The 283,053-nt window shown below is 32.3% G+C and overlaps 10 protein-coding genes and 1 long non-coding RNA gene across 27 annotated transcripts; 7 read left to right on the top strand and 4 right to left on the bottom strand.

The window, feature by feature from the left end:
* Window positions 1–20,487: 20,487 nt before the first annotated feature.
* LOC142232401 (uncharacterized) lies at window positions 20,488–20,897 on the bottom strand. Its single transcript, XR_012721116.1, has 2 exons — window positions 20,763–20,897; window positions 20,488–20,699 (listed from the first exon to the last, which is right to left on the bottom strand). It is a non-coding gene; the product is annotated as an uncharacterized LOC142232401 (long non-coding RNA).
* Window positions 20,836–49,709, top strand: Syx4 (Syntaxin 4). Of its 4 annotated transcripts, none has more exons than XM_075303195.1 (10): window positions 20,956–21,481; window positions 28,290–28,525; window positions 28,581–29,002; window positions 29,137–29,241; window positions 39,564–39,651; window positions 39,801–40,043; window positions 47,013–47,086; window positions 47,184–47,321; window positions 49,283–49,393; window positions 49,489–49,709. In XM_075303195.1, the coding sequence occupies exons 3-10, from the start codon at window positions 28,970–28,972 to the stop codon at window positions 49,558–49,560; spliced, it is 864 nt and encodes a 287-aa protein (XP_075159310.1). In that variant the 5' UTR covers window positions 20,956–21,481; window positions 28,290–28,525; window positions 28,581–28,969; the 3' UTR covers window positions 49,561–49,709. The 4 variants fall into 4 exon arrangements, with proteins under 4 accessions (XP_075159312.1, XP_075159310.1, XP_075159309.1 ...); XM_075303194.1 differs by having other exon boundaries at window positions 28,265–28,472; XM_075303193.1 differs by having other exon boundaries at window positions 28,265–28,525.
* A 12,485-nt stretch (window positions 49,710–62,194) lies between these two features.
* On the top strand, window positions 62,195–93,672 carry LOC142232397 (syntaxin-4-like). 2 transcript variants are annotated; one of them, XM_075303189.1, is made up of 8 exons: window positions 62,195–62,428; window positions 62,497–62,685; window positions 72,603–72,696; window positions 72,776–73,018; window positions 73,092–73,165; window positions 77,579–77,716; window positions 77,780–77,890; window positions 93,439–93,672. In XM_075303189.1, the coding sequence occupies exons 1-8, from the start codon at window positions 62,396–62,398 to the stop codon at window positions 93,523–93,525; spliced, it is 969 nt and encodes a 322-aa protein (XP_075159304.1). In that variant the 5' UTR covers window positions 62,195–62,395; the 3' UTR covers window positions 93,526–93,672. The 2 variants fall into 2 exon arrangements, with proteins under 2 accessions (XP_075159304.1, XP_075159305.1); XM_075303190.1 differs by lacking the exon at window positions 93,439–93,672 and adding an exon at window positions 80,928–83,175.
* A 288-nt stretch (window positions 93,673–93,960) lies between these two features.
* On the top strand, window positions 93,961–100,812 carry LOC142232398 (syntaxin-4-like). 2 transcript variants are annotated; one of them, XM_075303192.1, is made up of 7 exons: window positions 93,961–94,178; window positions 97,308–97,401; window positions 99,686–99,928; window positions 100,126–100,199; window positions 100,251–100,388; window positions 100,452–100,555; window positions 100,629–100,812. In XM_075303192.1, the coding sequence occupies exons 1-7, from the start codon at window positions 94,035–94,037 to the stop codon at window positions 100,630–100,632; spliced, it is 801 nt and encodes a 266-aa protein (XP_075159307.1). In that variant the 5' UTR covers window positions 93,961–94,034; the 3' UTR covers window positions 100,633–100,812. The 2 variants fall into 2 exon arrangements, with proteins under 2 accessions (XP_075159307.1, XP_075159306.1); XM_075303191.1 differs by having other exon boundaries at window positions 100,452–100,562.
* A 5,397-nt stretch (window positions 100,813–106,209) lies between these two features.
* Window positions 106,210–109,117, top strand: LOC142231457 (uncharacterized). Its single transcript, XM_075302064.1, has 5 exons — window positions 106,210–106,565; window positions 106,639–107,073; window positions 107,126–107,303; window positions 107,774–107,822; window positions 108,906–109,117. Exons 1-5 carry the CDS (start codon window positions 106,210–106,212, stop codon window positions 109,115–109,117), a joined length of 1,230 nt encoding a protein of 409 aa, XP_075158179.1.
* A 2,332-nt stretch (window positions 109,118–111,449) lies between these two features.
* Window positions 111,450–119,664, top strand: crm (cramped chromatin regulator). Its single transcript, XM_075303188.1, has 8 exons — window positions 111,450–112,063; window positions 112,129–112,540; window positions 112,769–112,972; window positions 113,028–114,274; window positions 114,712–114,873; window positions 114,932–115,358; window positions 118,931–119,079; window positions 119,141–119,664. Exons 1-8 carry the CDS (start codon window positions 111,842–111,844, stop codon window positions 119,240–119,242), a joined length of 2,925 nt encoding a protein of 974 aa, XP_075159303.1. The 5' UTR covers window positions 111,450–111,841; the 3' UTR covers window positions 119,243–119,664.
* A 7,645-nt stretch (window positions 119,665–127,309) lies between these two features.
* dlg1 (MAGUK family member discs large 1) lies at window positions 127,310–177,555 on the bottom strand. Of its 6 annotated transcripts, XM_075303180.1 has the most exons (15): window positions 176,657–177,555; window positions 168,950–168,973; window positions 168,103–168,648; window positions 167,656–168,010; window positions 166,554–166,644; window positions 162,816–163,029; window positions 162,335–162,751; window positions 159,874–159,976; window positions 159,093–159,167; window positions 158,028–158,072; window positions 150,257–150,340; window positions 142,668–142,817; window positions 141,472–141,754; window positions 135,548–135,639; window positions 127,310–130,199 (listed from the first exon to the last, which is right to left on the bottom strand). In XM_075303180.1, the coding sequence occupies exons 1-15, from the start codon at window positions 176,753–176,755 to the stop codon at window positions 130,093–130,095; spliced, it is 2,685 nt and encodes an 894-aa protein (XP_075159295.1). In that variant the 5' UTR covers window positions 176,756–177,555; the 3' UTR covers window positions 127,310–130,092. The 6 variants fall into 6 exon arrangements, with proteins under 6 accessions (XP_075159295.1, XP_075159297.1, XP_075159296.1 ...); XM_075303182.1 differs by lacking the exon at window positions 150,257–150,340; XM_075303181.1 differs by lacking the exon at window positions 168,950–168,973.
* A 6,111-nt stretch (window positions 177,556–183,666) lies between these two features.
* Window positions 183,667–203,985, bottom strand: LOC142232390 (uncharacterized). Its single transcript, XM_075303179.1, has 4 exons — window positions 201,457–203,985; window positions 200,832–200,963; window positions 195,775–195,893; window positions 183,667–183,860 (listed from the first exon to the last, which is right to left on the bottom strand). Exons 1-4 carry the CDS (start codon window positions 203,948–203,950, stop codon window positions 183,669–183,671), a joined length of 2,937 nt encoding a protein of 978 aa, XP_075159294.1. The 5' UTR covers window positions 203,951–203,985; the 3' UTR covers window positions 183,667–183,668.
* PCID2 (PCI domain-containing protein 2) lies at window positions 196,216–198,722 on the bottom strand. The gene is made up of 3 exons (XM_075303186.1): window positions 198,408–198,722; window positions 198,101–198,341; window positions 196,216–197,081 (listed from the first exon to the last, which is right to left on the bottom strand). The coding sequence occupies exons 1-3, from the start codon at window positions 198,628–198,630 to the stop codon at window positions 196,352–196,354; spliced, it is 1,194 nt and encodes a 397-aa protein (XP_075159301.1). The 5' UTR covers window positions 198,631–198,722; the 3' UTR covers window positions 196,216–196,351.
* A 22,593-nt stretch (window positions 203,986–226,578) lies between the features above and the next one.
* C3G (C3G guanyl-nucleotide exchange factor) lies at window positions 226,579–250,038 on the top strand. Of its 4 annotated transcripts, none has more exons than XM_075303173.1 (21): window positions 226,579–226,759; window positions 227,315–227,570; window positions 227,638–227,846; window positions 227,949–228,139; window positions 229,053–229,243; window positions 229,308–229,418; window positions 229,486–229,605; window positions 229,688–229,788; window positions 229,969–230,163; window positions 230,426–230,945; window positions 231,012–231,196; window positions 235,787–235,810; window positions 236,047–236,143; window positions 236,210–236,621; window positions 237,116–237,287; window positions 237,353–237,521; window positions 237,593–237,710; window positions 237,792–238,192; window positions 238,253–238,378; window positions 238,845–238,976; window positions 245,238–250,038. In XM_075303173.1, exons 1-21 carry the CDS (start codon window positions 226,750–226,752, stop codon window positions 245,374–245,376), a joined length of 3,879 nt encoding a protein of 1,292 aa, XP_075159288.1. In that variant the 5' UTR covers window positions 226,579–226,749; the 3' UTR covers window positions 245,377–250,038. The 4 variants fall into 4 exon arrangements, with proteins under 4 accessions (XP_075159288.1, XP_075159290.1, XP_075159289.1 ...); XM_075303176.1 differs by lacking the exon at window positions 226,579–226,759 and adding an exon at window positions 226,896–227,045; XM_075303175.1 differs by lacking the exon at window positions 229,969–230,163.
* A 4,959-nt stretch (window positions 250,039–254,997) lies between these two features.
* Window positions 254,998–279,818, top strand: pod1 (coronin). Of its 4 annotated transcripts, XM_075303169.1 has the most exons (14): window positions 254,998–255,138; window positions 264,639–265,227; window positions 265,300–265,856; window positions 265,927–266,079; window positions 266,292–266,789; window positions 267,063–267,252; window positions 270,948–271,018; window positions 271,250–271,282; window positions 271,358–271,533; window positions 271,597–272,514; window positions 272,580–272,925; window positions 275,929–276,064; window positions 276,131–276,240; window positions 278,913–279,818. In XM_075303169.1, the coding sequence occupies exons 2-14, from the start codon at window positions 264,732–264,734 to the stop codon at window positions 279,003–279,005; spliced, it is 3,777 nt and encodes a 1,258-aa protein (XP_075159284.1). In that variant the 5' UTR covers window positions 254,998–255,138; window positions 264,639–264,731; the 3' UTR covers window positions 279,006–279,818. The 4 variants fall into 4 exon arrangements, with proteins under 4 accessions (XP_075159284.1, XP_075159286.1, XP_075159285.1 ...); XM_075303171.1 differs by lacking the exon at window positions 266,292–266,789; XM_075303170.1 differs by lacking the exon at window positions 271,250–271,282.
* Window positions 279,819–283,053: the final 3,235 nt, after the last annotated feature.

The following is a 283,053-nucleotide window of genomic DNA, read 5'->3' as shown; positions in this document are numbered from 1 at the left end:
TGATCTTGGTCTCCGCAAAAAGGTGATCCAGGGGTGTACTGCGGAGACATCCTGTTGCAGTTCTAAGGGTAGCGTTCTGACAGGTCTGTATGTTATTCCACTGCGTGAGGTGTCCACACTGGCGCTGCATAGTTTACCACTGACCGGCCAATTGCCTTATATGTAGTCAACAAGGTTTCTTTGTCCGCACCCCAAGTGCTGTCGATAAGCAACTTGAGGACCTTGTTTCTACCGCGGAGCTTATCACAAATTGTAGTGGCATGGGCGGACGAAAAAAAAGGCTGTCGAATGTGACCCCGAGAATCATGGGGTATGATACAATCTCGACGCCGTCAGAAGTGCCGGAGATATCACCCCACCCTGGGGAACTCCCTGTTTAACTCTACGGGGTTTTGACTTCTTGTCCCTGCATTCCACGTATGACTGGCGTCCGCACAGATAATTCAGAATCCAACGCTTGGTTCCTGCCGGTAAGGACATATTCTCGATGTCCACGAATAGTGTGGCATGGTTGTTCGTATCGAATGCCTTCGATAGGTCAAGCGCCACGAGGACCGTCCTATGACACGGCTTGGACTGATTAATGTGTGCTGAAATGGCATACAAGGTTGTCGTCGTGCTATGTACCTTACGGAGTCAATGTTGATGGTGGGCAGCTGGAAAATTCTCCACAAGGCTGGGGAGGAGTGGTGCCTCAAGTGTCTTGGCTACTGGCGAGAAAAGGGATATCGGTCTGTACGATTCACCTTGATTCACCTTTACCCATCTTCCAGACATCGGGTATAATGAGTGATTCCAAGGACAAATACTCAACTCCCAATATGGCATATTTTCTGCTTTGAGGCCAGTGTTAAGTTGGCATTATCGCGCTAAATTGACCATTTAGCGCGAAACACTGTTACTTTTATTTAATAATTCATTGGATCATTCCCCATCAAGTTAAAAAAAAAATTGCAACAATAAAATATAACTTTATTCTGTTTTTGCAGATTTAATGTTGAATCAATTAAATTTAGGAATATGCAAATTTTCATAATCAATGCTCTGGACCTTTTCCATCTATTATTTCAATATATTTGATAAAAATATTAGAGAAATGCGCGTGACTGAAATTTCACTCACACTCACGCACATTCACGAAGCAAAGTGTTTATTCACGCACGCTCACGCACGATACGTGTGGTAGCCAATCACACTCACGCACATTCACGAAATGAAAACCAGTACGCACGCACGCTCACGAACGAACTACTTTTAAAGACTCACGCACGATTCACGACAATTCTCGTGATTCACGAAACTCACAGCATTTTCCAAACGGAAATAAGCAAAGGTAACAAAATTCAAAAATAGAATGTACTAATGTACTAGAGCTAAATTAATTTCAGTTAACATACGAGTATGAATTAAATCTTGATTTTTTTCGTGAGCGTGATTTTGCAGAAATTTTATTCACGCACATTCACGAACCGATTTTATTTCTCACGTACGCTCACGCACGACATATTTATTTTAGTGCCATGCACGCACATTCACGAGAGTTGATTTCGATTTTGTTCACGACTCACGTGTCACGCGCACACCCCTAAAAATATATTCATTAACATATCGATGTCCTCATTCCAAAGTACGCTAAGTCGACTTAGCATTTTTTGATGGAGTTCGTTGTTTTTTATTCGGATTAGGCAAACAGCTTTGTTCGGTCTAAAGTGGTCTAAGTCATTTTTAGCCATATTCTAAAGGGTGATACGGTCAAAATTTGGTCAAGGGAAAACGCGTGTAAATCGGTGAAATCGTTTATTTAAAAACTCAAATTAAATTTATTTTTCAAGTTCAATTAGTATAAAATTCAGGAAAAATATTCAGTTAGGCTTTCGCTTTTTCAAATCCGAATTGCCGGGCCTCACGCTTGACACCTGCCATCAGATTTTGTACAGCCACCTTATCCACCTTCTTCGCCGCAGATATCCAGTTTGCCTTGAACTGCTGTTCGTCCTTAGCAGTTTTTTTGGTCTTCTTTAGGTTCCGCTTGACAATAGCCCAGTATTTCTCAATTGGGCGGAGCTCTGGCGTGTTGGGAGGGTTCTTGTCCTTGGGAACCACCTGTACGTTGTTGGCGGCGTACCACTCCATGGCCTTTTTACCGTAATGACAAGATGCCAAATCCAGCCAAAACAGTACGGAACAACCATTTTTCTTCAGGAAAGGCAGCATACGTTTATTCAAACACTCTTTCACGTAAATTTCTTGGTTGACAGTCCCGGAAGCTATGAAAATGCTGCTTTTCAAGCCACAGGTACAGATGACTTGCCAAACCAGATATTTCTTTGCGAACTTTGAAAGTTTTATGTGCTTGAAAATATCTGCTACCTTTCCCCTTCCTTTTGCCGTATAAAACTCCTGTCCCGGAAGCTGCTTGTAGTCGGCTTTGACGTAGGCTTCGTCGCCCATTACCACGCAGTCAAACTTCGTCAGCATCGTCGTGTACAGCCTCCGGGATCGCGCTTTGGCCGTCGCACATTGGGGTTTTTGATACCAAAAATGGGAATTAATTGAAAAATGAAATTTAGGAGAACCGAAAAAAATTTTATAGTCGGTAAAAGTACACAAAATTCCACATCACTAGCGCAAAAATTGTGTCTTTGACAAGTACCGTTGTGTCACTATATATGTTTGAAGTTGGAGTTATTTTACGTTTTCCTTGCGTGCGATATAAATGTAAATTATTGGTGTCTTAAAAATTAGTTTTGAGTGTTTTCTAAAGCGATAATTAAAAAAATAATAATGGAACCTTCATCCTCAGGTTAATAAGATTATTTTTGTGTTTTTTATTTTTATATTTGACTTGTGTTATTATATGAAATTTAGTTTCGCTCGTAAGTCTTTAAATTAGAGGATTTCGAGAAATATGTCGACAAATAGTTGTGAATAAAGCCAAATTAAGTAAAAAAGTTTATTTTTTCTAAAACAATAAACTCTTTTGAAAGCATAGATGAAAAAGTTGTCCGCACTTTTTTGCACATTTCGAAATTAAATGGAAATACATTTTTCAACCCCTGGTACTATATGTCCCCAACTGTTCACAAATATTTATTACTTGGAGCAGAAATAATTAACCACGCTTTACTTCCAATTGGACAGTTGTCGGAAGAAGCGCAAGAAGCTAGAAACAAAGATTTTAAAAATTTTAGAGAGCATTTTTGCGAAAATGTTCTATGGAAAAGTCAAATGAAGAGATATTTAAAAGACTGTTAATTAACATACTTCGGATCCAGTTATATCAGAAATGAGAAATTAAAAGAGAAGAAACCCCACAATTTGCCTATGGAAGCAATTCAAATGTTGATATTTGAGTCAAATCTTGATGGTGATCAAAATGCCAGTGTTGATGATAATGATACATATAGTAATTTTCTGACGATGATGATAATAATTGTTAAGAATCAGATCAAAAAGCAGATATTCATTCTCTTTTTTTTTTTTGTTGCAAATTAACTAATGGAAAACAAATAAAATGTGGACTAAAAAATATTTAAAATTTGATTGGTTTTATGTCTTTTACCGCCATTTTCATGAAGCTCCGTTAGTGCTACGTTAGCTAACGAACTTTTAAACCATACTATGGACATTTCTGTCACCTTGCCTATATATTCCATATGTCAGTTAGGAACTTAACTGCTGAAAACCTTTCTGTTAAATTTATCAGGAGAGAAGATATTTGCAATTTACTTTCTGTTAACTGGCAGTTAAAGCCTAACGGAGGTACATGAAAATGGCCGTTAGTGAATTTGGCCGAAAAAAGTTAAAACTATAAACAGGGAAAGCTACTTCGAATTAATTCCCACTTTTGACATCAAAAACCCCACTGTGCGTCGTATTTTGTTTATCATCTCGATTTGGAGTCACTACCTTCTTGTAAGTCGATAGTCCGGCTCGTTTTTTGGCTCGATGCACGGTTGTAGACGATACACCCAGCTTATTTGCGGCATCTCGGAGAGAGAGGTTAGGGTTTCGCTTGAAACTACCGGCAACTCTCTTTGTCGTCTCAGCGGCTTCCGGTTTTCGATTTCCCCCCGATCCAGACTTCCTGGCTGTCGACAAACGTTCCCCAAACACTTTAATTACATTTGTAACGGTTGATTTGGCAACTTTTAGCGATTTTGCCAGCTTTGCGTGCGAGTAGCTCGGATTTTCGCGATGCGCGAGCAAAATTTTGATACGCTGCTCTTCTTGCTTGGACGGCATTTTGATAACTGAAGAGTGAATTCCAAAATCAAAATAAGAGCAACATTCTACACACACACACCTTCCAAATGAGGGGTGTTCAGGTTTTTTAAATGTAAAATTGAAAGAAATACGTCAAGTTTATATTGACCAAATTTTGACCGTATCACGTTTTATTATAACTATTTTGAATTCGTATATATAAAAAATCTATAATAAACATGATTTTAAGATCGAAAAAAACTCAATTTATATCTTATACGGGTTTTGAGAAATTCCAAAAAAAAAAAAAACTTTAAATTTTTTTCCTGTAAAATTCACTTTTTAGACTTAACATACTTTGGAATGAAGACATCGATATATATTTTTGCACTTCTAGTTTAGTTTTTTGGTGGAAACGTCGAACATAGTTCCCACCTTAAGAGACTACAGTAGTAGTACCTACGGCTGCTCCGAAAAATCGTTGGCGACGAATACATCCTTTAATCACTCCAACATTCCTGCTGATAACGAACATTATTTTTTGACGAACGAAATCTTAGGGTGATTTTCCTTCTGTGAAATGTAATGATACACTACTACGATACGAAAACTATTCCATAGAGTGTATGCAACGAACAAGGAAAATATATAACATGCTAAAAGCTATTGTTTTCGAACAACTTTTATTGTTGAGCATGTGCTCTTTGTGATTTTTGAGCAGAGATAATTATGTGAATATTCCCACTTGGATGCATCTATGAATCAATGGTATTAATAACTTTATTTCTATAATCATTATTATTTACATATGTAAGAATCGATTAAATATTAACAATTTCACATTGTAGAAAGTGTGCAATAAATTGTTCCTTTTTCGAAATAAAGTAAAACTCAAATTTTAAGGTTAGGACTCGTTTATTCAATACTCAAAGCTCGCTCAATACTCTCTGACTGTGAACAAGAATTCAACTGTACAACCAAAAAAACTATTGCGCCAAGTGCGATACTATCAAAGTCATTTTAATGTCAATCAAGAAACAAATGGAAAATGAAATATTTAGTACAAGAAAGAGATAAATAGTAAATAATTTTATAGGGGGCCTTCAGGTGGTATCGTTTGCTAAATACAGGGTGTTTACATTCGGCCATCCTGACCTATCAATCGTCCTCGATTTATTTATGTTGTTTTGATTTTTGTTGTATGCGCTTGCTTCGTCTTAAAACACAGGAAGAATCACTATCCGATTGTTCATCCACAATACCATCAGAAACTTCATCATTTAATGTCAGTATACGTTTCAATTGATCTACGGCTGCTACAGATTCATATTTCTTTTGAGTTCTCTGTAGACCGGGGATATCAGACACTCTGTAGCGGTCATTAGGTAGAACTTCAGTGATCATATATGGACCTTTGTAGTGTGGAAGCAACTTGGATGATTCTCCGACCCCTGGCAGTGTTGTTCTTTTTACCATTACATGATCTCCGGGTTGGTACGAAGTTGCCTCACTTCTAGCCTTATTGTATGCTTGCCTCTGTTTGCTTTGCTCTTTGACGATGTTTTCCAATGCTTGGTTTCGTATTGTCTCAATATCCTCCTGTTGTTGCTGTCTAACGGCATCTTCAAGTACATCACTTGACAAGTTTTTGGGTGTGTAATTTAGAAGAATTCGGAAGGGAGTACTTTTTAAAGTTCGGTGATATGTATTGTTTAAACTATATTGGGCAATGCCTACGAAACAGTCCCAATCTCGATTATCTGGTGTTTTGCTCATTGTAGCAATCATAGGTGTAATGCTTCTATTAAGTCTTTCAAGCTGCCCATTTGCTCTTGGAGTAGCCGTAGCATTCTTTATATGGATAATGTTGTGAGCTTTACAAAAATTAACAAAGGGTGCACCAGTAAAAGAGGTTCCTAAATCCGTTATGAACCTATTTGGAAGGCCAAACAACGAGACCATTTCTTCCACTACACGAACTGTGGTTGTTGATTTGGTATTGCGAACTGCTTTTAAAATACAAAATTTTGTAAAACCATCAATAGCCGCCAGTATATAGGAGTTGCCTTTTGAACTTTTTACGAAAGGGCCCAAATGATCTAAATGTACAGTGTGGAAGGGCACACCAATTTTATCGATGGGGTGTAACATACCTGGTCTCTTACCTCCGGGTTGTTTATGATACAAACACTCAAAACAAGCTCCGATATAGTTTTTGACATAGTTTTTCATTCTTGGAAACCAGTAGTTTTCTCTAATTTTCGCCACAGTCTTATCTACACCAACATGCGCAAATTGGTCATGATAATTTCTCACAATTTTCCATCTAGCCTGGCGTGGAACATAAAATTTTTCATCATCACCAACTTTTCTAAAAACAACGTTCCTTTTAAGTACATATTGTTGTATAATGTGTTTGTCGTAGTCATCCAAATCAGCTGTTTTGTGAAGAGACTTCATAATTTCAATAACATTAGGATCCGTTTTCTGTAATAAAGAAAGCCACTCATTTTCATTCAAATTTGTATACAAAGAAACTACATCTGCCACAGTCCCAACTTCTCCAGAATTTCCTACAGCATTACGGCTTAGGGTGTCTACATGTTGCATTTTACTTCCAGCTCGATGTACTATTTCAAATTCGAATTCCATTAGCTGCAACCACCAGCGACCAATTCGAGGTATTAAATCTTTTTTCGAGAATGTACTTCTCACAGCGTTACAGTCCGTGACGACAACAAATTTAATACCAACTAAATACACTCGTAACTTTTGCAATGCCCATACGACAGCAAGTGTCTCCAGCTCTGTTGAGTGATAACGACTTTCCTCAGGAGTTGTTTGTTTACTTACGTACGCAACGGGATGCAATTTTTTATCTAATTGCTCTTGCATCAAAATACCTCCAAACCCCAATTGACAAGCGTCGGTATGCACCTCCGTCCTCGCATGTGGGGAGTACATGCACAATACAGGTCGAGTTATGAGCTTCTCTTTAATCAATTGGAATGCTTTTTCTTCTTTATCTGTCCATTGCCATTCGCTATTCTTTCGTGTCAACTTTGTTAGTGGCTGCGCTATTACACCGAAATTGTAAACAAACTGCCGAAAGTAGCTAGCAAGTCCGATAAATTGCCTCACACGATGAACATCAGTTGGTGTTGGAAATTTCACTACGCTCTCTATTTTACTTTCAGCTGGCCGTAATACTCCACACTCTATCTCAAAACCAAGATATTCTACTCTCCTGTAAAGAAATTTACATTTGGAAAGATTAAGCTTTAAATTTGCTTTACTTAGTACATTCATAACAATTCGCAAATTTTCTAACCCCTCTTCTTCTGTATCAGCTGGCAAAAGAATATCGTCAAAGTATGCTAAGGCGATCGTAAAACGTAGCGGACCAAGTACTTTGTTTATTAATTGCTGGAACACAGCTGGTCCATTGCTTACTCCAAACGGCATACGCAAATACTCAAAGTGTCCATCGGGGGTGACAAAAGCTGTTAAATGTCTTGATTCTTTGCTCACTGGTATTTGATGGTATCCACTTTTCATATCAAGTGCAGTGAATATCTGTTTATTTCTTAGTCTGTCAATATTATCATGTATTAACGGCAGTGGATATTGCATTCTTTTTGTTATTTTATTTAACGCTCTATAATCGATGCATATTCTTCTCTCTCCGTTTCTCTTTTTAACTAGTAAAATTGGGCTCGCATAGTTTGAATCAGAATCACAGATAATACCCGCTCTCTTCATTATCTCAATCTCATTTCTCACATACTCTCTTTCTGAAACACTCAATCGATATGGACGGAATGTAACGGGTTCATCACTAGTCAATTCTATTTTAAACTCAACATCTTTTGTTGTTCCCAAATCACTCAACTCATAAGAGAAACAAGATAAATTATCTAAAATTATGCTCTTTAGTTTCTTTACTCCTTCTTCGCTAACATCATCGCCTATTTGAACTGAATCAAAATCAAAGTTGTCTACTGCTGCAAGTAAGCCGCACTGCATGGTAACGTTGTTGTTATTTTCTATTTCGTTATCACATTTATTCTCCAAACATATTTTTGCACATGCAATTTTTTCGTCTTTCTCAAATTTTATGTCAGTCGATGTGATGTTTAAAACAGGAATACAGCATTCTCCAGTACAGTTTGTTACAATACAATTTGGAATTAGTGCTCCAAATCTGTTCTGGGTGTTTTCTATAAATAAATCAACATTTTCAGAAGAATCGCAATATGTAGATATAATTCCAACATAATTTGGAGGAATAACTGTTGCCTCTTTGACCCATAATTTGATGTTCGTTTTTGGCAATGTGGGTACTTCCATATTTTGCAGGCAATCGTCTGATTCTTCGACAGAATGTTCTTCAAAGAAACGTAATGTTTTTCCTCGTCTTACCATAGTAATGTGCTCTTTTTCGGTGAAAGGCTGACCAACCAACAGCGGAATGGACAATTCTGTGTCTTTGACTATGTATATTTCAACGTCGGCAGCAGCTTGGTCTACTTTTAAGCTCGCTTCAAAAATACCAATGGGAACTACAGATCCATGTCCAAATCCTTGAATGCGAAGTGTTGTATTTGGTGTACTGAAATTAATACCTAGATCTTTTGCTGTGTGCTCAGACATCATATTAACAGCGCTGCCTGGGTCGATATAAGCTTTGACAATTTTTCCATTTACGTAGACTTCTTGGAAATACTTACTATTGGTGCTGTTGTGAATATTATTGTCGGCGGTGGTGGTGGTGGTGGCAATCGTTGTGTGATTTCTGTTGCGGGCGAAATTTGAAGTTTGTGGTGCGTTTGCTCTTACTTTTTCTGGACATTTATTCTGAGTATGACCCTCTTTATGACATTGCAAACATTTTATGGGCGCGGTGCAGAACCTTTTGACATGGCCAACTCCTTCGCATCGGAAACATTTAAGCTGAGACGTTTCGGTTATACAGAAACGAGCAAAATGTCCCGGTTTGCCGCATTTACTGCAAATTTGTGCACTGTTGGACTTGTCTTTGTTGAAAAGTCGTTGTGCTTGTGATTTAACTGTTATGACATCCCCTTCAGCGCAACCAGCATCAATATAATCGTGAATATTGGAAATAATATCATTGAATGTAATGTGTTGTCTCTGTAAAAGGAATTTTCTGAGCTCAATCGATTTTATACCTTTTATTATGAATTTTCGGGCATCATCAAATTCTAAACCAAGTTGTTGCGTGAGACGGAGTTTTTCAAAGAAGTAATCGCTTATATCCTCTTGGTCTCCCTGATGCTTTCCTGCCATTTTCTCCCAGAGCTCAGCTGTAGACTGTTGACCAATAAATGTTTCTTTGAATTCATCTTCAAAATCTCTCCAACTTCTGAATTCTGCTGCACAATACCAGTTTAGAGCTGCTCCTTCTAAATTTGCTCGGGCACACTGTAAACGAAAAGAATCGGGCCAGTTATTCATATTACCAATTCCATTAATGGACGCGAGCCAATCCTTTGCCTCTGTTGGCAACCTCTTCCCATTAAACTTTTTGATAGTATTGTTAAGATCGGGCATCACGTGGTACGAAGTTCTCTCTGATCGCAAGGCATTTATAAGCATTTGATTTTGTTGAAGCAGTATCGCTAATATCGAAGATTCGTCGTTATTAGTTCCTCTTTGATTGGGTGTACCTGATGCTCCCAAGAGTGTTGAATTCTGATTTGGTGTTCCAAGGTTGGAATTCTCTTCGTCGGGTTTGTCGCTCTGGGACATTTTATTGCTTTCGGCGCAGAATAAAGAAAAATATGATGTGACAAGAAGTATGATTGTTTTTCTTTATTATCCCACTTCTGATTTGTAGAAAGTGTGCAATAAATTGTTCCTTTTTCGAAATAAAGTAAAACTCAAATTTTAAGGTTAGGACTCGTTTATTCAATACTCAAAGCTCGCTCAATACTCTCTGACTGTGAACAAGAATTCAACTGTACAACCAAAAAAACTATTGCGCCAAGTGCGATACTATCAAAGTCATTTTAATGTCAATCAAGAAACAAATGGAAAATGAAATATTTAGTACAAGAAAGAGATAAATAGTAAATAATTTTATAGGGGGCCTTCAGGTGGTATCGTTTGCTAAATACAGGGTGTTTACAACATTGCACAACAGGGATTTGACCATTAATCTTTCGAAATAATAATAATAACAAGACGACAAGCAGTCTCGCGCATATGGTTGATTGATGTTGATAATTAACAAATCTTAGTGAAAACGAGTTGGAGAACGTTAAAATCTATAATTTTTTGTGATTATATTGAAATTGTGATTAATTCCCAAATTCTCCAAACAATTATTTCAGCATGGATTTCTTTAAAGGGTATATTTACCATGATAACTGCGCTGTTATTGTATATCTAGGTCGCTTATAAAAATATCATATACGCTCATACACCCTCACAAAAAATCGCTTCTGTAACATATACTCCCAAACATATTTTGCTTCAAGCATATACATTTTTGGGTATTGCCCAAACATTTATATGTTTGATCTCTACCAATATATAATATGTTTGAAAGCATATTGGTCTAAACAATATATGTTTGGGTAGTCTAAGTTCCAAACATTTTGTATTTTTGCATCCAAATTCAATAATGTTGTCTTCCAAAAAACAATATGTTATTATGTGAACATATGATATGTTTGGAAGCATTTTGCACCCAAAAATATTATATGCTTAAAAAAAATTCTCCCAAACAATATTGTGCTCAAAATTTTATTTATTTATTTATATATTTACAATCATAATGAATTATGAAAATAAACAGGTAATATAGGTGCTAACAACATAGGTTTTCGACCTGAATGCTCAAAATTTTGTTTCTGCCCAATTGTATATTCCCCGACATCTTTCTCACTTCCACGAGATTTTTTAGTTCTTAGCACCTTTTTCTGTAATACAAACATTGTAGAAGAAATTATTCAATTTTATGATTTTTTTTATTTTAATTTTACCTTTTGCCGGACGGGGATTCGAACAGCGGACCACACAGTTTGTAAGGATCAAAGAAGTAGCTGATCAATTGCCCAAGGAAAAATAAAATGTTAATTTTGTAATAACAAGCAACAACCACCAACTTAATTCAATATCGCTCCCTGTTAAATAGCGCTCCAAGCTACTAAACACATATAACACGTAATCATCCAAACCACCATCTTATGGATACACAACCACCACCCAGGAACGTAAGGGTTGATATACATAATCTAGAGCGCGAGATCCAGCGCTATAAAAGAGAGCCTCTAGATCAAGCAGCGTACCAGGCAGGTTTGAACAGGATTCATGAGGATACTGTAGCTGAAGCGGTGAGAAGCTACAAGGTTAATCCTGTTCTTGGAGTCCGACCACCGCCCATAGCACCGGAGGAAAGAGACCTCCCACGGCAGACTAGGGTAGTTTTGGCCCAATTAAGATCAGGCAAGTGCAGCCGCCTCAATTCCTACTTATCGGTGATTGATAGCAGCGTAGCTGACGTTTGTCCAATTTGCAACCAAGGGCCACACGACACGCGTCATCTTTTCTCTTGCCCAGCCAAACCAACCCGACTTACCACCAGATCACTCTGGACACACCCCATCTTAGTCGCAGAGTTCCTTGATCTGCCAACAAGCTGATGTACCAAGCGTATAACATGAAATGGATGAGATCACAATAAACTGTTACAACAACAACAACAACTAAACACATATATGTTTATAGGCTATTTCTAAATTAATATATGTTTGCATCCAAGCATATTATATTTAAAAACATTTTATGTCCCAAACATACTATTAACATATATGTCCCAAACATGTTATACTAGTTTATGAACATTATATGCTTGCACTCAAAAATATTGTGTTTAAAAATTTGTGTTCCAAACATATAATGTTTATAGCCAAACATATGAAAAACAGTCTTTTTCAACCGTGTAGGTAGGTTAGGTTAGGTTAGGGACAGCCCGACGTATCAGGCTCACTTAGACTATTCAGTCCATTGTGATACCACATTGGTGAACTTCTCTCTTATCACTGAGTGCTGCCCGATTCCATGTTAAGCTCAATGACAAGGGACCTCCTTTTTATAGCCGAGTCCGAACAGCGTTCCACATTGCAGTGAAACCACTTAGAGAAGCTTTGAAACCCTCAGAAATGTCACCAGCATTACTGAGGTGGGATAATCCACCGTTGAAAAACTTTTTGGTGTTCGGTCGTAGCAGGAATCGAACCCACGACCTTGTGTATGCAAGGCGGGCATGCTAACCATTGCACCACGGTGGCTCCCTATACGCTCATAGAAAAATGACTACTGTTAACGTCAAACACTGAATGCTGATTTTCAGTAGACAAAAAACTGCTGTTTTAGTAGTTTTTTTTTCTAAAATATATCATTTTGTAATTTACACTAAACCTCTATGCAAATGTGGTTAGCAGAAATATTTGTCCTGTTAATCTGACGTAACAAAGTCAACAAAATTAAATAAAAGAGTTAGAATAAGTTGTTATTTATGGTTAATTATTAATTTGTTTATCAGGTTGTTAATTTGAACTGACAATTTGGATTGAAGTTTACAATTTTTCTTTTTATTAATATTGAAAATTTGTATAAATCGGACACGAAAATTCAAATAAACGAACGCTTACAATTGTTCATGATGCTGTTAATTTAATTTCGTTAAATTTTCAACAAAAGTATTTGCCTATACATATGATCTTAAACCGCTTGATTATTTTGTAATTATTTGAGATAAATGATCGGATATTTGTTTCATAATAAAGCAGAGAATATGCCATTTATAATGAAAAGTAATCTTATTGCTTTGAAAACAAATATTTATATTTCTTATACACTCAAAAAAAAGTGAACTCTCTATTTCACTAAAGCCAATTTCACGCTATTTTAGTTCATGGAATTATTATGTTTGGAGAAAGTTTCCTTTACTCTAATAATTTTTTGTGTACGTTAGTTAAATTAACTAAAACCGAGGAAAAAAGTATACTCAAATGAAGCATAAAGATAAACTAAATTCGTGTCTTCCACAAAATAGTTCAGTATTTCTTTAAATTTGCAAATTTTACTACAAATGCGTTCATCATGAACTTCATATGACATTAAAGACATTCTTGCAATTTTGAACTCCAAATTTTTCCTTGAAACTACAAATTGTTTTTTAACAAGTGAAAAAACTTAATTATGTCTAATAAATTTTCTTGAAATTGTTGAAAAATCGTTACTTATTTTAATAACATCGGCGTGACGCCAGCGTTTGTAATACTGTTTAGTTAAAATTTTCTAAAAATATTCAAAATTTTATAAATTTAACCGAAATTTTTCTTCCTGGTGGGTTCACTGTTTTTTCAGTGTAGTACACTCATAGAAAAAAGTCTGCTAAAAACAGCAGTCGGTGTCTGCTGTTATAGTTTTTGTACTTTACGGTCTATCGAACAACAAATTATAAAAAGTGTTTACACTGAAAAAACAGTGACCCACTAGGAAAGAAAAATTAAGTAATTATAGAAAAATGAGATTAATTTTAGAAGATTTTAACAAAACTGTATTAGAAACGCAGATATCACGCCGATTTCACAAAAATAAGTAAATAATTTTCCACAAGTTCAAGAAAATTTTTTAGACAAAATTATTATTTTTCGCTTATTAAAGAAAATTTCGTAGTTTGAAGGAAAAAATTGGAGTTCAAAATTGCAAAAATGTCTTTACCCAATAAACACAAACGTTTGAAAAATACTAAAATTCAATAATTTTTCAAACATTTTTTCAAAGGATTAGGGTAATATTCAAGTTGAGAAAATCGCGTTCTCATCAAAAAACAGACATTACCCTCAACAGTAAAATTCAACACAATAGCAATAATTTCTCAATTGTAATCCTCAAATTTAAATGCATCGCTACTCAATAATTTCTCAAACAGTTTTCAATGTGAGAAAAATAAAAAATTAGCATTGTTGCGAATACTTTCAAACCACAATTTGTATGAAAGTCAATCCTAGTTCTAACTGAAAGTCAATACTAAATTCCTAGGGATTTTGTAAATTTTATTATTTTTTTCGTTAACAAATATAATAATCTTAAAAATAATATTAATAATATATAAAAAAAATAATATAATACCAATCAAAATGTAATTATCTTATTAAACGTATTAATAAATAAAACTATGAATACAACTTTAAATATCTTAAACATTTTTACATGTATAATTCCATTTCCTCCATAATGTTGGTGTTAAATAACTATTAATTAATATTCTGGCAATTTGAAATAATTACTATCGAGGAACTTGCTGGCTTGTGTGTTAGAATAGATTCCAGCAAGAGGAAATCACAAAATATCAAACTGATGACGGGATGTAAATTGATGTAATGCACATTTTCATCCAGAAGTTCTTGATATAGGAATTGTTGCACTTTGTTTTAATTGGTTGCACTTTGTAAGTTTTCTGAAAACTTTTCTTTGTTGTTCCCTTCATCGGTTTTTCATCGGCCAACATCTTCCAAGAATATACCATCCAATGATTTTAGTTTTCTGCAAAACAATCGAGTTTTGTGATTTCCATTATGTTTTCATTTCACTTTTTATTTTGACTTACCAATTTGTATTTCTTCCAACTGACCACGTACTTCGTGATTTCCTCAAGAACTTTGGTTTTACAAAATTGTTGTTATTAAAATACTGACAATTTTCAAGAACTTGATGACCAGATAATTGGAATAAATTTCTAGCAATTTCAATTCACAAAATAATAAATTAAACCGATGATGCGATGTAAATTAAACTATCGATGTGATGTGAATTATCATCCAGTAGTTGTTGATATGGAAAAGCATAAATACCAAGTTTTTTTGGTTGCACTTTGATTTATGGAAACTTTCTCTTTCGATAAGCCACTATCATTTTTCATCGGCCAGCCTCTTAATGTGTCCAAGAATCAGCATCCAAATATTTTAGTTGTCTGCAAAGAGATTTGAGTTTAGTGACTTCCTTAAAGTTTTCATTTCGTGTTTTAGTTTTACTTACCAATTATTATAAGCTATTTCAATTGATTATTAAAAAATTTCCACGAACTTTGTTGTCCAAAGTAGTATTGAAAACCATGTGGTTTTTTCGTTGCATTTCAAGGTAGTGTTTTGTCAAAGTTTTCTCCAATTATCTTCATCACATTTTCAAAGTTTTCGTCAACATTTTGCCAAATTGGTTGTAATTCGCAAACAATTTGAAGATGAGCTGTTTCAAGTCAAGTTGAATTTATGTTGAAAATGATATCTACCCTCAAACTGAAAAGGTGTTGCATTTGAAAAACGCTCATCCTGTGTTTATTGGGTAGTGTCATACGTAGTTCAACTTGGGTGCATTATTGGAAAAATTTACAAATTTTAAGAAATTCTGAACTATTTTGTGGGAGACACGAATTTTGTAAACATTTATGCTTCATTTGTGTATAACTTTTTTCATCTGTTTCCGTTAATTTAACTAAAGTACGCAAGAAAGTCATGGAAACTTTATTAAAACGCAATAATTCCTTGAAATAAAATAGAATTAAATTTTCCCCAAAACAGTATCTAAGAACCTTAAGTCGTTTTTGGTATATTTTTGCATTGTAATATTCTTACAATGTCCTAAATGCGATCAGCAAACACTTTGTTTGCTTTTGTGCCTCAGTTTGATAAATATTAATATTTTTGGGAAAATACTATAGATATTCATAAAATATTGTTTTAATTGTGTTTGTTTCAGCCAAACTAAACCCTGTTTTGATGTAATCGAGCTTAATGAGCAGACAATGTTTGCTATTTCAGCAAACAGTGACTGCTTTCCCTTTTTCAGCAGACTTTTGTGCTGTTCCTACTAACAAATTTCTTTGGGTGTGGAAAAATTTCATGTATTTCAATTTATGCAGTTTGTAATTTCTTCAGTGATGTTTGGCAAAACTGTTAGCAATCACGTTTGCTAATACAGCAGTATTTGTTTGCTATTTCAAGTAAATGCTGCTGATTTCCCTTTTTCAACAAACTAAAACTGCTGTTTTACCAAACAATTTTGATGTTACGAATAACAAATTTTTTAAGTGTAGTATTAATTTGTTGATTTTCTCTTGAAATGGAATAAAGAATTTATTTTACTCGCATTTTGTTTTTTTTTTGCTTAGACCCATAGAAATTTGTATTATTTCTCAAATTAAAACAACAAGTTAGAAGATCGCATTTAAAAGTTTTTTTTTTAATCTTAAAAATAATCTTAAAAATGTTTATAAAAGAATTCAATATTGCATTGAGGAAAACAAACTGATATCCGTATATATTTGAATCGCGAAATCTAAATTTGGAAAGGAAAGGAAAAATTAATAAATTTGGGTTTGAAAAGTAAAAGATTTTCTACATTTACATGTTGATGTTGAAGATTTTAAATAGTTCTATATATGTAAATGTGTATGTATGTTTTTGTATATTGCCGAATTGAAATATTATCCACTAATAGTAAAAAGTTTATTGTTGATTAATAACTTGAATCCCAATGCAATTGTACTTTGTTACAATCGAATCGACACCCAATACAATAATGCAGGCAATATTCAAAACGCAAAATTTGATGAATGCATAGTTTTGAAATTCGATACAATTTACCCAGTGTCAATGACTGTCTCACTCTCTGTCTTCTTCAATATTTCTACCTCTCTCTCTCTCTCTCACACACACACACTCTATTGCCTTAACAGCATAAATCAATAAATGAATATTATTGTTAAAAATATTGAATGCACATTACTGATAACAATCATAAAAAGCGAAAGATGGAAATAGACTGAAGTCTCAGTGTTTGTATTCTCTCATATCAATAAGTACCGCTCGATTCCAATTTCCATCCAATATATTCCTCTCCATTTTCTAAATTTTCTATAGAAATCAAATTTTGTAAAAATTTGGTAGAAATTTTGACAAAATTTTCTATAGAAATAAAATTTTGAGAAAATTTTCTATAGAAATAAAATTGTGAGAAAATTTTCTATAGAAATAAAATTTTGACAAAATTTTCTATAGAAATAAAATTTTGACACAATTTTCTATAGAAATAAAATTTTGACACAATTTTCTATAGAAATAAAATTTTGACACAATTTTCTATAGAAATCAAATTTTCACAAAATTTTCTATTGAAATAAAATTTTGACAAAATTTTCTATAGAAATAAAATTTTGAGAAAATTTTCTATAGAAATAAAATTTCGACAAAATCTTCTATAGCAATAAAGTTTTGACAAAATTTCCTATAGAAATAAAGTTTTGTCACAATTTTCTATAGAAATAAAATTTTGACTAAATTTTCTATAGATATAAAATTTTGACAAAATTTTCTATTGAAATAAAATTTTGACAAAATTTGCTATAGAAATAAATTGTTTACAAAATTTTCTATAGAAATAAAGTTTTGACACAATTTTCTATAGAAATAAAATTTTGACACAATTTTCTATAGAAATAAAATTTTGACACAATTTTCTATTTGAGAAAATTTGCTATAGAAATAAATTGTTTACAAAATTTTCTATAGAAATAAAGTTTTGACAAAATTTTCTATAGAAATAAAATTTTGACACAATTTTCTATAGAAATCAAATTTTCACAAAATTTTCTATTGAAATAAAATTTTAACAAAATTTTCTATAGAAATAAAATTTTGACAAAATTTACATAGAAATAAAATTTTGAGAAAATTTGCTATAGAAATAAATTGTTTACAAAATTTTCTATAGAAATAAAGTTTTGACAAAATTTTCTATAGAAATAAAGTTTTGACACAATTTTCTAAAGAAATAAAATTTTGACACAATTTTCTATAGAAATAAAATTTTGACAAAATTTTCTATAGAAATAAAATTTTGAGAAAATTGGCTATAGAAATAAAATTTTTACAAAATTTTCTATTGAAATAAAATTTAGACAAAATTTTCTATAGAAACAAAATTTTTACAAAATTTTCTATTGAAATAAAATTTAGACAAAATTTTCTATAGAAATAAAATTTAGACAAAATCTTCTATAGCAATAAAGTTTTGACAAAATTTTCTATAGAAATAAAGTTTTGACACAATTTTCTATAGAAATACAATTTTGACAAAATTTGCTATAGAAATAAAATTTTGAGAAAATTTGCTATAGAAATAAAATTTTCACACAATTTTCTATAGAAATAAAATTTTGACAAAATTTTCTATAGAAATAAAATTTTGTCAAAATTTGCTATAGAAATAAAATTTTGACACAATTTTCTATAGAAATAAAATTTTGACAAAATTTTCTATGGAAATAAAATTTTGACAAAAATTTTTATAGAAATAAAATTTTGACAAAATTTGATATGGAAATAAAATGAAATTTTGACAGAATTTTCTATACACACAAAAAAATATTTTTTGTCTTCAATCACGAAATTAATTGTTCTAATTAGTTTTTATTTTGTTTTCAATTTAAAAAAATTTTAAATCAATTAAATTTTTAAGTGAATAAAAAACTCAATAAAAATTTAATTGGAAAAATTTTCGTGATATTTTTTCTGTGTAGAAATAAAATTTTGACAAAAATTTGACAGCCAATGTCATCTACATTGCGAGTACTCCTCAATTTGTCTTTGGAATCACTAATTATACCCGGAATCATACCTGAAGCCAGGCAAAGACTATGTCATACTGACCGATTTTCATTCTCTCTCCAGTAGCCAAGACACTTGAGGCACTACTCCTCAGCCTCTCAGAATTTTTCATCTGCCAAACACACGGACTGTTTTTCATATGTTTGGATATAAAAATTATATGTTTGGAACTCAAATTTTTTAAAACAATATTTTTAAGTGCAAGTATATAATGTTCATAATATGTTTGGGACATATATGTTAATATGTTAGAACATAATATGTTTGGGACATAAAACGTTTGTAAATATAATATGCTTAGATGCAAACATATATTAATTTAGAAATAGCCTATAAACATATATGAGTTTAGAAAGAGAGACCTAGAGAGTATGCTGCAAGTCAAATAATGGAAGTAACCAATTGAAGCCTTAAAAATATATCCACACAAAGAAAATTACATTAACGGCCATTTTCATGTAGCCCCGTTAGGCTTTAACTGCCAGTTAACAGAAAATAAATTGCAAATATCTTCTCTCCAGTTAACTTTAACTGAAAAATGTTCGTCAGTTAAGTTCCTAACTGGCATATGGAATATATATGCAAGATGACAGCTTCGTCCATAATACGGTTTAAAAGTTGGTTAGTTAACGGAACACTAACGGAGCTTTATGAAAATGGGGGTAAAATTGTTTTCTACCAGTATATGTCCTAAGGTGAAACATAATATGTTTGAACAATACAAACAATATTTTGTTTGGACCAATCCTGAAAATATATATGCTTGAAGCAAAATGCGTTTGGGGTATATGTTATGTTACAGAAGCGATTTTTTTGTTTTGAGGTTGCATCAACATGGCAGGAACCAAGCACTGGGTTCTAAATAATCAGTGCAGGCGTCAGTCGTATGTGCAATTCAGGGGTAAGAAGTCAAGACCCCGTATAGTGAAATAGGGAGTTCCCGAAGGTGGGGTGATATCTCCGGCACTGTTTAACTTCTACCTATCCTCAATTTAACACTCTACTGACGGCGTCGAGATTCTATCATATGCAGATGATCTCCAGACTAGAAGTGTGCACGTGAGTAATATTTTACTCACGCACACTCACGACGGAAAAATCTTACTTATGCACACTCACACACGATATTGTTTGGTAGGTCTCACGCTCACGCACACTGACGCACGAAAATGTCGTGACTCACGACAAATACCGTGGCTCACGAAAAATACCGTGACTCACGAACAATTTTTTGAGTAATTTACCTTAGCGACGTGTCTGAAAACTTGAACATTATTAAAATCGAGAACGTTATTACACTCTTAACATCCCAGGTGTCACTTAAATTGTAAATGAATTTAATTCTTAAGCGTTTTATGTTGGTGAGCGGGATCATTTTCGTGAGCGTAAATCTTTACTCACGCACACTCACGAAGATAATATGATAATATGTCACGACAATTTCGTGTCACGTTCACCCCTCTATTCCAGACCTGTACCAGAGAATAGTGCATTCATGGAGGCATATCTGTTGCCCCATTGGCATATTAAACTATCCACTTTGTTTACATCAGAGTAAAATACAACAAATAACAACAAACACTTCCAGTTCAATTCACTTTAATTCCAGTCCAATTAAGTTGAGAACTTCTCAGTAACACCAGAGATGACAGCGGAATCGTCGGCATATTTTCCAAAGCTTTTTTCCTTTGCCCATACATCGAGAATAGTCACAATCGTTAAGGTGAGAACGAGAGTCTCAGCGGTCGTAACGCTTATCAATCCCAGTAGAATTTGCTAAATCGCAATCTTATACTAAAGAAAACAGAAAAGCTAATCGCCTCAAACAAAAACGTTCGTTAATTTTAACACTCTCACCTCAATCTATCTCTGCTTTCAAAGTATGAGCGATTGAAGAAAGACCGAAGCCTAAGTTTAGTATGAATACAAAACTGTAGACAATCAGAACCTAAGCGAGCGAATCTAATAAAGAAATTGGTCACGAAAATATCTACGAGGACGACTCGCAACATACACTGGTACTGCTTAGTTTCTCGAGTAGAGTGATTAAAGTTCACAGATACTTCAACTATTCGTGGTGAATTTTTAGATACCTAAGTGACTTGGGATATTACACAAAAAAAAAGAAGACTGCCTTGGCGGGAGAGTGTCATTGTGGGGTCGAAGTCGAAATATTGCGGAAAGTGAATGTGTATGGACACTAATCTCTTGCGGAATGATTGTCTGACTAAATATTCGTTTATTTGTAATCAGCAAAGTCAACGTGGAAAGAAAGTGAATGAAAATAAAAAACAAACGAAAAGTGTTCATAATAAATCAATATTTGAATACAGTGGGTACTCCATTTACAGAATATAATAATTCATTAGGAAGATTTTTAAAACGACCCATATGTAAATGGCGGAAAACTGTATAAGAGACCGAAATTTCGCTCCCTAAGGATGTATAAGAGTTCCACGTGGAGAAAATTACTTTTAGCCGAACCCCGGTATTCGTAACATATGCATCCAAAACAAAGACAAAGCTTATTCAAATTGTGTTTATTTCGCAATTAAAAAGATTGTTGGATTGGAAAGGTAATCGATTAAAAAATTAACTGATACAGTTAACCCTTTGACTACCGATGCCCACTACAGAGCACATTCAAAAACGACACCAAACTCTAACTCCCCACATAGTTTCGATTTATATATCTATTAAATACGCTATAAATATTTTTCCTATTGGTGGACACTAAAATGCAAAACATAATTTCAGAGAATCAAGTAAAAAATTTATTGAATGTGCCGAAGAAATCAATTAATTTTTTAATCAAATATATTTTTAATTTCTAATTAATTTTCAATAAAAAAAAACTAATTGGAACTATTAATTTCGTGATTGAATTGTAGGTAAGATATTACACTGAAAAAAAAACACATGCCCAGTTCCAAAGATTTTGTCTTTACTTTAACAATTTTGGTATTGATTACGAGCCAAAGAAGCGGAGAATTCAAGTAAGGATACTTTTAAGACACAATTCTCTTTTAAATTTGGTTCATTTGTACTTGACTCTAGGAAGCAAATTTTAATTTTTCTCTTTTTCAGCTTTTTTTCTTCATATGTGATCAAAGTCCTTTAAAAAACAAGTTAACGACAACTTCATTTTCCAAATTCAGACACGACTTCTAGTAGAAATTATGCTATGTTTCAAGTAAAAAACGTCTTTAAAATAAAGTGTTGAAAAATGTGTCCTATTTTTGAACGATTTTTTGCTTTGTAGTCAAGATGCAAAAAGACAATTTCATTAATTTTAAAGAATTTCATTAATTTTAAAGAATTTTTCTGAATTATTAAAGTCAAGTTGACCTTAGCGCAAAAAATTTTTTCTTTCATGTTATGATAACCATTGTGCATTCGTATTTTAAGGACATGAAATCTTTGGCCTCACGACAATATTTATATATTTTTCAGTGTGTGCGTGAACGTGAGTAAACTTTATTCTAATCAATGAGTTTTTCCAAATTCTACGTACAAGGTACCTACTTTTTATAGCCGAGTTCAAATAGCGTTTCACAATGCGGGGGAAACCACCTACATTCAAAAAAGTTTACTTTGATCCAAAATTGTAGATCTTCTCTTAAGGATTTGGTTATTGATTCCGAACCAAAGATGTGGCTTCTTTAAAATAGAGACATTTTTGGCGATCTATCTCATTTAAAGCTAGGATCAATAAAATTAAAATTAGCATACAGATCTCACTTAGCAAATTTTCATTCTCTTTTCGCGGTCTATTAACCCATTCCCTGCCATTGTATTCGCTTAAGTACAGAAAATTGGCAACATTTAATCTCGCAGAACTTTGTTTATAAATGAAATTAGGTAACGTTTCATTTTGTTTTTATGTTTTTTTATACCCTCCACCATAGGATGGGGGTATATTAACTTTGTCATTCCGTTTGTAACACATCGAAATATTGCTCTAAGACCCCATAAAGTATATATATTCTGGGTCGTGGTGAAATTCTGAGTCGATCTGAGCATGTCCGTCCGTCCGTCTGTTGAAATCACGCTAACTTCCGAACGAAACAAGCTATCGACTTGAAACTTTGCACAAGTAGTTGTTATTGATGTAGGTCGGATATATAGCCCCCATATAAAACGATTCCGAGATTTAGTTTTGGAGCCTCTTGGAGGAGCAAATTTCATACGAGTCAGTTGAAATTTGGTACATTGTGCTAGTATATGGCCGTTAACAACTATGCCTACACACAAAAAATTTTTTTTTTAATTCAATCACGAAATTAATTGATCCAATTAATTTTTTAATTGAAATGTCTTCAATCACAGAATTGATAGTATCAATTAAAAAATTAATTGACAGTCAATTAAAAAATTAATTAATCCAATTAAATATTTAATTGATACTATTAATTTGTGTGATTGATTTTTATTTCAATTAAAAAATTTGTTGAATCAATTAAATTTTTAATTGAATATTTTTTAAAACTCAATTAAGATTTTAATTGGAAAAATTTTCGTGAAATTTTTTTCTGTTTAACTAGGTCCATATCGGTCTATAGTTATATATAGCCATCAGATAAATCGATCCTCAATCGCGAACTTAATTGTTCCAATTAATTTTTTAATTGAAATGTCTTCAATCACAGAAATTATAGTATCAATTAAAAAATTAATTACTATAAATTTGTGTGATTGAGTTTTGTTTCAATTTAAAAATTTGTTCAATCAATTACATTTTTAATTGAATATTTTTTACAGCTCAACTAAGACTTTAATATGAAAAAATTTCCTGAACATTTTTCTATTTATATCGCAAAAAGGCAATGAAATTCTATAAATCTGTATTTATCCTAAATTTAAAGACAGATATGTCCGGAATCCAAGTAAACTTTTTTGAGTGTAGGTGTAAACTTATATTGATATAACTCACTCGGATCTTGCCCATTTGGCTAATATTCCGTATAATAATTAGTATTTCCTTTCTCTGTGAGTTCTTAAGCAATGAACGTTTCAAATTGGTCATTGTAGTACCACAGTACTTTCTACATGTTGAATGTACCTTAATTAGTACAATTGTACCAACTTTTGCATCCATGATAAGAATGAGTCTTTAAAAGTGTTTTTTTTTTCGTATCGGTTATCGGTCCTACAATAAATCTCTTCGTTAATAAAATCCATGAGCATGCACTGAAAAAAAAGCATACCCGGTTCCAAAGATTTTGTCTTTACTTTAAAAATTTTGGTATTGATTCCGAGCCAAAGAACCGGAGAATACAAGTAAGGATACTTTTCAGACACAATTCTCTTTTAAATTCGGGTTTTGTGTACTTGCTTCTAGCAAGCAAATTTTAATTTTTCGCTTTTTCAGCTTTTTTTCTTCATATGCTATCAAAGTCCTTTAAAAACGAAATAACGACAACTTTATTTTCCAAATTCAGACTCGACTTCCAGTAGAAACATGCTATGTTTCAAGTAAAAAACGTCTTTAAAATAAAGTGTTGAAAAACATGTCCTATATTTGAACGATTTTTTGCTTTGTAGTCAAGATGCAAAAAGACAACAAATTTAAAGACAATTTCATTAAATTTAAAGATTTTTTCTGAATTATTAAAGTCAAGTTGACCTTAGCCCAAACATTTTTTCTTTCATGTTATAATATCCATTTTTAAAACAAATCACTTAATTATAAGGACAATACGACTTCATTGAAAAGTTTATCGACTTTTGGTCAAGGAAAAAAACTTTATACTAGAGAAATGCGTCTTCTATGCTAAGCAAAATTTGCATTCGTATTTTAAAGACATGAAATCTTTACCTCACGACAATATTTTTTCAGTGTGAGTACAATTTAACTTGAACGTCTTATTGATAGTCCACTGTATATTTCTTTATCTGTTTTAAAAGGGCGAAAATGTTCTCAACAAAGCGTTTTAGAATATCTACCATAAATAGAACTGCATGAAGGTTGCATACCTCTTTTACTTACACAGAAAAAAATATCACCAAAATATTTCCAATTAAAAAGTTAATTGAAGTTGAAAATTTTTTCAATTAATAAATTAATTGATACAATTAACATTTTAATCATGATAGAAACATTAAGTTAATTAAGTCAATGATTGAATTTTTTAAAATGTTTAATTAAAAAATTAATTGATACAATTACCTTTTTAATCAAATTCGGAAGACTAATTCAGTTTAAAAAAGTGCTGATTTGTTTTTACTTTTTTAATTAAAAATGTATTTCAAACAATCATTTGTTAATCCAAATAAAAACTCTAAGCCAATCTAACTAAGTAATTAAAAATAGTTACCCTTTTTAATTAATAAATTAATTGCGTTTTGCAATCAACATCAATTAAATTTTTAATTGAATCAATTAAAAAATTAATTGAATTTTGCTGAAAAAATCAATTAATTTTTTAATCAAGAATTTTTTCTATGCCCAATTAAAACTGTGATTGATACTATCATTTTCGTGATTGGAGACATTTCAATTAAAAAATTAATTGGATCAATTAATTTGGTGATTGAATCAGAGAAAAAATTTTTTGTGTGTAGGACAGACATGGGGAAGACAGTTCACAAACAGTCGACTACATCGCGGCGTTAAACAGTGTAAATTTAAACGTTCCACATTCATTGAAAGAATCAGAGACATCACACTAACAGAAGTAAACTTATTACGTCTATGGTATTTAGTTAGAATGAGATAGTAGGGATACAAAAGTCGAAAATCAACAATTCCAATAATCGACTTTTTTGTAACCTAACTAGTTTTTTTTGTAACCTAACTAAAAAAATTTCACGAAAAATTTTCCAATTAAAGTCTTGATTGAGTTTTAAAAAATATTCAATTAAAAATTGAATTGATTTAACAAATTTTTTAATTGAAACAAAAGTCAACCACACAATTTAATAGTATCAATTAATTTTATTAATTAGATCAATTAATTTTTTAATTGATATCATTACTGTGACATTTCAATTAAAAAATTAATTGGATGAATTAATTTCGTGATTGAATCAGAAAAAAATTTTGTGTGTACCTAAAATCGAATCATCTCGACTAATTGAATTTTAATGTAGTTAGCATCCACTCATCGATTTTTGATGTTGGCCAGTATCGACTTTTATGGATTTTTTTTTTATATTCGTCTAATCGGCTATTAAACATTATTAATGTCATAAATTATGTGTGAAGGAACTATTTTCAGTGTAAGTTGTTTAATTTTCGAATAAAAAGAAATATCGAAAAGATTTTTTTAAAAAAATTTTCCAAAGTTGAATGTTTTTTTGGTATATCTAAAGATGCACACAAAAAAATTTTTTCTGATTCAATCACCAAATTAATTGATCCAATTAATTTTTTAATTGAAATGTCTTCAATCATGAAAATGATAGTATCAATCACAGTTTTAATTGGGCATAGAAAAAATTCTTGATTAAAAAATTAATTGATTTTTTCAGCAAATTTCAATTAATTTTTTAATTGATTCAATTAAAAATTTAATTGATGTTGATTGCAAAACTCAATTAATTTATTAATTAAAAAAGGTAACTATTTTTAATTACTTTCTGAATTGGCTTTGAGTTTTTATTTGGATTAACAAATGATTGTTTGAAATACATTTTTAATTAAAAATTAAAAAAAACAGCACTTTTTTTTAACTGAATTAGTCTTCCGAATTTGATTAAAAAGTTAATTGTATCAATTAATTTTTTAATTAAAAATTTTAAAATTTTCAATCATTGACTTTATTAACTTAATGTTTCTATCATGATTAAAAAGTTAATTGTATCAATTAATTTAATAATTGAAAAAATTGTCAACTTCAATTAACTTTTTAATTGGAAATATTTTGGTGAAATTTTTTTCTGTGTGTGCTGCATGTAAACACTTAACCGATTAATTGGTTTCAATCACGAAATTAATTGAACCAATTGTCTTTAATTGAAATTGCTTCGATCATAGAATTGATAATATCAAACACCGACAACAATTAAAAAAATAATTGATCCAATTAAAAAATTAATGGAATCATATAATTATTATGTTAGGATTTTGTTTTGATTAAGAAATTAATTGGATCAGTTAATCTTTTAATTGACACTTTTTTCAAATGCATTTAACCCTTTCACTACCGAAATAAACCTAATGTTAAAAACTTGAAGTTTTCTTCTGTTTTTTACTTGTTCTAACAGCATGTAGAACAAAAATTTAAATTTCAATTCAAGAATTGAAAACTTAATTCTTGAATTGTTACAAAACGGCCTTACGAAAATAAGGGCATTTAACCTATAAAATTTTTCGAAGTGTGAGAAAAAATACAAAAAGAACGCGAAAAACATCAGGTGTAGTCTTTGTATAAACGTCCGTTTACTAAAAACATACAGTAGAAAAATGGTCTTAAAATATCGTATTTTTCGTTTATTGTTAAAGAAGTTTATAAAAATGCGTTTTAGTGCTCAGCAATTTGAAAAATATTTATAGCTTATTTAGATTAAAGTCTCTACGTTCAAATAACATCGAGAAAATAAATCGAAACCAATGGGGAAAATAGAGTTTGGTATCGTTTTCGAATGTCCTCCTAAGTGGACATCGGTACACACAAAAAAAATGTCTGATTTAATCACGAAATTAATTGATCTAATTATTTTTTTAATTGAAATGTCTTCAATCACGAAAATAATAGTATCAATCACAGTTTTAATTGGGCATATAAGAAATTCTTGATTAAAAAAATAATTGATTTCATTAGCAAATTTCAATTAATTTTTTAATTGATTCAATTAAAAATTTAATTGATGTTGATTGCAAAACTCAATTATTTTTTTAATTAAAAAAGTTCAATATTTTCAATTACTTTCTGAACTGGCTTAGAGTTTTTATTTGGAATAACAAATGATTGTTTGAAATACATTTTTAATTAAAAATTTAAAAAAAATCAGCACTTTTTTTAACTGAATTAGTCTTCTGAATTTGATTAAAAAGTTAATTGTACCAATTAATTTTTTAATTAAAAATTTTAAAATCTTCAATCATTGACATAATCAACTTAATGTTTCTATCATGATTAAAAAGTTAATTGTATCAATTAATTTATTAATTGAAAACATTTTCAACTTCAATTAACTTTTTAATTGGAAATGTTTTGGTGATATTTTTTTCTGTGTAGCCAAAGGGTTAATACCAAACTTTTCCATATTTTGAAAATGTCGCCAACCGATATTTGAAAAGTTCGAAGTCGATTTCAAAATTTGGAAAATTTTAAAGTCGATTTTCCCGAAATTTTCAAAAAATAATCTCTCCAAAATTGTCGACTTTTTTTTAATCCGATTGCCATTCCTAATAGATAGTATGATGGGGGCTTTTCTCAGTATCTAAGTGGGCAGCTAAACAGTACCGATGACACATCCATAGTTCTGACATCGTAGTAGCAGCAGTCTTCGTCCTCGAAATTGCACGTAATTAAAAGAGACAGTCAGTCGGACAGACATATAGATGTTCCATATGGAATAACCACAAACTCAATTATCTAAAGCCGTTGTGATTTACACGAAGTACGAGAGTATTTGATACCATATCTGCAGCAGCAAAAGCAGAAGCAATTCTAGTAAAACAAACGCTCTGCGAATACCAAAGCAAATTCTTATCAATATTTTTTCTAGCCATTCCAATTCAGCTGATAAAAGTCAGAAATTACCAAACAGCAAGGCAAAAATAATACCAAAAAAAAGGCAGTATGTAATTAAGCAACCTGTGGAAAGAAGAATAGAAAAAATACACAAAAAATCATACGTTTATTAGTCAAAATTAAAAACCAAAATAATTCAATACATTTTTTAAAAATATTCGAATAAAACAAAACAACAACAACAAATACAAGAACAGCAAAAATAAACAAAAGAAAAATACAAACAAAACAATTTATTTCGTCTGGAAGTTATATTATTGGGGGACTACGAGTTCTTGAGGCTGCGTCAACGTCAACGTCGGCGCCTTCCGATTTCAAATATACAAACAAACCATACTACCTCCCGCATGAACTCAGTAAAAAATGGCAAGAGATCGATTGCCAGAGTTAATACAGGTGAGTTGTCTATAGCCATAGAAGTGAGCGCAAGGTTCTATAACCGAGCGAAATATTTGGAATTTAAGTTTAAATTAATTAAAAAAAAAAAAACTCAAATCTGGATCCTCTTAATTCAATCATCTTTACAACAGCGGTCAAAAAGCTGCAACAGCAACTCATCAAATGGTGCCACTGAAAGTCTGGAAGCTTTAACAATGCAGCAACAAAATACCCCAGTGGATGCTATCTTAAATCCGGTAAGTGGATAATAAGCCCATTATGGACTAACGATTCTGAATACCTACATCTGTGGACAAAAAAGAACTTGACTAAATTGACCTTATTTTTCGGTATAGTTATGATTCTTGGAATCTCTTCAGACATTGCCATTAAAAAATGAAGTTATGACAAACGAACACATTGTGAATTGACAGACTGACAGACATACTGATGTACTAAATAAATGGAAAGCCTCCCCTCCCGGGGACTAGGAACACAACCAGATTTTCCACACTACACAAATATTTTACATTTAGAAATTAAAGCACAAAAGCCCGTTTCGAGTAGACGCTACTCCGGTGCATTCACACACATCACACAAGTGAAGAATTCCAGTTTAATTTTATTTTTGCTTTATTTTTTTGTTGTTACATTTTTTTTATGGAACAATTAAAAATATATTTGTTTGTTGATGTATTTGCTAATAAAAAACAATTAACAACATTAATGTGTTAGCAAACAACGACAATATGGGGGCACTACACCGCTGCGTGAATAAATTAAACTGGAAAATACAGAGAAGCTTCGAAAACTACGTACAATATTTATCAGGTTATATTTGATAGATTTAACTGGTTGGCAGATAAGTCCCCGGTCTGACACATAGATGGCGTCGCTACACCGAAAAAAAAGTTTACTATTTTTTATGAAAAATGAACTAACCCATAGTAAGAATGACTATGATTTGGCGCCAAAGATTTTTTCATCTAGATAAGTTCATGATTTTCTTATAAATTAGTTCATGTATTGCATCGTATTTTAGTTCATTATTACTATGCTGTGGGAAGAATATAGTTAAACAAATTCAAAATATTCCTGCTATCCGGAAAAATTAACAATTTTTTGGGAAACCTGTATTAAGAAATTGGTTTGAAATAAACTGTTTGTCGGTATAATTTTCAAAAAAGTAGAGAAATTGAGGAATCAAAGGTACAACAAGCCTGTATACAACTAAGAAATTTTTCGTACAAAACAAGTAAATTTTCTATTACCACCAGTATTTTATTTAAAAAAATTATTATTAAATTACACAAAACTATGGGTTATGATATACAATAAAGGAAATATTTTTATTAGAACGTTGGATGCAGTTACTTGTCGGTAGTTAGTAATTGCTTCTTCAAAAGAGTAATATTCTATGTTATTAGGACTAAACTAATTAATTTAAATTTCCATGTTTTCTATCCATATGAAAGATATATGTATGTGGCATAAGATGCTATATTCAATTGAATTGCCCAATTTCATCGATTTTTTTTTTGTTGGGCGGATTTGTCTTATAAGCATCTGAAATTGCAAAGTTATACAAAATATAAGAAAAATATTATCAAATTCTATCGTTCATATTGATTTTTAACTTACGGGTTTCAAGAGTATTTCCTAAATCCAATAAGGATATCAACTTAATTAGCATTAAACAGTAAGAATATTCAAAAAAATTACAATTACAAGACCTGTCTACCTGCAAGTGAAAATAATTATTTTTAATAAATTGAAATTTTGGTTTTATTAAAAACGGACAAAATACCGTTTATAGAAAAACTTACCACATTGAAAAATCCATCGAGTAGGTACATTATTGGAATCATATCCATGGACTAATGGACGTTTTTGAATTTATTCTCGCAATATATTTGAAATAAAAAATATTATAAAATTAGACATAATTTCCACTTGTCAGTATAGCATTTAGTATTTAAGGTGTATATTAAGTTCGAGTTTAGAGGCTAAAATCGCATTTTTCATGATAAGTTTTCTTTAATAATCCATTATAAAAAAATAATCTTTATAAAAAAACTTGGTTTGGGCTATTTTCCATCAAGTTATATTTAAATTTGTATCGAAGACGTATAATTGTATACTTTTCTTAGTGATTTATTTTTAATTTTAGCGGCTAAAATCGAATTTAGTACTCACTTGTAGGAATTGCTGTAACATAAAAAATATATATTAAAAAAAATGGTTGCATCTCCAACCTGTGATCCAGACGTATAACAAATATAGATCATCCTATTACCACTCATGTTGTATATTTTTTATGTAAATCAATTAAAAACCCGCACTAATTTTAAACTATTAACAGAAATATAAAGTTCCTTAATCTGTTGTTTGTTTTTTATCAATAAAAAGCGTTTTTGATTACACTAACATCACATCATTCACTTCTCAGTTTCTAAAATGTTCCGAATAAATGTATTTTCATTAATAAACACCAATACCGCACGTACAATTTTGCAAAATTAAATCCACGTGTGCACTTCATAAATGCATCAACATAACTGAATGCAACAATAAAACTCAAAGACACAAATAGCCATAAAGGATACATACCTGCCGTAAAGAAAAACAACTCCACACACACACACGATCCCTTTCTGATCTTGCTATTGCAAGAAAACAACTCTCACCACAAAAGATACCAACAACACACAAGGAACATTCCATTGTCTCTAGAATCAAAACAACCAACAACAGCATAAATGACGCAATAACAAGCCCAAACAATCAAACGAGATATACACAAAATGTCTCTAAAAACTCCCTCACATGATGCACTCACATTTTCCAGTAGCACGTTTATTGATTAGTTGGAATTCTATCTATAAGTTAAGGTAAAATATATACCAAATCTATGAGGAATCTCTAAAAAATTATATACACCCGTCAAGGATTATATTAACTACTTTTTATTCTACTTTATCTAAAATTTTCAATGTGAGGAAAAACACTCCAACATATAATAAAAAGGGAAATAATCTGTAGGTAGCCATCGTACGAATCGGTAATGTCGTTAAGTTAAATTTTACTACAAAAATTTTTTTCCATACAAAATTATTTCTTAGTAAATTGTCCACATTTCGTAGTAAGATTTTTATATTGCCCATGTATTTTTATAATAGAATCAACGATGCATTAACCACTGTGTTGGAAATTTATTTAAGGAAAAATCCTTCCCATTTCGTAGTTAGTGAACTAAAAAACATTTACTGAATTTTTATAAGTTTTCCTTTAGCTAAGTTAATTTTCGTTGTGGTTACGAAAAATGAACTATATTACAGTCAATTTGTTGAACTATGTGAAAGTTAAAATGGTCCTTAAATTTACAAGACACTTTTTTTTCTGTGTAGTATTAAATGCATATTATTTTTATATAGAGTACCAACCTTCAAATGATTCGTGTCAAAATTTGACGTCTGTAAGTCAATTAGTTTGTGAGATAGAGCGTCTTTTGTGAAGCAACTTTTGTTATTGTGAACAAAATGGAATAAAAGGAATTTCGTGTTTTGATAAAATACTGTTCTCTGAAGGGAAAAATACGGTGGAAACAAAAACTTGGCTTGAAAATGAGTTTCCAGACTCTGTCCCAGGTATGCAAAATTCAAGCGTGGTGAAATGAGCACGGAGGACGGTGAACGCAGTGGACGCTCGAAAGAGGTGGTTACCGACGAAAACATCAAAAAATCCACAAAATGATTTTGAATGACCGTAAAATGAAGTTGATCGAGATAGCAGAGGCCTTAAAGATATCAAAGGAACATGTTGGTCATATAATTCATCAATATTTGGATATACAGAAGCTCTGTGCAAAATGGGTGCCGCCCGAGCTCACATTTGACCAAAAACATTCTGAGCGGTGTTTGCAGCTGTTAACTCGTAATACACCCAAGTTTTTCCGTCGATATGTGACAATGGATGAAACATGGCTCCATCAGTACACTCCTGAGTCCAATCGACAGTCGGCTGAGTGGACAGCGACCGGTGAACCGTCTCCGAAGCGTGGAAAGACTCAAAAGTCCGCTGGCAAAGTAATGGCCTCTGTTTTTTGGGATGCGCATGGAATAATTTTTATCGATTATCTTGAGAAGGGAAAAACCATCAACAGTGACTATTATATGGCGTTATTGGAGCGTTTGAAGTTCGAAATCGCGGCAAAACGGCCCCATATGAAGAAGAAAAAAGTGTTGTTCCACCAAGACAACGCACCGTGCCACAAGTCATTGAGAACGATGGCAAAAATTCATGAATTGGGCTTCGAATTGCTTCCCCACCCACCGTATTCTCCAGATCTGGCCCCCAGCGACTTTTTCTTGTTCTCAGACCTCAAAAGGATGCTCGCAGGGAAAAAATTTGGAGGTGATCACCGAGACTGAGACCTATTTTGAGGCAAAAACGAAGGAGTACTACCAAAATGGTATCAAAAAATTGGAAGGTCGTTATAATCGTTATATCGCTCTTGAAAGGAACTATGTTGAATAATTTTGACAAAAAAATGTGTTTTTCTTTGTTAGACCGGGGACTTATCAGCCAACCTGTTAAAATGTCCCACTTAGTTTGGGGTGATCAAATGCAAGTGTATAATTTTTTAAGCTATGGTTTGTATGCAGATCGACAGGAATAGCATCGCACGTTTGTCGATAACACAGTAAAGCAAAGAAAAACGAACCTCTATTTTCCATACCGGTAAAGTCCTTTATTCAGTACTTCCGAAGATTTCGGTTGCATGTCAGTTTTCCAATAATACAGTTCCGCCAATAACGTCTCTCGTATATTTTATCGAAAAATATACCTATGCATTTCTTATGGGTAAAGGAAATTTCGTTAGAGTTGCATATCGAACCATAGGAGGTAAAATGTACACCCAGAAAAAAGTGAACCCACCAAACAAAAGACCTAATTAAGAGATGTTAACTAAAATATTTTTTTAAAATTGTAGAAAATTCACTAAAAATAATAAATTTCTGTTGTTTAATAAAATTTCATATTTTGTTTATTTAATCAACCAATGCCCTTCTGGATAACATGTTGATAGAATTCAATCAATAGAGCTCTAGTATTCCAAATAAAAACTTAACCTTATAGTTAAAACGAAACAAAAAAAAAAACTTAAAATTAAAATCCTAACGCACAACCCTTTATACATAGCAAACAAGAAATTAAAACGTATTGAGTTTGAAATATTTTGGAAGAAAAAATTAGCATTTAAAAATTGTTAAAATGTCTTTAACGCTATATGAAGTTCTAGACAGCTACAATTTAAATAAAATTTACTCATTTGAGAAACTTATGAACTCAGTTTCAGTAAACTTCATCCATTTTAGGAAAATATGAACTGTTTTCATATTTAGTAAAATTGTGTACTTAATTTGAATAAAACTCATTTCTTCTTTTAGTTCACGTCATTAAAGCATGTTAAACACAATATAATTAAAATAACAAAACATTTTCTCACATTTGGCAAAATTGAACTAAAATAAAGTTAAATCGGCTATAAAAAATGTCGTTGTCTTTTTTCTGGTGGTAAGCAATCGATACAACCGTCCTAAAGGAAATCTCCGTAGCAAAAATCAAAATTTCAAAAACAATTGAGTTCAGCTCGATATTGCTAACTTTTACATAGACTTTAGCTAAAATGTCCAAAACCGACATATGTTAATCGGTTAACCGGATTAACTAAAAAAACCGGGTTTTTAGCATCGGTTAACCGGATTTCTGTTTTTCAATGATATTTTATCAATTTTGTCATATCCGAGAGTCGATCTTTGTGTAGAGACGTATTGAAGAAGTACAAAAACCGGTTAATTACAACACGTTTTCACTAATTAGCACAGAAAAACCTTTTTTTTATACTACTATTTATTTTTTATTTAAAAAAAAAAAAACATATAACGAAAAATTCATTTTATTACTATGATTGTTACTTTTAGTTTTTTTAAACCAAAATAAAACTAATTTGCAATGATTTTTATTTTCGATTTTAACCGGCTTTGGGCGAACTTAAAACCGGTTATATAGACAATCTAACTAAAAGCCGGTTAATCGGATAACGTGACGGTTGACCCTTGCGGGGACAAAGTACATACCAAAAAAGTTGACTTGGTACACAAAGTACATACCAACTTGGTTGACAAAGTACATACCAAAAAAGTTGACTTCAATTAAGAATTTTGATAGTGATTCCGAGCCAAAGCCAAATAAAGGCATGTTGAAGAGACCTCTCTCTCTCTGTAGCTTTGAATCAAATAGGATACAGATTTCATTCATCAAATATTCATTTTCTTTTTGCGATACATTAACAAATGGCAGTTTAAAAATTAGTAGTACACACAGAAAAAAATCCGTAGTTAAACTAATGCCAATTTTTACTTATTAGTATTACTTAGTATTTGTACACTCAAAAAAAGTTTACATGAATCCAAGATTTTGACCTACTCTTAAGAATTTTGGTATTGATTCCGAACCAAAGATGCGGCCTCCTTAAAACAAAGACATTTTTAGCGACCTAAATCCATTAGCGTAGCTAGACAATTTTCCTAGGGGGGGCTATAGCCCTCCTAGCTGAAAATTTATAGACTGAACTTATAGGTTCAATTAATGTTTTATTTCATAAAAATGAATAACAATATAGGCATCAAAATAACTCGACAATTAATTTATAATAAAGCAACTAAAAGTAGTTCCACACTTTTCCCAGCAAAAAATTGGGAGTTGTTCTAATGTCACAACTTTAAAAGCACTTCCAAAAATGTCCTCACAAAGAAGTTAATTATTTTAACTAAACAGGAAGTTTTTTTACTTCATTTTTTCATATTCTAATACGTAATTTTTTGTTTTCTTTTAAAAAAAGGTAAGAATAAATAAAATGGTACAAATTATTCAAATTTTGCCACAAAAAATGCTAAATTCATTATAGAAATTTTTATAGAATTTTTGAAAATATTCGAGGGAAAACGTTTCAAACAAGCGTTAGAATGCATTAAAAATCATAAAAAATATAAAAATTAATTATTTGGGAAAATATAACAAAATTTTTTAATTCACATTCAAAACACTGAATTTGGATCACAACTTAAGAAGTGATGCAAATTCATTGCAACGGCTGTTAAAACGGTGGACATTCGTTCTATGACAATTTCATATTACATTCATCGCTTCTCCGCCAATTCCGGACCCAAAAATAAGATTTTCACTTCTTTTTGGCTATGCTTTTTTGCAGCATTATTAAGATATTAATTTATGAAAGAATAGTATCAATTACTATTTTTTTAATTAAATTGACTAAACCAGACTAAGCTTTAGTTATTCAACTAAATCAAAAGTTCAACCACAGATTTATTTTATAAATATCAGATTTCAAACATTGCCATCGGCAACTGCTACCACAACTAAATTAATTCGATTGTGCATGAAAGTCTTTAGCGGAACTTTGTGCGGTTGTATATACTTGTTTAATTTTTAGAAAAATGTAAAATCGTAAATAGGTTTTCAAATTCTGGGGGGGGCTAAAATTTTTCTGGGGGGGTCTAAGCCCCCTCCCCAGAGGCCTTCCTACGCTTATGCCTAAATCTAGGATCAATAAAAATAAAATTAGGATACAGATCTCATTTATGGTGTTTCCATTCTCTTTTGGCGGTACATTAATAAAACTATTTACATACAAACGAATGCCAGATTAAAACTCCAAATTATAGTGGGTACTTCAAAGTATGTTTACTTAATTACAAATGTTTTCTTAGTTATAAAAAAAACTTTAAACCAAAGATGCTAAATCCTCAAAATAAGGCTATATTTGAAGCGTTTTTATTTTAAATCTAAAGGTTCAATATTTCAGTTAATTTAAGGACGATTTCTTTAAATCAAAAATGTGTTTTTTTACTTTAAGGAAAATTTGCCTTGTTTCAAAGACATACGAATTTAACTAACAGCTTGTTTCTGTATGTCGAACGAGCTCTATCATTCGACTGAAATGGAAACAAACAGCTGAATTTATAACCCAAAAATCAGCTGTTTCTATGCATTTCATTCGATCGATAGTGCTCGTTCGACATACAGAAACAGACTGTAAATTTAATAACAAAAATTAATGCAAAGATTATAAACTTTAATATAATTAAAATTTCATTATATAAAAAAATTCATTATTTTAATATTTTGTAAACTGTGCATCCTAAAATTTAGGTTGGGTCATCTTTAATATCAGTGTAGTTAAATTGTATTATTGTTTTCGAAAATTTCTACAGCCCAATGAAATTTTCCTTTTTTAATTATGTTTCAAACATTTTATGAACTAAAGTTATAAAGTTTAATGACCGTACACATAAGTTCAATATGAACAAAAGCAAAATAAAGATTTTCGTACGATTCCCAACAATAGTAAAAACTACTCTATGCACGGATGAAAAAGACTGTTTTTCATATGTTTGGCTATAAGCATTATATGTTTGGAAAAAAGCCCGTCGGCTCAATTTAATATTATAAAAATATTGTATACATACCTATGCATAAATAAAATTTTCTACACATGAGATTATATGAATATTTTTTTTTTAAGTTGAACCCCCCCGAATTAAAATCCTGGCTACGGCCTTGAATGCAGCAACCATGTCCAAACATGGTTTTTCTGTGCATGTATATAAAAATAATATGCATGTAATACTACACGGATGAAAAAAAATGTTTTTCATATGTTTGGGTATAAACATTATATGTTTGGAACACAAATTTTTAAACACAATATTTTTGAGTGCAAGCATATAATGTTCATAAACTAGCATAACATGTTTGGGACATATATGATAATATGTTAGAACATATTATGTTTGGGACATAAAATGTTTGTAAATATAATATACTTGGATGCAAACATATATTAATTTAGAAATAGCCTATAAACATATATGTGTTTGGTAGCTTGGAGCGCTATTTAACAGGGAGCGATATTGAATTAAGTTGGTGGTTGTTGCTTGTTATTACAAAATTAACATTTTATTTTTCCTTGGGCCATTGATCAGCTACTTCTTTGATCCTTACAAACTGTGTGGTCCGCTGTTCGAATCCCCGTCCGGCAAAAGGTAAAATTAAAATAAAAAAAATCATACAATTGAATAATTTCTTCTACAATGTTTGTATTACAGAAAAAGGTGCTAAGAACTAAAAAATCTCGTGGAAGTGAGAAAGATGTGGGGGAATATACAATTGGGCAGAAATAAAATTTTGAGCATTCAGGTCGAAAACCTATGATGTTAGCACCTATATTACCTGTTTACTTTCATAATTCATTATGATTGTAAATATATAAATAAATAAATAAAATTTTGAGAACAATATTGTTTGGGAGAATTTTTTTTAAGCATATAATATTTTTGGGTGCAAAATGCTTCCAACCATATTATATGGTCACATAATAACATATTGTTTTTTGGAAGACAACATTATTGAATTTGGATGCAAAAATACAAAATGTTTGGAACTTAGACTACCCAAACATATATTGTTTAGACCAATATGCTTTCAAACATATTATACATTGGAAGAGATCAAACATATAAATGTTTGGGCAATACCCAAAAATGTATATGCTTGAAGCAAAATATGTTTGGGAGTATATGTTACAGAAGCGATTTTTTGTGAGCGTGTGGTTGAAATGGTCATGATGAAGCGTTTTTATCTTAAATTTAAAGATTCAATGTATAATTTGATTTAAGGGAGATTTCTTGAAATTAAAAATGTTTTTCTTCAAGGAAATTTTGCCTTATTTTAAAGACGCAAATATCCAAAATTTCTGTTAATGAGAAAATTGGAGTAAAAATTATAAACTTTCTTTTAATTAAAATGCCATTATGTTAAAGAAAATTGTTCTTAATATTGTGTAAATTGTTAATGTTTTTATTAATTTGTTTATATATCACAAATAAATAAATATTTGGCATTAAGAAGACAATTTTGGAAGAGAATTTTTTTTTGTGTGCAGAGGCCGGTATTTTCTTGGTCAATACTCATGAAACAGTTTCCTTTAGCTTCTCCATACTAGGATATTTGCTTTACAGTCCTTACACTCATAGAAAAAATCTCAACTAGTAATAGAAAGTTTGTTTCCGTAGATGAATTACTGATATTTTAATTGTTTTTATTTTGCTGTAAGATTCAATCATCCACCTATATTCGGAATTGCAAAATTTTCGTTTGGTGTTATTTGCCAAAATTTCAATTCTATAAAGTAAAAATCTGGGAATAAATGTTCAAATTCAACATCATTTGAAGTCCGAATATCGGAACATGGAGGAATAAAATTTAGATCATAACACTCTGATAGAAAAAAGTGTATAACAAATGTCAAGTATGTACATTAAAATCTATTTCACGAATGTTGACACAACTAATAAATAAAATTTTATAATTTCCGTATACGATTTGACGATAGTCACTTAGAATAGATAAATGTACGCTCTTATTTTTTTTTTTACTGAAATGTGTTAATTAAATTCCACCTTCTTTATGATTTGTGTTTTTTTTTTACTTCCAGTATTCAGAAATACGCACACATTTGGCTCAATTAGCAACAAATTTGGATTCTATGACACGTATGGTACAACCCACAGGCATTCGAAATGGTATTTTTCTCAACTACCCTTAACCTATTTCATGCAAATACAATTAATAAATTGGGATAATTTCCAATAATGGAGTATCAATAATATTTAATAGTTCCATGGATAATGATAAGAAATCATGATTTTTATCAATTGATTTTATTTCGCAGAAAATGAAATGGAGGAGATGCGTAGACAGAATATTCGTTTGGGTAATATTTTAATGACGAAATTTCAAGAATTCCGAGCCAATTTGCCACCAGAAAATGACTACAGTTTAGAGTCACGCATGAAAAGAACCCTTTTCTATGGATTGCATCAGAATTACATCGATATATGGCGAAAGAACGAACAATTTTTACACAACTATGAAACAAAATTAAAGCATCATTTACAAATGCAATCCAAAATAAGTAAGTATGATTAATAATGGATAAGTTTAATCTAAAAATCTTTCATGCCCTCATAAGAAACTAAGTAAGCCCGTATGGTAATAAAATTTTACTGGAATATCGACGTCTCGAATTTCAAGGAGGTTCTTGATACTGACGGCCTGTATTGAAAAAATGAATATGCTCAAAAAAATTACCAGGATCATTTAATCCAAAGATATAGGGCGCGGAGACAGGAAGTCTCCGTGCAGCCACGCACAGCTGCAAGAGCAATAAGGCTAGCTGCAACAGGAAAACGAACGACTGAAAAAAGTCGTTCACGGCTGCAACAGGAAAACGAGCGACTTAAAAAAAAGAAAAAAGGTTGTCCCCACACGGTTGAAAAAGACTGTTTTTCATATGTTTGGCTATAAACATTATATGTTTGGAACACAAATTTTTAAACACAATATTTTTGAGTGCAAGCATATAATGTTCATAAACTAGCATAATATGTTTGGGAAATATATGTTAATATGTTAGAACATATTATGTTTGGGACATAAAATGTTTGTAAATATAATATGCTTGGATGCAAACATATATTAATTTAGAAATAGCCTATAAACATATACGTGTTTAGTAGCTTGGAGCGCTATTTAACAGGGAGCGATATTGAATTAAGTTGGTGGTTGTTGCTTGTTATTACAAAATTAACATTTTATTTTTCCTTGGGCAATTGATCAGCTACTTCTTTGATCCTTACAAACTGTGTGGTCCGCTGTTCGAATCCCCGTCCGGCAAAAGGTAAAATTAAAATAAAAAAATCATAAAATTGAATAATTTCTTCTACAATGTTTGTATTACAGAAAAAGGTGCTAAGAACTACAAAATCTCGTGGAAGTGAGAAAGATGTGGGGGAATATACAATTAGGCAGAAACAAAATTTTGTGCATTCAGGTCGAAAACCTATGTTGTTAGCACCTATATTACCTGTTTATTTTCATAATTCATTATGATTGTAAATATATAAATAAATAAATAAAATTTTGAGCACAATATTGTTTGGGAGAATTTTTTTTAAGCATATAATATTTTTGGGTGCAAAATGCTTCCAAACATATTATATGTTCACATAATAACATATTGTTTTTTGGAAGACAACATTATTGAATTTGGATGCAAAAATACAAAATGTTTGGAACTTAGACTACCCAAACATATATTGTTTAGACCAATATGCTTTCAAACATATTATATATTGGAAGAGATCAAACATATAAATGTTTGGGCAATACCCAAAAATGTATATGCTTGAAGCAAAATATGTTTGCGAGTATATGTTACAGAAGCGATTTTTTGTGAGGGTGCAAGTGATCTGAACACAGCACCCAAATACCTCACAACATGTATCACTCTGACGCCAACAATGGCCAAATGTCCGCAATCCACGGTATCATAACTGATAGCCCTAATTTTCTTGCTCACGATAATTGTTCTCCATAATCCCAGCTACGACGGTTATCAGTACATTCATTTTCCAGTACCACACTAATATGTGATCGCACTTCAAAAAGATTACCCAGATCCAAAGATTTTGTCTATAATCTAATGACTCTGGTTCCGAGCCTACGGGAAATTAATGCAAATTGCCACTGACGGACCTATCATTGGAATGGTACCGCTGCTCCTGTTTGTATTATAACAGGTTGGCTGATAAGACCCCGGTCTAACAAAGAAAAACACATTTTTTTTGTAAAAATTCGTTTTTGTTATTCATCATAGTTTCCTTCAAGAGCGATACAACGATTATATCGACCTTCCAATTTTTTGATACCATTTTGGTAGAACTCCTTCGGTTTTGCCTCAAAATAGGCCTCAGTTTCGGCGATCACCTCTTCATTGCAGCCAATTTTTTCCCTGCGAGCATCCTTTTGAGGTCTGAGAACAAGAAAAAGTCGCTAGGGGCCAGATCTGAAGAATACGGTGGGTGGGGAAGCAATTCGAAGCCCAATTCATGAATTTTTGTTCTCAATGACTTGTGGCGCGGTGCGTTGTCTTGGTGGAACAACACTTTTTTCTTCTTCATATGGGACCGTTTTGCCGCGATTTCGACCTTCAAACGCTCCAATAACGCCATATAATAGTCACTGTTGATGGCTTTTCCTTCTCAAGATAATCGATAAAAATTATTCCATGCGCATCCCAAAAAACAGAGGCCATTACTTTGCCAGCCGACTTTTGAGTCTTTCCACGCTTCGGAGACGGTTCACCGGTCGCTGTCCAGTCAGCCGACTGTCGATTGGACTCAGGAGTGTAGTGATGGTGCCATGTTTCATCCATTGTCACATATCGACGGAAAAACTCGGGTGTATTACGAGTTAACAGCTGCAAACACCGCTCAGAATCATCAACACGTTGTTGTTTTTGGTCAAATGTGAGCTCGCGCGGCACTCATTTTGCACAGAGCTTCCGCATATCCAAATATTGATGAATGATATGACCAACACGTTCCTTTGATATCTTTAAGACCTCTGCTATCTCGAACAACTTAATTTTACGGTCATTCAAAATCATTTTGTGGATTTTTTTGATGTTTTCGTCGGAAACCTCTTTCGGGCGTCCACTGCGTTTACCGTCCTCCGTGCTCATTTCACCATGCTTGAATTTTGCATACCAATCAATTATTGTTGATTTCCCTGGGGCAGAGTCCGGAAACTGATTATCAAGGCAAGTTGTTGCTTCCACCGTATTTTTTCCTTTCAGAAAACAGTATTTTATCAAAACACGAAATTCATTTTTTCAATTTTTTTCACAATAACAAAAGTTGCTTCACAAAAGACGCTCTATCTCACAAACTAATTGACTTACAGACGTAAAATTTTGACATGAATCATTTGAAGGTTGGTACTATATAAAAATAATATGCATTTAATACTAGCGGCGCCATCTATGTGTCAGACCGGGGACTTATCAGCCAACCTGTTACACACTCTGAAATTATCAGAATAATGTATTGTTCACCACACTTCAAAATTTTCTTTCTAGGGCGATTCGGATTCTCAAAATGTCCTAAGGATTCGTCCCAGACTGGTTTATGACAACCTGTCCACACTCATAGAAAGAATCATGAACAGAGAATGGCAGCTGATACTAAAATTTTGCCTCTGGCGGCGCCGGCTTGACGGCTTAGCCGATAAAAAATTGTATATTCGGCGGCGGACAGTTATCCATTATAAAATCAAATTGAGATTATCTGAATGGTTATGAGATTAGTTGTACAATCAATCTTACAATCAAATTTACATATTATTCAAATATTTTGAGCAAGATTCTTGCGAAATTATTATAGAAACCTAATATTGAATAATTGTGGATCGAAAGTTCAAAATTTTGGCCGAAAATACAACAATTATTAATACATTTTTCTATTTTTAATAAATATTTTTGATTAATTTGTGCCTAAAATTGAGTCGAGATGAGTCGACATATTCGGCGGAAGCGTCGACTGTCAAAAAAAGAGTCGGCTAGAATCAGCGGCGCGAGTCGTCGGCTTCATTTTCTCTGATCATGAACGACGTGTTCATTTCAAATCGATGCTGACAACGATGAAATGACACCAAACAACAACCAGCGTTCATGATCTGAAAACGTAACAAAATGAAAACAAAAAGATTTCATTAACACCCGCCTTAGCACATTGCACCACCGGCGCAGTTACCATAACAACGTGAAACGATTATTTTAAGACTATTCATGGCCAAAGAAAAACGAATGCCATTCATGAAATTGTGAACGTCTGAGGACGAAATCGTCAACATAGCGTTTTGATTTTTTGTGAACGTTTCCATTTCATTTTGTCACCGTTTGTTCACGATTGCGGAACGTAAATTTTTCTATTACTGTATGGGATGGTTCAATAAATTGTCCCACAACGTATCCTTTGGAATGAATACAAGTCATGTGCCATAAATTTATCCCGTCGATGGCAAATCAATGTTAAAATGACCAGTCTCTTCCTTACGTTTTGAACTGGGAGTGGTTCTTACACTTCATTGGACTAATCGTCGGTCCTGGGGTTGATTCATTTCCCGTAGGGGAAATACACTAACACTGGTGTTACACTACCCAGCAAAAAACTGGAGCACTATATCAGTAGGACTGTAAAGGAGAGAGACAGTACCAACTGCTTACAAAACAACCGAATCAGCGCTGATTTTTGTGGGCGATGTTCCGATTTAGAGCAACTTCTATATAGCGCTGATATTATTGGTTATTTTAATAGAAATATTGCTCAGCAGTGACATATAATCTTGCATGAATTGGTTGCAATAACGTAAACGAATGATCATAAACTAGTTTGATTACTCGTTTACGTTATTGCCACCGATTCATGGAGTGTAGATTCATTGTCTACTTTATTGTGTACCAAAAAGCGCAACTAAATTCTTACTGCTGAAGTATTTTTTGCTGGGTACTTTTTCCCTCAAATGATAGTGTCATTCCCGGGGCTGTGGAGTCGAGCCAATTTTGCTCGGCTCCAACTGCAGCATTTTTCATCAGCCTCGACTCCGGGTAATATAACTAAATCTCATTTTAATACCACTAATTTGTAGTTCTATTGAGGGGTACCGTAAATGCAAGCTATATAAAGGTTTATATTCCCAAATGCATGAATTTGAACCTGAACCGATTTAACAAAATTGTATACACTTGAACAAAATCTATGTATGTATACATACAATTTAAATCCAACGTTATGGGACGAAACACAATTTTAGTAAAAAACAAATAAAAAACGCCTGAAGTTGGACGGCCGCCTATAATATACTCTGCACAACTTAGTATTTAGATCTACATTTCGATAAAATCTCAAATACTTCAAATTTTGAGAAAATTTGATATAGAAATAAAATTTTGAGAAAATTTTCTGTAGAAATAAAATTTTGAACAAAATATCTATAGCAATAAAATTTTGACAAAATTTTCCATAGACATAAAATTTTAACAAAATTTTCTATAGAAATAAAATTTTTCAAAATTTTCTATAGAAATAAAATTTGCAATATTCTATATAGAAATAAAATTTTGCAAAATTTTCTATAGAAATAAAAGTTTGCAAAATAAAATTTTGAGAAAATTATTAATAGAAATAAAAGTTTGCAAAATTTTCCATAGAAATAAAATTTTAACAAATTTTTTTATAGAAATAAGACTTTGACAAAATTTTCTATAGAAATCAAACTTTGCAAACTTTTCTATAGAAATAAAATTTTGCAAAATTTTCTATAGAAATAAAATTTTGCAATATTCTATATAGAAACAGAATTTTGCAAAAATTTCTATAAAAATAAAAGTTTGCAAAATTTTCTATAGAAATAAAAGTTTGCAAAATTTTCTATAGAAATAAAATGTTGACAAAATTTTTACAAAATTTTCTATAGAAGTAAAATTTTGACAAAATTTGAAAAAACTTTCTATAGAAATAAAATTTTGACAAAATTGTCCACAGAAATAAAATTTTGAAAAAACTTTCTATAGAAATAAAATTTTGACAAAATTTTCTATAGAAAAAAAATTGACAAAATTTTCTATAGAAATAAAATTTTGATAAAATTTTCTTTGGAAATCAAATTTTGAAAAAGTTTTCTATAGAAATAAAATCTTGACAAAATTTTCTATAGAAATACATTTTTGAAAAAAATTTCTTTCAATATTCGACATATGTATATAGGTATATGATCTTAAAATAAAATTAAAAAAACCGATTGAAATATTTCAAATAAATTGTTATGGTAGTGGGATCGATTCAGCCCATCCACTAGTGTAACATTCTAGGAAGCATGAAATGATATCCGTAATTGAAAGTTGCTTTTCATTTACAGTCATGGTTAGGTTAGGTTAGGTGGCAGCCCGATATATCAGGCTCACTTAAACTATTCAGTCCATTGTGATACCACATTGGTGAACTTCTCTCTTATCACTGAGTGCTGCCCGATTCCATGTTAAGCTCAATGACAAGGGACCTCCTTTTTATAGCCGGCGTTCCACGTTGCAGTGAAACCACTCAGAGAAGCTTTGAAACCCTCAGAAATGTCACCAGCATTACTGAGGTGGGATAATCCACCGCTGAAAAACTTTTTGGTGTTCGGTCAAAGCAGGAATCGAACACACGACCTTGTGTATGCAAGGCGGGCATGCTAACCATTGCACCACGGTGGCTCCCATTTACAGTCATACCGTAAATTGATCTAATGAATAACGCAATGGAAACTAATTTGCGTAAAAACTTGTTTAGTTATAAAAATGTTAAAAAATTTAGTTTATCCGGAGTCGGAGTCGAGCCAAATTTTTACGACTCCGACTCCAGCAAAATCGTCAGACTCCGACTTCACAGCCCTGGTCATTCCAAAGTTATTGTTAATTCATAATATTGTGAGGAATACAGGATCAAAAATATATGACAGTCTCCTTCATATTTGTCAATCAATTTCGAGAATGTTGCATTTTCTTCCCAATCGAAATCGCCATAAGAATTCATTTAAGACTCAATTCGCTTTTATATTTAGGTTTGGCGAACTCGCTACTAAAATAATCTTAATTTATTAGCAGTTTAAATTATTCAAACTAATTAAGGACGATTAAAAACATGTGTTTTGTGTAAAGAGACCCATTTTCAAGTTGAATCGTTTAATTTTATGGATAAATGACTTCAATTAAAAAATTATCGCTTTTTGGCAACATGAAACATCGTTAATTAGAGAAATTCTTCTCTATGCTAGGAAAAAATCACATACATAAAAAAATCTATGTGGTCCGGACAAAATTTTTTCGGTGTGGACAATAAACGTTTGGATTAAATTATGATTGCACAAAATCAGTAGGGCTTAATTTAGGTTATCGTATATTCGGCTACGCCCGACTTTAAGACTATCGTATTTGTTTTTTATTATTGAGTTATTTTTAATTATTTCAATTTTATTATAATTTCAAACTATCTCTCCCTCACAGTTAATTGTAATGCCACCGAAGAAGAAATCGAAGAACTGATCACCAATAAAACGACAAATCTATTTGTGGGAAATGTAAGACCATCAAAATTTATTACCATTTGTAATCTGAAATATGTTTGTAAAGTAATAAATTAGTATTTTCTTTTTGTCCTATTTGTCGCATTTATAGATATTGGAGGAAACGGAGAAGGAACGTAAAACACTTAGAGATCTTATAGATCGATTTAGCGAATTGAAGAAATTAGAAAAATCCATAGAAGAAGTACATGCTCTATTCCTGCGGATACAATATTTAGTACTGGAACAGGTAATGTCGAAGAAAAAATTTCTAAATAAAAATAATCCCATTTTTATTAGGGGTAGTCATATTCTTTTATCTATAGAAGTTCGATTGGATTCCGCTAGATTGCGTTAAAAAGTACTAACAAAAAGATTTCCAACAGTTTTGTGATTGATTGTACGGGTTTGTTTATCCTGAAAAGGAATATGAAAACCTCCAACCTATTCCAAGAGCATAATGTATCTTTTTACCGGGGAACATGTAACGTGATAGTCGCAACCCTATTATTTTCTCGAAAATTATGTATCATATTTCGACAAACATTTCTATGTTTTGGCAAGAAAACAATTTTATTACTACAAAACAGTTTCCCAAAAAATATAACATAATGCTATTGGGAGCCACAGTAGTGCAATGGTTAGCATGTCGTGAGTTCAAATCCAGTTTCCACCAAACAATTTTTCAGCGGTGGATTATACCACACAGAAAAAAATTGGAAAATTTTTTCACTTTAAGGCTTAATGGAGTTTTAAAAATATTCAATTAAAAATTTAATTGATGCAACAAATTTTTTAATTGAAACAAAATTATGTGCGTGAAGATAAATTGTAAATTTAACTAGCCGAGACACAAATCAGCTAGTTTTTGCCTACGCACCTAATGGGTTAATTACAATTTGGGGAGATACATTTTTTTTTAAATTCAGCATTTTCCACAATATCTGCGCAATATATTTTGATATTAAACGAAAGATCTTGAAAAGTACTATAAATGCAAATGGTTTTCATTGTCGAAAGTATTCCAAAAATATCGATTTTAGTCAAAAATAAAATTAGTTTGCACATAAGAAATGCATTGCCATTTATGCTAACGAAATTAGAATAGAGTTCAATTTCGTTAGCTGGTACGCACCTCTAACATTGGGCAGCAGTCAGTGATAAGACAGAAATTCACACTGCGTTAAAATTTCTTTAAAAAAAAGTACGAAACATTTTCATTTAAGTTGTAATATTTCCGTTCGCGACATAAAATTGTCTTTAATAATGTGCTTGAGTGTATTCACTTATTCAGTTTTTCTCATTTGGGTGACAGCATGCTATAAATAATTTTTCATAAAACGTACGAAAGTTTTTCACAAAAAGTACGGAACTGTTTGATAAAAAGTACGAAAGTTTTTCATAAAAAGAACGAAATTGTATCATAACAAGTAGGAAACTGTTTCATAAGAAGTACTAAAATTTTTCATAAAACATAAAAAAGTTTTACATACAAATATGATGAACAAATTTCGTTTAAAAAAACGTAACATTTCGTTCTTTGAATGAAAAGTTTCTTTGGTTGTAAAACAATGACAAATTTCTTACTTTCAACGAAATTGTTCGTTCTTTTCAGGAAGAAAATTCTTCCGGTGTACAGGCCTTCAACCTTGAAATGAGGGTATGCCTACATTTTCCGCTTGTAACGCATCGAAATATTGATCCTAGACTCTATAAAATGAAATAAATATAAATAATAATAAAATAAAAAATGAAATTCTATGTCGAACTAGCTAAGTCCATCCGTCCGTCCGTCTGGTGAAATCACCTGAAACTTGGTATATACCGGTATATGCTCTCTAACAAGCTTACGCAATTGCAGTCTGTAGGAGAATTTTATACGCAATCCATGACGACGGGTATATACGAATCGGCTTGGCTTGGTTCAACATTAATAATCTCCTCAACGAGGTACAGATACAACAACTCCTTCCCTATTTATTTTAAATAAGTTCAGATTTAGACATGGACCCCGTACACACAAAAAAAATTTTGACTCAATACAAAATTAATTGATCCAATTAAAAAATGAATTGATACTATTAATTTTTGTGATTGATTTTTGTTTCAAAATTGGAAATTGGAAAATTTATTTTAAATTTACCTACTTTTAAGATGGAGTAGAAGTTAAGTTTGAAAAATTATTGAAAAATCTCTATATCATCTTTTCAGAGTGATGTAATACAACGAGTTGAATTTCATGCTCAACAGGCAACTTTATATGCAGAAAAAGGTGCTGAAGAATTGGATAAGGCTGATAAATTACATAAGAAGGCTACAAAGGTTAAACGACTGAATGTCCCTAAATTATTTGTGAAATTATGCCATCGTTAAACTTAATTCTGTTTTTATTTTGTTTTTTATTTTTATTTTTTTAGAAAAAAATTATTCTCATTCTAATAGGAATTGCTGTATTACTGGTGCTTATATTAATTGGCATATATCTGTGACGCAGGGACTTGTGGCCAAGGCAACAGCTTTCAATTGTTTTCCTGGAAACAGGTCAAATGTGCAATGTGTTAAGATTTGTAATTTATTTAAGAAACATGAAAAAAGTATTAAAATCCAAAGAATACAAAACAAATGTTATTCAAACCAATACTTGTGTGACATGTTCTTTTAATTATTGTAAAATTCTCATATCAAACCTACAACCTAATATTTCATAGGTTAGATTAAATTGGGGTTTTGTTGTCCATGCAGACTTCGGCCCGCCTTCAGTGCAACCGATCACCGATTTAGTTACTGTTATTATATGTTATTGTCCGGAATACTTTTAAATTGTTAATAAACAAATTATAAATTGGAAATTATTTTTGTTAAATTACGTCACCAAATCAAACGTTGACCTGTACCAATAACTTCTGTTCTTGAACTAATAACTTGCCGAATTTTATGAAGATTAACGACAGATTAAAAATAACATTTTTTATTAAAGTTTTTTTCTATGTTTAAAAAGGGGTTTCACAAAATTTAGAAGGAGGAGACGAACTTAATATTTCAGATTGTATCAAGTAGGTATTTGAAGTACAATTGTACTTTTGGGAAGTGGGATGTACCAAATTTAGTACAATTGTACCAACTTTTACAACCCTAGTTTCACAACAACCACCAATTCTCTGATTTGATTCTCTCGCTGTGTTATGTTGTCGTCAATTCTCTCGGTTTCCATCCTCATTTCTTTATCCCTAAATATTCACTTCATAAATAAGATATCGTAACATATATTGTTTACTCGAAATTTCTAAATTAATATAATATTATATTAAATTAATATAAATATATAGTTATTAACCCTGGAAAGTCATCCTTATTTTTTGTGCACTAACGTCATCCTTCGTCATTTTGACTACGGCTTATTTCAAGACGCTATAATTTACATCGTAAGCAAAAATGAGAACCAAAATTGGCTTTATTTTCTTATTCAATTTGTTTTTAATTAGTATAAAATAAAAATTCACAAAATAGTTCAATTAGTATAACTAAAATTTATGATTTCCCAATCGACTAAAATGCATTTTAAATCGAAAATGAAATTACGCGTCGTCATTTTGACGAACGATGACTGTCCAGGGTTAATAATATATCGTTAGCTTAATGTGTAAAGGGGCTAAGTCAAAATTTTACAGGAGAGACAAAAAACGTAATAAGTTGTGAAACAAACCTATTTTCGAAGAACTGTAAATGTAGTTACCATAAATGCTTTCAATACAAACAGTAAACTTTCCGCAAAATCGCACACAAAAAATTGCTATTAAATTTTTTTAGCAAAGCCTACTCAACCTAAAATTTGACTTAGCACGTGTACATGTGCTGACTTAGCACTATTACACATCATTACCAAACAGAGATAAAAACAGATATTTAAGTGTTTAAATATAACCATAGCGATAGGCGGTACACCCTTATAAAAAATCGCTTCTGTAACATATACTCCCAAACATATTTTGCTTCAAGTATATACATTTTTGGGTATTGCCCAAACATTTATATGTTTGATCTCTTCCAATATATAATATGTTTGAAAGCATATTGGTCTAAACAATATATGTTTGGGTAGTCTAAGTTCCAAACATTTTGTATTTTTGCATCCAAATTCAATAATGTTGTCTTCCAAAAAACAATATGTTATTATGTGAACATATAATATGTTTGGAAGCATTTTGCACCCAAAAATATTATATGCTTAAAAAAAATTCTCCCAAACAATATTGTGCTCAAAATTTTATTTATTTATTTATATATTTACGGCCATTTTCATGAATCCCCGTTAGTGCTCCGTTAGCTAACGAACTTTTAAACCGTACTACGGACATATCTGACATCTTGGTTATATATTCCATATGTCAGTTAGGATCTTAACTGCTGAAAAATTCTCAGTTAAAGTTAACCGGAGAGAAGATATTTCGATTTTACTTTCTGTTAACTGGGAGTTAAAACCTAACAGAGCTACATGAAAATGGCCGTTACAATCATAATGAATTATGAAAATAAACAGGTAATATAGGTGCTAACAACATAGGTTTTCGACCTGAATGCTCAAAATTTTGTTTCTGCCCAATTGTATATTCCCCCACATCTTTCTCACTTCCACGACATTTTTTAGTTCTTAGCACCTTTTTCTGTAATACAAACATTGTAGAAGAAATTATTCATTTTTTTTATTTTAATTTTACCTTTTGCCGGACGGGGATTCGAACAGCGGACCACACAGTTTGTAAGGATCAATGAAGTAGCTGATCAATTGCCCAAGGAAAAATAAAATGTTAATTTTGTAATAACAAGCAACAACCACCAACTTAATTCAATATTGCTCCCTGTTAAATAGCGCTCCAAGCTACTAAACACATATATGTTTATAGGCTATTTCTAAATTAATATATGTTTGCATCCAAGAATATTATATTTACAAACATTTTATGTCCCAAACATAATATGTTCTAACATATTAACATATATGTCCCAAACATGTTATGCTAGTTTATGAGCATTATATGCTTGCACTCAAAAATATTGTGTTTAAAAATTTGTGTTCCAAACATATAATGTTTATAGCCAAACATATGAAAAACAGTCTTTTTCATCCGTGTAGCCGAACACTTATTTACGTGTATTTCTTATGGGAAGCCCAAAATCCGCGACGGAATACCGTAGCGGCGTGTCGCTAAATTAAAACTTATTCTAACTCCTTGGCGAAAACTGGTATAGTGTTGCCATCGCTTATCAATTTTTTTAACTCACCACTAGGAATTGCTGTTGCCTGGACACGTGTAGATTATTTTTTCTTGAAATAACTCAACAAATAACAAGCCATTGTATGTTTTTATTCAACTTCATTGTTTAATATTGTCAAAGCATGCTGTATTGACAACAAAAACGCTAGGAAACGTGAAAAAGGGAATTATTCGCCGTCAAGCTTATTGTATTTGCCGTTGCGGCAAAAATGTTTCGCCTACCGCCTATCGCTATGGTTATATTTACACACTAATATTTTTTTGGTAAACTATGTATTTTTGATTTATTTGTCGATCTGCATCTTAATCCATTTTTTTGTAAACGGTTGACTTAGCACCTTTATACAATAAGCTAACGATATGCTTAACTTTGACCTGTGCCAATAACATCCACACATATTATATTTATGACACACTGATGTTCCAAATATATTATATTCGAGCATATTAACATATACAGTGGCGTGCAGAAATGAGTACATAATTATTATTTTTCTTTTTTTCAATTCTAAACGAATAAAAAAGCAGCAACAAAGAAACTCAAAATAATTTATATTTTTCTTTATTCCTTCTTCAATTCTAAATAAAACAGCAAAAAACTCTTAACAAAAAGTAAAGAATTCAGAGAGATAAATAAACATAACAAAAACAACTCACATGTACTCAATTTTGCACTTTTCTATACCGGTGTCAGTTGGAACATTTTCTAGTACTTGGTCCATATCCCTTTATTTTTATACCCTGCGCCACACTGTGGAACAGAGTATTATAAGTTAGTGCATATGTTTGTAACACCCAGAAGGAGACGAGATAGACACATGGTGTCTTTGGCAATAATGCTCAGGGTGGGTCCCTGAGTCGATATAACCATGTCCGTCTGTCCGTCCGTCTGTCTGTGAACACATTTTTGTGATCAAAGTCCAGGTCGCAATTTAAGTCCAATCGCCTTCAAATTTGGCACATGTTCCTAATTTGGGTTAGAATAGAACCCTATTGATTTTGGAAGAAATCGATTCAGATTTAGATATAGCTCCCATATATATCTTTCGCCCGATATGGACTTATATGGCCCCAGAAGTCAGATTTTTGGCCGAATTTGGTTGAAATTTTGCAATAAGAGTACAATTAGTAGTATAGTCAAGTGTGCAAAATTTGATTGAAATCGGTTCAGATTTAGATATAGCTCCCATATATATCTTTCGCCCGATATGGATTAATATGGTCCCAAAAAGCCAGAGTTTTGGCCCAATTTGGTTGAAATTTTGCACAGGGAGTAGATTTAGCATTGTAGCTATACGTGCCAAATTTGTTTGAAATCGATTCAGATTTAGATATAGCTCCCATATATATCTTTCGCCCGATATGGACTTATATGGACCCAGAAGCCAGAGTTTTATCCCGATTAGCTTGAAATTTTGCACAAGGAGTACAATTAGTAGTATAGTCATGTGTGCCAAATTTAATTGAAATCGGTTCAGATTTAGATATAGCTCCCAGTTTCAGATTTAGATATAGCTCCAACTTAAATTTTGAGTCTATAGATTTTGTAAAAGTCTATCAAATTCTGTCCAAATCGAGTGATATTTAAATGTATGTATTTGGGACAAACCTTTATATATAGCACCCAACACATTTGACGGATGTGATATGGTATCGAAAATTTTGATCTACGAAGTGGTGCAGGGTATAATATAGTCGGCCCCGCCCGACTGTAGACTTTCCTTACTTGTTTAATATCATATTTATACGTTTTGGCATACTTCAACCAATTCCTGTATAATTTCATCTGGTATATTCTGCCATTCAAGCTGTACTCGTTCCCACAGGTCTTCTAATTTTGATGGAGCTGATTTGTCCAATTTCAGCCATCTTCCCACGATTGACCATAAATTCTCAATCGAGTTGAGGTCAAGGCTTTGCGCTGGCCAATTCATCACTTGATATTTTTGCTCACTAAGCCATTTTTTCACTATTTTTGCACTATGCTTCGGATCACCATCCTGTTGAAAAATTGCGAGATAGTCTTCCTTCTTCATTATACCATCAATTTTGTGCAATGGCCCAATGTGCCACCAAGAGAAGCAGCCCCAATCCATGATGTTCACCATCATGCTTCACAGTTTGTTTAACATGGTGGCGTTGAATGGTATCACCAGGACGATGCCAGCAATATCTATTGTTTACCGTTCGATTGGAAACGGTTAAATTTTGATTCATCTCACCAGATAACACGTTTCCAGTCTTCTGTCGTAAAATTTTTATGCTCTCTTGTAAACTTCATTCGCGCCTTTTGATTCTTTTCGGACAATAAAGGTTTATTTTTTTAGTTTTTTTTTTTATTTTAGTTTATTTTTTTTTTACAGCTGAAACATAACCAATGTTGTGGAGCGGTCGTCTTGCTGTCCATTCACTAACTTGCTTATTTTTGGCAACAGTAGTATTATTCGGCGTTACGGACTTGTTCTGCCTCATTTCTGCCATCATAAGGCGAGCGTCCGCTTCGGTCAACAGTTTTCGGTGGCCTCTGGTTTGCTCTTTGGGAGTAGTATTTCGTCTTTTTTGGACGCGTTCCTTGGCTATTTTCCGCGATAAAGACCCATTATTAGTTAAGGAAACTATATTGTCCTCCACATCGTGCGATGACTTTTACATTTAAAATTGTACTTGATATTATTGCAGTAAACTTCGAATAAAGCTTTAACTCTTACTAGCAAAAACGTTTCTAAACACAAAGTTTTATTACTGATCATAAAGAAAGACAAAAAATACAAATCTAGCGGTATATTTTGTTTTTATGCTGAGTACATTAAAAAGTGCAAAACTGCACTGTTAGAAAAATATGTTTTTCATATGTTCCGGTATAAACAAAATGTGTTTCGGGCACAATTTTAAAACACAATATATTTAAGTGCAAACATGTAATGTTCCTAAACTAACACTAAATGTTTGGGACATCTATGTTAATATGTTAGAATATTATGTTTGGGGCATAAATGTTTCATAACAAGTATATAAAGCAGTAAATTCGGCCGGGTCGAATTTTAAATACCCACCACCATGAACCAAATATGATAGTTTACTTTGAAAACTCTTCGTCGTAATGGGTTACTTGATAATATATAGAATTGTAGGGGGTTTGATGTCAAATCTTCTCCTAAGCAAGTCAGTTCCCGAAGACAAACTTTAAAGATTCTACCTATGAAGACCAGATCAGATTCTGGATTTATGAAAACCAATTTTGTTTGAGTTTTAGAGAAATTATATCGTGTATATGATGAAATTACGCCTCGATTTAAAATTTTAAATATGTAGATTTTTTCCGCCATTATTTAAATACGATGAGTAAAATCTGGAAATTTTACTTTCAGTTTGAAGCAATTTTCATGATCAGTGCGCCTGCTATACCCTAGAAATGTTTTCTTTTTTGAGATACGTAATTTTAGACAAGCAAAGTTTTTTTTGACACAAATTTTAGAGACAATAGTTGAATAAACGAAAATACTTTATAAGAAAAGGAAATTTCGTTTGTCTAAAATTTCATTATAGATTACTAATTTCCAGCAAATCGCATAAAAAGTACGGATTCTAGAAGCCCATGAAATAAAGCCGGGAGATCGGTGTATATGGGGGCTACACCAAAACATGGACCATAGGCATCATTTGCTACTCACATATTTGTGATTTTAAAATACCTCCAGATTTTCAATTTCAAACAAATCGGCTAGAAAATATAGTCTCTAGACGCCCAAGAAGTAAAAATCGAGAGATCAGTCTATATGGGGGCTATACCAAAAAATGGGCACCTTTTTCGGCACACCTTTTCGGCATACATTTTCGGCACACCTTTTTATGGTCCCAAAAGAACTCTAGATTTTCAATTTCAGGAAAATCGGATAGAAAATATAGTTTCTAGAAGCCCAAGAAGCAAAATCGGGATATCAGTCTCTATGGGGGCTATATCAAAACATGGACCGATGAGCACCATTTTCGGCACACCTTTTTATGGTCCTCAAATACCTCCAGATTTCCAATTTCAGGCAAATCGGATGGTAAATATAGTTTCTAGAAGCCCTAGAAGCAAAATCGGGATATCGGTCTATATGGGGGCTGTACCAAAACATGTACCAAAACATGGTCCTAAAATACCTCTAGATTTTCAATTTCAGACAAATCGGGTAGAAAATACTGTTTCTAGACGCCTAAGAAGCAAAATCGGGAGATCGGTCTATATGGGGGCTATATCAAAACATGGACCGATGGGCACCATTTTCGGCACACCTATTTATGGTCCTCAAATACCTCTATATTTCTAATTTCAGGCAAATTGGATAAAAACTACGGGTTTTATAGGCCCAAGACTCCAAATCGGGAGGTTGGTTTATATGGGGGCTATATCAAAACACGGACCAATGGACCCCATTTTCGACACACCTCTTTATAGTCCCAAAATACCTCTAGATTTTCAATTTCACACAAATCGGATAGAAAATACTGTTTCTAGACGCGTAAAAAGCAAAATCGGGAGATCGGTCTATATGGGGGCTATACCAAAACATGGACCGATACGGACCATTTTCGACACACCTCCTTATGGTCCTAAAATACCTCTAGATTTTCAATTTCAGACAAATCGGGTAGAAAATACTGTTTCTAGACGCCTAAGAAGCAAAATCGGGAGATCGGTCTATATGGGGGCTATATCAAAACATGGACCGATGGGCACCATTTTCGGCACACCTATTTATGGTCCTCAAATACCTCTATATTTCTAATTTCAGGCAAATTGGATAAAAACTACGGGTTTTATAGGCCCAAGACTCCAAATCGGGAGGTTGGTTTATATGGGGGCTATATCAAAACACGGACCAATGGACCCCATTTTCGACACACCTCTTTATAGTCCCAAAATACCTCTAGATTTTCAATTTCACACAAATCGGATAGAAAATACTGTTTCTAGACGCGTAAAAAGCAAAATCGGGAGATCGGTCTATATGGGGGCTATACCAAAACATGGACCGATACGGACCATTTTCGACACACCTCTTTATGGTCCGAAAATACCTCTGGATTTCCAATTTCAGGCAAATCTGATAAAAACTACGGTTTTTATAGACCCAAGACCTCAAATCGGGAGGTCGGTTTATATGGGGACTATATCAAAACCTGGACCGATATAGCCCATCTTCGAACTTGACCTGCCTGCAAACAAAAAACTAATCTGTGCCAAATTTCGGGACGATAGCGCCATTATTGAAGGCTGTAGCGTGATTACAACAGACAGACAGACAGACAGACAGACAGACAGACGGACATGCTTATATCGTCTTAGAATTTCTCCCTGATCAAGAATATATATACTTTATATAGTCGGAAATCGATATTTCGATGTGTTACAAACGGAATGACAAACTTATTATACCCCCGTCACCATTTTATGGTGGTGGGTATAAAAATCATATGTGGGAATGCAAACATATATAAATTTACAAATTTCGACTAAACATACATATGTTGTGATATTTTATCCAAAACGACAGAGATAGTATAGAGAAAGAAATGGAAACCGGGAGAGTTGACGAAAGATATCAACATAACACAGCGAAAGAATCAAAAGAGAACAATTTCTGTGAAACCGGTGGTATGTTGTTTCGGAAAACTGTTTTATGATAAGGCCAAACATTTGATATGCTTAAGTCTAAATATTATTTAATTTGAATAAAGAGAATGGACATTCGGAACCAAGAGAATATGTATGTGTGGACATGTGTTTTGTTTATCATTTTGGCATTATGGGCACAATTTTTTTCTTGGTTCGTTAAAAGAAATCAGGGGTCTTCATAAAAATAACGAAAGGGCACTATACTCTTTTTAGAGTTGGGACAGTAAAATGAAATAAGGAGGAAATAGTGAAAAATTACATAGTAAAATGTATAAAAACAAAGTTTAGTTCCTCTTTATTAATAAGTAGTCCACGAGGAGGACACCTTCAAATATAAAAGCGGGCATTAAGTTCGAGTTTCGCAGCTAAAACAATTTAAAAAGTTTATTTTCTTTAAAATGAATTATTAAAGAAAAATAAAAGGCATTTTAGAGCGATGGTGTTAAATGCTAGTAAAAAAACTGTTCACGCCTAAATAAATTTATGTTTATAACATATTATAAAATTATTTATGTATGTTTATACTCGACTCCACGTTCTTCTTTTGTTAGAGTTTTTGAATTCCTTCCAAATTTTAAAGTTTTGTACCAAAAACAGCTTTTTGGTACAAAATTTTTATTTTTGCAATACAAAAATAATTTTTTATCCAAAAATCAGTCTGTTTCGTTTATATCAAGCACTGTTACTGGCTATAAATCTTTAATAACCCACATTTCAAAGTTTCATTATAAAAATTTAATATTGTATAAATATAAATGTGTAAAAACAAAAAAAAAATTTTCGGTCGGAGCAGAAATTGAACCCATGACCCTTTGCATGCAAGGCAGACATGCTTACCACTGCTAGTATGCTATATAAATGTAACTTATAATGTTAATTATCTACTGGTGATTATAACAGCTACGTAGTCCAGTGGATAGTGTGTTGGCTTACAAACTATATGGTCCTCGGTTCGATTCTCCGTGCAGGCGAAAGGTAAAATTTAAAAAATTTATAAAAGTAAATAATTTCTTCAACATTATTTGTATTACAGAAAAAGGTGCCAAGAACTAAAATATTTCGTGGAAGTGAAAATTACGAGTATGTTAGGCAATGATCACAATCGTCTTTGGGAAAAATTCTTCCAAGCATATAATATTTTTGGGCTCCAACTGCTTCCAAACATATAATATGTTCACATAAAACAAGCATATTAATATTTCGGCAGTATCCAATAATATATGTGCTTCCTGCAAAATATGTTTGGAACATATGTTAAAGAAGCGATTTTTTTTAGGGTGTGAGTACATGCGAGTTTTTTTGTTATGTTTATGTTATTTATCTCTCTGAATTCTTTATTTTTTGTTTTAAGTTTTTTGTTGTTTTATTTATTTTCAAATTTTGGTAGAGTGGCAACCGTGAAGTCTATACGAAATCTTCCCCACTGTGTCACCATAAGACAGGTAAGCATATATTTTATCTATAAATCTGAAATGATGACATAAACGTAACCACATCTGTAAAAATTTACCATTTTAGGTTAGAATAAATAAAACGATCCATCAAAGATAATCACAGTGTTATAATATATAATTGTGTGTGCTGTGACACCTCTTTATCATTTTTATTTATTGGATTATTATTACAACTGATCTTCGAAAATTCGATCATTCATTCAGTATTCACACCTTTGTCATAAGCTTTTCCTTATCCCTCCTCACACATTATAGTGTTTTCATGTGGAAACATTGAACGAATTTCATTGGCTATGTATTTGGATCTTGTGCTATTTCAAGATACTTGAAACTATAATGAGCGACTTACAAGTCGACATTAGTTACCTCGTCGATTTTGTTTCTCTCATACTCAACAATTAAGGCAATAAATGGAGACTTGTTACTTATCATGAACATATAAGCGTTCTACTATTACCCCCTCCTACGAACATACTTGAACAAAACTAAAAAAATGAGAAAAAGTAAATCTCGCAAAATGACAATTAGAGTTTAGTTTATCTCAATAAAGAATTGGCCCTAGCCATGAAAATAATATGACAGTGGTTATAGACGTAGTTCAAACAGTTACTATTAAATAGAAATCGTGCTTACTTTCGCATGTTCTATGAGGAAAATACTTCTCGGTAACAATACCGAGATCTAAATTGTAAAGGGTGATACGGTCAAAATTTGGTCAATATAAACTTGATGTATTTCTTTCAATTTTGCATTTAAAAATCCTGAACACCCCTCATTTTGAAGGTGTGCGTGTGTAGAATGTTGCTCTTATTTTGATTTTGGAATTCACTCTTCAGTTGTCAAAATGCCGTCCAAGCAAGAAGAGCAGCGCATCAAAATTTTGCTGGCGCATCGCGAAAATCCGAGCTACTCGCACGCAAAGCTGGCAAAATCACTAAAAGTTGCCAAATCAACCGTTACAAATGTAATTAAAGTGTTTGGGGAACGTTTGTCGACAGCCAGGAAGTCTGGATCGGGGGGAAATCGAAAACCGGAAGCCGCTGAGACGACAAAGAGAGTAGCCGGTAGTTTCAAGCGAAACCCTAACCTCTCTCTCCGAGATGCCGCAAATAAGCTGGGTGTATCGTCTACAACCGTGCATCGAGCCAAAAAACGAGCCGGACTATCGACTTACAAGAAGGTAGTGACTCCAAATCGCGATGATAAACAAAATACGACGGCCAAAGCGCGATCCCGGAGGCTGTACACGACGATGCTGACGAAGTTTGACTGCGTGGTAATGGAGGACGAAGCAGCTTCCGGGACAGGAGTTTTATACGGCAAAAGGAAGGGGAAAGGTAGCAGATATTTTCAAGCACATAAAACTGTCAAAATTCGCAAAGAAATATCTGGTTTGGCAAGCCATCTGTACCTGAGGCTTGAAAAGCAGCATTTTCATAGCTTCCGGGACTGTCAACCAAGAAATTTACGTGAAAGAGTGTTTGAATAAACGTCTGCTGCATTTCCTGAAGAAACACGGTTGTTCCGTACTGTTTTGGCCGGATTTGGCATCTTGCCATTACGGTAATAAGGCCATGGAGTGGTACGCCGCCAACAACGTGTAGGTGGTTCCCAAGGACAAGAACCCTCCCAACACGCCAGAGCTCCGCCCAATTGAGAAATACTGGGCTATTGTCAAGCGGAACCTAAAGAAGACCAAAAAAAGTGTTAAGGACGAGCAGCAGTTCAAGGCAAACTGGCTTTCTGCGGCGAAGAAGGTGGACAAGGTGGCTGTACAAAATCTGATGGCAGGTGTCAAGCGTGAGGCCCGGCAATTCGGATTTGGAAAAGCGAAAGCCTAACTGAATATTTTTCCTGAATTTTATACTAATTGAACTTGAAAAAGAAATTTAATTTAATTTTTTAAATAAATGATTTCACCGATTTACACGCGTTTCCCTTGACCAAATTTTGACCGTATCACCCTTTATAAAACTTCAAAATATGTCTTATTAAAGACTTAAAGTTAGTAAAGAACGGTGCTTGATATAAACGAAATGGACTGTGATTTTGGAACAAAAAGTATTTTGTTTATTGCAAAAATAAAAATTTTGAAATTTTCGAAGAAATTCAAAAAACTCTATCAAAAGAAAAACGTATTCGATACATTTTTTTCTTTGCGTGTATGAATGCGCCGAATAAAACCATTCGTCTAGATCCAGAACAATAGTCCAGGCTATAGTTGGTCAGATGGAGCAAAATTCAAAAGGTTCTGAAATTTAGATTACTTCATCATTAAAATTTGTCACACAAATTATATAGTCCTTTCAATTGGCAACACTTTGTGACATCTACCCTTTATATAAATGAATATAAAAGGCCATGTGTCAGATATTTCTGATTAAAATGTTATGTTTTTTTGTTCTATCAGCAAATGTGATACACAATATAACAAACGATTGCAAATACAAACTATTACCTCATAAAAAATTATATGTATATACATATATATATATATATATATAATATTATAAACATATTGTATAAATATAATTAATTTTGGCAAGCATTTTCGTCAGATATTTATGCTCTCTGAACACTGTGCGATGGCAAGCTTACGAATGACTCGTTTCCCTCTATAGCTTTGTGGTTTTTATATCCACACAGTACAAGAGCTCTTATGTATTCTGCTGTATAAATAAATATACAATACGAAAAATTGTGTTTTTTCTTTCTTTTTGTTTGTTTCATCTAAAAAATCAACAATTCTCACATCGAGAGATAGAGCGCATGAAATCACTCTTCGTCCAAACATTGCCAGTGAAAGATGTAAATAATTGCATTTTTTGTATTTTTTTCGGAAGATCTGTGGTTCCGCATTAAAGATTTGGAAATTGTTAAATACCAAAGAAGTGGGAATTTGTTAAAGAGGCCAGAACTCAAGCATATATCAGTCATGATCAGGGATCGTTTGGAGGAACTCAAACAGGTAGGCAGAGCAAAAGTTATTTACGTCTATCCCACAAAAAGATCGTTTATCGTATTGTGTTGTATAAGGAATCACGGGTTTGCCATGCCTCTTCATCGGATTCGTTGTGTATTATAAATGAAGATGATCTGGTGGAATACAGGCGCCTTGAAAAAACTAATTTGACCAATGGCACTGTGGATGAAAACGAGGGCGAACTGGAAACGGAATTTGTTATTATACCACCTAAGCCCGCCGTGGATGCTCTTTTGAAAGTGGTGAGTAATTTGAAATTTGTATTTAACAAAGAAATCCCCAAATGTTCTTAATAGTCTTAGGAATAAATAACTAATTACAATGAATTGGAAGAAATTGTTAAATTGTTTTTGAACAAATGTAGTTTCCCAGACATAGGATAAGATCGTATTTATCGTTAACCAAAAATACACTTAATTTTGATGCTGTGGTTAGCTAATACAATATTTTTGCCCTTTGAGGTCGTTGCCATTCAATTCTAATGTTATTTCCTCAGAAACATTGTGTACACAATTTCTAAACTAGCAACAAAAGAACGAAGTCGACTATATTGGTTGTATATTTAATTCATTTTCACTGGAAATAAAACCTTTCACATTTCAAATGAAACCTTTGTCAAAACTTAAAAATAGTGAAATAAAACTTATTTCAAAACAAATGGTGAATCGTTTTTCGTTTGATCCCCGAAATACGCAAAATAATCGGATTGAAAGTTTCCAGATAAAACAAAATATTAAGTGAAATGTGTATTCAAACTATGTATTCCACATGGTTTCGCTTGACTTACAAAAAGATTCATTTGATGTGAAAAAGGTTTCATTTAATAAGTAAAATAGTTACATTTGATATGAAAATGTTATATCTAAACAAGTAAAGGGTGATAGGTCGAAATTTGGTCAATATAAACTTGACGTATTTTTTCAATTTTGCATTTAAAAAACCTGAACCCCCCTCATTTTGAAGGTGTGTGTGTGTAGAATGTTGCTCCTATTTTGATTTTGGAATTCACTCTTCAGTTGTCAAAATGCCGTCCAAGCAAGAAGAGCAGCGTATCAAAACTTTGCTCGCGCATCGCGAAAATCCGAGCTACTCGCACGCAAAGCTGGCAAAATCGCTAAAAATTGCCAAATCAACCGTTACAAATGTAATTAAAGTGTTTGGGGAACGTTTGTCGACAGCCAGGAAGTCTGGATCGGGGGGAAATCGAAAACCGGAAGCCGCTGAGACGACAAGGAGAGTTGCCGGTAGTTTCAAGCGAAACCCTAACCTCTCTCTCCGAGATGCCGCAAATAAGCTGGGTGTATCGTCTACAACCGTGCATCGAGCCAAAAAAAGAGCCGTACTATCGACTTACAAGAAGGTAGTGACTCCAAATCGCGATGATAAACAAAATACGACGGCCAAAGCCCGATCCCGGAGGCTGTACACGACGATGCTGACGAAGTTTGACTGCGTGGTAACGGACGGCGAAACCTACGTCAAAGCCGACTACAAGCAGCTTCCGGGACAGGAGTTTTATACGGCAAAAGGAAGGGGAAAGGTAGCAGATATTTTCAAGCACATAAAACTGTCAAAGTTCGCAAAGAAATATCTGGTTTGGCAAGCCATCTGTACCAGTGGCTTGAAAAGCAGCATTTTCATAGCTTCCGGGACTGTCAACCAAGAAATTTACGTGAAAGAGTGTTTGAATAAACGTCTGCTGCCTTTCCTGAAGAAACACGGTTGTTCCGTACTGTTTTGGCCGGATTTGGCATCTTGCCATTACGGTAAAAAGGCCATGGAGTGGTACGCCGCCAACAACGTGCAGGTGGTTCCCAAGGACAAGAACCCTCCCAACACGCCAGAGCTCCGCCCAATTGAGAAATACTGGGCTATTGTCAAGCGGAACCTATAGAAGACCAAAAAACTGCTAAGGACGAGCAGCAGTTCAAGGCAAACTGGCTTTCTGCGGCGAAGAAGGTGGACAAGGTGGCTGTACAAAATCTGATGGCAGGTGTCAAGCGTGAGGCCCGGCAATTCGGATTTGGAAAAGCGAAAGCCTAACTGAATATTTTTCCTGAATTTTATACTAATTGAACTTGAAAAAGAAATTTAATTTGATTTTTTAAATAAACGATTTCACCGATTTACACGCGTTTTCCCTTGACCAAATTTTGACCGTATCAACCTTTATACAACCGGTGAACTTAGCAGGATTCATATTGATTCTACAATACAAAAAAAAGTTTACTCGCCAAAGTCCTTGACCATCTCCAAAGTCCTTGACATTCTCTAAAGGACTTTGGTATTGATTCCAAGCCAAAGATTCGACTTCTTTAAAATAAAAACACTTTTTAGCGACCTATCTGTCTTTAAATCTAATCTGTATGGGGTCTACGTCACAATATTTACTCATTAAAGCCATATTGGACACGAGCCTTTATTGGCTCAAAATAATATGTATGTATTATGCGCCGTGCAGATTATAAGATTATCCGGACGACAGTGGTCGTGTCGAACATATCCCATATACTGGCCACATTATAAGTTAAGTCCGAAAAAATATTATATACTACTGCATGTTTATGGGATCCATAACCAGCCAATAAAATTTCAAGAATAATCGTCACTTTTTTCCGAAAAATCGTCATAATCGTCACTTCCATTTTAAAAATCCTCCAAAAATATACAATGTTAATAATATTAAAACCAAACTAATTTTTTTGTTAAAAACAAAAATATTTATTTCATATAAAGAACAGAAAATTAACACAACTATGCATTTCAACTACAAAATGATAATGAATTCAGTTTTGCATAAAAATAAAATTGAAAAAAAAAACATTTTTATGCAATGATATGCTATGCAATTCAAAATATAATATAAAAACTATATTTTTTTAATATATAGTTTTACTTCAGTAAGTTTTTTATTTAAAAATAAAAATAAAGATCTTTAATATTTACATATGTGTTGCCCGATTTTCCAAAATTTCACAATTTGCAAAAATTTTATTAAAAATAAAATTTTGCTAAAATTTCTTAGCAATAAAATTTTGCAAAATTGTTCATAGAAAAACAATTTTGCAAGAATTTACTACAGAAAAAAAATTCCAAAAAAGTTCTATAGAAATAAATTTTTGCAAGAATATTCTATAGAAATAAAAATGTGCAAAAATTTTCTACAGATATAAAGCCTAGAGAAAGTTTTCTATAGAAATAAAAATTTTTCACAATTCTCCATAGAAATCAAATGTTGACAATTTTTTTAATAGAAATACAATTTTGACAAAATTTTCTACAGAAATAAAATTTTGACAAAATTTTCTATAGAAATAAAATTTTGACAAAATTTTCTACAGAAATAAAATTTTGACAAAGTTTTCTATAGAAATAAAATTTTGCCGAAATTTTCTATAGAAATAAAATTTTAACAAAATTTTCTATAGAAATAAAATTTTGACATAATTTTCTATAGAAATAAAATTTTGACTAAATTTTTTATAGAAATAAAATTTTAACAACTTTTTCTGTAGAAATAAAATTTTGACAAAATTTTCTATAGAAATAAAATTGTGACAAAATTTTCTACAGAAATAAAATTTTGCCGAAATTTTCTATAGAAATAAAGTTTTGACAACTTTTTCTATAAAATTGTTCTTTCGAATAAAACAAAATTTTTGTATATACCAACCACAAAAATTTGATCAACAACTTCAAGATATCTTTGTAATTTGGTAGACTTTTGATAATATTTTCTACAAATTTTGGTGGATTATTTTTGGCACGAGTGGCAACCGTGATACTAATACTGTAGATGTAAAATGAGGTATAGCTCCTACATGTATGAAATCTCCAGCAAAAACTCTCAATTTCTCTATCTGACTATTGTCGAATGTATTCTCTCCTTTGCTGTGTAAACGAACTGCTTCTATTCCACATTTTTGAACCGAGCTAATATCGTCATTTTTGGGGCAAAAATCGGAAAATCGGCATTTGCTATTGTTTGAGTAAAAAATCGTCAAAATGCCGATAACTCGGCAAAATTGGCAGCCCTGTCCATAACACATTTACCATTTATTTAGTCTTCAACGAACGGTCGTATCGAATAGACACGCTGTAAGATTCTTTACAAACATAGACATTCCGTCCGGAAAAACGTATAGTCTGTAAGACGCATTATATTCAAAATTTCGTTACGCATCTACAATATCGGCTATTTATTATTTTAAACTCGATTTGATTTCTTACAATGTTTCTATGATTGTCTTTTGGAGATCTCCCAGTATGTAATCTTCTTTGGGGGTAGATGAAAACGTGTATTTGTTATTGTCATTTTGTGTGCTTGACATAATTCGATTAGTCAAAATCTATCTATAAACAAGTAAATACGGACTTAAGTTCGGACAGGCTGAATCTTAAATAAGAAGACTTGAAGACTCTTCGTCGCCTTACTTGAAAATATATAGAATTTCAGATGGATTTGATAACAGATACTCTGCCAAGCAAACATATATACCAACACATGAAAATCGGAAGACCTAACACATGGGGGTTATACCAAAACTTGGACCAATCCACATCATCTTCGGCACACTTGTTTATGAACCCAAAATAACATACCTTTACATTTTGAATTTCAGCCAATCCGATAAAAATTCAGATAGCTAGAGGATCAAGAAGTCAAATCGGATTTCTCTAATATAAAGATTTTTTCCTTGTTCAAAATCGACAAACTTTTCAATGAAGTCGTATTGTCCTTATAATTAAGGGATTTGACTTAGAAATGGGTATCATAACATGAAAGAGAACATTTTTGGGCTAAGGTCAACTTGACTTTAATAATTCAGAAAAATTCTTTAAAATTAATGAAATTGACTTTACATTTGTTGTTTTTTTTTTTGCATCTTAACTACAAAGCAAAAAATCGTTCAAATTTAGGACACGTTTTGCAACACTCTATTTTAAAGACGTTTTTTACTTGAAACATAGCATGGATGTCGAGTCTGAATTTGGAAAATAAAGTTGTCGTTAACTCGTTTTTAAAGGACTTTGATAGTGTCTTAAAAGTATCCTTATTTGTGTATGTAGGACGTGTTAGGATGTTACTATGAACTCTTGGCCCAGCTTGATACCGTGCACACATCAAGGCGAATATTGACATGGGTGTATATAGCTCCTTATGAGAGAGCGAAACTTGCGTCCTATTTTCAACCTATCTTAGATATATCAAATTCAACAGTTTATTTTTTAAGTGTCCCTGTAGTATTTTAATTTTGCCAAATGCTTATGAACTTTTTCTTATATTTAGCATTTTTATGATTTTCGATAAAAGTTAACATTTTAAATTCCCGATCGATTTAACGAATTTTTCTAAATAACGAAAGGGCCTGAGAATATATCGTTCGTAAAACCGAGCTTCGACTGTATTTACCTGTTAATATAAAGTAATTTCTTTAGTAGCAAGTAAACCCAAATTTTCGGTGCAACGATTGCATCTAGATTCTTTTTACTTGGTTATAAATAAAATTTTGTAGCTTCAAAAGAAAACTTCGTTTGTCTAAAATTTCGATCCTCAGAAATGAAAACTCTTTTTTGTTTCAGTGTATAATTCCATATTTATAAAAGTGGAATAAAGAATCACAGAGTTGGGATAATCTCCAATCTATTGTTAGTTATAGAGACAGACTGATATTTTAGGCTCACTTAGACCATTCAGTCTATGGTTATACCACAATGAACTTCAGGTTGTGAACTACTCCCTTATCAAAGAGTGCTGCCCCGTTCTATGTTTAGCTCAACGAAAAGGGACCTCATGTTTATAGCCGAGTCCGAACGACTTTTCATATAATGGAAACTTGGAAACACTCAAAAATATTACCAACATCCCTGCACAGAAAAAAATATCCCCAAAATATAAAGTTGATTGAAGTTGAAAACATTTTTACAATTAATAAATTAAATGATACAATTAATTTTTTAAACAAGATGGTAGCATTATGTTAATAATTAATAAAGTTAATTAAGTAAGTAAATATTACAATTAACGTTTTAATCAAACTTGGAATACTAACGCCCATTTTCATGAAGCTCCGTTAGTGCTCCGTTAACTAACGAACTTTTAAACCGTATTATGGACATAGCTGCCCTCTTGCCTATATATTCCATATGCCAGTGAGGAACTTAACTGCCGACAAATTTTCAGTTAAAGTTAACCGGAGAGAAGATATTTGAAATTTTCTGTTTGTTAATTAACAGTTAAAGCCTAACGGAGCTACATGAAAATGGGTGTAAGTCTATTAAAAAAAGTGATGGAAATTTTTAACTAAAAATTTATTTCAAACAATCAAGTTTTTATTCAATCAAAAAACACCAAGTCAAGAATGTAATTGAAAATAGTTACGTTTTTAATGAAAAAATTAATTGAGTTTTGCAATCAACATCTATTAAATTTTTAATTGAGTCAAAAATTAATTGAAATTTGCTAAAGAAACCAATAATTTTTTATTCAAGTATTTTTTTATAGTCCAATTAAAACTGTGATTGATACTATCATTTTCGTGATTGAAGACATTTCAATTAAAAAATTAATTGGATCAATTAATTTCGTGATTGAATCAGAAAAAAAAATTGTTTGTGTGTGAGAGGGGATAGACCCACCGGTGAAAAACTTGTTGGTGGTCGAAACTGGGATTGAACCCAGGACAATGACTTCCTCCACCCCATCTTATAGTGCATGGTATAATAACTTATTGTATATTACCTTATAACGTGTTTGTTATCTTCTAAAATCTGTCATATTACTCCAGCAGACAATGGTAAAATTTTACCAGTATCACAAAACAGCTGCAACAAATGCGCCTCACTACAAAAGTGTTATGGTTTGCCAATTCTGCTTTACCTACACATCGCATGCATCATGCCATAAATGTAAATTCCCAACAAAATGTACTCCACTGCTGCCTATTAACGTCTCTCTCACAATTTTATTAAAAACAAAGTTTTGTGCATTTCGAGCTGTTCAGGGGAATCCCAATATCGATATCATTTATACATGCATACATATTTGTATGAACAAGTTTTTAATGTACACATGCATACATATAAAGTATAAACAATCGACAATCATAATCATTGTATATTGAAGGCATATCTGCTTGTGGGATAATACATGAGAAACGCTACTATTAAAAAGAAATTTATTATAAATTAAATCCCTTAGTAAACCGAACACAGTACTCTGAAATATATCAAATACTGACTTTTTCCATTTTATTATAAATCATCGTCCGTGGGACTTAGTTTGTTTCAAAACTTGAGAAAGTCACTCATTGGACTCAAATATCCGTTAAAAAAAACGTAGGAGCATTGCTGGGCCAAGTACACAGAAAAAATATCACTAATAATATTTCCACTTTAAAAAGTTGATTGAAGTTAAAATTTTTCAATTAATCAATTAATTAATACAATTAATTATTTAATCAAGGTGGAAACTTTAAGTTAATTAAGTCAATGATTTAAGATTTTAAAACTTTTAATTAAAAAATAAGTTGATACAATTAACTTTTTAATCAAACTCGGAAGACTAAGTCAATTAAGAAAAGTGATGATAATGTCCATTTTATTTTTAATCAAACATTTATTTCCAACAATCAATTGTTAATCAAACTAAAAACACTAAATCAATTCAGGAAGTAATTCAGTTATGATCTTTTTCTTTTAAATGAAAAAAACTATTAAGTTTTTCAATCAACATCAATTAAATTTTTATTTGAATAAATTAAAAATTTAATTTAAATGTTTAAATCAAATAAATTATTTTTTTAATCAAATATTTTGTTTATGCCCAACTAAAACTATGATTGACACTATCATTTTCATGATTGAATACATTTCAATTAAAACATTAATTGGATCAATTAATTCTGTGATTGAAACAGAAAACAAATTTTGCGTGTATATGTAGTTCAAAGGACTATAATTACAATCGGAAAATTCATAAGAAAGTATAAACTTTTTAACCCAACTAAAACTATGATTGATACTATCATTTTCATGATTGAAGACATTTCAATTAAAACATTAATTGGATCAATTAATTCTGTGATTGAAACAGAAAAAAAATTTTTGCGTGTATATGTAGTTCAAAGGACTATAAATACAATCGGAAAATTCATAAGAAAGTATAAACTTTTTAACCTAGTCAAATTACCAAAAAGTTATATCAACTAAAGCAATAATCATTATAAAGAATTAATAAGTACAATTATTTGAGTTTTTCGATCAAAATCAATTAATATTTAATTAATTAAAATGAACTGATGCCAAAAATATTTTTTTGGTTTTTTTGAAAAAATAAAATATATTGTTTCAGTTAATTTTTATTTTTTAAGAATCTTTCATTAGCCCTTTAGGTTAGGTTAGGTGGCAGCCCGATGTATCAGGCTCACTTAGACAATTCAGTCCATTGTTATACCACATTGGTGAACTTCTCTCTTATCACTGAGTGCTGCCCCATTCCATGTTAAGCTCAATGACAAGGAACCTCCTTTTTATAGCCGAGCCCGAATGGCGTTCCACATTGCAGTGAAACCACTTAGAGAAGCTTTGAACCCCTCAGAAATGTCACCAGCATTACTGAGGTGGGATAATCCAAAGATTATAGAAGAGGAAGATGGGAGATTGGCTACTGAGCACATCAAACCATTTACCACATTAGTTTAATACTCGAACAGTATTGACATAGAGGAAAATGTAATTTTTTTGTTATTGCCTAAAATTTAACATTGTTTCATTAAGAAAATTAAATTTTTCATTTAAAAAATAAAAACAACTAACAACATGTATTAAACTAATCTGGTAAATGCAACATTTGGTATGGCACAAGCCAATCTCCCATCTTCTCAAATCTATAATCTTTAGTATAATCCACCGCTGAAAAACTTTTTGGAGTTCGGTCGAAGTAGGAATCGAACCCACGACCTTGTGTATGCAAGGCGGGCTTGGTAACCATTGCACCAAAAATGTCGTTAACGTATTGCAGCATGGCCGATACGGTAACGATTTGGCGCAAATAATTGTTTGTTTTACTTTTTGCCTTTGGAAGGAAGAATTACGTAATTGATAATTAAAAATCCAAAAATATCTTTAAACCGTTGTTAGTTTAACAAGGCACACAGAAAAACTATTACCAAAATATTTTCAATTAAAAAGTTGATTGAAGTTGGAAACGTAATAAATTAAAATTTTTATTTATTTATTTATATATTATGGAAATAAACAGGAACTATTATGGAAATAAACAGGAACTATTGGTGCTAATAACATAGGTTTTCACCTGCGTAATAAATTAAAAATTATTTTTTTGATCATATTAAAATGAAAGTTAGTCAAAAAAATGATTGAAACAGCAAGGCACCCAGAAAAAATATTTCCAATTAAAAAGTTGATAGAACTTGGAAACATATTTTTTAACCAAATTAAAATGAAAGTCGGTCAAAAAATTATGGAAAATTTTAACATTTACAATTAATATATTAACATTTTAATAAAATAAAAAAATCTTTTTTAAAAATGTAATTAAAAAAATATATATGAAATAATTACTTTCATATAACTTATTGATTCATTAATTTTTGACTCAAATCTAATTATGAAGCCGACTGTAACTATAATCAGAAAATTAATAAAATTATTTTTTTGATCATATTAAAATGAAAGTTAGTCAAAAAAATGATTGAAACAGCAAGGCACACAGAAAATATATTTCCAATTAAAGAGTTGATTGAAGTTGGAGTCAAAAAACTATGGCAAATTTTTACATTTACAATTAATATATCAACATTTTAATAAAATAAAAAAAAAACTTTTTTAAAAATGTAATTTAAAAAATATATATATGAAATAATTACTTTCAAATAACTTATTGATTCATTAATTTTTGACTCAAGTCTAATTATGAAGCCGATTGTAACTATAATCGGAAAATTAATAAAGTATAAACTCTTATAAAATTACGAGAAAAGTTTTTAATCTAAAATATAAATAAATAAATAAAGATACTATAAATAGTTAATTGCCTCAATTAAAAAATTGAATTTTTCAATCAAAATCAATTAAATTTTTAGTAGCCGTTTAATTTCCTCAAGATTTACAAAAAAAAACAATTTTCTTCTTACAGTACTCAGAAATCCTACGTGAATTTGATATTATCCGCAATAATTTGATCTTAATGAAGGACATGATTGCAGCTAAAAATGCTAGGAGTTTTAATGGTAATATTTTTTACAATAATAATTTTTCCAAAAAATTACTATCCTCCTTAACGAAAACATTTATTTTTTCCTATTTTAGAACGAGAATTTTTCAAAATACGACAGAGCAGCATTCAAACTGGTAGCACAATAATGACACAGTTTCAAACTCTAGAAACGAATCTGCCTTCTCCAAATGACTTCTCAACACTGGCGAGAATGAAACGAATACTCTACTATGGCCTATTCCAAAAATATGTCGATATATGGACTGAAACCGAACAATTCCTGCAAGATTATGAAAACAATATAAAGAATACACTCAAAATGCAATCTAAAATTTGTAAGTACTTTAATGCTACTGCGGTTTACAATGTATAACTAAGCACGTTATGTTTTATTTGGTTGATATTTAGTGGATATTGAATTGAATGAGGAAGATATTGAAACTTTAGTATCGAATAAACAGACAAATTTATATGCCTGCAATGTAAGTAGATTAATGTATTATACAAATTACTTATTTATGATATATTTTATAGTATAAATGTTCAAAAAACATATTTTGATAAAAATTTGCTAAATTTGCTGAAAAAGTGAAATCACCTTTTTTAAAGTTGTAATTTCAAAAAAAAGTTGGAAACATAAAAACTTCCAACCAACGTCTTCGCCTATATTTAAATCCTTTTTATCATTAATCCAATTTTGCAATATCTCAATTCTGTACTTTAAGAAAACTTTGCCATACACAGAAAAAAATTAAAACCTTAATTGAGTTTTAAAAATATTCAATTAAAAATTTAATAGATCAAAAATTTTTTAATTGAAATAAAAATCAATCACACAAATTAATAGTATCAATTCATTTTTTAATTGATCAATTAATTTTGTAATTGACTGTCAATTAATTTTTTAATTGATACTATAATTTCTGTGAATACATTTCAATTAAAAAATTAATTGAATCAATTAATTTCGTGATTGAATCAGAATATTTTTTTTGTGTACTTCAAAGACTACGACATTAATTTAAAATAATTCGTGTCCTACATTTAATGACAAAAATTGACTTTCAATTTAAATTTTCCTATTTTAAAAACATTGTCCTTAATATAAAATATTACCCAATAAGTTTAAAAACATAGGAATTAATTTTATTCAGAAGTAGTTGCCAGTGGATTAAATTCTATTAGAGAGAGCGACGCGATTTACCAAAACTGTTTCAAGTTGAAGTTAAAACAGGTTTGATAGCGTATTGAATATAAGAATTTCCTCCAATGCGTGTGTTTATTAGGCGTGTTCGATAATTACTTATGGTATTTCCTTTTCCGGAAAAGATGATTTGCCTTCATTTTGTCTGTATAGAGTGCCAATTTTTAAAATTATGCCAGCAACCTAAACCCTTTTAACGAGAAGAAAACAATTTAAAGAAGCAAACAGATGAACTCAAAAAAAAAAATAAAATAAAATAAAAAAATGAATTTTTATTTTGGACCAAAATTTTTCCAAAATTGGACCACAACTTTACCCAAATTAAATTAATATCATTTAAAGGTTAAAATTTTTTCCAAAATTTGACTTCGATGGAAAATTTAGTCTAATTTTATATTTCTATTTACTTCTATAGAAAAGTTTGTCAAACACTGAGAAAAATATTTACGTGATATTATAGATTACGCAGCCTCAATTTTGGGATGCGCAATTTACACACTATTAAAGACAAATTTCTTTAAAATAATGAAATTTTAATTAAAAGAAAGTTTATAATCTTTGCTTCAAAAATTTTTTGCATTAAATTTAGAACACACATTTTGAAAATTTGAGTCTCTTCGTTAAAGTTGACTTTAAACTAAGGCAAATTTTCCTTAAAGTAAAGAAACACATTTTTGTTTTAAAGAAATCGTCCTTAAATCAACTGAAATATTGAATCTTCAGATTTAAGATAAAAATGCTTCAAATATAGGCTAAGACTTATTTTCAGGATTTAGCATCTTTGGTTTAAAGTTGTTTAAGAAAATATTTTTTAATTCGTAATATCCGTCATAATTTGGATTTCTAAACTGTATCCTAATTTTCTATAGAAAATTTTGTCAAAATTTTATATCTATTGAAAATTTTGTACTTTAAGTAAAATTTTCCATACACTGAAAAAAATTTTTCCAATTAAAATCTTAAATGAGTTTTAAAAATATTCAATTAAAAATTTAATTGGTTAAAAATTTGTTTAATTGAAATAAAAATCAATCACACAAATTAATTGTATCAATTCGTTTTTTAATTGATCAATTAATTTTGTAATTGACTGTCAATTAATTTTTTAATTGATACTATAATTTCTGTGAATACATTTCAATTAAAAAATTAATTGAATCAAATAAATTTCGTGATTGAATCAGAAAAAAAATTTTTTTGTACTTTAAAGACCACGACATTAATTTAAAATAATTCGTGTCCTACATTTAACGACAAAAAATGTAATTCTATTTTATTTCTATGGAACATTTGGCAAACATTTATTTCTAGATAGATATTTATCGCAAAATTTTATTTCTATACAACATTTTTACAAAATTTTCTTCCTATACAAAAAAAAAATTGCATAATTTTGTATCTGTACATTTTTTTTTTTTTAAGTTTATTTCTGTACAAAATTTTGGCAAATTTTCATTTCTATAGAAAATATTGGTAAAATTTAATTCTATACCAATTTGTGTAGAAATTTTATTTCTATAGAAAATGTTGTCAAAATTTTATTTCTACAGAAAATTTTGTCAAAATTTTATTTCAATAGAAAATTTTGAAAAAAATATCGATTTGACGAAAATGGACCAAAATTCCATTTGGTTCGACCAAATTTAAAAATTAATAATTTATTGGACCAATCGGTCCGATCGGACCAAACTGGCAACCCTGGTCACCATCAACAGCAAATTGCAACTCTGCATTTCAGAGCAATCGTAGCACTCTCGTCGGCAGTGCTGAAAATTCCCTCAATTTGCTTATGTATATACATTAAAAAAAAGTGAACTCTCTATTTCACTACACTCAAAAAAAAGTGAACCCTATATTTCACTAAAGCTGATTTAATTTAATTTAAGTTCATGGAATTTTTACATTTTAAGAAAGTTTCCATGACGTTAATAATTTTTTGCGTACGTTAGTTAAAATAACTAAAATAAAGGAAAAAATTATGCACAAATGAAGCATAAAGATCAACTAAATTCGGGTCTCCCACAAAATAGTTCAGAATTTCTTAAAATTTGTAAATTTTACCAGTAATGAGCCCATCATGAACTTCGTATGGTACTAAAGACGTTTTTGCAATTTTTAACTCGAAATTTTTCCTTCAAACTTCGAAATTTTCTTTAACAAGTGAAAAAAATGAATTCTGTTTAATAAATTTTCTTGAATTTATCGAAAATTATTTACTTAGTTTTGTGAAATCGACGTGACATCTGCGTTTCTAATACAGTTTAGTTAAAATTTTCTAAAATTAATATATTTTTTCTAAAACTAACTAAAATTTTCTTTCCTGGTGGGTTCACTGTTTTTTCAGTGTAAAGCAAATTTAACTTTATTTTAGTTCATGGAATTACTATATATACTATATATGGAATTACTATATATTCTAATAATTTTTTGCGTATGTTAGTTAAATGATCTAAAAAACGGGAAAATTAAACAAAAATAAAGTAAAAAGTTTTACTAAATTAGTACTTCTCACAAAATAGTTCATTATTTCTTTAAATTTGTAAATTTTATTACAAATGTGTGCATCATGAACTTCGTATGTCACTAAAGACATTCTTGCAATTTTGAACTCTATTTTTTTCTTTCAAACTACAAAATTTTCTTTAACAAATAAAAAAAGTTAATTATGTCTTGAATTTGTCTAAAAATATGTATGCGTTTGTAATACTTTTTAGTTAAAATTTTCTAAAAACATTAAAAATTTTCTAAAATTAATTAAATGTTTACTTCCTGGTGGGTTCCCTTTTTTCAGTGTATCTGGCATAATTTTTACAACAGAATTTAAAACATTTTCAAACTAGTATTTTTTTTACAAAAGAATCTAAATAGTTCATATTCCGGACAAAATGCAAAAAAGTGAACATATTACACAAGAAAAACGCCATTAGTACCAATTTTCTATAAATGTGGGTAGTAAGGTCGAGTTTAGCAGAAGAAGAAGATATATAACTTTTTACTTCTAATTTTATTATAGGTTAGGTTAGGTTAGGTGGTAGCCCGATGTATCAGGCTCACTTAGACTATTCAGTCCATTGTGATACCACATTGGTGAACTTCTCTCTTATCACTGAGTGCTGCCCGATTCCATGTTAAGCTCAATGACAAGGGACCTCCTTTTTATAGCCGAGTCCGAACGGCGTTTCACATTGCAGTGAAAGAGAAGCTTTGAAACCCTCAGAAATGTCACTAGCATTACTGAGGTGGGATAATCCACCGCTGAAAAACTTTTTGGTGTTCGGTCGAAGCAGGAATCGAACTCACGACCTTGTGTATGCAAGGCGGGCATGCTAACCATTGCACCACGATGGGAATGTAGGGGAATGATTCGAAGTACCAATTCAAAAAGTTTATGTTCTTTAAAGGTGGGTATTAAGTTCGAGTTTAGCCGCTAAAATCGTAATTTTTCACGATTACTTTTCTTTAATAATCCATTTTAAGGAATACAAACTTTGTGAAAATTTGCTTTGGGATATTCCCCATCAAGTTATAATGAAATCTGCAACAAATATGTATAGTTTTATGACTTTTTTTACTGATTTAGTTTTCACTTTAGTGAAAATTAGCGGCTAAACTCGAACTTAATACTCACCTTACAATGAGAACCGACCATAAGATCGATTAATACATGCTATTTTTTATTTTCCTTTTGAAGATTTTAGAAGATACTGAACATGCACGAAAGACATTAGATGCTCTTACGAAACGTTTGGGAGATCTAAAAAGGCTGGAAAAATCATTGGCAGAAGTTCATGAGATTTTCTTAAGGGTACAAAGAATGGTATTTGAACAGGTAATTACCCCTATTGCGTTTGTTATTTTTCAATATGTGTCTTAAGGACTATATATTCCATAGGGTGTTGTCATACAAAGTATTGAAAAACATTATCTGGATGCTCAAGATTATGTCGAAGAAGCTCGTGTAGAAATAACACATGCTAATACTTTACACAAAAAGCAAATCAAGGTAATGTATGATGTATACTCGTACTAACAATATTCCATTTCTTAAATATTCTCATCCCCATATAATCTCAGTAGTTTTTAATTTTCCGCAATTTTTTTCTGAATATAAAGTACAAATTTATTTTTCATTGTAAATTTTTAATCCTTAAATACACAATATCACCGATTCCTCCGAAAACAATATATAATATGCAAAATGGTAAAAGAAGAACATCTACATAGCACTTTTTTCAACAAAAAAGTTTATGAGTTTTTTTGAAAAAAATAATGGTTGTATCTTAAAAATAAAAATATTAAACTAAGTTTTTATTTACAAATAAATAATTTGATTTTAGTAGAGAATAGAGATATTTTTACACCACTGGTAAATATTATATAACTTCCAATTTGTAGTTTTTTGAATTTTTTGGTCAAAATTAGATTTTTAATTTTGACTGCAGATTACTCAGAAGTACTACAAATTTCCCCATAAAACCATATTTTTTAAAAATAGCGCGATGATGTTTTAAATGGAACAAACTTTATTTCATAGAATTCGGTCAAAAATTAATGACATACGATTTTTTTCTTTTTAATAAGCATGTTAAAAGGACATAATGTTATAATTCGTTGAAATAAAACACGCAGTTTATACAAGGGATCCAAGAAAAATTTGAATGAAGTACATAACAAAAATTGAGAATGTTATAAAAAAGAGAATCCGGTAATATTGAGATTAATATGTCAAAAGTTTATACGAATGTGGGCACATATGGAAACTATTTCTAAATCTGAACAGACATACATACGAGGGCAGTTCGGAAACTTCTTAGCCTAGCACACAAAAACCGCGGTATAAACAGAATAAAGTTAAGTGTTTTGTAAACTTCCATCTCTGTTATGAACACATTTTAAATTTTGTTTCGATCTGGCTCCTGGCTGGCTCCTTCATATAGAAACAGGTGTTCAAAAAAGACACATCCGCAATTTTTTTTACAACGGAAAAATTACAAATGCGTGCTGTCATTAAATATTTACATAAAAAAGGTTTATCGGGAGAAGAAATTCATAATGATATGGTGAAAGTGCTACTTCATGGTCGTACAAGCATTGAAGATGAACCACGTAGTGGACGTCCAAAAACAGCAACAACAACACAAATTGTAGCCAAAGTACATGATATGGTATTAAATGATCGAAGAATAAAAGTGCGTGAAATTGCAAATATCATGGGCATCTCAAATGATCGAGTCCATTTAATTTTGCATGAAGAACTACGGATGAAAAAGCTTTCTGCAAGATGTGTGCCGCATTTGTTAACAGTCGATCAAAAACGCATAAGAATGAACATTTCTCAAGCTTGTTTGGATCGTTTTAAGCGAAATAAAATGGATTTTAGGCGTCGTTTCATAACTGTTGAGGAGACATGGATCCACCACTATACTCCAGAGACAAAAGAACAATCCAAACAATGGACTGAAGCTGGAGGAAGTGCCGCAAAGAAGGCAAAAACAATTCAATCGGCTGGTAAGGTTATGGCAACGGTTTTTTGGGACTTCAAATGTATTTTATTGATTGACTATCTGCAAAAGCGTAAAACAATAAATTCAGAGTACTATTGCAACCTTTTGGATCAATTAAATGTACAAATTCGAGAAAATCGCCCTGGCTTACAACACAAAAAAATAATTTTTCATCAAGACAACGCACCAGCGCACAAGAGTGTTTTAACAATGGCTAAAATCAACGAATTAAAGTACGAGTTGCTTGACCACCCACCTTCTTCTCCTGATTTAGCTCCCAGTGTTACTTGTTCCCAAGAAAAGCGTTGGACTAAGTGTATTGAAGTTTCAGGAGATTATATTGAAAAATAAAAATATTTTTGAAAAACTAACTATTCTTTTTCATTGATAGGCTAAGAAGTTTCCGAACCGCCCTTGTATATGATAGTTTGCATCTATTCTCTTGTGATATTTTATACGTTGGTCCTTATGCCTGATTATATATTTAGGCACGCAAAGATAAAAAACATATACTCCCAAACATATTCTGCATATTCAGAATGTGTTCAAACAAAAAATTATTTGCAATGAGCAAACATATTATACTTCACCCTTAGCATATATTTTTTAATGCCCCAAATAGTTAATTGCAGTTTCTAAACCTTTGTTTGGTTTAATTAATTTAAAAGTCTTTCGTTATCTATCTCCGTCGCCATTTACATGTGCTCTATCTTTCTCTCTCTCTCTCTGAAGTTTCTAAACATATATATGTTTATACGAAATTTATTTATTATAAATTAATATATGTTTGCACCCAGAAACATTTTATTTAAGACAAGTATATACGGCCGTAAGTTCGGCCAGGTCGAATCTTTTGTACCCTCCACCATGAATTGCGTAGAAAGTTCTACTAAAGAGTGTCATCCACAATTGCTTGGGTTGTGCCGATGCCAAGGTATCTTAAAATTTCTTAACATCGTCTTCCAAATTGTAAGTTAGTCCATACGGGGTATATATTAGACAAAAAAGGCCGACTAAATACGTATATATAGGTGAGTCTATAAACAATTACGAACCGGTATGAACTGTTGCGTGATAATTAGAAAGCCAGAAGTGAAATATGAAATATGGAATTATTGACAACTTAATGAGGTATTATTTTGGTCACGTAAACATATATTCTAAATATCGGTCTAAGTTTCGATATATCCCCCTTTATATTATTCTAGAAATTTATTTATTATTAAATCATAACTTATATTAAAAGGAAAAGAGTTTCCTCTTTGTGAGGTTTTTAAAATGTCTGCTAAAAAGTGATGAACCGAAGTTATTATATTTGCGCCTAGACAAAATAAAAAATATGCATGTTACTTCAAATTTATAATCCGCAATATTTTGTTCAACATAAATTAAAACATTATACAAAATTTAATATATTAAAACAACTATTCGGCGAGGACATGCCACTTGTTGATGTGTGTGTTAACATAGAATATTTCGCTCCCATTGATTTTTGTCTCTCAACTAATATCACTATTTTGTTTTTATTCCTTTCAGAAAAAATATATTCTCATAGCACTGATAGCAATCCTATTTTTATTAATATTAGTAATTATTCTTGCCTCTAAACATTAGCTAAGAATTTAGAAAACAGAATTTAGGCTGTCATTTAACAGTGTTTTATATGTAAGCTATAAAATAATAGAAATTTTTTGCTGCCATACATAAAGTTAGTTAAATAATAATAATTGTATCTAAATGTCATATGAAACAAATATGATCAAAAATTGTATAGTATATGGTGATATACAAGTAGTATATCATCATATACATCGCAAGAAAAGTTGACTAAATATTATTTTTCAATTAGTACATTATTATATTAATTAAAACAATCTCACATTATTGTTCTATTATTATATTTATTTATATTATTTATAAGATAACTAGGTGCGTAAACACAAAAATTTATTAAATTTAGGCTTTGGGACATTCGCAAAAATGTCATAATTCAAAAATAGTATTTACCACCCGTTAAAAACAATCGGAGATTACACTATATAATTTATGACAACTTTGTAATGATCGTCAGGTGGTGACAATCAAACAGCAAGTTTTTATATTTTTACCAAAAAATAACTCTGAGATATAATCATGGATCTTATAGAGTTTGCAATAGCATACAACGATATTAAAACTAATACCCATTAATTACCCAGCAAACAAAAACGTCGCCAAAAAAGTAATGGCAATGTTCTTTTTGGATCCGGAAGTGGTGCAAAATTGACGCAGATGCGATGAATTTAACATGGACTTGCCATAGTTCTCCATTTCACCAGCCGTTGCACTGAATTTGCATCACTTATTTATGTGTGATCCGAATTCAATGTTTTGGGTGTAAATTAAAAACTTCTGTGATATTTCGTCAAAAAAATAATTTTTATAATTTTTTAATGGATTTTAACGCTTGTCGGAAACGTTTCCCCTCAAATATTTTCAAAAATTCACAATTTTTCAGATTGGATTTAGCATTTTTCCGACAAAATTTAAATGATTTGTATCATTTTATGAATTCTTACTACGTTTTTTACCTATTTGAAACAAAAAAAGTTAAAATTACCCATTAAAAGTATGAAAAAACCAGGTTATAAAAAATTTAATTAAAAGAACTTCCTGGGTAGTTAAAATAAAGAACATCAATGCCTCTTCTGGAAGTGCTTTTAAAATTGTGCCTTTGGAATAACTTCCAAATTTGTTTTGCTGGGTACTTGCGATATCAATTTAAAGAATATTGATAAAAAACGAATATTACTCACGGTTGCCACTCGTGACAAAAATAATCTACCGAAATTTTAAGAAAATTCTATCAAAAATCTACCAAATTTAAAAAGCTTATTTTTTATCAAAATTTGTTTGTTCTAGAAAATTTGGCAAAATTTTATTTCTGTAAAAATTTTTGTTTTATTTCTCTAGAAAATTTAGTCCAAATTTTATTCCTCTAGAAAATTTTATCAACATTTTAGATCTCTAGAAAATTTTGCCAAAATTTTATTTATCTAGAAAATTTTACCAAAATTTTATTTACATATCTAGAAAATTTTGCCAAAATTTTATTTCTATAGAAAATTTTGCCAACATTTCATTTCTATAGAAATTTTGCTAAAATTTTATTTCTATAGAAAATTTTACCAAAATTTTAGATCTCTAGAAAATTTTGCCAAAATTTTATTTATCAAGAAAATTTTGCTAAAATTTTATTTATCAAGAAAATGTTGCCAAAATTGTATTATCTAGAACATTTTGCCAAAATTTATTTATCTAGAAAATTTTTCCAAAATTTTACTTCTATAGAAAAAATTTTATTTCTATGGAATTTTTTATTTCTATAGAAAAGTTTTTAAAAATTTTATTTCTGTACAAAATTGTAGTACCTTTTAGTTGGAGAGAAATATTTTGCAAAATCTTCCAAAACATCAAGAATTCTACCAATCTACCAAACAGTGGCAACTGTGATACTACTACTCCCGAATCATCATTTACTATTCATAAATTAATTTAAACATTCCACAATCTCATAAAATGCTATCTATTTATTTATGATATTTAAGATTGAATTATTTGTTTATCTCTATCAAATGAAACAAATGTGAAATCTCTTAGAAAATGGTTCTAGTTGCTTCTATAATTACTATCAATTTTAAAACAATTTGCATAAGTATAAATATATTTAATGTAAATGTATCATAAAATATTTAAGAAAAAGCAATATGTTAAATTTAAATAAATGTAATGTAATAATAATGAACATTTCAAAATTTTGTTTTTCTTCTCCTTGGGCCAAACTTTTTCAAGTACGTATGGAAAAATATGTGTTTTATAATATTTATGTTTGTTTGTATTTGTTATAACATTACACCCATAGAAATAAGTCTCCAAATACATAATAGCAGTGAAAGTCCGCTGGTAAATTAGGTATGTTTCTTTTAGTTTCGGATGCAATGACTGGGCAAAACAATGTTGCATTTGTATCCCTTCTAGAATATTTTATCAGCGCAAATATATGTCTGTATTGCAAAATTGATGTTACTAATGTTGTCAGAATTGTAGTAAATAATTTAGTTAATATAAAAAATAGTATTACTATGTCACAAATTAATAACATTAACAAGTATCCACAACTATGTACAAGTAAACAAGTATATACGGCCGTAAGTTCAGCCAGGCCGAATCTTAAATACCCACCACCATGAATCAAACGTTAGGGTTTCCTTTGAAATTTCAGGGGGGTTTGAGGACAAATCAAGCAGAACAGTTCAACCAGTACACTTCCCGAAGTTAAATTCAAAGATTTTACCTATGAAGACTATATCAGATTCTGCGCCTTCTATACCCTCAAGAAGTGAAATTTCAGGCAAATCGGATAAAAACTACGGTTTCTAGAAACCCAAGGAGAAATCATTCTTATGGGGGCTATATTAAAACATGGACCGATGCTCACCGTTTTCGGCACACACTCTTTATGGTCCTGAAATAATTCCAGATTTCGAATTTCATGCAAATTGGGTAATAACTACGGGTTCTAGAATCCCAAACAATAAAATCATTTCTTGCACACCTATTCATAGTCCTAAACAACCTCCAACAACCACGGTTTCTACAAACCCAAAAAGTAAAATCGGGAGATCGGTCTATATGGGTTCTATACTAAAACACTGACCGATACTCACCATTTTCTCTTTATGGTCCAAAAATAATTCTAGATTTCGAATTTCATGCAAATTGGATAAAAACTACGGTTTTTATAATCCCAAGAAATAAAATCCGGAGATCGGTCTATATTGGGGATATACCAAAACATGAACCAATACACGCCCTTTTCGGCACACCTCTTTATGGTCATAAAAAACTTCTAGATTTCCAATTTCAGGCAAATTGGATAAAAACTACAGTTTCTATAAGTCCAAGAAGTAAAATCGGGAGATTGGTCTATATGGGGGACATACCAAAACATGGACCGATACTCACCATTTTCGGCACACCTCTTTATGGTCCAAAAATACCTTCAGATTTCCCATTTCAGGCAAATTGGATAAAAACTTCGGATTCTAGAAGCCCAAGAAGTGAAATCGGTCTATATGGGGGCTATACCAAAACATGGACCGATACTCACCATTTTTGGCACATCTCCTTATTGTCCTAAAATACCTCTAGATTTCCAATTTCTGGTAAATTGAATAAAAACTGTGGATTCTAGAAGTCCAAGAAGTAAAATCGGGAGATTGGTCTATATGGGGGCTATACCAAAACATGGACCGATACTCTAGATTTCCAATTTCTGGTAAATTGAATAAAAACTGCGGATTCTAGAAATCCAAGAAGTAAAATCGGGAGATCGGTCTCTATGGGGCTATACCAAAACATGGACCGATACCCACCATTTTTGGCACAACTCTTTGTGGTCATAAAATACCTCTAGATTTCAAATGTCAGGCAAATTGGATAAAAACTACGATTTCTATAATCCCAAGACCCAAACCGGCAGGTCGGTTTATATGGGGACTATATCAAAACCTGGACCGATATAGCCCATCTTCGAACTTGAACTGCCTGCAGACAAAAGACAAGCTTGTGAAAAAATTTCAGCATGATTGCTTCATTATTGAAGACTGTAGCGTGATTACAACATGCAGACAGAAAGACAGACAGCCAGACAGACGGACATGGTTATATCGTCTTAGAATTTCTCCCTGATCAAGAATATATATCGGAAATCGATATTTCGATTTCACACATTTTGCTTTTTCTTAAGGTATTGATTCCGATCCAGAGATGATGCTTCTTTAAAATAAATCGATTTTTAAAATCTACACTCTATACATTTAAAATTAGGATATTGATCTCATTTCTCAAATATTCGTTCCCTGTTTGCGATACATCACATCAGTTTAAAATCCAAATTATAACAGATACTTCAAACCAAAAAAAGGTTTCCTTAATCTCAAGAAAAAAAAACATTAAACATTAAACATTGTAAAATTGTCAAAATATTTATTAACCTAAAAATATTTTTAAAAAAAAATTTTAAATTGCGAATCTTAAAATGTAGGTTGCACAATCTCTCATATTAGGTGAATATTTTGTTTTCGGTATATTTGAAGTTTTACTAATACACATTACACTTCCAAAATCCACTTTAACTAGGTTCAACTGTCAATTGCCTTATAAAAAAAGAGATTTCAAATCCACTTTTAGTAGATTTTGAGTCTAATGTGAATGAGCTATTAGACCGTCACAACTTGACTTCCATTACTAACATACCCTTACCACTACTGTGGTACAGGGTATAATAAGTTTGTGCATTTGTATGTAACGCCAAGAAATAGTGGTCATAGACCCATTTTTTAGTATACCAATCGGCTTAGAATTAAATTCTGAATCGATTTAGCGATGTCCGTCTGGCTGTATATGTAATTTTGTGCACAAAGTACAGCTTGCAATTTAAGTCCGATCGTCCTCAAATTTGGCATAGGGCCGTTTCTTGGGACAGAGACAATCGCTATTGGTTTTGGAAAAAATCGGTTCAGATTTAGATATAGCTGCTATATATATTTATCCCCGATTTGGTCATAGTTAGCGTGTTTATCAACCGATTTTCTTGAAATACCGTACATCCAAATATTTTATGAAGCTCGAAAATCTTGCAAAATATCAGCCAAATGGGTTCAGATTTAGATATAGCTCCCATATATATCTTTCGTCCGATTTAGACTCATATGACCACAGAGGCCTAAGTTTACTACCGATCTTCGTGAAATTTTGCACAGAGGGTAGAATTGACATTCTACCAATGCTTGATAAATTTGATTGAAATCGGTTGAAATTTAGATATAGCTCCCATATATATATTTCGTCCGATTTGAACTTATATGGCCACAAAAGCCAGAGTTTTGCCATGATTTGCTTCAAATTTTGCACAAGGGGTACGTTTAATAGAATCGTTAAGTGTGTCAAATTTTGTTAAAAATAGGTTCAGATTTAGATATAGGTTAGGTTAGGTTTGAGTCTTGTTGTGCAGGAACCAAACTCAATAAATACAAATACAATAGGTGGCAGCCCGATGTATCAGGCTCACTTAGACTATTCAGTCCATTGTGATACCACATTGGTAAACTTCTCTCTTCAAATTTTGAACAAGTACGTTTAGTAGTATCAGTAATTGTGCCAAATTTGGTTGAAATCGGTTCAGGTTTAGATATGGCTCCCATATATATCTTCCGTCCGATTTGCACTCATATGACCAGGGGGACCAAAGTTATACCCCATTTACGTGAAATTTCGCATAGATAGCAGAATTATTATTCTAACTATAGTCAAAATCGGTTCATATTATATATAGCTCCCATATATACGTACACCAGAGTTGGGGAAATATGGTAGACTGTTACACACTTTAGACCCATTTTCAATGGAAGTTTCCTCCAATTAACTAGATAGCGTTAGCCGATTTAAATTTTAATTCTAGAGATTTTGTAGAAGTAAAAAAATTGTCTCCTTTATATAACTTCCAGCAAATGTGAAGTAGTTGAGATGGTAACACAAATTTTGGCCTATATAGAGGTGAAGGGTATAATATAGTCGGCCCCGTCAGACTTTAGACTTTACTTACTTGTTTAAATACTAAAATATTAGTTGAATTTGAAAAACTCCTTTTTGTTCTTGAAATTTTCTTAAAATTGCTTATGTTGAGTAAATTTTCTTCAACTAGACTAAAACATGATACATTGACCATCAAACGGCCATCGACTGCCGCAAATCTCTCAACGAGATGGCGGAGCAGTACAATATTCACCTAATATGGGTGCCTGGCCATAGGAACATACCGGGAAACTGCGAAGCGGATGAGTTAGCAAGGCTAACTTTGATGGCAAATGTTCGATGGGAGAATTGCAAGGGTTGTAACGACACCAAGCAAATATGGCCCCATTTAAACTACAACCGCACACTAGTTATGCTAGTGTTCTCAAGACGTCAGATATCACTCCTGATATCTGCTATTACGGGTCGCTGCATGATAGGCGATTTTGCAAAAACTATTGGCGTGAAGTATAATGACTACTGTATGAGCTGCCATGATGCGGAGGAAAAGGAATCAATTAAACACCTCTTGTGTGATTGTCCTTCATTTTGTGTAAGGCCTAAGCGAATTTTAGGGACATATGGCTTTAGATTAATGGCGGACCTGGAAAACGTTAACGTCTGCTAATGTTTTTGGAACAATCTTGGTTAGTTCAACAGAAAAAAATAATCGAGAAGATTCAGCGGTTAAAACTAGAAGTGCCCATATGTAATAGGTACTTTTAGTTAATGTGGTAATAGTCTAAGTGAGCCTGAAACTAAATCGGGCGGCCATTTAATCTAATGCGCTTTACAGACTATGAGTTATTCCGGACGGGTTGTCGGTGTTTGTAAAGAATCTTACAGTGTGTCGGATCGACACGACATGTCGGCGATGACTAAATAATCGGTAAATGTGTTATCAATCCCATAAACATGCAGCAGTATCGATTATGCCTTCGGACTTAACTTATAATGTGCACAATATATGGGATATGTTCGACACGAGCACTGTCGTCCGGAATAACTGATAGTCTGTAAAGCGCATAACCTAACCTGACCATCAAAAAATTTGTTCGCGTTGGATCCCACACATTTTGCCAATCGCTCCAAAATTTGTCAATCGCTCGATTGGTCGAAAGAAATGCTCCAAAAATAGATCGGTGCCTCGAAACACACCTATGACATCGTGACAGGTGATACGAAAGTAAACAGCCGTCGACTGTTCGACATCTGAAGAAACGGTTGATGCGTTCAGAATGAATGTTTTTGTAGTAGAAAGATTTCAACGTAGCGACACGCCGCACAGTGGGGCAAAATCGCAAAAAATGGAGATTAATTAAACTACATATCCGATTTTAAAAATTCTTTCACTATTATAAGCTACGTTATCACTGAGTGACATAGGCTACACATCTTTTGGAAATGTGAGCCGTGCCACTCCCACTATTAAAAATAGCTCTAGCGGCCATAGTAACGTCATGAAACATTCCCAATGTTGTACTGTTAATCTGGTAATAATCCTTGGCGTGGCACCTCCCAATCATAACCACTGTTGACCGTGGCTATACTTGGGTATGATTGGGAGTGGCACCGCCCATTCAAACTTGGAACGGATATATCTCATGAACTATCAGGCGTATGAATATGACATTTGGTATATATGTTGATCGTACAGTATGAATTACATTTAAGGTTGAATAGGGCGCCCCCTTTTAAAAAATGTTCTGGATCAGTCGAATTTTTTGTTTTTTGGAAAAAATTAATACTTTTCACATAGCAATTAATTTATTTGTATTATAATAACGTTGACGAAAGGGGTATTGTTGTATCATATGTGTAACTAAATTCGGGACCCAAAGCAGATATTAAATTTGTTATAAAAATAGCTTGTTCCTTCATATTTAGAAATTAGGAAAAAATTTATACATAAGTTTTAATATATATATATCGTTTTATATTATAAGACATATGTTTCTGACCTGCTATTTTAAAATATATGCCTAAAGTCATCAAACTCCTATACATTGTCCTCCATATAATCATCGTCGTCATCTGTTTCATGATTTGGTGCCAAATCATGAAACAGATGACGTGCCACGATCGTCAAAACTGAAAGCGAAACAAGTAAATCTACCACTGATTTTGGAAGTGGTGGAATTTTTCTTTTTTGGCAATCTTGATTTACCAGATAGGATTAGATCGTAACTAAGCAGGAACCTATTTATTATGTCTCGATGGCAATCCTCTCGACTACATTTGCGAGAAAAATGTTGTCTGTAGTTCTTAAAATCTTTGTTGTTGCTCAATAACAAATACTCTTATCATTGTAACACACAGTTGCTAACGATATTTAAAAACAACAGTTATAACAAAGAAAACGAAGAAAAAGCTAAGAAAAGACAAGAACTGGTGTTTTTTGTTTGAGAGACTATTTTCACAGTTAATTTAATAAAAAAAAATTCGCGCAAAAACATTTTATTACGTAATATGAAAGCCTAGGAATTGTAGTTTATTAAAACATGAATATTCTAACGCCAAGTGACCCCATTCATATTTAAATATTCAAGAATATTTTGAAAATAGTTAAAATTTAGACACATTTTAAAATATTTTTTCAAAATATTTATACACATTTTTTGTTTACATAATTTTTGTAGAACAACGCTAAAATACCTGACGTTGAAGATTCCATAGTGAAAATATTACTTTTGGCTTGGGAAATACTATTTATTCATTAGCGTAGCTAGACAATTCTCCTTGGGGGGGGGGGCTATAGCCCCCTAGCTAAAAATTTTTATTTCATTTATTTATATTTCAATTAATGTTTTATTTCATAAAAATGAATAAAAAAATTAGACATCAAAATAACTCGAAAATTAATTTATAATAAAGCAAGTAAAAGAAGTTCCACACATTTCCGAGCAAAAAAATTTGGAAGTTCTTCCAAAGGCACAATTTAAAAGCACTTCCAGAAGATGTACTCCCAATGATGTTCTTTATTTTAACTACTCAGGAAGTTCTTTAAATTCAATTTTTTATACCCTCCATCATAGCATGGGGGTTTATTAACTTTGTCATTCCGTTTGTAACACATCGAAATATTGCTCTAAGACCCCATAAAGTATATATATTCTGGGTCGGGGTGAAATTCTGAGTCGATCTAAGCATGTCCGTCCGTCCGTCCGTCCGTCTGTTGAAATCACGCTAACTTCCGAACGAAACAAGCTATCGACTTGAAACTTGGCACAAGTAGTTGTTATCGATGTAGGTCGGATGGTATTGAAAATGGGCCATATCGGTCCACTTTTACGTATAGCCCCCATATAAAGGGACCATCAGATTTGGCTTGTGGAGCCTCTAACAGAAGCATATTTCATCCGATCCGGCTGAAATTTGGTATATGGTGTTGGTATATGGTCTCTAACAACCATGCAAAAATTGGTCCACATCGGTCAATAATTATATATAGCCCCCATATAAACCGATCCCCAGATTTGGCTTGCGGCGCCTAAAAGAGAAGCAAATTTCATCCGATCCGGCTGAAATTTGGTACATGGTGTTGGTATCAGAGATGGTCTGTATCAAACATTTTTAGGTTTGCGACTGTCGCAAAGTTGTAAACGTCGTAAACGTCACATACGCGTCGTAAATGTAGAAAAAGTAACAAAAGTCGCAAACTCAAAGTACTTTAGTCGCGTCAGCTAGGCAGCGAATTCGATGATAGCCAAGACGATGGTATGTGCGAAGAAGTTGCAGTTCTTAGGAATGTTAACAATTTTCGGTTTTAGTCCTCACATTTTCCCTATTGCCTTTTGCACGAGTACAGGGTAACCGTGGATTTTCTCGTCCTTTCTTAGCTTAGTTCAGTCTCCAGTCCAATATAACCCCAAGGTATTTTGCACACTCACCAACGGGAATTTCGATACCACCTAAGAAAATAGGCTTGACCATGGGAAAACTTTCACAAATTTCTGCAGAAACTCACAGCGAATGCTGTTAATCTAAATTAAAAAATTTCAGGATTTCTTCTATTCAAAATTTGGTTTTCTACAGTAGGATTACGACTTTTGCGACATACGTATTATACCGTCGCAAATGTATGTCGCAAAAGTCACAGTTTGTGACAGGCCAACCCTGGTTGGTATATGGTCTCTAACAATCGTGCAAAAATTGGTTCACATCGGTCCATAATTATATATAGCCCCCATATAAACCGATCCCCAGATTTGGCTTGCCGAGCCTCAAAGAGAAGAAAATTTCATCCGATCCGGCTGAAATTTGGTACATGGTGTCAGCATATGATCTCTAACAACCATGCAAAAATTGGTCCATATCGGTCCTTAATTATATATAGCCCCCATATAAACCGATCCCCAGATTTGGTTTGCGAAGTCTCCAAGAGAAGCAAATTTCATCCAATCCGGTTGTAATTTGGAACATGGTGTTAGTATATGATCTTTAACAACCGTGGCAAAATTGGTCCATATCGGTCCATAATTATATATAGCCCCCATATAAAACGTTCTCCAGATTTGACTTCCGGAGCCTCTTGGAGGAGCAAAATTCATCCGATCCGGTTCAAATTAGGAACGTGGTGTTAGTATATGGTCGCTAACAACCATACCAAAATTGGTCCAATCACACAAAAATTGGTCCATATCGGTTCATAATCATGGTTGCCACTCGAGCCAAAAATAATCTACCAAAATTTTATTTCTATAGAAAATTTTGTCAAAATTTTATTTCTAGAGAAAATTTTGTTAAAATTTTATTCGGTTCGTAATAGAATTTTCATCATTGTCAGAATTTTATTTCTATAGAAAATTTTGTTCAAATTTTATTCGGTTCATAATCATGGTTGTCACTCGAGCCAAAAATAATCTACCAAGATTTTATTTCTATAGAAAATTTTGTCAAAAGTTTATTTCTGTAGAAATTTTTGTCAAAATTTTCTTTCTATAGAAAATGTTGTCAAAATTTTTATTTCTATAGAAAATTTTGTGAAAATTTTATTTCTATAGAAATTTTTGTTAAAATTTTATTTCTGTAGAAAATTTTGTAAAAATTTTATGTCTACTTTGTCAAACTGAATATTGGATCGATCTTTTTTGATTTAATATATACCACGTATGGACTTACATACAATTTAGGAGATGGTGTTAGGAGGTTTTAAGATACCTTGCCATCGGCAAACGTTACCGCAACTTAAGTAATTCGATTCTGGATGGCAGTGTTTGGAAGAAGTTTCTACGCAATCCATGATGGAGGGTACATAAGCTTCGGCCTGGCCGAACTTACGGCCATATATACTTGTTATAACTTGTTTTTTTCATACTTTTAATGGGAAATTTTTTGTTTCAAATACTTTAAAAACGAAGTAAGAATTCATAATTCATGGTACAAATAATTTAAATTTTGTCGAAAAAAATTCTAAATCCAATTTGAAAAACTTGTGAATTTTTGAAAATATTTGAGGTCAAACGTTTCCGACAAGCATTAGAATCCATTAAAAATTATAAAAATTATTTATTTGACAAAATATAACAGAATTTTTTAATTTACATTCAAAACATTGAATTCGGATCACACCTAAAGAAGTGATGCAAATTCAGTGCAACGGCTGTTGAAATGGAGGACTTCCGTCCTATGACAAGCCCATGTTAAATCCATCGCTTCTTCGCCAATTTTGCACCACTTCCGGATCCAAACAGATCATTTTCATTAATTTTTTGGCTGGGCTTGTTTATTTTTTATAAAAATGGAAAATCGCAAATAGGTTTTCAAATTCTGGGGGGGCTAAAATTTTTCTGTGGGGGTCTAAGCCCCCTCCCCAGAGGCCTTCCTACGCTTATGTATATATTAAGCTCCGAAATATACCGAATTTCAAAAAACACTAGTTTGCGCGAATAGCTCAAAAATTCCTTAACTTTAACATAAAGCAGCTTGACAAGTAAACAACATATGATATTGAAATTTTCAGTAGTGATGTAGAATTTTATATACTTTAATCGGACCCTAAGTATTTTTCAAAAAAACAAAAATTTAATTTTTCAATTAATCTCAATTTTTGGCGATTTTGCCCCTCTGTGCGTCGCTTACAGTCAAGATATTCATTCAGGTATTTTGGGCATACCATAAGAAATGCACGTAAACAAGTGTTTCATATATATTCCACAGAATTTTCCTCTTTGTAAAGATACTCGTTTCAAAGTTGACTGCATATAATTACAAAAACTCATCAATGAAACAATTATAAATTCTTAGTCAAGTAAGAAATCTTCATATCAGTGAATGTGAGTCTTTCGTTAGCAACCGTAATCTTAAAGAGAAAGAAACCCTTGTGGTAATAACAGTGTAATTGTCTATTCTATCACTACTAATAATCTAATTGATTATAAGATATACAACTTATTACTATTATTATTGTTTTTTGTTTGTTTTTTCATTACAGTTTTGGAACATGTTTCGTATTTACACATTGAATAAAAATAGAATAAAGGAATTACAAGCAGAAAGAACCTGTGCTGCTACCATTTAACACAAAGCTTCCAATAGAAATTTCAGAAAATAAAGAGGCAGTCACAATTACTTATCTATTCCAGTATATCATATATAATAAGATATTTATAAAGACGTAGTGTTCTAAAATGTAAGATACATAAATATATTTCATATTTCTTCAATATTTTTTCAGTGTTTTATTGGAGATCTATATTTTATTTTGTTAAAATCTTGATAAGCCTGCACCTATGTATAAAATCTATATTTTATAAAAAAAAATGCGTAATTATTAGAACAAGAAAACGTAATGTTTCCATTGAAGTCTTAATGCTTACATATTTGTAGTTTCCAGTTATAGAAATCCACAATTATATACACTAGATATTAATAAACTTATGTGGTTATAGAAAAAATAAACATACATTTATCCTTCATTTATTTCAGTGGTTTTTATGTCATCTACTCATATCTTTAGTAATTGTTGGCCAGTGAGCACGTATTTTAAATTAAATAAAATTAAATAAAATATATATTAATTCAAACAAAATGGTCAAAGATCGCTTACACGAGCTGAGAAACGTTAATCAAAGTTTACTCCAAGAGGATATAGTCGATGCCGAAGATGATTTTGTTGACATAGATATGTCAATTCATCGTGGACCTTCGTTTGTTGAGCCTTTACTAAAAAAGGTATATATGTAAGGGTTGTAATTTATATGTCGAGATAATTTTACTCAATTGACGCCAACGGGTTTGTTTATTCTATCTTTAAGATTCTAAAGATTGCATGAACTAAAATAGAATTAATTTGGCTTCAGTGTTCACTGGAGGGTTCACTGTTTTTTGAGTGTATTACACTTTGTACAATTCATACATTCATACATATTCATAAAAATTTAAGATTACTGTCAGGCTTGGTCCCATAATCGTAATCGCAAAAAATTGCGATTTCTCCAATTAGACTTGTTTCGGTCATCGAAAATCGCAAAAATTTTCCGATTTCAAATCGATGAGACTTGCCTCTGCGAATTCAAAATAAATTAATCAATTTTTCAAAGATGTTGAAAAGTTTGTATAAAACATGCTTAACAATAAATTGCTATATCGAAATAATGTACCTGTACAGTAATAATCGCGTATATTTTGAAGCGACCCCATTTTGACATAAAGGGTGATACGGTCAAAATTTGGTCAAGGGAAAACGCGTGTAAATCGGTGAAATCGTTTATTTAAAAAATCAAATTAAATTTATTTTTCAAGTTCAATTAATATAAAATTCAGGAAAAATATTCAGTTAGGCTTTCGCTTTTCCAAATCCGAATTGCGGGCCTCACGCTTGACACCTGCCATCAGATTTTGTACAGCCACCTTCTTCGCCGCAGAAAGACAGTTTGCCTTGAACTGCTGCTCGTCCTTAGCAGTTTTTTTGGTCTTTAGGTTCCGCTTGACTATAGCCCAGTATTTCTCAATTGGGCGGAGCTCTGGCGTGTTGGGAGGGTTCTTGCCTTGGGAACCACCTACACGTTGTTGGCGGCGTACCACTCCATGGCCTTATTACCGTAATGGCAAGATGCCAAATCCGGCCAAAACAGTACGGAACAACCGTGTTTCTTCAGGAAAGGCAGCAGACGTTTATTCAAATACTCTTTCACGTAAATTTCTTGGTTGACAGTCCCGGAAGCTATGAAAATGCTGCTTTTCAAGCCACAGGTACAGATGGCTTGCCAAACCAGATATTTCTTTGCGAACTTTGACAGTTTTATGTGCTTGAAAATATCTGCTACTTTTCCCCTTCCTTTTGCCGTATAAAACTCCTGTCCCGGAAGCTGCTTGTAGTCGGCGTTGACGTAGGTTTCGTCGTCCATTACCATGCAGTCAAACTTCGTCAGCATCGTCGTGTACAGCCTCCGGGATCGCGCTTTGGCCGTCGTATTTTGTTTATCATCGCAATTTGGAGTCACTACCTTCTTGTAAGTCGATAGTCCGGCTCGTTTTTTGGCTCGATGCACGGTTGTAGACGATACACCCAGCTTATTTGCGGCATCTCGGAGAGAGAGGTTAGGGTTTCGCTTGACACTACCGGCAACTCTCTTTGTCGTCTCAGCGGCTTCCGGTTTTCGATTTCCCCCCGATCCAGACTTCCTGGCTGTCGACAAACGTTCCCCAAACACTTTAATTACATTTGTAACGGTTGATTTGGCAACTTTTAGCGATTTTGCCAGCTTTGCGTGCGAGTAGCTCGGATTTTCGCGATGCGCGAGCAAAATTTTGATACGCTGCTCTTCTTGCTTGGACGGCATTTTGACAACTGAAGAGTGAATTCCAAAATCAAAATAGGAGCAACATTCTACACACACCTTCAAAATGAGGGGTGTTCAGGTTTTTTAAATGCCAGCTTTGCGTGCGAGTAGCTCGGATTTTCGCGATGCGCGAGCAAAATTTTGATACGCTGCTCTTCTTGCTTGGACGGCATTTTGACAACTGAAGAGTGAATTCCAAAATCAAAATAGGTTTTTTAAATGCAAAATTGAAAGAAATACGTCAAGTTTATATTGACCGTATCACCCTTTAATCTACTGAAGGGAAGTTTGCGATTCGCATATCCTGTTCCAAATGTTACGATTTTATTTAGGAACTGGCGAGAATGAAACTCAATGCAACACTGAATAGCATGGCGACATAATTATTTTATAATTTTGCTAATTTTCGCTCATTTTGCGGCGTCCATGTATAGGCAATTGCATTCAGAAAAACCATTCCTTGTAACTTACAGATTCATTTATTGTTTGCTTTAAAAAAAAAAAAATTGCTGGACTAAAATGTTTTTTCTTTACCAGCTGATTTCAACAGCTATGACACATTTTGGAATTGAACTTTTAGATTTTCAATTTCATACGCTTTCGCGCGATTTCCGGAACAAGCAATTATAAATCGCACGATTTTATTTTCGATAAAAATCGCAAAATTTTGTGAAATTGGAATGTGATTGTTCTGATACAGTTGAATACTGAATAAACGAGTTAAGGTGGATTTACATACCATCCGGCCATACGTGCGTACGTTATATTCGAATGCGTTAACGAATACGATTTTCCAATTGAGTTACACAACATTCGTCGGAACATCAATAGAATTGCTGATTGCATTTCTCGTCTCTGCGCGTTTTATTGTGTTTTTATATTCCACGCATTTTTTAAAGTATAGTAGTTTATGTGTTTTAATTTTTTCAATAATTCCTCGTCCATATTTTGGATTATTTTTTGTTTGTTAATTTGTTTAAATGTTGTCAACGCACTCGACGCATTGAAAAGTTAAAAGTTCGTCAACTTCATGCGTCATATGCATCCGTTACGTTGACGTGTAACTCAAACAATAGAATTTCCCACATTTTATTTTATTTTGTTTTTTTTTTTTTACAATAGTATTTAATGCGCCTTGCAGACTATCCCCCATATTCACAAAAGTCAAAGTTAACTTTAATCCTACTATTACCATACGAATTCCTTCCATAAACTGTCTGTAAATTATTATGAATATGGGCATATATGTTTATTCGGACGACAGTGGTTAAGTCCGAAGGCATAATCGATACTGCTGCATGTTTATGGGATCGATAACACATTTACCGATTATTTAGTCATCAACGAATTGTCGTATCGATTGGACACACTGTAAGATTCTTTACAAACACAGACATTCCGTCCGGATAAACTTATAGTCTGTAAGACGCCTTTATGTGTGTTTCTTTTAGTCTCTCAAAGCTTGACTATCCAATGCTAAAAGAAAGCAAGCCAAAGTTTCCATTTTTTTATTTTGCAGTACATGGAAATAATAAAGGAATTTGAAGTGATACTTAGCAACGTCGAATTAATGAGAACCATGCTGGAGGCAAAGAATGCGCATAAATTCGATGGTAATTATTTTTACAAAATATACAAATTTTGGAGCGATCAAATTCCAACATATTTTTACATCGGTTCTAGACACCCACTATATTTTTTTCGAAATTTTTAAATCCGCACTGAAACAAAGCATGTCCGAGCCCAAAGATTATATCTTTATACTAATGATTTTGCTATTGATTCCGAGCCAAAGAAGCGGACAATTCATGTAAGCATACATTTAAAACGCAATTGTTTTTTTAAAATTGAGTTTCGTGTAGTTGATGCTAGGAAACAAATTTGAATTTATTCGCTTTTTCTGTTTTTTTTTCTTCATGTGCTATCAAAGTCCTTTAACAACGTGTTAACGAAAACTTAAATTAAAATTACCAAATTCAGACTCGATTTCAAGTAGAAATTATTTTATGCTTCAAGTAAAAACGTATTTTTTGTTTTGTAGTTAAAGATACAAAAAATCAACAAATTTAAACACGATTTCACTAATTTCTAAGAAGTTTTCCGTATTATTAAAGACAAACAAAATTTCTTTTCATGTAAAGTTGCCATTGTTTTAGTCAAATCACTTAATTATAAGCACATTGAAAAGTTTATCAACTTTTGGACAAGAGAAAAACCATGTTACAATAATTGTAAGGTAGCCTCTGTAGAACAAAAATAACAAGAAACACATAAAAGCAGCTCATCATAACCAAAGATAATAAAAGAGGAAGATGGGAGATTGGCTATTGAGCACATCAAACCATTTACCACATTAGTTTAATACTCGAACCAAACGCGCATATAACGCAAATAAAAAGACATTAAGAGCACGAAATAAATTTCCATAAAGAAGAAAATGTAATTTTTTTGTTGTTGCCTAAAATTTATCATTGTTTCATTAAGAAAATTAAATTTTTCATTTAAAAAATAAAAACTAAAAACTAAAAACAACTAAAAGGTTACAAACATGTATTAAACTAATCTGGTAAATGCAACATTTGGTATGACGCAAGCCAATCTCCCATCTTCCTCTTTTATTATCTTTGATCATAACGTCAAACCAAAAAAATAGAAAAGGAAGATTGGAAAATGGGCGACGTCATACCAAAAGTTGCATTTACGGTGTTCGATACATACACGTTCATTCATTTTTAATTTGCAATATTTTTTGTTAAAAACTCACAAATGATGTGAAATTTTGTGTAAATAATAATGAGAAACTTTTAACCGATTGTTCTACGTTATTCCCTGATATAAATTTCTTTTTATTCTTAGTTTAATTTGTGGAACAAAAAATCATAAACGACACGTTTGCATCGAACGCCGTCAATGGTTTGATACCCTCTGCTGCCATTTTCCCATCTTCATCTTCCATTGTTTTTGGTAAAAAGGTAAAAAAATTTTTTGTTCCACAAATTAAACTAAGAATAAAAAGAAATTTATATCAGGGAATAACGTAGAACAATCGGTCAAAAGTTTCTCATTATTATTTACACAAAATTTAACATCATTTGTGAGTTTTTAACAAAAAATATTGCAAATTAAAAATGAACGAACGTGTATGTATCGAGCACCGTAAATGCAACTTTTGGTATGACGTCGCCCATTTTCCAATCTTCCTTTTCTATTGTTTTTGGTTAAAAGGTAAATAAACAAATACAAAAATGTTTGTTTTGATTTTGTGTTGTCATGAGAAATGTTTTTTTTTGTTTGGTATGGAAATACATTGAGAGTGAATATATTCAAACGCGTGCAATAATTTTGGAATTTCTGTATCCAGACAACACTTTCGCATTTTCCGTTGAATTTTGTTTTTCCGAATTTCAAATACAATTTAAATATAAAGGTGAGTACTATGTTCGGGTTTTTCACCAAAACACTAAATTAAAAGTACAAATATATTTGTGAAGACGTTTGTATTTTGCTCAAGTCTTACCAAATAATGGATGGAAAAGATGCAAGGAATTGATTGCAAATAATTTTATATTTCTAAATTAATTAATTAAAAAAAGTAACCGTGAAAACAAGCTGGTTTTCAGCTTGAAAACTGAACATAGTACTCAGCTTAAGACGTTAATTACAACATAGTTTAAAAATATCAACAATATTTTTGACATTATGATGAGCCATTCAAAGTAACCTGACGGAATAAGGCTATCTAATAATCATTGTATCATGAGAAAAACTTTATATCAGAGAAATGCGTCAAAATTCGCATTCGTATTTTAAGGACATGAAATCTTTGGCCTCACGACAATGTTTTTTTTCTGTGCGTAAAAAATGTACTCTCTATCAATTTTAGTTGTGTCTTTTCAGAAAATGATTTCAATAAAATTCGCCAGATAAATACTCAGCTTAGTAACACCATTGTGGGAAAATTCAAAAAACTCGAATCCAAACTACCCAAAGAAACGGAATTTCGGACCAAGGATCGTATGCAACGTGGCCTATACTATAGTTATTTTGAGCAATATCTTCAAATATGGGCTAAACATGAAGAAATTTTGCAAAGATACGAAGAGCAATTGAAAAAGAATTTAAAACTGCAATCGAAAATTTGTAAGTCCGAAATTTCTAATCATATTCGAAAAGTAATGGGCCTGAGCTATCTTGAATATGGCAGCATTGATGTTCAATCCATAATATCTCATTGGTGGAAGATTACTTTATGCTAGGAAACAAACTACATAGAATTTATTCGCTTTTTTTCTGCTTTACATTGTTCTGAATATTCCATTTTTTGCTACTTTTTTCAGTAAATTATGATCTAACCGATGAAGAAATTGATACCTTGATCGAGCACAAACAAACAAATTTATTAATGGACAATGTATGTAAATTATTGTAAAATTAAATATTATTCAAATGGATTTGTTTAAAGATTTTAACAGACTCCGAAGCAGCACGTCAGCAATTACAGGAGTTGAAATGTCGTCTAAACGAATTGATGAAATTGGAAAAGTCTATTAGTGAAGTCCATGGTCTATTTATACGACTTCAAACTTTAGTGGTTGAACAGGTAAGGACCAGCATTTGCCTTTTGACAATTTAGTATTTAATAATTTAATATCATACATATTAGGGTGAAGTCATGCAATGCATAGAAAAACATTTCAATGATGCAGAGGTTTATGTGAATGATGGTGTAGCACAAATAAAAACTGCGGCCGGAATATATGATAGGAGGTGGGAGGTGTGTATACGTAAATACATATACATTTGTACCACTTTAACATATCATTTCATTTTTTCATTTCAGTTAAAACGAATATTAATTATTGTGGGAATTATTTTATTGCTGCTCATGGTGCTATTTATTGCCAATAGTGTTCGATGTTTCATGTTCTGTACGAAATAAAATCGAAATATTTGTGTATTGTTATACATAATAAAATACCAGTTTATAAAAAAAAATTAGATCAAATACACTTAAACAAAAAGTATTTTTTCCATATTAGTTAATATTATTAGACCCTATACTGCTTTCAAAACTGTATGTTTTCTTATTTAATTACAGTAAGTTAACCCGTTGAAAAAGAACAACCATCAAAACAAATTTTCTTATAGGAGTTAAAGGGCACCCGGAGAAGGAATATGATCACCCCAAACATGATTCATGGGAAAAATGTTATTTTTGGACGGTGAACATGGAACATGTTTGTCGCAACCATGTTATTTTCTCGAAAATTATGTAGCTGATATGTTTGCCGAGAAAACAATATTTTCGCGTCAAAATGTTCCATGTTTACCGTTCAAAAAAACATTTAGATCTTGAAACATGTTTGGGGTGAACATATTCTTTCTCTGCGTGTGGAATTACACATTACTTCTATAGAAAATTTTGTCAAAGCTTTATTTCTATAGAAAATTTTGTCAAAATTTTATTACTATAGAAATTTTGTCAAAATTTTATTTCTATAGAAAATTTTGTCAAAATTTTATTACTATACCAAAACTTTTTTCAAAATTTTATTATTTTGCAAATTTTTACTTCTATAGAAAATTTTGCAAATTTTATTTCTATAGAAAATGTTGTCAAAACTTTATTACTATACCAAAACTTTTTTCAAAATTTTATTATTTTGCAAATTTTTACTTCTTTAGAAAATTTTCCAAAATTTTATTTACTACACAAAATTTTATTTCTATTGATAACACCGTTTTTTAACTTTTATAAGCCGCCATCGTCAAAACTACTTATCCGATTTGAAAAAACTAAAATTGCCACATTTTTACTTAAAAAACGCCGTTTTTTTACCTTTTTAAGCCGCTAACATCCAAACTTCTTATCCAATTTGAAAATTTTCTGCTCGATTTTCTTTAATTTGACAAATAATGACAAATAATCAAATTCAAATAAATCAAACGTACTTGATAAAAAAAAATAGAAAAAATTGTGGACTCTGCTTTTGGATCACAAAAATCTTCACGAAATGAGCGAAAAGCTAGTCCGATAGTCTACTCTCTATGAAATTCAATACGCCCGAAATGGAATGTTGGTTAATCGTCCATGAATGAGGGTGACAAAACCAGGATATTATTAAAGATCCACAGCCCCAAGAGCTGGAAGAGGGCACGCAAGGGTGGTCTAGAAGATCCTTCAAGATTTCTACGGTGCAAGGATTATTCCAATTTCATTTTGTTTTATAAAATATATTTATAAATTTTTGATATGTTTTTTTGATATGTTTTTTTTATATGTTTGATATGTTTTTTTGATATGTTTTTTTTTGATATGTTTTTTTGATATGTTTTTTTTGGAACCGCTTTTTTGTTTTGGAATCGCTTTTTTGATATGTTTTTTTGATATGTTTTTTTGATATGTTTTTTTATACCCTCCATCATAGGATGGGGGTATATTAACTTTGTCATTCCGTTTGTAACACATCGAAATATTGCTCTAAGACCCCATAAAGTATATATATTCTGGGTCGTGGTGAAATTCTGAGTCGATCTAAGCATGTCCGTCCATCTGTTCGTCCGTCCGTCCGTCTGTTGAAATCACGCTAACTTCCGAACGAAACAAGCTATCGACTTGAAACTTGGCACAAGTAGTTGTTATCGATGTAGGTCGGATGGTATTGAAAATGGGCCATATCGGTCCACTTTTACGTATAGCCCCCATATAAAGGGACCCTCAGATTTGGCTTGTGGAGCCTCTAACAGAAGCATATTTAATCCGATCCGGCTGAAATTTGGTATATGGTGTTGGAATATGGTCTCTAACAACCATGCAAAAATTGGTCCACATCGGTCCATAATTATATATAGCCCCCATATAAACCGATCCCCAGATTTGGCTTGCGGAGCCTAAAAGAGAAGCAAATTTCATCCGATCCGGCTCAAATTTGGTACATGGTGTTGGTATATGGTCTCTAACAACCGTGCAAAAATTGGTCCACATCGGTCCATAATTATATATAGCCCCCATATAAACCGATCCCCAGATTTGGCTTGCGGAGCCTCAAAGAGAAGCAAATTTCATCCGATCCGCCTGAAATTTGGTACATGATATTGGTATATGGTCTCTAACAACCATGCAAAAATTGGTCCACATCGGTTCATAATTATATATAGCCCCCATATAAACCGATCCCCAGATTTGGTTTGCGAAGTCTCCAAGAGAAGCAAATTTCATCCAATCCGGTTGTAATTTGGAACATGGTGTTAGTATATGATCTTTAACAACCGTGCCAGAATTGGTCCATATCGGTCCATAATTATATATAGCCCCCATATAAAACGTTCTCCAGATTTGATCTCTGGAGCCTCTTGGAGGAGCAAAATTCATCCGATCCGGTTCAAATTAGGAACGTGGTGTTAGTATATGGTCGCTAACAACCATACCAAAATTGGTCCAATCACACAAAAATTGGTCCATATCGGTTCATAATCATGGTTGCCACTAGAGCCAAAAATAATCTACCAAAATTTTATTTCTAAAAAAAATTTTGTCAAAATTTTATTTCTATAGAAAATTTTGTTAAAATTTTATTTCTGTAGAAATTTTTGTCAAGATTTTCTTTCTATAGAAAATTTTGTCAAAATTTTTATTTCTATAGAAAATTTTGTGAAAATTTTGTTAAAATTTTATTTCTGTAGAAAATTTTGTAAAAATTTTGTGTCTACTTTGTCAAACTGAATTATATACGTATTGGATCGATCTTTTTTGATTTAATATATACCACGTATGGACTTACATACAATTTAGAAGATGGTGTTAGGAGGTTTTAAGATACCTTGCCATCGGCAAGCGTTACCGCAACTTAAGTAATTCGATTCTGGATGGCAGTGTTTAGAAGAAGTTTCTACGCAATCCATGATGGAGGGTACATAAGCTTCGGCCTGGCCGCTTTTTTGTTTTGGAACCGCTTTTTTGATATGTTTTTTTCATATGTTTTTTTGATATGTTTTTTTGATATGTTTTTTTGATATGTTTTTTTTTTTTTTGGAACCGCTTCTTTGTTTTGGAACCGCTTTTTTGATAAGTTTTTTTCATATGTAATTATGGATGATCAAGGACTGAGGATGAAACAAAAAAGAAGTAGAAAAAGGAAAGATGGTAATTCTCCTGATGGGTATGAATTAATGAAAGCAAAAGCGGCTGCTGAACACTTAACTAGACAGCTTGATTTAATGAAACAGGAATGTCAATTAGCCTTGCAACGGATTGATCAATTGATTAAAGCGTATAACGGACTAAATAAAAAAGTATCATCGGGAGAAGTAAATGTACCAAATAATTCTAAGGACTGGGCAACCGAGACAGCCGGAGGGCTCGGTATGGCGATGAAGAAGGAAATAATTGCAAAGCCGGCAATTAAAAAGGGAGCTATTCCAAAAGTAAAACCTACAACACCTCAAGAGGGATACTTACAACAAATTACAAATCAACAAGATAGATATCAACAACAACAAGAACAAAATGGAAAACAACAACAAGATGTACAACAACAACAGCAACAACAAAAGGATAAACAAGATGATGAAATATGTACTAATGAAATAACAATGGGAGAAGAAGAAGAAGATACAGCTGAAATTGAGGAAATAAGAATGAATAACAAAGGTGAGGCCAGCCTACCCCAAATTAAAATATATAATATGAGTGTAAAAGTCTTGACCAGAACTATTAGGGATAAAATAGGCAATAATTTATTTACTATAAACATCATTAACAAAAATTTAGTTAGTCTTAGACTAAGTACGATGAGGGATCACGAAATCGTTAGGAAGTATTTAGATGATACCATGGTATCATACTTCACGTACACACCAAAGGAGTCGAAGCCCTATTCGGTAATAGTAAGGGGATTATCGGATGCATGGGATAGAGAAGATTTTGACAAAGAAATGGAGGAAAATTTGCCCGGTGTTTCTGTTAGAAATGTGGTTCATTAATTCATAGGACATGATCGATGGATCATACAATTGAATGGACGGTCGAACGCGAAGGTTTTTAAACAGCTCCGCTACATTCTTAATAATAGGGTAAAAATAGGCAAGCATAAACGTAAGGGTCTTGTCCAATGCAGTTATTGTCAAAGATTTGGTCATGTTTCGACAAACTGCCGCATGCCATATAGGTGTGTTAAATGTGCTCAGTCACATGGGGCTGGGAATTGTAAAGTTCCTACAAAAGAGGAAAATTTACAGGAAACTGTGGAAAAGGATCCCATTACTGGGGAAATCAAGAAGAGAATAGGACTATGGGTTCGTTGCGCGAACTGTGATATCGAGGGTCATGTAGCCAGTTCAAAGGACTGCCCCAAGAGAATTGAGATTTTGAAACGAATTGAGGATAGAAAGACTGTTAGGATAGGAAATAGGGTGAATATAAGAGAACGGACGGAAAATAATATTTCATATGTACGCGGCGGGGAGACATACGCGGATATGGCTAAAGGGATAATGGTGATACCATCTATGATTAATAAAACGAGGGTTACACCTGAGGCTAGTTTAAATTATACGAAACAAGCTGAGACGGCTATGGGCTGGTTTGATGGGGAATTGAAAAGACTTATAGGAAAGGACTTTGTGACATGTATGAAACGAATAAATTCTTTTGTAGACACCTACAAACATTTTAAGACAGATGATGAGAGACTACATGGCACTTTTGCCCTACTTCTCAGTCTTACCCCCATATTCATAAAAGTTAAAGTAAACTTTAAACCTACTATTACCATACGAACTTCTTCGATAAACTGTCGGTAAATTATTATGAATATATGCATTAGACTTTATGACTAAGCTCAAATGTATGTTTGTAAATGCAAAGTCGATAGTGTCTCTTGACAGGAGACGCTATTTGAAGTTATTTTTAAAACATTATAAACCAGATGTACTTTTGATAGCAGAAACGAAGCTATCAAATAGACACATTCTGAAATTGCCTGGTTATAAAGTCTTTAGACAAGATCGGCGTGCCGATCGTGCTGGAGGGTGACAGCTGTTTGTTTATCGGACAAATGGAAGGGAGAGAGGCTGCAGGTGGATTTTGGTGGTATTGAGGCCACTGCAGTTAGGGTTAGAAGAAATATGGGACATATTATTTTCATGTCACTGTACCTTAGACCATCAGAAACACTAAGTACTAATAGCTTGAATGCTATAGAAATGCTAGTGGGTAATGATGAGGTGGTGATAGGTGCTGACCTTAACGCAAGACATAGTGACTTGACGTAATTAACTCGAGTGGCAGAGTATTGAGGCAATGGTTGGATATGAGTCCTTCACTAATGATACGTCCTACGAATGGACCGACAAGGTGTACGGCAACATCGAGATCATATATAGATATATTCATCACCTCATTAGGAATTAGACCACTGACAATGGGAACAGGATTACGGACATTGGACTATGAATCGGACCATATGGCTGTTCTTTTAGAGACAGACAGGGGTACCCTTCAATCTAAAAACGAGATGGAAGTATTCAATTTTTCCCGAATGAACATTACAAGATTTAAAAGGAGGTTGGCTGAGGAAATTGGCAATGAAATATTACCTACCGATCGTAATGTTTCTATTCGGGAAATTGATGGTGCAGTTGTTAAATTGACAGATGCCTTTAGGACAGTCATGGACGAGACAATCAGGAAGTTTCATCCCAGGGGTGATGGATTTCCTGATCTACCAGCGGACATTATGGACCTCATACGACAAAAGAAGAGAATGAGGAGACGATTGTACAGGACAATGGACGAAACGGTATACCGCACGCTTAAGGCTATAATTGGGAATATGACCAAAATTATTCAGGGCCGAATCAAATGGAGAGATTAATGTACTAACCAATAGACCGGGTGAAACTATTGTTGCAGATCAGGAAAAGGTAGAACTGTTAGCGGACGAATTTTTGAATGTACAACGGGGTGTCTCAGATATTGATGGCCAGATGGATGAGAATATTACTGACTTTAGTACACCGTTAGTTACATTTGGACAGAGATATTTTGCTGACGGGACGGTTATTCAGGATTCTCCAAATATACCCTTGAGACTAATAAAGACTGGTGAAATGGAGAATTACCTAAGGAGACTTAATAATAAAAGGAGTAGTGGACATGATGGTATTCCCAATTACATTCTTAAGCGTGCTGGTGGGCATTTGGCTGGAATTTCGACAGTGATTTTTAATCACTGTTTTTCCACACAGCTGGAAGAAGTCTATTATAGTGCCGATCTTGAAAACACGTAAGGACCCTACGGACCCGAACTGCTACCGACCAATCTCATTGCTGTGCAGCATGGGTAAATTGTTTGAGATAGCGATTTTAGAGCGACTGAATGACCGCATTGAGGATAGTAATATATTATTGGACTGCCAATTTGGCTTTAGGAAAGAGACATCGACAGAACATGCACTTACGTTATTGACGGACAGTATTACTATGGGACTGAATGATAGATGTGCTACAATCGCGGTAAGTCTTGACTTTAGCAAGGCTTTTGATAGCGTTTGGCAGCAAGGACTGTTGAGGAAAATGGGGAATCTTGGATTTTCCCCGGGAATCATTAGGATATTGAAATCCTATCTAGAAGGAAGATCCTTCTCGGTGAAAGTCTCTTCTTTACAAACACCGTCCGGAATGTCGGTGTTTGTAAAGAATCTTACAGTGTGTCGGATCGATACGACTTGTCGGCGATAACTAAATAATCGGTAAATGTGTTATCGATCCCATAAACATGCAGCAGTATCTATTATGCCTTCGGACTTAACTTATAATGTGCACAATATATGGGATATGTTCGACACGAGCACTGTCGTCCGGAATAACTGATAGTCTGTAAAGCGCATTACACAGCATGCGTCTGAACACCAATAAATTTGCTGATTGTATTCCTCTCTTCTACACTTTTTATTATGTTTTTATATTCCACGCATTTTTTAAAGTCTAGAACTTATCCGGACGAAAGTGCAAGTGTCAGCGTTGCCACAACGAGTTTTTATTTTGGACTAGCGAACCATTTTCGAAATTAAAGTAATATCATTTATAACTTAAAATTTTTCAAAAATTTTACTTCTTTTAACAATTTTGTAAAAATTTATTTTTAATACAACATTTTGTGAAAATTTTATTTCCATAGAAAATTTTGTCACAATTTACTTCTGTTAAATATTTTGTCAAAATTTTATTTCTATAGAAAAATTTGTCACAATTTTACTTCTATACAAAATGTTTTCAAAATTTTATTTCTATAGAAAATGTCGTCAAAATTTTATTTCTATAGAAAATTTTGACAAAATTTTATTTCTGTAAATAATTTTGTCAAAATTTTATTTCTGTATAAAATTTTGTCAAAATTTTATTTCTGTAGAAAATTTTGTCAAAATTTTATTTCTGTAGAAATTTTAGTCAAAATTTAATTTCTACAGACAATTTTTTTTTATTTAACTATAAGTTTTTATTCAGTAATCAACCAAATTCCATTTGGTCCGACTAACGGACCAAATTTAAAGGCAGGTTTGAACAGGATTCATGAGGATACTGTAGCTGAAGCGTTGACAAGCTACAAGGTTAATCATGTTCTCGGAGTCCGACCACCGCCCATAGCACCGGAGGAAAAAGAACTCCCACGGCAGACTAGGGTAGTTTTAGCCCAATTAAGATCAGGCAAGGGCAGTCGCCTCAATTCCTACTTATCAGTGATTGATAGCAGCGTAGCTGACGTATGTCCAATTTAAAGGCCGGTACTCTGTTCGGTTTTCGCGTTGAAACTCTATACAAAACCAAAAAATGCGAAAAATTTGCGAAATTTTTTCCATTTGTGATACTTAGTTTTTTCGTGTTGAAAAACTGACGTTTATTGCACGGCGCCATTTGCAATGTGAATTAAGAAATAATTTATTTATTAAAAACTATTTGTGCGGGTTTATAAATCAAACACGGACCATATTTTTGTTCCGAAACTATACAAAGGATCAAAGGAATAGCAGATCAATTGCCCAAGGAAAAATAAAATGTTATTTTGTAAAAACAAGCAACAACCACCAACTTAATCCAATATCGCTCCCTGTAAAATAGCGCCCAAATATTCAGGACCTTATGAAGTGACTGAGCGATCTTCAAAGTACTTTAAGATTCGAATGGGTAGGAACGAAGAGAACGTTACAGTGGATCGACTTAAACCAGCTTACGTCGATGATAACACGACATCGTTTGAAACTCACTCAAGAACAAAGCCCGTCGTTAGTTTCGCACTGGAAGGGGAGTATTGTGGCGACACTCGTTTTTAAATTTGATTTTTTAAATCTAATTTGTTTTGTGTTTTTTGTCAAATTATTTTTTCACTTCAATTTTTACTTTTTCAAATTATTGCTATCAATTTCTAAAAATAAATAATTTTAAATTTTGATAAATAGCGTGCATTATTTGAACCACCTACAATAACACATTTACCGATTATTTAGTCATCGCCGACAAGTCGTATTGATCCGACACACTGTAAGATTCTTTACAAACACCGACATTCCGTCCGGAATAACTGATAGTCTGTAATGCGCTTTATATTCCAAAGCAAATTATCCTTAAAATGGATTATTAAAGAAAAGTACACCCAAAGAAATTTGTTAGTAGGGACAGCAGAAAAGTCTGCTGAAAAAGGGACAGCAGTCACTGTTTGCTGAAATAGCAAACATTTCTGCTATTTTTTAAGCTCGATTGCATATTGAATATTTATCGAATTGAGGCATAACAGCAAACAAAATGTTTGCTGATCGTATTTAGGAGCTTGTAAGTATATTACAGTACAAAAATATACCAAAAACTACTTTTGGTTCTTAAATATGCTTTGAGGAAAAATTTACAACCCAAACATTTTCTAATTTGTTGTTCATTAGGTCCTGAAGTACAAAAATATAACAGCAGACATCGACTGCTGTTTTTAGCGGACTTTTTTCTATGAGTGTAATCGTGAAAAAATTGAGATTTTAAGGTGGGTATTAAGTTCGAGTTTAGCCGCTAAAAACGTCATTTTTTCAAGATTACTTTTCTTTAATAATACATTTTAAGGAATACATACTTTGTGAAAATTTGCTTTGGGCTTTTCCCCATCAAGTTATAATAAAATTTGCAACAAATACGTATAATTTCATGCATTTTTCTTACTGATTTAGTTTTCACTTTAGCGATTTTAAGGCCGGTACTATGTTCATTCTTGCGAAAAATTTTTATAGAAACCATTATTTCGCACATAGAAAGCGGTGTTTATTTAGGTAACTTGGAGCGATATTTTACAGGGAGCGATATTGAATTAAGTTGGTGGTTGCTGTTTGTTATTACAAAATTAACATTTTATTTTCCTTGGGCAATTGATCTGCTGCTCCTTTGATCCTTTGTATAGTTTCGGAACAAAAATATAATCCGTGTTTGTGTTATAAACCCACACAAATAGTTTTAATAAATAAATTATTTCTTAATTCACATTGCAAATGGCGCCATGCTATAAACGTCAGTTTTTCAACACGAAAAAAACATAGTACTAAAAATGGAAAAATTTCGCTAGTTTTTCGCATTTTTTAATTTTGTATGGAGTTTCAACGCGAAAACCGAACAGAGTACCGGCCTTTAGCGGCTAAACTCGAACTTAATACTCACCTTAAAGGTGAGTACTATGTTCGTATTTTTCACCAAAACACTAAATTAAAAGTACAAAAATCTGTGTGAAGACGATTATATTTTTATAAAGTCTTGTGAAATAATGAATGGAAAAGATCTAAGGAATTGATTGTGAACTATTTTATATTTACAATTTAATTAATTTAAAAAAGTAACCGTGAAAACAAGCTGGTTTTCAGCTTGAAAACTAAACATAGTACTCAGCTTAAAGGTGAGTATTAAGTTCGAGTTTAAGGTGGGTATTAAGTTCGAGTTTAGCCGCTAATTTTCACTAAAGTGAAAACTAAATGAGTAAAAAACGTCATAAAATTATACATATTTGTCGCAGATTTCATTATAACTTGATGGGGAATATCCCAAAGCAAATTTTCACAAAATGTATATTCCTTAAAATGGATTATTAAAGAAAAGTAGTCGTTAAAAATTGACGATTTTAGCGGCTAAACTCGAACTTAATACCCACCTTTAGCCGCTAAAATCGCCATTTTTTCACGATTACTTTTCTTTAATAATACTTTTTAAGGAATACAAACTTTGTGAAAATTTGCTTTGGGCTATTCCCCATCAAGTTATAATAAAATCTGCGACAAATATGTATAATTTTATGCCATTTTTTAATGATTTAGTTTTCACTTTAGTGAAAAAATGCGGCTAAAGTCGAACTTAGTACCCACCTATACTGCGGATTTCCACCTAGCATTTTATGTTTCTAAATTAATTGATTTTAAAAAGTAACCGAGAAAACAAACTTGTTTTAATTTTGAACATAGTAAAAAAAAATAAAGTCAACGGCGATATCAAATATTATTAATAAACTTTCAAAAATTATAAATGCTAAAAAAGAACCGCTTCATAAATAAGAAAATCGGTTAACTAGTGTTGTAAAACGGGAAACCGGTTTACTTATCGAAATAACGAAGTATTTGGTAGTCATTTGGTGGTAAACTGACAATCGAACACAATAGTTTTGATGGACACAGGACAATAAAAAGCAAAACATAGGAAGATTTGATTTCAATTATAACAATAAATATTGGCCTGATTTGGACACCACCAGTTGCTTTGTAAAGATCACCTTGTCCGTGGAGTTTACTCCAAAATATTCGCGTGTGTAAAATCTGTGCAAATCCATTGGAAAATGTTGGTGAAAATATTGTAAACCATCTTCGGCCATCTTTATTTTGAGGAGGAGGCGGAATTTATAAATCCAGGGCAAACACTTGCCTCCATTCAAGAGGAAAACAAAACTAATTGCTCCTGGTTTGGCAAAAACAGCGACTCAAGTGGGCCCAGAAGAATCAAATAGAAAATTTATATATGCTAAAGAAATTTTTAAAAATTAAATGGATAAAGGTCAATTAGCAAACCCCCCTATTGCAGCAGCTTCTTGTAACAAAGATGACGTAGTAGCCGTCACTGTGACAAAAAAGGAAAAATCTCATTCAGCAACAACGGAGACGAATGATGCTGCCATCGTTACATCCCAGACAAAGACGACGTTGGCCGCGACGCGTGGCAAAGACATCAATGAAAAGAAAGGGGAAGGCAAACACCATATCAGCGAGGTAACTGAAAGAAAGGAAGAAATCAATTTGAAGCAAGTAACATTTTGTATAACCCTCCATTTTAGTTTCACTCCGATACAGAGGAATTATTGGGATCGGTAACAACATACAATTGTCATGGAACCCGTACCAGTGCCAGGGTCATCCAGAAGATGAGGCAAGATCAACAAACGCGTCCCACAACTCCACCACCAGCTGAACGCGAAAACACACGTAAAGATGAAAGGGCGTCATCACAGAAAACCCCATCACAAGTAAGGGCCAATCGGCCCACATGGTCAAATGTAGAACGCAACCATTTCTTTGATGCTCTCAATGAATTTGGAAAGGACTTTGAAGCTATTGGAAATTTTATCAATTCCAAATTGAAACGGCGTAGTCCAGCAGTTGATGTCTCATTTAAATCAAAGGACCAAGTGCGACAGCATTACTATCAAACATATCATAAAATATGCAAATATGTCAGGTTCTCTGAAGGTTTGTTGAGAAAATTTCATAAATTGAGATATTTTTATCCTGAGAACTTAAAACACGTTGATATACAGCGCACATTGAGTTATTAACTGCGCAGTAAATTGTATATGATTGTAAACAAATTTTGCTCTCGTTAGTTTTATCTATTACACCGACTTCAAGTTTTAAAATCTCAAAATATAAATAAATTGTACAGTTAGTTATAAAACATGTATATCCTTTAATTTTCAGAGGTTCGTAAACCCGCCCAGGAATTGTACGCTCTCATAAATTATGGCGAGATGAGGCGAAAGTTACAATTTGTAACCGATAAGCATTTTATGAAACTCAAAAATCTCGTTTATCATGGTCATGTCACTGTACGTTGTAAGGGGAAAAATATACGCATTAAAACGCCCTCATGCAAGGCTTTAAGGCGTCTCAACCAATTAGACGGTAAGTTATGAATAAAACAGTATCTTCATCGCTACTATCCTTGTACATTTTCCAGATTCTCTTGAGGATATAAGATTGCCATCAAAAATTGAAGTACTAATAAGTCCTTTAAATATGGAGGCATTTGGCCGTGTTCAAACAATCGCCCAGAATCCCAGATGTCGCACCACAGTGCCATTGCATAAGAAATTGGTCAATTTTATTAATATGTTTCAACATAAGTGGCGTAGCATGGATGTTCGTGTATCAGAAGAAGCAAAACTGCTCAATACCAGTGAAACACAAAATACTAGTAACGCCCAGGCAATGGATAATCAAATACATGATTCGGAAATATGTTTCCTACCCAAACCTGGTGTAGTCATACATCGACCATTGCTTAGTATTACGGAATATCTTAGTAGCGTTAACATTTGCTTAACGGCATACGAAGAGCGCATGGGAATTACAGTAAGAGGAGAAATGCTTAATGCGGAACGCCATAATACTACTTCAGCGAATGCTATCAATACATCCATTGCGACACAGTCTTCCACCCCATCCACCACTACAAGCAACAAACGCTCTCGTACCGAAAGTGGTTCTGAGAAAAAATCACCCGATCACAATAAGCGGACCAAAAGTGCTGAAAATATTAGTGAAATTGCAATACAAAGCTCTATGGAAGACATACCCTCTGCCACACCATTGTCTTTGACAGAAATGGAATCCTTACCATGCGGTAAACAAGAAATCAGTTGTGATGAATTGAGTGATGAAATTCATGAACTTCTATCGGATCCCATAGAATTAAATGTTACGAAAGAGGAAACCACCCCAGCACCAGTTGAAAAGAATTCTGCACAGTTACAAACCCAGATAAATACAACAATCCCCGCCGATATATCCCTGACAACCACACCGCAAGTGACTTCAGTGCGTGCCAAATCATCACGAAATACTAACTCAAAATCTTCACGTTCAGTATTCAAACCCTTACTTAATGACGATGTCATACAACGCATTCGAAGTGGCTGGACCGCTTCAAAAGCTGGTGATATAACGATTGGTGACCTCTATGTAGTATTGGGTCATGATTCAAAATTAGAACTCGATTATTATTGGTTACCAGAAAACAAATCGAACATTGAATCTCATCCCAGTTCTTGTTATGGCCTGGGTACAGAAGGTGCAGATATGGAGTTAAAAGAACCTACGGTCTTGAGTAATAAACTAAAACAGCTATTGCTAATAGCAAATTTAAGCGATCGAATGAGAAAACGTCCTTGCAATTGCGATCGAAATAGTGTCGTGAAGTCTAGGGTAAGTTCCGTTAATTTTCTATATACACTGAAAAAAATATCCCAATATTTCTTCAATTAAAGTATAGTCTAATTGATTAGCTCCCTATTCCTGAAAATTGAATTAATTCGTATAAATTTTGAAAGTTTTAGTATTTTTTTGAGTTTTTGGCGTGAGAATGAATTTAATCTAAGTTCGGATGGTCGAATTTTTTCTTATAACGAAAAACTCCATATATACTGTCGGGCTTCAATTCAATTTTAATTTGAACAGAGAGTAGGACAAAAATTGTTTTTGTTTTTAAAAACAAACTATCAAAAATCAATTCTATGAATCAATCTTTTAATCTGTACCTCATACAAGTTTTTCAATTAAACATTAATTGAGTCAATTGATTTCCCGATTAGTTGATTGTTTGTTTCATCAATTATGTTATTTTTATATTTTATAAATTTCAGTTCGAACGAGATTTTGCTGCTCGAGGCTGTATGGCCAATAAATCTTTATATGGGACTTCAAACATTGGAGTTAAACAAAGCGATACCAATAGTGGTATGTTCAGGCAACCAATGGTGCCCTACCGTCGAACAACTATAGATCCGGTGAAGCAGCTAACTACGGTAGATAACTTCATGCCTAGTTTTAATAACATGCAATAACAAAACAAATCTCTTTTAGCTTACACGTCAAAAAATGTCTCGTCAAATATTGGTTCAAAGGCTATTGTTGCCCAGCAATGGTTATGCAAACACTACGACTAGCATTAATAGTGCGAATAATAATAACCACAACCCCGGCATATTACCATCATCACCATCTATAAGAAATACTAGTCAAGTGCCTTGGAATTCAACAACTAAAGCAACAATCACCACCACCATAGTCCCTGCCCCATCCCATACGAAAAATAATACAGGCACTGATAGTCAAGAGTTATCAGCATTTCTTGACTCGTTAAACAATGAGAGCCAGACAATAAGTGAGATTCCTTCTGAAGTCGAAACATCACGCAACGAAAAGCAGACTAATTTAGAAGAAACAGGAGATAGAACTGATGGGCCTACATCGGTGCATTCGGTTGACAGTGCTTTTGATGAATCATCAAGTATGAAACCTATTTTTATTATTTTTATCTACGTTACATTGAGTCAGATTATTTTTAATATTGTTGAGAAATTCAGGCCTTGTAAAAGCCATTCTATCTACAATTCCAAATGTCAGAAAGTGTAATTTTAAAATAGGATTTTTTAATTCAAGAATTTTTTTTTTTTTAATTAAATCTCGACCTTTGGAAAATGACGAAATTATCCAGCTCCAAGAAGATAAGAACCTACTTTCGTTGACAAATCGGATGATTATTGTTTTATGTAGTGGCTTAGAGATTCTGAGGAAGGAGATAATGATTATTTTCATGTTGACTTCCCTGCAGCTTTACTGCAGCCGTTTAAATTACCTTTTCCCCATAAGCATTTTTTCAATAATGATTATTTCATATGGATTGCAATTGCAGTTAATTTTTTTATTTATTTATTTTTTTTTTATTTCAACTTTATTAGTAACATAGTAAATGTTTTGCTTTGTCCTGGTGAATCCTATCTTTAAACAAAGTCGGCTAAATATTCCTCATAATAGACGCACAGTCAGTCGATATAGGTTTATATTCATATATATTTATATGTCTAATATGTAGACTCGGGCAGGGCTGTGGAGTCGGAGCCTGAGTCGGAGTCGTAGAAATTTCGATCGACTCCGGCGAAACAAAATTTTAAAAACACTTTATATCTTTGTAACTAAAGAAATATTTCGACAAATTAGATTCCATTAGAGTTTTTAATCAGGCCACTCAAAGTGTATTTATATGGGTGAAATTTCACGGTGATATAAAAAGTAGGTTTTACTACAATATGGGCTTAATTGATCAATTGTATTTTTAACATATTAAAATATAAATCCTATAGATCCTCTATATACTCTAGATAAAGCTACAATTTAAAGGCAATAAGCAGTATCTGAATTTTTGGCAGTCATTTTTTTTTTTAATTTTTGGCGAGTTCGAAGATGTGTCATACCGAACAATTTTGTGATATAGCACCTACATATAAACCAAACTTCCGATTTGTTTTAAGAAATTTTTCCCAGTCTAAAATTTTAAGAAGTTTTGTCAGAAATCTCGAATTTAGAGTCATTTGAGATCCATACATAAATGAGGAAATTTACCCAATTACTTGAGAAATCTACATAATTACTTGAGAAATCTCCTTATACATCCGATGTCCTTGGAAGCTGTAATTTTAAATTAAAACTCTGCCAACGTGCCATCTGAGCCTGTCTTTTGGGAGAAAGTTTGTTTCATCAAAGTCACTTGAAATTCTTTACATTAAATTAATGGCCTGTAATGTCCATAACTGATAGACCATTTATAAATCGATGTTTCACTATTTTACTTCCATAGAAGTAGTCGTAATTGTAGAGCTATTGCTGTCTTCTTTTGTATGTTAGTGGTTATTAAAAATTCCGCTCGTCCTAATTTTTGGCAGTTTAAATCTGTTTTATATATCCGACACATTACATTTTTTAACATCTAAACTTTCTATCTGATTAGTCCGACATTTTGATTTTTGTGTATCTTTCTGTTAGTGTTTCTATTTTATATAGATTTATTTTTTTATAAAATTCTTATATAGACCAATACCAGAATTTTACTTCTTAAACTTCTGGAAGCCTAATTATTTTTTTATAAATATATATTCTAGAGATTGTTGTTATACCCATATTTTGATGTGGTCTGATGTCGTATTTTAATTTATTGTTCTTTACATCCCTAAAATGCTGAGCTTTGTCGTCGAGTCGTATCAAAATTAAAAATTAGAGTTCTTTTGGATATATAAACACATATGGCAAAATAGAGTATTTATATCGGTCTATTTTTGGAACCAAGGCCGTATTCAGGGGGGGAATGAGGGGGATCAAGCCCCCCCCCCCTCCCCGAAAAGAATGAATATTTTTATATAAATATATATTTTTAGCTGCATAGAAAAATCTTATCGAAGATGTTGAAGAAAAGCTGGAGGTTTTATTTTGAAAAACGCTTACCTATAAAACTTGCACAAATCATAGAATACTAGTTGAAAAGCCCGTCAAACGACGGTCGAAAAAACAAATTGTTTTTGTTCTCGCACCACAAATTTCATTTTTGGAAAATGTCTTTCTGCTTTTTATTTGTGTTTGTTGTTCTTTTTGTGAACATGACTCGCTTTGTTTGGCTATAGCAACAACAACGAAACAGCCAAACACACATGTGTAAATGAAATGGCGCAAAACCTGCGAAAAGAACCTGCCTAATTCAGCGATGGAAGCACTTGGAGAGTGCAATAAAGAGATATTTCCAAACGAGCATATTCTTTTAAAAATTTTGGTCACTTTGCCAGTTACTCAGGGGTGGAAAATACAATTTTTAAGAAAGTACAAAAAAGGTATTTTTTGAGCGGAAAGGTACTTTTTACTAAATTTCAACAAAAATTTCACTGGAAAATTATTGTCAAGAGACTAAATTTTAAAGAAAATAAAATTTTGACAAAATTTTCTATATAAATAAAATTTTGACAAAATTTTCTATATAAATAAAATTTTGTAAAAATTTTCTATAGAAATAAAATTTTGCAAAAAAAAATCTGTGAAAAAAAAATGTTGCAAAATTTTTTCTACAGAAATAAAATTTTGCAAAAATTTCCTATAGAAATAAAATTAGTACAAAATTTTCAATTGAAATAAAATTTTGACAAAATTTTCTATAAAAATAAAATTTTGCAAAAATTCTATATAGAAATAAAATTTTGACAACATTTTCTACCGAAATAAAAAAATCGATAATATAGAATCGCATTCTTTTTTCGACTAAAACATTCTTGAAGTTCAATAAAATCATGTTTTTGACTATGTCTTTTACAAAATCGAGATTTTCTTCCCACATGAACATGTCTGTTTTGCCATATTTGTAAAAGACTATTAGCAAATAAGGTTGATAAAGACTTTCTCAAAATATTAAAATATTTTGTCAATGCTATTGTACCATAAATCTGATATCGACTCAAAAATGTCTACACAAAATGTACTAAATCATTCGCGGGGGTACTACGGTACTGACCGGGGTGAAAAAGTATTGAAAAACTATAGTAGTATAGTACTATAGTACTGCATTTTCCATCCCTGCAGTTACTACGTACTCATCCGAACTTTCATTTTCAACAATGAAGAGATTAAAGACGTATCTTAGAAATTCGACTAGCGAGAGTAGACTCAATGGATTGGCATTAATGTCGGTTCATCGCCGAATAAATGTGCCGACTGAAGAAGTAATTGATTTGTTTGCTGCCCAAAAAGCCCGTCGGCTCAATTTAATATTATAAAAATATTGTATACATATGCATAAATAAAATTTTCTACACATGAGATTATATGAATATTTCTTTTTTAAGTTGATCGAGTTTCACAAAAATTACCCAAGGCTGGTAAAGTTACATTACCAAGGGTTGTGTAGTTGTTATTCTGATATCTGATATGGACAAGATTAAAGGCCGAATTTTGAATTTCTAGTTGTTCAGACTTATAACAAGACATCGACTTATATGTGTATGCTTTAATTACTAAAATAAACTGTTTAATTTTATTTTTTTACAGATACAAGTTTCCTTAATGGGCTCACTCCCATGCATCTAATTAGGGATTCTACATCCAATTCAAGATGGCTTGAGGATAATATTAACGATTTCTCTCTGACTAGTCTTTTGGGCCATTTAGATGACATCAACGCTGGTCGAGATATTTTGGTAAGTAAACTTACTCCGTTCGTTTTGTTTCTCAAGTATCTATATGAAAATATCTTTTTAGGATCCTTCTTCAACCATGTCGGTCATCAGCGAAAGTAGTGTTGATTACATGCACAAATTTCAAGAGATTTCGGCCTTATTACAAAGCCAAGAAAAAGATTAACTTTAAGATAAGCTAAAACCCCACCATATTACCACATTTCCCCGTAGATTTCCTCCCACCCAAAGTACTGATTTTAACAGGGCCTTCGTTTATTTTTTAATACCATCTATGTTTGCTTTTTAAATAATTTAATATTTTAAGTTTATGCTTGTGAAATTTAGATCTATAGTTTTTAAAGTTTTGTGTTAAAAACAAAATTAAGTATTATTATAAAGTTTCATGTATTTGGACGTATTCTCCCTTTAAGTTAATGTTAAGCTAAAAATTCACTCTCTCATTTTATCGAGGTTATTATATTATTGCGAAAACTTATAAGACTCTTATAATAACCAATGTGGAAAAATAGTAATTTAATACATACATGTATAACCAACACCAATTAAAATATCATTTATATAATAAATTTTAAATTATAATTGGAAGCGTATTGTTGTTGTTTTTTTTTTGTACTCGTGATACTTACCAGGTATACCGGTATGAAATGAGCGGTGGCACTCATTTTCCACACTTTTGGATCTTTCCCATAGCTTTTAAACGGGCATTTGCTGTCCATCTCCATCCAATATCGTTTGCAATTCGGCGTTTTCAAACTTTTTTGGTGGTCTTCACTTCATACCTGGTACTTAATAATGGACATTGGAAGTACTTACCATCCTCAATGAAACATGTTAATTGTTTACTTTTGAGAATTGTACGTACGTTGTAGTAAGTATCATGTACTTCTATCTTTGTAGGTTTTACTTCTACGCCAGTCTCTCTAGCCCATTTCCCAGTCATCTGGGGGGGGTTTTCTGTATGATATCTCTAATCGTATCTGGCAATTTTCCACCGATTACTAATACCGCATCATATAGGTATGCCACCACTTTTCTATTTTATTTTTTAAATGAGGCCTATTTGATTACAAGTTCGTGGATCTGGACAAACGAAAAGGTGACGCCTGTCATGTGACTCTTGGGTGTAGATGGGACACACCTCAGCTACGCTGCTATCAATCACTGGTCTGCCGTAGAAGGTCTCTTTCATCCCGTGCTATGGGCGGTGGTCGAGAAGAGAACTTGTAGATTTTCATCGATTCAGCTACAGTATCCGCATGCATACTGTTCAGACCTGTGTGGTATGGTGCCTGATCTAGTGGCTCTCTTTTGTAACGCTGGATATCGCGCTCTCTAAGGTGAAGATCAACACTTTTCATTCCTGGGTGGTGGTTGTCTATCCATAAGATGGTACTTTGAATGGTTAATGCGATGTCAATTAGAGGTGTGCACGTGACACCAAATTGTCGTGACTCACGAAAATGTTCGTGACTCACGCGTAAGTCTTGAGTCACGCTGATGGTAACTGCGTGAGTCACGGAAATAATATCTTCGTGAGTATGCGTGAGTAACGAATTTCGGAAAAATACGCTCACGAAAATAATCCCGCTTACGAACATAAAATGCTTACGAGTTCAATTCATTTATAATTTTAGTGACATCCTAAGTGTTAAAAGTTTTGTAACGCTCTCGATTTTAATCATAGTCATATTTTCAGTCAGGTTCTATAGGTAAATTACTCATAAAATTATTCGTAAGTCACGAGGTTTCTCGTGATTCACGACATTTAAAAGATTTTCGTGCTTGAGTACAAATTTTATTTTCGTGGGCGTGCGTGAGTCCTACCAAAAAATATCGTGCGTGAGCGTGATTAAAATATTACTCACGTGCACACCTCTAAAGTCGATCTAGGACATACTACTTTGATAACATATATGTAATTGTGTCTATGTGCAGTGAAACCTCTCAAACCCTGAAAACCGGTCACCTCCCAAACATGGACAGTTGTCTGGGGATGTTTGCTATATTAAGACATTAAAATTAACCTCTCATACCTGAACACCTCTCAACTGTGGAAAAAATTGGACGACTGTGGGTATCCATCTTTCAGAGGTTTCACTGTATAGGGATGATCTCGGTCTCCACATAAACGTGCTCCAGGAGACATCCTTTGCAGTTGTAAGGGCAGCGTTCTGACAGATCTGTCACTTGTTTGACGTGTCCATACTAGCGCTTCATACTGTATCACTGACCGGCCAATTGCCTTATATGAAGCCAAGAAGGTTTCTATCAGAGAACGGCTGCGATCTACCGCAACCGACCAGTGTATTTAGTAAACACCAATATTTGCAATCTTAAAACACCAATTGGTAAAAAAAAAGTTCAACCATCAATATCCAATGCTGTTTGTTAGTATGAGTGTTGGTCTCTCGAAAACACCGTAGTAAAGCAATCACACAAATTGGTTACCCATAACTCAGCAGTTTGGTATTCTCTTATTTGGTACTCTCTCAATTCTCTTGAGCTAATGCCAACTGCTGGTAATTGTTGTTGTTGAGTGAAATCACACTTAAGTGCCACACTCGTTTTTTGTTTACCGAGTGTTGTTACGATGTCGATTGGTTTAAGATTGCAAGACACTGCATACGAACATTGTTATATACTAATGGTGTTTTTATTCTTGCATTTGTATCAATGTAAAAGATCGCATGGTAGTTGTGTCTTACTCACTGCCACCGACATTTTGTGGGAAAGATTGCAATACGAAAAAAAGCCACCGGTTGCAGTTCTCTGGTTTCTATGTCAGTTCTAAAGTGGAGCTTATCACAGAGTATACGATGTATCATCCCGTTTTTGTTGCTAATGTAGCAGCTTGTTTGTTGGTTGAGTTTCGCCACTATTCTCCACCAGAGGCGCTGCTGTGTTAGCTAGTGTGTAAGTATTAGAGGTCTGCACAATTCCATTTGTAAATGCAGAGTACACGTGTACTTGATACATGAGTACATCTATTTGAGAGAGTCGCAAAATAATTGGTACACATTTTGATGAACACCAAAAGCCACGAGTAACTTCTTGTTGCTACTCTGATGTCTTCACTACCAACAAGCACATATTCCTCTTTCTCTCTTATTGGAGTGTACTCAGAGTGATCACGTCGAGTATGTTGCGAGAACAAAACTTCATAGAGTACTCCATGTACCATGTGCAGTTTCAGAAATACAAAAAAAAAGTTACTCTCCATAATATATGTTTTTGGTTTGTTTAAAGAACGGCAAACGTTAAGCTAAGTGTGTGACATGCATAAATATATGAAATATGTGAAATACATACATATCTATGATTAATAATAATGGAAAGTTTTGCTTCGCACATAAGTGAGAAATACTTGTGGTACCACGTGAAGTGAAGAGAATCCATGTTGTACTTTTTCTCAAGTACTTACATTTGCATTGTTCCTTTTTTTCGGAACACATATTGTTTCGGATAAGTACTTGGTGGTATTTGATAAGCAAGTGTTCTCTTCACTTCACTACTTGCGCTCTGGGAGAAAAACAGTGTATGTACTATATTCGACAGCGAATTGCATACATGTAGTGAAAAGTTATTCGATGCAGACCTCTAGTAAGTATAACTATAGCGACAGACGAACACTTGTTTACGTGTATTTTTGATGGGGAAATCCGAAATCCGCGAGGGAATACCGTGACGGCTGGCGTCATGTCCCCAAAATAAAATCTATTCCAATTCCTTGAACCACCGTGGTGCAAAGGTTAGCATGCCCGCCTTGCATACACAAGGTGGTGGGTTCGATTCCTGCTTCGACCGAACACCGAAAAGTTTTTCAGCGGTGGATTATCCCACCTCAGTAATGCTGGTGACATTTCTGGGGGGTTTCAAAGCTTCTCTAAGTGGTTCCACTGGAATGTGGAACGCCGTTCGGACTCGGCAATAAAAAAGGAGGTTCCTTATCATTGAGCTTAACACGGAATCGGGCAGCACTCAGTGATAAGAGAGAAGTTCACCAATATGGACTGAATAGTTTAAGTGAGCCTGATACATCGGGCTGCCACCTAACCTAACCTAATTCCTTGACGGAAAATGGGATAGTGTTGCCATCGCTTATCAAATTTTATAATTCACCACTAGGCATTCTTTGTGCCTGTCCACGTGGACATTCTGTTATCCTCAAAAACCAACAAATATAAAAAAATACTCAACAAATAACAAGATATTACTTGTTTTTATTCAATTTATTCAACAAATAACCATATTAATATTATTGAAATTAATGTAAGCATTTAGCAGCTATTTTTCTGTTAATGTGATCTGAATTTAGTTTTATTCAACTATTTCTTAAGATTTCCAAATTTTTTTAGTGGCAGTACGCTATTAAAATCAATATAAATATAGGTAGCCACCGTGGTGCAATGTTTAGCATGCCCGCCTTGTATACACAAGGTCGTGGGTTCGATTCCTGCTACGACCGAACACCAAAAAGTTTTTCAGCGGTGGATTATCCCACCTCAGTAATGCTGGTGACATTTCTGAGGGTTTCAAAGCTTCTCTAAGTGGTTTCACTGCAATGTGGAATGCCGTTCGGACTCGGCTATAAAAAGGAGGTCCCTTGTCATTGAGCTTAACATGGAATCGGGCAGCACTCAGTGATAAGAGAGAAGTTCACCACTGTGGTATCACAATGGACTGAATAGTCTAAGTGAGCCTGATACATCGGGCTGCCACATAACCTAACCTAACCTAATATAAATATAAATTAAATATTAAAAAATTATGCTTTATTGACATCAAAAACACTCGGCAACAAGAAAAGAGTAAATTGTTGCCGAAAAGACTTTTGCATTTGAAACAAGTAAGGAAAGTCCAAAGTCGGGTGGGGCCGACTATATTATACCCTGCACCACTTTGTAGATCTAAATTTTCGATACAATATCACATCCGTCAAATGTGTTGGGGCTATATATAAAGGTTTGTTCCAAACACATACATTTAAATATCACTCGATTTGGACAGAATTTGATAGACTTCTACTAAATCTATAGACCCAAAATTTAAGTCGGCTAATGCACTAGGGTGGAACACAATGTTAGTAAAAAAATATGGGAAACATTTAAATCTGAAGCAATTTTAAGGAAACTTCGCATATAAGTCCATATCGGGCGAAATATATATATGGGATCTATATCTAAATCTGAACCGATTTCTTCCAAAATCAATAGGGTTCTATTCTGAGCCAAAACACATACTTGTGCCAAATTTGAAGTCGATTGGACTAAAACTGCGACCTATACTTTGATTACAAAAATGTGTTCATGGATAGACGGACATGGCTATATCGAGTCAGGAGCTCACCCTGAGCATTTTTGCCAAAGACACCATGTGTCTATCTCGTCTCCTTCTGGGTGTTGCAAACATATGCACTAACTTATAATACCCTGTTCCACAGTGTGGCGCAGGGTATAAAAATGTTTCGCCTACCGCTACCACTATGCTAAAGCGTTTTATACCCAGCAAAAACTAGGTAACCACATCTCATTACAATTGACATTACCAGGAGTAAAGCTGTCATTACACGTTGCGTTACATAGCGCGAGTTATAATGACTAACTTGTAATGACAAAAATAAATACTTCTCGGTAATTTTCGAATTGTTATTCTCAAATTTTTTGGGCAGTTGGCTGTTAATGAATTAATATTTATATATTATTATTAATAGAATAAATGATGGTACCATTAGGTGTAATTATTCACATAATTGAGCACTTACATAAAAAATCAAAAAGAATATGTAATGTAACGGTAATTCTGAAGATCTTTCCGTTAAGAAATTTTTATCACAAATATTTCATAATAATTGTGTTTAATGACATTATCATATTATGTTTTAAATAAATGCTTTCTTATACCTCATCCACATTACACTTCCAAAATGCACATAAACTAAATTTCAAATGCCATTTGCTTATAAAAAGGGACTTAAAATCTACTTTTAATAGATTTCGAACCTAATGTGAATTGGCTATTGGATATATTATAACGTAATTCACGAATCCAACTCCCTTAAACAACCTACATTTATTTCTATTTTATGTGTGAAATTAATTTGCGTGTAATCTTATTTAGATGATTTATTAGATTTTTTATTTATTTATACAATATTCGTTTCTATTCAAGTTTCTCCTATTGCAGCATCACTCCCCATATTTTGATCCATTGTAATCGGCGATACATATCAATATTTTCGAGATTTGGTTACCTGAGACAATAAGTGGCTATTTTGCAAGCTTTGGTATATCTACGAATAAGTCATTACATATTAGGTGATTATATGCATTAAAAGCACTACTTATTTTATGGCCGAAAGTATGCCTGGGGAGAAGTACTTTCCTCCTAGGACATGCGTATGTAAATGTAATCCGAAGCGATGCCAATTAATAAGTGGTTATTAATTTTTAAATAGGCTTACCTACAAGATTACCGGGTAATAAGAGCTTTTGCTAGGTAGCGTATTAAGTCCGAGTTTAGCAGCTAAAATCAAAAATAAATCTGTAAAAGCAGAATAGCATTAAAACTTTTTTGGTACATTTTATCATAATCTTGGGGTGGAATGATCGAAATCAACAATTGAAAAAGTTTATTTTCTTTACAATGAATTATTAAAGAAAAGTAAACTTAAACATTAAAAACTCGTCTTAAAACCAGCCTTTAGTCTGTTTTTATTATAGAATGGAAATGCGACCGATTGTAAATGTATCAGCAGACACTCGAACAAGTGACGAATTCAATAATTTTCGCATGTAAATTATTTTGCCATTGTCATCCCGGATGGAAATTGAATCATGTGGTTTGATGAAATGTGAGCTTTCGCGTCACCTACTTTAGACAATATTTTCTCCAAATATTTCAATTTTTCGTTGAAAGTTTTCATTCGACCTACACCAAAATTTCAATTAAAATGCAAAATATTTTCGCCCTCTCAAATTTCCAAGAATAAAACGGTAAAGTTTTTTTTTGTTTTGTACAATCGAAGAGAAATTAAAATTTTATTTCCACACAAATAAAACAGATAGTAGATGTATTACTTTACATTTTGTGAAACGATCATAAAAAGTTAATTACAATTTCGGTATTTTAAAATAATATAATATGGTAATACAGTAGTATAATAATAATAAAAAAATAATAATAATACAAACATTTTTCGTACTGTGTTTTTTTTTGTGTATTTGTTTTTTCTTTAAGAGTTTTTCAACAATTTAGCACAATTTGTTTAAAACAAAATATTTTGTATTTGTAGGACTTATACAACATTGGTTTTGCTTTAAGTAGAAGATTTCATTAAATTTTTCTCATCATCATAATTTTATACGATAAAAAGTAAAAAGACTAAGAAGCTCAGTGTCTGTGTGTGTGTGTGTTGTAGTGTACTCAATAATTTCTAAAGTGTATTGAAATTAAATACAAATAAAAAAAGTCTAAGTTGTTTTGTAATTAAATTGTCGTTGTTTGGTGGCTATTCTATTAAAACAAAGTTAACAGAGAGAAATGTCGCGAGGCGGGTTAGGGAGGGTTATAGAGATGAATGATTTGATATATGTATGTATTTTTTTAAATTTATTTAGAAAAAATTAGCTAAATTAAAAAAAAGTCGACTATGAATTTTACCTTTCTTTTAATTTCTAAGAATTAAAAGTGTAAAAAACAAAAAAAAATGAAATAATGTTTTATGGATGGAGATATGGGTGCGTGTTTGCTTGCTTGATTATGAAGGGAAATTGGCTTTAAAAAAAAAAACTTTAAACACTATATAAAATAAATTAGTAAATAAGAAACGTTTGTGTGTGTTTGTGTATATAGTATAAGCCAGAAAATGAATCTACATAATACCTTCTTGTTTTTCCTATAGTAGTAGAGCGGTGTAATACAAAATAGCTTCTAAAAAGTTAGGACAAAATAGCTTCTCAACTAGAAAAAGCCCAATTTTGTTAACAATTTCAATATTTTAAGTACGGTTCACACAATCACTTGCCATGAGAAAATAATTCAATAAGATTTAAACAATACACTTAATTAATGCGCAATGTCCCAATTAAACATATGTACACATTGAAAATGTGCTAAAGGTTTTTTTTACTTTGTTTTTTTTGGTTCACTCTATGCGGAGAGAAAAATGCTAAACTAAACTACAATAATAAATAAGACGAAAATTTTGAAAATATCTAAAAAAAAAAAACGATTGCTTTTCAAATCGAAAACAAATATGAGCTTTTCCCAGCATATGACGACTAAGCGGTGTTTATTATCATTGTTTTTGTTTTGTTTTTTTGTTTTTTAAATATAAAAAAGAGAATATTTTATGAAAACTTTATAGTGTGTGTTTATTGTTGTTGTTGTGGTGGTGTTAGTGCTTTAAATATTGTTGATGGTTTTGTTGCATTCACTAGTAGAGCTGCGATATCGAGATCTGAGATAAACCAATTAATGCGATCGAAATTTCGAATACTCATAAAGAGTTTTTTTTTGGGATATCCTAAAATGAATGGTGATAGTCCTGATAGTCAAAACTATTGGTCTGTGTAAGGGACTATATCAAAAAATTGCAACGGATAGCCGAAACGAAGGATGCATTTTTATAGAACCTCTATTTCAAGCTTGACCAGACTGAATAAATGGGAATTTTTCTAAACTTTGCTACAATGGTCTATTGTTAACGATAGTGTCGGGATTAAAACATACAGACGGACCATTTAAGAATTTCAATTTGATCAAGAACATTTCGATGTTTTATAAAAGAAATGGCAAACTTCTTACAACGCTTACTCACAAAAAAAAATTTCTGATTCAATCACGAAATTAATTGATCCAATTAAATTTTAATTGAAATGTCTTCAATCAGAGAAATGATAGTATCAATTAAATTGAAGGTCAATTAAAAAGTTAATTGATCTAATTAAAAAATTAATTGATACTATTATTTTTGTGATTGATTTTTGTTTCAATTAAAAAAATTGTTGAATCAATTAAATTTTTAATTGAATATTTTTTAAAACTCAATTACAATTTTAATTAGAAAAATTTTCGTGAAATTTTTTTGTGTGTATATGCACGGTTAGGAGGACTCAAGTGTAATAGAACCAATTTATATACAATGAGAAATATGTGATCGATCATTTTTATAGGCACATATTCATACAGATTTAAGTTAGCAATTGTGATTGAGAAAATTTGTTTACAATTTTCTTGACAAAAGTCAGCTATATCTTATTTCTTCTCGATAAAGCAATTTAATTTTCTTTCTACTCTTTCTAACAATGAGAAATATGCGATCGATAATTTTTATAGGCACATTCATTCATACAGATTTAAGTTAGCAAACCCCTATTGTGATTGAGAACATTTTTTACAATCTTCTTGACAAAAGTCAACTATATTTTTTTTTTTTGTTCTCGATAAAGAAATTTTAATTTATTTCTATTCTTTTTGATGTCAATATTAGGTTCCATTTCAAAGAAATATAAAAATGTTCGGCAATTTTGTTAAAAAATGTTGGGTGAGCACGAAGCGAAAATCGAGTAGTCGTTCGACCATTGTCAAGAAAACTACAGTGCATACCTTCAGATGAGATTTAACACACATGGGGCTAAAGCCAGTCCAACACCGAATCGCTCAATTATTTTTTGGCATTATTCTTTGAACTTTCGAGACTATAACAATTGGGACCTTTTTCAGTTTTGGGACTAAAATTGGGGCTAAAGCCAATCCAACACCGAATCGCTTAATTTTTTAGCAATGCTCTGTAAACTTTCGAGTCTACAAAAATTTGGACCCTTTTTCAGTCTTGGGGCTAAAATTTAAATATAGACCTCGACTCAAAAAGGCAGAAAAAAAAACATAAACAAAAGCCAAACTATAGTTTGGTGCCTTATTCCTAGTTCTTCTTTTGGGTTTTTTTTTATTTTGTACCACTAATCGATTTCGGGCATCAATAAAACTCAAACATTAATTTATCGATATCTCAGCACTACTTCCAATACACACATGTGTTCGAAAGATACAAGAAAAGAAAAGAGCATTTAAGTGAAAAATAAAAACATATGGTAAAATATGTTTTGAATTGTTGAAACTCATATAACCATTAACAATAAATATTGTGGATGTACTATGTTTGTGAACGTATATGGGGGCTATACATACGTAAGTATATATTTTGTTTATTTGTTTTTTTTTTATTGTTGTTGTTTTGTATAACATTAAAAAAGTTGAATTCTATTGATGTTCTCAATAGGGGGAACTGCATTTCTTTATATTTTCTATATAAGTATGTTTAGTGTAGTTTTTTGTTGATTTTTTCTTCTTCTTCTTCCTCTTACTATTGATTTGTATTTTAATATTTTGTTTGTTTTGTGTTTTTTATCGTTTGTCTGGTGGTTATTTAAATATGGTATTCGAGTTTTCATTTCGTTATGAAATTTTAGTATTTATTTCCTCCGTTATTTACTTTGCTTTCTTTCTTCTATTATTATATATATTTTTTATATATATTTTTTTATTTATTTTTTTACTAAATAACAACAAATGCATTATTCCAATGCATTGGATATATATTCCTCTTCCATTTTCTCTCTTTTGTTCGCGCTAATATTTAAATCGTTTATAACGGTTTTCTATCTTCCTCTTCTTCTTTTATATATATTTTTTTTTTTGACAAAACTAAATGTTAGTGATAATAAAAGTGGGTTAGGGGGAGGGACTTTTGTTATTGCATGATTTAGCGCAATATTTTGTTGCATTTCAATGCAGATTGTTTAGTATATGTTGTTGTTGTTGTTGTTGTCGTCTATATGTTGATATCAGATGATTCAAGCCACTGTAATACACATATAGGAATTTATACGGAATTGAGGATAACTTCAATTTCTAATGTGTTTTATTGTGTTGTGTTGCAATAATTGTCGTTGATCTCGAGACTGTTCGACAACGTACTCGAGGTGGCAGTGTCCATGTTGTCTCAACGGCTGGTCATAGAGATTCCTTTGATGGTACCCATATGGTTGGACCAGACTGTGACCATACCATTGACTTGACTTTGCTATAGATTTCCTCGATTGTATCACCTTGTACAACACCTGTAATGAATAAGAGCATATAATTTTAGTTATTTTTTTATTGTACATATAGTAACAAAGAAAAATTACTTTCTAATTAAATTTTATAGGAAATGGGCTGAGAAACAAGAAACAGGTGGTATTAATATTAATATAATCTACACTCAAAAAAAGTTTACTTTGATCCAAACATTTTGACCTTCCCTTAACCCTTTCGACACTAAAGTTGGGTAACTTTTTGTGTTTTGAGACTCATTGTCAGTGTTGTTTTTGTTTTTGTTCATAAAACTGTCACGGTATCGAAAGCTACAAGTGTTTTCTTCAAGTTGAATGAAAAATCAGCCAATTTGGTTACCAATTAGCTAAAATTTTTTCATTAATAAGAGGTTTATATACATGTGACTTTTTTAAAAAATTACAACTAAAATGTTGAAAGTTTTTATTAAATCTGCTGTAGTACATGTCAAATAAAATATTTGAAAAACAGTGACGAGAAATGCGTCGATGATGTGGAAAACATGTCTGCAGTGCAGGGGGGGAATTTGGAAGGAATCGTAAAAAGGGCTATGGCTCCGATCGACCTTCTTGGCAACATACTAGTGGATTAGCACTCAAAAAAATTTTTTTCGGATTCAATCACTGTGAATGTCTGCATTCACAGAAATGACAGCATCAATTAAAAAATTAATTGTCAATCAATTAAAAATTAATTGATCCAATTAAAAAATTAATTGATACTATTAATTTGTGCGATTGATTTTTATTTCAATTAAAAAAATTGTTGAATCAATTAAATTTTTAATTGAATATTTTTTAAAACTCAATTAAAATTTTAATTGGAAAATTTTTCATGAAATTTTTTTCTGTGCAGGAATATTGACGCTTTATTATACTTTGGTTTTTTTACACCGCCAGTTAAATTGACTGAATTCCAAACCAAAAAAAAAAACAAAACCTTTTCGTGAGTCACGCGTGATTCACGCGAAGCCGTTAATGAAATTTAAACGAAATCTCGTGAATGTGTGTGAACGGGACTAACAAAAAATGTGTGGCGAGTGAGCGTGAGTAAAAATCAAATTGTATTCGTGATTGTGAGTGAGTAAAATTTCTCCGAAATCACGCTCCCGATAAAAAATCACTTTCACGATCCAACTCATGCTCACGATCAAGATAATATTCACGTTCACGATAAAATTCACGTTCACGATAAAATTCACACGTACGTTTTAATCACCTTTACTTATTTAACCACGCTTAAGATTTCAATAGCGTGAGTCACGAGAAATTTCATGACTTACGAGAATTTTATTGAGCCACGAAAATTGTCGTGAATCGTGCGAAAGCGTGAGGCATAAACGTTGTTCATGCACTGAAAAAAATATTATCGTGAGGTCAAAGATTTCATGTCTTTAAAGTACGAATGCAAATTTTGCTTAGCATAGAAGACGAATTTCTCTAATATAAAGTTTTTTTTTTCTTGTCCAAAAGTCGATAAACTTTTCAATGAAGTCGTATTGTCTTTATAATTAAGTGATTTCACTTAAAAATGGGTATCATAACATGAAAGAAAAAATGTTTGGGCTAAGGTCAACTTGACTTTAATAATTCAGAAAAATTCTTTAAATTTAATGAAATTGTCTTTATACTTGTTGTCTTTTTGCATCTTGACTACAAATCAAAAAATCGTTCAAATATAGGACATGTTTTTCAAAACTTTATTTTGAAGACGGGTTTTACTTGAAACATAGCATAATTTCTATTGGAAGTCGAGTCTTAATTTAGAAAATAACATGGTCGTTAACTCGTTTTTAAAGGACTTTCATAGCATATGACGAAAAAAAGCTGAAAAAGCGAAAAATTAAAATTTGCTTCCTAGAAGCAAGTACACAAAACCCAAATTTAAAGGAGAATTGTGTCTTAAAATTATCCTTACTTGTATTCTCCGCTTCTTTGGCTCGGAATCAATACCAACATTTTTAAAGTAAGGACAAAATCTTTGGAACCGGGCATGCTTTTTTTTCAGTGCGTGTGAGCGTGCGCAAGTATGACTTTTCATTTCTTGAATTGGCGTGAGCGTGAATTCCTACCTACATGGCGTGCGTGAGTACAAATATTTCTTCGTGAATGTGTTTGAGCGTGAGTGAAATTCCACTCACTTCGGCTTAAAATAAAGACAGATTTTAGGGAGTTATCTATCTTTAAATATAGGTTATATAAAATTAAAATTAGGATACAGACATGATCTACCGAATTTTCATTTTCTTTTTGTGAATATATTAACAAAGTTATTCACGTACAAATAAATTTCGGTTTAAAAATCCAAATTATAACAGATACTTCAAAGTAAAAAAAAATGTTTTCATAATTTCAAAATAGCTTTAAAGCCATAATGCAAAATCCTTAATATAATCCTTAATATCTTAGCTCATATTTGAAGCTTTTTTATCTTTAATTCAAAGAATAAAGACATTGACAAAGGGAATTTCAAAAGAATTTCAAAGATTCGTCAACTAAACTTAAAGGAGATTTTTAAATCAAAGATTTTTCTTTATTTTTAGGAAATGTTTCCTTAATATTGTGTAAATTGCGTGATGTTACATTATCTTCCATATAGGTAAATATTTTTTCAGTGTATATATAACTGTAAAATATACGTTTTGCCTTTATGGGCAGGGCTGTCAACTTTGCCGACTTTCTACTTATAAAGGGTGATTTGTTAAGAGCTTGATAACTTTTTTAAAAAAAAAACGCATAAAATTTGCAAAATCTCATCGGTTCTTTATTTGAAACGTTAGATTGGTCCATGACATTTACTTTTTGAAGATAATTTCATTTAAATGTTGACCGCGGCTGCGTCTTAGGTGGTCCATTCGGAAAGTCCAATTTTGGGCAACTTTTTCGAGCATTTCGGCCGGAATAGCCCGAATTTCTTCGGAAATGTTGTCTTCCAAAGCTGGAATAGTTGCTGGCTTATTTCTGTAGACTTTAGACTTGACGTAGCCCCACAAAAAATAGTCTAAAGGCGTCAAATCGCATGATCTTGGTGGCCAACTTACCGGTCCATTTCTTGAGATGAATTGTTCTCCGAAGTTTTCCCTCAAAATGGCCATAGAATCGCGAGCTGTGTGGCATGTAGCGCCATCTTGTTGAAACCACATGTCAACCAAGTTCAGTTCTTCCATTTTTGGCAACAAAAAGTTTGTTAGCATCGAACGATAGCGATCGCCATTCACCGTAACGTTGCGTCCAACAGCATCTTTGAAAAAATACGGTCTAATGATTCCACCAGCGTACAAACCACACCAAACAGTGCATTTTTCGGGATGCATGGGCAGTTCTTGAACGGCTTCTGGTTGCTCTTCACTCCAAATGCGGCAATTTTGCTTATTTACGTAGCCATTCAACCAGAAATGAGCCTCATCGCTGAACAAAATTTGTCGATAAAAAAGCGGATTTTCTGCCAACTTTTCTAGGGCCCATTCACAGAAAATTCGACGTTGTGGCAGATCGTAAGTCTATTCATGATGAAATGTCAAAGCATACTGAGCATCTTCCTCTTTGACACCATGTCTGAAATCCCACGTGATCTGTCAAATACTAATGCATGAAAATCCTAACCTCAAAAGAATCACCCTTTATATTAGAAAATGTCGATTTGCCTCGAAAATGATATTAGCTCCGTTTGGGTATTCAATAACACAAACAAGTCAGCAAAAGAGAACCGGAACATTTGATACATTTGTCAGAAGAGATATTGCAAGTTTGTGGTAGAGATTTTGTTTCCAGTAAAATCTTTGTAACAAAGAAAGCACCAGCACAATGTATGGCTCCGCAGATGGCGTTCGCTTACTTTTCAGCAAAGAGAGTAAAATACACTCTTACTCTCTTGCTAGTTTTTACTGCATAATTTTGCTAGAAAAGTGCCCGAACAGACTTATTTTAACAATCCACACGAATTCGTAAATAAGTGTAAAAATTTGTTTGCTGTTTTTATATGAAATATATTTATTTTTAACCAAAATTTATTTTTTATTTTTAATGTTATTTTCGTATTGAAATGCAAAATAATTACTTTTGTTTTCAATCAAAAAATATGGTTTATTTTATTATTATTTATATTGCCAATTTTTAAAATGAAAGTACCCACGATTTTTTTGAGAAAGGTGTTGCATTTACGGCGTTAGGTCTCATATATGTTCGTGTTGTAGTGCAAAACCGAATTAGAACCAATAAAGTTTAGTCTATCTGGGGCCTGTTCGAAACCGCAACTTTTTACTATGGTGAGATATCAATTTACTATGGTGAAAAACAATTGCTACTACTTTTTGTTCTTTTTGATATAATCCAAACATGCCAAAATGTTAGTGATGTCGTAAATGTAAAGAATTTTGAACAAGTGTCAAATTTCTTACTAGCCTCCTGGGCTCGTGAAATTATACTCACCTCGATTTACGTCAAATTTTTACCAATGCTAGTAAAAAGATTCGGTTTCAAACAGGCCACTAGAGGAAGATTTTTGGATGTATATTAAAAGTATTGACTTGAGAAGAACTTTTTTGTTTTTGCTAAGTAGTTAATAATAGAGACAAGTTTTTCAAATGTTTTCCAGTTTGTTTCTGACTATGAATATAAAAACCAACTTGTTGGCCATAAAGTCGATGTTTACTTTTTGAATAATCAGAAACAAAAATGTTAATTTGTTTCAATTTAGAAAAAGTTTTAAAAAATATCTATTCAGCCTCAATTTCATCTTAAATATGCTTCTTGTTAACTTGTATATAATGTTGTGGTTCTCAGTTAGTATTTATATGAATTCTCAACATGAATATTTCTACAATATTATTATTATTAATTTATAATAAATTATGATCAAAATAAAGGTACTAACAACTAAGGTTTTCGGCCTATATTTATCTTTTCTTTTTTCAAGCAAAATCAATTCTTTTTTAAAGATTTTTTTTAAATTTTTTTTTATTTCTTTAGTTTCTAGTCAGGCTTTGTAGGTCATGAGTTTATGCAAATAAAAGATTATTTATTTCATATTTATATCCTACGTTTCGATGGGGATTATTATTATAAGCTCAATGACAAGGCGTTCCACATTGCAGTGAAACAACTTAGAGAAGCTTTGAAACCCTCAGAAATGTCACCAACATTACTGAGGTGGGATAATCCACCGTTGAAAAACTTTTTGGTGTTCGGTCGAAGCAGGAATCGAACCCACGACCTTGTGTATGCAAGGCGGGCATTCTAACCATTGCACCACGGTGCAATATTGAAAAGAAAAAAGCACTCGCGAATTTCCATAGTGTTTAGTATAATTTATTAAAATAAATATAATCAAAAAATCATTCTTGTCTATCACTTACCAGTAAAGTATTCTCCAAACTCTTGTTCCATCTTTATGGCTCGCTCATATGTTTTCTTGGCTTGCTCTTCAGTCATTCGGCGATTCATTTCCCTGTAAAATAATTGTGATATGTTTTCAATTGTAAGGAAATTCTAGAAATTTTCAAAAGATTTTATTAAGGTGTTTAAATCCAGATTCAAATAACATCATAAACCAAGAAAGTTATAAACGTCTCATGTTAATCCAAAGTCATATTATTTGTTGGCAGTGTACATACATTACACTCAATTGCGCATACGATTCACTCTTCGGAGAACGGAGGAATTTCCGTATCAGTTAATTTACACTTATTTTTTATATTCATTAAAAAAATTTGATGTTTGTTTTTTAAGAGGAGAAAGCACAGAAAACAAATTAAAAACAAAACAAAAAATAAAAATTAATAATTTACAGAAGAAAATGTGCAATCAACCTTTAGCAGACAAAAATCAGCGCTGTGAATTGAGTTGGGGCCTCAATACCTTTTTTGGTCCATAATAACATCGAGTCAGGTAGATCAAATATTTGAAAAAAAAAAAAAAAAAATAAAAAAATAAGACAAACCACACAACATCTGTAGCATATAGTACATATTTAACATGCTGGTTCAAGTATTTTTGAAAAACGGTACACAGAAAAAAATTTCACGAACATTTTTCCAATTCAAGTCTTAATTGAGTTTTAAAAAATATTCAATCAAAAGTTTGATTTATTCAAAAATTTTTTTAATTAATATCATAGATATTTCAATTAAAAATTAATTGGTTCAATTAATTTCGTGATTGAAGACAAAAAACTTTTTTTTTGTGTATTTAATCTGCATGAGAAAATATTTTCAAACTTTTTTGGTACATTGCCCATCACAATTGATGATTGTTATAGTTTCATTTAAGAGTCTACGATAGCAAGAAGCACAATAATGATACGTTAACACCAATGGAGATGCTATTTAGAGAAAATTTAGATATCGTCCAGTGTTGCCAATATTGCGTTTTTATACCGTGCGCCACACTGTGGACACCCAGAAGGAGACGAGATAGACACATGGTGTCTTTGGCAAAAATGCTCAGGGTGGGTTCCTGAGTCGATATAGCCACGTTTGTCTGTCCATGAACACATTTTTGTAAACAAAGTCTAGGTCGCAGTTAGAGTCCAATCGACTTCAAATTTGGCACAAGTATGTGTTTTAGCTCAGAACCCTATTGATTTTGGAATAAATCGGTTCAGATTTAGATATAGCTATTTCGCCCGATAAGGACTTATATGGCCCCAGAAGCCAGAGTTTTACCCTAATTTGCTTAAAATTTTGCACAAGAAGAACAATTAGTACTATAGTCAAATGTGCCAAATTTTATCGTTCGCCCGATTTACACTCATATGACCACAGAGGCCTATTTTTTGCTCCGATTTAGTTGAAATTTTGCACTGGGAGTAGAATTAGCATTGTAGCTATGCGTGCCAAATTTGGTTGAAATCGGTTCAGATTTAGATATAGCTCCCATATATATGTTTTTCTGATTTAGACAAAAATGGACAAAATACCAACATTTTCCTTGTAAACTCGCCACTGCTTAGTCGAAAAGTGTTAAAAATGACTTTAATTTTCCTAAACTTCTAATACATATATATCGAGCTATAAATCATAAATAAACTTTTGCTAAATTTCCTTAAAATTGCTTCATATTTTTTTACTAACATAGTGTGAAACCCTAGTGCATTAGCCGACTTAAATTTTGAGTCTATAGATTTCAAATTCTGTCCAGATCGAGTGATATTTAAATGTATGTATTTGGGACAAACCTTTATATATAGCCCCCAACACATTTGACGGATGTGATATGGTATCGAAAATTTAGATCTACAAAGTGGTGCAGGGTATAATATAGTCGGCCCCGCCCGACTTTAGACTTTCCTTACTTGTTTTATGTCAAATTTATCCGAATTTATCATATTTCATTGGATACAACAAATTTCGGTGTAATATGCTGGCACAGAAATTATGATGAAATTTGTTGACGACTGACAAAACTAGTTTTATTATTCCTTTAATTGTCAGTGTATATAAGTGTGGAAGTAAATATTATCACATGCAGACTGTAAGCTAATTATAAATTTATATATACTATTTAAGAAAAAAATAAGTATAACACCACCAGTACATGACGGCAAAATAAATTCCATACGACTAATATATAAATATTTATAGAAATTTTTATCTCAGCCGCTGTCAATAGAAAAATTGTATTTAATAATTTACTTAAAAAATTGTGAACAGTCATATGAATCGTATTGTAATAACTAGAAAATTACACTCATAGAAAACAGTCTGCTAAAAACAACAGTCGGTGTCTGCTATTATATTTTCGTACTTCAGGGACAAGCGAATAACAAATTGTTATGTTCATGTTGCCCAGAGGACGTTCCGGGACATCAACAACGCAGCAACCGCTCGCTTCATTCCAGCTGGTCGAATTACCCAAGTGAGGCCCAACTGCCCAAGCGAAAGCGGCGGGACTCGAAGACGAGCGTGATGAACGACGTCGTGCTAACCCTACTGATCCTAGGATCAGGGAACTGAATCTAGAGATTAGTAAGATAGTCGACGAGCACAAGCGGAACACTTGGTTAGAGCACCTGAAGCAATGTATAGGCACAAGAGCAGGTAAATTGTGGTCAACAGTGAGAATCCTCTCGAACCCCGCTACTAGGGATAATGGTGTTTCAGTCTCCTTTGGCGACGTGACAGTGACTGATCCGAAGAGGTGCGCCACGTGATAGAACGAAAAAGAGAGCCATTCGTCGCATACGTAGTCTCCGAGCCGATGACACACCACAATTTACCATAGCCGAAGTTACCGATGTCATCAACAGCGCGAAACCATCTATACTAATGCTGAAGCATCCGGGAATACTGGGAGTTGAGTACTTGACCAGACTCCTCAATTTGTCCTTAGAATCGATCATTATACACGATGTCTGGAAAATGGGTAGGGTGATTCCACTACTGAAACCAAGCAAAGACTCGAGCAAGGGTAAATCGTACAGACCGATTTCCCTTCTCTCGCCAGTAGCCAATTGAGGCACTACTCCCGCCCAGCATTGTGGAGAATTTTCCAGCTGCTAATTATCAACATGGATTCCGCAAAGCACACAGTACGACAACGGATTTGCATGCCATTTCACCATTTATAAATCGGGGACTCAATCAGCCCAGGCCGTGTCACAGGACGGTCCTCGTGGCGCTTGACCTATCGAAGGCATTCGATACGGTCAACTATGCCAGACTTTTCGAGGACCTACCGGCTGGAACCAAGCGTTGGGTTACTAATTATCTGTGCGGACGCTAGTCGTATGTGGAATTTAGGGATAGGAAATCAAGACCCCATAGAGTGAAACAAGGAGTTCCCCAGGGTGGGGTGATATCTCCGGCACTGTTTAACCTCTAACTATCCTCTATTCCACACCCTCCAGCCGGTGTCGAGATTGTATCATGCTCAGACGATTGTACAATCTTGGCTTCTGGACCCAATGTTGATGACATCTGCGATCGTTTAAACGTCTACATCGCTAATCTTACCAGTTATTTCACTGCGAGAAACTTGAGGATATCCCCCACCAAATCCTCAGCCACATTATTCACCACATGGACGGCAAAAGTGCGCAGGCAGTTGAATATTAGTGTCGATGGCGAAATAACTCCGACCACAAATTACCCCAAGATTCTTGGGGTCACATTCATTCGACAGCCTTTTTAGGTCGTCTGCCAATGCCACTACAATTTGTAAATAAGCTGTTTGGTAGAAACAAGGTCCTCAAGTCACTTGCCGGCCGTACTTGGGGTGCGGACAAAGAAACCTTGTTAACTACCTATAAGGCAATTGCCCGGTCAGTGGTAAACTATTCAGATCCAGTGCGGACACCGCGGACTAGTGATACGCAGTGGAATAACATACAGACCTGTCAGAACGCTGTCCTTAGAACTGCGACTGGGTGCTCCGTAGCACACCCTTGGATCACCTTTATGTGGAGACAAAGATCATGCCTGTGCGAAGACACAATTACATGTTGTCACAGCAGTATGGGTTGTTATCGCAGAATCATCCAAACCACCATCTCATGGAAACACAACCACCACCCAGGAACCAACCCTTACTTCATCTAGAGCACGAGATCCAGCGCAACAAAAGAGAGCCTCTAAATCAAGCAGGCAGGATTGAACAGGATTCATGAGGATACTGTAGCCGAAGCGGTGAGAAGCTACAAGGTTAATCCTGTTTTCGGAGTCCGACTACCGCCCATAGCACCGGAGGAAATAGACCTCTCACGGCAGACTAGGGTAGTTTTAGCCCAATTAAGATCAGGCAAGGACAGCCGCCTCAATTCCTACTTATCAGTGATTGATAGCAGCGTAGCTGACGTGTGTCCCATCTGTTATCAAGGACCACATGACACTCGTCACCTTTTTGCTTGCCCAGCTAAGCCTACCCGTCTCACTATCAGATCACTCTGGATACACCCCACCTTACACTCCAAAAAAAGTGAACCCTATATTTCACTAAAGCCGAGTTAACTCTATTTTAGGCCATGGAATTATACTTTTTAAGAAAGATTCCATGACTTTAATATTTTTGTCGTACATTAGTTAAATTAACTAAAACGGAGGAACAAATTATACACAAATAAAGCATAAAGATTAACTAAATTCGTGTCTCCCACAAAATAGTTTAGAATTTTTTAAAATTTTTAAATTTTACCAACAATGCGCCTATCTTGAACTTCGTATGTCACTAAAGATATTCTTGCAATTTTGAACTCCAATTTTTTCTCTTCAAACAACAAAATTTTCTTTAGCAAGTGAAAAAAATTAATAACGTCTAATAAATTTTCTTGAGTTTGTCTAAAAATATTTACTTATTTTTATGATGTCGGCGTGATGACAACGTTTGTAATACTGTTTAGTTAAAATTTTCTAAAAATAATCGAAATTTTCTAAAATTAAGCAAAAGTTTTCTTCCTAGTGGGTTCACTGTTTTTTCAGTGTAGTCGCAGTGTTCCTCGATCTGGCCACAAGCCGAAGTACCAAAGCGTACAACATAAAATGGATGAAATCACAATAAACTGTTACAACAACTACAATTTTTTGGGTCAAATACAAGACATTGTGTTTATTGTGTTACGATAGTCCCTAGTTTAACTAATTTGCTTGTTTCGGCAAAACTAAAACATGATTTAGTATAATATAGTTAAAAAAATTCAAACAATGTTTGGTATTTCAGCCAACAGAGACAACTTTCACTTTTTCTGATGTGTCTACTAACAAATTTCTTTTGATGTTTTTCTCCTTCCTTATCTGCCGAAATTTTAATGAATTTTGTATGATTTTGTGATTTCTCATATAGTATAGTCCCCAAAAAAGGTCCACGGACGATTTACTTATTGAAAAGGATTATCGAGAAAAAATTTAATAAAATACAAGGTGACACGAAGTGTTTTAGAGTTTAAAATGTTACCCACATGATTTTCAAGCACTCTAATATTTTTAAAACTTCCTAATGCGCTTTACAGACTATCAGTTATTCCGGACGGAATGTCGTTGTTTGTAAAGAATCTTACAGTGTGTCGAACCGATACGACTTGTCGGCGATGACTAAATAATCGGTAAATGTGTTATCGCAGTATCGTGCAGCAGTATCGATTATGCCTTCGGACTTATAATGTGGCCGATATATGGGATATGTCCGACACGAGCACTGTCGTCCGGAATAGCGGATAGTCTGTAAGGCGCATAAATGCAATCAGTTAACATTTTGTTTGCTGTTATGCTTTACAAATGTTACTATTTATGATTGTTATTTGAATCAATAAAAAAATATTTTCAACAATACAAACAAACTGGTTACTTACATAATAGAATCCACTGATTTGGGTTTAATGAATATAGCTATGGGATATAATTGAGCCACTTGTAGACGTTTTATTGCATTACCCGACACATCCAGAATACAATGTTTGCCCTTTTCGGCCACCTCACGAACACTTGCTACCGATGTGCCATACAAATTATCATTGTATTGGCCAGCTTCGATAAACAAATGATTTTGTATGTCGTGTTCCATTTGATCGCGTGATGATACAAAATGATAATCACGTCCATCCACTTCATAATCCCGTTTGGGACGTGTGGTATCTAAGGGAAAGAAAACGATAAAGGAATTGAAATTGAAAAAAACTCAACAAGTGGTTTACAAAAAAAAAAAAAAAACATTCCGTCTGACACATAGATGGCGCTAATGTATGATACGATTTTTATACACTGAAAAAAATATTGTCCTAATATGGAAGATTATGCAACTTAAATTTTAGGACTCAAAATTTACGCAATGCTAAGGACAAAATTCTTTAAAACAATGACATTTTAATTAAAACAAAGTTTATAATCCTTGCTTCAAAAAATGTTTTCATTAAATTTAGGACACAAATCTTAAAATTTTGCGTCTCTCTGCTGAAGTTGTAGAATTTTGAAGTAAGGCAAATTTTTCTTAAAATAAAGAAAAACATTTTTAATTTAAAGAAATCGTCTTTAAATCAACTGACATATTGGATTTTTAATTTAAGATAAAAACGCTTCAAATATAGGCTAAGACTTATTTTAAGGATTTGCATCTTTGGTTTAAAGTTTTTTTAGCATTAAGAAAACTGTTTTTACTTTGAAGTACCTGGCATAATTTGGATTTTGAAATTGGAATTTGTTTGTACATAAATACCTTTATTAATATATATCGTAAACAGAGAATAAAAATTCGATGAATGAGATCTGTATCGAATTTTAATTTTATTGATCCTACATTTAAAGACAGGGAGGTCCGTAAAAATGTCGTTATTATAAAGAAGCCGCATCTTTGGCTCGGAATCAATACCAAAATCCTTAAGGGAAGGTCAAAATCTTTGGATCCAAGTAAACTTTTTTTTGAGTGTAGTTTGAATTTTTATTAAATTTGTGATTTAATTCTAATAGAGCTATCTATGTGTAAGGTAGTGGACGTTTTGGTGGTCGCGTTATTGAAAGATGAAAGAGATTTTTGTCAATGTTAAAAACTTACGTGGCACACATGATCCAAATTTATCAGGGTATTCCGATATAAGATCATCATTAATACGATCCTTCAAAGGACCCAAGATTATAACGGGTCTCGTATAGTTAATCGATAATCTTTGTACAGCCTCGTACGATAGGACATTCTCTTCGGAAGCTGTAAATGTATAGGTGAGAAATGATTTATGCAAGGGAGCTGAAGGGAACACAAGCAGATATTTGCAAAACACTAAATGTTGAGATGTATGTTTTAAGATTTTTGTTTATTTTTTTTTTCCAAAATAAAATCAAAAAATAAATAAAATTAGAAATATTAGATTAAAGTGATCAATAGAGTTGGTATACATAAATTCTCCTGTTTATCAAAGCAATAAAGCAGTGTATCTTTTTGTTGATTGTTGTTAATATTTTTCTTTTTTTTCTATAGATGATATTTGTATGACATCTTTGTATATTAAACGAAATTACGATTTTCAAGAATATTAATGTAATAACGCAATTAAATTATACAAAGAGCAAGGGGGAAGGCGAAATAGTTGAAATGTTAAAATGTTTCATTCACTATTAATTGAGAAAGAGATTGCTGCTGATAGGGCAACTGGCAAAGGTAATACGGGGAACACGGAAGGATATTACTAGGCAATCAATAGATGTTTCCATGTTTCTACAGAGGATTTTGGGGGTTTTTTTTCGTGTTATTTCATTGTGTTAAAGTGTTTCATATATCTAACAAAAAAAATCATACATCTACGTTCTAATTGTTAACAAAATATTTACTCATATATGGGAGAAGTGTAAATAAATTACATTGGTTAATAAGGCCAAAATAATTTGCATAAAAGTGACAAATATTAGGTAAATTCTGTAATAGGTACATATGTATAGAAATAGTACGTTAAATATGCATTAAGACAATTCAAAACAAAATCTCTATTTCCAGTATTAATTTAAGGACATCACATCATTTCAAACTACAGAAGAACACAGATTCAATATAGTAAAAGAGGACAGACAGATAACAAAACGAACAAACAAACTATAGAGCTAGAGAAGTATACACTCATGTAAACAAAAACCAAACAAAATACAAAACAAATAACAATAAATAAATAAAATATGGTATTATAAATTAATAATTATATAAGTTTAGTTGAAGAAAAAAATAATAATAAATTAATATTTCATTTAGGAGTAAATAGATTGTAAAATTCATTACAAACCATAAGTGGTGTTCGTTTCAAAATTGAAAGTACAAAAACTTACGTCTTTTCTTTTTTGTTTCCAATTCAAATACAAAAATTATAAACCAAAAAACAATTGTTAATGCCATGTGTTGTTTCTCTTCTTTATTCATTAATTAATTATTATTTATTTTTAGTTAATTAATAGTTAGGATTTTTATAATTTTGTTATTCATCATCAACTGCTTACAATTTCTTGCGAGAATGTAGGTAGGTGGTTTGTGGTATATATGCTATGGGGAAATATTCTTCGCTATAGCAATCTGAAGAATCTTACTACTAAAGCAGCCCATAAAAAAATTCCATATAAAACATTCATGTGCATAATGTTTTTCAATGATTTGAAAACGAAAAAATATTTTTCCTCTAACAATGAGCGATGTGTAATGTTGCAACACAAACTGAAAATACTAAATGACCCATCTTTAATTTAAGAAATGTAATTTTTAAATTTAGTTTTATTATTGTTGTTTTTGATTTCAGCTTAAAACCATGCATTGGCTAAACTACAAGTGTAGCTTAACCAACAGAGGAAAAGTATGCTTGTCAAATTTATTTGGGCAAAGCCTTATAGACTGCCAGATGGTTGGATGTACAGCTGTTTCGGAATTACCACATTCCTCATCAGCATCTTCTACTTGCAGCAAAACTATCAACCAATTATCAGAATAAATTCGGGTAATTCACTCAATAATTTAGTTTTATTAGAATAAGACTTTTCGCGAAAATGTTGTATTACACCCAAAGAAAATATACTTTCCTCCGGAACGCACTTTCAGACAAATTAAAGTATTTTCTTAAGAATGTATGACAAGCGATGTAATCATTGTCTCTAGTATTTGTTATTTGCTTCTAAAGAAAATTTCTGTCCATCAAAAGAAAACTTCGCTTGTCTAAAATTTCGTTCTCCAGGAAACTTTTCTTTCAGTGTAACATCAAATTTATTTCGAAACAAATTAGTTGGTCATTCAGTTAATAGTGCACAGAAAAAAGTAAACTGTTTTATAGCAAGAATGAACTACCTCGTGCGAAAATTGAATTTCCTTTTGGAATTTTAACTGCAGTTCATGAAATTACACCCTCTCATAGAAGAAAAAATGAACTAAAAATAAAGAAAGAAATCATTGGCGCCAAAGCATGGTAATTTTAACCATACTGTAGTTCATTCTTACTATTTTTGGGAATCGTACGAAAATTTTCTTTTGCGTTAGTTCATATTGTGAGTACGGACATTGAACTTTATACCCACGTTTAGTTCATAAAATGTTTGAGACACACTAAACAACAGGAAAATTTCATTGGGCTGTGGAAAATTTCAAAAAAAATAATAAAATTTAACTTCAAACAAATATTTTTTTTTTTCAATAAAAATAAGTTCAATTTAGCGTTAGTTTAACTACGCAAATTTGTTTCGGTGTGGCTTTTGAATAATTGAAAATTGCATTTGTATAATTATAGCCGATGAATTACCTCAAAAAAAAAATGAAACTATTTCGAGTTTTGAAAGTGCCATCTCTCAATTGAGGATAGTCATGGCATGTCTAGTAATTGAAAGCAATAGTTTGACCACAGGAATTTGCAAATCGGAAACTGAGCAGGTTTTTCAAGGTTTCAGTTTACAATTGTATTTTTTCAGACGTGGATAGTTCCATAAGTACTTATCCTTATCGCCTAATGAAAGAGTAACCCATAAGACTCGTCTAGCCATCGAAGAAGAAGAGGCACGGCACACACCATCCAAAATTGAATAATTGAAAAAATCAAAAATTTATTTGGAAAGGGGAGTGAGATGTAGATCTTTTTAATTTTCATATCAAAAACTCGCTGCTCGCGAGGTAAAAATTTTTCTTTTCAATAATCACAAAAATTAGCATTTTTCTCATTACAATTTCTAGTACATTTTTTATATGATTATGGGGGCATCTGGCTCCCCATAATAGCTATCACGAAGGATGAAGTGACAAAACTTCACGTTCTCTTTTTAACAACCTCCGATAGAAGGTGCGCAAGATAGCTAGCAATAGGCAGTGGGATTCACTAGATGTAGTCCTCATCGAATACATGTAGAGGTTGAAAAGATTACAGGGCTGTAATATGCAAAATTATTGGTGTCGTTCGATGCTAAAATGAAGAAGCAAGTGTATACGGCCTGAAGTTCGACCGGTCCGAAACTTATATACCCATCACCATGAATCATGGATAGAGTGATCAAAAACCCGATTTTTTTGAAAGTCGGTCTTTCTCGGTTCTAAAAAACCGAACCAAAACCGGTGGGCGGTGTTTTAAAAATTTAAAAAACAGGCATAACCGGTCCAAAAGTTGCAAAAACGCTTAATTTAATATAAATGAATGAAAAAATACTTCAATGTAAAAATACTTAATGTAAAAAATAAATTCTTTGGCTGTAATTGCGGTAACAATACCGTAGATAAATATTAAAAAGTTGGATTTTTTATTTTTTGGTTCCATTTGCTTTTTGAGAATATTTCTCAAATGTTATATTAAAGGCGGTGTTGAAGAGTCGCGACAACCAAAAATTTTCTTGTACATACACTGCATAGGGCTTTTGAAGAATCATTTTGTTGGTTTTTTCACAAATAGATCGGGTGATATAGGGATTATACAGAAACGAGGACCGATACACAATATCTTCGGGCACACTTGTTTATAGATTTTGAATTTCAGGGCTATAGATTTTGAATTTCAGGCAAATAGGATAAAAATTACGGTGTATAGGTGCTCAAGATTCCAAATCGGGGCGTCGGCTATATCAAAATATGGACCATTTCACACCTATTAACGGACTTAAATTACTTCAAGATTTTGAATTTCAGGCAAACCGAATAAAAATTGAGATGTCCAGAACTCTAATAGGAAAATCGGGCTATATGGGTATTATAACGGAACATGACTGTTACACACTTGGCCACACAATTGTGTGTGGACCTAGATTTTGAATTTCAGCAAACCGGATAAAAATTGATATGTCCAGAACCCCGAAGAACTCGTATAAGAAAATCGGGTTATATGGGTATTATAACGGAACAGGACCGTTACACACTTGGCCACACAATTGTGTGTGGACCTAGATTTTGAATTTCAGGTAAACCGGATAAAAATTGATATGTCCAGAACCCCAAAAACTCGAATAGGAAAATCGGGCTATATGGGTATTATAATGGAACAGGACCGTTACACACTGGGCCACACAATTGTGTGTGGACCTAAAATAACTATAATTTCAGGTCAATCGAATAAAAATTACGTTGTCCAGATGGTTAAGAAGTCAAATCAGGAGATCGAGGGCTACATGGGGGCTATATCAAAGCATACACACCGATACACACCATCTTCGGCACACTTATTTATAGACATAAAATGCCTCTCGGTTTCTAATTTCAGGCAAATCGAATAAAAATTGCCGTGTCCAGAAGCTGCAAAAGGGAGATCGGGCTATATGAGGGTTATTCCCGACCATGGTCCGATTCGCACCATCTTTGGTTTATGGACTATCTCTACATTTTGACTTTCACGCAAATCGTATAAAAATTGCGACGTCTAGATGCTGAATTCTACAAAATTTTCAATCAAAAATTTAATTGGGACAAAAAAATTTTTAATTGAAACAAAAATCAATCACAATCAATTAAATTTTTAATTGGATCAATTAATTTTTTAATTGACTATAATTTCTGTGATTGAAGATATTCCAATTAAAAATTAATTGGATCAATTAATTTCGTGATTGAAAGAAAAAAATATTTATTTTTTCTGTGTAGGGGGGGGCTATATAAAAACATGGACCAATACAGGACATCATCATTCTATGGTGGTGCACAGAAAAAAATTCACGAAAATTTTTCCAATTAAAATTTTAATTGAGTTTTAAAAAAATATTCAATTAAAAATTTAATTGATTCAACAAATTTATTAATTGAAACAAAAATCAATCACAAAAATTAGTAGTATCAATTAATTTTTTAATTGGATCAATTAATTTTTTAATTGATACTATCATTTCTGTGATTGAAGACATGTCAATTTAAAAATTAATTGGATCAATTAATTTGATGATAGAATCAGAAAAACAAAAGTTTGCGTGTGTGTATACAGACCCAACATGGCGAAGAAAAAATTATCTTTCATTTTCGTTTCAATTAATTTTTTTTTAAATACCTCTAAATTTTGACTTTCATGCAAATCTTATCAAAATTCCGGCGTCAAGATCCCAAATCGTGAGGTCGGTTTGTAAAAAAAAAATAAAAACAAAATCACCAAAATTTTTCAAAATAAAATTTTAATTGAATTCTACAAAATTTTCAATCAAAAATTTAATTGGGACAAACAATTTTTTAATTGAAACAAAAATCAATCACGATCAATAAAATTGTTAATTGGATCAATTAATTTTTTAATTGACTATAATTTCTGTGATTGAAGACATTCCAATTAAAAATTAATTGGATCAATTAATTTCGTGATGGAAAACAAAAAATATTTATTGTTTCTGTGTAGGGGGGCTATATCAAAACATGGACCAATACAGGTCATCATCATTCTATGGTGGTGCACAGAAAAAAATTCACGAAAATTTTTCCAATTAAAATTTTAATTGAGTTTTAAAAAAATATTCAATTAAAAATTTATTTGATTCAACGAATTTGTTAATTGAAACAAAAATCGAACACAAAAATTAGTAGTATCAATTAATTTGATCAATTAATTTTTTAATTGACTTTCAATAAATTGTTTAATTGATACTATCATTTCTGTGATTGAAGACATGTCAATTAAATAATTCATTGGATCAATTAATTTGGTGATTGAATCAGAAAAACAAAATTTTGCGTGTGGGTAATGACCCAAATTATCTTTCATTTTCCGGTCAATTAATTTTTTTTAAATACCTCTATATTTGGATTTTCACGCAAATCGTATTAAAATTCCGGCGTCAAGATCCCAAATCGGGACGTCGGTTTGTACAAAAAAAATCACCAAAATTTTTCCAAATAAAATTTTAATTGAATTCTAAAAAAAATTCAATCAAAAATTAAATTGGATCAAACAATTTTTTAATTGAAACAAAAATTGATTGTGATTGAATCAATTAAATTTTTAATTGGATCAATTAATTTTTGAATTGACGTTGGTAATTGATACACACAAAAAAAAATTTTCTGATTCAATCACGAAATTAATTGATCCAATTAATTTTTAATTGAAATGTCTTCAATCACAGAAATGATAGTATCAATTAAAAAATTAATTGAAGGTCAATTAAAAAGTTTATTGATCCAATTAAAAAATTAATTGGTACTATTATTTTTGTGATTGATTTTTGTTTCAATTAAAAAATTAGTTGAATCAATTAAATTTTTAATTGAATATTTAATTGAAAACTCAATTAAAATTTTAATTGGAAAAATTTTCGTGAAATTTTTTTGCGTGTACTATCATGTCTGTGAATTTGATCAATAAATTGAAAATTTGATCGTGATTGAAAATTGACTTTTTGATTTGATTTATTTTTTTTACTTGTAAAATATGATTTTCAACTTTTGTATGCCTAGTTTCAAGAACTAAGTTGTAGCGACGAATTAAAAAGAGTATAACACACAATTTTTGCAAAATATTTTTTCAGTTTTGTTGGCTTAAGTACTTATCGGACAACCATCGTAAAGTTAAAAATTATTTTAACTTATTTGCCTGTGAAAATTCGAATAAAGCATACTTGGTTTGTAATAAAGAAGTTCAAATTATTATGTGATTATTATGAACACAGCCGATTAATGAAAACTATAATGAGATCTAAAAAAAAACAGAAAAGTGTAAATTAAATTTAATATTTAATGGAAACATAAAAATAATTATAATAATAAAAGTCTAGAAAACATACTACAGGCGTGAATAGTGTTTTCCAAAAATTATATATAAAATAAAAACGATTCCTTGGATAATTGTTTGTGTGGACAGACAATAGTGGACTTGCATCGTTGAGGCGACAAAATACATGAAAACTTCGATGAAGGAAATATGATATTAGAAAACAAAACATATGGGAATATACAGTAGTAAGTGGGCAAATCTTTTTTTTTCTGAGAGACTCAAATAATAAAAGAACTAGAAATTAACAAGTTTTCTTTTCCATAGATTCTATATAATAATAAAATGTTTTGTTTTTGTTTTTAAGATCATAAATACATCGTTTGAAATGTTTGCTTTTCGCTTTTTGATTTCATTCGATTATAATAGAGAATTGAGAAAAGTTTTTTTTTTTTGTTTTTAAGATTCGTTTTAATAGCTTTATGTTTTGTTTCTTGTGTTGTATCATTTGAATTTTAGTCGCTCGACTTACAATAGTCACCATCTTTATTCTCCAGGTAAATCATGGTAATATGTTCCGCATCGGGTAGTTCCACTCTATAGATGATTTCAGTGCCTTTTTGTTGTCGATGGTGTTTTTGTTTGTACGACAACATCAACATTTTTATAGAGGCCATGGTGTTATTGTTGGATTTAATAGTTGAATTGTCACATTTGTGGGGGGAAATCGGATTTGATTTGTTAGCATGACGTTTAAATAGCAGGCAGAATTTTGTTGAGCAAATAAAATGCACAATTGGTAATATATGTTAGTTGATTTCAAAGGGATTTCACAAACATTTACATATAGTTCACATCAAATAACAATTTATGGGAAATTGTAATTGTAGACAAATGCGTAGAAGTTTATTATATTAAGAAGGAATTGTGTATGTGAGTGTTTTTTTTTTTCAATACAACATCGAATAGTAGTTGCGGGAAAATGTTATAAAAAAAAGAAAGATAAAAACCAAGTCATAAAGGTGGTATAATATAAAGTAAAACCAGAGATTTTTTTTAATAAATGTTGATACTTGATTTGATGTATTATTTTGTATTTGATGTATTATATTGTCTCACAATTAAAACAAAAAATTAAAATATCAACGAAATCAAAAATCAATTGGGGCTTATTAACCAATGTCCATGGGGCTGTTGTAATTACTCCTAATTTGGAATCAAGCAGGGAAATGAGTTTGAAAAGATGTGATGTCGTTATAAGTCTCATATAGAATCCCATATATTGGATTCTTAGAAATACTTCTAAAGTACACGTTTAGGAAATCCTACATTACAAGTTCATTACAAGTTTTAATTGTACTGTAAATATCTTTGAAACTGCACATGCTTTAAATAATTGTAATATACATTTTGTCAGAAAAACATTTCCAATATAGATGTATTGCCTACATTATTCATTGACACCTTATAGTTAACAGGTTGGCTGATAAGTCCCCGGTCTGACACATAGATGGCGTCGCTAGCACTAAATGCATATTATTTTTATATAGTACCAACCTTCAAATGATTCGTGTCAAAATTGGTCGTCTGTAAGTCATTTAGTTTGTGAGATAGATCGTCTTTTGTGAAGCAACTTTTGTTATTGTGAAAAAAATGGGAAAAAAGGAATTTCGTGTTTTGATAAAATACTGTTTTCTGAAGGGAAAAAATACGGTGGAAGCAAAAACTTGACTTTCCAGACTCTGCCCCAGGGAAGTCAACAATAATTGATTGGTATGTAAAATTCAAGCGTGGTGAAATGAGCACGGAGGACGGTGGGCGCCCGAAAGAGGTGGTTACCGACGAAAACATCAAAAAAATCCACAAAATGATTTTGAATAACCGTAAAATGAAGTTGATCGAGATAGCAGAGGCTTTAAAGATATCAAAGGAACGTGTTGGTCATATCATTCATCAATATTTGGATATGCGGAAGCTCTGCGCAAAATGGGTGCCGCGCGAGCTCACATTTGACCAAAAACAATAACGTGTTGATGATTCTGAGCGGTGTTTGCAGCTGTTAACTCCTAATACACCCGAGTTTTTCCGTCGATATGTGATAATGGATGAAACATGGCTCCATCACTACACTTCTGAGTCCAATCGACAGTCGGCTGAGTGGACAGCGATCGGTGAACCGTCTCCGAAGCGTGGAAAGACTCAAAAATCCGCTGGCAAAGTAATGGCCTCTGTTTTTTGGGATGCGCACGGAATAATTTTTATCGATTATCTTGAGAAGGGAAAAACCATCAACAGTGACTATTATATGGCGTTATTGGAGCGTTTGAAGGTCTAAATCGCGGCAAAACGGCCCCATATGAAGAAGAAAAAAGTGTTGTTCCACCAAAACAACGCACCGTGCCACAAGTCATTGAGAACGATGGCAAAAATTCATGAATTGGGCTTCGAATTGCTTACCCACCCACCGTATACTCCAGATCTGGCCCCCAGCGACGCAGGGAAAAAATTTGGCTGCAATGAAGAGGTGATCGCCGAAATTGAGGCCTATTCTGAGGCAAAACCGAAGGAGTACTACCAAAATGGTATCAAAAAATTGGAAGGTCGTTATAATCGTTGTATCGCTCTGGAAGGGAATAATAAAAACGAATTTTGACAAAAAAAATGTGTTTTTCTTTGTTAGACCGGGGACTTATCACCCAACCTGTACAGAAAAAATTTCACGAAAATTTTTCCAATTAAAATCTTAATTGAGTTTAAAAAAATATTCAATTAAAAATTTAATTGATTCAACAAATTTTTTAATAGAAATAAAAATCAATCACACAAATTAATAGTATCAATTAAATATTTAATTGGATCAATTAATTTTTTAATTGACTGTCAATTAACTTTTTAATTGATGCTATCATTTCTGTGATTGAAGACATTTCAATTAAAAAATTAATTGGATCAACTAATTTCGTGATTGAATCAGAAAAAAAATGTTTGTGTGTGTTAATTAATGTTTTTAATAAAATTAAATCGCTGTCTGTGTTTGTCATTAAATTTTGTGAAAAATAACTTATTTCATTTAATTTTTTATTTTAATCTTGAAAGATGCTGTAAAGTTATCTTTTCTGAAATTTAACGTCTTGACCAATGACTTTTTATATGGTCAATGTTACCCCTCTTTTCGAGTACAACACACACACATATCTACATACGAGGGGTGAAAATTTGTATTTTTTAGTTATAAATAGGATCATATGGGGTGAAATTCGAAATTAATAAGCAAAACCTCGAAAAGTGAAAGTAGCAGTTCGCCGGGACGGAATTATATATGTGTATTATTCGAATCTATGTATTCGAAATTTTCTGACGTCTACTGCTAACGATCATTTTATCGATGGCAAATCTTCAGCCAATCTGTGGTGGGATTCTGCATTTCTTTAGGATAATTACATTGTTAACGTTTGTTGTCTACGAAAAAAATTGTTTGCACTAACGTTTGGGTCATCCTGCAAGTAGTAATCATTGAGAATTGTTGTTTAGGCTGTGTTGCGCTTGGCAACCCTGCCACGAAAAGCGGTGGAATGAAAGAATAGCACATAAACAGCTTGCAAAATTGGAAATTGTTCGCTAATTTAAATGAAAAACACATAGCTGGAAGTGAAAAATGGGCGATATTTTAAATCTATAAAAAATTCCCTTTAAATTGAGACCATTTAAGGCAGCTTAACATGGAATCGGGCAGCACTCAGTGATAAGAGAGAAGTTCACCAATGTGGTATCACAATGGACTGCATAGTCTAAGTGAGCCCGATACATCGGGCTGCCACCTAACCTAACCTAACCTAAGGCAGTTCTGCCCGACGAAATTCGTAGTACGGCTTAGAACCTTCGGATTTTTAAAATACTGCAGAAAACTCTTTTATATTAGTAAAGGGATCCATTTTTTTCCTATTAAAAGTAACCTACATTATTAAAGACACTATTTTGCATGAATGAAATTTTCTGCTGATAACGACAATGTATTTCAGAAAATAAACAACCAAAAAAAATTTCGTTGTTTACTTAACGATGTTATCTGCAAAGAAAACAACACAACTGATTTTAAACGGTTGAAAATGTAGTTTAAAACGACTACCCAATAGCTTGGTTGTTATTTTCCCTTCATAACGATGCGATTCATCGTTAAAATTGAATACAGAATCCCACTACTGAGCTCTATTTGGGCGCTAGAAATTAGCACACAGAAAAAAATATCAACACAATTTTCCTTGAATTTTAATTGAATTTTAAAACATAGTCAATTAAAAATTTAATCGGTTCAACAATTTTTTTTAATTGAAACAAAAATCAATCACAATAATTAATTCTACCAATTAATTGTTTAATCGGAACACAACTTCTTTTTTCTGATTCAATCACGATATTAATTGAATCGCTCGACAGTTTCAAATTTATTAGTATTTACTAATTTCTGTTTAAATAGTCTAGAAAAGGGGAACCAAGTTGACACTATATACTTGGATTTCTGCAAAGCTTTTGATAAAGTTTCACATAATATTTTGCTTGCAAAGCTTTACAAAATTGGTTTCCACTCGAGTTTACTGCAGTGGTTACGGTCATATTTAAATATGAGAAAATGTTTTGTTTATGTGGATGCTTCAATATCGGAACCCTATATTGCTACTTCTGGAGTTCCCCAAGGTAGTATTCTTGGTCCTTTGTTATTTATATTATTCCTTAATGATGTTATATTTTGTTGCCATTTTGCTAACTGTTTGATTTATGCAGATGACATTAAGATATTTGCAAATATTAAGTCCTTATCTGATGTATTCTTGCTACAATCTGATTTGGATAGAATATTCTCGTGGTGTGAATTGAATTTATTGCCTTTGAATGTGTCTAAATGCGTATATCTATCCTACTCGAGAAGAATTAATGACCTGAATTCTTCATATTTTATAAATAATCAGGAGCTGCTAAAGGTTGATCATGTTCGTGATTTGGGGGTAGTTTTTGATGCTAAATTTTCCTTCAAATTGCATATAGATTATATAATGCCAAAGGCTTATTCGATGTTGGCATTTGTTAAACGGAATTCTAAGGAATTCGTAGATCCATATACAAGAAAAATACTTTACACTAGCTTTGTGAGATCTAGGCTGGAATATGCTGCCATTGTTTGGAATCCCATATATACTGTCCATTGCGATCGAATTGAAAAATTGCAGAAAAAGTTTATAAAGTTTGCATTATTGTCTGTGCCTTTTACTGATCCTTTGCCTTCATATGAAGCTAGGTGTAGGCTAATTCATTTGGATTCTCTTCAATCGCGTAGATTAAAGTTTTCAGTTTTGTTTATTTATAAAATAATTAATGGATTTATAGATTGTCCGTCTCTTTTAGAGTTGATTGGTTTTAATGTACCAATACATTGTTTGCGAAAGCATGATTATTTTGCAATTCCTGCTCATAGAACAAACTATGGATCTTCGGAACCTATTTTAAGATCTCTTAAAGAATTTAATAATTTAAATAACAACTTTGATTTAGATTTTTCAATTTCCATAAATAGTTTTAATTCTATTTTAGACTTAATTTATTTTAAGAATTGCTAGTCTGTAAGGAATGTATTCCATAGACTGAATAAATAAATAAATAAATAAATTAATTTTTTAATTGAAAATTCTTCAATCACGAAAATTGTAGTATTGCTGTTGACGGCAAATCCCGACTATTTTTTTAAATAACTATTTTCAATCACTTTCCTAACTGACTTATTGTTTCAATTATTTTTCAATAAAAATTTAAAAATATTCAATTAATTTTTTAATTGAAAATTCTTCAATCACGAAAGTTGTGGGATCAATCACAGTTTTAATTGGCCATAAAAAATACTTTATTGAAAAATTAATTGATTTCATTGAAAAGTTTAAATTGATTAAATTAAAAATTTAATTGATGTTGATGGCAAATCCCAACTATTTTTTTAATTAACTACAGTGCACTCGCAGTAACGTGAACCAATTAAAACCAATCAATCAGAACAAAACATCGCCATATTCGGGAGTTTTACACGTTTAGCGTGATAGTGTTTTATTTTTGTTATTATTAACTTTAAAAACTTAATTTAATTTCATGAAAAAAAATTAAAAAAAAAAGAGATCGGAAAATTAACAGTGGGTATGGAATTTTAAAGCAATTTAAATTAATAATTAAAATTCACGAAAAAAGCCAAACTAGATCACTAAAAAATTTCGTAGGTGTATTTGAAATTGTATTTGGCATTGTGTAACGTCAACTTTCATGTTTTCAGCGTTACGAAGAAGTTAGAGTCAGAAAAAGCGTGTTCACGTTAGGTGATGTTCACGTTACCGCGAGTGCACTGTATTTTCAATCACTTTCCTAACTGACTTATTGTTTTTAGTTTATTGTTTCAATTATTTTTTAATAAAAAAATTAAAAATATTCAACCATTTGTTTAGCTGACGTAGTCTTTTGAATTTGATTAAAATATTAATTGTAGCAATTAATTTTTTAATTAAAAATTTAAAAACGTTCAATAATTGGCTTAATGTCTCTAGTTTTATTAATAAGTTAATTATATTGAAAGTTTTCAGTTTCAATCAACTTTTTAATAAAAGATATTTTGGTGGTATTATAACCCGAGCAAAAAAATTTGGAAGTTCTTCCAAAGGAACAACTTTAAAAGCACTTCCAGAAGATGCACTCCCATCGATGTTCTTTATTTTAACTACCCAGGAAGTGCTTTTAATTTAATTTTTGGTTTTTGGTTTTTTCATACTTTTAATGAATAATTTTAACTTTTTTGTTTCAAATAGGTTAAAAACAGAGTAAGACTTCATAAAATGGTACAAATCATTATTTTTTTTCGAAAAAAAAATGCTAAATCCAATCTGAAAAATTGTGAATTTTTGAAAATATTTGAGGCCAAACGTTTCCAACAAGCGTTAGAAACCGTTAAAAATTATAAAAAATTATAAAAATTATTTATGTGACAAAATATCACAGAATTTTTTAATTTACATCCAAAACATTGAATTCGGATCACACATAGAGAAGTGATGCAAATTCAGTGCAACGGCTGTTGAAATGGAGGACTTCCGTCCTATGACAAGCCCATGTTAAATTCATCACTTCTGCGTCAATTTTGCACCATTTCCGGATCTAAAAAGAACATTTTCATCACTTTTTTGGCGACGCTTTTTTTGCTGGGACTGTGTAAGTCACTTAAAAATAGTTATATATTTAATAAAAAAAATAGACTTCTGCAATGAACTTTAAATTAAATTTTTAATTAAACAACTAATTGAATTTTGCTAACTAAATCCACTAATTTGTTTATACCCAATTAAAACTGTGATTGATTCGAGATTTAAAACATTTCAATTAAAAAATAATTGGATCAATTAAATTCGTGATTGAATCAGAAAATAAAATCCTGGGTAAAATGGAATTTGATAGAAACTTTGACGTTTTTTTTACTGGAGTCTTCAATACCATAATCCAAAGCAGTACTTTTGACATATACATCTCGGACTAAAAGCTAAATCCACAAAGTTCGATATGTCAACATTTTTGATTCTGAATGGAAAGTCTACATTTAAGCTTGACAACTAATTTTAAGACAAATTCTGTTTCTACCAGCTACAAGGTGAATACATATATGACAGATGACTCGCAACAATAGGAAGGAAGGACCAATATATTCTTTTATATATATTTCTCATCAGAAAAAAACAAAATTATAAACAAAACAAACTAAATTTCGCATTGTATTTTGAGGTTAAAGCTGAAGTTAAGTCTGCGTGATTTAAGATTAAACAGCAGTTGAGATAGAGGTAGTAATAATAGCGGTATTTGGTAGAACTAATACTGTGTGGGAGGAAGGTATAAAATTACATTGATAATATAGAACAATGTAAATAATATGAGTTATTCATTTGTCAATGATTAATGAAAAAAAAAGAAGAAAAGAAAAATCATAAGTTAAAAACAAAATTAAAATATAAACTACTTGAGAAAATTAAAAAAAAAATAATCATCTATCATATTTTACTTCCTATAACATAGGAATATTAATGTTAATACGTATTAAATAATCCAAAATATTATTATAATATAATAATTAAAGTACGTAGTATATATTGGTATATCAATATTAAGATAAGAATAGAAGATATATTTATATGGACAGAGAGAGATAGACATAAGAAAGAAGACAGTAGATCTTTTTTGGGGGGGTCGATGGAAAATTGGAGTTTTTTATATGTTTTATTTTTTTTACATACCTCCTTCAGCATTGGCATCATCTTGTGTGTAGCATAGCATAAAAGCTGAAATATCGAAAGAATTAAGAAGAAAAAAGAGAAAAGACAGAGTTGATATGATATTGGATATTTCAGTAGTGGGGTTATCAAGAGATTGGGCAAGGAAACGAAATTCATAAGAATTATGTTTTGGATTTTGATTTTAATATTTCCTTATAAATCAAATGAATGGGTATCGTTTATGATGATGGAGACGATGAGTTCTTTTTTAATGATCTGTTGTTGTTGTTTTTCTCAAATACGAAAGCAGTCTACAGTATCCTTTTTATAATTAATAGATTGATTTGCTTGATATTCTCTATATATATATATGTTGGTTCCATGGAGATAGAAAAGAAAATGATAAGTATATGAACTTGCATTTCGTTGTTTGACAGGAAACAAACCGTTTTAAGAGCACATTTTAGCAAATATAAATATTTGTTTAATCTCTTCTAACAAAAGAAATGATATGAAAGTAAGGGGGGAAAATGAAAATAGAAGTTCTACTACTTGAAATGAAATCTAAAAAATTAAGAAAATGAAAATAATATGGTTCATAAGACTACGCATTGATTATTTTGTGTTGTTTTTGGCTGACAGTCCAAAGTGAATTCTAGTTCTAGTGGTGATGAAATGGTGAGTGGTGGTATTGTGTGTCATAACAAGGCCAGTTTGTATTAGCGATGATATCAAATCGAAATGAAAGAAGAGTGCCTTCTAGAATAAGCCTGAACAAGTATTGAATGTTATTTTCTACAATTGGCTCATGCAAAAGAAAAAAAAAGAAGATCCTCCGAGAGTACCACTCTTTCTTAAAGAATTATAAATTCATTTATATATTGTATAGCCCATATCCTTTTGTGTGTTAAGAACAACCTCATTATATCCACAAAATACATGTATCCCGCATTCCCCTTTTCCACAAAATCTCCAAAATTCAAGAACATTGCAGTTTCGTGTCCTTTGTGTTTACTTATAGATAAAAATGTACATATTTACATACTAGATTAGGTGTATAAAAAACAAGACTTATTAGCAACTTACGCTGAGGTTCGGTGGAATCGTTGTTGTTTAAATGATTAACATCAAGTTCACTATTGCTGGCGGCAATTCCATTGGCTTTTGTATTGTAAAGGTATGGTTGGGTTGGGTTGGGGGTTCATTTCATTTTCGTTATTATTATTATTTGCCCCCAAACGTTCGAGATACACACATATTGACACATATATACAGACACCCATTTACCATGGGGAAAGTGGGATGGCGCGTAGAATCGTCGATGGACAATAGATTTTTGAGATGAGATGACCATAATTAACGTAAACACATAGAAGAGGACGGACGTAGGATATCATCACAAACAATTGTGAAGGTCGAACAGATGTAAAAAAATATATTGGAATGGAGTGAATATGTAGTAGTCATTGATTGTCATTTGTAGGAGGGTAGTATTCGTTGTTGTTCGTTGTTTTTAATGGTGGTATTGGTGCAAAAAATCACGGGACATTTTGTTTGTTTTTTTTTTGTTTTAAGATGTTACACATAATTCAACATAAAAGAAAAAAATTAAAAAAAAAACATAGATATTAAACATAAAACAAATAAAAAAATACAATCGACAGAATAGACAGAAATTTAGTTGAACTGAATCTCATTAATTTGTTTCTTGTGTGCAAAAGAAATATATCTTGGTAAAGGATTAATCAAATGTGTCTGCATTACTGCTTTCAATTCAATATTTTCCATCGTTTTACGGTAGTTAAATTTGTTTTTTTTTCTTGTCATTTTGGTAATTCTTGTTGATCTCTATCGAGTAAATACTTACGCTCTTGATCACTTCCATCTTCATTTCTTTCATCACGGCTCTTCATAAAAGGAAATTTGCGCGAAAATGTAAAATTTTTCTTTTTTCTATCGAGCGTTGATTGCTGCAATGGAGAGAGAAAAATTTTCATAAAATCTATTTCAATGTGTTTAAGTAGTTTTTAATTTAAAAAAGGCACTAAACTAATACGAATGCCATAAAAAGAAGTCAATAGGACCAAAAACTCGGCAGAGGTAATTTTAGATACGTTCCCCAAAAATAATGGATTTTAATATATAGTAACTGAAAAAATAATAATTATTTATCAACGAAGGTGTTATTTGTAAAGTTGTTGCGCGTGTAAAAATTCAAAATATGTTTCCTTCCAATGTGTTTTTGTCAATCATAATATTTTCGTATGAAAATTTTCACTCAAACACGTTACAAAATTGGGGATTTAAACACGAGCGATTCTTGAAATACCACAACACATGCAATTTTGGCTCAAAAATTGGGAATAAAGCATTCAATATTGGAAATAAACAATTTTTCAGGCAAGAGTTGTCCATAGCCTGGCAGAAGTTTCAATATGACCTTAATATCAAGACTAAAGTTCAATAGAGAGCTTCATAAAATCTTAAATATATTTTTTGTCTCTTTCAGGATATAGCAAAATTGGTCTATGCCGATTCCCTATTTGATGTCTTGAATATTTTAAATATGCAGTTTGCATTTAATATTCCAAAATGTTATATTTTATTGTCAGATTCACATTGAACAGACATTTAGACCAATTGTACCAAATAGTTCATTGTAGTACCATTGTACTTTTGAGAAGTGATTACAATCGTGATCATGAATAAAATCGATAGGGTGATCGAAATCGTTATTATGGTTAAAATCATTAGCGTAATTGAAATCGTGATTGTGAAATAAATTTAATAGTGAAAGTGAGTTTGCTCGAGAATGTGAATTACATCGTGCGAGTTAGCAAATTCACAAACAGATTTTGTTTCTCGCTCTCACTCATGCACAGCATGTTTCGTTTTAGATTCATTCACGTGATACTTTGATCCTTGTTTGTGTGATCCATCTGCATGTTGGTTGGATTTTGGAAAATGTTTTTCTGCAACTTCAATTTTCTATTGAAATAAAGTTTTGACAAAATTTTCTATAGAAATAAAATTTTGACAAAATATTCTATAGAAATAAAATTTTGACAAAATTTTCTATAGAAATAAAATTTTGAAAAAATTTTCTATACAAATAAAGTTTCGACAAAATTGTCTATAGAAATAAAATTTTGAAATAAAATATTGAAAAAATTTTCTATAGAAATAAAATTTTGACAAAATTCTCTATAGAAATAAAATTTTGACAAAATTTTCTATAGAAATAAAATTTTGACAAAAATTTTCAATAGAAATAAAAATTTGACAAAATTTTCTATAGAAATAAAAATTTGACAAAATTTTCCATAGAAATAAAATTTTGACCAAATTTTCTATAGAAATAAAAGTTTGACAAAATTTTCTATAGAAATAAAATTTTGACAAAATATTCTATAGAAATAAAATTTTGACAAAATATTCTATAGAAATAAAATTTTGACACAATTTCTATAGAAATTAAATTTTGACAAAATTTTCTATAAAAAACAAATTTTGACAAAATTTTCTATAGCAATAAAACTTAGACGAAATTTTCTATAGAAATAAAATTTTAACAAAATTTTCTAAAGAAATAAAATTTAAAAATAGAAATAAAATTTTGACAAAATTTTCTATAGAATTAAAATTTGGCAAAATTTTCTATAGAAATAAAATTTTGACAAAATTTTGACAAAATTTTCTATAGAAATAAAATTTTGACAAAAATTTTCCATAGAAATAAAATTTTGACAAAATTTTCTATAGAAATAAAATTTTGACAAAATTTTCTATAGAAATAAAATTTTGACAAAATTTTCTATAGAAATAAAATTTTGACAAAATTTTCCATAGAAATAAAATTTGACAAAATTTTCTATAGAAAGAAAATTTTGACAAAATTTTCAATAGAAATAAAATTTTGACAAAATTTTCTATAGAAATAAAATTTTGACAAAAATGTCTATAGAAATAAAATTTGGACAAAATTTTCTATAGAAATAAAATTTTTACAAAATTTTCTATAGAAATAAAATTTTGACAAAATTTTCCATAGAAATAACATTTCGACAAAAATTTTCCATAGAAATAAAATTTTGACAAAATTTTCTATAGAAAAAAAGTTTAGACAAAAATTTGCGGTAGAAATAAAATTTTTGGCAAAATTTTCTATAGAAAAAAATTTGGACAAAAATTTTCCATAGAAATAAAATTTTGACAAAATTGTCTATAGAAAATAGTTAAGAGTATGCTGTTCTAATACTTTCGTAAATTTCCAAATATTATTTCATAATATTGTGGTAATTGTTATTTTTCGTATTTTGTTGACTTACCTTATCTATATTATTATTTGCACTAACTGCTTGACCTTGAAATTTAACACTACGATCTCGAGCTCTCATCTTTCTCTCCCAACGTCTTTTGGATGGTACAATACCAATTTGATCATCCTCATTATCGCCCAAAACACGACGTGCTTGCCACCATTCATCATCAGATGCATTTGTAACATGTAATATATCACCATGTCTGAAGGGTAAACCCCTCGATGGTAGACCATCATCACGATTTGGATCATAATCGAACAGGGCACGTACATATAAAGAACGTTTTTGAGTGGTGCGCAGCAGTGTGCCGGTACTGCCAGCAGATAAGGCAGCTTGTTGCTTTAACTCTTGTATGCGAGCTTCAAAACGATTATAGTCTTCTGGTCTATATTGGGCTACCAATGTTACAATGCCTCCAGATTTCTATAATAGAAACAAATAATTCATATTTAAGATATAAAAATGTTTTTCAAATATAAATGTTTACCTTAAGTGCCAATGCAGCTTCTTCATGGGTAGCATTCCTTAAATCCACATCATTGCAGCTTAACAATTGATCACCACGTTTAAGTTCTCCACCCAAATCGGCAGGACCACCAGCCAAAACAAATGATACATAAATTCCTTGGCCATCTTCACCACCAACAATATTAAAACCCAAACCTTGAGGACCTTTTTGTATTGTAATTGTACGTGATTCCCTGAAAGAAGTCATTGCAAATTTGCCATTAGCTATTGATTATTGTAGAGAAGAAATTGCGTTAACAACAATATAGTATAGGTATGTAATGAATAATAAACACATCACTTGATATTTTTCTTATGACGATCACGTAGATTATTCACCGCCACCATTACTCGTTCGGTGGCGGATCGTATGTATGTTGTGTTTGTAGTTGTTGATGATGATGTTGCTGTTGCTGTCCCTGTGCCTATTGTTGTCGACTGTTGTTTGCATTTTTGGAGCTCATCGCAGGCTGACCATAATAAAGGTTTACGTAAAATTGCTATACGTTCATCTAAATTTAGTAATTGTAATTGAAGACAGCTCATTGTGGATGTTGAATATGTCTCACTCATCTGGCTTGGCCTAAGCCGTTGAGTTGATTGGGTGAAACGGGTGTGCGTTGAGTATTGTTGTTTAACACAGAAGATTCTTGATAGTTAGCCAAAATATTGACATTTTTAATTATCAACAAATAAGCGTAGACTATTTTTTTCGGACTGCTTTTCGTGCGAATGTTCAATATCCAACTGCCAACAGTTGAATGTATAAATAATGCAGAAAATTTCGATGAATATTTGCACGTGCCTCCGGATACATATACGAGTTTATGTATCACAAACTGCGTAAACTATTCGCAGAACAAATGGTATCCGTAGCTCTGAAAGATGGGCTAACATATCTAAAATGGCTCTTATCTCTTTCTAATCTATCTTAAATAAAACCATGACATTCCATATGGTAGCAGAAAGTTATTTTAATTGTATTACTACAGTATCTTAATTATAGATATACATATAATGTGATATGTGATGGACAAAACGACATAACAACTAAAATTTTCAAAATTTTGCGAATTATACAAATTCCCACACATATACACGCATTTTTCATGATTTTTATACAATAGAATATTCAAGTCATGCCGATATCAATTCCTTTACATTGATTAATATTTGAGGCAAAAGTTCGCTTTGGATAAGATATCGGTACCTACATAAAAAAATATATGCGACGTTATTGCACTACTGTGACACATGCTATTATAAATTATTACGAGGGTTGCCTTTTATATTTCGAGATTGGGCAATGACCTATGGTGAGATTAAGACAACTTTAGGCATTAATAGGACCAGCATACGTTCAATATTGCATGCACATTTGAACGTCAAATGGGGAATATTTTGAAAAACAAATAAGCTGTGATTAATATTCTTTTTGTTCGCTAATTCTGAAATATAAAAGACAACCCTCGTACATATGTTTGCAACAAAATGGCTCAGACCGCGTCCTTTTAGCGGTTACCGATTAAACGAAATCCCTGCAAATTTTGATTTAAATTTTGCGCGGATTTCGTTGTATTTTTTTTTTTCAGAATAAAGAATTTAAAAATTATGAACAAAGTATTGTCAACAGTAGTATAAGGCTACTTAAATAAAAAAATTTGCAAACATAATAGACTTAAGATACTAGCCATAACTATGAAATTTACTTTAAATTGATACAGATTTCGATATAGCTCCTATAGCTATAGCGATATAGCTATTTATATCCATTGTCAGCCTGGCAAAACTAGTATATTCTCTGGGAAAGGTGACTGAATGCTTCAACACGATTAAAAAATTAACATTTCAAAGGCCTATTGATTCTGCGATAGGTTTGGTTTATATACATGATGTACAGCGTAGTATAGTCGAACTTGCCTTCCTGGATTATACTTTCCAAAAACATTTGGGTTGAGTCTATTTAAATTTCGATTGATTTAGAAGGAAGCAGATGGAGGCAGATCTTTTAGACTCAATGATGTTCTAGCCAAACTCTATTGAATTAATTGCTTTGGTTAATTGTTATATAACTGAGACGTCTTTACACGGCCAAGACAATCGGTTTGGCCGCGGCCAAAAAGTTTGTGTTGAAAATGTTATATTCCTTTCAAAGTATCTCAAACTATAAACTGAGCTATGAACGGATTATGCCAATTAGGGATTGAAATCAGAATCAAAATGCCGATCGTTCGACTTTTTTAGAATTTTGAAAAGTTGGTTTTCTTTCAATCCCTTTAATGTCGACTATACACCATTTTTATACCCTCCACCATAGGATGGGGGTATATTAACTTTGTCATTCCGTTTGTAACACATCGAAATATTGTTCTAAGGCCCCATAAAGTATATATATTCTGGGTCATGTCCGTCAGTCCGTCTGTTGAAATCACGCTAACTTCCGAACGAAACAAGCTATCGACTTGAAACTTGGCACAAGTAGTTGTTATTGATGTAGGTCAGATGGTATTGCAAATGGGCCATATCGGACAACTTTTACGTATAGCCCCCATGGTGCAATGGTTAGCATGCCCGTATAGCCCCCATAGAGCCACCATGGTGCAATGGTTAGCATGCCCGCCTTGCATGCACAAGGTCGTGGGTTCGATTCCTGCTTCGACCGAACACCAAAAAAAGTTTTTCAGCGGTGGATTATCCCACCTCAGTAATGCTGGTGACATTTCTGAGAGTTTCAAAGCTTCTCTAAGTGGTTTCACTGCAATGTGGAACGCCGTTCGGACTCGGCTATAAAAATGAGTTCCCTTGTCAATGAGCTTAACATGGAATCGGGCAGCACTCAGTGATAAGAGAGAAGTTCACCAATGTGGTATCACAATGGACTGAATAGTCTAAGTGAGCCCAATACATCTGCCAACTAACCTAACATAGCCCCCATATAAACCGAGGCTCAGATTTGGCTTGCGGAGCAAAATGTTGAAAATGTTAAATGTCATTCAAAGTCTCTCAAAATATACATGTGAACGGATTATGCCAATTAGGGATTGAAGTCAGAACCAAAAAGCCGGCTTTTCTAGAATTTTAAAAAATTGATTTTCTTTCAATCTCTTTAACCTCGACTATATGCCATTTTATTATTATTTTTTTTTTTGTAAAATTGCAAAATTAATTATTATGAAATGAAGCTCCCTGGAAAAATAAAACAAAACAAAATAGCTAAAACATTGTTGCACCCTGACGACTCTCAAGTAGTCAAAAAGCCATTCAACTTTTATGTGGTCAAATTCATTCACTTTATACCACTTTAAAAATTGTTTAAGCCATATATTCTAATATAATAAATACATGTTTACATTTCTACTAATAGTAGAATTATGAGAAATTATCACAAACAAGTCAAAACAAAGTTGAGCTCCGACGACTTCAAAGTAGTCAAAAGGCCCTTTTGGCTTTTGTGTACTCAAATTCATTTACTTTATACCACTTTACAAATTGGTGGCGCTATATGACCCAATATAAAAAATACATTTTTATTAAGCAACTATAAAAAAATAGTAGAATTGTGATAAGGCTAATATTCCTTCGTTGTAGCATCATAGCTGTTTAGGTCATCAACACACACGCACATGGCGGCAAAAGCTAACACACCTTTATCATACTCGCGTTAAATAGATTTTAGTCACGATTTTAATTTTCTAATTAGAATTACATATACACTCACCTAGTGATGTCCTCGGTGCTAACAGCTCGCGGCGTGCCTGGAGGCACTGTGGCCAAAACATTCGATGAGGCGTACCTAGATCCTGGTTGTTCTATAAGTACGTTTTTTAGTTTTGTTTTGTGTACAAAATAAAATCAAATAAAAAGCGTACGAAAAAACCCAAATATTATGGGAAAAAGGAAATATAAGAAAAACAAAGATTACATATTAGTGGCATTCGAAGCGAAGGTTATATCGGATTTTTTTCATATTTGTTGTAGTGGTTGGTTGGTTTTTCGAAAGCCAGTTTGTGAGGATATTTTTTTGTTCAAATTTCGTTTTTTTCGTTCTTTGAAATAGAATTTGAGAGTTTGATACAGTAGTAGTAGTAGAAAGGAAAGAAAAGGAAAAAAAATATAACACACCACTCTTGTATGCAGCCGTAGTTATTGCAGCCGACATGCAAACACTTAACACACGCAGTACACACACAAAAAACAAATTCAATGTTGCAAGTAGTATTTGAAAAAAAAATCGTTAGCAAAAAATTACGTATGTAAATCAAATTAATTCGAAAGACCACAAAACGTGCAGCAGCAGGTGCAATAGCAAAAAAAAAAAAAAACAGAGTTATAGAACCAAGGGTTCTTTTCTCCATCGCGCGAGAGAGTAGAGCGAGCGCACAAGAACAAGGTTATTGGCAAACCTCATTTTGAATAATTTCCATTCAACATGCAAGTTAATTAATTATGACTCTTATATGAAAGAAGAATTAAATGAATAAATCAATAAATACTCTACTACTTAAGAATAAAAGTAAGTTTGATTGTTTGTTACTCTTCATTTCCACAAGCATACAAGTGTAGCGATGATGATTTTTCTTTTTTTGATTTGTATTGTGATAGTTTTTCGGGGAGAGGGGAATGTGGATGGGTGATAAGTGATAGAGGGGGGGGGGGGCTATGGTTATAGATTTGATAGATAGGCCAGCGTAGGTGAGATAAAAAAGATTTTGAAACTTAAAAAAGGGCTATTTTGTTTTTGACGACACCCAATAGAAAGTATGGAAATTAAAAATGGAAAATAAAAATCAATACGACAGATTCAATCAAAAAAAGCTTACGAGGCAAAGGTGACTGGGATCGAGATGTAGATGGAATTGTTTCAGCAACGGCTGGGGAAGATGCATGGTGGTGCTGATTGCTATTGTTAATTGTAGCTGTTGTTGCTGTTGGCATAGCGTTTGTGTTGTTGTTGTTCGTGTATGGTGTGGTGGAAGATGAGCGAGCATAATCAACAACTGTTTGTCCTATTGTATTTATCGCACCTGTAGAATGCGAATTCACTTGATTAACATGATGTCCCGAGGCTGGTATACTGTGTGCTGTTTTGCCCACTACCAGAGTGACTTTATCGACCACAGACTTTAAAGTGGCCACGGCCTGTTCATGTGTGACATTTTCTAGATTTTTATCCACCTGCATAAAGAAAAGTGTTGGAGATTTAATTTTAATTTAATTGCATGCAATGTGTGTCGTTGTATTCTTTTAAATTTTCAAATTTATCTTACCCCATTTGCTTTTACTGCAATCAACTTATCTCCAATTGATAAACGGCCATCAACTGCAGCCGCTCCACCATCCATGATTTTGGTAACATAGATGCCATTGTCACCAGGTATATGCTGATTACCGATACCACCGGCAATGGAGAAACCAAGCCCCTTATTACCTTTAACTAGATCAATATCTAAGATTTTGGGACCAGTATCCTCCACCTGTGCCGAGGTAGCCGGACCATCTATTACAGTACCACCGCCAGTGCGTTTTCTCTTCACATGTAGTTTGACTACATTGCCAGCCTTTTTTAGAGCCTCCACGGCTGCAGCATGTGGGACATCGACCACAGAAACTTCATTAACCGATACAATAATATCGTTAACCCCCAAACGCCCATCGGCCGAGGCCGCGCCACCAGGTATTAATTTTGTAATATATATTGAAGTATCGGTGCCAATGTGTGGATTATCGGTACCGCCGGCTATCGAGAAGCCTAAACCGGAATTGCCACGTTCCAACGTTATATCCTCGTACATCCAACTGTCATCTCCATTTACCTGAAAACATATAGGAGATACAAATTAACATTTGATATATTATGGATTGAAGTCAACACATATACACACAAATATTATTGATTAGAAAATTGTAGAAGCTAAAACTTGTATTCAACAGCAACGAATGATTAGCGCAAATGGACATTATGTTATAACAAATCAATTTAAGGGACAAAACGAACAATTATTATGGCTATAAAAACACATATTCTATGTAACTATGTAATGAATGGTCGGTTACATCGTCCAACCCGTTATGACGAATTACTCTTGGCAAAAAAAAATATTGAACCACTCTTACCTTATTCGAAGATGCCCGATGTGCCTGTAACATGAAATTACAACAAAAACGTAAATAAACACAAATTAAAAATAAAAAACTCAAACATATCTAAAAGGATCGCAATGTTAAGATAAATTTTAAAAAATTAAGATACTTTGCAAATGTATGTAATTGTTTAGGGCGCTACGTTGACAAGCCAAAAGCAAAGTAGCAATATTTCAAATAATGAGTTATCATTTTTACCACGATAACATAATTCCGTTTATTTAAAGTAGTATCGATGGGCTATAATCTATCTCTCCCTCTATCAGAAAAATAGAATATGTAATGATACGATGTTCACTATTGTCGGCTATCAAATACATTTCGCAGATCTAACTATAAAGCCGACCCATTTTTGTCGGCGGCGGGTGACACTAATTTTTTGCCTCCGGATGCGGTGGCTTGACGGCTAAGCGGATATAAATTTGTCTTTTCGACGTCGGAAAATTACCCTTTATAAAATAAATTTTAAGTTATCCGAATGGTTATGAGAAGTTCTCTATTCAACCGTCGAACGGAACGGACGTGTTTTTCAATAGCGGATAAACTCATCGTAATAGGTACCTACTACGAATTTCAAGTGTGGTGGGATATTAAGCCACCATGCAGCGAAATTCCAAGTCATCCACTGGGTTGCTAACTTCAGGGCCCAGTGGACGGGTATCGACTGGGGTTATAAATCTGGGCAATGACCAAGAGTTAGGCCCAATTAGTCGACCTGTAGACGGGTCGACAGGTGGCGACACTCTGACAAGTCGAACTTTTTCTAAGGTAACGACATCAAAAGGAGGTAATCCCTCACGAAAGAGATTCAAGGAACGCAGAAATGCTTTGTTTATCCTAAAGAAGTTAGGATCAGTCGACCCAAGCACGCTGTCGGCTAAACAAAGCGATTCCTTAAAATGGGCTCAAGGAATTCTTGAGACTGGAAAAAGGGAACGATCGCCGGATGAGCTGCCATCCTCCAAAAGGGATCAAAGATCGTTTGCCTCAGTTGCTAAAGATAGCCTTGTGATGGCTATCATTAATAAAGGAGCATTGGACGGTATGGTTCCAAAGCAAAAATGGGGGGAAATTGAGAATGCTCTGTCTGTCGTCTACTCACAGGTGCTGGAAAAGTTTCCCGGCCCAGATCCTCGACACCAAGAGGCTGGTTGGTATCAAGGACGATTTAAGCTAGTCGCATTTGAGGACCAGAGGTCTATAGAATGTTTTAAAGCTGCTCTGATACTAATTGGTGAAGTTTGGGAAGGAGCTGCTCTAGAGTTAGTCGAGAAGAAAGACATACCGGCTAGACCTAGAGCACATGCCTGGATACCTGCAAACCCTTCTGACCCTGAATCTATTTTAAATAGACTGAAACGATGCAATCCAGATCTTCCAACAGCTGATTGGAAGGTTGGCCGTTTGGATGAAGTGGATGGACCAAGACGGCATGTAGTGTTTATATTGAACACTCAGTCTTTGCCACATCTGGCAAAGTCCCAGGGCCGTGTATGTTATGGCTTTCATTATATCCAAATGAAGGTGTATAAAAACGATCAGCTAAAGGATTCAGAAATGGACAAGCCCCTGTCTGAATCAGAAGTAAGCGGATCCTCTTGCGAAGTCGAGGGAGATACCAAAGTTGAAGACATGGATAGATACCGTATGCGTGAGGAGGCTTCTATTGCCTCAGAACTCACCAAAGTCGAACCTATGGTTATTGCGAGAGTCACCGATATCTCTGAAGAGGACATTCTTGATGACTCGATTGAAGCGGCTGATGTGACGGTTGTTGAAAATCTCGATGGTCCTACGGATCCTCCAGATAAATCTTCATCATTGTAAGGCTGCATGTGCTGCCTTAAAAGTTCTCCTGATGAAAGGGGACATAGACATAGTTCTTATTCAAGAACCATATGTTTATAGAAACAAAATATGTGAATTAAGTACTCCGGGGTTCAAACTATTGCAGTATACTGGTAATGATGTAATTCGAGCCTGTATAATTGCTAAAAACGAGCTTAACTTGTTTCTGCTTCCTTCAATGTGCAATGCAGACACTGTCGTTGCCAATTTAGAAATAGCCAAATGCAAATATTGGGTATCTTCGGTCTATATGGGACATGACAGGGAGATGCCTCCATGTGCCGTTAAGACCTTAGTTGAGGAGTCACTGAAAACAAAGACGAAACTCATTATGGGATGCGATGCGAATGCGCATCATAGTATTTGGGGAAGTAGTGATACTAATGCAAGGGGAGAGTCGCTAATAGAGTTTATTTTGCGTACTAATCTGGTAGTTTGCAACAAGGGAGATGCCCCAACCTTTGTCACTAAAAACAGGCAAGAGGTTTTGGACATCACCTTGGCCTCGCAAGAACTGAATGAAATGATATCTGAGTGGCAGGTTTTAAGTGAACACAGCTTCTCAGATCATCGCTACATCAGTTTCAAATTTGATGTTCATATCACCAAGACCACATTTTCGCCAAATGTTAGGAAAGCTGACTGGAATAGGTATAGGGAATCGTTCAATATGATGATACCGGAAATAACAGAGACAAATATGAGAAATGTGCAAGATATCGAACACGCAGTGGAGCGGATTACTAAGGCCTTCAACATCTCACTGAAAGCTGCATGCCCTAGAGGAAAGCCAAGGGGGAAACATCGACCACCATGGTGGTCTACGGAATTAAGTAATATGAGGAAATCCTGCAGGAAACTCTTTAACAAGGCAAAGTCCACCAGAGCCCCTGAGGACTGGGACGCTTACAAGAGGAATCTGAGAGGATACAAGCGAGAACTGAGAAAGGCTCAGCATAACTCTTGGAATGACTATTGCAGCAGTATTGAGAATACGTCCGAGGCTTCCAGACTACGGAAAGTTCTAGCATCCACCAACTCCGCTCCAGGTTTCATTAAAACATCGGAGGGAAATTGGACAACGTCCAGTGAGGAGACGCTGGAGGTACTATTGGACACACATTTTCCTGGAAATCAGACGGTTGAACCATGTACTGGCGGTGCCACAGTTGCTCAGCGGTCGTTTCCTGTCGAGGAAATTGTATCGGAAACTAGAATAAGATGGGCGCTAAATAGCTTTGGACCATTCAAATCCCCCGGACCTGATGGAATTACTCCGGCGGAGTTACAAGCTGTAACTGACAAAATTATCCCCTGGTTGTCGGTGATATATAAAGGATGTATCAACTTATCATATATCCCAGGAAAGTGGAGGGAAACAAAAGTCGTCTTCATACCTAAAGCGGGAAAAGCCTCTCACTCGAGGGCGAAGGATTTCCGACCAATCAGCTTATCCTCATTCCTACTTAAGACTCTGGAGAGGATGATAGACATTTATCTTAGAACTAGCATCGATTCAAGTTTGTTCTCGAAACGACAGCATGCATACTCGAAGGGCAGGTCTACTGAGACCGCACTACATGAACTAGTCAGCTTTATTGAAAGCTCACTATCTGTCAAAGAATACACAATCGTGGCGTTTCTAGACATCGAAGGGGCGTTCAATAATGTCCATCCGAGCTCGATATTAAATGGACTGACAACTCTGAATGTTGATCCATGTATACTCAGGCTGTTAGACGAACTGCTAATGAAGAGACGTATTTCAGCCACACTGGGACAAGCAAACATACAAAAGTATGTGAACAGAGGCACTCCCCAAGGAGGAGTTCTATCACCTCTTCTTTGGAATGTTGCTATAAATAGCCTTCTGGTTACTCTAGAAAAAGAAAGGATAAAAGTGGTGGCATACGCAGATGATGTAGCTCTGGCAGTCAGGGGAAAATTCCCATCCACAATCAGAGATATTATTCAGAGGGCCCTCCGGATGACTGAAAAATGGGCGAAAGACAATGGTCTTGGGGTAAATCCCGCAAAGACAGAATTAGTCATGTACTGCAACGATCGCAAAACTCCCACGGTTAGGCCTATTTCCTTAGGGGGTATTGAAATTCCCTTTGGTGATTGTGCAAAATACCTTGGCGTTATTTTGGACAGGAAGCTGAACTTTAAGCTTAATATTGAAGAAAGGGCGAGGAAGGCAACTGTAGCTTTGTACTCGTGCAAAAAGGCAATAGGAAAAAAGTGGGGACTAAAACCAAAAATTGTGCATTGGCTATACACGGCAGTGGTTAGACCTATAATGCTATATGGTGTTGTAGTCTGGTGGCCGGCACTTCAGAAACCGACTGGTTTAGATAAAGTTCAGCGTATGGCGTGTTTGTGTATTTCAGGCGCATTCAGCAAGACAGGAACAAATTCCCTTAATGTCATGCTGCATCTATTGCCTTTAGACATTTTGGCCAAACAGTCAGCTGCAACAACGGCTGTGCGGTTGCGCGAACTATCGCTGTGGTCGGAAAAAGGTTACGGTCACAGTTCTGTCCTCAAAATAATGCCAGATGTGCCTAACGTAGTGGATTACACTTTGGCGAGTCCACTTTTCGACAAGAAGTTTGAGACTCTAATCCCCAACAGTGAGGCGTGGTGCACACAGACCCCGGGGAATAAAGAATATATAGATTTCTACACTGATGGCTCCAAATTGGATGGACAAGTGGGGTTCGGAGTATATTCTAATGATCTGGAACTTCGAATAGCGAAAAGATTACCTAATCACTGTAGTGTTTTTCAGGCTGAAATATTAGCAATAAGAGAGGTGGCGAATTGGCTGAGAAGTAATGTTCCAAAAAATGTGGGCATTAATATATACTCAGACAGTCAACCTGCAATAAAATCCTTGGACTCTGTGTTCCTCAACTCGAAAACGGCCATCGACTGCCGCAAATCTCTCAATGAGATGGCTGAGCAGTACAATATTCACCTAATATGGGTGCCTGGCCATAGGAACATACCGGGGAACTGCGAAGCGGATGAGTTGGCAAGGCTAGGGACTACCTTACATATTCCAGGGGAACTAGAATTTGTTGGTATGCCCCTAGCTACCTGCAAGCTCATGCTACGTGAGAAGGCTGTTATGATGGCAAATGTTCGATGGGAGAATTGCAAGGGTTGTAACGACACCAAGCAAATATGGCCCCATTTCAACTTAAACCGCACACTAGATATGCTAATGTTCTCGAGACGTCAGATATCACTCCTGATATCTGCTATAACGGGTCGCTGCCTGATAGGCGATTTTGCAAAAACTATTGGCGCGAAGTATAATGACTATTGTATGAGCTGTCATGATGCGGAGGAAAAAGAATCAATTAAACACCTCTTGTGTGAGTGTCCTGCATTTTGTGTAAAGCGCAAGCAACTTTTAGGAGCATATAGCTTCAGATTACTGGCGGATCTGGAAAACGTTAACTTAAGCAGTCTGCTACTGTTTTTGGAACAATCTGGTTGGTTCAACAAAGAAAAATAATCAAGAAGGTTCAGCGGTTAAAACTAGAAGTGCCCATATGTAATAGGTACTTTTAGTTAATGTGGTATCACAATGGACTGAATAGTCTAAGTGAGCCTGAATCTTAATCGGGCTGCCACTTTAACCTAACCTTAACCTAACCTATGGTTATGAGATTAGTTGTACAACCAATCTTACAATCACATTTATATTTCATTATAATTTTCTGAGCTAAATTTTTGTAAAATTATTATAGCAACTTGATACTGACGGATTTTGGGTGGAAACTATAACATTTTGACAAAGAAATGCAATAATTAGTAATATTTTTCTGATTTATATCAATATTTTTATTAATTGTCGTCTAATTTTGAGTCGAGATGAGTCGACATATTCGGCGGTGGCTTCGAATGGCAAAAACTAGTCGGTGGCGGCTAAAATCATCGGCGCGACTCGACGGCTTCATTCTCTGACTACAACAAGGTATTTTATGTTTTGCATTCGATTAAAAACTATTGGTCTTTTTATTAGAATCAAAATCGCTATACCTAAGAATATTTAGAAAACTAAGGTATGGTACTGCTTTTTTGTCATTTTTCCCTATGAATTTTGAAATCGATATATAATATACGAGTCTTGCCTTTTATATTTCGATTAGATTAGAGAACAAATATTCATCATCGAATATCTAAATATTACCCATAAAGATCTATACACTTTTACATTCGGTTGAACCCATTGTCGAAGCACTTTTCCCACTCTGATTGAGGTAGCACCGGATCATGCATTCTGAACGCATCAGCCGCCTCTTCAGGTGTCGAAATGCTGTTTGCTTTCGGACTTAACGCGTAAATCCGCGATTCATAACCAGTAACGATGAAGTATTTCGAAGTATCGCTATCGCATTTTTCGAGCATTTCTGTCGACCAATCGACACAAGCCTTTATTTGAGCGATTGACAAATTGTGTGGGATCCAACGCGAACAAATTTGTTGACTGTTAAATGTTCATGCAGTATTGAATGTATGCTGGTCCCACTAAAATCGAAGGTTATCTAGATCTCACTATAGGTCACACGACGATCTTGCATTATCAGTTGGCACACAGCATCAATGGTGTCCGGAACAAGAACTGATTTTCCACGACTTTCGCGAAATTCGTCTTGGAGTTGAAAACAACGACCTTGGTTGAATTAACCAAACCGATAAAGACTGGTACTTGACTTCAACGCCAAAAATTAAATTAAGTTCATTGATGCAAAATAATTGCACGAAAATGTTCACGATTTAATTTCATATTTTGATTTCATATTTCGAAACTTTAGTTATATATCTAACACGCAGTAATATCAATACCTTGATGGCTGCAAATGTCTCATTACTTTAGTAACAAATATCCAAATGGCTAAACTACTGCATAGAGAATTTTCATTGAATTTAACATAAGCATCAGTCTTGAGACATACGAACGGAATACATTTATATCTATTAGCCTATTTTATAAAGTATAATTAAGCATTTCTAATTACTATCCACAAATGAATGCAGTCTGATTCTGTACTCATAATATGAACCTTTGATTTCTCAAAATAAACACAAGGGGTCAATGTCCTTCTTAATTTTTATCATTTGAGATAGAAAAAATTGCAATAGTGATCATTGTAAATATTTAGCCGCAACTGAAACGGGATTTGAAATTTAAAATTTTTACTAACAATCCGATCATAAGATTTTGGGACCATTGTAATTATGCTCATTATGATGATGATTGTTACTTATTGTCATCAAGCTGTTTTGATACAAAGGAAAAGTTAATGAAAATAATACACTGGCAAATGGTCACAATGGATGAAACGGCCTCCTAATCATCCTATGCAAAAGAGAACGCAGAAGAACAATTATGATAGCAAGCGAGAATATGAAGAAAAATGTAAGAAAATTCACGAAAATCCAAATGAAGAGGAAACGAAACTAGAAACGCACAAATCTACATCTAACATCTAGATGAAAAATATACACATATCATAAAGCAAAGAGAAGAAGCCCTTCCTCCGGAAGCCCCTCAAATCACAAATTATTTCAGGGTGTTTTGCTCGCTTGCGGCGGCGTTGGAAGATCGTACACGGATACACGGTGTTTGTGGTGGCATATAAATAAATGATGTTATCATCATCGATCATTGAGTAGAAAAGTGGACATATAAAAATAGCCTATGGTGCGCTGGTTCAGCATTACCACTGTTGGCATTTTGGATTAAAATAACAGGAAAAAAACAAGTGTAAGTACAGGCGAAAATTTCAGTTCAGTTCACAAGCTCATAATTACCGAGTCCAAATTGAATAGGGAGGACACTTTTTTAATAAAGCCACCTCCCCCTCCGCTGCCTCCTCCGCTATCCTTGCTTTTCTTTTTACGGGTGGTCATCTTTGAATTGTTTGTTACTGCTTGGTTTACTGGGTGTGTGAGTTGTCGCGTCAGTCAATCCGATGACTAGTAGTTGATGTGTCTGTTGTTACGTCCGTCCTTTTAGATATTTAAGGTTTTTCCACTGTAAGCAGCAAGGCAACTTTCTCACGCCCGATATTTTCGAGAAAATATGCAAAATATGGGTGTAATAACAACAACAAGAAGGCGAATATATGACTTAGTGGACAGATTTTTTTCTTTTTCACTTTTGATTCTAATTCTGATGCGAGAGCAACGTTTAATAAAATACACTAACAACAAATGAGTAAACGAAGATGTCAAATTCCATAAAATAAACACAACACCGACATACACACGCACACAAACTCACACCCAATTACTTAGGCAATGTTGATTCTTTCTCTTGATAATTCGCGTTTCTCTTAATGTTGGCCTTCGTGTGAATGTACTTGTTGAGTTAGCAGAAAAGCTTCAAGGGATTTATTTTGTTTTTGATAAAAAATTTATGTTATTAATGCTCATAAGAGTTGTTTTTGTTAAGGCCTAAATAGGCTACCACTTTCCCTTTAAATTAAGGCCCATTAGTTCCACACACTTGACGAATGTCATTGAAACTCCATTTTGCATGTTTTCTTTGCTCGCATCACTATTATTTCATTTATATCACATTAAGCCATAATATTTATTTAAATTCCATTCATGGAAATATTCTTTTAGCAGGATTTCATCTTTTCCCAAGCGGTTTAAAATATACGAAATGAAACACACACAATTCTTTTTCAATGAGTGATGTTTGACATCGAGTGTTGCCAGTTTGGCAACTACAGCAGTGTAGCCAACTTCTTCCACAGCTAAAATCGCCAAATCTAACGTACTAACAAAATACAACCATTCAAGGGTAGTGAAGATGAAACAGCAGACCGTATTTTTTAAAGGTGCGTTTAGACTTTTAGACAATATTTTGAATGAAACTGACAAAACGATAACAACGTGCCTAAGTGAAATTCTGTACAAATTCGTATGACTTAGCAAATATAGTTTTGTTTTAAGTTTTTGTCTTTAGAATCAAGCGAGACTTTTTCCGAAAACAATTAGAATACAAAACCTGAGAATAATAAATTAAAATTAAATGAGTAGATATAACGAAACTGAATGACCAAGTCACAATACAGGACCGCTACCACCGCCGAATATGTCGACTCAAATTTATCCGCCAATTATTCAAAAATATTGCTTTAAATCAGAAAAAACAGATTGTGGATAGACATCGTTGGTGTGATACTTGATACTGATCTTTCTTTTTAAAATCATATCGATTCCGTATCAGGTAGAGTTTGGGGGACATTGCGCAGGATTTATGGGACCAACTTATTTTTGCCTCTTGCGGTTAAAATTAAATTGGCTCATGCTCTATTGATGTCCCTAGTATTATATGGACTGGAAGTTGTTTCTGGAACTATCTTGCAACATTTTTCCAAGTTGAGGCGCATTGGCAATGTGATTGTACGCTTTGTATTTAATGTAAGGCGTAGAAATTCCATTTCTGCATATGTAGTACGATTTCTCGGATGTTCGTTTAGAATATTTGTTGATTATCGCAATCTCCTATTGTTTTATAACATCATCCACACTTCTAGACCTTTAGATTTGGTTTCTGTTTTTACCTTTTCGCGTTCTATTAGAAATGTTCAGATATTTATTCCTCGTATAAGAAAGAATATTTATGCTAGATCTTTTGTGGTTAGAATAGCTCGGTGTTGGAATTGATTGCCTCTAGAACTACGCATTTTTTCTCATTGTAATAACGCATTACGTCTCAAACTCATGGAATATATGGCTAGTGCAATCTAAACTGTAAGGTTCTTGGACGATTTACATCTCATATATTGCATACACACTTGGTATATTCTATGGAACTCCTATGTATTTTTAAGTTATTGATTTTATGCTGGCTTGCATTGTATATGGGACCATCGCTATTTGAATAATCGCTAATACTCTTGCGGCTGGGGAGCCAATTAAATCAGTTTCTTCTTAGTTTAATGTATTAACTTGTTTACATTATATCGATTGCTCAGTATTTTTGTTATGATGTAATATATTTTTATAGGCCTTTATTGGCTTTGTATTACAGAATTTTTGAATAAATAAATAAATAAAAAATGTGTAAATAAACGTGTTTTGCAAAAATCTAGCTCAGAATTTGCTTGCAAGATTGGTTGTACGACTAATCTAATTGCCATTCGGATAACTTCAAATTGATTTTATAATGGGCATAGGCAAACATTTAGTATCACCCGCCGCCAGCTTCATTCTCTGGGCAGGATATCGACTTGTTGAAATTCTCATATTATATATCCAACGAGGCAAATATGGAGATAATACAAAAAAAAAATAACCGGTTGTATAAACAAACAAATAAATACGGCCGAAAGTTCGAACATGCCGAATCTTATGTACCCTCCACCTTGGTTTGCGTAGAAAGCACTACTAAAGACTGTCATCCACAATCGAATTACTTCGGTTGTGGTAACAATTGCCGGAGGAAACATATCTTAAACCTTTTTCACATTGCCTTCTAAATTAGATGTTAGTCCTTTATCGTTTTATATAGTGGAGTCTATAAATAATTATTAACCGATGTGAACCAATCGTAGCACGGTAATGAGAGGTCCAAGAAAAATTTAATTTGGAGGACCTACCTCAATTAATTGAAAAGCTATATGAATTTATTCTGAATACTTAATTGTGATCAAATAGCCTTACTAAAATAACATCACATATGGGAATTTTACAAACCAGTCTTCTATTCTCCGGTTAAGTACTAATCGGAGGATGACAAATTGGCTTTAAGACTAAAACTTGAATTTGCTTAGAGACTAAAGGTGGGTACTAAGTTCGAGTTTGGCCGCTAAGGAATACAAGCTTTGTGAACATTAGCTTTCGACTATTCCTCATCAAGTTATAATAAAATTTGCAACAAATATGTATAATTTTATGCCTTTTTTACTGATTTAATTTTTCACTTTAGCGATTTTAGCGGCTGAACTCGAACTCAATACCCACCTTTAAGAGAAAACGCAAACCTGGTTTATTTTGACCAAATATAAAAATGCACAATCATTATACCTCATATTTAAATAAAATCTGCAACTCAATCCATAATTGCACTTTGTGGCAATATTCTGCCTAAACAAACACTTTACAAATCAAATGGATACATTACGTAAGTTATTCGCAATAAAGCTGTGACTAGAGGAAAGTGATGTACTTTATGAAAATTTAATCTGGTTATACATGCGGGATTTTCATTAATGAGATGCTCTGGTATTGCTTATAAAAAATATTATATCCAGATTTAAAAAAAGGTGTATTATAATACCACTCTCCCTAATTGATGTAATAGTATTCGATTTTAGCATTTTACATTGTTAGAAGCATAAACTAAACAAACATCTATGATATAAAATACAAACCTTGGCGTTGGATATCAAAGTATAGCACGGATATAATAAACAAAAATTAAAACAATTTTTAAATGAAAAAAAAACTTTATTATCAAATAAAAATATAATTTTCATGCAATTAAAAAAAACAATGTAAATTCTGGCAACATAAGCATAAAATAAAAAAAACTTATAAATAAAACACAAGCGTTCCAAAGATTCAGGAACGTTAGGAACGAACTTAAGTTTGGTAATAAACAACAAATATGTAAATATAAATGTATAATCATGAACTTAAACTATATTAGAAAATTGGCATTCATTTTGGCATTATGTAGTATATAAACATAACATAAATTAAAAAAAATATTAAAAAATATTAAAACATACACATTGCTACATTATGGCATTGTAAATTTTTTAGCGTCATTTCATATTATGAACTGTATTGCCTACGAAGACAAAAGAGTTCTTGATAGACGATAGAGTTCTTGAAGACTTTTAAAAGGACGACATCCGTCCAATAATAAGCAGTATGAGCCACTCGGAATACAAAATCAAAATGTTCACTATTTTCGTGATTATTTTTGATGAAGGAAAGAAAACTAAATTTTATTTGCGAAAATAACTTTAGGTCTGATAGCTTAATCCTATAGGCCAGTAAACGAAATGTCAAATTTGCCATGAGGGAGGGATTTCGGAAGGAAACCTATAGATTTGTTTCTTGTGATGCCCTATTTTAGTTGAAGAACGGCTCGTCACACCATGTATGCAACCATTTAAGGTAGGTTTGAAATCATCCAAATTACCATTTGTCACCAAATTACCATCCACCTTCCAGGGATGTTGTCAAATTCTGAAAAAGACCCGAGGGAAACAAATGGAGTTCTACAAAGGTAGCAGCAATTCCTAGGGTAGCCTTAGCCACCAAAACGAGCCTTTTTCAATCATACGTCAGAGTGTGGATGTTTAATTTTCTCTAGAAATGCGATGTCAGCTTCTTCATCGATAGTGAAACAGCCATAAAGGCCTTGTACAAAATGCAAAATGCCATCAAATTACCATCCCCTTCTAGAGATGTCGTCAAATTCTGAAAAAGACCCGAGGGAAACAAATGGAGTTTTACAAAGGTAGGAGCAATTCCTAGGGTAGCCTTAAGCCACCAAAACGAGCCTTTTTCAATCATACGGCAAAGTGTGGATGTTTAATTTTCTCTAGAAATGCGATATCAGCTTCTTCATCGACAGTGAAACAGCCATAAAGGCCTTGGACAAAATGCAGACATATGGTCTAAGGTAACCACTGAACAGCAGGATGTAACAGTGCTGTGGAATAATGGGCAATGACGAAGAAGATGAACTAGCTAAGGAGGGCGCTCGAGAAACGAGTAATGTCACTGCGGACATTTTCCTCCGTTGTCTTCTTTAAAAGATTCATGTGAAATATGATGAACTATGGCGTAGACATAGTCGAAAAGAACCGTAGGAATTGCGAAATTCTGATGGCGATGAGAACACAGGGATTGAGGCTTTTAATTGCCATTATAACTGAACATAACACACTTGGGAAACATATGCCCCCATGTTCCGATATTCGGAATCGCAAATCGCAAGAATTTATTTTTCTTGTAATGAAAAAATAGAGATTCTCTTGGACACTAATATAATTTTAATTGGAACTTCTCAATAAAGACATAAGGTCAAGGTAGCCACTGAACAGCAGGATGTAACAGTGCTGTGGAATAATGGACAATTACGAAGCAGATGAACTAGCTAAGGAGGGCGCTCGAGAAACGAGTAATGTCATTGCGGACATTTTCCTCTGTTGTCATCTTTAAAAGATTCATGTGAAATATGATGAACTATGGCGTAGACATAGTCGAAAAGAACCGTAGGAATTGCGAAATTCTGATGGCGATGAGAACACAGGGATTGAGGCTTTTAATTGCCATTATAACTGAACATAACACACTTGGAACATGCCCCCATGTTCCGATATTCGGAATCGCAAATCGCAAGAATTTATTTTTCTTGTAATGAAAAAATAGAGATTCTCTTGGACTCCAATATAATTTTAATTGGAACTTCTCAATAAAGACATAAGGTCTAAGGTAGCCACTGAACAGCAGGATGTAACAGTGCTGTGGAATAATGGGCAATTACGAAGCAGATGAACTAGCTAAGGAGGGCGCTCGAGAAACGAGTAATGTCATTGCGGACATTTTCCTCTGTTGTCATCTTTAAAAGATTCATGTGAAATATGATGAACTATGGCGTAGACATAATCGAAAAGAACCGTAGGAATTGCGAAATTCTGATGGCGATGAGAACACAGTGATTGAGGCTTTTAATTGCCATTATACCACTTGGGAAACATATGCCCCCATGTTCCGATATTCGGAATCGCAAGAATTTATTTTTCTTGTAATGAAAAAATAGAGATTCTCTTGGACTCCAATATAATTTTAATTTGAATTTCTCAATAAAGAAAACTATATTACCAAGTTATAGGGTTAAAAAATTATGTCCAAACGAAAATTTTGCGATTTGCGACTCCGAATTTCGGAACATGGGGATGGTAAGAATATACCTTAAAGATGACATTTGCAGATGGATTTCATTTGATTTACACAAACATGCCCACCTCATTTATCAACCGATGTTATTCAATCTTGTCACAAATTAGAGTATATCATGGAGAGGCAAATTAGCAGACATATCCGTGTAGTGCCCTTATAATTTTTAGGATTCTTTTCACAAGGGCCGAGTAGAAGCCACATCGGCTAGTATAAAGAAGACTTCAGAGTTAAAGGTACGGTCACACTGGACAAATAATTGACAGAAATCAAAAAAGAATTTGTCGCCACAGTCAAACGATTAGTGAGTGTTTCTAAACACTCCGGTACCGGAATACTTGGAAAGGGCTCCTGGAAAAAATGTTGACACTCATTTTGGACAAATATTTGCCTAGTAATATTACCTAATAATATATTCTTAAATTTAGCAAACATTAGCTCCCACTTATTTTTGAAATTATTACAGATTTTTCTATTTTCTGATTTAAATACATAGTGGAGAGTATTAGCATTTTAGGTAAATTCAATGCATTTCATACTTCTTTTATTCGATAAATAGAATTCTATATCGTTATCAATACCAAAACCCTAGTCAATAACTTTGATGGTCATACACATAATGTTATACAACTTTTTAACAATGCCTTTTGTGTATGATGTAGGATTATTTTTCTAAGTATGTAAAAAGGAATGAAACAAGGAACTGTGTTAAAAAATACTTAAAATCATAATACATAAAGCTAGCTGCACAAACATTTCACTTATGTGCTAAATTGAAAAAAAAATGCAATATAGGTTGCTCAACATACATTCGCATGTAGAATCTTTTAACTTACTTGTTCGACGATGATTCATTGGATATGGATTTTTTTTTTGCTTTTAGCTGATGTTACATTTTATAAATGCTTGAAAAACATACTTCATATGGACTTACACTATTTATATCCGTTGCTCCGGACTGCGGTTGTTGTTGGCGACCATTGGTTTGTTGTTGTTGTTCAATATCCGTAGGAACATCTGTTAAATTTTGTTCATTCTTTGTTTGATTTCCATCCGTATCAACAGCTTTTACGGCTTGATTCTGCAATATAATGGAAACAATAACAACAAAGTTATGATAAATTGCTCATTATATTTAGGTATGGAAATTATTTATTATAGTCGTCAAGAATTTATATTTATGATACATCATAGAAATTATAAAACTCCTCAATGCTAGAGCGACGAGAATATATGTACGTATTTATTCACGTCTTAAAATCTATCCAAATTTCTACAAAGTCTTCGTGATGGGATTTTTCATTTCTTAGGGTATACCTCCAAATGTGGAGAAACCGATATTAAAACAAGTATATACGGCCGTAAGTGCGGCCAGGGAGAAGCTTATGTACCATCCACCATGGATTGCGTAGAAACTTCTCCTAAACACTGTCATCCACAATCGAATTACTTGGGTTGCGGTAACGCTTGCCCATGGCAAGGTATCTTAAAACCTCCTAACACCGTCTTCTAAATTGTAAGTAAGTCCATACGTATTATATATTAAATTAAAAAAGACCGATTAAATATGTATATAACTCAGTGTGACAAAATTTTCTATAGAAATAAAATTTTGACAAAATTATCTATAGAACCAAATTTTTGGTAGATTATGTTTGGCTCGAGTGGCAACCATGATTATGAACCTATATGGACCAATTTTTGTGTGATTGGGGATCGGCAATATATAACTATAGACCAATATGGACCAATTTTGGTATGGTTGTTAGCGGCCATATACTAACCTGATCGGATGTTAGAGACCATATACTTACACCATGTTCCAAATTTCAACCGTATCGGATGAAATTTGCCTTTATTAGAGGCTCCCTAAGCCAAATCTGGGGATCGGTTTATATGGGGGCTATATATAATTATGAACCTATGTGGACCAATTTTTGCATGGATGTTAGAGACCATATACTAACACCACGTTCCACATTTGAGCCGGATCGGATGAATTTTGCTCCTCCAAGCTATATATAATTATAGACCGATATGGACCAATTCTGGCACGGTCGTTAGAGACCATATACTAACACCATGTTCCAAATTTCAACCAGATCGGATGAAATTTGCTTCTATTAGAGGCTCCGAAAGCCAAATCTGGGGATCGGTTTATATGGGGGCTATATATAATTATGAACCGATGTGGACCAATTTTTGCATGGTTGTTAGAGACCACATACCAAGATCATGCACCAAATTTCATCCGGATTGGATGAAATTTCTTTGTATACGTAAAAGTGGACCGATATGGCCCATTTGCAATACCAACCGACCTACATCAATAACAACTACTTGTGCCAAGTTTCAAGTCGATAGCTTGTTTCGTTCGGAAGTTAGCGTGATTTCAATAGACGGACGGACATGCTTAGATCGACTCATATATATATATATATATATATATATATATATATATATATATATATATATATATATATATATATATATATATATATATATATATATATATATATATATATATATATATATATATATATATATATATATATATATATATATATATATATATATATATATATATATATATATATATATATATATATATATATATATATATATATATATATATATATATATATATATATATATATATATATATATATATATATATATATATATATATATATATATACTTTATGAGGTTTTAGAGCAAAATTTCGATGTGTTATAAACGGAATGACAAAGTTAATATAACCCCCATCCTATGGTGGAGGGTATAAGAAAATATTAGAAAACTTATAGTTTATTTCTCGATTCGTCCAATATCATACGTCGATAGAATTAGATTTTAAAAAAATTTTAAAAAGTTCGCTGTTTTTTTATTTTATTCATCTATGCAGTAAATATTGAAATATATTACCAAGAGCTTAATATTAAATGTTTCAAAGCTTCTCGTCTATATGGTTTCAACGTAATGTGAAATGTCATTCGAACACAGCATTAAAAGAGCTAAACTAAAAATCGGGCAGCACTCATTGATATGAAAAAAGTTCACCACCTGTGGTAGCACAATGGATTGATTGATTTAAGTGAGCCTGAAATAACGAGCTGCCAATATTTCTAAGGGAATTTATGATCATGATTTTCAAAATAATTGTACGGATATACTCAGTGCGAAGTTTTTCAAAGTTGCGAGAAGATCTTACAGTTGCATTGGAAACAGGTTGAAATTAGTATTCTGTTCAATACACACAGTTTGACTTTCGGAGGACAAAGTAAATAAAAATTTCATTGAAATACGGATTCAGTATATCAGGGAACTCCCATTGTCGCTAGCCGGTTTCGGTTTAAATACCCCATTTTTACCATGATTTTTATATACCCAATATGAGCTAAGAAAAAAAAAAAACAGCACTAGTAGAAGAAGACGATATTTCAACAAGTTGAAAGATACATTTTTGGGATGATATTGGACGACAAGCTAAATTTTGGCCAGCACTAGTAGAAAAAGACGATATTTCAAAAAGTTGAAAGATAAATTTTTGGGGTGATATTGGACGACAAGCTATATTTTGACCTCAATGTTGATAGTGTCGTCTCACGTACTACGGCTGGTTTACGGCAATTTTACAACACAGATTTGGTACTGCCATGTTATGTTAAGGAACGTTTTCGTATTCGGATATCACCATGGAGAATATGGAGATGATACGCCGTGCAACCAATAGAGTAGTTGGGTATGTCCAGATGTTCAACGTTTTCTCAACAAATATTTAAATTATTTAATTTCAATAAAAAAATAATAATAAAATATTTTTATTATTTACCTATTTACCTTTTATTTTAAGGCCTTACAGATTCAAATTACAAAATTGAGCAAATAAATGAAATGAAATTTACAATATTTTCAATATCTTGGCTCTTGAGCCAATTCCTCTAAAATTTGAAAAAGTGAACTTTCCTTAACATAAAAATTTGATTTTGAAAAACAAAAGAAAATTTCTCAGATTCAAAAGAAGTATTTATCTAACATCAAATACCAATTTTGAAACAACACGGCAGGCAAGGGTAGCTTTGGCCCAACTAAGATCAGGCAAGTGCAGCCGCCTCAATTCATACTTGTCAGTGATTGATAGCAGCGTAGCTGACGTGTGTCCCATATGTAATCAAGGGCCACATGACACTCGTCACCTTTTTGCTTGCCCAGCTAAGCCTACCCGTCTCACTACCAGATCACTCTGGACACACCCCATCCTTGTCGCAGAGTTCCTTGATCTGGCTACCAGCTGAACTACACAAGCATAGAACAAAATGGATGAAACTACATTAAAAACTGTTACAACAACAACAACAACAACCAATTTTGAAAATCATCAAGAATTTTTGGACTTTTTGACAAAAAAAAATTGATTTTCAATATTAATTGAAACGAAAGGAAACCATCCTAGTGAGCTCGGTCGAAGCTTTACTTACATAGGGACAGAATGGTGATGTACAATAGGCATCTTTAGGATCTTGTTTTTTTGTTTTACTACGTTTGTCTAGTTTTCTTCGATTGCTGGTGCATACACTGCAATCATTCGACACAACAGCAGATTCTTCATATAGACGGCAAGAGGATGATGTTGTTGGTAATTGCGCAGCAGACGATGATGAAGACGAGGATGATTTTTGTTTCCTTGGGCGTGAACGAATTCGCACAGGTGAACGCACATTGAACGTCGAAAAGCGACGACGCGATGTTCTTACAATTGATATCCAGTCTATCATTTTTATTATTATGATAGATTAAGAGAAGTAAAAGTCAAGTGAATATCTCTTATTAACCACTACTAATGTCATATGAGGGGTTTTGTGTATTTTTGATGTTTTCAATTTAATTAACCAAAAATTTCTTTTAATGATAACACATTTTAGTGCACATACACCTAAATGTAATTTTTAGTAATTCTTTATTATTTATTTTAATTTTCAATATTTTATTATTAGTATTTTTTTAATTCTAAATCTTATATTTTCTTAAAATTGTGTGTATGATGGCTTTGGTGAATATAATCTTGTACTGATTTCAATTTTCCATGAAATTTTTCATTTGCATTTTGTTTTTGTTAACTGAAACACATTTCGCACACTTTGCCTAATTTTTTTTATTAAATTATACGTAGAACGTAACGAAAACAGCGGTGAATTAATAAAGATGGTGTAAACATTTGGGAAAAAGAACACACGGTGCAATATTTATGTGCGCCTTTCTGCCGCCATCTATCAACCACGCCGACAGTAAGTCATCAGACATTCAATTTATTCATTCATCAATATTTTGAGATTCACGTATAAAGAAGATTTCGGCTCTTAGAATATGAATATGTATTTCCAAATATTTTGTATTGTCAGTCCATCATTAATGTGTTAATGATCATTAAACGATTGTTGGGGATTTCTGATGACGAGGAAAATGGAAACTACTTTTCACTTCACAGCAAGAAAAACCAACGTGTATTTATATTTTTTTTTTTTTTTTGCTTTTCCGATTGTTTTTTTCTGTTTCAGAACAGACACAAGGCAAATATCGGACATAAACGGAACACAACAAAAGTTGTACTAAATGGAATATATTTTTTGTAAATTCTCATTCCTTCATAAAAGTGTTTTCTGCTGATTTTTTGGTGTCCGTGTTATTTGGTTGTTTGTCTAACTGTCTGTCCATCTTTCTTCTGCTGTTTTTGTTCAGAGAGTTTTGTTTATACCAAACACAAAAATGAACTCATACAAGAATGTATGGAAAGTGTCTGTACAAGCACAAGCATACCGACATAAATAAGTGGGTGTTCAGGTTTGCGATAAGGTAGGTTAGTTCGAAAAGTGTGGTGAATTTCTCCAAGGATACGCTTGGTTGGCATTCTTTAAACAATGTTGTGGCATCACATACAATACAAATAAAATACCTCCCTCAATGTAGAGCCATTGACATCCAGCCATTCATAAGTTTACGTTATGAATGGAAGGAATGAAAAAATCGTTCAATTAAATACCGAAATTCTTAACAAGTATAGGATAGCTATCACGGTTGTCACAGTTGGCAGAATTCTACCAAAAATGGTAGATTTTTTACTGTTTGATAGATTAGTAGAATTCTCGATGTTTTGATGGATTTTCCTCTCCAACTAAGAGGTACTTCAATTTTCTATAGAAATAAAATTTTGACAAAATTTTCTGTAGAAGTGAACATTTTCTATGGAAATAAAATTTTGCCAACATTTTCTATGGAAGTAAAATTTTGACAAAATTTTTATAGGAATAAAATTTTGACAAAAATTTTTATGGAAGTCGAATTTTGTCAAAATTATCTATAGAAGTAAAATTTTGACAAAATTTTCTTTAGAACAAAATTTTCTTTAGGACAAAATTTTCTATAGAAGTAGAATTTTGACAAAATTTTCTATGGAAGCAAGATTTTGTAAAAATTTCTATAGAAATAAAATTTTGACAAAATTTTCTATAGAAGTAGAATTTTGACAAAATTTTCTATGGAAGTAAGATTTTGTCAAAAATTTCTATAGAAATAAAATTTTGTCCAAATTTTCTCTAGAAAAAAAATTTTGACAAAATTTTCTATAGAAATAAAATTTTGACAAAATTTTCTATAGAAATAAAATTTTGACAAAATTTTCTATAGAAATGAAATTTTGACAAAATTTTCTATAGAAATCAAATTTTGTAACATCTTCTATAGAAATAATTTTTTGACAAAATTTTCTTTAGAAATAAAATTTTGACAAAATTTTCTATAGAAATAAAATTTTGATAAAATTTTCTATAGAAATAAAATTTTGATAAAATTTTCTATAGAAATAAAAATTTTGACAAAATTTTCTATAGAAATAAAAATGTTGACAAGATTTTCTATAGAAATAAAATTTTGACAAAATTTTTTATACAAATAAAATTTTGACAAAATTTTCTATAGAAATAAAATTTTGACAAAAATTTCTATAGAAATAATATTTTGATAAAATTTTCTATAGAAATAAATTGTTGACAAGATTTTTCTATAGAAATAAAATGTTGACAAAATTTTTTATACAAATAAAATTTTGTTTAGTTTTGTTACCTTTGCAATTTTACAATTTTGGGATTATTCGTTTGGCTTGAGGTCATGGACTAATGAAAAATGCTGGTGTTGTTGTTTTTCATTACTTTTTTTTATTGAAATGTTGCTGTTCTCGGATATTTTGATACACCATCGGTGATCATCTTCAGCGAGATATTATATTTTACAAAGTTATGGACTTTCTCCTTACAAAGCTCAGGTCTAAATTTGGACAAAATTTTCTATAGAAATAAAATTTAGACAAAATTTTCTATAGAAATAAAATTTTGACAAAATTTTTAATAAAAATAACATGTTGACAAAATTTTCTATAGAAATAAAAATTTTGACAAAATTTTCTATAAAAATAAAAATGTTGACAAGATTTTCTATAGAAATAAAATGTTGACAAAATTTTTTATACAAATAACATTTTGTTTAGTTTTGTTAGTTGACCTTTGCAATTTTACAATTTTGGGATTATTCGTTTGGCTTGAGGTCTTGGACTAATGAAAAATGCTTGTGTTGTTGTTGTGTTGTTTTTTTCACCTTTTTTTATTGAAATGTTGCTGTTCTCGGATATTTCGATACACCATCGGTGATCATCTTCAGCGAGATATTATATTTTACAAAGTTATGGACTTTCTCCTTACAAAGCTCAGGTCTAAATTTTGACAAAATTTTCTATAGAAATAAAATTTAACAAAATTTTCTATAGAAATAAAATTTAGACAAAATTTTCTATAGAAATAAAATTTAGACAACATTTTCTATAGAAATAAAATTTTGACAAAATTTTCTATAAAAATAAAATGTTGACAAAATTTTCTATAGAAACAAAATTTTGACAAAATTTTCTACAAAAATAAAATTTTGACAACATTTTCTATAGAAATAAACATTTTGACAAGATTTTCTATAGAAATAAAATTTTGATACAATTTTTTTAAGAAATAAAATTTTGACAAAATTGTCTATAGAAATAAACTTTTAACAAAATTTTCTAAATTTTTTTAAATATTTTAATTTTCGTGTTAGACTATACTATCAAATTATTGATGCAAGCTATCATCGTATATATAATAGTGCAAATAACATTCTCTCTAAAAAACACATTTTTTTCATTCTAACCACAAAGATTAGATCAAAAACTTCAAAAGAAGTTTTTCTCATTTTCCAGATTCCAGCTCATTTTTTGAACGATTCAGAGCAGTAGTCAAGAAAAAAAGCGGTTAAATCTAGCAAAATTGAATAAATTCCGACATGAATTTTATCATTTTAATTTTAACACAAAAAATCATGGCCATTTGAACTTACAAGATACTCACTTTATTTTTTTTTTATTTATTAACAAACTTTTTCAATTAATTTATTAATTGAATGCAATTAAAAATTTAAGTAATTTTATTTTTTTAAATCAAATCAATACTAAATATTATAATTAACGCTGTCATTGAAGTTATCATGTCGTGATTGATGCTACTGCAATATAAAATTTGCTGTATAATTTGATATCTCTTAATGTTGACATTTTCAAAAAAAAAAAAAACAAATGCTTTTTAATTATTTTGATGTAACTCTATAATCCTCCTTCGTAGGACATATATGAATGAATAATGGGTACAATGTTTGTCCGAAAGACTAGAAGCTAGCTGATTATTTTGCTGCCTATATGGCTTTTGATCATATACTATAAGAGTGCAAACACATTTACTGTCTGTCAGTAATTCTATTATAATAGAAAGAGGAGCAATTTCCCCCGAATACTATTCCTACCTACATGCTATATATACCCAATGTACACACGTCTTTGAATACATGTAGTTAACAACCACACACAGATACATTTTTAAATGTTTTGTTCCACAAACGTAAATGTATAGTATAGAATTGATGAATGAACTGAATGGATATTAAGAGCGGAAGGAAAGAACGAACGTTGATAAGGAGGTATGTATTTTAAACCATAAATATATTTCCAAATATTATCCAAAAGCCTATTGTCATTGTTGTTGTTGTATTTAATAACATAATTATCACTTTATACGACATTTGAATTATTTGTTAATTTTTATTTGTTTGCAAATGGAATCAAATCATTGACATTTCATACATACGTAAGCATTTTTTGTATATAATATACTATATTTGTATTACGCACCTTGAGAGAGATTGGTTTCGTGGGAACAACGAAATGAGAATTGAATTATCATCAATGAAATTTAACAATTTATTGACAGCATTCATAACTTTGGAAATTAATAACTAATTTCCGTAAACTAAATCAAAATATTATGATTTGCAATTCAACCCGTCTACGCGTCAAGCGTAATGTGTGCAGTCGCATATCCAAACTACGTAGCTTTTAATAAGAAGTTCCCCAATATTTTTTATTATGACCTTCGATAATATTTATTGTCCACCTAGGTGGTATTTCGCTGCAAGAAAGCTGCCACCAACATATGATCAATACTTATGTCGTCCAGAGTGCGGTTCGATAAGAATATTTGTTGTTGTAGCAGCTAGAAGAAGCTGACGTGATAATCCTTTAATTCATATTGACTTCATTCCATATTAGCTTCTTTCCCGGTGTTAGTAAAGCATTGTATACCTCTTGTAACTGATTGCGATACTCGAACAAGTGATGAATTCAATATGCCACCGCGTTTGGGAATCGAACCCGACATTTTCATCATGGAAGGCTAAACGTACTTTCACTGAGCTACTGAAAGTCATAATTTACTGTCGTGTATTAGGTACAGGGTTGGCCTGTCACAAACTTTTTGCGACATACATTTGCGACGGTATAATACGTATGTCGCAAAAGTCGTAAACCTACACAGAAAAAAATATCACCAAAATATTTCCAATTAAAAAGTTAATTGAAGTTGAAAATTTTTTCAATTAATAAATTAATTGATACAATTAACTTTTTAATCATGATAGAAACATTAAGTTAATTAAGTCAATGATTGAAATTTTTAAAATGTTTAATTAAAAAATTAATTGATACAATTAACTTTTTAATCAAATTCGGAAGACTAATTCAGTTAAAAAAGTGCTGATTTTTTTTACTTTTTTAATTAAAAATGTATTTCAAACAATCATTTGTTAATCCAAATAAAAACTCTAAGCCAATCTAACTAAGTAATTAAAAATAGTTACCTTTTTTAATTAATAAATTAATTGCGTTTTGCAATCAACATCAATTAAATTTTTAATTGAATCAATTAAAAAATTAATTGAATTTTGCTGAAAAAATCAATTAATTTTTTAATCAAGAATTTTTTCTATGCCCAATTAAAACTGTGATTGATACTATCATTTTCGTGATTGAAGACATTTCAATTAAAAAATTAATTGGATCAATTAATTTGGTGATTGAATCAGAGAAAAAATTTTTTGTGTGTACTGTAGAAAACCAAATTTTGAATAGAAGAAATCCTGAACTTTTTTTAATTTAGTTTGGCAGCATTCGTTGTGAGTTTCTGCAGAAATTTGTGAAAGTTTTCCCATGGTCAAACCTATTTTCTTAGGTGGTATCGAAATTCCCGTTGGTGAGTGTGCAAAATACCTTGGGGTTATATTGGACAGGAGACTGAACTTAAAGCTAAGAAAGGATGAGAAAATCCACGGTTACCCCCTACTCGTGCAAAAGGCAATAGGGAAAATGTGGGGACTAAAACCGAAAATTGTGAACATTCCTAAGAATTGAAACTTCTTCGCACATACCATCGTCTTGGATATCACCGAATTCGCTGCCTAGCTGACGCGACTAAAGTATTTTCAGTTAGCGACTTTTGTTACTTTTTCTACACACAAAAAATTTTTTTTCTGATTCAATCACGAAATTAATTGATCCAATTAATTTTTTTAATTGAAATGTCTTCAATCACGAAAATGATAGTATCAATCACAGTTTTAATTGGGCATAGAAAAAAATCTTGATTAAAAAATTAATTGAATTCATTACCAAATTTCAATTAATTTTTTAATTAATTCAATTAAAAATTTAATTGATGTTGATTGCAAAACTCAATTAATTTATTAATTAAAAAAGGTAACTATTTTCAATTACCTTTTGAATTGGCTTAGAATTTTTATTTGGATTAACAATTGATTGTTTGAAAAAAAAAATTAATTAAAAATGTAAAAAAATGTTAATCACTTTTTTAACTGACTAACCCCCATTTTCATGAAGCTCCGTTAGTGTTCCGTTAGCTAACGAACTTTTAAACTGTACTATGGACATATCTGTCATCTTGCCTATATATTCCACATGCCAGTTAGAAATTTAACTGCCGAAAATTTTTCAGTTAAAGTTGACCGGAGAGAAGATATTTGCAATTTACTTTCTGTTAACTGGCAGTTAAAGCCAAACGGAGCTACAAGAAAATGGCCATTAGTCTTCCGAATTTGATTAAAAGTTTATTGTATCAATTAACTTTTTGATTAAAAATTTTAAAATTTTCAATCATTGACTTAATTAACTTAATGTTTCTATCTTGATTAAAAAGTTAATTGTACCAATTAATTTATTAATTGAAAAAAATTTCAACTTCAATTAACTTTTTATTTGGAAATATTTTGGTGATATTTTTTTCTGTGTACATTTACGACGTGTATGGGACGTTTACGACGTTACGACTTTGCGACAGTCGCAAACCTAAAAAGTTTGATACAGACCATCTCTGATTAGGTAGGCCTGATATGTATATGGTCTGAAAGGTCATAGGATTTAGGTAACTTTGATAGGATTTACAAGGAAGCGACGAACAGCTCATTAATTTTTTTCCGATTCAATCGCGAAATCCAATTAATTTTGTAATAGAAATGTCTTCAATCACAGAAATGATAGTATCAATAAAAAAATTAATTGAAGGTCAATTAAAAAATTAATTGATACTATTAATTTTTGTGATTGATTTTGGTTTCAATTAAAAAAATGTTGAATCAATAAAAATTTTTAATTGAATATTTTTTTAAAACTCAATACTATTAATTTTTGTAATTGATTTTTGTTTCAATTAAAAAAATTGTTGAATCAATATAATTTTTAATTGAATATTTTTTAAAACTCAATTAAAATTTTAATTCGAAAAAATTTTGTGAATTTTTTTCCTGTGTGGTTGGTCGCCGCCCTAGACTGCCCACCTCCACGGTGATATACAAATTTTATAAGGTAAATCGGACTGCTACATTAACCTAACCAACAGCGTCGCACAGATTATTTTGGCACTCTGTACACAAGAGATAGTAAATTTTTTTTAAATACATGGTTATGGCTCAAGTGGAAACTCGTTAACCCCATTTTTGATAGCTACCATCAAAAGGTGAACCTACACAGAACAAATGTTCTTGTAAATCTTGTACCAGAACAGGCACGACTATGTTCGCTTTTCGCGTTGAAATTTATGCGGTTACTTTATTAAAACAGTTCAATAGAAAGCGGATAAATTAACCCAATTGTTACGCAGTTTCTTGTTCCTCTAGATTTCGGAAACACTTTTCAGGAATATGTTTGTTTCATTTATAATTTGATCATTTCGGGAAAAGTAATAATGAAAATAAAGTGATTTTCCAACCCGAAAACCGAACGTAATACCCACCTAAAGGAAGGAGATGTGAATGCTAGATATAGTGTCAGCCAATTATTTGATTCTAACTTAGACTATTCAGATCATTGTAATACCACTGGTGGCGAATTATTAATGTGTGCTGCCCGAATCTATGTTCAGCTCAATTCCAAGGTAAGCTTTTCATATTCGTTTATAATAATGAGGTTGTTTAGTAAATAGAAAATATCTACTAAATAACTAATTCTGGTCGTAAAGTAAATACTTGATCAAAAATAAATTTAGGTACATATATTTTTTTTTTTTTAAAGATTTGTACTTACATCTGCAATTTTCACAGAATCCTGTTCCCATTTGCTTGCGATTTGTAAAGTTTCAACTGTTTTTTGTTGTATTGTCTTCGAGTCGTCGAGTAAAGTGAGCTCATAAAATTCTTGAATATCTGCAAAAAAACATAAATAAACGAAAGCACGATTCAATAACTAAATTTTGTAATTAAATATGGTTTTTTAGCGTTGTTTTATAGTAGTGTTTTCATTTATAAAATTATTAATTTATTGTCTTAAAATCAAATATTATTTTTCTATATTTATATTTTATTTTTCATTGATTTTTAAGAAATATTGAAGTTTAAATCAGTGCAAACTTTTGTAACTATATAGAACATCTGTAAGGCTATGTTACTAGTAAAGTCAAAACTAAATTAAAAATATATTTATATATTTTTTTTGTGAAAACTTGTAGAAAAAAAAAACTACACATAGTATATTGGAAAATAAACGTTCTTTTTTATTAGTCATTTTTAAAATCTATAAAATGTATTTATTTTTCATGTAAAACATATCTTTACAATTAATTCTTATAATAATTTTTATTACATTTCTAAATTCATCCAATCTCTCAGGATACGGTATTCAGTGGCGGGAAAGGATTTTGCTTCGATACAACTAATTTATTGTGACTATGTGAGATATAACCTTTAATTTTTCCTTCAAATATTAAATTGGCCACAATACAATGAGTTTCATCAATGGTCATATCAGTCTCTCCCACAAATTGTAACGCCGAACGAAAGGCGTTCAAATCCAATTGATGTGTTTGTTTAATTAGATAAACTTTTTTAAATAGATTACGATAAACAATAAATTTCAATTTTTCCACAAGCAAATAAATTCCACATTTAATGAAGAATATTTCATGGCGCTGTATCACATCATCGAATTTACGTACATTGCCCTCTTTTAATGCCTCCGCCAATTCATGAAATTGTAAAACATCGTAACGTTCCAGTATGTACTTTTTGGGCAAAAAGCCAAGAAGCATCTTAACGGGTACTAAATAGATGAGAATAAGTCGTTTATTGCGGGGGAAATTTTTAGGACAGTGTTTGAAGGCAAATGATAGAAATTCATCGGCACTTTTGTAGTCAGAATCAAACATGGCTTTACGACCAACAAAATACTTGTAAGTGATGCGCTCAGGCAGGGGAAACATGTCTTTGAAAGCACTCGAATCTATGGCACGTATTAATGGTTTGCACAAATGCAATTTATTGATGCGAAAGTATACTTTAAATAATTGATTCACCAAATGTAGCATGCCCAGACGCTTCGTTTCATTATCTGAGGATCTGTAAAGAAATAGAGAAAATAAATTAAGTACAGGACATTTAAGAAATAAAAGGTCTCAATCACACATTTAAATCACAAATTTATTAAATTATTGTTTCAATCTATAGTTTTACTTAGATTATATTCTGAGTAGACCCTGATGAAAAGAAGCTATCATCAACTATATACCAAAATTTGAAGGCTACCAAAACAAATTTTTTATTATTATTATTCATTGATAGAAGTCACCACCCTTGGCTTCGCAACATACTTCTTAATATGAACGAGCCTAACCGGACAGTTAGTAAAGGCTAAACCGGAATCAATCTTTAAATCCACCCAAAGTTTGACTTTTTTGGATCGATTTGTTTACGTGAAAATTGGAAATACATAACATTTCCTCTTCCAGATACATATGCTTTTATTTATATGCAATGGGAATGTAAAATATTTGCGTAGCGATAACACTATTTAACTATTCTTTTTAAAGAATTTGGACTTAAAGTACTTAGTTAATAGAGTTGAAGTAACCCTTTTATCTCGCCATTTAAAACGTCGAAATTAGGGCTTTAAAATTGCCTAAAAATCACATAAGTGCTCGTCATATATGAACCAGAATAGACTTACGAGGATTCGATATTTAAGCACAATTGGAGGAATATAAAAATAATGAAATGTGGATAGAAGAGTTTTTTGAACCACAAAATGGTATGAAAATTGAAATTAATATAGAGCACATGCATTCTATAAAATTTTATAAATGTACTCAATGTGACATAAAAGAAAGAAATGAATTTCGAAGATGCATTCCACAAGGGATTTGTAGTTGAAATGGCCGTTTTTTCTACCACACAAATAAATAAATACATATGATCTTGTAAAGTGCTCATATATCGATGAAAATGTTGAACCAAAATCGACAGGTTCATTGGATTCTTCATCAAAAATATATATCTAATTTTGAACTCTAAAGAGTAATAACCATGAAATGTGAACGGCACAATCTTACACAAGTTTTATAAATATTTAACGAACTCACCTATTATCTGCAGCACATACACGAAAACAACTCATCAGACAATCAGCTGCTTTCTCAAGAATTTCTCCAGGCTTGGTGCTGTTTCCTAGTTCTTCACATCGCTGTGCCAATATCCTTAAATCTAAACATGCTGTATACATTACAGGAAGACACCAGTTCTCCTCTTTTAGCTGCTGCAACATCTTCACTACTGATTGTATGCACACCGACTGATGTTTGTAGGCCTGCATAAAATCCCGGGCTATATTAAAGAAAAACAGGCTATGATGGAAATTTAAAGTACACGTAAATATATTCATTTACTCACGCTCTAATCCCAAATAGTAAAGAACTTTGAGGTGGGCACAGAGAATTTCATCTATTGGCGACTCCAATAAACGATTGACAGCATTTTCCGGCATCTCCACATAAAGATTTCTATTCATAATATGTTTATCTTTCAGGGATATGTACGATGCCAAGGTATCACCATCACCATTTGTCCAAGCCCGATGAACACTACTTAGGTAATTATTTAGGGTACCAAACATTTTGTATAATTTAATTTATTTTCTTGTTTCTTTGACCAAAATTCCCTTCGTTAATGGCCGGCTGTGTGGAGAGGAAGAAGAAGACTACAAACGCCTGTCACTAATGGTGTTGCCAGACGAGAACAAAGTGAATGCGTATTTTTAATGGTGTCTTTGCACAAAGCATTCCGTCAAATGTATTAAGGTGGGTACTTTATTTGTTAATACACACATTATTCCAACTCACAACCATTTTTGATACACGCATATGTATATATACACCTTAATATCACAAATCATATTTTATTACGTGCAATCTATATTTATGTAGTTTTTAAGTTGTTTTGTTATTTATTTATTTATTTGACATTACCCATTCATATCAAGACCCTTTATGTTAACCAACATGTTTCTCAAGTAGCATACACCTACAAATCACTGTATTAGAATAAGACAAATATAGTTCTATATCTCTCTCACTATCATTTAGCTTTAAAAACATACCCTGTTATCGAAAAAGAAGAAGACTCAATAAAAATACTTACTTACACATTATTCCAAAAAGTTTAATTGTTCAATATTTTTCACTTCAATGCACAAAACGTATCTTATTTATAATTTCTTCAATATGTTTATGTTTGCAAAGCAAGAGATTCCTGAGATTTTAAAATGTATCAAACAGATCTTGCATACTGAATCTCATATTATTGAAAATAGTAACGAAATGTTTTTTTTTTTAATTTAAAAAATGTTTTATTTATTAAAATATATATTGGGTACACAGAAAAAAAAATATTTTCTGTCTTCAATCACGAAATTAATTAATTCAATTTTTAATTCTTCCATCTCAGAAATGGTAATATCAATCACCAAAGTCAATTAAAAAATTAATTGATACAATTAATTTTTGTGATTGATTTTTGTTCTAATTAAAAATTTGTTGAACCAATTAAATTTTTAATTGAATATTTTCTTAAATATAATTAAAATTGTAATTTAATTGAAAAAAAAATTGTTATAGTTTTGTCTGTGTAAGTTTACTATATTTGATTGATTAAATAAAAAATATATATTGGGTACACAGAAAAATATATTTTTTGTCTTCAATCACGAAATTAATTAATCCAATTTTTAATTGAAATGTCTCCCATCTCAGAAATGGTAAAGTAAATTAAAAACTTAATTGTTCCAATTAAATATTAATTGATACAAATAATTTTTGTGATTGATTTTTGTTCTAATTAAAACTTTGTTGATCCAATTAAATTTTTAATTGAATATTTTTTAAAATACAATTAAAATTTTAATTGAATTGAAAAAAAATTGGTGATAGTTTTGTCTATGCAAGGTTACTATATTTGATTGATTCACACTTTATGTTTTTATGTGGCATTATTGTATGCGTTGGGGGCTTAGAATTGTTGAAATTAAAACAAAAAAAGCTCAACGAAATGAGGTTGGAATGGCCAAGGTAATCACGGTCACAACTATATTCATGCTCATGAACACCCACCCACACTGACTTTCACGAGTTTAATTACATTCACTATTTTAGTCACTCTCATGATAAAAATTACTCTTAAACTTACTCGCAATTTTAATAAGAGTAGATGTAAGATTCTAATCACATTTATTAATTTAATAAACTTTACGAAATTATTTTCTTAGACGAACACTTATTTATATTTATTCACACTCACGACTTACGTACATATATTTTCAGTATTAATCACAATCTGGGCGATTTCTCCCTCGATTTTGACCGATATCAAAAACGGACAGTGCGCGTTAAACCATTTTTTTTTACAAATAAACAGTTTGATTTTAGTAGAGAATAGAGATATTTCTATACTAAACAGATTTTTCTCCTAATTTCTAGGTTTTTGAATTTTCGAGCAAAATTTGATTTTCAATTTTGGTTTCAGATTACACAGAATAGATTTTCCGGGAAAAAATTATTTTTTAAGCTGCGTTATTATGTTTTAAGAAAAATAAAATCACAATTTCGTACAATTCGGTCACAATTATATAGCGTAAGAATTTTTTTCCGGTTGTATCTTAAGGGTTATAACATACAGCACTGCCTCTATTGGGAAATAGCGAACATTTCGAGGAAAATCATATTATAAATAATTATAAATAATGTTTGCGTTCGAAGGAAAGTTAAACACAACATTTTTAACAACAGTCTTTCCAATTGTGTTTATTCGTCAAATACTTACCTAGTAATGCTTGGAAAAGTCTTGATTTAAATATGCGTATAACACGTTCAATTGCCATTCTTAAAGCACGATCTTGTGGTTCTGACAGTCTTGAGTGATAATCCTCCAGAAGCTCAAGAGCTCTGTGGGCCTCTGAAATATAAAAGTAAAAAAGTGAGTATTATAATGAACAAACATTTTGAACATTTTACGATATTTTTATTTTATACTTAAAACATAATAAATAATATTTGCCAAGTCTTACAAAAACTATGTAAGAAAATTCAACTGTGATTTTCTTCAAAATCTAAACTAAATCTTTTAAATTAGAAAAAGTCTGCCTTTGTAAATTATGAAAGTTAGGTTAGGTTTCGTTAGGTTCAGTAATACTTCGATTCATTGCTTAATTTCTTCCCTAAGGGCGTTTCATACTACGGTGAAACTACTAAGAGAAGCTTTTGAACACTCACAAATGTCACAAGCTTTACTGCTAAAGTGAAATTTTTGGGTAATCAGATCGGATAGTTCAAATCGAATTTGAATGAAGAATACAGTCCAAGAAGTTATGAAATAAAAATGAAACATAGAATAATTCAGCATTATTCATGATAAATTCGAATGAACATGAAAAGAAATTTCAAATTACTTATATCGGGAATTATGTCATCATAGGCCTCATTTTCACTAGCTTGACCAAATATGGTCGACCAATAGCCCCTTTCAGCTGCATTTGTAGCTATATTACGAGAATTTCGTTGGTCCATTGTTTCAATTAATATATCGAAACGATTCAATTGATTTCGTAAACTTTCAGATATATTTTGATCATACATCAAATGATTTTGCTCGGAAGATCCATCGGTCTGAAAAGAATTGTCAATTTTCTCTAAGTAATCAGACTCCAGGTCTTGCAAATAAGGTTTTTCATATGCTTTATTCAACGATGACACTGAGCCCATGCGTTCCAATCCAATTGTTTTTTGCACTGCATTGGTATTTTCAAGTAGATCTTTAACTGATTGCTGTGCTTGCAACTCTACTGCATTTGATGCTGGTTTCATTTGTTCATCGGGGCCTTGGTTGGTATTCATTTCTTCCTCATCCTCATCCTTAGAACACTGAATACTTTTTAATGTAACCAAGGAGCTCGCATTGCCTGTTTTATTGACAAATTCTTGTTGATCACTCTCAGTTGATTCGTTAGTGATCATATACAAATCTGTGGGACTTTCCAAATGTTTCACCAATGCGTTATCACTTTTGGCAACTAACTTCTTAGGGACGGCAATATCAGAAATATCTTTAGCTAATTTCGAAATTTCATTTTCACTTTTCGAAAACAAGTTTGCCTTAAGGTTTTTGCCTATCAAAATGAAGTCTCCTTCACTCTCTGCCAGGGAATCAGCTCTACCAACTACGTCAAGTTTTTCAGTATATTTCTCTGGCAAATTACATTGATCTTCGACTTGTCCCGCAATTGCAGTATTGGTAGTTTGGAGTGTATCTTTAGTTTCCTTATAACATTTGTTTGAAGTCGTGCTAGATGGTATATCGTTCATTGAACGACACTTTACATAGATTGGATTATTACCAATTAAATAGTTCATGGTAGTATCTGTAGGTGTTCCAGGAAAATGCGAATAACTTATGGTTTTATTTATTGGGACATATTGATTATCTGGTCCATTTTTATTCTCTTCTGTATCTGTACTCTCTGATCTACCAACTTTATCAAGTTTAACAGTAAATTGATGTGGCCAGTCACAATTGTATTCGATTTCTCCCATAATTCCAGAATTAATGGTTTGCATTTCAGTTTGCCTATTACTTTCGGTTGAATCCGTGCCACATTGACCTTGAATCGAAGGAATATCGTTCATGGAACGGCACCTAAGTGAGGTTAGATCGTTGGCCATTAAATATTTCATGGAAGTGTCTGCAGTTGTTCCAGGAAAATGCGAAACACTTATTGTTTTTATTATTGGTTTTACGATGACGCTTTGATTATTCTCTTCTGTATTTTGATTTTCTGCTGTGGAACCAATTCTCACAACGTCATCAATTTTAACAGTATAGTCCTCGGACAAATCACATTGATTTTCGATTTGTCCAGTATTTGCAGAATTTCTGCACTGAAGTTTCAATTCAGGTTGCTTATCACCTTGAGTCGAATCCGTGCCACATTGACCTTGCTCCAAAGGAATATCGTTCATTGAACGGCATTTAAGTGGGGTTTGCTTGTTTGCGATTAAATATTTCATGGAAGTATCTCCACTTGTTCCGGGAAAATGCGAAATACTTATGGTTTTAACTATTGGCTTGACTACGACACATTGAATATCGTGTCCACATTTATTCTCCTCCTCTTCATAACTTCCATATTTGGAATCAACTCTAACAACTTCATCGACTGTATCGATTTGTCTTGTATTTTCAGAATTGCTCGGTTGAAGTGGAAATTCAGTTTCCTTGGGCTGGTTTGAATCCCTGCCACAATTATCTTGATCCAAATGTATATCGTTCATGGAACGACACTTAAGAGAGCTTGAAATGTTTCCCAAATATTGCATGGTAGTATCTGTAGATGTTCCAGGAAAATGCGATATACTTTTTGTTTTTATTATTGGCTTTACTATGGTGCACTGGTTATCTTGTCCCTTTGGATTTTCCTCTGTATCAATGTTTGGTTCTGCAATTTGAACGCAAAGCTTATCATTACAACTTTCTTCAAGTTTTTTGTCATTTATCATTACTCCAGATTCTTGGATAACATTTATGGCAACACTTGAGGTACATTCTAATGTGCTATTATTATTGATTACTTTTGATCTTTTTAAGGTTTCATTGGAAAAATTGTCTTTTGGCATATTTTGAGTTAATTCAATATTATCTTCGATGTCAATACAACAAGCAGCACTATGAGAATTATCATCAATAGATGAGTCTTGAGCCGAATGGCTTTTGGATACAAGTGGCATATTAGCTTCCTCATCGTCTGTGGCCCAATCGATATTGTCCGTATCATCCTCGGAAGAGGAGACATATTTTAGACGCATGTCAACACACTCCTTAGAAACTTCTTTATCTACACTATTTCTCGGTAAGAGGCTTCCTCTTTCATTATCAGAATCCCCGTCCATATTATGATTTGACCCCGTATTTCTTTCGTTCGATGTTTAAAGATTAAAAGTCCGACTTGAACTAAAAAATCAAAGGAATTAGTTAAAAAAACATGATATGAAAATGAACAAAAATCAATATTAGTTTGTTATTTGCTTTGGTTGGTTGCATTTCTTTGGCCAGCCAAGAATCCATTGTCCAATACTTAGGCATATTGCTCTTAGTGATAAAAAAAATTACGCTAACGAATGAACAATGAAAAGCGTAAAAACCAAATTCGTAACATATTTGTCATTGTCTCTTGTCTCAGTATTATTTGCTGAAGAAAACAAATGTAAAAATTAATACATTCACCAGCCCAAGAATCAATGCCCGCCGTTGCGCCATAAACAATATTCTAATGTGTCTCATATATAGCGTTTTTCAATTAGTACAACGCTAATAAAAACTAAATTAAGGGCTTGATTGATCAAATTTGGTTAATAAGAGTTTCTTGCAGTGTGGAAATACACCTGAGACTTTAGAGCCGTCTGGATGCTACTACTTTCTTAGCCCCAAACCCGCCATCTGGGTTATATTAAAACATCGGAATGCTACAGGAAAACATCTAAAGAAGTAACGCTTGACATAATGTTGGCATCGCCATACCGCGTCAAAGGCCCTCACCGCCAGGGAAGTAACAGAATTTAGAATAAAATTTAAAACTTCAAAGTTACAGAGATTGCAAACAATGGCTGACATAGTTACTGACTATAAATAGGGCCTGACTCTACTTATGGGAGCCACCGTGGTGGAATGGTTAGCATGCCCGCCTTGCATACACAAGGTCGTGGGTTCGATTCCTTCTTCCACCGAACACCAAAAAGTTTTTCAGCGGTAGATTATCCCACCTCAGTAATGCTGGTGACATTTCTGAGGGTTTCAAAGCTTCTCTAAGTGGTTTCACTGCAATGTGGAACACCGTTCGGACTCGGCTATAAAAAGGAGACCCGTTGTCATTGAGCTTAACATGGAATCGGGCAGTACTCAATGGGCTGAATAGTCTAAGTGAGCTGCCACCTAAACTAACCTAACCTACTTATGGGCCCACTATTTCGCTCAATACTGGCTTTTATATACCCAAGAATTTAAGTAATTCGAATCCTAGTTTATGGGAAACGGGGATAGTATGCGATATCTGAAAATAAGTATTTGAGTCATTCTAGGGCTAACGACAGAGAACTATTTTTTTAGTTTTATTTCTGCATGAATGTAACATAGTCGATCAGACCCTAAGACAGTTACAGTTACAATACAATAGCATTACTACTAAAAACACTTAAATATAAAAATATATAAATAACAATTAAAAAATATAGATCTATTTTTTTTTTTTTTTAATAAAAGGATTGTTATTATTAGCCGCTAAATGGTATATTGCAGACCAGCAAATGGGAATAGCGACACTCCCCAAGGACCGGATTTCGTCCTTTACTTTACAATGTTGCTTTTGGATTCCTTAAACAAGTATATACAGCAGTAAGTTCGGCCGAGCCGAATCTTAAATACCCACCACCATGAATCAAATATAATAGTTTACTTTGAAAACTCATCTTCGTAGCGGGTTACTTGATAATATATAGCATTTTAAGGGGTTTGATGACAAATCTTCTCCCAAGCAAATCATTTCAACCAGTACGCTTCCCGAAGAAAAAAATGAAAGATTCTACCTATGAAGACCAGCTCAGATTCTCTTTATGGTCCTAAGATACGTCTATATTTCTAATTTCCGTCAATTTGGATAAAAACTACGGATTCTAAAAGCCCAAGAAATAAAGTCGGGAGATCGGTCTATATGGGGGCTATACCAAAATATGGACCAATAGGCACCATTTGCGACACACTTATTTGTGATCTTAAATTTCAAGCAAATCGGCTAGAAAATATAGTCTCTAGACGCCCAAGAAGTAAAACCGAGAGATCGGTCTAAATGGGGGTTATACCAAAACATGGACCGATACACCTCAATTTCGGCACACATATTTGGGGTCCCAAAAACCTCTAGATTTCCAATTTCAGGCAAATCGGGTAATAAATACTGTTTATAGAAGCCAAAGAATAAAAATCGAGAGATCGGTCTATATGGCGACTATACCAAGACCCCAATCGAGAAATCGGTTTATATGGGGATTATTGAACCGATATAGATGACCTGCCTGGAACCAAAAAAACAATTTGTGCCAAATTTCAGGACGATAGCGCAATTATTGGAGGCTGTAGCGTGATTACAACAGACAGACAGACGGACATGCTTATATCGTATATATTATTATTATTATTAGTTTATTTAAAATCATAATAAATTATGAAAATAAATACAAAAAATGAAGGTACTAACAACTAAGGTTTTCGACCTAAATTTATGTTAACATATTGATAAGTAATTAAATAAGATGCCATATATTACAATGTGTTAAAATTTTGTGAACATTTTGGATATTAACTGGTGTTGTTGAAGAAGATCAGGGAGGCATTGTGAGCAAAAAATTGTAAGTTGAGCTTCGATTATCTTGGTACAACTGAAAACGATGTGTTTAATGTCCACTTGCTGCAAGCCGCACGCAGGACACAATTCCGCAGGTTTACTATTGAAGATATGTTGGTGGGTTAGCGAGGTGTGGCCAAGTCTAAGACGTATGAATTTTTTAATCCATAATCTAGATACTGAATTAGGGAAAATTGGTGTAGTTTTATATGTGTTAAATTGTTTGTAGTAGTGTTCGTAGTCATCCCATTCTAAGTTTTCTTGTTGCTTTAGGTATTCGTAGGCAAGTCTTTTCAAGTCATTCCGGTTGGGTACAATATATCGCAAGATAGGTGCATTTGAGGCAAATTTTGCTGCTTCGTCCGCTAATGTATTTCCTAAGATACCCGCGTGTCCCGGGATCCACATTATTTTAAATTTTGTATGGTATTTAATTAATATGTCCCTTATTTTTGATACTATGACACTGCGATTGTTAATGTTTTGAATTGCCTAGATCGCTGATTGCGAATCTGAACATAATATAAATTTTCCACGTACGTTTTTGTATTTGTTGAGTGTCCAATATATAGCGGCTGATTCGGTGGTGAAGATTGACGTATTTTCATCCAGGATAGCCATGAAATCTGTTTGAAGTTTATGGTTAATCACTGCGCAAGCTGTTGTAGTTTGTGTTTTAGAGCCATCTGTGAACAATAAGTTCCATTTTTTATTTGTAAAGGAAGAAGAAATTTCTTTGAATAAGGAGCAGAATTCCACAAGAGGTGTGTGTTTTTTCCCCAAGTCGATAAGGTTTACAACGAAAACCTTTTTGTTTAAATTCCATGGTGGTTCAGTGGGGAAATAAGCTTTATGTGGTTTGGGATATATGCCCAATTTTGTAGCTAGCTTCATGGCTAGAAATAAGGAGGATGGTCGTTTTAGGGTAGTTAAAGTTTGTATAGATGATATACGTTTAATAAGATGTGCTTCTGAGGGAAACTTGATTTGGGTGATTAAGTTAACTAAAAGTATGTTGAAACGCTCTTTCAAAGTTCACATGCCAGATTCAGCAAGCAAGTTTTTTATTGGGGTTGATCTTAAAGCTCCCAAAGCAATTCTAACTGTTGAGTGATACATTGGATTAATTTTATTTAATAACGATTTAGGAGCTTTGCCATAAATCGTTAAACCATAATCTAACTTGGATACAATTAAACTTTGTACAGCATTTAGAAGAGCGTTTTGATGAGCATTGCTTTTGCTGGATGCCAGACATTTTATCAGATTTATTCTAGCTTGTAAAGATAGTTTAAGATGATCTATGTGGGATGACCAGGAGAAGTTTTTGTTGAATATAACACCAAGGAGTTTTAGTGAGTTACCTGTCTCGATTTCTGTATTTTGAATGACGAAGTTTGTGTGGAGACACATGTGTTTTCTGCATATGTGTAAGCATTTTGTCTTCGAGAAAGATATTTTGCTTCCGGTCGAGCGGCACCAGTCATCAATGGATGTAAACAAATCATCAATTTCTTCTTGTAAGTCCACATTCACTTTATGTTTTATTACAATATAAAGGTAATCAGCGTATATAACGTGCTTAAAATACCTATGTGTAGAAATGATTCTATTTAACCTTTCCGTGGCAATTTGGAAAGGTTAAATCGAATCGTATATAGTCGGAAGTGCATATTTCGATGTGTTACACACGGAATGACAAACTTATTATACCCCCATCACCATTCTATGGTGGTGGGTATAAAAAGGGAAAAAAGTAGTGGCATACGTCAATTATCAGGGGAAATTCTTAAAAAAAATAAGAGGACCATATATCTCTGTATATGGCATTTAAATTCCATTGAAAAACAAAATGCAATAGCTACTAGAGCTCGACCGAGGAATCGACGTTCGGTTAAACGATAATCGGCCGTCAGTGTACCGAGGCCGAGTCGAAGTTTCAGACCAGTAACCATATACGTCTGGTTAACAAAAGTCAATATCCAGAGCCTCAAAATGACATATGTATCTTATTCATTTTTTTAATAACAAAATAATTTACTTTCTTTATTATTTGTACAATGGGAAAGTTTAGCACAATTCATATCGTACATTTTATATCACTCAACCAAAAAAAAAAAAATAATAATAATGCCCAAAGAACTACAAAATGTAGTAGTAAAAAAAATATGAATGTATGTGATGCTATTTGCTGCTAGCTGGCAAGTGGTAGGTATTCACCAAACATCAGCAGCAGCGTTAAATATTTGTACACTAGAGACTTTTTGGCACGGGTCCAGGTGCTGCTGCAAACAACAACAATAACAAAGGCGACCGACAAGAGTAATAAAAACCATAAAATTATTTTTTTTTTTGTTGCTTCATTTCTATAACCAACGACGAGGAAAAAAATAGTAAAATATGCAAAGTTGAAATGATACGAAAATACGTATCAAAATGAACATAAATAGATATATATTGGGATGGGTCAAGCTCAATGGGATGAACGAAATGGGTGAATGTATGAATCCTGTGGGATAGTTTTGGGACAAGCTTCTTCTGATTTTAATTCCTTAATACAAATATAACGAAAATTTTTAATCATCCACACAAAAAAATATCACAAAAATATTTCCAATTAAAATGTTGAGTGAGGCTAAAAACGTATTCAAATCAAAACTTAACTGATGCAATTATTATTTATTTATTAATCTCTATTAATGTTTAAATAAAAATTAAAATATTTCCAAAAACATAATTAAATATTTTGTTCGCAAATAATAATTATCAATAAATAAATAATGATACAATAAATAATTGATTACCTTTTTGGAGTTTAGCGGCAAAAATCAATTAAACCTTTAGTTGACCCAATTAAAAAATTAATTGAAAATTAAAAAAATATTTTTTTTTTAATAAAGAATATTTTTAATTCCCAATTAATTTATTTATTTTTATTATCACTATGTAATTTGAAGCCACAATGCGGCCAATTTATATAAATTACGATGAACTACTAAATAAAATCCTATGATTGATTGGATTGGGATTGAATCAGAACAATTTTTTCTGTGTTCTCTTAACTGACTTTTTCAAGTCCAATCACCATTTTAATGGGAAATATTTTGATGATTTGATTTTTGTCCATGTATAATTAAAAGCAAAAAACTACACTCGACCCTCCCTAAAATATCAAAACTTATACATGTACTATGTGGTTGTCATTTGCACATAGGAATGACGGAGGTTGTGTGTCATGCGAAATTGAAAAATTCATTTCACTTGTTTCGTAAATTTTTCTTATTTTGCTAGATTTAAAATAATATATAAAATAATTTTACCAAAAATTTAACAAGTTTATGAGAGAAGAATACAAGGAAAATTATTATTTACCACCTACCTTGTTTTTTCACTGGCATAGTTATTTTATACAAATGAATGGTGAATATGAAACGGAATTGACGTTATGTAGAATTCAACGTATGCTGTACAGCTTTTTGTCGATGATAAACTCCTTCGATGATGCCAGTTTTGTAAAATAAATACGTCTTTTGTTGTATACTTAATGGTCTAGATGTATTCTGGGAATATAGACAGAAATTAGAAGTTAATTCATCTGTTCATCGAATAGTCTATACACAAATTAAATTGAATTTACTATACAATATACACAATTTTTTTTAAATTTATATATATGTATATACGTGTATGTAGGTACATGCAGCGGAAAACTTATAGTGGGTTTGAAAGAAATTTTTTATTCAATTTGCCTAAAAACACAATTTGTAAAAGATTGCTTTTTGTAAATAAATTGGACGAAAGAAATTTCGAAGTTTAAACACCGGAGGACCTCTCGCGACAGACCAACTAAGGTCAGATAGCCCCATATTTCAGGCTCACTTAGACTATTCAGTCCATTGTGATACCACAGTGGTGAACATCTGTCTTATCACTGAGTGCTGCCCGATTCTATGTTTAGCTCAATGACAAGGGACCTCATTTTTATAGCCCAGTCCGAAAGGCGTTCCACATTGCAGTGAAACCCGAAGAGAAACTTTGAAACACTCAGAAATGTCACCTGCATTACTGAGGTGGGATTATCCACCGCCGGAAAACTTTTTGGTGTTTGGTCGAAACTGGGTTCGAACCCACGACCCTGTGTATGCAAGGCGGACATGCTAACCATTGCACCACGATGACTCCCTATGAGTAATTGATACCAGCTAGGGTTTTCAAAAAACTTTTTTTTTTCAATGTCGGCTTTCGGTTTATCCGAAAATTTCATTTTTTCGGTTTTTTATTTTGCTGTTAATCGGTTAAAAGCAAAATAATAGAAGTTAATGAGTTTTAAACACTCATTTTACTCTAAAAATAAAATGAACGGTTTTAAAACAAACTAAAAGATACATTCATTCTATATTTTCAAAATTAATACCGTAAATGTGCTCCCTTTCCAAATGATTTTTTCGTTAGACTATACATCTTCAGTGCATTGTATATACTGAAAGAAATTGTTTTCTTTTCTGAAGAGAAAAATTTTAGACAAACGACATTTACTTGTGTCTTCTTTAAAAGCAAATAAAAAAGATTTGAGACAATCGTCACAACGCTTTTAATAAATTAGATTTTATTTGCTCTAAAAAAATGACTTTAGAACAAAGCGGAATTTCGTGTGACTAAGGCTAGGGTCACACTGGGCAAATATTTGACCAAAATGGGTCAAACATTTTTCCAGAACCATTCTCCAAATATCTGTATACAATTTTTGTAAAATAATCCTATCATAGGTTAGGATAGGTTAGTTGGCAGCCCGATGTATCAGGCTCACTTAGACTATTCAGTCCATTGTGATACCACATTGGTGAACTTCTCTCTTATCACTGAGTGCTGCCCGATTCCATGTTAAGTTCAATGACAAGGGACCTCCTTTTTATAGCCGAGTCCGAACGGCATTCCACATTGCAGTGAAACCACTTAGAGAAGCTTTGAAACCCTCAGAAATGTCACCAGCATTACTGAGGTGGGATAATACACAACTGAAAAACTTTTTGGTGTTCGGTGAAATCAGGAATCGAACCCACGACCTTGTGTATGCAAGGCGGGCATGCTAACCATTGCACCACGGTGGCTCCCAACCCTATCATGATTTTATATATCTAATATGAGCTCAAAATGTTTGCTGGTTTGGCTGTGGCGACGGATTCTTTTTCGATTTATGTCAAATATTTGCCCAGTGTGACCATAGCATAAGGCTGTTTTTGGAAAACACTCCTATTGTGAAGTTATATACCCTATATGAGCAAAAATTATTTACTGCACACAAAAAATTATCACCAACATTTTTTCAATTAAACACTTAATTGAATTTGGAAACGGATTCAATTAATATGTTAATTGATTCAATTAATTATTTAATCAAATCCGAATAAAACCCAATTAAGAAAAGTATTAATATTTGTTACGTTTCCAATCAAAATATTAATTGATTCAATCAATTTATTAATCAATTCGGAAATAATTTTCAATTACAAACGTCATTGAAATTTTTTCCGTTTCCAATTACACATGTGATTGATCCAATCACCTTTTTGATTGAAATTGAATAATTTTGAGCTATGGAAAGAGCGAAAAAAGAACAAGAGAATGGGTATTTATTAAACAATGTATGATGGAGAGATCAGTCTGTAGAAGTAACTTGTAACGAACGGTTGGGTTTTTGTTTTTCGCGTAAATTGAAAAACATGATTGGCGACATACTGTCCGCTGCATTGAAAATGCGTACATAAATATTTTGAACGCAACAACAAATCATAGCAAAGGGTTGAAATAAATAAAGTGTGCAACAACAAATGGCCACGTGGTAAAGGTTTGAAAAAATATATGAGAGAACGCATTTGCAATTACCAGTGTTTGTGTTTTGTGGTATTGTAAAAATGGAAAACAATTTACGTTTATTGAAGGTAAGAAATTGTGAAATATGAATACCGTTTTCCATTGAAGCCTGTTTACATTAAACGGACTTAAATAATACATTTTTTATTCATTTCTTTTAGTAACCAATTTTGCTTCGTGAAATTGACCAATCAATCCCATCAACTCCATCATTTTATCAAATATGTAAGAATATGTTTGCAACAAAAAAGTGGGTACCGTATTGATCTTTTAAAATTATAATTTTTTTCACTCCTAGTTTTCCTAAAACCAAGAGCGGTATGGGTTTGTTGGAAGATTCACCTTGAAGTTGCGAAGTGGCGTTGGCTTTAAATTGTATTTTTGTTTTACCTGCCTTTTTCAGTTTGAACCCAAGTAGAGAGCAGTATATCTGATATATAAACTAATGAGCTGAATTATGTAATGGTAAAAAAGTTCTTTCTTTTGGATTTAAAAATATGAAAAATATCCGAAAATAATAAAAATATGTATTTCCCATTTATATATTTTTTCTATTTTTAGAATTTGCAAAGTATCATCAATATAATACCAAATATTACATTGCTTTCCCATTATTTTTGTCTATGATTGGTTCAAATTTTAGTAGACGATTTCAATGTGCGGAAATTTTGGAAAGGAATTGTTACTAAAATTGAATTACCGAGCTCCTTAATACACCTTTTTATGCTAAAAGACTGCAACTGCAAAAGAAGATTATAAATCTGCAACCTGGAACTAAGAATTGAACTTGATATTCTATGCAGGTAATGTTTAACAAAATTAAATTCGAATTATCCTGCTTACTTTCAGAAAAACTAATTTAGCTTACAGGCTGCTGATTTATTGGAAATCTAGGCGCATCTACATATTAGAAGGACCATGCTAACATGGTTATTATTATAAGGAAGATAATTTATATAATTTATATAATTTATGTAATTGTATTGTTATGTTATGTTAGAACAAACCACAAATGACAAGAACCAAATTTATTTGTCTATTGCATAATTCAAAAAATAATAAAATATTAAATATGTTTTATAAGAAACACATATTTTCTTTTATTTCAAATAAAATTAAATACGATTTTGGGGTCGCAATATATACATTTTTTGATTGAAATTTATAGCCAATTTCAATTAATTATTTAATTGAATGAATCAAATAGTTGATTGATTTTTGTCGCGAAATTAATTAAAATTTTAATTGATTCAATTAAAACTGTGATTGAAAATGTTAAAAATCAATCACGTTTTTAATTGATTCAATCACACAATTAATTGATTCCGTGACAAAAGTCAATTAAATTTTTAATTGAAAATCGTGTTGGTTTTCAATCAAAATGAGTGATTGATACTATCATTTTCGTGATTGAAGACATTTCAATTAAAAAAATGATTGAATCCGCGATTTTCGTTATTGAAATCAAAATAAATTTTTTTGTGTGTGGTTTGAATGTGGCGAAGAATTATTTTTTTATTTCTGTCAAATATTTGCCCAGTGTGACCGTACCGTAAAATTTCGTTCCGGAGGGAAATACTTTTTTTTTTAGGTGCAAAGCGTAAAGCAAAAATTAATACAACCACATAAAAAAATTTACAATCAGAACCTAGTTTTCTGATAAGAACTGTGATAAAATTTTGATTTGATTTGGGGATAGGCACTGACACGAAGTCATGTTTGGTAAGCTAGTATTACGGCAGCCCAAAATTTTTGGGCTCAGTTAAGACTATTCCGTCTATTATTTATTTATTTTATTTTATTTTTATTTTCATCATGTAATTTGAAGCCACTTAGCGGCCAATTTATATAAATTACAACGGACTACTAACTATGAATAAAGTACAAATCAAGTTATGACAATGTGAGAACATATGCGTGTATATAATAAATATAAATGTGTATAAAATAGTATAAAAATAAATTAATTAATAAATATAGATATGTATAAAATAGTATAAAAATAAATTCATTAATAATATGAAATAGGACAAAGCATTTTAGGTTCCCAATATAATTAAAATAAGACAAAATAAGAAAAGATTATTTACTAAATCAACCATAACAAAGCAAGACTACTAACACGAGGTTGGATAACCTTCATGTAGGTGATCCAAGATGATCGAGTAATTTTTTTTCGATAAGTCGAATCAGAAATCGAGAAATCCTTTAAGTTAGTAGGGAGACAATTATATGATCTGGCGATTCTAGACTGAAATGACTTGTCCATATAACCTCTGGCAAGCGGAATAACAATCTGATTTCGCCGCGAGCGGCCAAAAGAAAATAAGTCCACGAGAAATCGAGGTGACTGAGCACTGAAAATCTTGTGGAAAAGAACAAGTGACCTGAAGTCAATAAAACTAGAAAATGGACACCCAAGGAACTCCTGGACATGAGGAGAAATATGGTCATATCGACGAAGTGAATATAGATAACGGACTATTCTATGAATTGCTAGTTTAACCTCCCTTATGTTACCAGCATTTGTGCCACAAAAAAACCTCAATACAGTATAGAATATTGGGCATTGCCAAAGCATGTACAAGTCTCTTCTTTAATGAAAGTGGCAGCATCAAATCAGAGTTGTACAATTGGCGTAGGGTCAAATTCGCATGACTAACAACATTGTCTATATGTATATCAAATGAAAGTCTATCGTCAATGGTAACCCCCAAACATTTCAAATGGTGTACAACCTCAATATTACACCCATTGTAAGAGAGAGTTAGTCCAATATCAGGATGAGATGAAAAAATCAATGCTTTTGTCTTAGAACCATTGACGGAAAGATTATTGAGACACATCCAACTGTATAAATTACTAGTTACAAAATCAATCTTAGCTTGTAAGACATCTATATTCTTAACATCCCCCCGAAAAAGCAACTGAACATCGTCTGCGTACTAAAAAGGGGAACAAAACATATCAAGGCTTGTAAATAAATCATTAACAAAAAGTATGAAAAGCATTGGCCCAAGAATTGAGCCCTGAGGGACTCCACTCCTCACCGACAACATATTTGATATTTTCCCATTGATCTGGACATATTGCTTCCTACCTGTAAGGTATGAAGCAAGAAGTTTGCAGGCACTAAAGCCGAAGCCGAAATATTGGTGAAGCTTTTTTACCAATATTAAATGATCCACATGGTAGAATAGGTGGTGAACTGTTTCTCCTATAAATTAGTGCTGACCGATTCTATACTTTTTAGGGTCGAGTCCGGACGGTATATCACATTACGACATTGAGTAGCATTAAAACACTCAAATGTCATTAACTTTACAGAGAGCGGATAATCTAACGCTGAAAAACTTTTTTGGTGTTGGTTGAAACTGGGATTGAATGCAAGGCAGGCATGCTAACAACAGCGCTGACACCCACTCTATAAAATGAGTGATATATTTATCTGATTTGGAACACAGAAACCAATTTTTCTGTTGCTATTTGGGATCTTATTAATTTGGTTATAATAAGCAAATGCATACAAGACCAGTTGCACTATAGATTACGAGTACTCGTATCAGGATGTCTGACCCCTGTGTTATAAAGTCTACACTGGTAAATCTATCAAATTAAAATGCATGCTACACGGTATCCAAAGTCTCCCTAAACTTCTAAACCTTATAAATAAATAAACATGGAACTCTTGTACATCCATAAAAATATATTCTGAATATTTCCATATTTTTTATACACTCAATTCTCCCGATTTTATTTCTTGTATATTTAGAAGCCACAACGCCAATTTTTTTTTTTTGACAAATTCTTAAAAACCAATACAAATGCTTTTCTCGCCATTGAGAACAACCAATAGGACCGTTAAGTTACAAATTAAATTCATTTTAATACGTGGTACCTTGTACACCAATAAAAACATATTCTGAATATGGTCGATATTTCCATATTTTTTTTTGATACACTCACTTCTTGGGCCGTTCTCGCGATTTTATTTATTGCATATTTAGAAACCAGACAAAAATTTCTATGATTCGTGAAGAACAAAATAATTAAATTATTTAAAAAAATATTATGTTATTGTCTTGAAACAAATGCTTAATAACCAATACAAATGACTTTCTCGCCATTGAGAACAACCAATATGACTGTTAAGTTAAATTCATTTTAATATGTGCTATGAACCATTTTAAACGTTAACTTTGGCGGTACGTATTTCTGTGTCCATTTTAATAACCTCCTCTAAACCCCGATTGTGTTTATTTGACCGAATACACAATATTTATGATTTATGAGCGCACATATAGAAAGTCCAACACCCCAGTTCCAAATATAATATCCATATGATTATTTCTAATCTATTGGCCATCACTGATAATGAGTCCTGGCGCTTATTAGCTATGGAAAATAAAATTGTCACGAGATTGTACATTGAACTTGGCGTAGAAATTAAATTTTATTTTTAGTACTAAAGGCCTTCGACAGAACAAGAAGAGTGCTTTCATAATATACTACGTGTATACATACATACATATGTGTATTCATAATATAATAACCGTATGGTGGACACACAGCAATAATATATAGCTGCTGCTGTTGATTGCCTATGAATTGTTGGGTCCTGTCAGATGTTACTCATGATGTTGAATAGCGTCTGCTACTGACCCAACTACCAATAGCCATTCCGACTGTCCATTCGACGGACGGACCGACTAACCTACATGTTTATGTTGTTCATACTTGTTTATTTTTAATGTTGGATGGATGAGAATGGGGAGGAAATTAACTAAAAGTAATGCATTCATAGAGTATAAAACCGAAAGTGGCGCGTTTGCGGAAAGGTATGTATGATGATTAAAGCAGGTTAGTTGAAGACATCAACCTAAATTATTGCCTTTCTCATTTATATCGTGTAGGTGGGGCGAAGAACAGAGGCGCATAGAAACAAATATAAGTTTTGAATGGTTTAGTTGTCACATATTCATATCGAGCGGACTGAGAAGAGTGTAAACAACAATAGGTCCCAATGTTTCAGCAGATATGACATTTGAGAGGTTCTGTATGAACGATGGCTCACCAACCTAGTTGTCTTTATAACATGCTGTTCAATACATGCTATAATAGGTATTAATACTTCGAAGGCGGTACGTATTAATTATAGCTCTTATCTGTAAGATGAGTTCTCAATCTTCGATTTTCTTACTTATTCTTTCTCTCCGAATTCAAGCTCTATGGATTCCAATTCTACAATATTATTACGACTGATCTTAAATTGTAAAATAAGGTACAAAAATATAAAATAAATAGTATTAATAACTTACTAACAGAAATTACATTCAAACGAATGAACTAGAATTAAAGCAATTAACAAAAAGCTTAAATATTATTATTAAAACAAGTATAAACGGCCGTAAGTTCGGCCAGGCTGAATCTTATGTACCCTTCACCATGGATTGTGTAGAAACTTCTACGAAAGACTGTCATCCACAATCGAATTACTTGGGTTGTGGTATCTTAAATCGTTTTCTAACGATTTACGTAGTATACGTTAGACAAAAAAAGTATGTGTAGGTAAGTCTACAAATAATTACGAATCGATATGGACTTTTGCACGGTACGTAGGGAGCCAGAATTGAAATATGGGGGTAGCTTATATGGGGGCTATATACAATTATTGATATGGACCAATTTGTCTGTGATTGGGGATCGATTTATCTGAGGGCTATATATAACTATAGACCGATATGGACCTAGTTAGGCATGGTTGTTAACGGCCATATACTAGCACAATGCACCAAATTTCAACTGACTCGGATGAAATTTGCTCCTCCAAGAGGCTCTAAAACCAAATCTCGGGATCGGTTTATATGGGGGCTATATATGATTATGGACTGATATGGACCACTTTTGGCATGGTTGTTAAATATCATATACTACCACCACGTACAAAATTTCAACCAGATCGAATGAATTTTGTTTCTCCAAAAGGCACCGGAGGTCAAATCTGGGTTCGGTTTATATGGGTGCTACATATAATTATGGACTGATATGAACCAATACCTGCATGGTTGTTGGATACCATATACTAACATCACGTACCAAATTTCAACCGAATCCGAAGAATTTTGCTCTTCCAAGGGGCTCCGGAGGTCAAATCTGGGGATCGGTTTATATGGGGGCTATATATAATTATGGACCGATTTCGACCAATTTTTGCATGGGAGTTTGAGGCCATATATTAACACCACATACCAAATTTCAACTGAATCAGATGAATTTTGATCTTCCAAGAGGCTCCGGAGGTCAAATCTGGTGATCGGTTTATATGGGGGCTATATATAATTATGGACCGATGTGGACCAATTTTTGCATGGTTGTTAGAGACCATATACTAACACCATGTACCAAATTTCAGCCGGATCGGATGAAATTTGTTTCTCTTAGAGGCCTCGCAAGCCAAATTTGGGGGTCCGTTTATATGGGGGCTATACGTAAAAGTGGACCGATATGGCCCATTTGCAATACCATCCGACCTACATCAATAACAACTACTTGTGCCAAGTTTCAAGTCGATAGCTTGTTTCGTTCGAAAGTTAGCGTGATTTCAACAGACGGACGGACGGACGAACATGCTCAGATCGACTCAGAATATCACCACGACCCAGAATATATATACTTTATGGGGTCTTAGAGCAATATTTCGATGTGTTACAAACGGAATGTCAAAGTTAATATACCCCCCATCCTATGGTCGAGGGTATAAAAAGAGTATAAAAACTATTCTATACCAAAAAAATATTTAGCATAAAATATATAATAATAAATTAATACAAAATACAATGACAAAAGATATTAAAATTTTGCTTTTAAAAATATTAAATAAAACAACAAAATAAAAGTTAATAAATTTAAAATAAATAAAAAGATTCACTTCTTATTAGTTTTAAATTAACAATCCAAATCCAATGAATTATCCCTGTTACCTTTATATATCAAAATCTGGTTTCGAAAGTCAACTTTTCGTTACAGAAAAATAGTCAATTAAAAAAAAAGAATATTTCGCAAAAATTTATAAACTTAAAAAAAATTCGTAGAAATCTAAAAATGAATCTACTTCTCAATGAGGATAAAAATTTCAAATTTAAATTTCAAAATTGTTTTGTTTTTTATTGTTGGTTTGTACTTCAATCATATTTGTTGTTTTGATCTCAGATTTAAAACCATTGTGTTGACTAAACTACAAATTTTCAAAATTTTAAAAAATTTTGTTTCTAGCAATGACTTTTTATGTTAGTTTACGCATGATGGTTGTAATTTTCAAAGTAATTTTCCTGTGTTTGCTGAAAATCCAGCAGTCAAACGGAACTAAATCAGTCACGATATCGGCTGAGATTTCGGTCCATAAATCCGACTTCTGTTGATGAGCCATACGACACAGATGTCATTCACATCCAGTCCAAAGTAAATAAAAATGGGAGGAATAGATTTCCTTCGCAAAATTTAAATTCAATAGTCCTATAATTGTGTGCCCGTTAGTGCGAAACACTTTTTTAAAACAATTTTCCGAAATTGAACGTCTAGCTAAATAAAAAATAAGAAATATGTTATTTATACCATTCAAAAACATTTTTTTTTGGTCGACAGGGAATAAAATGTGGAAATATCAAGTAACCGGTTTGCGGTCGTAACGGGATAACCGGTTATTCGAGCCTAAAGGTGAGTCGTATGTCCAAAACACTAACAGCCGTATTCATAAAAAGTTAATTGACGTTTATGAACGATTGATAAATTATTTCGTGAAAAATAGCATTCATAAACGATTAATAGCTTACTAAACCTTTAACAAGTCTTTGGTAAATTGTAAAAATTTATTGTAGGATGTACCCTTCTTTAACTCTTTGATAAAATTGCAAAATGCTTTTTTGGGCAATACCTATTAATGTATCGCTGTTTTATGCTATTTTGTATATCATTATATGCCAATGCGTATAAAACCCTATTTTTATACCATTTTTCAAAATACTAATCCAAATAAGAGAACTGCAGAAATAGACGTACAAAATACATTCCTACTAATATTATGTAAATTTAACGTCATCTTAAACTTACTTTTGTTACTTTAATGAAAAATGCGTCGAAAATTAGCTCGAGAAATTAAATAGATGAATTCCATTAGATTAGTGATGTGTTTTTAATAACAATAGACTTTATATTCGAATACAATCCGGTTCGATTAATACTAATATTGATACTAAATTATTGACTAATTATAAAATGATTGTATATTGTGAGTAATGCATTCTGTATAAATTAATTTAGCCTGGAAAATTATGTTTCGCCACAAAATCATTAAAATGTTGAGACTTTATTTTTATTAAGATCAACCGGTTATAATTCGATCTTCATCACTACGATGAAAATGACAAGATGTAACGACATGTGTTGCCACCTGATCACTAAAAACGCATGATAACTATAATAGTGTTATTAATGATTAATGAATACCCATTTTTATATAAGGCTTATAGAATAAAAAGAGCGTGATAGCTATCACTGTTTTAGAGTGCGCGTTAATGATTTTTTATGAATAAGGCCGTAAAAGTACAAATGTATTTATGAAGACGATTATATCGATGGCCTCATTCCAGAGTACGCTAAGTCGACTTGGCATGTTTTGATGGAGTTCGCTGTTTTTTATTCGGATTGATGTGAATTGCATCCTGTCAAAATTTGGAATTTATTGGACCCTTCTATCAAAAGTTTTGGTTAATATTGTACTTAGCCTTTGATTAAAGTTTTAAAAAATGTCCAATCCAAAAAGGGCAAAAAGCCTTGTTCGGTCGATCACTATTATCACTATTTTAAGTTCATACATGCTAAAAAAATATAAAAAATATGATCTTAAGACCGAAAATAAGGGAATTGCTATCTTAAACGGGTTTTGAGAAATTTCAAAAAACAGAACTTTGAACTTGTTTCCTGTAAAATTCACTTTTTAGACTTAGCGCACTTTGGAATGTAGACATCGATAAGTTGATCAAGACTTGCCAAATAATGGATGGAAAAGATTCAAGAAATTGATCTAAAATAATTTTATATTCTAAAATTAATTAATCAAAAAAGTAGCCTGAAAACAAGCTGATTTTCTGCTTGAAAATTGAACACAGTACTCAGCATAAAGTCTAAGCAAACAACAGTTAATAAAACCGCTTCTACTGTACCGATTACTTTTAAATATACATCATTAATCATAATATTTTAACCGATTACGATTAAATGTACATCACTAAAAGATAAAGATATCAACTTGCAAATGAGGTATGACCCTAGTTTTTCCGGCTATCGATTAGAGGTGTGCACGTGAGTAATATTTTACTCACGCTCACGCACACTCACGACGCAGAAATCTTATTCACGCACACTCACGCACGATATTTTGTGGTAGGACTCACGGTCACGCACGCTCACGAAAAGAAAATTTGTACTCACGCACACTCACGCACGAAAATCTTTTAAATGTCGTGACTCACGAAAAATATCGTGACTCACGAAAAATGTCGTGACTCACGAGAAACCTCGTGACTCACGAATAATTTTATGAGTAATTTACCTATAGAACCTGACTGAAAAAATGAGTATGATTCAAATCGACACCGTTATAAAACTCTTAACACTTAGGATGTCACTAAAATTATAAATAAATTCAATTCGCAAATATTTTATGTTCGTAAGCTGGATTATTTTCGTGAGTGTGTTTTTCCGAAATTCGTTACTCACGCACACTCACGAAGATATTATTTTCGTGACTCACGCTCACGCACGACATTTGGTTGGTTAATCACGCTCACGCACACTCACGCAGTCACCATCAGCGTGACTCACGACTCACGTGTGAGTCACGAAAATGTTCGTGAGTCACGACAATTGCGTGTCACGTGCACACCTCTACTATCGATCTGGTCTACGTAAAAAAATGTCTATTTTCGAACCGATGTTTTTTTTTATCTGGCTATAAATCAAAAAGAGTTCGATGTAAAGGTATTAAGTAGCCGGTTGTAAATTGTAGCCAACACTTACCAATCCGTTAAAGTTAAATTTAGGCAGATATCTATGCTAGAACCGGAGTTATGCGCTGCTGAAATTAATTGTATACGTGAAAAGTGGACTTTTGCAAAGTAAACTATTAATAATATAATTTTATATAATTTTTGTTTAAAAGCTGTTTTTCGGGTATAATAAAACAGAAGCGTTTTTAAAAGGGTTATGGGAACATGTTTGTAGTGAGTCGATTGTTTGGAAAATCACATTTTGCAAAAACAAAAAAAAATGCGAATTTTTCGGAAAAAAAATAAATTTTCCTTTTTAACCGGATATGGGTATAAATCGGTTAATATCTCCGGTTCTAATTTTGATCTAAAAAGAGTCGCGGGACAATTTTTTAACGGATATATATAAATCGGTTAATATATATTCGGTTTTAAGAAGAAGCGCCTCCGAGGAAAATAATTTTTTTTAACCTGGGTAGTGATACAAATCAGTTAATTTTTACGGTTATAACAACAATATGTATATATAAAAAATATAAAAATTATATAAAAAATTTCAGTTTTTTTATATAGCGGATATGAATATAAATCGGTTAATATCTCCGGTTCTATGGGAATTTAACTATGGCGCATAGGTAAAAGTCAAGTTTTTGCAGTTCTTGATTGTAGACCTAATTATATTTATTTTTTTTTATAAATGTATTTTTTACTTTGAGTATCTCTATCATGGTATATGGCCTTGAGTTTGCTTGTAAAATTTGTTAAAATATAAATAAAAAAGTGTTAGCTTCAAATTGGAATCGGTTAATTAGCACCTTTAGCCCAAAAATCAAATCAATGAATGATATTGACAACAACACCACATTCGACGTATATATTTATCCGAGATGATAACATTGCTCAAATCGGGGTTTGAAATGTACTTTTATACACCAAAATGTACTTTATCTTCTTCGTAAAAGTAATGTTTGAAGTATTTCTTTAATTATCGAAGTGGTGACACTGTGACCACACGTGTATAAGGAGAAGAATGAGTTTCCCCCTCCTTGTACCAAAAACTCCTAGTTATAACGAAACAATAAATTAAATAGACGACCAGCTGATCGAACAGCAGTTTTTGGAGTCGAAGGATTTGGTCTCACTCACTTTACTCAAAAAAGGTACAAAGGTATCAACTTTATCAACCCTGTTGTGAATCCTTTCGAGCCCACATACATCTTACATACATACTTAGTACATACATATTTTTTTTTAATCTGTCCTGATGTAGCCATAAGTCTGGTACACATATTAATTATTACATTTTTGACAGTATATAGTGTGTTTGATTATTTGCGCAATGTTTTATTTCATTTCACCGCATAAAACAAACTTAATTTATTCTTTGACCATCTTCACTAAAGAATTATATACACACACACACACAACATCACATCTCACAGCAGCACACTCATTTCTCACTAGTATCTATTATTTTGGCATCTTCTAAGATTGCGAATAAGAATTATACTATTATTATTCCCTTATTTTTACATTTATTTGCATGGTCTGAATTATGGCTGTTTTCAAATATTTTATTGTGCCTTATGACCTCTTTTGTTTTACTATTTTAAGCACCTTTTTTGTACACTACGTTTCCCCGTCACCTTTTTAGGGGTTTGTTGCGTTTTCCTGTTAATTAAATCGTTTGTATTTTGCTCGTTTTCGGTTACTGATTTTATTTTTACAAGATACAACGACAAATTTCTTCTTCTTTTTTATTCCCAGGTATCTTCTGCTCTAGACACCCATAAACTTACCAACAAGTTTGAAGAAACTAGTTCGTGATTCCAAGTGAGCTAGCTAATTGTAGCGTATATGGTCTGCGTAGCAAGGTCAGCTATACAGTACCCAATAAACACAAACGTTTGAAAAAATGGTAAATTTCAAAATTTTTTCAAGCATTTTTCAAATGATTACAATTAGTAATAGTATTAGTAATAAAATTGTGAAATTGTTGAGAAAAAAAAATCGCGTTCTCAATAATAACAGACGTTAACTTCAGTAGTAGAATTCAACACATAAGTAACTGTTATCCTCAAATTGAAAAGCATCGCTACTCAATAATTTGTCAAACAATTTTCGATGTGAGGCAAATTAAAAATTAAAATTTTGCGAATAATTTTCAACGATAATTTGTATAAATGCTACCACTGAAAGTCAAAACCAAAAATTTTGGTATGTCCCTGCCAACATTTTAAAGTTCCATTTCATCCTCATCGCTACCACAGACTCGTAAGTGACATTACAACAATCGCCAACTGTGATGGGGGAAGCGTACTAAAAAGTATGAAACGTACATGAAAGTATTTTGTCATCACTATTGTTACATCCCTGCCAGCATTTCAAAGTTCCATTTCATCCTCATCGCTACCACAGATTCGTAAATGTCACCACAACCATCGCGAACTGTGATGGGGGAAGCATATCAAAAAGTACAAAATGTACATGAAAGTATTTTGCCATCACTACTGTTAGAAGAGCCATTTTATTTTTTGTGAAACGCTAAGCGCAACCAGCTTGTTATATTTTATTTAAATAAAAACGAAAATAAAGTTCTGAAAACGTAGATATTACGCTTAAAATTGTGAAAGGTATATGGTGATCAATTTTCGACTTTCCAAATAGAATAAAGTGATCGTTTTTCAAATATTTTTCCAGGCACGCTGTCTCCATCGAAAATAAACAAACTGGCTGATAGACGCTGCAATATGTAACTTGCTACTTCCCTGCCAGCATTTCAAAGTTCCATTTCATCTTCATCGCTACCACAGACTCGTAAATGTCACTACAACCATCCTACTGTGATGGGGGGCAGCATATCATAAAGTACAAAATGTACTTCATACATCTATTTTGCCATCACTACTTTTACAAAAGCCATTTTATTTTTTGTGAAACGCCAAGCGCAACCAGCTTGTTATATTTTATTTAAATAAAAACGAAAATAAACTTGTGAAAACATAGATTTTACGCTTAAAATTGTGAAAGGTATATTGGTGAACAATTTTTGATTTTCCAAATGGAATAAAGTGATTGTTTTTCAAATATTTTACAGACACGCTGCCTCCATCGAATAAAAACACTGGCTGATAGACGCTGCAACATGTAACTCGCTACTTGTAACTCTACCTCATCATTAATGCAAAAAATTATGTTAAATGTGATGTGATAGTGGTATAAATGTTATATTTTTCAGAATTTGTAAATAATTAATCAAATTATTAAATATCTAAACAAACGTGTTTTACTCGACCACAATGATTCTTTTACCACTATCTTAAAATGTGCTTTTTCTGATTGTTTGGAGGGTCTCTTATTGGCGTCGTTCTAAATTGATCTATAAAGGCACCTAATAATTGCACTCATGCGAAACCTTTTTGTAGTAACTTGGCGTGGTACAACTTCTCAATAGTGACGGCGCTTTTCCGACGAGTTTTTGATATCGTATATGATTGTTTTCAACGTACTGGGGATTCTCAGAAGCGCCCCCAAATTCAAAAAATGTTGGCAGGGTTAAAACTCAACATCATTATTTTATTAATGCAAAAAATTATGTTAAATGTGATGAGATAAACCGAAAAATGTTATATTTATAAGAAGTTATAAATGTTTAATCAAATCAATAAACATCTACACAATCGTGTTTTACTTGACCACAATGATTCTGATAATTTGCAGGGGTTCTTATTGGCGTCCTTCGAAATTGATCTAAATAGGCACCTAATAATTGCACTGATGAGAAACTTTTTCGTAGTAACATGGCGTGGTACAACTTCTCAATAGTGACGGCGCTTTTCCGACGAGTTTTTGATGTCGTATATGATTGTTTTCGACGTAGAGCCCCCAAATTCAAAAAATGTTGGCAGGGTATACTAGATTGTCCTTGCACGGGACGTTGTATATAGCTATTTCACCAAATCTTGTTAACTTTTGTTTATTTAAGTTTTTCTTTTTTCAAATGTATATTTTGCAAATAAATAAACACTATAAAAAAAAATGAAGAAAATCGAAGAACATACTATTTCCTAGGAAAATTTTTTCCGACAGATGTCGTTGTTTGAATCGATTTCAATATATATCATTCATCAAATCAATTGCAAAAATATCGATAAGAAATATTTATAATCGGTTGTTGTCGATTACCAATTCACCAACACAAATACGGGTCGTGTCACAAGAAATCTCTTCTGCTGCTGTTGAATCTCAAGAAAAATATAAGTAAAATTGATTGAAATCCTTCGAAAATGCGAAAATTCTTTGGACAGTGAAATAAACTAACAAATTCCATTGAAGATTGTTTTAATATTGTCGAAAAAACAAAAGGAGGAGGCTGATAAAAATGATGCAAGGTACACACATTTTACGCGAAGAAGAAGCATTTATATGAGTACAAAACAGCTATGTATTTTGTGTGTGTGTGCGTAATGTAGATCTTGATTCATACCAATATATTTTATATTTACGGTACGGATTTTGTATCGCGGATTGAAAAATTAAAATTCATCGGATGCTGATTGGAAATAATTTTTCATATTAATATAGACATAAAAAATAATTGTGATCTAATAACCAAAACTTAGTCGATTATACCCTACCCTTCGTCAATATCATCCCCACACACCGATAGAGAACGACGTAAATAGTAGTAAAAAAAAAACATACATCATTCATTACATGGGTGAAGTAATGTTAAACTCCAAGTGCTACAATTGGTCATACGAAGGATTTTAATAAAATATTAATTTCTTCATACGTTATATACGGTGAAAATAGCCTATTGCAAATTTTATTCTATTTTTAAATAACAATATCGCCAACTACTTCACAAATAGCTAATTTTTTATTAATATTTAATTCTTAATACGATTGTTGAAGAAGTTATATATTCTACTATCATCTTACAGACAGTGTCATCAGCACTCCGTCCACACCGAACTCGTCCCTGTCGTCACAGTCGAATCTTTATGGTTCGTCGAACACCTCGCCAGCCACGCCCACTCAACAGACACCTTTGGTAGGCAACAACAGTGCGACAACAGGATCATCGGGCCACAAGAACAGTCTCAAAGGAACTAAATTAGCAAGAAGAGCCAGATCATTCAAGGACGATCTGTTTGAAAAAATTTCCTTAATGCGTACAACTACCAACACGTTGGGGAGGTGAGTTGTGGATTTGATGTATGCCTTGAAACTCCCTTTGTATATGAACAAAATCCTATCTTTACAGATCACATTCTCCACAAAGTCCAAGGAATAAAAATAAACCACCACCGACAGCCGAGGAAGTGGCCAAATCATCACAATCGTTAGATTCACATGTCAAAGATATAACAAATGCTTTAAAGCATTTCAAGGAGATTATACTCAAGAAAAGATTGGAAGTTGTGCCTGGCAATGGTACTGTTCTCCTAGATATTACAGCCAATATGTTTTCGGGTTGGTATTTTTGCATTTATTTGCATTCCTTTCATAATAAAAAAGTCTATCGTTTATTATATGATGACTAATAATACCAAATATGTACTCTTGCCGTTTTAGTAATTCAAGCATACATGCTGGCTGAAAACAATACCTCTCTATTGTCGGCTACGCAACAAGTCTATAAATCGTTGGGGAAAGTCATCAAGCTTTGCGATGAGGTTATGTTGAGTGATGAATCTGAGGAATGTGCATCATTAAATGGTGATAATGTACGAGAAATTGTGGATTTGCTAGAAGAGGCTGTACGGGTAAGTTGTGAAAGGCTTCTGCCCAAAGTACTATTGTCTGATTTGCTTAAAATTTAATATAACCAGAAGCTATGGGTTTTTATGAAAAAGTAGCAACTTTCCTTGAGGAAAGACGAGTCAGTCTACCCTCATTAGGTTTTGAGCAGATTTTTTTTCAATTTGCAATTAGAATACACAGGAGATTTCTTGTTCAATATTAGCATATTTTATTGCACACAAAAAAGAAAATATTTTTTAAACTCAACCTAATTTCCGATTTTTCCTTTTGCCAAGTGCTCTTGTACAAAAGTACAAAGATGTACTGTAAGACTGATTTAATATTGAAATGTCTTCAATCACAGAAATGATAGTATCAATCAATTAATTGTTCCAATTAAAAAATAATTTATACAATAAATCCTTGTGATTGATTTTTGTTTCAATTAAAAAAATGTTGCATCGATTAAATTTTTAATTGAATATTTTTTAAAATTTATATAAAAATTTAATTGGAAAATTTTGGTGATAATGTTTTCTGAGTATCCTTGTTGTAATTGTCTTGCATCTTCTTATTGGAGTCCATAATTCTATCGGTTAAAATAAGAATGATATTTTATTGTGATATTTTGCTAGATCTCGAAATTACGAATATCTAATAACTGAAATCGAAAAATCGACTTGGCTAAATTTTGAAAAATTCGAAAAGTGGACATTTTCAAATTCAACATTTTTAAAACTGGAAAATCGACTTAAAATTTCGAAAATAGAAATGTCAAATTTTTCAAATTTTACAAAATTCAAAATTTGACGTTTTGTTCCTGATTGTAAAATATTATTGAAATAAATAAATGGTACAATTTAAAATTAATATAATACTAGGAATATACATTTTTAATTATTTGAATAAAATGTTTGTCTTGTTTTTTTTTTTAAGAACTTGGCAACATTGGCTCAGCAAAGACTGAAGGAAAAAGAGGAACTGGCCTTTCAATATGACATCACTGCAACAGAAACCCAAACGCCATCGTTGACCCCTACAAATAATTCACACAATTTGTTAATGCGTCCATCTGTAGAAGGTTCCGTTCAACGTACTTCTTTGCCAGATATAAAATTGACACCAAAGTATGGCAGAACCTAATCAATACAAATGCATAACATTTTAATGAAAATACATATAATTTTACAGAGAACGAGATATTCTTGAGAAAACAACATCCAATCCAATACATGTATCTTACAGTACCGAAAATATTTTAAGAGAGTCCAGTCCCCCACCTAAACCACCATTGCCTAATAGGTAAATATCCTTCCGTTAGTATACACCTAATTCTTTACTTAAAAATCCATCTGCCTCCATTATCCAGACCACACAATCCTCCGCCATTACCACCAAAGAGAAACAGCCAACCCAATCAATCACAAAACAATTATGATACAAATACCAGCAACAATTCTGATGCAGAATATACCATAGGTGTAGACCAGTAAGATATAAATTATAATTAATCCATATGACAAGATGAATTTGAACCTCTTAATGTGGTTATCTTGTGCTATTGTTTTCAGTCTAACGGTACGTTCTTGTTCGCCTGATGAAAATTCTAGTCAATGTTCTTTAGACCACTCCCGGGAGGAGGAGGAATATCATGAATTCAATATGGCCTGTAGTAAGTTATCCAGTGTAAATACATTGCAAAAGTATAAGAAGAAGTGTAATATTAGTTTCTATGAAAATCTAATGTGTTTGTGGTGATAGGAGGATATCTTTTGTCCAATGTTTAGGTTTTATTATTATTCTCTTAAAATGTATTGTAATCAAAACTAAAACAAAACAAAAAACTATTTAGAAAACATTGCTGATGATGTGCAGTGTTGCGGTGTTCGTGGTGAAGCTAAAAAATCGAAAGATGAACCCAATGATACCAAGGAAAAAAGAGATTCTTCAACTGGTGCAATAGCTGAAATAGCAAACGAAATGGACGATGACATTTCCAAAACGGAACTACGCAAAGTGAACAATCACCGTCATTCAAATGAATCTGGTACTATGGTTTTCTTAAAAGTTTTTGTTGTCATAGAAAATTTGCTGTTTGTCTTTGAATGATAACCATTGAGTGGATGCTGTCGTTGACCTTAACTTTCATTCGACCGTTAATAATTTATATCAACTACTTCTCTTTTTCGTTTTGTTTGTAATGCATGTATTTTGTTTTTATTTGTTTGCCGTTTTAAGTTTCAATAATTGTTATAAAACGTTTTTTTTACTTATTTTCTCATTTAATTGTATTGTTCTTATATACATAGGCTTTCATTCGACTTGTTCCATGCGCACCTCAACACAAAGTTATTCGAAATACTCGTCTGATGTTAGTTTCCAATCGTCCACCAAATCGAGTAATTCCACATCCGATATAACGTATATGTGTAGCAACAATAGCATAAATGAGGAGAGTTTCCAACAACATCAATATCATCAGCAGCAAACAATGATGAGTACAAAGAAAAATTCGTCTGTGTGTATATCGAGTACTAGTACGAGTAGTATATCTGAAGCTTCGACAGCGGTGCGTATATCAAGTGAAGATGAACGACGACGTATTTCATCTCCGGATCAATTCGAGGCGGAGAAGAAACTACTGGAACAATTTCAAGCAATGTCAACCGCCTCCAGTACCAGTGCTATTTTAAAACAAACCAATAGTTTGGATATAACTTCAAACGAAGATGTACTATCATCACTTTCTAATGATAAACCACCAGAACTACCACCAAAACTATCACGACTTACGAAACTAAATTCGTATGACTCTGATACAATAGACAAGTGAGTAAAACTCTGATTGAAATAGTGAAGTAAATATTTTTTATTTACTCAAATTATATGTTTTAGTTCTACTGAAAAACCTGAATCTCCTGAGATACGGCGACATGTTCAAGTTCGCACTTTTGAATGGCAATCGAAACATAAGAGTTTAGATCCTCGTCGTTTAGATATGCCTGCTGTAAGCTGTAATTCCATTAATCTTGGTTTGGATGGAGAAGAACCACCCCCGTTGCCAATGAAAAAGAAACATAGTAAGTAATAATTAAAACAAAATATTTACCACAATTTCATTTTCATCATTATACACACTGTACATTTATCGCAATATCATATTAAAAGTGTCTTTTTCGTAACGCGTTTTCTATTGAAAACATAACACAAAAAAAAAACTACCCGTCAAAGTTAGGAATGTAATATGTTAAATTCTTATTGTTCCTATTAAAATATTGTGGTCAATAATTATTGTGATAATTTTAAGTATCAACAAGAAAATGCCCATTATTGTTCAATATAAAAAATGAGTCTATAGAACTGCTCTAGGATTGCATTAATAACAAGGAAATATAGAGCATAACTCTCTCTACAGTTGTTATTGATTACAAATTGTGTGATAAGAATAAAGGGATAAATCGAATAGCATGGAAATCGACTTTCTGTATCCTAAAATTTCTAATAATCATCTTCTGACTGATTTCGAGTCCTAGTAGATTTGTTCTTTCATTTTTATCACATTTGTTTGATTGCTACCAAAACAATACTCGAAGTGTACCACTTTGCCACCGTGCCCGCAGAATATCTTAGTTTTGTGTGCTACACCTGTAAAAGTGCTGTTAAATCGACACTGCCGCAGGATAGTTCCCCATAGACCGATCAATTGACTTATAGGTAGCCAAAAAAAAGTAAGCAATGCTGTCAGTATTTTTCTGGTTCTCAAATACCCCCAATAAGTTTTTGCTTCTTAAAGAAAATCTGTAATAATTTAAAAGTTGAAAATAGATATACAATTTTATGTCATACTAGCTGGCAAGCTCCAATAAAATCTTGATTTTGAAGTACAAAACCAGGAGACGGTGATCGTTTGCTCGAGAAATGAAAACGGGAGTTCAATCACCATTTATGAACGAAAATGTACTTCTAAATATTCAAGTAATAAAATTGGGTGGTGGATCAATTCCAATGGGCACCATCTTCATCATTCCTACATTTATGGGATATATTGTCCAAATCAGTGAGGTACACTGATAAGTGGGCCGAGTGCTCACGAAATAATTTCATGATTATAAGTTAGCGTTTGGCCCACCAAAAAAAATTCGTGTCCGCTTCTAACCGAAATGATGCATCTGCATCCCATTGTATGCCATGGAATAAAGTGTTTCTATAAAATATTATGAAAATTTTATTTCTATATAAAATATTATGAAAATTTTATTTCTATAGACAATTTTGTCAAAATTTTATTTTTATAAAATTTTGTCAAAATTTTATTTCTATGGAAAATTTTGTCAAAATTTTATTTCTATAGACAATTTTGTCAAAATTTTATTTTTATAAAATTTTGTCTAAATTTTATTTCTATAGAAAATTTTGTCAAAATTTTATTTCTATAGAAAATTTTGTCAAAATTTTGTTTCTATAGAAAATGTCAAAATTTTATTTCTAAAGAAAATTTTTTCAACAATTTATTTCTAAAGAAAAATCTTGTCAAAATTTTATTTCTATAGAAAATTTTCTCAAAATGTTATTTCTATATAAAATTTTGTCAAAATTTTATTTCTATAGAAAATTTTGTCAAAATTTTATTTCTATAGAAAATTTTGTCAACATTTTATTTCTATAGATAATTTTGTCAAAATTTTATTTCTATAGAAAATTTTGCCAAATTTTTATTTCTATAGAAAATGTCAAAATTTTATTTCTAAAGAAAATTTTTTCAACAATTTATTTCTAAAGAAAAATCTTGTCAAAATTGTATTTCTATAGAAAATTTTCTCAAAATGTTATTTCTTAGAAAATTTTCTCAAAATGTTATTTCTATATAAAATTTTGTAAAAATTTTATTTCTATAGAAAATTTTGTCAAAATGTTATTTCTATAGAAATTTTTGTCAAAATTTTATTTCTATAGAAAATTTTGTCAAAATTTATTTTCTACATAAATATAAATTTTGTCAAAATTTAGTTCCTATATAGTTGTCAAAATTTTATTTCCCAAGAAAATTTTGCCAAATTTTTATTTCTATAGAAAATTTTGCCAAAATTTAATTTCTATAGAAAATTTTGTCAAAATTTTATTTCTATAGAAAATTTTGTCAAAATTTTATTTCTATAGAAAATTTTGTCAAAATTTTATTTCTATAGAAAATTTTGTCAAAATTTTATTTCTATAGAAAATTTTGTCAAAATTTTATTTCTATAGAAAATTTTGTCAAAATTTTATTTCTATAGAAAATTTTGTCAAAATTTTATTTCTATAGAAAATTTTGTCAAAATTTTATTTCTATAGAAAATTTTGTCAAAATTTTATTTCTATAGAAAATTTTGTCAAAATTTTATTTCTCTAGAAAATTTTGTCAAAATTTTATTTCTATAGAAAATTTTGTCAAAATTTTATTTCTATAGAAAATTTTGTCAAAATTTTATTTCTATAGAAAATTTTGTCAACATTTTCTTTCTATAGAAAATTTTGTCAAAATTTTATTTCTATAGAAAATTTTGTCAAAATTTTATTTCTATAGAAAATTTTGCCAAAATTTTATTTCTATAGAAAATTTTGTCAAAATGTTATTTCTATAGAAATTTTTGTCAAAATTTTATTTCTATAGAAAATTTTGTCAAAATTTATTTTCTACATAAATATAAATTTTGTCAAAATCTAGTTTCTATATAGTTGTTAAAATTTTATTTCCCAAGAAAAGTTTGTCAAAATTTTATTTCTATAGAAAATTTTGTCAAAATTTTATTTCTATAGATAATTTTGTCAAAATTTTATTTCTATAGAAAATTTTGCCAAATTTTTATTTCTATAGAAAATTTTGCCAAAATTTAATTTCTATAGAAAATTTTGTCAAAATTTTATTCCTATAGAAAATTTTGTCAAAATTTTATTTCTATAGAAAATTTTGTCAAAATTTTATTTCTATAGAAAATTTTGTCAAAATTTTATTTCTATAGAAAATTTTGTCAAAATTTTATTTCTATAGAAAATTTTGTCAAAATTTTATTTCTATAGAAAATTTTGTCAAAATTTTATTTCTATAGAAAATTTTGTCAAAATTTTATTTCTATAGAAAATTTTGTCAAAATTTTATTTCTATAGAAAATTTTGTCAAAATTTTATTTCTATAGAAAATTTTGTCAAAATTTTATTTCTATAGAAAATTTTGTCAAAATTTTATTTCTATAGAAAATTTTGTCAACATTTTCTTTCTATAGAAAATTTTGCCAAAATTTTATTTCTATAGAAAATTTTGTCAAAATTTTATTTCTATAGAAAATTTTGCCAAAATTTTATTTCTATAGAAAATTTTGTCAAAATTTTATTTCTATAGACAATTTTGTCAAAATTTTATTTCTATAGAAAATTTTGTCAAAATTTTATTTCTATAGAAAATTTTGTCAAAATTTTATTTCTATAGAAAATTTTGTCAAAATTTTATTTCTATAGAAAATTTTGTCAAAATTTTATTTCTATAAAAATTTTTGTCAAAATTTTTTTTCTATAGAAAATTTTGTCAAAATTTTATTTCTATGGAAAAATTTGTCAAAATTTTATTTCTATAGAAAAATTTGTCAAACTTTATTCTGACAAAATTTTCATGGATCTAAATCGGGCGAAAGTTATATATGGGAACTTTAAATCTGAACCTTTATCTAAATCAACCAAATTTGGCACACTTTACGACACTCTCAATTTTGCTAAATATAAACTAAATCAGTGTAAAACTGATTTCATTCAGAAAACATACTTGTGTCAAGTCTGAAGTCAATTGGGCCAAAAAAGCGACCTAAACTTTGATCACAAAAATGTGTTCACAGACAGATGGAAATGGCTAGATCGGTCCTGGGTAATATTTTTTTCATGTGCGGTTTTAAATAGTAGGATTATCATATATTGCCTATTACGCGCGATATGAGATTTTTTCAAATGTTTTTGTTAGATATTCTTCGACGTTAAATCATTTTTTTTTTTTTTGGGGCGGGAAGCTAATTTTTGGAATACCTGGTCCCTAGAGTTAATAAATGTGTACTAATGCCTGTTAACTACCTGTATTGTCTTGTGACTCAAATGGATTTTCTTTGATCAAGTATCCGAGTAAAGGGTTTCTACATTTTCAACTACATATTTTCACTTTTTCAATTAATTAAAGATTTCATAATTGTATTTTATTTTGTAATTTGACACCAATTTATACATATTGGAATGAACTATTAATTTTCTTTACGAAAACTCATCTTTTAATCTTATTAAAGTGCAATTGTGTTTAATATCTATTTGATATGTCGATGAATTCATATGTGTTTCATTTTCCTTCAATGGACCGTATTGTAAATATTTGTTATCATATGAAAAAAGAAAATACATGTATGTATAGGTGTATTGTATTTCACAATCCGAATTTCGAAATTTCCTATCAATAACAGACCAACAAATTTAACAACATAACACTTGCCATCTTTCTATCAACAACTCAATCACTTACACTCAATTATGTTTACACTTTCCCGAAATGACATTCTCATTCATGATGTAGCAAAGTTTGTTTTCACAATATGTAACATTGTATAAATCTTTTGTACGTCTGTTTTTATTTCTCAATATCTAAAAACAATACTACCAAATAGTGTTTCAAAGCGTGGCATTTTCAGGTAAGTTATTAGATAGTTGCATTGAAAAAGCCACCAACTCCATGAAAGTAAAGTAGGCAATTCAAAAAAGCTTTTATATCCAATAGCTAATTAAGATATTGTTAAAATGTATCCTCAATGTTAATAGATCTGTAAAAAAAATGTATTCTTTCTTCCACTATTTACATATTAACCTATGTGTACACCAATTCTAAATGTTCTTTGTTTTCTTTCCTTCCCTTTCAACACGCAAACAGTTTTGGCATATATGGAAATATGTTCGGCATCTACACAACGTCATACCGTACATACTTACAATTTGAATAGAAATATAACACACAGCCAAACTATGAAGTATGTCAATATAGTGACTTCTCTTTCCGATAAATACTTTTATAATCGATCTATTTTTCAATATAGCATTGCAACCACTTTTGCCAAAGAAGAATTATCGGAAGCCCCACCAGCTCTACCACCGAAAAGTTGTAAACAATGGAAATGTTCATCATCGGCGACATCGTCAACGTCACCCATTCCACCGCCTACAATTATAACAACACCACCTCCTAGTCCAAAACCGAAACATCTGACATCGGATCACAGAATACTAAGTATTTCGGGTGCCAATGAAATGATGTCCACACTCTCCGAAGAGGTTGGTGATCAGTGTGAGGATGAGACCGCATTAATTCATTCACATGAATTACAAAATGTCTACGATACATCAGCTCCACGAACTCCAAATTCTCCTACCCTTGATAAAATGGGTCCTAATGGTGATTATTCTACTGAAGTTGAAGAAATGGTCAATTATAATAACTTTAATAGAAAGGTAAGGGATATGGAAGTATATAAATTTGTATTATGACTACAGTCAAATAGTAATTTCTCTCACTTAATTAAATCTATTAATATATTAAAATAAAAATTAATTTTAATTTGAATAAAAAAAAAGTTGAAGCTTAATTAAAATCGATAATCACATTTCAAATTCTCCCAAATACTTGTGCTTTGTTAATTGATTTAAGCACCATCTAAACTCTACATTAGTTGTCACGTGCTAATGCGTCTTGAGTCAGTAATTTAAATTTAAAACGAATAAATCCTATGTTCATATTTATTTTAGAGTCCATTAATTTGAATAAAAAAAAGTTAATGCTTAATTAAAATCGATAATCACATTTCAAATTCTCCCAAATACTTGCGCTTTGTTAATTAATTTTAAGCACCATCTAAACTCTGCATTAGTTGTCACGAGCTAATGCGTCTTGAGTCAGTAATATCCAAATATAAAACTAACAAATCCCATGTTCATATTTATTTTAGAGTCCATTGTCTACTGAGGAGATTAATCACCTACCCAATATTTTGGAAGAAGTTGATATAGCGCCATATTTAATATTTAAAAAGGAAAATGAAGAGGGGCCCGAAGTAAAAGGAGGTTACATCGATGCTTTAATAGTACATGCAAGTCGTGTTCAAAAAGTCACTGATAAAGGTTAGTATATTTGCACAGACTAATTCTCAGGACAGCGATTGAATTCATCCTTTATCTATCCATAGCATTCACTGAAGCATTTATAACAACGTTCCGTACATTCATAGCGCCAATTGATTTGATAGAGAAATTAACACATCGTTATACGGTATTCTTCTGCCAAATAAATGAGCAAAAGCAAAAGGCTGCAAAAGAAACTTTCTCTTTACTCGTTAGGGTTGTCAATGATTTAACGTAAGTTGCAAAGAAAATATTGTGAGAAATTAAACATAATTTAACAGCCTTCACATTTGATTTAACTGCAGATGTACTGATTTAACTTCTCCCAATCTACTTACATTGTTGGTGGAATTTGTTTATGAACTTGTATGTGCCGGCCAATTGTATTTGGCAAAATTACTACGTAATAAAATTGTCGAAAAGGTATTTCTGAAACAATTGCAACTAATTAAATGAATTTAATATGTTTTGTTGTTTTTCGTTTTTGTTATCCTTCGATTATAGGTTAATTTGTATAAGGAATCACGTTTGCCTGCCTATCCCACAAATGATATGTTTTCCACAGTTATTGCACAGCCCAGTCTTTTAGATTTCAAAGCCAATGAGATAGCAAAACAAATGACTTTACTCGATGCCGAACTCTTTCAAAAGATCGAAATACCCGAAGTGTTAATATTTGCCAAAGATCAGTGTGAAGAAAAATCGCCAAATTTGAATAAGTTCACAGAACATTTCAATAAAATGTCCTATTGGGTACGATCAAAAATTCTTATGTTAAACTGTGCCAAAGAACGTGAGAGATATGTTGAGAAATTTATAAAAATCATGTCACATTTAAAGAAGATGCACAATTACAATTCATATTTGGCCTTATTATCTGCCCTTGATTCTGCACCTATAAGGAGGTATGTAGTATGAAAATGCAATAAGCATACAATTGTTAAATTTTTCCTTTGTATTTTTAGACTCGAGTGGAATAAATCCATAAAAGAAACTTTGAAAAATAATTGCAATATAATCGACTCAAGTTCTAGTTTTCGAAATTATCGTAAAGCTTTGGAGGAAACATCACCACCTTGTATACCTTATATGTAAGTATTGAAAAGGATATACATAGCTTAGATAGGGGAAAAAGCACACATTCTAGCTCACTGGATATAAAAATTAAAATGATCACATATGTATTATATTATGTTATATGAATTTCAACATATTTGTAACTAAGTCTACAAGGTAAAAAAAATATATATAAAAAAATATGAAAAAAAAAACATTTAAATTCAAATTTGTATGTTAATAAAACTAATAATAAAACTATGTATTAGTATATATGTATTGCTATATCTATATATTTTTATTTAACTGTTCACCAATACACAATAATTCACAACTGCAGTCATTTAGCTTATCCAAAAATAAAATAATATAAAAACAGTTTCATTTCGATGCACTTCTAACTTAGAGAGTCTCGTCATGAAAATCACATATAGCTTTGAACTTTATTTGTAATATTTTTGTACGCTTTAAACTAATGTACGTATATTTTTCTTTTTGCAGTGGCCTTGTGTTACAAGATTTGACATTTGTTCACGTAGGTAATCCTGACTATTTAAAAGAAGGCGTTGTAAACTTCTCCAAACGTTGGCAACAGTACAAAATTATTGTAAATATGAAACGCTTTAAGAAATGGTAAGTTGCTATACTATTCATTTAGTTATGTGGAAAAGACGATATTTAAACTAAGAAAATAGGTTTAGGATGCCTCCTAATTACTCTTATACTTATTGTTCCCAACTATGTCTCTCCAGAGTTTTTCGTTTGAAATACATACAAAATGTTATGTATAATTGTTATTTATTTCGAATATGTTTATTTTTCAAGGCCTATAAGTTTTTGTTTTAATTATGATGATGTCTGGTCCTGAACAAAAATTGTATTTTTGACCTTAAATTTCGCATCAATTGGGCATCAAACAAATACTTGATTAAAAAATTAATTGATAATATTTTATATTAACCTTTTAATCAAACTAGAAACATTAAGTTAATGATTGCAATTTTTTTAATTAAAATAAATTTGAAACAAATAACTTTGTAACCAAAATTGGAAGACTATGTCAGTTAAAAAATTATGGATTTTTTTTTAAATTTTTAATTAAACATTTATTTCACATAAAAATTTTTTAGTCATATAAAGTGATTGAGGTATATTATAGTGATTGAAAAAATTAAAATGCATTAATTGCAATTAACATCAATTACATTTTTTGAATAGAGTATTGTTTTTGATGCCCAATTAAAATTGCGATTTAAACTGTCATTTTCGTGATTGAAGACATTTCAATTAAAACAATAATTGGATCAATTAATTTCGTGATAGAATCAGAAAGAGTACCAGAGGTCCACAGATTTTACCACACCAACACACACAATTAAAGACATTTCAATTAAAACAATAATTGGATCAATTAATTTCGTGAATTAGAAAAAAAAATTCTTTGAGAGCCACAGTTCCAGAAATATTATTACACCACTATACAATATACAATACCACTGCTGAATATTTTTTCAATAAAAAAATTAATAAATGTAATTAACTTTTTAATCAAACTTACAAGTCAGTTAAACAAATGATAGAATTTTTAAAAGTTTTTATTAAAAACTATTATTTTTTTTTTAATTTTTATTTACAATTTTAATTGTAGCAATAATATTTTTATTCAAACAGTTAAGAAAGTTATTGAAAATAGTTAAATTTTTAATAAAAAAAAATAATAATAATTTGATTATATTCGATCTTTTTTTAATAAAATACAAAAAAATAATTGAATTAACTAAAAAATAAATTGAAATTTGCTAATGAAATCATTTAATTTTTGAATCAAGTATTGTTTTGATGGCAAAGTAAAACTGCGATTGATACTATTTATTCATTTTTATTCAAACAGTTAAGAAAGTTATTGAAAATAGTTAAATTTTTAATAAAAAAAAATAATAATAATTTGATTATATTCGATCTTTTTTTTAATAAAATACAAAAAAATAATTGAATTAACTAAAAAATAAATTGAAATTTGCTAATGAAATCATTTAATTTTTGAATCAAGTATTGTTTTGATGGCAAATTAAAACTGCGATTGATACTATAATTTTTGTGATTGAAGACATTTCAAATAAAAAATTAACTTTTTAATCAAACTTACAAGTCAGTTAAACAAATGATAGAATTTTTAAAAGTTTTTATTAAAAACTATTATTATTTTTTTAATTTTTATTTACAATTTTAATTGTAGCAATAATATTTTTATTCAAACAGTTAAGAAAGTTATTGAAAATATTTAAATTTTTTTATTAAAAAAATAATTGGGTTAGATAATTTGATTATATTCGATCTTTTTTTTTAATAAAATACAAAAAAAATAATTGAACTAACTAAAAAATAAATTGAAATTTACTAATGAAATCATTTAATTTTTGAATCAAGTATTGTTTTGATGGCCAATTAAAACTGCGATTGATACTATAATTTTCGTGATTGAAGACATTTCAAATAAAAAATTAATTGGATCAATTAATTTCGTGATAGAATCAGAAAGAGTACCAGAGGTCCACAGATTTTACCACAGCAACACACACAAAAATATTTCCAAATTAAAAATTGATTGAATCTAAACATTTTTTCAATTAAAAACTTAATAGACGCAATTAACTTGGAAGTTAAAGTCAGTTAAAAAATGATTGATTTTTTTTAATTAAAAACTATTGATTTTTTTAATTAAAAACTTTTTGTTTTAATTTTTAATTAAAATTAATTGAAACAATATTTTTTTTTTATTCAAATAAAAATACTAAGTTAGTTACGTTTTTAATTAACCCTTTCACTACCGATGTCCACTTAGGAGGACATTCGAAAAAGACACCAAATTATATTTTCCCACTTAGTTTCGATTTATTTCTCGATGTTATTTTAAAGTAGAGGCTTTAATCTAAATAAGCATAAGTTAAAGAAGTTTATAAAAATACATTTTTATAAACTTCTTTAACAATATTTGTATTTTATTTAGTTTTGCTTTCACATACGACAAGATTTTAAATCTTATAATTATAGTATGTGGATTCAAGTGGTAGAAATATGATTGCACAAATTATTTAGTATAACATTAATTATAAATAAACAAGTAAGGAAAGTCTAAAGTCGGGCGGGGCCGACTATATTATACCCTGCACCACTTTGTAGATCTAAATTTTCGATACCATATCACATCCGTCAAATGTGTTGGGTGCTATATATAAAGGTTTGTCCCAAATACATACATTTAAATATCACTCGATTTGGACAGAATTTGATAGACTTCTACAAAATCTATAGACTCAAAATTTAAGTCGGCTAATGCACTAGGGTGGAACACAATGTTAGTAAAAAAAAATATGGGAAACATTTAAATCTGAAGCAATTTTGAGGAAACTTCGCAAAAGTTTATTTATGATTTATCGCTCGATATATATGTATTAGAAGTTTAGGAAAATTAGAGTCATTTTTACAACTTTTCGACTAAGCAGTGGCGATTTTACAAGGAAAATGTTGGTATTTTGACCATTTTTGTCGAAATCAGAAAAACATATATATGGGAGCTATATCTAAATCTGAACCGATTTCAACCAAATTTTGCACGCATAGCTAAAAAGCTAATTCTACTCCCTGTGCAAAATTTCAACTAAATCGGAGCAAAAAATTGGCCTCTGTGGTCATATGAGTGTAAATCGGCCGAAAGCTATATATGGGAGCTATATCTAAATCTGAACCGATTTCAACCAAACTTGACACGCATAGCAACAATGTTAATTCTACTCCCTGTGCAAAATTTCAACTAAATCGGAGCAAAAAATTGGCCACTGTGGTCCTATGAGTGTAAATCGGGCGAAAGCTATATATGGGAGCTATATCTAAATCTGAACCGATTTCAACCAAATTTGGCACGCATAGCTACAATGCTAATTCTACTCCCTGTGCAAAATTTCAACCAAATTGGGGTAAAACTCTGGCTTCTGGGACCGTATTAGTCCATATCGGGCGAAAGATATATATGGGAGCTATATCTAAATCTGAACCGATTTCGATAAAATTTGGCACACTTGACTATAGTACTAATTGTTCTTCTTGTACAAAATTTTAAGCAAATTAGGGTAAAACTCTGGCTTCTGGGGCCATATAAGTCCATATCGGGCGAAATATATATATGGGAGCTATATCTAAATCTGAACCGATTTCTTCCAAAATCAATAGGGATCTATTCTGAGCCAAAACACATACTTGTGCCAAATTTGAAGTCGATTGGACTAAAACTGCGACCTAGACTTTGATTACAAAAATGTGTTCACGGACAGACGGACAGACGGACAGACGGACATCGCTATATCGACTCAGGAGCCCACTCTGAGCATTTTTGCCAAAGACACCATGTGTCTATCTCGTCTCCTTCTGGGTGCTGTTGACCCTGTTCCACAGTGTGGAGCAGGGTATAAAAATATTAACTAATTGGGAAGTAATAAATAAAAAATAAAAAGTATTGAAGTATTGAAATAAACGAAAAATATGAAAATTTGAGGCAATTTTTCTACTGTATGTTTCTAGTAAATAGACATTCACACAAGAACTATAGCTGATACTTTTTCGGATTTTTTGTATTTTTTCTCACACTTTGAAAGATATTATAGGCCAAATAGCGCTTATTTTCGTAAGGTCATTTGGTCACTATTCAAGAATCAAGTTTTTCAGAACAATCTCATATAGCTCTTGAAGTAACTGAGGGAGGTTCTCAAAATGACAATTTTTGTTATACATGCTGTTAGTACTAGTAAAAAAGAAGAAACATTAAAGTTTTTAACATTAGGTTTATTTCGGTATTGAAAGGGTTAAAAAATTAATTGAGTTCGATAATATGATTTTATTCGATATTTTTTATAAAATACAAAAAAAAAATAATTTAATCAACTAAAATATAAATTTAAATTTGCTAATAAAATCAATTAACTTTTGAATCAACTAAAATAATAAAATCAATTTATTTTTGAATCAATTATTTTGTATGACCAATTAAAATATCATTTTCGTGATTGTAGACAATTCAATTGAATCGGAAATTTTATTTTCCGTGCATCACCTAGACTAATTTCTTTCAATTTGTATTTATTGGCCCAAGGTTATACAAAGAGAAATATTTACATAACATTGAATAAATTAATTAGTAAAAAATTCTTGATTAAAACAATAAGTGTTTTGATTAGCAAATTTCAAATAATTTTTCAATTGATTCAATTAAATTTATTTTTTTATAACTTTTTCCAATCAATTTTAAGTTTGATTAAAAAATGTATTGTTTCAAACTAATGTTTAATTAAAAATTAAAAAAAAAATCTATAATTTTTTAACTGACTTAGTCTTTCGAGTTTGATTAAAAATTATTTGTATCAATAAAGGTTTTAATTTATTTTTTTATAACTATTTTCAATCACTTTTTTGTTTGGTTAAAAAACTGAATTAGTCTTTCGAGTTTGATTAAAAATTAATTGTATCAATTAATTTTTTAACAAAAAAAAATTTTAAAAATTCAAACAATGGCTTAATTGACAATAATTTTTTTTTTAATGAAATCAATCAATCATCTGTTTAATTGATAATATTTTGGTGATATTTTTCTGTGTAAAATCCCATATATAAGGTTAATTTAACCCTTGTGCACTCCTTGGGTCAATTCGACCCAACATTGATTTTAAAACGTAATTTTTATTCCTTTAGTTATTGGATATTTTTCTGAAACTTTTATTTATCCATTACAGGGAGGAAATGTATGTTTTTAGAAGATAATAATAAAAATAAAATATTTCCATAATCCGCTATAATAATCCACACGTGGAAAGGTCACTTCCCAGTCAGAAAAAAAACATCGGAAAAGCATTGTAAAAGGTTGATACACGGTGGGGAAAAAGCGTTGTTACAACCCCATCATTCTACGGTGTATCGATCGTATTTAACAACGTTTTCAAAGCGTCATGAAAACAATATTTTATACTCTTTTTCGATTGTTTAACGAACGCTTTGACAACCCCAAAATGATAACATCGTTATACGGTGTATCGATGGTTTTTACAACCAATAAAAAACACTGAAAATTGAAATTGTATTTTTTAATTTGACTATACATTTTCCATTCAAAAAACCAAAGCTGCACTAAAAAAGTGAACTCTCGAGGACACTAAAGTCACTTTAACTCTATTTTAGCTCATGAACTTATTGTGTTTTGTGTAAGTGAGGGAATTACATCAATAATTAAATTAAAATAAGCTATCGAAAAGATTTTTCACATAAATATTAAACATTTTCCAGATCTTTTCCACAGAAGTTTTTGAGACCCCCTATAGGTGTATTTTCGCTCCCCTTGTGAAATCAGAGTTTAGTTTAGTTAAAACTTTATACAATTGCCTACATTTGTAAAATTAACTAAAATTGTTCTTCCTGGTAGGTTCACTGTTTTTTAGTGTACACCTTCAATTTATATGAAAAATGAAGGAAAATGCATTTTCAACGATAATTTTGTGGAAAATATACTTTTTAAAAACCGTCAATTAATTTTTTGTTTCAACGTTAGCTTCCAACGTTGTTACAACGCTCAATATTTATAACCATCAGGAATTTCTGACTGGGTTATCCAAGGAGTGCACAAGGGTTAAAGTGGCAGCCCGGTTTTTTTTCAGGCTCACTTAGGCTATTCAGGCCATTGTGATAAATCCCATGTATAAAAAAAAATAATTTCCTTTTGTTTCAAATTTCCACTACATGATAATTTATACACACTGCATAGCCAAAACTATTGTTCATAATTGTATACCATGATTTGGTATTGTATTTTACTTAGCTCCTCTTTTTTTTGTTATTGCAAACATTTTTTTTCAGCTCCTATACATATCGACGCAACGAACGTATTATAAGATTTTTTGAAAATTTCGAAAATTTTTTGGGTGAAGAAGAAATGTGGCAAATTTCCGAAACTATTAAGCCAAGAGGTGGTAAACGTTTAATTGTAAATAATTAATTCGTAATCTATGTACGTACATTAAGGAGCAACACCGGAGTGAACCGTTGAAAAGAATGGAGAACGCAAATTTCTATCACAGCAGAAAGAACAAACAAACAAAGAAACATAAATAAAATCCAAATTCTACAATGATGTGAAAATAGAATTTTATGATGACAAAAAGAAAACAACAAACTCTAATTTTACTTGCACAACGAATGATGTGAACGATGGGAAAAATGGTTTAATTTTAAAGTGTTTTATGAGATTAAATTTTATGCATGCATGTTGTTTGTTTTAGATTATTTACAGAAAATTTGTATAACCCTTCAAGTGATAACAAGAACTATGCTATTGTAAGCGGAAATAATGTTCAGTGTAGATTATTAATTTGTAAATAGAATTTGTATATAATTTAAAAAAAAAAAATTGTAATTTTATATGATTACAAAATATCTTACATACATGCAAGACGTTGAACGTTATATTATTTTTAAAAATTTGCAATATATACCATTTTCCAATTTCATCGTAGCTTCGAACCAATGCTTAAATGAAGCCTCTCAAACTTCATGAGAGACAATTTTCAAATTTCTAAATACATTTATTAGATTTTCTGACCAACCTACCAATCAGATATACCTGATACCAATCCTAAACTTATGACGGAGTAAATTTTAAATATTTGCAATGCTTAAATGAAGCCTCTCAAACTTCATGAGAGACAATTTTCAAATTTCTAAATACATTTATTAGATTTTCTGACCAACCTACCAATCAGATATACATGATACCAATCCAAAATTTGTGACGGAGTAAATTTAAAAATTTTTTAAAAATTTGCAATATATAGTTTTTTTCCAATTTCAGCGTAGCTTCGAACCAATGCTTAAATGAAGCCTCTCAAACTTTATGAGAGACAATTTTCAAATTTCTAAATACATTTATTAGATTTTCTGACCAACCTACCAATCAGATATACATGATACCAATCCAAAATTTATGACGGGGCAACAAATCTACCAGAAATGACTTTTGGTAAGAAAAGAGAACTTTAAACTTGACGGAGTAAATTTTATTTTATTTTTAAAAAATTTGCAATATATAGCTTTTTCCAATTTCATCGTAGCTTCGAACCAATGCTTAAATGAAGCCTCTCAAACTTTATGAGAGACAATTTTCAAATTTCTAAATATATTTACCAGATTTTCTGACCAACCTACCAATCAGATATACATGATACCAATCCAAAATTTATGACGGGGCAACAAATCTACCAGAAATGACTTTTGGTAAGAAAAGAGAACTTTAAAAGAATTCGGATGAGTTTCTCCCTTCTCCGCAACCGTGCATACCTGAAAATTTAAAATAAAGTGGAACATTATCTTCCGGCCCGAACATTAAAAATGTTTTTAGCATCACTAATATCTACCTATCTTTGTTAGGCTTACGCTGAATTCCGCACAGAAAATTTTGTGCAGAAAATTAGTGCCTACAGTATGGAAACTTATTTTTGCTTTGACCTTGAAGGCTCAGTATTACCGATTATATTATCAGAGGCACCAGAAATTCATTTACATCGATTTATATTCAATAAAGTATATCCGTCACGGATATAATTTAGTTTTTATGTACTTTTTGTATTCTTAAATACAAACTGTTACATAAATATACAAAAATACTACAATATTTTCATCTTCGATAATACTTAACCAGAGGATAGACTACCGGTTAGTAAAACTTTTGTATGGAATCAGCGTTACGATATGTTAAGAAGACAATGAGAAGCCGGCCCTAATATTTATTCGAAATAGCAGCTATGAAGTATGTACAAAAAACAAAAATAATTTAATAATCTAATTTGTAGTTGAGATCATAGATAACTAAATAATAGATGACCCATCGGTGTCAAACGCGGTTTGAGAGTTCCCAAGATGAAGAATTAACGAAGAAAATAGGGGACATTCCAAATTCTCTTCGAGATTTCTTGTTTGAATTTTCCGATTTTATCCACAATTTGAACACTTTTGATACAATAAATGAATTATAATCATATTAAATATTTATATTTACAAAAAAAAATGCGACCAAAACGGCGAAATTACAAAATTTAGTTTTGAGGTAAACATAAAACAAAATGTCAGAAAATTCATTTTGGGAACTGAAACATTTTTGCCGTGGAGAGGGATTGGTTATCTATATGTTATTTATCTATGGTTGGAAATGGTGCACTGTTTCAATTTCCATGTGTGTTTCCAACTAGAAATTTGGCATGTAAGACACAAATAGATCCATATCCTCCACTCAGATCTATATTAAAGGCAATGAAAATGACCCTTTGTCAAAGTTGAATTTTCTAGAATTTTCTTTTCAATAACTACAAACAATTAAATTCCTTCATCTTATCTGTAGAAGAAAGCTTTACTGCAGTAGTAGTAAAAGATAGATAATATAACAAGAAATATAGATGAATGACATTTTGTGTACTTAGGTATTCGTTGTGCATATAGGACTTACGACCATTTTCATGTAGCTCCCCTGGGCTTTAACTGCCACTTAACAGAAAATAAATTGCAAATATCTTCTCTCCAGTTAACTCTAAAGGTGAGTATTAAGTTCGAGTTAAGCCGCTAAAATCGCTAAAGTGAAAACTAAATCAGTAAGAAAAATGCATGAAATTATACGTATTTGTTGCAAATTTTATTAGAACTTGATGGGGCAAGCAAATTTTCACAAAGTTTGTATTCCTTAAAATGGATTATTAAAGAAAAGTAATCGTGAAAAAATGACGTTTTTAGCGGCTAAACTCGAACTTAATACCCACCTTAACTGAAAAATTATCGTCAGTTAAGTTCCTAACTGGCATATGGAATATATATGGAAGATGACAGCTTCGTCCATAATACGATTTAAAAGTTGGTTAGTTAACGGAACACTAACGGAGCTTTATGAAAATGGGGGTTAATTTGTTTTTTTATTTAAAATTTTCTGAAAAGAAATTTGATTTGATTTTCAATCCATATAAATTATAAGATTTGCTCATATACCAAAAACCTCTCAGTGTGAACAATTTCCCTTCAAGCATGTATTGCAATCTGATTGATCATTTAAATTGTAAACAATTAAAATTGAAATATAAATATTATGATGCTATTTACAAATTAATAGTTTATATTTTTAAATAAAATTATCTGTAACGTTTTTTTTTTTTTAATACTCTACCATTATGTAAAAAAATTCTAACCACAATGTTTCCTGCTTTTATGAAGGGTTGTTGAAATTTTGCTAGAAAAAAAGCAATTGATAAAATGTAATCAATATCTGGCACTTTTCTAAAAAGTTGCACGAAAATACTAATTTTAAAGAAAAGTTTTACTTAGTTGTATGAATAATTTCCCCTAAAACAAAAAACATCATACACCATCCATTCACAAAATTAATCATACGAATACATATTCAATACATGGTATACCATATATATGTGTTTCCATTTACATACTCTCCGATGCCTTCATTCGAATTTCCAAGGTGTCGTTTTCAAATGCCATATTTACCTTATTACAAGTTTCCTATATAAAAGAAAAACACTTAAACTACAAACGGACATAACTTTCCAAAAAAAATAGAAAATTTAAGAAAAAAACACACACACAAGCCTACACCATATACCAAAAAGTTTAAAACACATACAAAAAAAAACAAACATGCAAAACAAAAACACAAAGAATCAAGACTGTCTTTTTAAATGTAAATACATACATACATAACATATATATGAAATATATATTTATCGTATATGTACTGTATTCATGTATAGTTCTGTTCTCGTTTCTAAAACTAAAAATCACTGCAAAAATTGTTATGGATCTTATTTTGTTTTTAATCATCTTTTAAAGAATTTGTATTTGTGCATTAACAAACAGAAAACTAAGGAAAGAAAGAAATCCAACAGGATATGATTAGGAAATTCCCTATCCCAAATTTAGTATATGTTTTGTTCTCTCATTTTTTTTTAAATAGAAATGTAGTATCTCCCTTTTGGTCCCATATGATTATCGATACAATTGTAACAAAAGTGTTATAAAAAAAGCATTTTTTATGTTATAAGAATAATATTTTAATATATTTTTTTTTTTTTTTTTTGGCAAAAGCACATAACTTTAATTTATGTATATATAAATACATACCTTTCATTGCTACTACTATATATTTATATTAATTTATTTTAGATATATATTTCATAAGTAACAATTATATTTTAAACAAAACAAAAACAAATAAGAACCGATTTTAATTTGTATACTCAAATCATAGAGACTTTGTTGTTGGTAATGATCATTGTCTATAATTAAATACTGTCGTATATAGCATCAAAAATCAGCACCCAGTAATCACCGCGCCTCTAAAATCACAACTACCACCACAAAAGCCTTCATTTTGTAATCATATATTTTTGTTTTCCATTTTAACTACATTAAATTGTTAATTTGTTTTTTTTTTTTTTAATTTTAATCCGTTGTTTTTTTTTTTTTGTGCAATTTTCCTTAACTCGATTCCTATTCCACCTCCTCTAGTACATAGTTTGAAAATGTCCTATTTCGAAAATAATACAAAACTACATAATAAAAACAGTAAAATAAAATATATAAATAAATTGTCTGTTGTTACAAAAAAAAAAAACACTACTATTTGCAATATTTACATATATACATATTCTAAAGAGAAAAAATAAATAAAACAAAAAATCCATACAATACGTTGAGATGAATGAACAAAACTATTTTAAGTATTTAATTACTTTGTTATATACTTAAACACAAAAAATCTGTTTTACGTTTATTTATTTGAAAATTTTTGCTATAAATATTGATAAAAACATTCTACAAATTACAGTATAGTAATATTAACTCTGTATTAAGTTACAAACATAAAACAAAATTAATACATATTATGGCATATTAGAACAAATTTACTAATATATCATCAATAAGAAAACAGAAAAAAAAAACTAAATAGATGCAGAAAAATAAAAACAAATTTAATGGATGTACACCAAAACCATGTGTATTTTATTCTTTGGGAAATTCCTGTATACAAGGGGCTAATCACGGCATTCGATATCGAATTCATAATCGTATAGAAAAAATTGTCGATACGCATACGCGTAGGAAGGCCTCTGGGGAGGGGGCTTAGACCCCCCCAGAAAAATTTTAGCCCCCCCCAGAATTTGAAACTCTATTTATGATTTTCCATTTTTCAATAAATGTCAATAGTTTTTTTTAATTTTTATAAAAATTAAACAAGTATATACAATCGCACAAAATTCCGCTAATCTTTCATGAACAATCGAATTACTTGGTTTGTGGTAGCAGTTGCCGATGGCAATGTTTGAAGTCAGATATTTATGAAATAAAGCTGTGGTTGAACTTTTGATTGATTTAGTTTAGTCAATTTAATTTAAAAAAATAATAATTGATATTAAAACTATTCTTTCATAAATTAATATCTGCGAAAAAGCGTCGCCAAAAAAGTAGTGAAAATGTTTTTTTGGGTATAGAAGTGGTGCAAAATTGGCGGAGAAGCAATGAATGTAATATGAGCTTGTCATAGGACAAATGTCCACCGTTTCAACAGCCGTTGCAATGAATTTGCATCACTTCTTAAGGTGAGATCCGAATTCAGTGTTTTGAATGTGAATTTAAAAAATTTGTGATATTTTCCCAAATAAGTAATTTTTATATTGTTTTTATGATTTTTAATGCATTCTGACGCTTGTTTGAAACGTTTTTCCTCGAACAATTTCCAAAATTATCGATTTTTCAATAATGGATTTAGCAGTTTTGTGGCAAAATTTGAATAATTTGTACCAATTTATTTATTCTTACTCTTTTTTTAAACTATTTGAAAAAAAAGAAAACAAAAAATTACACATAAAAATATGAAAAACAATTAAGTAAAAAACTTCCTGTGTAGTTAAAATAATTGAGGGCATTTTTGGAAGTTCTTTTAAAGTTGTGCCTTTAGAACAACTCACAATTTTTTTGCTGGGAAAAGTGTGGAACTACTTTTAGTTGCTTTATTATAAATCAATTGACGAGTTATTTTGATGTCTAATTTTTTATTCAATTTTATGAAATAAAACATTAATTGAACCTATAAGTTCAGTCTATAAATTTTTAGCTAGGGGGGCTATAGCCCCCCCCCCCCTAGGAAAATTGTCTAGCTACGCTAATGTCGATACGATTAAAAGTTTGGATCACGGCATTCGATCAAAATTTGTTGCAATTTCTCTATCATTGCCAACAGCAAAAAACGAAGCAGAACAAAATGAAATGACAAAATTAAGTTAGCGGCACAAAATAGAATGTAGAAAAACACATGTTTTTGAAGATTTCAAAGTAAAAAGTAAATTGTATAGCATTATATCTTATGGACTCATATCTCTTTACATTCCTCCGAATTCCTTCCTAATTGGAGGATGAGGTGTATATAACATTCGGCGACAAATAAGGAATAAAAGTGCACAAACTAATATATTTACCTTTTCTTTATGGCGAAAACAATGTAAAAAACAAGTGGAAAATGTTTTACGGTTGCAATTTAGCAATCCAAAAAATTGTCGATCAAAAAAACTCGATATCGACTCCCGTGATCCGAAAAATTAAGATTTCGATCAAAAGTTCTCGATATCGAATGCCGTGATTACCCCTCAGGATTGGGGCTTAGTTCAAACTTTTTCTAAAAACAAACAACAAACATTTTGAAAAAGTGTGGATTTATTTTTCATTACAGTCTTAGGCATCACCTGTAGAATTAGACCAACAGGTATGAAGCGAGCGGAAAATGAATTGGCGATACCCCGCTAACGGTTTTTCGCCGGTGAATTCTCTGAAGCTGTCTCAGCTGATGATTGAAAATTTTTACTCAAGCACGAACATCCAGACCATCCCAACTATCCACGGCTTTATGAACACATTGAGGATGATATTATAAAATTTTATAATGTTTCATCATCATAAATCGAAAACAAAACATTTTCCTTATTTTATACTATATTAACTCTATCCATTACTTACCTTAGTTTGATCACGTACCTGAACTCCTTTATTAGCCATTTACACTTGTAATATTGTGTATTGTGTATATGTGATTCCTTTTTAATAATTGAATCGGTCAAAGAATCTCTTGAACTAGTTCAGTCCCTACCTGGACATTCTCTTTTGTCATAGCTACTCATAAAATCTCTGTGATATCCAAACTGTATGTTCGTTATTGTTATTAACAGTTCTCTTGTTATTTCGTTTTAAGTGTTTTTATTTATTTATTTTCACTTTCGGTAATCTCCTATAATCTCCAATCACTATAGGCCGCGAGCAAGTCTATTCTCACTTTTGTTTTGCATGTATTTTCTTAATACCCCAGCAAAAACTAGGTAACCACATCTCATTACAATTGACATTACCAGGAGTAAAGCTGTCATTACACGTTGCATTACATTGCGGCGAGTTATAATGACAAAAATAAATACTTCTCGGTAATTTTCGAATTGTTATTCTCAAATTTTTAGGTAGTTGTAGTTAACGAATTAATAAAATAGAATAAATGATGGTACCATTAGGTATAATTATTCACATAATCGAGCACTTACATAAAAAATCAAAAAGAATATGTAATGTAACGGCAATTCTGAAAATTTTTTCTTAAGAAATTTTTGTCACAAATATTTCATAATAATTGTGTTTAATGACATTATCATATTATGTTTTAAATAAATGCTTTTTTATACCTCATTCACATTACACTTCCAAAATGCTTCGAACCTTATGTGAATTGGCTATTGCATATTTATAACGTAATTCACGAATCCAACTCCCTTAAACAACCCACATTTATTTCTATTTTAGGGTAGGTACTATGTTCGCTTTTCGTGTTGAAAACCACTTTGTTTTCGCGATTACTTTTCCTTAAATAATCAAAATTATAAATGAAAACAAACTTATTCCTTTAAAGTCTTGCCGAAATCTAGAGGAACAAGAAACTACGCATCAATTGTGTTAATTTGTCTGCTTTAAGGTGTGTACTATGTTCGGTTTTCGAGTTGAAAATCACTTTATTTTCGCGATTACTTTTCCTGAAATAATCAAAATTATAAATGAAAACAGACATATTCCTGTAAAGTCTTGCCGAAATATATAGGAACAAGAAATTGCACGTCAATTGAGTTAATTTATCTGCTTCATATTGAACTGTTTTAATAAAGTAACCGCGAAAAATTCAACGCGAAAAGCTAACATAGTACTTACCTTTATATTGAACTGTTTTAATAAAGTAACCACGAAAATTTCAACGCGAAAAGCGAACATAGTACTTACCTTTAAAGGTGGGTACTATGTTCGGTTTTCGAGTTGAAACTCACTTTATTTTCGCGATTACTTTTCCTGAAATAATCAAAATTATAAATTAAAACCAAAATATTCCTGTAAAGTCTTGTCGAAATCTAGGGGAACAAGAAACTGCGCATCAATTGAATTAATTTATCTGCTTCATATTGAACTGTTTTATTAAAGTAACCACGAAAATTTCAACGCGAAAAGCGAACATAGTACTTACCTTTAAGTGTGAAATTAATTTGCATCTTATTTAGATTATTTATTAGATTTTTTGTTTATACAATATTCGTTTCTAGTCAAGTAGTTCTTCTATTACAGCATCACTCGCCATATTTTGATCCATTGTAATCGGCGATAGAAATCAATATTTTCGAGATTTGGTTGCCTGAGACAATAAGTGGCTATTTTGCTAGCTTTGGTGTATCTACGAATAAGTCATTACATATTAGGTGATTATATGCTTTAAATGCACTACTTATTTTATGGCCTAAAGTATGCCTGGGGAGAAGTACTTTCCTTCTAGGACATGCCTATGTAAATGTAATCTGAAGCGATGCCAATTAATAAGTGGTTATTAATTTTTAAATAGGCTTACCTACAAGATTACCAGGTAATGAGAGTTTTTGCTGGATACGTTTATCAGTTCCTTTGAAAGTAGCTAATTCACTTAGCCATCGTGTATTAGAATAAGACAATAGTTCGCTCTTTATTCATTGTACCACTGAAAAGAAGAAGTCTCAATAAAAAAATACTACTACTACACGAACAACTTTTACAGAGAGATAGAATAAAGTCAGTCACGCATACGTGCCTAAGAATTGTCGTAATTCATGAAAACATATCGTGACTATGGAATATTACTTGACTTACGGAAAAAAAATTTGCTGCAAAAATTTTTGCAACGTAATAAATTTTTGAATCACATTGTCAGCGTGAGCAAACGCATATAAGAATGTCAGTAAAATATGCCACACTGGATATAAGTAGATATCGAGCATAGTGTGGATGTAGTATTACGAACATTCTATTTTTTGGGAACTCAAGTAACCAGTTTTTTTTACGAAAACTATTCATCTACAAAAAAAGATATAATCCTGAAATAGTTGTTGTTATCAAAGTACCACTACCTGTGCAATGCTCAAATTTTAACCTGGCAACACCCTTATGCGACATGCGCACTTAAAGCACAGTTGCCTTTTGAAGTACTATATTCAATATGCATTTAAAAACACCTCTGCATCCAGTATTTTTATTGTGGCCATAGAAAGTAAAGTTTGCTGTTTGCTCCCGATTTTTTTGGTGTTGGATTTTGGAATATAGGTGTAAGAGTAAAGCTACAAAATAATAGAGCCCTTAAGTGGGAACTTTTCGAGCCAGTGGCAGTTTCTTGGTAAGTTTCTAATTTTCTTATAGCGATACTCATTACAACAAAATATGTCCCCAAAATAGGCTCTGTTAAATTATATTCATCTACCGCATATTCAAACTTTAATATTTTCTATTCTGCACTATTATTGTGAAAAGACAATTTTACAAATTTGTTTTAATTAGCTTTAGTTTTTATTGGAAACATTGTTCATTTCTTTGTCTGGCTTTTCATTCTGCTTGGCGTTCTGTGTATTGTATGGAAAAAAGGGTGTGTTAATGTTCTATGCGGCTATCTTGGAAACTTAAAGAGAAAACCGACTATCAATTAGCTAGTGCAAAAATTAGAAAACATTACTAATTGTGGTTTAGTCATAGGGTTATACTCGCAAAAGTCAGTTGGATAATTGCAATCGATCAAAAACACAATTATTTTAATTGCATTACAACAACAATTATGTTTTGCAAATCCAAAGCCCCTTCCCATTCCATTTGTTTTTTTTTCATGTACAATATAGTCGAAAAGAGAGAGAGCAGAGAATAGAGAGTACTGCTAAAATGAGAACAAGTAAGATAAAAAGCCGGAGATTCATAACAACAACAACAAAAACTGCAAGTTTTTTTTTTGATGCTGGACATTGCAATGTTTTCTTCTTCAATGCCATATCTATATGGGGACATGTATGTTTTCTAAAGAATTCCTTGTGCAAATGGTGCTACGAAGCTACTGATAATGTTGCTGTTGAGAGATGTCCGTCCATACACTTTCTATTGTCCATGATTTATGCGACTCGACTACAGACAATAAATATCCAAGCAAAACTGTAAAACCTGTCTTTGCACTGTATATATGTATACCTTTGATTTTTGCTGGATTCAGTAGCCAGTGTCTTTTGTCGTGGATTATGATACATCCATCCACATCATAATGATGATCAACTTAGGGGTTGATCTAGTAGCGTGTGTTTCTGTATGATGGAAGGAAGTGGTAGTGGTTGTACAATCAAACAAACAGACACAGGCCAAGAGCTGAGGGTGCTACTTCCTCAGTTTTCTATTTTGTTTTTATGTAAATGGGTGGTCGGTTGGTCGGTGAACGAAAAAAGTATATGACACAGTGGAGGAGGGTTAAATTAATAAACTATGTACGACACATAATGTTTATTTTGTTTTGAATGTATCTTGGTTGCGAAACGAAACTTTCTATATGTAAATTAATACACAGCTCTATGAGATGTGAAGATGGAATTGACAAATATATAAATATTTTTTTGCATATTCTAAAAAGTATGTCATCTAATTTGTTATTAGTTTTCTTATTGGCAAAATGTATTAAGAGTTCTCTATGTGAAAATCGCATTAATTGAATATTGAAATACATAGAAATTCAACGAGTCATACAACCTGAACTATTTGAAAATTCGATTAGAATCTTTGAACTAGAACTATGAACGAACAGGAAAACTAGTTTTTTGAAAATTGTAGTTTTTTTTTAAAGATAAATGAGAGTGAAAACAAAATTTACTAGCAATACGATTTATTGGCCAAAAAGTCTTGTTAAATGACATTTTCAAAATTTTACAAGAGTCGATTTGTGAAGGCAGCCATTAGCTAATCTCAAATACGCCAATTGGTGGAATATTAATGCGTTGGACGTTTGGTCTTTACTTTTCATATCAGATTTGTCTTCTCATTGATGATAGAACTTCTTATAGTTCACATTGACCATTAGAACAGAGAGTTAACAGTTGAGAAAACACTGCAGATAGTCTGAACAAGCGGCACCAAACACCTTGCCTATTCAACACCAAAAAGTTCCTCTCAGGGCCTGTTCACCTCGATTTACGTCAAATTTTTACCAATGCTCGTAAAAATGTTTCGGCTTCGAACATGCCCTCGCGCCGTGAAATCTCGGCTATAGTAGGGCTGTTTTCTTTTAGCACTGGATACCCTAAGCCGTGAAGGACTAAAAGAAAACAGAGTACTCGCTTATCCAGAAAATATGCAACACTCATCAGCTGTTTAAAAACAATCACAGAAAAGAAGTTAAATCTTGCATTTTTAATATATGAAATGCTCCAATTTGTAATAAATATTTACTGCTGCGATTATTTATGACACTGTACCACTTTGAATTAAATGTTTTTTGATAAATTAGTCACAATAAGTTGCTATTGTGAATCACTTTATCAAAATACAATCCGGCAACATCGGCGCGACTTGCACTGATGAGTTGTTCTGGATAGAACACCAGTGCAACGATGTTCTGGATAGCCCATACAAATGTTGCATCCAGTGCTAAAAGAAAACAGCCCTAGTGATAAAGAAACGGGTTTTTTAACCCTGCTATTATGTTGGTGTCATTTGATGGCCCAAATCGTATTTATCATTACCGCATTTCTTACTGGTGGAATATAATTAAAAGTTCTTACTACTCAGTGCATGAATTGTTGAAATATACTGAATTCAAATTTGTTAAAATGTTATGTTTGTACTGTATGTTTGTATACACATAACAGGTTGGGGTCATTTTATGACCCCATATATAATATATGTCTTCATTGTATGTTTTTTTTTTCATTTCCCTTACAACTTTTTCGTGTTTTACATGCAACGAACCAAAAAAGAAAGAACAAGAAGATTTCAAGGTAAATATTTGTATTTCTGTGCTAATATTTATAGCGGTCTTCTGTCATTGTATGGAGTTATTTTCAAGTCTTTTCAAAATCGTATAGTGATCAGTAACTATTGGAAATATTTTATTGCAAAAAGAAATGGTGGCAGAATACGGATTGTAGACGAACCATAAGTATGTTATATTATATTCTAAATTCATAAGTTATGTACGATAGTTTGTATTGATTTTATCCTTGAAGATAAAATCAATACAAACTCTCGTCGCGGTTTTTCTGATGTTTTGGAAAGCAACATTAATTATTGTTTGGGTAGAATCGCACAATGGTCAGGTGATAATTCTTTTGTTATAAACCCGCAAAAAAACGAAAGCATTACTGTTTGGCGGTGATAGTGATGTGATCGATGTCCGTTTGGGGATGTATAGGATTGAATTTGTTAGTCAGATTAAGTGTTTGGGAGTTATAATTGACCAAAATTTAAGTTTTGTTCCTCATATTGAGTTGGTTCTAAATAAATTATATTCTACCTTGCGTTGAAATTATTCATGCAATTTAGTCTTTCCACCTTGGATTAGATACAGACTTGCACATGCGTTATTGTTGCCTGCTGGAGATTTTTCGGGAGTGACTGTTGCCCATTTTCAGCGATTGAAATAAGCGATGAATACTATTGCCAGATTTGTCTTCAATCTAAGAAGAAGAGATCATGTTTCAGAATTTGTTGTTGTTGTTGTAACAGTTTTTAATGTAGATTCATCCATTTTGTTCTATGCTTGTGTAGTTCAGCTGGTGGCCAGATCAAGGAACTCTGCGACAAGTGTGGGGTGTGTCCAGAGTGATCTGGTAGTGAGACGGGTAGGCTTAGCTGGGCAAGCAAAGTGGTGACGAGTGTCATGTGGCCCTTGATTACAGCTGGGACACACGTCAGCTACGCTGCTATCAATCACTGATAAGTATGAATTGAGGCGGCTGCACTTGCCTGATCTTAGTTGGGCCAAAACTACCCTTGTCTGCCGTGGGAGGTCTCTCTCCTCCGGTGCTATGGGCGGCGGTCGGAATCCGAGAACAGGATTAACCTTGTAGCTTCTCACCGCTTCAGCTACAGTATCCTCATGAATCCTGTTCAGACCTGTCTGGTATGCTGCCTGATCTAGAGGCTCTCTTTTGTAACGCAGGATCTTGCAGAATTTGTGGTGAGGTTCCTTGGTGTATCGTTTTCTCATTATGTCAAGTGTGCCAATCTGCTCTTCTAGAGGCTCTCTTTTGTAACGCAGAATCTCGCAGAATTTGTGGTGAGGTTCCTTGGTGTATCGTTTTCTCATTATGTCAAGTGTGCCAATATGCTCTTCTTATATAAAGTTATTCGTAGTGGGGTACCTAGCACTCTATGTGACTTTTTTCTATCGCTCGACGAGAAATCCTCAGATTCCTCGTATCTGTTGTTTTTTATATGAAAAGTCATTTCTTGTGCGAGTCGCTCGTATCTGGAATATGTTGCCTCTTGATTTTAGAATTTTCTCCCATTCGAATATTGTTTTTCGTTAAAAAATGTATCGTTTTTTTCGGGAGCATCAATCAATTTTAAGTTGATATTGATACTCTATAATGCTCTATATTTTTGGACACTATCTGTTATTTAGTCTTTTGAATTCGTATTAGTCATGTAAAAATTGTTATACAATTTTAAATTTACACACTTATTATTTTATGTATCTTTACTTAGGCTATATTCATGTAATACATTTTTTATTATTTGGCCTCATTGGCTTTGTATTACGAAATACATGGAAATTGAAGATGAAGCAAGTGGTGATGGTGATCCTAATTTTGTACTTGAAAAAGAATGCTTCAGATCAATCAATTTCTAGTGGCATAGAAGAAAACAATTCATCGGCCGTAACTAATGGCACTGAAGTTTTTGAAATTTCGGAGGAAAATGTTGTTTTCGAACAATTTTAACGCACAGTCAGTTTGCTTCCAGAACACTGATGTATTTTTTTTCAAGAAAAAAGTATACATTATAATACAAAATAGTAATACAACTATACCAAAGGTAGAATCGACATATTGCACCAAACGGGCGGTTGGTTTTCTCCAATATTTTATATATTTTATAATATAATGTGGACCGAAACAGATCATGAATGACTGAAAAATAAATTGCACAAATAGTGAAACTCTAGCTCAAGATCACTTTAAAAGTCGTAGTCGACTTTCCCGCGCAGAAGTCTCTGCCCCCATAGTTCAAAAGAATCCGAATCTCCACATAGTTAGGTTAGGTATAGTGACAGCCCGATATTTCAGGCTAGGTTAGGTTAGGTTAAAGTGGCAGCCCGATTAAGATTCAGGCTCACTTATACTATTCAGTCCATTGTGATAATATTTCAGGCTAACTTAGACTATTATGCCATTGTGATGATTGCGTGCTGCCCGATTCTATATTTAGCTTAATGATAAGGTTCCTCCTTTTTATAGCCGAGTTTGAACGGCGTTTCACATTTCGGTGAAACCACTTATAGGAGTTTTGAAACTCATAAATGTCACCAGCATTACTGAGAAGGGATAATCCGCCGCTGAAAAAACACTTTGGTGTTTGGTCGAAACAGATTGAACCTATGACCCTTTTTATATAAAGCGAGCGCAATGGTTAGCTTGTGCCACGGTAGCTCCCATTACCACCTACACCTTCATATTTTTTAGGACCAAAAGTTTTGTTCATCAAAGAAAAACTTTCACTGAGTCTCACCGACTGAAAATTGCAATAGCAACAATCTTTTGCGATGTTCATAAATCATAAAAAATTTACGTACACATTTCAATTTATTTAATAAAAGTAAGTTTGGGTCAAAATATGACCCCAATCTAAAATCTGTAAGTTTTTCTAACATATACACTCATAGAAAAAAGTCTGCTAAAACAACAGTCGATGTCTGCTGTTATACTTCTGTACTTCAGGGCCCAATGAACAACAATTTATAAAATTTTTAGGCTATAAATTTTTCCCCAAAGCATATTTACGAACCAAAAGTAGTTTTTGGTGTATTTTTGCACTGTAATATACTTACAAGCTCCTAAATACGATAGCTAGGATAGCTCCTAAGTTGACATTTTTATTTGTTTTAGCCAAAATAAAACATGTTTTAGTGTAATCTAACTTTAGAAATAGCAGGAAATGTTTGCTATTTCATCAAACAGTGTTTGCTGTTTTAGCAGACTTTTCAGCTGTCCCTACTAACAAATTTCTTTGGGTGTAGTAGCAAGGTTAAAGTTGGTTTTACAAATACGGACTCTTATTTTTCCAAAACCGGTGGACGGTATATTTTGAGAAAAAAAACTAATTTTATTGTCACAAAAAATCAACGAAAAAATAATTCGATCATTTATTAAAACTTGGACACATGTTCCTATTTGGAAGTTGTTTCATTGCAGTTTATTAAAATACCCAAAAGTGTTTGGCTAAATTTGACATTAAATTGGCAATTTTACAATGAAGAGATAAACCCGAAAGCCGGTTGTGAAGACCTTGAAAACACCGGTCCTATTGGTCCACCGAAAATATGATTTTTAGTTTGTTAGCTACTGTAGAAATTGTATTTCTATATCTATTGTAACTCCGTAAAGGATTTAATAATAGTATTTTTTAAATATCAATGTTTAATCGCGACATGAGCAGGTAACATAGAATGTTCCAAGTACAGGTGTGCGTGAGAAACGAATTTATCGGGACACGCGTGAATCACGTGAGTCTTGAACAAAATCCAAAGCAACTCTCGTGAATGTGCGTGAATGGTACTAAAACAAATATTTCGTGCATGAATGTGAGTCCGAAATAAAATCGAATAAAATTTTTGCAAAATCACGAAAAAAACTTAAAATTTAATTCTTACTCATATGTTAATGACGTCTCTCTGAATAACTGAATTTAATTCACCTGTCGACTTATATTCTATTTTTGAATTTTCTTACCTTCGCTTATTCACGGTTGGAAAATGTCGTGAGTCTCGCAAATTTTTCGTGGTCACGTGAATTATTGTGAATACTGTGTGAGCGTGAGTCTTTAGAATTAGGTCGTGCGACAATGTGAGTAGCGCTAGAGTATATGAATAAAAATTTTGCTTTGTGAATGTGCGTGAGTGAAATATCACTCCCGGGCACACCTCTAGTTCCAAATTCTTGCCAAAGGTTTCTAAGTGTTAAGAAGTTAATAAAACCATCCCACAAATTCAGATGAGTAATAATCATAGCTACAGTTAAAAACATAACCTACAGATATGGCAACAAGATTGAAGTTTTTTAACATTATCAAAGATAGTCTCCAAAAATTTAAATCTAAAATGCCTTTTTATCGGAAACTACATATTCCCTTCTTGTTTAAGTTATAGTTTTTTATATTTTTTTGTTTCTTTTTTGTTTTTGTAACAATATCAGGCCTACCATGAATGCTTCATTGATTTTATTTGCAATTTACACATGTAATCAACCCTCAATCACAACCCATATATATATGTGCACATTCACAGAGCACATAATAGTGATAAAAGAAATAAATGTATACATTAAATAAAACTAATTATTTAATTACCATGAGGAAAATATCCAACAACAGTTGTTCCTTGCACTGCATCTAGTCATACATACCGGTGTCGAAACAGGTAGTTTTTTTGTGTATAAGCAAACATTTAGCAAAACTAAAGTTCTCCGGCGTGGCAATGGTCAAGCCAAGACCAACTTTTTTGTCTTGGCTTTTAGTGTTTAATTTGCAAATTTTTCAAGAGATGATACTTATATATTGTGTCCCTAATTGCGATTGATATACACAGAAAAATTTCACGAAAATTGTTCCAATTAAAGTCTTAATTGAGTTGACATATTGACATATCTAGCCTAGAGTGACCGCAACTTATATGGGGCAAAAAAATGTCGGAATCTTGTTCGCCTTAACCCCACAAAACGAATCCCATTTCCAGATTTAGGGATAGCCAAAATTTGAGCCCGATTAAACGACGTTAACACGTGCCACTCGTCGCTCAAAATTTGAAAAAAAAAACGAATGTTTTGGCCAAAAAGTTGACGTATTGAGCCATAACTCGAGAACGGTAAATAATAAAAACACGCACGATATTACAAACGATAGCTTATTTTGTCCTTAAAAATTTGTGTTATGAACAAAATTGTTGTAACTCTGAGTCAAACCGAGTTACGCCAGCCTTTAGCTTCGAAAACGCGACCTGGTGCCACTAGGAGCATTCGTCTTAACCCCACAAAACGAATCCCCTTTCCAGATATTGGGATAGCCAAAATTTGAGCCCGATTAAACGACGTTAACACGTGCTGCTCTTCTCGTTTTCGAAGCTAAAGGCTGGCGTAACTCGGTTTGACTAGAGTTACAACAATTTTGTTCATAACATAAATTTTTAAGGACAAAATAAGCTATTGTTTGTAATATCGTGCGTGTTTTTATTATTTACCGTTCTCGAGTTATGGCTCAATACGTCAACTTTTTGGCAAAAACATTCGTTTTTTTGCAAATTTTAAGCGACGAGCGGCACGTGTTAACGTCGTTTAATCGGGCTCAAATTTTGGCTATCCCAATATCTGGAAAGGGGATTCGTTTTGTGGGGTTAAGGCGAACAAGATTCCGACATTTTTTTTTTGCCCCATATAAGTTGCGGTCACTCTAATCTAGCCGGTGATCGGACAATTACAAACACTATTATTGCATTTAATTCTCAGCGTTAACGCTGCGTCGTTACGCAGTAATGGGTATAACATTGCAAAGGATTTCTGCGCTGTCCGTCTGTGGAGACCAAAAGCCTGCCTATACAAAGGCATGACCACATTTTTATCACAGCACCTTGGTTGTTATTGCTATAACCACCCAAATCTCCATCTTGTGGACATAAAACCACCACTGAGGAAATTCCAGTCGATCTCCATATTCTACTCTGAAATAGCATCGTAGCCGATGTCTGTCCCATTTGCAACCAAGGGCTACGTAACAGGAGTCATTGTTCACTCGCTAAACCTTTAATTCACTATTAGATCACTCTGTACATATTACATATCTGAGTTCATCGATCCTAAATAGACAAGTAAGCAAAAATGTAAATGTGCGAAATCACAACAATCTCATATACAGTTTTTGCGCCGTTTGAAAAAGGAAACCGCTGCAAAGTGAACACCTTTGAAGGAAACGCAAGTGCAAAACTACGATTTCATTTTCGGCCTAAAATACATTTCAGTCGATTGGGAAATGATAAATTGAAGTTATACTAATTCCACCATTTTATGAATTTTTGGTTTGTACTACTTGAAAACAAATTGAATGAGAAAATAATTTTGGTTCTCATTTTCCTCACAATGTAAATTATAGCATTTTGAAATAAGCCGTAGTCAAAATAACGAAGTATGATGTTTATGTACAAAAAAAAAAAAATAAGGATGACTTTCAATCAATTGCCCTTCTATAAACAATATCGATCACCCAACATTTTACTCAATCGATGCTCGGACATTTTCCATCGAAATTTCGATTAGATTTCAAAGAAAAATTTAGATCCATATGATACTTATGAAATTCCTATTCGCTGTGAAAATCCAATATAGTATCGGCCTTCATGTATGTGAGCGTGGGTCCTACCAAAAATATCGTCCGTGAATAAGATTTCTCTGTCGTGAGTGTGCGTGAGCGTGAGCAAAATATTACTCACGTGCACACCTCTAATTTTGTTCTATACATTACATCTCTCTCCACGTTAGTATGCCTGTATGCCTGTGTAAACTATAGCAAAGAACTTTGTTTTCTACATTTTATATATATAACAATGACTTCACTGATATATGCTCCCCCATATGTAATGAAAACTTTCCATTCTACTTATATTTACAGCTTTTTTTATCATAGACTTTCACTATAACGAAAAACAAACGCACTTCATTTTGATTACATCTTTTGACGAGGCAAGTAGTACTAGCATTTACAATGGCCTGGCGTTTTAAAGCATCGAAATATAAGAATGCGGCACCGATTGTGCCAAAACCGGAAGCATGTATACGTGACATATGTGTTGGTTCGTATCAGACCTACGGTAACAATATTGCGGCGTCGGCAGCATTTATGGCTTTCAATTGGGAGCATACGGGGTCAAGTGTGGCCGTTTTACCTCTAGACGATTGTGGGCGCAAGAGCAAAACAATGCCTTTACTGCATGCGCACTCGGATACGGTAACCGATTTAGGATTTTCACCATTTCATGATGGTCTACTGGCTACTGCTTCCCAAGATTGCACGGTTAAAATATGGCATATACCGGAAAAAGGTTTGGAGACTTCACTAACAGATCCTGAATGTGTATTTTCACATAAACAAAGACGTGTAGAGACCGTGGGCTTCCATCCCACAGCCGATGGACTTTTACATTCTACATCGGCTGGTTGTGTTACCCTATTCGATTTGACCACACAAAAGGAATTGTATTGTAAGTTAAGAAAAAAAAAACACATATCATATAGGCCGCAGGAAGTTCATAATGCGTATTGATCCGTTTTAGCTAATAACGAACACCCTGAGGTCATACAATCTGCAAGTTGGCGTCAAGATGGTACTGTCATTGCTACCAGCTGCAAAGATAAGTATGTTCGTATTTTGGATTGTCGTGTCAATGGCTCTCCCATACAAATGTCTGCCGAATCACATCAAAGTATTAAAGACTCCCGCATTGTATGGCTGGGAAATCAATCGCGCATATTAACAACCGGATTTGATGCAGCTCGTTTGCGCCAGGTTATTATTCGAGATATTCGTAATTTCTCTGTACCCGAGAAAACTCTAGAATTAGATTGTTCAACTGGCATTCTAATGCCTCTGTATGATCCAGACACCAATATGCTCTTCCTGGCTGGAAAGGGTGACACAACTATAAACTATTTAGAGGTCACCGACAAAGATCCCTATCTTATCGAAGGCTTACGACATACGGGAGAACAAACTAAAGGTGCTTGTTTAATTCCAAAACGTGCTTTAAAGGTTATGGAAGGAGAGGTTAATCGTGTTTTACAATTGACTTCCAACATGGTCATACCCATTATGTATCAGGTGCCAAGAAAGGTATGAATGATCAAAAATTATGTTGGAGGGTAGGGGGAAAAATCCTAAATTAAATTTTCTATATTTGTAGACTTATAGAGACTTCCATAGTGATTTATATCCAGACACCGCTAGCTGCCGTACTGATTTAACAGCTGCGGAATGGATGAACGGAAGCAATATGCCCATACCAAAAATGAGTTTGGATCCTGCAAAGCGTGATCTAGGCGACATTCCCGTAGTTGTAAGTATCCACATACTTTTTGCGGCCTACTTTGTTCTATCTCGCTCTCTGCAGGCATACTCTAGTCCTTTTCTAATATTAGTAGCATATACAAGTTTACGCAGACACATTGTATTTACTTTTCCATGGCGTTTCGAAAATTCTTCTCTTTCCTCTTTCTTTATTCTCTTATGAAATATGCTTATTGTCCTTAAAATAAATATCCTTCAAAGATACATCGTGGAAATTTAATGGAATACATTAAAAATATTGAAAACAAGAAGGTATCTCTAGATGATAAAAACTTGAAACAACAACAGCAACAACTCAATGGCAGTCACAATGCCAATACACAAATCATTGCGAAATCTTTGAAATCACCCAAACAGGATGTTGGTGATATCGATGAGTTATCAACAATCTTCAAAAAGTTTGATACCAAATATAAAACTGATTCGGAAAAAGAATCAACACAAGATCTGGATGAGAATGGTGGTAGGTATGATGATGACAATGTAGATGAAGACGATGGAGCCCGTGAGCATAGTATTCATTCATCACAAGATTCTCCCAATACCGAAGACTCGTCGTCTTCCGTACCAAAACCTATGCCTCGAACTTCACGTAATAATTCATTACAAGACACTACGGTTCAGCCGCAACAAATACCTGTCGAGGCCAATAAAGTGATGCCCAAACCAAGGCCACGTACCACAGCTACAGCATATAAGGTTTGATATTTGTAGTTGAGCTGACAAATTTTGTATTTTCCGTTCATATGGTTTTTTTATTTCGGTTTTTGTTTTGATTAACTTTTGTAGTTTTGCCTCAGTTCCAACAACAAGTTTGACAGCACCGCTTAGGTGGCATTAAAAGCACTCATATTTTCTTTTTCTTTTCTTGCTTTATTTATTTGTTTATTTATTTGTTGTTTACAGCACAATTTCTACATGTTTTGTAATTCATTAATTATTGACAATTTCATTCAACCTGTACCATTTCAGCCTCGTTTGGGACCAAAACCATTTTCCAGCAATACAGTCGATGTTACATTCGATAAAGTATTTGCCGTTCCAGTTGCTCCAGGATCGCAAGAGAATCTATCCAATGTCACACATAGTGCGCCAATTGCTAATGAGCCGGATTCACCATCATCCGCCAAGCCAGATTTGATAGTGGAAATTGAAATCAAAAGTGAGTATAAACGAAATACGGAATTGTAATCAAAATCAAAAGGTTTACTTTTCAAATTGTATAAAATTCGATTTTTCGCCCCAAATATTTTTCAAAATAGCTTTCCCCCCTTAGCAGCTAATTTATTAATAAAGAATAATAGCGAATATCATGCAACTAATCTTTAGTCGAAAAGTCGACATATACTTTTCAATTTTTTTTTTTCACCAAAAAAAAACTTTTAGTCGAAAGATTGATTTCCAAGGTTTGCAATCCTAAATCCATGGTGGTCTAGTTCCCCGAATTAAAAAAAAATTCAATGAAGGTTATTTCTGGGAAGATTACGTATTAACATACGTTGAAAATGTAGTGCCAGGAGACTGGTAAAGAGGAAATTTCTTCCTTGGCAAAAAATATTTTTTTTATTTATTTATACTGAGCCCTGATGGACCATATGTTGATACATATATAAAATAAAAATAAAAAAATAAATAAAAAGTGAGTTGTAAATGCAACCTCTTGTGAGTAGGTTAGGTTAGGTTATGTGGCAGCCCGATGTATCAGGCTCACTTAGACTATTCAGTCCATTGTGATACCACAGTGGTGAACTTCTCTCTTATCACTGAGTGCTGTCCGATTCCATGTTAAGCTCAATGACAAGGGACCAGCTTTTTATAGCCGAGTCCGAACGGCGTTCCACATTCCAGTGAAACCACTTAGAGAAGCTTTGAAACCCTGGATTTTACTTCTAAATTAATTTCCCTGAGACGAACATCGGAGATGTTTTGAAATATTGGAGACATTTCAATAAAATTACATTTCACAAAAAAAAGCCATCTGTTTTTATTACCATGTCCTCGAGTCTAACTAAACAAAAGTAAATATTAAATAAAACAGTATCATGATTTAAATTAGAAATCCCATACATCCAAAATTGCTAAGATACTTAATAAAAAAAAATAAAAATCCTGCACAAAATTCTTTGGAAAATTTTGATATTACCACGAGAACAACGTGGAACACAAGCATTCTTGTCTTCTAAGAAATCAGGAAAACCAACCACCGAAGACGGATCACTCTTCATCGCGTCAACGCGAGATCTCCACACATTAGAGATGTGCACGTGAGTAATAGTTTACTCACGCTCACTCACGACGGAAAAATCTTACTCACGCACGATATTGTTTGGTACTCGCGCACACTCACGCTATGTGGCTTCAAATTACATGATGAAAATAAAAATAAATAAATAATAAAATAAAATGTCGTGACTCACGAAAAATACCGTGACTCATGAAAAATTTCGTGACTCACGAAAAATTTCGTGACTCACGAACAATTTTTTGAGTAATTTGCCTTAGCGACGTGTCTGAAAATATGAGCATTATTAAAATCGAAAGCGTTATTACACTCTTCACATCCAAGGTGTCACTAAAATTGTAAATGAATTTAACTGTTAAGCGTTTTATGTTGGTTAGCGGGATTTTTTTTTCATGAGCGTAAATCTTTACTCACGCACACTCACGAAGATAATATTTTCGTGACTCACGCACGACATTTGGGTTTGTTAATCACGCACACTCACGCCGTTGCCATGAGCGTGACTCACGACAATTTCGTGTCACGTACACACCTCTACCACACATCCGCTCAAACATTTCTGCATTTTTGAACACTGGAAACCTCAATTTGATGCGTCATCCGCGCTATTGTCCTGACTCGGCAACGAATAGTGTCGTTTTATTCTCGTACGTAAAAAAAAAAATAAAATGAAAGGTCAACCTTTTTCTACACCTGAAGAAGCGGTTGTTGTGTTCAATAGTTTGAAACGCATGCAAAAAGTGATTAGCTCTCAATGGGGAATATTAAAAAAAAAAAACAACAATAAGTCTATTTTCGATGATAAATGTTTTTTTTTTTTTACTTTAATAGTCGCATAAGAATTAATATGGCAGATAATAATAGTGATTCTCAAAAAAAATCATTGGATACATAAAAGCGACTACAGTAGGGAACGGATATAAGCACATCTCATATAAGACAATGAGCAAAAACACCATGTCTTTTTATTGTTTTTAGGTGCGAAACTTCATATAAGAAACACTTGCATAAGAAAAAAATTTATAAAAGAACAATTTGGCAATCACACAAAACCAAAATTCCATTATAAAAAATGTCCACTAGAAATTATTACAATATTTATTCGAGCTTATTGGACAGTAATATTTTTTATTACAATAAAAAAAATTCCTATAAGAAACTTTGTGTTGATTTTTTAAGGTTTTTTTATTTTATTACATTGCGATTGAAAATCGCTGTTCAATTTGCAACTTGAAAGTAATAGAAATTAGAGGTGTGCGCGTGAGTGAAATTTCACTCACACTCACCCACATTCACGAAGTCAAATATTTATTCAGTCACGCTCACGCACAATAAGTGTCGTAGCCACTCACACTCACGCACATTCACGAGGTGAAAAGCAGGACTCACGCACGCTCGCGCACGAACAACTTTCACAGACTCACGCTCACGCACGATTCACGGCAATTCACGTGACTCACGACAAATTTACGAGACTCACGACATTTTCCAACCGAGAATGAGCAAACGTAACAAAATTTATAAATAAAATATAGTTCGACAGCTAAATCAATTTCTTTTAATATAAGTAAGAATTAAATCTTTATTTTTAAGAATTAAATCTTGATTTTTATCGTGAGCGTGATTTTGCAGAAATTGTATTCACGCACATTCACGAACCGATTTTATTACTCAGGCACGCTCACGCACGACATATTTATTTTAGTCCCATTCACGTACATTCACGAGAGTTGCTTCTGATTTTATTCACGACTCACGTAATTCACGCGTGTCTCGACAATTTCGTGTCACGCGCACACCTCTAATATAAATTCTTCAGCTTTTCTAAGAACCCAGCAAACAAAAATTGGAAGTTCTAAAGGTATAACTTTGAAAAACTTCCAAATATGTTCTCCCAAAGATGTTCTTTATTTTAACTACACAGGAAGTTCTTTTGAATAAATTTTTAATAATTCGTTTTTTAATATTTGTAAAGGGTAATTTTAATCTTTTTGTCTCAAATAGGTTAAAAAAGAGTAAGAATTCATAAAAAATACAAATTATTTGAATTATGTTGAAAAAAAATGATAAATTAATTTTAGAAAAATTACGAATTTTTAAAAATATTTGAGGTCAAAAGTTTCAGATAAGCGTTATAATTACAAAATGTTTTAAATTATAACAAAAATACTGAATTCGGATCACGCCCAAAAAAGTAATGCAAATTCAGTAAAACGGTTGTTGAAATGGTGGACATCATGTCCAATTTTGCACCACCTCCGGATCCAAAAAACAAATTTCACTGCTTTTTTGGAGACCCTTTTTTTTGCTGGGCAGTAAAGTAACACATAAAAGGACGTTCACAGGTCATATCATTCATTTATAAAATATACAATACTTACTTTCTTAATTTATTTTTTTTTATCTTATTTCTTCTATATGGTATTTTAAAACATCTATTAAATATTTTGTAGCTATTTTTGGATAAAACAAAGAATTACTAGTACTATTTCTTAAATATTCCAATTTGAAAATCCCATGACAAGAACTAAATTCTTTGCATAAAGTATTTTTTTTTATAAATTTACAATAATACTTAATAAACAAATAATTTGTTTCTTCTCTTCACTTTGCAGAACCCTCAAATGAGGCCAACAATGAGAACAATGGACTTCAAAAGTCCTTATCTACGTCAGAGAGACGTAAAGTAAGTATGCAATTACAATGTCTGATGGATTTAAAAGTCTGTCTTGCTGGCTTTGGAATAATGGCTTTTGATAATAATAAATAATATATATTTTTTTATATACTTCCATAAATGTTTATACTGTGTCTGACTAAACTTTGTATCTTGATTTCTTTCTGCCTACACCATAATACTTAACTACTAACACTCACAATTCCTCTCAACAATAACTACTACTACTACTGTCTGTAGTCTTCTCTGGATGATGAAGATTCCAGCGATAAGGTTGTTATTATACCATCCTCTATCTTGGATATAATTACACTAACAATAAAAATATTTCATATTTTTTGCCTATAGATTTTTGAGCAAAATCATTCTGAATCTTCTGAGAATTCGACGGAAGGTGATGATAAAGCCGAATCGGAGTTGCGTAGATTTTCACCAGCCCGTAATAGTATTGCTGAGAGAAGACGTTTGTACGAGTTACACTCGAAGAGCACCACTGAGGAAAGAGCTCAATCGCCAGTACCATTGTAAGTTCTCACGGCATAGACAGTATTGCAGAATTTTAATAAGTATTTTTGTTGTATGCGCAGGCGTCGTGAATTGTCTAAGGTTGATTCTACTAAGAGCGGATCGATTGATATTAAACGGACCTCGGTTCCAGAGGGTAAACTCTTGGAGGAGAAACGTAGAAATGTACCCTCGAAAGAAGTTACCGATAATGGTTCATCAGCAGCAGTCATAAAGAAATCTGCAACTGAGGCTGCCATAACTACTTCGACCAAAAGAACATCCACTGTTTTTGGCAAAGTCTCTAAATTCCGGCATTTGAAAGGAACTCCTGGCCATAAGTCGACACATATTGAAAATTTGCGTAACTTGAGCAGACAAATTCCCGGTGAATGCAATGGTTTCACTGCCAATCACGAACGTGTAGCAGTACCATTATCGGGTCCCGGAGGTAAAATAGCCATATTTGACCTTAATAAACCAGGACGTTTACCTGATGGTGTTATACCCTCACTGGTGAATGGCAATAACATTATGGATTTCCAGTGGGATCCGTTCGATCCCAAACGCTTGGCTGTCGCCTGTGACGATGGAATGGTAAAATTCTGGCGCATACCCGAGGGTGGACTTTTGGAGCCTACCAACACTCCTGAGCAAGAACTAAACTCACATTTGGACAAAATCTATTTTATACGTTTTCATCCACTGGCCCAAGATATTTTACTAACGGCCAGTTATGATATGACTATTAAGTTGTGGCATATTCCCACCATGGAAGAGAAGTGTGTGTTAACCGGTCACACTGATCAAATTTTCGACTTTGCCTGGAGTCCATGTGGTAAATATGGAGCAACGGTGAGCAAAGATGGAAAAATACGTATTTACAATCCCAGAAAATCAGAGACACCCATCCGTGAAGGAAACGGCCCAGTTGGTACGAGAGGTGCTCGTATTGTATGGGCTTTGGATGGTCAATATATTGTATGCACAGGATTCGATAAGTATGATCGAGTAGATTTCATCATCTATGCAAGTGTAAATAAATCGACTTTCTCTTCCATTCCAGAGTTTCTGAGAGACAAATAAGTGTTTACAAAGCAGACAGTTTAAATGCTCCTCTTAATACAGCAAGTTTGGATGTATCTCCATCTATTCTAATACCATTTTACGATGAGGATAGTTCTACTTTGTTTGTGACAGGAAAAGGTGATTCCACAATTTATTGTTATGAAATAACAGATGAGGAACCTTATATATGCCCCTTGTCACATCACCGTTGTACATCGTTACACCAAGGACTCAGTTTTCTAACAAAGAACCACTGCGATGTCGCCAGTGTAGAGTTTTGTAAGGCATATCGTTTGACAAATACCACAATTGAGCCATTAAGCTTCACAGTGCCCCGTATTAAGGTTAGTATGATTTTTAAAATTTTTTTTTTTTAATTTACAGCCAAATCTACAGTAGCTTCTTTACAAAAAAAAGTTTACTAATTAATAAAGAAAATGTTAATAATAAGATAATTACAATAAAAAAGGGGAATATTAAATTTTTAGTCTTAAGTGTTCTATTACACCTTTTCCGGAAATTTTTAAGAGGAAACACAGTAACTTTATCAAAATTCCACCCTGCAATGGCAGCGTGATATGCATCTAAAAATTTAAAGAAAACAGTAAATGAGCAATTTTGTAAACATGTGTCCAGCCTAATCTTTGCACAGCAGCATGTTGCTTGGTATATTGTTTCTAAACTAAATAATCTCTGTAACATGTTGCTTTACAGAGTTGCAGCTCACAACAAAATATATAAAGTCTCAACCAAAGATCTTCTGTCCGTCTGTTGCAATCACGCAACAGTCTTCAATAATGAAGCAATCGCACAAACTGGTATTTTGTCTGCTGGCAGGTCAAGTTCGAAGATGGGCTATATTGGTCCAGGTTTTGATATAGTCCCCATATAAACCGACCTCCCGATTTGGGGTCTTGGGCATATAGAAACTGTAGTTTTTACCCAATTTGCCTGAAATTTGAAATCTAGAGGTATTTTAGGACCATAAAATGGTGTGCCAAAGTGGTAAGTGTCGTTCCATGTTTTGGTATAGCCCCCATATAGGCCGATCTCCCGATTTTACTTCTTGGGCTTCTAGAATCCATAATTTTTATAAATTGCCTGAAATAAAATGGTGAGCGTCGTCCATGTTTTGGTATAGCCCCCATATAGGCCGATCTCCCGATTTTACTTCTTGGACTTCTAGAATCCGTAATTTTTATCCAATTGACCTGAAATTTAAAATCTGAAGGTATTTTAGGACCATAAAATGATGTGCTTAAAATGGTCAGCATCGGTCCATGGTTTAGTATAGCCCCCATATAGACCGATCTCCCGATTTTACTTCTTGGGCTTATAAAAATCGTAATTTTTAGCTAATTTGCCTGAAATTGGAAATCTAGATGTATTGTAGACCACAAATACGCGTGCAGAAAATTGTGAGTATCGGTCCATGTTTTGGTATAGCCCCCATATAGACCGATTTCCCAAAGTTTATTTTTTGGGCTTGTAGAAACCGTAGTTGTTGTCCAATTTGCCTGAAATTTGAAATCTGGAGGTATTTTAGGACCATAGGTTAGGTTAGGTGGCAGCCCGATGTATCAGGCTCACTTAGACTATTCAGTCCATTGTGATACCACATTGGTGAACTTCTCTCTTATCACTAAGTGCTGCCCGATTCCATGTTAAGCTCAATGACAAGGGACCTCCTTTTTATATCCGAGTCCGAACGGCGTTCCACATTGCAGTGAAACCACTTAGAGAAGTTTTGAAACCCTCAGAAATGTCACCACCATTACTGAGGTGGGAAAAAAACACCGCTGAAAAACTTTTTGGTGTTCGGTCGAAGCAGGAATCGAACCCACGACCTTGTGTATGCAAGGCGGGCATGCTAACCATTGCACCACGGTGGCTCCCTGTTGTAGGACCATAAAATAATGTGCCACAAAAGGTGAGTATCGGTCCATGTTTTGGTATAGCCCCCATATAGACCGATCTCCCGATTTTATTTTTTGGGCTTGTAGAAACCATAGTTGTTGTCCAATTTGCCTGAAATTGAAAATCTGGAGTTTTTTTAGGACTATAAATAGGTGTGATTTTAATGTTTGGGATTCTAGAAATTTGAAATCTAGAAGTATTTTATGACCATAAAGAGGTGTGCCGAAAACGGTGAGTATCGGTCCATGTTTTAGTATAGCACCCATAAGACCGTTCTCCCGATTTAACTACTTGTGTTTCTAGAAACCCGTAGTGTTTATGCGATTTGTCTGAAATTGTAAATATACTCACAAAACGGTGTATGGGATTTAGTTTTTTCGGTCCATTTGTTAAGGCCACCATATCGACCGATTTCACTTCTTGAGGGTATAGGAGGAGTACTGATCATGAATGTAAAATTTCCAGATTTTAATTCTTGTAATCATTTAAATAATTGGGGTGAAAATCTAAAGATTTTAGATTTGAAATCAAGGCGTTATTTCATCATTTTCTTGCACACTTACAAGAGATGTTAATGATTCCTCCAAAACTCAAACAAAAATGGTTCTTCTAAATCCAGAATCTTATCTAGTCTTAATATGTAAAATCTTTAAATTTATCTTCGGGAAGTGTACTCGCTGAACTGCTCTGCCATCAAACTCCCCTGAAATTTTCAAAGGAAACTATAATATTTGATTCATGGTGGTGGTTTCAAATCCACTTTTGGTAAATTTCGAGCCTAATTTGGACTATAAAGTAAAATGTATCTATTATTCAAGTGTTTCATTCAGAACATGGTATGATCAGTACTAACATATCTGAAAAGTTCAAGAAAAAATACGTCAACATTTTTCTTAGTTTATTTTTTTTTACGGAATTTGTTATCTATAGATTATTAAATTTTGTTCATTAAATATTTTTGTAAACAAACAAAATATTAAAGTTGACTTTAAAATTTGAATGGGATCATTATCCAATTATGGGTGTACGTGGAGCAATATCTCTGTAAGGGTAGGGTGAAAGATTAACCTTGGGGATGCTCCAGAAGTCAAATCTGTTTTTTTGATATGGCCTATAATAATACGATATGATGCCCTATAACAATAAGAAGAATTTGTGCCAAGTTATAAGCAGAAATCGGAAACTTAGTGGGGGATGTCAACAGACGGACGGACCGATTTATACGATCAGATCGACTCAAAATTTAATTACGACCAAGAATACTTTAATGGGTTCTCAAACCTACTATATTTGTACAAAATATAACAATGAATTAACATAGTTAAAGTAGATTTACAGTTTTTTTTTTGTTTTAACTTTTTTTTTGTACATGAGGGTTACAATTTTATATGAGAATTTTATATAAAAATAATTATTTTACCTAATTATAGAGTGAATTATTCCAAGATGACCTTTTCCCACATACCCGTGTTACTTGGCTTCCCACAATGACTGCAGATGAATGGTTCTTGTCTAACGATAAGAAACCAAAGAAGATTAGTTTACAGCCGGAGGGCATGGATACATGTAAGCATTTTTATAGAGACCTATGAATAATAGTTATTTGTAATAAGAATCTTAATATAATTTTAGTGTCCTCCATACAACCAGTGGTTAATCAAGTAAATCGTTCCAATAACAATACATTGGGAAATGAGCATTTCCCAAATAAATTTGAAACCGATAAAAATAAACAAAAAGAGGTAAGTGAATATATACGTTTATATTTTTTTATAAAGCTAAACAAATTCTATGGCTTAGAATTTTAGAAGAATATAAAGAGCCGAGAAGAGTTTGTATTTATGTAAAATTTCTTCAAATTTTGGAAGAAGATTAAAGGTGAGTACTAAGTTCGAGTTTTGCCGCTAAAGTGAAAACTAAATCGGTAAAAAAGGCATAAAATTATACATATTTGTTGCAAATTTTAATATAAGTTGATGGGGAATAGCCCAAATCAAATTTTCACAAAGTTTGTATTCTTTCAAATGGATTATTAAAAAAAAAATCATCGTGAAAAAATTACGATTTTAGCAACTAAACTCGAACTTAATACCCCCTTAAGGCTTGAGAGGATAAAAGAATTTTGTTTTTATTTCAAATTCCTTCATCCTCTAGGTCGAAGAAAGCTGGCTTCTTAAGAAAACGATATTTGGAATCAATTATTTTGGCACTTAGACAAAAAATTAAAAAAATATATATATATTTATATACGAGGGCAGTTCGGAAACTTCTTAGCCTAGCACAAAAAGCGCAGTATAAACAGAAAAAAGTTAAGTATTTTGGAAACTTCCATCTCTGTTATGAACACATCTTAAATTTTGTTTCGATCTGGCAACTCCTTCATATAGAAAGAGGTGTTCAAAAAAGACGCATCCGAAATTTTTTTACAATGGAAAAATAAGAAATGCGTGCTGTCATTAAATATTTACATAAAAAAGGTTTATCGGGACAAGAAATTCATAATGATATGGTGAATGTGTTAGGTGAAAGTGCTCCTTCATATGCAACAGTAAAAAATTGGGTTGCTTAATTTAAACTTGGTCGTACAAGCATTGAAGATGAACCACCTAGTGGACGTCCAAAAACAGCAACAACAACAAAAATTACCAGTTATTTCACTGCAAGAAATTTGAGGATATCTCCCACCAAATCCTCAGCCACACTATTCACTACGTGGACGGCGGAAGTACGCAGGCAGTTGAAGATGTCGATGGCGAAACAATTCCGACAACAAATTACCCCAAGATTCTCGGGGCCTTTATAAGTCGTCCGCCCATGCCACTGCAATTTGTGATAAGCTCCGCGGTAGAAACAAGGTCCTCAAGTCACTTGCCGGCAGCACTTGGGGTGCGGACAAAGAAACCTTGTTAACTACATATAAGGCAATTGGCCGGTCAGTGGTAAACTATGCACTGCCAGCGATACGCAGTGGAATAACATACAGACCTGTCAGAACGCTGCCCTTAGAACCGCAACAGGATGTCTCCGCAGTACACCCCTGGATCACCTTTATGCGGAGACCAAGATCATCCCAGTGCGTCGACACAACTACATGTTCCTTTTGGGTTGCCATCGAAGTTGTCATCCGAATCACCATCTTGTGGATAGACAACCTCCATCCAGGAATGTAAGGGTTGATATTCACCTTCTAGAGCCAGAGATCCAGCGTTACAAAAGAGAGCCTCTAGATCAGGCAGCATACCAGACAGGTCTGAACAGGATTCATGAGGATACTGTAGCTGAAGTGGTGAGAAGCTACAAGGTTAATCCTGTTTTCGGAGTCCGACCGCCGCCCATTGCACCGGAGGAGAGAGACCTCCCACGGCAGACAAGGGTAGTTTTGGCCCAACTAAGATCAGGCAAGTGCAGCCGCCTCAATGCATACTTATCAGTGATTGATAGCAGCGTAGCTGGCGTGTGTCCCATATGTAATCAAGGGCCACATGACACTCGTCACCTTTTTGCTTGCACAGCTAAGCCTACCCGTCTCACTACCAGATCACTCTGGACACACCCCATCCTTGTCGCAGAGTTCCTTGATCTGGCTACCAGCTGAACTACACAAGCATAGAACAAAATGGATGAAACTACATTAAAAACTGTTACAACAACAACAACAGAAATTGTAAATGATCGACGAATACAAATGCGCGAAATTGCTAATATCGTGGGCATTTCAAATGATTGAGTCCATTTAATATTGCATGAAGAACTACAGATGGTAAGGTTATGGCAACGGTTTTTTGGGACTTCAAAGGTATTTTATTGATTGACTATCTGCAAAAGGGTAAAACATTAAATTCAGAGTACTATTGCAAACTTTTGGATCAATTAAATGTACAAATTCGAGAAAAACGTTCTGGCTTACAACACAAAAAAAAATAATTTTTCATCAAGGCAACGCACCAGCGCACAAGAGTGTTTTAACAATTGCTAAAATCAACGAATTAATGTACGAGTTGCTTGACCACCCACCTTATTCTCCTGATTTAGCTCCCAGTGACTTTTACTTGTTTCCAAATCTTAAAAAAAGAAGATACAAGTACAGTTGTAAACCACTATTTTGAAGACCTTGATGAAAACTATTTTAATCAAGGGATAGAATTGTTTCCAAATCTTAAAAAAAGAAGATGCAAGTACAGTTGTAAACCACTATTTTGAAGACCTTGATGAAAACTATTTTAATCAAGGGATAGAATTGCTAGAAAAGCCTTGGACTAAGTGTATTCAAGTTTCAGGAGATTATAATAAAAATAATAAAAATATTTTTGAAAAACTAACTATTCTCTTTCATTGATATGCTAAGAAGTTTCCGAAACGCCCTCGTATGTATATAACTATTTATTTATCATTATTTTTTATTTTTTTTTTTTAGATACAAAAATCGGTTAGTGCCCGCATGGAATACAATACAAAATTGGAACAAGATGACATGGAAGGTGTTGACGAGAATGAGTGGCAAGAATAATTTTTTACAACATTCAACATTACAAAGTCTTTAGAAACTAGATTAAGGCATTTGTTCATAAAAAAAAAATGATCTCCTTGAATTCCTCAACTATTTCCTTAACGAACCAACAAACAAAAAAATCCACCAGCCAACAAAAATCCCAAAGTCCCACTAAATCTTGTGTGTAATATGTGTACTATTCTTAATGGTTTTTTGATAAATATTTCTGTTTATTATATTTTTTAGTTTTCTATAAAGCCATGACAATTTTAAATTTTTTACATTTAAAGGAAATTTAAGAAAAACTACATATATTTTTACAACACTCACGCGTATCAGCAACAAAATGTTTAATACACAACATACTCGTTTAGATATAACTTGAATTTTTCTGATACAAATTACAAAAGGAAACAATTCACCCTTTTTGTCTAGTCTATAGTATTTTATGTTATATAATATTTTTGCTTTGTTATAACTATGTCTCTCTTTCTGTCTATATATACATATGTTTTTTGATCTATAAGTTAAATTTTCAAAGTTTTCTTTGAAACAAAAAGACACCCCCTCTAAGCTTTCTATCATGTATACCAGAAACCAAACCAACTCATTCCCTATATTTGATATTCCAAAAAGAGAAGTATGCAATCAACAACAACAAAAAAATACATTCACATGACTTTTCTCTCTCTCAATTTTCCCAGAAGAAAATGTCCTTTACAAATAGACTGATTAAAAAAATTCTTAAACGAAACGAATTAATAAACATTTTTTGATACAAGACTCCCATACCAAGACCAACTAGTAAAAATAAACGACCTTTCCAAATTACTTTTTTTTTTTGTACTTTCACATTCGGTAATAATAAGAGAAAACTAAAAGACTTCAGTGAAACAACTTATTGCCATATTAAAAAAAACATAAAGAAAATTATAAAAAACGATTTTTACAATATGTCACAACAAATGAAGTAGTTTTTTTATAATGAAACAAAAGAAAAAAACACCAACACCAACTCCCGTAAAAAAATTACAATATAACAACAAGAATTACATGAAAACAACAATACCACATGCATTAATTTTTCAATTCAATATTTAAAAAAGAAAAATCACCAGAAAAATAGTGTAATAGTGCAGTGATTATACAATACAATACATACGTACATAAATAAAATACGATAATAACTTTACCATGACCATACAACGGTATTATATTTTAGCTCCAACCATATTCGATTAAAATATTCTCTCCTATTCCTCTTATATATTTTTATATATACCTTAGCGCAGTGGCGAAAATTTCTATTTCACCAAACTGAGCCGCATAAAATTTGGATCTTGTATAGTTTGTTCTAAAAAATCCATGTGCATCGTATATTAATGGAATTTGTTATACAAGATGAATGAAATATCTTCTGGTACCTGGCACCAGAAGATATTTCTTTTCCAAATTGAGCTTAAATAAGTGTACACTTTTTTCCCCCAAAATAAAACATTAGTTTAATTATTCGTATATATTTTTTTGTTTATTTATACGTACATATATATTTCAGTATTGAACTAAAGTTCTCTGTTTTATATTTTATTTTTTGAAGATTATATTAGATATTCATAAATGACACCATTTGAGAATTTTGAGTGTTTTTATTTGAAGAATAACTTATGGTATTTAAACATATGTAATAACATTTATATTTACAATACATTTATATCTATATTTATATATATATTAATTATATTAACTAAATCTGAAATAAAACAAAACAATAAAATTAATAATTCAATTTATAATTTAAATGTAATGGATATTTTATTTTAGGTGATATGCACCTAAAAATTTAAAGAAAACAGTAAATGAGCAATTTTGTAGACATGTGTCTAGTCTAATCTTTGCACAGCAACATGTTGCTTGGTATATTGTTTCTAAACAAAAAATCTCTTTTGGCAACATGTTGCAGTCCATAATAAAATACCTAAAGTCTCAAACAAAGTTCATAGTGAAGTGAAGATATGAATTGGGCTTGTTTTTTTTCCTCTTTTTTTCTAACTATTTTAACTTTTGAAAAAAAACACTTCGGAAAACATTTTGTTAATAATTGAATGCATTCAACACCGAAATTTGAGTCAGGGAAATATCAAAATGAAAATGATCGGCTTCAAACCAATAAGTTCGGTGTGGCATTACTACAAGTTAGTGTTGTTGGGGGAAGGGGGATTTCAAAGTTAATAATTCAATTTATAATTTAAATGGAATTGATATTTTATTTTATGTGTGTGCTATTATAAGGCTATAGTGGCAGCATTGTTTTTCAATGCTGCCAAAACAAGCACACAGTTGTATGCGTAGGTATCACCATGAAAAAATTCAAATATATTGTTAGCACTTTTGGTTAGCGTTAGTCCACTTTTGGCCCAATCCAAATGAGGAAGTCTCTCGCACTTTGGGTTCGCTTTAAGAGCTTAATAGCCCATTCACATTACGCTCAAAATCTATAAAAATTTGATTTGAAATCCCTTTTTATAAGGCAAATAGCAATTGAAATCTAGTTGAAGTGGATTTCGGAAGTATATTGTATGTGAGGTTTAAAGGCCGGTATGCACCGGCGAAAAATTTCATTCCCTTAAGAAATGCATTGCTATTTATGCTAACGGTAGCGTTCAATTTCGTAAGCTGGTACCAGCGTTGCCAGAATTGTTTCACCAAAAACCGCTAGATTTGTACAAAAAAATAGCCAAAAAAAGCTAAAAAATGTTAAAAAATAGCTAGAAAAAAAGCTAAATTTTTTTGTATCAAAAGTCACATTTTTGATTGAAATTTAACAAACTTAAAGGCTTTATTTCACTTAAAATGCATATTATTTTAATTGTATTCATTTTATTTCCATTTCTGTGAGACTGTAAGAAAATCTATGTCATATATTTAAAACCCATTCTAACTGTCTTGCAAGTTTATACTGAATAACTTTTATTCGAAAATTTCCCATACAAACCTATTGTCCAATTTTCGTAAATGTAAATCCATTCCATTAATAAATAGCAGATTTGTTTTGATCCTATCACTACGAATTTTTTATGGCATTTTTTTGATGTTAAAAAAAAATAATACCACATTCAAAACTTTATTTCCTTAATTATTTCTATGTTAGGTTCCAAAGATTTTGTACACTAATGATTTTGGTATTGTTTCAGAGTCAAATTTGAATTTATTCGTTTTTTTTCAGCTTTTTCTTCATGAGCTATCACAGTGCTTTAAAAACGTGCTAACGACAACTTAAATTTCCAAATTCAGTCTCGACTTTAAGTAGAAATTATTCTGTGTATACGTTTTTAAAATAAAATGTTGAAAAACCTCTTCTATTTTTGAACGCTATTTTGGTTTGTGGTCAAGATACAAAAACTCCACAAATTTAAAGACTATTTAATTAATTTTAAGAATTTCTTAGAATGGACCCTAGCCTTCTTTCATGAAAAGATACCCATTTTTAAGTTGAATCACTTAACTAGAAGGACAAAACGACTTTATCGGCTTTTGGACAAGGAAAACTGTTTATATAAGAGAAATTCACAAATGCTATTAAAGGGTGATTCTTTTGAGGTTAGGATTTTCATGCATTAGTATTTGACAGATCACGTGGGATTTCAGACATGGTGTCAAAGAGAAAGATGCTCAGTATGCTTTGACATTTCATCATGAATAGACTTACTAACGAGCAACGCTTGCAAATCATTGAATTTTATTACCAAAATCAGTGGCAGAAAATCCGCTTTTTTATCGACAAATTTTGTTCAGCGATGAGGCTCATTTCTGGTTGAATGGCTACGTAAATAAGCAAAATTGCCGCATTTGGAGTGAAGAGCAACGAGAAGCCGTTCAAGAACTGCCCATGCATCCCGAAAAATGCACTGTTTGGTGTGGTTTGTACGCTGGTGGAATCATTGGACCGTATTTTTTCAAAGATGCTGTTGGACGCAACGTTACGGTGAATGGCGATCGCTATCGTTCGATGCTAACAAACTTTTTGTTGCCAAAAATGGAAGAACTGAACTTGGTTGACATGTGGTTT

The sequence above is a fragment of the Haematobia irritans genome, chromosome 3 (assembly GCF_050003625.1).
Source record: "Haematobia irritans isolate KBUSLIRL chromosome 3, ASM5000362v1, whole genome shotgun sequence".
NCBI lineage: Eukaryota > Metazoa > Arthropoda > Insecta > Diptera > Muscidae > Haematobia > Haematobia irritans.
This window is presented reverse-complemented; position numbering and strand designations above follow the sequence as displayed.

What these genes read in the sequence shown, in the direction of transcription:
- C3G (XM_075303173.1), top strand. An exon ending in ATAATAACTTTAATAGAAAG is followed by an intron (nt 236,622 to 237,115) that starts GTAAGGGATATG and finishes TATTTATTTTAG; the next exon opens with AGTCCATTGTCTACTGAGGA. An exon ending in TCAAAAAGTCACTGATAAAG is followed by an intron (nt 237,288 to 237,352) that starts GTTAGTATATTT and finishes ATCTATCCATAG; the next exon opens with CATTCACTGAAGCATTTATA.
- LOC142232397 (XM_075303189.1), top strand. Translation starts at nt 62,396, where the DNA reads ATGATCAGGGATCGTTTGGAGGAACTCAAACAG. An exon ending in TGGATGCTCTTTTGAAAGTG is followed by an intron (nt 62,686 to 72,602) that starts GTGAGTAATTTG and finishes TTCTTCTTACAG; the next exon opens with TACTCAGAAATCCTACGTGA. An exon ending in CAAATTTATATGCCTGCAAT is followed by an intron (nt 73,166 to 77,578) that starts GTAAGTAGATTA and finishes TTCCTTTTGAAG; the next exon opens with ATTTTAGAAGATACTGAACA.
- LOC142231457 (XM_075302064.1), top strand. Translation starts at nt 106,210, where the DNA reads ATGGGAACAGGATTACGGACATTGGACTATGAATCGGACCATATGGCT. An exon ending in ATAGATGTGCTACAATCGCG is followed by an intron (nt 107,304 to 107,773) that starts GTAAGTCTTGAC and finishes CATTTTTTAAAG; the next exon opens with TCTAGAACTTATCCGGACGA. An exon ending in TGTCAGCGTTGCCACAACGA is followed by an intron (nt 107,823 to 108,905) that starts GTTTTTATTTTG and finishes CCTGTAAAATAG; the next exon opens with CGCCCAAATATTCAGGACCT.
- Syx4 (XM_075303197.1), top strand. Translation starts at nt 28,970, where the DNA reads ATGGCAAGAGATCGATTGCCAGAGTTAATACAG. An exon ending in AATATTTAGTACTGGAACAG is followed by an intron (nt 47,322 to 49,282) that starts GTAATGTCGAAG and finishes TCATCTTTTCAG; the next exon opens with AGTGATGTAATACAACGAGT. An exon ending in TACATAAGAAGGCTACAAAG is followed by an intron (nt 49,394 to 49,488) that starts GTTAAACGACTG and finishes TTATTTTTTTAG; the next exon opens with AAAAAAATTATTCTCATTCT.
- crm (XM_075303188.1), top strand. Translation starts at nt 111,842, where the DNA reads ATGGATAAAGGTCAATTAGCAAACCCCCCTATTGCAGCAGCTTCTTGT. An exon ending in ATAGTGTCGTGAAGTCTAGG is followed by an intron (nt 114,275 to 114,711) that starts GTAAGTTCCGTT and finishes TATAAATTTCAG; the next exon opens with TTCGAACGAGATTTTGCTGC. An exon ending in TGCTTTTGATGAATCATCAA is followed by an intron (nt 115,359 to 118,930) that starts GTATGAAACCTA and finishes ATTTTTTTACAG; the next exon opens with ATACAAGTTTCCTTAATGGG.
- dlg1 (XM_075303180.1), bottom strand. Translation starts at nt 176,755, where the DNA reads ATGACCACCCGTAAAAAGAAAAGCAAGGATAGCGGAGGAGGCAGCGGA. An exon ending in AGCACCGAGGACATCACTAG is followed by an intron (nt 163,030 to 166,553) that starts GTGAGTGTATAT and finishes GACTTCTTTCAG; the next exon opens with GGAATCACGTACAATTACAA. An exon ending in CGATTCCACCGAACCTCAGC is followed by an intron (nt 158,073 to 159,092) that starts GTAAGTTGCTAA and finishes TCGATATTTCAG; the next exon opens with CTTTTATGCTATGCTACACA.
- LOC142232398 (XM_075303191.1), top strand. Translation starts at nt 94,035, where the DNA reads ATGGTCAAAGATCGCTTACACGAGCTGAGAAACGTTAATCAAAGTTTA. An exon ending in TTGAGCCTTTACTAAAAAAG is followed by an intron (nt 94,179 to 97,307) that starts GTATATATGTAA and finishes TTTATTTTGCAG; the next exon opens with TACATGGAAATAATAAAGGA. An exon ending in GAATGCGCATAAATTCGATG is followed by an intron (nt 97,402 to 99,685) that starts GTAATTATTTTT and finishes GTGTCTTTTCAG; the next exon opens with AAAATGATTTCAATAAAATT.
- PCID2 (XM_075303186.1), bottom strand. Translation starts at nt 198,630, where the DNA reads ATGTTTGGTACCCTAAATAATTACCTAAGTAGTGTTCATCGGGCTTGG. An exon ending in TTACTATTTGGGATTAGAGC is followed by an intron (nt 198,342 to 198,407) that starts GTGAGTAAATGA and finishes TCTTTAATATAG; the next exon opens with CCCGGGATTTTATGCAGGCC. An exon ending in GTATGTGCTGCAGATAATAG is followed by an intron (nt 197,082 to 198,100) that starts GTGAGTTCGTTA and finishes ATTTCTTTACAG; the next exon opens with ATCCTCAGATAATGAAACGA.
- LOC142232390 (XM_075303179.1), bottom strand. Translation starts at nt 203,950, where the DNA reads ATGGACGGGGATTCTGATAATGAAAGAGGAAGCCTCTTACCGAGAAAT. An exon ending in TGACATAATTCCCGATATAA is followed by an intron (nt 200,964 to 201,456) that starts GTAATTTGAAAT and finishes TTTATATTTCAG; the next exon opens with AGGCCCACAGAGCTCTTGAG. An exon ending in ATTCTGTGAAAATTGCAGAT is followed by an intron (nt 183,861 to 195,774) that starts GTAAGTACAAAT and finishes ATTATATTGCAG; the next exon opens with AATCAAGCCGTAAAAGCTGT.
- pod1 (XM_075303169.1), top strand. Translation starts at nt 264,732, where the DNA reads ATGGCCTGGCGTTTTAAAGCATCGAAATATAAGAATGCGGCACCGATT. An exon ending in AGTGGAAATTGAAATCAAAA is followed by an intron (nt 267,253 to 270,947) that starts GTGAGTATAAAC and finishes TTCACTTTGCAG; the next exon opens with AACCCTCAAATGAGGCCAAC. An exon ending in CTACGTCAGAGAGACGTAAA is followed by an intron (nt 271,019 to 271,249) that starts GTAAGTATGCAA and finishes TACTGTCTGTAG; the next exon opens with TCTTCTCTGGATGATGAAGA.